Source organism: Sciurus carolinensis, chromosome 17 (genome assembly GCF_902686445.1).
Source record: "Sciurus carolinensis chromosome 17, mSciCar1.2, whole genome shotgun sequence".
NCBI lineage: Eukaryota > Metazoa > Chordata > Mammalia > Rodentia > Sciuridae > Sciurus > Sciurus carolinensis.
This window is the reverse complement of record NC_062229.1, coordinates 39,615,889-39,904,246: the sequence shown is the minus strand read 5'-3', so window position 1 is coordinate 39,904,246 and position 288,358 is coordinate 39,615,889. Positions and strand designations below refer to the sequence as shown.

Genomic DNA, 288,358 nt, shown 5'->3' with positions numbered 1-288,358 from the left:
GCATTAGGTTTAGGGTTAGGTTTAGGGTTAGGGATAAGGAGAGTGGTAAGAATGAAGGAAAGAAGGACTGTATAGAGGGAAAAGAGGTGTGGGAGGGGTGGGGGGGAAGGGAAAAAAAATAAACATCTTTGCCCTATGTAAACGTATGATTACACAAATGGTATGCCTTGACTCTATGTACAAATAGAAAAACAACATGTATCCCATTTGTATACAATAAAAAAAAAATCCTTTTAAAAAAAAAATGTGCAGTCCCTTACCTAGTAAAGATGATCTCAAATAAGGAAAACTATCATGTGAGTTTCTTTGAGAATAGACTCAGAAATATACTACTCTGCATTTCATCTAACCTAATACAGCATTAGAGCATTTGAGGATTCTCTTCATGAGTGACATGTACAACTTGGTTTGCCTGCCTAGTGATAGTAAAAATGTGCATTTCTTGACCGAGTTGACAAAAAATCCAGAGTCAGAAGCTACACATGCAAAGTCCTGAAGAGACCCAAGGTAACTATGGAAACAAAATGATACTTCATCATTGTAAGAATATTACTGACATCATTTACTGACAACACATTTTATGAGCTAAACACTTAAAAACAAAAACTTTTAAAGACAGCAATTACTTGCTTTGACATTGTTATACTTACAGCATGACATAGGTGAGGGCACTTGGGACAAGACTCACCACCTTCTCTGCCAGATAACTGTTCCATGAAGTATCTGCTGGACATTCTTTTTTATTCTTTTTAATTTTTTTTTGTAGAAGAATATTTTATTGTTTGACCATACTCTCCCAAATTTTATTTTTTTATTTTATTTTTATTTTTTTGCTGGGGTAGGTACAGGGGATTGAATTCAGGGGTACTAGACCACTGAGCCATATCCCCAGTCCTATTTTGTTTTATTTAGATACAGGATCTCACCAAGCTGCTTAGTGCCTCACTTTTGTTGAGGCTAACTTTGAACTCGTCATCCTCCTGCCTCAGCCTCCAAAACGACTAGGATTACAGGCATGGACTATTGCACCCAGCTGCTGGACATTCTTATTTTTGTGTGTGTGTGACTTTTTCAGTTGTAGATGGACACAATACCTTTATTTTATTTATTTATGTGGTGCTGAGGATCGAATCCAGTGCCTCATGCATGCCAGGCAAGCGCTCTACCACTGAGCTACAATCCCAAACCTTCTTTATCAAAACAATTTCTAACATACTGACCTAGGCTGTCAGGGGTCTGGTGAAAGACACTATGATATCCCCCCAAATATAAAACCCAAACCCATCATTTCCACAAGAGTGAATAAAGGACTAAGAGCTATGAAAATGAACATGTTCTGTTAGATTTCTGTATGAGGTATTAAAGAAAAATTACAGGTAAGAAAAGTACTGGTAACTGATGAATTTATTCCCAATCTGCTTCCAAATAGCTTCAAGATCCAAAGACATATGTATGTTTTCCAGATTCAACCCTCACATATTCTTGATGTGAGCAGAAATCTAAACCATGGCTTTGTAGGGTAATTTAACCAAATTCATTAAAATTTAAAATGTACATTCTCTTTGAGCAATTTTATTTTTAGTATATACAACATATATAATTCACATGTTTTCAAAGTTGTATATGTACTGTTTATAAGCATGAAACATTGAAAACACCATAAATGTCCATCAGCACAGAACTGGTGGTACACATTCTCCAGTAGAATGCTACATGTCCTTAGAAAGTGTGAGTGATATGAAACAATCACCAATATGGATTAAGTGAGAAAGAAGGAAAAATATATAGCTTTTTCTCCCTTTGTAAACACACTGGATTTCTCTAGGAAGAGGTACACAAACAGGTGACTGTAGCTTGCATTGGGAGAGAGAAACTGGAAGACTTGGGAGCAGGGAAGAAATGAATGAAGAATTGCATTTAATTACACAACAGATTAGATTTTAATATGTCTATGTATTCCTAGTTTAAAAACAATCTTAAATGAATATCTTGCTGGATACAAGAACATATTAGATAAGCAAATGATCGCTGTTTTAGCTAAAAGAAATTCTGACTACTTTGAATACTACTGAACCATCTTAGAGACTTATGAGCTGCCAGTTTTGGAGGGGAGAGATTATGGGATTGAACTCGGGGCACTTGATTACTGAGCCACTTCCCCAGCCCTATTTTGTATTTTATTTAGAGGTAGGATCTCACTGAATTGCTTAGCACCTCACTTTTGCTGAGGCTGGCTTTGAACTCCTGATCTTCCTGCTTCAGCCTCTGGAGCCGCTGGGATTACACAGTGTGCCACCGCACCTGGCAAGAGCTGTCAATTTTAATATGAGCAACACATAGCCTTCCTTCCACTTTTCTCCCAACAATGGTATAAATAGTATAGAGTAGATGTTCTTACCCTGGGGACCACAGAGAGGTCAGAGGTCTCTGAATTTTTTTTTTTTTTTATTGTAAACAAATGGGATACATGTTGTTTCTCTGTTTGTACATGGCGTAAAGGCATACCATTTGTGTAATCATAAATTTACATAGGGTAATGCTGTTTGATTCATTTTGTTATTTTTCCCTTCCCCCCCACCTCTCCCACCCCTCTTTTCCCTCTATACAGTCTTTCCTTCCTCCATTCTTGCCCCCCTCCCTAACCCTAACTCTAAACCTAACACTAACCCCTCCCATCCCCCATTATGTGTCATCATCCACTTATTAGCGATATCATTCGTCCTTTGGTTTTTTGAGATTGGCTTATCTCACTTAGCATGATATTCTCCAATTTCATCCATTTGCCTGCAAATGCCATAATTTTATCATTCTTTATGGCTGAGTAATATTCCATTGTATATATATACCACTGTTTCTTTATCCATTCATCAATTGAAGGACATCTAGGTTGGTTCCACAATCTGGCTATTGTGAACTGAGCAGCTATGAACATTGATGTGGCTGTATCTCTGTAGTATGCTGATTTTAAGTCCTTTGGGTATAGGCCAAGGAGTGGGATAGCTGGGTCAAATGGTGTTTCCATTCCAAGTTTTCTAAGGAGTCTCCATACTGCTTTCCAGAGTGGCTGCACTAATTTGCAACCCCACCAGCAATGTATGAGTGTACCTTTCTCCACACATCCTCGCCAACACCTCTTGTTGCTTGTATTCTTGATAATCACCATTCTAATTGGGGTGAGATGGAATCTTAGGGTGGTTTTGATTTGCATTTCTCTTATTACTAGAGATGTTGAACATTTTTCCATATGTTTGTTGATTGCTTGTAGATCTTCTTCTGTGAAGTGTCCATTCATTTCCTTAGCCCATTTGTCGATTGGATTATTTGCATTCTTGGTGTAGAGTTTTTTGAGTTCTTTATAGATTCTGGAGATTAGTGCTCTATCTGAAGTATGATTGGCAAAGATTTTCTCCCACTCTGTAGGCTCTTTCTTTGCATTGCTGATAGTTTCCTTTGCTGAGAGAAAGCTTTTTAGTTTGATTCTATCCCAGTTATTGATTCTTGCTTTTATTTCTTGTGCTATGGGAGTCCTGTTGAGAAAGTCTGGTCTTAAGCCGACATGTTGAAGCTCTGGACCTACTTTTTCTTCTATAATCGACAGGATCTCTGGTCTGATTCCGAGGTCCTTAATTCATTTTGAGTTTAGTTTCGTGCATGGTGAGAGATATGGGTTTAGTTTCATTCTGTTGCATATGGATTTCCAATTCTCCCAGCACCATTTGTTGAAGAGGCTATCTTTTCTCCATTGCATATTTTTGGCCCCTTTGAGAAAATTGTATTTATTTGGGTTTGTGTCCGTGTCCTCTATTCTGTACCATTGATCCACCTTTCTATTTTGGTACCAATACCATGCCGTTTTTGTTACTATTGCTTTGTAGTAGAGTTGAAGATCTGGTATTGCGATAACCCCTGCTTCACTCTTTCTACTGAGGATTGCTTTAGATATTCTGGGTTTTTTATTCTTCCAGATGAATTTCATAATTTCTTGCTCTATTTCTGTAAGGTACATCATTGGGATTTTAATTGGAATTGCATTGAATCTGTATAGCACTTTTGGTAGTATGGTCATTTTGACAATATTAATTCTTCCTATCCAAGAACATGGGAGATCTTTCCATCTTCTGAGGTTTTCTTTAATTTCTTTCTTTAGTGTTCTGTAGTTCTCACTGTAGAGGTCTTTCACCTCTTTTGTGAGATTGATTCCCAAGTATTTTATTTTTTTCGATGCTATTGTAATGGGGTAGTTTTCCTAATTTCTCTTTCTGAAGATTCATCACTTATGTATAGAAATGCCTTAGATTTATATGCATTGATCTTATATCCCGCTACTTTACTGAATTCACTTATGAGATCTAAAAGTTTTCTGGTGGAATTTCCTGGTTCCTCTAATTATATAATCATATCATCAGCAAAAAGGGATATTTTGAGTTCTTCTTTTCCTATTCGTATCCCTTTAATTTCTTTGGTCTGTCTAATTGTTCTGGCTAGAGTTTCGAGGACAATATTGAAAAGAAGTGGTGAAAGAGGGCATCCCTGCCTTGTTCCAGTTTTAAGGGGGAATGTTTCAGTTTTTCACCATTTAGAATGATGTTAGCCATGGGCTTAGCATAGATGGCCTTTACCATGTTAAGGAATGTTCCCACTATCCCTATTTTTTCTAGTGTTTTGAGCATGAAGGGGTGCTGTATTTTATCAAATGCTTTTTCTGCATCTATCAAAATAATCATGTGATTCTTGACTTTAAGTCTATTGATATGGTGAATGACATTTATTGATTTCCTGATGTTGAACCAACCTTGCATCCCTGGGATGAAACCCACTTGATCATGGTGCACTATCTTTTTAATATGTTTTTGTATGCGATTTGCTAAAATTTTGTTGAGAATTTTTGCGTCAATGTTCATTAAGGATATTGGTCTGAAATTTTCTTTCCTCAATGTGTCTCTGTCTGGTTTAGGTATCAGGGTGATATTGGCTTCATAGAATGAGTTTGGGAGGGTTCCCACCTCTTCTATTTTATGGAATACTTTGAGAAGTATTGGAATGAGCTCTTCTTTAAAGGTTTTGTAGAACTCGGCTGAGAACCCATCTGGTCCTGGACTTTTCTTTGTTGGTAGGCTTTTGATGACTTCTTCTATTTCATTACTTGAAATTGGTCTATTTAAATTGTGTATGTCCTCCTCGTTCAGTTTAGGCAATTCATATGTCCCTAGTAACCTGTTGATGTCTTCGAAATTTTCTATTTTGTTGGAGTATAGATTTTCAAAATAGCTTCTAATTATGTTTTGTATTTCAGTCGTGTCTGTTGTGATATTTCCTTGTTCATTTCGAATTTTAGTAATTTGGGTTTTCTTTCGTCTTGTCTTTGTTAGTGTGGCTAAAGGTTTATCAATTTTGTTTATTTTTTTGAAGAACCAACTATTTATTTTGTCAATTTTTTGTATTGTTTCTTTTGTTTCAATTTCGTTGATTTCAGCTCTCGGTTTAACTATTTCCTGTCTTCTACTACTTTTGGTGTTGGTCTGTTCTTCTTTTTCTAGGGCTTTGAGCTGTAGTGTTAGGTCATTTATTTGTTGAGTTTTACTTCTTTTATTAAATGCACTCCATGAAATAAATCTTCCTCTAAGTACTGCTTTCATAGTGTCCCAGAGATTTTGATATGATGTTTCTTTGTTCTTATTTACCTCTAAGAATTTTTTAATTTCCTTCCTAATATCTTCTGTTATCCATTCATCATATAATAGCATATTGTTTAATCTCCAGGTGTTGGAGTAGTTTCTGTTTTTTACTCTTTCATTTATTTCTAACTTCAATCCATTATGATCTGATAGAATACAAGGTAGTGTCTCTATCTTCTTGTATTTGCTGACATTAGCTTTGTGGCATAATATATGGTCTATTTTAGAGAAGGATCCATGTGCTGCTGAGAAGAAAGTGTATTCGCTCTTGGTTGGATGGTATATTCTATAAATATCTGTTAAGTTTAAATTATTGATTGTGTTATTGAGATCTATGGTTTCTTTGTTCGATTTTTGTTTGGAAGATCTGTCCAGTGGTGAGAGAGGTGTGTTAAAATCACCTAGTATTATTGTGTTATGGTCTATTTGGTTTCTAAAATTGAGAAGGATTTGTTTGACATACATGGATGAGCCACTGTTTGGGGCATAGATGTTTATGATTGTTATATCTTGCTGATTTATGCTTCCCTTAAGCAGTATGAAATGTCCTTCTTTATCCCTTCTGACTAACTTTGGCTTGAAGTCCACATTATCTGAAATGAGGATGGATACTCCAGCTTTTTTGATCTGTCCATGTGCATGGTATGTTTTTTTCCCATCCTTTCACCTTTAGTCTATGGGTATCTCTTTCTATGAGATGAGTCTCTTGCAGGCAACATGTTGTTGGATCTTTCTTTTTAACCCAATCTGCCAGTCTATGTCTTTTGATTGATGAATTCAGGCCATTAACATTCAGGGTTATTATTGAGATATGATTTGTATTTCCGGTCATTTGGTTCATTTTTAAAATTTAATTAATTATTTATTTTTTTGACACAACTTGGTTCCTCCTTTATTTGACAGTTCCTTTAGGATAATTCCTCCCTTTGCTGATTTGCTTCTTTGTGTTTTATCTCTTCCTCATGAAATATTTTGCTGAGAATGTTCTGTAATGCTGGCTTTCTTTTTGTAAATTCTTTTAGCTTTTGTTTATCATGGAATGATTTTATTTCATCATCAAATTTGAAGGTAAGTTTTGCTGGGTATAAGATTCTTGGTTGGCATCCATTTTCTTTCAGAGCTTGAAAAATGTTGTTCTAGACCCTTCTAGCTTTTAGGGCCTGGATTGAAAAATCTGCTGATATCCATATTGGTTTCCCCCTGAATGTAATTTGGTTCTTTTCTCTCACAGCCTTTAAAATTCTGTCTTTATTTTGTATGTTAGGTATTTTCATTATAATGTGCCTTGGTGTGGGTCTGTTGTAATTTTGTGTATTTGGAGTCCTATAAGCCTCTTGAACTTGATTTTCCATTTCATTCTTCAGATTTGGGAAATTTTCTGATATTATTTCGTTGAATAGTTTGTTCATTCCTTTGGTTTGTTTCTCTAAACCTTCCTCAATCCCAATAATTCTCAAATTTGGCCTTTTCATGATATCCCATAGTTCTTGGAGATTCTGTTCATGATTTCTTACCATCTTCTCTGTTTGTTCAACTTTGTTTTCAAGGTTAAATATTTTGTCCTCAATATCTGAGGTTCTGTCTTCCAGGTGTTCTATCCTATTGGTTATGCTTTCTATGGAGTTCTTAATTTGGTTTATTGTTTCCTTCATTTCAAGGATTTCTGTTTGGTTTTTTTCAATATCTCTAACTCTTTATTGAAATGATCTTCAGCTTCCTGTATTTGCTCTTTTAACTGTCGATTGGTGCTATCATTCAATGCCTGCATTTGCTCTTTCATCTCATCATTCAATGCCTGCATTTGCTCTTTCATCTCATCGTTTGCTTCCCTGATCATTTTAATTATGTACATTCTGAACTCCCTTTCTGTCATTTCTTCTGCCATGCTGTCGTTGGATTTTATTGATGTAACATCTAGATTTGTTTGGGGCATTTTCTTCCCTTGTTTTCTCATATTGTTCAGGAATCAGTGGGTCATTAAGATATTGCAGATTTCCTCTATCAACTTATAATGTCCCTGAAGATTGCTAGTATATCCCCTCTTATCCTTCAGTAGCCTGAAGTCTTGGAGGAAGTTGATAATGTGGTGCTCCACAAGGAAGCTGCCTCTCTAGGGGTGGTGACCCTCAGGTGGGGTATATTCCCTGCTAGTGGTCAGAGGTGTCTCCACTTGTTGACCAATGGTCATCCAAAGGGGAAATAGGCTGCAGGCTGAGGCATGGCCTGTTTGTTCCTGTGTCTCTGGTTTTACCGACCTTGTGGGAAAACCTCACCCGGAGGGGAAGACTCACCCGGTGGGGAGGTTTCGCTCGTCAGTTCCCCTCCTTGAGGTTCCCCTCAATCTACAACTACCGCCTGGGCTGGGCTCTCTTCCTCTGCAACGTTCCCAGGGGCCCAGACCTACCTCCTGGGTCTGGGAGCCTCACCCTTCACAGACGAGTCTCCTCAGAGAATCTGCCTGCAGTCCTGGAAACTTCGCTCCGCCCCTAGGCGTGTCTCTGTGCGGCTCTTCCAGCAAGAAGGCGGTCCTGGGACCCTGCTCTGCACCTAATCGCCTGGCTATGCGGCCCCTCCTCTGAGCCGCCACCTGGAGCCCTGTACAATAGCTCTGAGACCCAGAGACCCACCACACACCTCCTCCTCCAGACAGCCGCCTGGTTTCTGATGCAGTCACTAGGAGTCCAAGCAACTCACTTCGCGTCTCCTCCTCCCGCCCACCGCCTGTAGCCCTAGGCAGTCACTCTGAGTGCAAGTGACCCGCCCTGTTCCTCCTCCTCCTCAGGGTAGCCCCCCGGGTGTTCAGGAGTGGTCGCTTTGAGTCCAAACAACTCACCACTTGACTCCTCCTCTGGCAACCGCCTGTGGCTCTGATGCAGTCACTCCTAGACCAAGCGACCCACCGCGCTTCTCCTGTTCCTCCGGGCAACACCCGGTGTTTGGAAGTGGTCGTTCTGAGTCCAAACAACTCGCCACACAGCTCCTCCTCTGGCAACCGCCTGTGGTTCTGATGCAGTCACTCCTAGACCAAGCGACCCGCCGCACTCCTCCTCTTCCTCCGGGCAACCCCCCGGTGTTCAGAAGCGATCGCTCTGAATCTAAACAGCTCGCCACGCTGCTCCTCCTCAGGCAGCTGCCCGGAGCCCCAGTGGTTGCTCTGAGTCCAAGCGCTGTGCTGAGCCACCTCCTCAACGATGATCCCAGTTGTCCGCTTACTGCTCCTCTGGGGGGAGGGGCATCTCGCCGAGCAACTCTACTTCACAAAGTTCCCTGCATTCCGGGGCTACTGCCCCATCCGGGACGCCTCCCCAATGGGAGAGACTCACCCAGAGGCTTTGAGTTGGTCCCAAGTCTCTCACTATCTCCTCTTTTGAATCCTGCGTCCTGTAGCAACATGAAATGCAGCCGCCCTCTAGTGCGCCATCTTGAAACCCCAGGTCTCTGAATTTGGATGCAAAAAATATTAAAACATTATTTTTCCTAACATCTAACTGAAATTTAGCATAGCATTTAATCGTGAATATAGCAATAACCCATAGTTGTATTATTATTTTTGTGATTTTATTACTAATGGAAAACACATTTTTAAATCAAAATTGTTCCACCAATTTGAAAATGGTGACACTTAACCTTATTACAAATTACTATAGTTATTAGATTAGTCAGTGGGTCTTGTTATTTAGGTGCTAATAAAGCATATATATATATATATAAATCGTATTTTAATATTTCACTAACTTGTATTGCAATATAAATATTTTCATAACATTTGTAATTTCATAACATTGTAATGTTTTGCCTTTTATTTTATTCATTTAAAAGTATTATTCTGAAAAGATATATAAAGGGGTCAAAGGAACAATCAAGATTAAGAATCTTCGAATAGAGTGAAGCAGCCTTTCCTGAAAAGAGGTCAATTAAAATGAGGTTTCACCTCTGAAGAATCAACTCTGGAGAAACGAGCAGGCTGGAGGAAACCTTGGAATTGAAAAGACATGGAGATGGGGAGCAGGGTGAAGGGTGGCTACAATGTAGTCAAGGGAGAAATGTTGCAAGAAAAACTTTACCTGGTGCTCTTGCTTCTCATCCACGTTGCCATGGAAGAGTCACTGCAGGCTTGATGGGCATTTTGAGATCAACACCCACAAAAGAAGCCCAGGTGACTGGCTTGGGCATATTACCAGGACACCAAAAAACGTCTGGAGTATGGGCAAATTCACAGCTAGGGTGTTCAGTCATCTATCCTCTCCTCTTCAGAACCACCAGAACCAGTGGATTATAATCCCAAATCCATCAGCAGTCGGTTATCATCCTCATGTGCCTACAATTCTATGCCCTGGGGCTCACCCTTTCCTCCCAGTAAATCCACAAGAAGGGCACTGACCATACCCTACCCTTTCCCACCAAAAGATGGTGTCATCAAAGTCCCTGGGAGAGCAAGCTCTTCCACACCAAAGTGTCTAGACCCCGAGAAGTGCAGCCACTGTAGAAAACAGACAAACTGAGCGTAGGGGAGATTTGGACCACCAAGGGCTCCATAACCAAAAGTGACCCCAATATCCACTAAGAGATAACGGAGGGTTTCAGTGATTTTAAATAGGATACTATAGTGTTGAAACCCAGTAAGCAGCATAAAGCATACCTAGTATCAAGGGAGAGTAATTGTTGGTCACTAATTTGCCTCAAGTTCATGAGGAAAACTAAATTTTTATCAGTTCTTACAAACTGTACTCGGAGGTAAAAGAGTTAACACTAAGAGGTCCAGTGTCATAAAAAAAAAAAAAATTAACCAAACAAACAAACATTAAAGGAACAGTCACAGTTTGCACCACCTGTGGAAGGTCTCCTGGAGTAGGACTTTGAACCAGTGCTTTGCGAAGGAAGGAAAGAGAGGCTGGTAAAGGGGGAAAGGAGGACAATAAAGGCACATCCTGTGGATGCAACGGTAGAAGTGAAGAAAACCCAGATCTGGAAATAGCATGTAGCATCATCTGACTTGAGCTGACCCAGTATTTTAGGAAGAGAGAGGAAAGAAGAGAAGATCGTGTTGGTTGTTGAATAAAAGGTCAAGGAGATCAAAATTTGTGTGCTAGGCAACAGGAAGCCACTAGAGATTTTTAAGAAGCTGATTGACAGATCTCCATTTCACTAGTTTGATGTGGATGGGGGAAAACACTTAAAACGCATTCTCAGACTTCCATTTTGCATCTGCTCTCGTTAATCACTGACCAATATCCCTACATCCAAAGCATCCCCAGTTCTCTGATAAATAACCTAGTGAGGAACACCAAAGTTTCAAGATTTCAATGATAATTCATTGGGGCTTTTTCTGTTAGTAAAACTCAGTTTTCAGAAAATTCATCCTAAAAAAAAAAAAAAAAGTATTTTTAGAATTTTTATGTAATCATTGACATACTAAAATGTCATGGTCAAGATGTGAGGCTTAGCTGGTATTAATGCATCTCTGACAAATTGAACATGAAAAAGTATTTCTTGTCAGTCAATTAGGCCATTTTATCTGCTTGCTTAATGATTTCAGGAGTCTTTATTGTGAATTCTGAGGGCTAGATTTGAAGTGTAGTTATAGTTGCTTTTTAAAAAGGCAAACTTATCAATTATAGTTATGTATTTCATGATGTATTTAAATCCACATGTGTAAAAGACCCAAATACTTTTTCATTGCATTTCTTCTTTTATTTCATACTAATAACCTGTTTCTCTTAATAATGTACCTTATAACTGGATATTTCCCAGATTTGCATCCAAAAAAATTCCATTTACTTATTTATTTGTTCTCTAAACTGGGAGTTGATATGAATCATATATTAATTTGTAATTATTTTCATGGAGTTTTTAAATTTTTATTTTTATCATATAATATGTATAAGTAATTTTGGATGTCAAAGAGTGCCGAAAGACTCCTTGTCTTTCAATTTCTTCAATTATCAAGAATACAAGTAACAATAAATGTTGGCAAGGATGTGGGGGAAAAGGTACACTCACATATTGTTGCAAATTGGTGCAACCATTCTGGAAAGCAGTATGAAGATTCCTCAGAAAACTTGAAATGGAACCATCATTTGACCCAGTTATCCCACTCCTCAGCTTATACCCAAAGAATGTAAAATCAGCATACTATAGTGATGCAATTCACATCAATATCTATAGCATGAGGGTCAAGCTATGGAACCAACCTAGGTGTCCTTCAACAGAAGAATGGATAAAGAAAATGTGGTAGGTATACACAATGGAATATTACTCAGCCATAAAGAAGAATGAAATTATGGCATCTGCTGATAAGTGAATGGAGCTGAAGACTCATGCTAAGTGAAATAACCCAATCCCAAAGAACTAAAGGCCAAATGTTCTCTCTGATATGTGAATGCTAACACAATAATGGGAGGGAGGAATGAAGTTTCATTGAACTAGACAAAGAGGAATGCAGGAAGGAATGGGGGAGGGGAATAAGAAAGATAGTTGTTATGATTTGGATATGAGGTATCCCCCAAAAGCTCACATGTGAGACAATGCAAGAGGGTTTGGAGAAGAAATGACTGGGTTCTGGCCTTAAATTAATCCATGAATTAATCCCTGATGGAATTAACTGAATGGTAACTCAAGGCAGATGGGGTGTGGGTGAAGGAAGTGGTTCATTGGGGATGTGGCTATGGGGTATGTATTTTGTATCTGGAGCGTGGACTCTCTCTCTCTCTCTCTCTGCTGCCTGATCATCATGTGAGCTGCTTCTCTTTGCCACACCCTTCCACCATGATGTTCTGCCCCACCTGGAGCCCCAAGAATAGAGCCAGCCTTCTATGGACAAAGACCTCTGAAACTGTGAGCCCTTGAATAAACTTTTCTTCCCTAAAATTGTTCTGATCAGATTATTTAGTCAGCAGTGAAAGAGCTGACTAAAACAACAGTAGAATGAATGGGACATAACTTTCCTATGGTCATGTATGAATACATGACCAGTGTAACTCCACAGCATCTACAACCACAAGAATGGGAAGTTATACTCCATATATGTATAAGAGGTCAAAATACATTCTACTGTCATGTCTAACTAAAAAGAACTAATTAAAAATTTTTGAAAAACAATAAAAAATAAAGAAATGTACAATTACACACCAATTTTTTAAAAAGATCATTTCTGTTCCTAATTCTCTAAAATTTCATGATCAGGCACCATGGTGTGTATTCTTTTTCATGCTTTGTGCCAGAATTCTTACCTTTTAGTTTGGAGAAATGTTCTTGTATTCCTTCCTCACCATTTTCTCCATATTTCCCCCTGGAATGTCTATTCATCGGCTATTACACCTCTAATTTTCTGGACTTTTCTCCTGTTAGCCATCGTTTTTTTCTTTTGGATCAACTTTTATATTTCCTTATCTTTATCATGCAACACTTCCATTAGGTTTATCAAATCTACTCTCATATTTTAAATTGTTCTTTCTACTTCCTTTAATGGTAATCTTTCCTTATTTTATTTGTGTACCATTTCTCTTATATCTCAGATGTCTCTTTGAGGGTTTCCTTCTTGCATTTTCTTTGGTTTCCCCACCACCCCCGAGTTTTGTTTCTCAACTTTTCCCAGTCTCTTCCTCTTTCACTGAAAGTTGTCCTCAAATTTCTGGTTACAACTGTCTGTCTCTTTATGGATAAGAATAAAGAACTAAGAAATTGACGACAACAGTTTGCGTAGGGTGGGGTTGTGTGCTGGTGGGCTGCATTGCAGAACCAGGGAGAAGCCACGTGGTTTTCCTCTGAAGTTGTCCTTCTTGTTCCCAGAAGGAGACTCTAGTTTCCTGTTGGGAGATGAGGTGATGACAGGGGAGGGTAAGTAACCTGCTGCTGGTGTTCTTCTGGAACTGGGTAGGAGAAGGAAAGCAGGGGTTCCACCATCCTGGGTGCTCCTGTTCTCTTTGTAGCACTGTCTTCAGTATGCCACCTCCTTCCACCATCTGTCCTCTCTGCTGGTGTTCCCAATCCAACAACTCTATTTTAGTTAATGTGGAGAATAAACATCCAGTTTCATACTAAAACAGAGCAAAGGAAGCACCCTGATCATGCAAGAGGGAAACGAAGAATAGTAGTCCCCTGTTTTCAGAACCTCCCTCCAATTCCTAAGCCTTTCTCGGGTCTATAGAAAACCTCTGCCTGCCTCTGGTCTGCCCTCGCTCCACCCATGTTTGTGCTCAACACAGTCGGTCACTTAGACATGACCCTCTTCCTGCCTACTCTATCATTTGTGATTTTGCCATCTTCTTCTATATCCCTATTTCATTTGAATCAAACATCTCCTAGTATCATTGGCAAAGCAATTATTTGTCAGTCCTGTTCTTTGAAGAAAAATATCTTTATTAAGCTACTTTGAGGCAAACATCTCCTAGAATGTCACTGAAGATTTGATCATTTTTGTGACTGATGAGAACTGCATTAGTTTTAGATTAGCAGTGTTCAAGAATTATTTTTTTTTTCCATGCTGGGATCCACTGTGGGGCTTCTTGCATGCTAGGCAAGCACTCTACCTCTGAGCTACGTCCCATTCCCAATAAAAAATTTTTGAGATGATGGAACAATTCTATCCTAGCACTGTACAATATTGAAATCACCAGCCAAATATAGTTGCTGAACACTGAATTTGTAATTTGATTTCATTTTAATTAATTTAAATTTTAATACTTACATGGAACTGGTGGCTGCAGTATTGAACAATATAGTTCATATTTTGAACTATATTTAGTTCATGTTTAGACAGTAAATAACATGAGAAGTCAAACCAATATTCCAGTCAAAGAAAGGGCCCTTTCCAGTCTGGTTATAGATTTTGCCTACTCTCACTGACAAATGATAAATGCAATTCCCCAAATATTGTACCCCACACTTCTATAGTATCATAGAGGTTACTTTATGCTGGAAGCTCTATGCCATCTGTCATAGTTCCAGAAAATGTTAAGAGCACTCCAATGGCATTTTCAATTATTTTAAGACCCTTTAAGAAAAGAAAACATATACCAGAATTGATGGACCACCAAGAGTCCCATCTCATGAAAACATGAATGAACTCTTCTACTTTCTGTATTAATTAAATTTTAGCTAATATTTGCTAAAATAACTTTTTATTTTACAAATAATTAATACTAATCCTGTCATAGCAATTATTCAAGACTCCTTTGTCCTCTGAGGTCCTGCCACTTTCATTAACATGACAGCATATAATTTGTATGTAGAGGAATATTGTTCGTTCTATTTGTTAAAGCCAAGATGCTTATATCTAAGTCATTCTAGAGCAGGTTAAAATCATTAAGATATATAATTAAGTAAAGAAAAAATGATACAGTGCCATTTTGAGCTAGCAGGTGAACAGACAATTCTCATTCTCATGTTAGTAAGAAGTAGGTTTCAGAGAATCAAGTAATTAGGGAGTTTGTACTGAGTCTTTACTGAGTAACCCATCATAGTTCTTGTCTCTGGATCCACCAAAGAGACAGGTACAAGTTGAAGAAACATTGGAATATTTCTAACAGATTTCTCCATGGGACAATAAAGCATAAAAGAATAATCAAAGGTAAAAAGACCATTCCAGAGACTGCTTCCCCTGTGCAAACTATTGGCCTGGGAATCCAGACTCACAGTTTGCTGAGCAGTCAATTAGAACACTATAAAGCTGGAATTTCTGTCAAATTGATAGTTCCACACTTGGAGGGACATAAAAAATAACTCTTTTTTATAAGAAGATGGAAAAAAAATGATCCTTTGACAGAATTATATCCATGGACTCCTAAGTACATTCACTGTTCTTCAGTAAAACTTTCTAATCACAATTGACTTAACAACTACAGTTTGGATACAAAGGTAAACAAAAATTTACAAAAGGAATAATTTTTGTTTCACAGTTGCCTGGCATTGATGGCTTCGATAGAGGAGTATATGTAATATGTGTGATATGTAATATGTGTGTTAATACTGAAAGGCTGAATACTTTTAGTTTCTGCAATTGAGAATATTACCAACTACACTAATTTGGTTTTATTTTAACTATTATCCTATCATAAAGAAGAAAAATCAGTTAATCTAAATTAAAGTTTATATGTTAAATCCAGCAAAATATGGCCTGAGCCAGGGTCACTATGCAATGTGAATGATGTGCAAATCAAACACACTTATGAAACCCAAGTGCTCACCAAAGACTGGGGTACTAATGACTTTAATGACTTTAATAAGAGTGAAACATTGTGCTTAAAGCCAACTGATTGACCTTGACAAGAGAAGTGTAAACAAGAGTCTAATGAATATTAATTTTTCTTCTTTCCTGCATTAGCTGTTGCTATTGACTAATTCACTCTGACACCTACATGGTCAAATTAACAAGCACATTTGTGAGACTTTTTCTGTTGTTTGTAATATCAACAATATTTCTGAACCTTGGTAGGTTACTATTAGCAACTCATCATTATTTTTTACAAATCTCCCGGACTACCTTTAAAACCATCATACATGTTATTTCCTGAATCCTACGTGCCTATTTTGGGGTAGATGCATATACTTCCAATAACTTATGATGGAATTTCAGAGCCTGAGTCAAAATGTAACAATTACTCCATTATTAGACTTACACATGAGTTAGATTAGTTATCAGCAGCATCGATGCAGTGCAAGTTGGATGCATCCAGAGCTACCATATTGAACTAAGTGCCACTTCCCATTGTGCCCTTGCCATCTGTATAATGACATCAAAGGAGAGAAGGCAGGAGCAGATGGCACCAATAGCATACAAGAACAAAAGTCACACCCACAGCATGCTGCTGAGTAATGAAAGTGAGGTGATGCACAGGCAGAAAACAGAAAGAAATTAAACAAGGGTCATTTTGGTGCTGTGGCCTGCTTAACTCCTACCATCATTATGAAAGCTGCGTGCTCCACCCACTCCCACCTCTCCTCTTATGGGAAATGCTCTTTCAGCATTCCCAGCATGTGCTTCCAGCAGGGGATGTTGTGTTTTATGGGACCCCAACCTCCTTGGCCACAGATAATTATCTCAGGAGGTCAGCATCTGACCCAAGCTGGACCTATTTTGCTCAGAATTTGAACTCAGTAAAAGGAGAGATTTCCTCTGTAATTTTGGTGAGAGACACAAAATGAAAACAGATTAGCCATCCACAGTCATGTCTCCAGATATGAGTAGAAAACCATTCTCTCTATAATTAGTAGGAATGACATATGACACCAATATAAAATGAAAAACAAAGGCAAAACGATATTGGAGGTAGGATTTCAGAGAATAAAATATCTCTACTTACACAAGGAAAAGTATAAATTTTTACAAGCCTCAGTACAAATGCATAAAAGCTGTGGTGTCCAACCATGGCCGCAACAGTGAGGACTGGCCAGAGCAGCACCAAGGTCATTTGCTTCCCCCACCTATACCTGTAAAAGAAGTTTTACAGTTAGTCGCTTTCCCAGCAATAAAGGAGACCACTTAACTTACATACAGCAATGCCTGCTCTCTCCAAATTTTACTCCACTCATAAAGCTTATTGAGGATGCTTGAAGTGCTTAATTCTTTTAATCCTCTAAATCTAGCGGAAGCCAAATCATTACTATAAATTTATAATTAGAAATCACAACATTGGGATGGTTGGGTTCTCTATTGTGGGCACCATGTGCATTGTCTCTGCTGAAGAAATTAATGATGATGGTATTTAATAATGATAATAAGTACTGAGTTCTTGTATAAGTACCTTGTACATATTAATTCATTTAATTCTGGCAAAAACCCTAAGAGGCAAGTGCTAAAATTTCACTATTTTACAGATGAAAAAACACAGGACAGAAAGATTAATTTATTCAAGGTCATATGACTAATAATTAGCAGATTCTAGATGCTAACCAGGTCATCTAGGGTCAGGTAATCTAAATTCCACTGTACCCTATTTTATCTAATGTTAAGGAAATGTTTATCATATTTGAGTTGTATTATAAAAATTAAACTAATAAATACTTGAGACTTTTATCAGCTTGGAAATGTGTGTACCAAAATATTAACAGTGGAAATCAATTTTAAAATATTGGGGTTAACTTTCATTATTATTGTTATTATTATTATTATGACTATTATCATTTTTTACCAATGGACATGCTTTACCTTTTCAATAAGAAAAAAAAATGTCATAAGTTTTCAAGGTAATAGAATTCAAAGTATCTTATGAGACTTTCTGCACATTGCAAGGGAGTGCTCAGAAAAGCAGGTTCCTTTCTAGTCCATAATTGAGTTGCTCTGTTCTTTGGTGATTGGTAACAAAAGTAAGATTTTTGCAGAGACGTTGCATGTGTTATTTTCACCCCTTATGGCTTATCATGCTATTTTAGAAGCATGGGAAAAGGTATGAGGAAGTAAATTTTCAACTTATAGTGATTGATCCTACAAAGTGAAAACCATGAGAATTTTCTGATTGTACACCAAATAAGTATCTGTAATTTTTGTACTATCTGTCTGGGAACAGTCATGCCTGAACACTGGAACAGCACAGAATTGCAGCATGATACTACAACAAAAACCTGAGACTGAGAATCAGCAGAGTAAGATTTAGGGCAAACAGGTAGTTTATCTTATTGGAAAGAGTATTAATCCCAATGATACCTTAAGTATGTCATCTTATATGAGACATATAATCTCTTCAGCTTTTAGTTTTCTTATAGATTCTTACTTTGAAAATATAAGATTTCACAGCTGTGTACTAATGAATTTGTCCATGTCTACAGAATCCACTTTTCTATGTTAAATTAACAGCAAAATTTCTTAATCATTCAAAAGAAATTCCTTGTCTTTTGGACAGATGTATAACACTCCCTCAGGGAAACAAGATGCTAGAGCTACTGAAATGTGTTCCTTTATCTAAATGGAAGTCAAATATATAACTCCAAAAAGGCAGGGCTGGCAGCTAAGGTTAACTCTTAAGATGTGGATTTTAGGCTGTTATCAATAGTGCAATGGATGACAGCTTTCACTTTACATAGAGAAGCCAGCACTTAATATTGATAGTTTCACATCAATGCTTTCTGACATAGACTACAGCAGAAAAGAAAACAGACAGTTATAAGAATTCATTTCTGCTTGAAGACAGTTTATTTGGCAATCAGATGGTCTGTATGTGAAAACTTTATTCTTCTTAACAAAATACTGCAAATAAAAAGGTTCAGTTCTCAAAATTTATAGGAATTGCTAATGGGCATAGGAGAAATTTCAGAGATGATGTAAATAATTGTATTTATTGATTTTAGTGGTGCTTACATAAGTAACTGAATAATAATTTAGCTACTTTTATTTTAATCAGTAGAATTTATTAAGAAAACAACTCATGCCCAGTACGATGGTACATGCTATAATCCCAGTGGGTTAGGAGGCTGAGGCAGGAGGATCACAAGTTCAAAACCAGCCTCAGCAAATTAGTGAGGCCCTAAGCAATTTAATGAGACCTTGTCTCAAAATAAAAAATAAAAAATAAAAAAAGAACTGGGATGTAACTCAGTGGTTAAGAGCCCCAGGGTTACTCCCTGGTGCAGTACAAAAAAAAGAAAGAAAGAGAGAGAGAGAGAGAGGGAAAGAAAGGAAAGAAAGAAAGAAAGAAAGAAAGAAAGAAAGAAAGAAAGAAAGAAAGAAAGAAAGAAAGGAAGGAAGGAAGGAAGGAAGGAAGGAAGGAAGGAAGGAAGGAAGGAAGAAAGAGAACCCATGGGGTTCATGTTCAAAAGCTTTCCTTCTCATTTCTCTGTGCTAAAGATCATAAATATTCCAAAATACTGAACTTTGAAGTTAGGCTTATCTGTCAACTCATAAATTCCAGCTAAGAATTCTGAACAAGAATAGTGATGCTAGAGGCATCACAATACCTGATCTCAAATTATGCTACAGAGCTACAGTAGAAAAAAAAAGCTTTTGCCCAGCAAAGGAAATGATTAAAAGGGTGAAGAGAGCCTATGGAATGGGAGAAAATCTTTGCCAGCTATTCCTCTTACAGGGGATTAGTATCCAGAATATATAAAGAACTTGAAAAAAAGATGCCAAAAAACCCAATCAATAAATGGGCAAAAGAACTAAAACTCAACTAGAATTTCTCATAAGAAGAAACATAAAATGACCAAAAAGTATGTGAGAAAAATGTTCAGCATCTCTAGCAGCTAAGAAATACACCACTCCAGTCAGAATGGCAATTATCAAGAATCTAAATAATAATTCTTTTAGTAAACCTTTTTGCTGCTGTAACTAAAAGACCCAACCAGAACAATTGTAGAGGAGAAAAAGTTTATTTAGAGTCTCACAGTTTCAGAAGTCTCAGTCCATAAAAGCTCGGCTCCCCTCCTCTGGGCTTGAGGGGAGGCAGAAGATCATGGCGGAAGAGTATGGTGGAAGGAAGGGGCTCACATGATGATCAGAAAGCAGAGAAAGAGATTCCACTTGCCAGATAGAAAATCTATACCTCAAAGGCATGCCCTCAGTGACCCACCTCCTCCAGCCACACCCTATGCTCCTTTAGTTACCACTCAAATCAACCCTATCAAGAAATTAATTTACTGGATTAAGACTCTTATAACCCAATCGTTTCACCTCTAAACCTTCTTGCATTGTCTCACACATCAGCTTTTGGGGGATACCTAATATCTAATAATAAATGCTGGCAAGGATGTGGAGGAAAAGGTACACATATTGCTGATGGAACTATTAGTACAACCACTTTGGAAAGCAGTGTGGAGATTCTGCAAAAAACTAGGAATGGAACCATCATATGACCCAGCTGTCTCACTCCAAAAGAGCTAAAATCATCCTACTATAGGAATACAGTCACATCAATGTTATAACAGTGCAGTTCACAAAAGCCAAATTATGGAATCAACCCAGTTGTCCATCAATAGATGAATAAATTAAGAAAATGTGGTCTATGTACACAAGGGAGTTTTACTCAGCCACAAAGAAGAATGAAATAATGGCGTTTGCTGGTAAATGAATAAAATTGAGAAAATCATAGTAAATGAAATAAGACAAACTCGGAAAAATCTAGGATCTAATGTTTTCTCTCATACGTGGAAGCTAGAGCAAAATAAGGGAAAGAAGGTGGTTGTGAAGGGCATCATAAAAATACAGGGAAGTTCAGTGAAGTAGAAGAAGGAGAACAAGTATGAGGAAGGAAAGAAGGGAAAGGGGAAGAAAAATGGGACAGATTTTACAAAATCTTTATAATCATATATAAAGGTATCATAGGAATCTCACCTTTATGTATATGTAGAAGGAAGGAAGTTTAGTAGAGTAGAGGGAGAGGAAAGGGGGAAGAAAGAAGGGAGGGAAATGAGGGAAATGGGGGAAATAAAATTCTTTGCATGTATGATTTTGTCAAAATGAACCCAAATACTATACATAATTATAATGCTCTAATAAAAAGGTAAATTCCAGCTAAGTAAATTATCAACTGCTGAGAACTAAAATGTGTCTTTAAGATGCTCATTGCAATGTTACATGTGATAGTGAACAAAAACTCACAGGAAGCAAGGTGAGTCAAGTGAAAGCAGGACTCTGAACCCAGTGTGGTTAGTTTAAATCCTGGCTAGATGGAGATTGGAACAGTTTCCTAACATCTCTTGTCCTAGTTTTCTCCATTCTTAAATGGACTTGATAATGGCACCTTCTTTGTGGGCTTATCATAGGGATTAAATAAATTAAATATTTAGGAAGCTCTTAAAAGAGTGCCTGGTAGGTAGTTAATGCTTACATAAGCATCATAAAAGCAAGCAGTGTTTTCCTTGCTGAATACCAGAGTTCCAACCAAACAATAGTTCATTTTTAGTGTAATTTTTTTCCCATTAGACTTATGCTAATGTAATGACTATGATATTAAATGGATCTGAATTTTAATGATAAAATAGCAAATTATTTTTGTTAAATTACAAATATTTTGAGTAGTATCTTAAGACTTGAAGGGCTTTCATTAATAGCAAGTCCTCTGTACTATTCAGAATGATATGTATACAGTTGTTTTTTCTTAAAAGGAGGAATATATCTGGTGATTGCTTGTAGATCTTCTTCTGTGAAGTGTCTGCTCATTTCCTTAGTCCATTTGTTGATTGGGCTATTTGTATTCTTGGTGTAAAGTTTTTTGAGTTCTTTAAATTCTGGAGATCAGTAATCTATCTGAAGTGCATGTGACAAAGATTTTCTCCCACTCTGTAGGCTCTTTCTCCACACTGTTGATGGTTTCCTTTGTTGAGAAAAACCTTTTATTTGAATCTATCCCATTTATTGTTTCCTGCTTTTATTTCTTGTGCTTTCGGAGTCATTTAAGGAAATCTGGTCCTGAAGGAAGGATGGATTGTGTAGAGGGCAATCAGGGTTGGGGAGGGGGCAGGGTAAAGGAAAGATAATAGAATGAGACAAACATCATTATCCTATGTACATGTATGATTACACAAAAGATGTGACTCTACTTCTTGTACAATCAGAGAAATGGAAGTTGTACCCCATTTGTGTACAATGAATCAAAAAATAATAATAATAAATAAATAAAAGAGGAATATAAAAATATATGCATATAAATGTTTATAATATAATATGTATTAAAATATATCACAAGGGAATTTTGGGGGGTGATGAAAATATTCTATTTTTTTTATTGTGTTGGTAGTTACACGAGTTTATACATTTGTCAAAACATTGAACTCTATATTTAAATTGGCTACTTTTATTTTTATCAATAGAATTGATTTTAAAAAGAACTTTATGAAGACATACAGCCAGCATACCCAGAAGAATTTCATCTCATATTTGTGCTAAAGATAATAAAATTGTATGTTTATGTATTAGCTGTATCTCTCTATATATATTGATACATCCTTAGTGATATATACTAAAGACAAAAAGAACTGAAGAAATCAAACTATGCTTAATGAGCATATTATTAATAATATCAGTATGGTTATTTTACACATATATTGCTAGGTTAAAGCAAATAAGTAATTATATTAATGCCATTAGAAGCCAAGATGTTAAGTACATAAGAAAGGAGATGTAACAGTAAAATCAATAAGTGGGACAAAAAATCAAAATTCATGTTGGCAATATAATTTTTCAAATAAAAGTATTATTTTTTTTTCTATTCAGAGGGCCTAGAAAAGACCAATGCTGTGGTAATGAGCACCCTAAGTGCCCAGATTGTGATTTTTAAACACCACTTCCAACTGAAAAGAAACAGAACTCCTTGGAGAAATGACTGGTTTCAGTCAAGCAGGAGTTCAAAATGAGCCTCTTGTCACCCCAGAAAGCAAAGAAGCTATAGAAGATAGTGAGGGCGGTCAAAAAGAAAGAAATCCAATGTGAAGGGGCTCCCTTAGAGCAAAGATGAGATAATCTATGAGTTTAAAAAATTATTTCAATGTTGAAACACATCAACTTTTTATAAAATCCACAATTTTCTAACAATAGGCAATTTTTAAAAACCCTCATCAAGTATTTCTCCAATTTCTCATTTATAAACTATTGCCTTAAGGTAGCAGGGGCCTTTGTAACAGTTGGATCAGGCTGACAATACTTGAGTCTATTAACCTCTCTTGACATAATTGGGAAAAAAAAGATAACCAGACACAAAATGCTTTCTGATATGATAATAACCACATGATTAGTAAACATAGTTTGATTTCCTCATAGTTCTTTTTTTATATTTTTTAAATTTTTAAAGTTTATTTATTCTAATTAGTTGTATATGACAGTAGAATGCATTTATACATTTTTATAGATCATACATAAATAGAGTACAATCTCATTTTTTTTTATTATACATATACAGGATCACATCAGTCATAGAGTCATGTACCTGAAGTAATGTCTGTTTCACTCTACTATCATTCCTCCCCCCATTTCCCTTCCCTCCCTTCACTCCCCGCTACCTAAAATAAAGTAACTCTATTCTTCCTATCCCCAGCTTATTAGAGCTTCCACATAACAGAGAAAACATTCAGCCTTTGGTTTTTGGGGTTTGGCTTATTTCACTTAGCATGATATTATCTAACTCCATCCATCACAGTTCTTTTTGTCTTTACTATATATTTCACTAAGGCTATAGCAATAAATATATAAAGATTATTGGTATGATATAATGGAATTCAGGCCCACTGCTGAAATATTCTTTGAAAAAAAAATAAATCTGATCAAGCCTCTAGATCTAATTATTAGTTTACAGAAAACTTGGAAGATGGAATAGCATCTTACCCAACAACTAATCAGTAAATCTCGGAAGTAGAAATTTCTATATCACAAATGACCTGCTTTTTCAACAAATAAATAGCAAGAAGAAAATCCTCAAAATACTGAATTTGTAAATGAAGACATTTCAGAGGCATATCAAACTATGGCATGTATGATTCTTACTGCATCAACATACAAACAACTACAAGGGCAAACAATTATCAAATAAAGAATATAAGACAACTGAAGAAATTTGAAGAATTAGATAGTAAATGATAGTTAAAAAATGTTAAGTTTCATTTTAACAATTATAATTATAATGATAATGTTTCTGGGTTTTTTTGTTGTTGTTCTTGTTTACGGTTCTCTTTTAAAGACGCATTTTGAAGTATGTGTATGCGTAATAACAAGATGACTGATATTTGCTTTAAAATAATCCAGATTAAGAATCAAGGGTAAAAAAATTGGAGTGGTTACAGATTAAAAAACTTAGGCCATGTCATGATAATTACAGAAACTGAGTGATGAGTTCATGAAGTTTATTATTCTGATCTCCCCACTTTTGTATATGTTTGAAAAAATCCATAATCAAGTGGCACCACCTTCTTCCAATTCCTAGTTGAGTTTTAGCTTCTGTATTCTTTTGAACCACTCCTGGTTTAGGCTTTTTGTAATTAAATTGTGGACTGAGGCTTCTTACAATTGAATCAAAACAAGATATGGGAGTGGAGTGGTGGGTAGGAAGCCCACAAGCATATTCAACCTAAAAATCTCCTGGCTTCCGAGTAATATATTATTCTATAATTACATGTGTCCTTACTTTTGTTTGACTCCAAATGAAGCTGCATTTCTTCAATTGGCTGCCACTGGATAATAGTGTGCGATGAATGTCAAACATAATTAAAACATAGCAGAGCACAAGGAGAGATATTGTCAGCAGCCAGTGAATACAGTGCTGTTCTTCCTCCAGTAAAAAACAGTGCCACAGGCAGATGAACAGATGCTACTTTTAACTCAAAAGAGTTTATAGAAAAGGGAAGCAATTTCACAATACAATGTCACCCTGTTCATTTCATCTCCTGGCCCTCATTACCTGAACTATTCAGTCTCTTACCTGTATTCCTTGCCTCCAGACTTTCCCTAATTCTTATTTTCCTAAAATTTCCACAGCTCAGATCCTCGGCTACTCAGGACCCCCTCGCATGCTCAAGTCAACCCTGGTCCTTAACCCTGGTCCTTAACCTGGTATTTGAAGCTTTCCACCATCTACACCAGCCTTTGTTTCTGGCCTTAGCTCCAGCTACTCTCTTTCCTGCAACTCATGCCCCAGGTGGAAGGGCTTCTTGTTATTTCCTGAACACAACCAAACTCCTCCTCTTTCAGAAGGGCCACCTAGTTATACCTCCTGCTTCACCACCCCCATAACTATTCATTAACATGAAAGTTCATTTAATTTTTTTTTTAAAAAACAAACAAAAAAGCACATCATCTTTAGATTAGGCCACTTCCTATCTCTTCCATTAGCCTTTTGAAGTTTACGTATTCAACTCCCTTTTTCCCTTTTTCAAATTCCAAAGCCATCTGTGGGTGCCCTCCCATTTTATGTCACTTTGCCTGTGTCCTTTCTTTTCTGATAGTTCCTTCTTTCTAGTCAAGCTCTTATTTCACCCTGTATTTGCCAGGTACATACATGCTCCACCATTCACAAACAGTGCTTGTTTTGTGTGTAATTCCCCAACTAAATCATAAATTCTGTATGGGCAGGGATCATATTTGTCTTTTTTGCATTTTAATCCCAAGGTCTGGAGCAAAGAGACAAAAGAAGTATTTTCAGTGAATAAATACAGCACATCTTTAGTATCTTCATTTTTATTCACTATTGATTATTCATTATTAATTTTGCTTAGTTTTGTATACCCTTCACTCCATGTCAGGTATCACCCTTTTTTTTTTTTTCCTTTTTCCTTTCCTCATTAGAAAATATCTAAATTGAAAGTTTCCTTACGCAATTTTTTTTTTCAAATGGAGTATGTATGAACTTTAACAATTCTAAAATATCCCAGTAGAGCATTTGCTTTTCTTCCTACATCCATATCAGTGTTCCAAATTAGGAAAATTGTAAAATAAATAAATTCATGGCAGAAAATTAAATCTAATCATAAAAGTGATTCACACAACAAATAGTCATTCTCAAACAACAGCCCATGGGCAAAATCTAGCCTATAGACTAATTGTGTGTGTGTGTGAAGTTTTATTGGAACACACCCATGTCCATTCATTACATATGATTTTTAGTTATTTTAACTCTACAAGGACAGAGTTGAGTAGTTGCAACAGAGGCCTGTGGCCCTCACAGCCCAAAATATTTACTTACTACCTGTATCTTTACAGAAAAGGTTTGATAACCCATAGTAGACAGGATTGACTTAGAGGATGAGGTCACAGGGATTTGTGGTTCAGTCCCCACTAGAAAGACAGACATCCTTGGGAACACAGTTTGAACCATACCATGTATGCTCCCTGATAAGAAGGGAAAAAAATTAAAGTGTAGTATCACAAAGAAAGACAAATACGCCCAAAGGAAAACAAAGTATTACTAAATAACAGTGATGACAACAGAGATGATCTCTTTGCAATTTGAATGAACTCATGAAACAAGTATTTTCAACATTCCAAACTCTGAACATAGGTGTGCAGTACCAAAATTGATTATCTGAGAGTTTGCTCTTGATGTTAAACAAGTGTAGAGGAGTTTGGTAAGATGGTGGATGATGCTAAGAGTCACAGTGAAAGTATGAAACCTAGGAAGATAAGTAAGTGATAAACAGAGAATGAAAGGTATAGCAGGAGCATATAACTGGGTGCCCTGGGGCAAATTAGTTCACCAACAATTAGTTCCAGCCTTCCATTACTGCACATGTGAGAAGAGTGATACTATCATATAGAAGCTCAAATAAGAAAATATGTGTGAAAGTGTCCGGCAAAATCAAGTTAATATGCCCTTGACTAGGTTGAGTGGAATGCTATAATTAATCGTGGACAATAACAGAGTCAACACCCCATAAACAATAGTAATGATCTTTAGGTTTGCATTTCCTCAATTAGCTAATGCAGAAAAAGTATTGCATTTTTTGTTACTTGGTGCAGATGGTTATAAAGTCATCTCACAGATGTGACAACTTGCCGTTTTTTAATACTACCTTGATGTTTCTGTCTGAACTATTTCCACCAAGAACTGGAAATTACTATCAGATTCTCCCCTCTGACTCCCAAAGTCACATGAGAAAATCCTGACCCTGTGAATAGGCAGGTAGCATTACCTACTATCCAATTTTTTCTACTCTTACTTTTAGACAATCTCTAATCTAGTCTGTTTGACAATGACTCCCCTAGAAGATCAAAGAATTGTGCATATATTGCATTTTTCTTTGCTCGTCTATAGTGAGCATGCTTTCATTTGCTCACTGAGGTTTACTATCTGCCAGATATTCGCCTAGGATTTGAAGGCACACTAGTGAATGTTAATGTTTCTTAAGGTAATGCTAACTGCTATAGTGAATAAAACTCCATATTTCACTACTTTAAATCAAAAACAAAGTTTTTCTTAACATAAGCTTCTGGCCTGTGTGAAGTACAATACAGGGGACAGGGCTGCTCTGTGCCATCTAGCCACCCAGAGATCACGATGATAGATGTGCTGAATTTCCTATGCATGGATTCCAAGGTCATAACCTTTGACATTCAGCTAATAATGAGGAGTATGAGAGGGAGGAGGATGATCCAGAGATATCATAGGTCAGATCCACATTCCACTGACCAGGACTTGGATTCAGTGCATGCTGAGAAATGGCATCTATAGATAGAAATTCTTCCTGCAGTTCTATGATATTAAAAAATGTGAACTTTTGCCAGACAGTTGACCATTCTGTAAAACTTCCCTACAAAGATGAGATACCATTAGTAATTATATGCATAAATATTTAAGCAGGATCCCAGTTCCAAAAAAACAAGCTTGTCAAAGGAGACACAGAAGTTCACATTGTCTATCACTAAACAGCTTACAATAAATTTTAGTAAGCCATATCAAAGCCTCTGAATGCAATCTATAGGTGATTCACATCAAGAGCAGAAGAGGATAGACATGTAATAAACCAAGATTAATACAGGGTTGTTTTGTTTATTGTGTAACTATCACTTTTATAAAATCATTTGGTTATTTTCTCAAAACTTTTCCATCTTGGATTTGTTACTGTATTATCAGAGGGTGTTTAAATAAAGTCTCTGTTGGAGACTTGCTTAATGAACATCTGCCATGGTGTTTAATTGTACATTCACAATAACCGTAAAAATGCATTCATGACTTTAGCAGTCTTTATCTATACATCATGAAATTGTGTCAATTTTGTATTATGAAGTTTTTGTCAGCGGGGTGGGTAGAAGTTTCCAACTATCACAGGAACTCTGGATCCTAATTAAGCAATTGGATTCGACAAAGTGTATATTAATGTAAGATCACATACCCTGAGGGCATTGAAAAGCTGAAGTCTGTTTCTCTGAAAGTCAATTGCAATTTGTAGTGTCACAATATCACTGTAAAATGTCCTCAACTGGAACCGTAAGTGTCTCCAGTGGTAGGCAGAGAGAAAGTTTTCATCCTTACACTGTAGGACATTTGGTCAGACATTTACTTCTTGGTCCATACAATGAAATACAAAAAGATAAACTATTTAGAAAAAAACAGCACAATTATTAAAGGGCTGTGTCTCCACAGGAACAATAGTGCTCCTGAGGATCTTTTGGAAATGTGTGAGGGTACATTTAGTTGTCTCAGTCATTGAATGGCACTACTGGCACTCAATGGTAATCCCCAGGGATAACAGTCATCCTGTGACATGTTAAATAGCCCCATGTAATGAAGGATTGTCCATAAGTTTACAGAATTTAGTGTCCAACCAGACATTCATGAGCTATGCAATTCCTTCATCATTTGAGACCAGAAGCTAACTGTCTTACGTATGAACACAAAACACTTTTTGTACGATTTTTTAGATTCACTCACCTCTCCAGGATTATAACTACCATGTAAATTGATGGAATAATGTCTTTTCTGTGGTTTAGAACTTTAAAAAGAGATGTTCGCCACTTCAACAAGTCAAATTCCTAGCTATAATTCTGGTTATGACATTGAATCACCAATATCATACAGCCAGCATTGTGGCTCTCCCATTTGCGTGGATTCTAATTTTAAGCAACCTTGTGACCACATTTTTACAGTCCATACCTGACCTTATATTATTCTTTCATTATAAACTACTTTCTTCATTTTATCTGTCCTTTATTGTAGTTTTTATTGGTTTTGGTTTATTTTGTTCATTTGAGGGACAGGGATTGATACTGGAGACAGAACCTGGGGGAACTTTACCACTGAGTTACATCCCCAGCTTTCCCCTGTGCACCATTTTGTGTTTGTTTGTTTTTAATGAAACAGGGTCTCACTAAGTTCCCCAAACTGGCCTCGAACCCACCATTCTCCTGCCTCACCTTCTAAGAAGTTTGGATTTCTGGGCACGTGCCACTGCTCCTGGCTTTTAAAAAATCTTTGAATATTGGGAAACTTGTAGAAGTTTTGTGGCCCTGGGTGTGAAAGGATTGAGAACCACTATTTAGAACAGTGTAGGTTTTCAGGACTGTGATGAGATCATAATTATAATAACAGCTACCACTTACTGGTTGTTTAACATGCACCAAGCAGTGTGCTAATCACTTCACAAGTATAATTCCATTCAATTCTCACAATAAACCTAGCAATAAGTACTGTTTTTATCTTTATTTTACAGTGAGACCATAAGGCATTCAGAGTTTGAGTCATTTGGCTAATGCACATTAGTAAATAATAGAAAATCTCTTGAACTCAAGTCTACCTAAACTTAAAGCCAGAAAGTGTGAATACCAGGTAAACCACCACTCTGGAAAAATATTGAGGGAACAACCAAAAAAAGGTAGTAACTATATGTCAGAACCATCATTACTTCCAACACAGCAAAACCAGACTCCTAATTTTACAAGAGGAGAAAGACTACTAAAAGGTGCTTCTCAAACTTTAAAGGACATTAAATGTAGCAATCCCTGGGTATCAAATTAAATTTCAGGTTTTGATTCACTAGGTGGCTGCTAGTCTACAGACCACTTTTTAAGGAGGAAAGACATAAAGATAAGTTTCAAATATAAATTTATCCAAGGTATGGAAATTTGTTAATTTTCATGTAATTGAAGCAATTTCAAAAATGCAAATAGAAAAGGAATATGCAATATTTTCAACATTTGTCATAAATGATTGGTATGATGCATTAGTATGATGTAAAGGAAAAACATCTAAAACATAAAATACCTGCAAAAAACTAAGAAAATACTCAAATAACAGAAGTTAGTGAGCATAACAGAACTTTTAGACACAACTAGGAACCTCATCAAAACCCCAACACACAATGAGTTCCAGGAATGAGAGATGTTTTATGGGAAAAAGATATAAATAATCAAATATTAATTGGATATGATATATAATATCATCTATAATGAAATTATAAAACATAGCAACTGGTCAAATATAAAAATATTAAATATTATTTATTTAAAAAACCAGGAATTAGCCATAATTTTGTCATTAATATGCTAGTTAATATATATATATATACACACACACATATACACATACCTAATATATAATATATATATGCACATATATTAACCTAAAACGAGGTTGGCTTTGGTAAAATATGTCTACTGATGCATTTCTGGTTGTAGTATGAAAAAATTTGATCATTTGATAGGTTAATCTTATTAAAAATCTTGAAAAAGTTCACACTCCACAACCAAAATTCTTTGTACTGCTAGGCTGTTTATGGTACCAAAGCTACTTCTCCCATTTTAGAAGAAAAAATGCATCAGAAGTCTCTATAGGCAAAATCTTCTCTGTACAGCTCATCTCCATGAACAACTTCTTCATATACTCATGAAAATTTTTGACCCCTAAGAAGCCAGCATCCTTCATAGCATCCTTCATAATTATTTCTCAAAAAACAACACTTTCTATGCTAGTCTTTCTATAATGGATTCAGAGACATGAATAAAACATCTTAATTTTCCAGTATTTTTTTAATTAATTTTTGAAAGAAAAATGTTTTGTAAAGAAAGGAGTTGTGTTTTTTTTTTTGTTTTTGTTTTGTTTTGTTTTTTATAAGGTATGTCGCTCTTGCATACAGGAATATAGTTTCCATGGCCTGCCTTGTTAAAACTGTTCTAGTACCCATCTGATGCACACTTATTTATGGATTTTAGACTAAAAGCTCTTTTTTGCCAGTTTTCTTCACAAGCACTTATCTCGACATCCTCATTAGGTGGTTTTTCTCTTTTCTTTTTTGTCGAGGCCTAGCCATGCCCTTGGTACTCTCTTTTGTTCCTTGCTGCAAAAGGAATGGTTTTAAAGGCTCCCTCTCCACCAGTCCCACCTTTTTTTCCTTTGTAATTAGCCTTATTTGAGGATCAGAAAAGCAAAAGACTGGAAAGAAATACAAAAACTGTTGAACAAAAGATAGGATGTTCTTTACTCCAACCATATGCTGTGCAGCTCATGTACAACCTGGGTCAGATGACTTGCATATATGCCTTTAAAACGAAAAGAAAAAGAAAGAAATAGCACTGACTTACACAGCAGCTGCATTGGTGTAAACAGGCTCAGAGTAAATGTCACAGTACCAGGAGAATAATACATTTTACCTTCATTGCAAAAGTAATTCACTTTAAAACCAAAGAACATGATGAGACTAGTACCTGATAACAATGCTTGCAGAGAGTCATTTGAAATATCTTAATATTAACTTGCTTTAATGGAGATGAGAGAAACACTTCTCTTTTTTCCCAACTCAAATGCTTTGTCTTTTGAGACATATACAACTGGAATTGTTCAGCTAATTCCTTTAAAATGGGTTCATTAGATACAGTGATGATTAATGAGACATTTTCTTCTGCCTCTTTCATAGTTCATTGGATAAAAAACTGTATCTAAGTAAAGGGCTGAGAGATTTGTGCCAGCCTTGTATCTTAAAGCAAAACTCTAGCTTTTAAAAATATTAAAATTCATGAGCACCATGAAACTACTGGGCCTAAAAGAGTGTTCCGTGTTCTTCCAAAAACAAAAACAAAAAATTCTGTACCAATAAAATTCCATGAAAATAAATATCAAAGGTAGCTTTAAAGGGGCAAGTTTTATAAAGTATAGAGACAGGCTCCCAGAGATATAGTTGTCAGGAAGCCAACTTCAGTCTTCTTCCCCATTCTCACTCATGAAGTTTGCCCCTAGGACAGGAGGGGAAAAGGCAGAAATCATTATTGAATCTAGAGAGGTAGCATTATATAATGAACTATGGCTTTTGGAAGAGACTTGTAGCCCCACTCCCCTATGACTTAAAAATACAGAAGGTAAAGGAACAAACACCCTAACCCTTCTCTTTCCTTGCTTGCTCTGATTTTCTGCAGATGTCTCCCACTAGGCAAACCCATCTGGAAACCAAAGAGCAGAGAAAGTTACTGATGTATTTTATACAGATCAGGCTCCCACGCACAGAGAAGGTAGAAAGGGGATCCTGAGGTGGGGCGGTGTGAGGGGCAAGGTGTGCAAATGGAAGTTCTCCTTTTTTATGGAAGTTCTCCTTTTTTTTTTTTTTTTTTTTTTTTGCAGTAGCAAATAAATACCTCTTTCCCTGATTTTTTTTCTTTTCACCTTTTGTTGTTTATCATTGATAAAGTCATCTATTCCCTTCAAGTTTTCTTTTCCTTTTACATAAATTCCATTTAATGGCTTTCCTTTAGGAAAGAATTCCTAATGTGAGGAACACACTACAACTTATTGCTAGTGAAAACACAAACATTTAAACAATGTACGTGACTTTAAAAACATACAGAAAATTTTTAAATAAAGGTTGGCTTTTGATAGTAGAACTATGAATAAATTTTTCTTTTTCTTCCTTTCAAACCACATTTTGTTAATAGAGAAAATATCAGAATCTGTCAAAAAAAAAAAGGAGGGGGGGCAGGACGAATGTCATGATTAGTACCAACTTTTTGAAAGGCTGATGTTTTATTTGTTCTATTAGTTGCACATGATAGTAGGATGCATTTTGATACCTCATACATATGTGGAGTATAACTTCTCATTTTTCTGATTGTACATGATGTAGAATCACACTGGTGGTGTAATCATACATTATATAGGGTAATAATGTCCGAATCGTTCTACTATCCTACCTACTCCCATACCCCCTCCCATGTCTTCACTACCCTTTTTCTAGTCCAAAGTAGCTCTATTATCCCACCCTTAAGAAGACACCCCCCCCAGCTTATTGTGAGTTAGCATCCATCCGTATATCGGAGAAAACATTCAGCCTTTGGTTCTTTGGGATTAGCTTATTTCGCTTAGCATAATATACTCCATTTCCATCCATTTACCTGCAAATGCCGTAATTCCATTCTTCTTTAAAGCTGAGTAGTATTGCATTGTGTATATACAACATTTTCTTTATCCATTCATCTGTTGAAGGGCACCTAGGTTGGTTCCATAGTTTATCTATTGTGAGTAGAGCTCCTATAAACACTGATGTGGCTGCATCACTGTAGTATGCTGATTTTAAGTCCTTTGGGTATTAACTGAGGGGTGGGATAACTGGGTCAAATGGTGGTTCCATTCCAAGTTTTCTGAGGAATCTCCATACTGCTTTCCAGAGTGGCTGCACCAATTTGCAGTCCCATCGGCAATGTATGAGTGTACCTTTTTCCCCACATCCACGCCAACATTTATTGTTGCTTGTATTCCTGATCATTGCCATTCTGACTGGAGTGAGATGAAATCTTAGAGCAGTTTTAATTTGCATTTCTCTAATTGCTAGAGATGATGAACAGTTTTCATATGTAAAATGCCGATATTTAAATTGATTTAGTTTTGCGTTCTTTTAAGACTAAAGATGCATTTATTGGTCAACAACAGTTCTTAAATTCATGTCCACAAATCCAAGGGTAGAATTCACTCAGGTCATTACAGCTCCAGGCTTCATGCCACTCAGTGTTTACAGGTTGCCTAAGATCAATGTATGTGTCAGAGAACTTGTTGTAACACTTCGGTGTCACTCTAGGAAACGAGATTTTAGTACGTGGTTTATCATAGCAAGCCAAGAACACATGCCACATCATGGCATAAACCTAACAAAACCATCAAAACCAGAAAAAACCCAAGCAGATTGCAGGTCTGCCTCAAAAGCTAGGAAGAGTTTGAGCATTTCCTGACATTAGAAACAAACTGTTTTTACTTGTGTAGAACTAAAAAAGTGTTAAATGTACATGCCAGCCTTTAACCATTTGAACTATCAAAGTAAAACCAAAATGTTTTGAAAAATTGCAAAATACTATACCTAGTTTAGACTCAGGAGGAGCTGAAAATCTTTTGTTACTCTCCCAAAATATAGAAAAGAACTCCAGTAATTTTAAACTGTTTTTCAGACACTGTTGATTTACCCATTATCTTAAACAGGATTATAATCAGATTTTGGATAACAAAATTCTTGGCATTCTTCCTACCCAGCCAACTTTAATCATCTCAAGGGTTTTCTATTTCCTCTAGTTCTACGTAGCTCTCATTGGTTTTTATGTGACTGGAAGTCTGGGAAAGCAGGAAGGGAGATTCGGGAGCCCTCGGGATATGAAATTTAAGATTGATTTTATGTGACATCACAAAAAATATTTTGTCAGGTTAACCTTTAAATTTACTATTGGTTTCAGATACTGCTTGTTTTGCTGTTAGAGCTTCTCCTTATGGTTCCAAAATTAAATGTAATTTGTATATATTTCATTCTACAAAATTTTAAGCATGTATTAGTACATTTTACATATTTATATACACATACATACAAACCTACTATTTTAACAAATTTGAATTTACTCATTTCAGATTTTGGGGGTGGGAAGAATGATTAACTTTATACTCTTAAGAAAACTCAATTTTAAAAATCGTGCTACCATATGAATGGGAGTTGGGTGGAATCACTGGAAAATATCTAGAATCAAATCCACATTACATTCAGGACTTACCCACTTTTTAAATAAACAAAGGGAAAATTAGTCAATAAATAGTCTTAGCTACTTTGAAAAAAATAATACTATAGCTTTAGTTCACACCATCCACAAAAATTGAAGGTATATAAATATTTGAATTTTTTTCTTTTTTGGTATCAGGAATTGAACCCAGAGGCACTTAACACAGGGTCCATTCCCAGTCTTTTTTATTTTTTATTTTGAGACAGGGTCTGCTAAATTGCTTAAGACCTCACTAAGTTGTTGAGGTTGACTTTGAACTTGCAATCCTCCTGCCTCAGCCTCCCAAGCTTCTGGGATTACAGACATGTGCTACCATGCCTGGGTTGAATCATTTTTTAATGTTAAGACATTATAGTAAATTAAATTTATAATCTTATTATGAGTAAGACAATTATAATGATTGTCAAGGAATGTAGAAACTATGAAGAAACAATTGTAAGACATGAGTACACACAATTTTGTTACTTTTGTAATTCAAAGACACCATAAACAAAGGTATATGACTTGAATCAATAGATCGAAATAAAGTATCGTGAATACTTATCTCAGGCAAAGGGCTAATATCCTTAATACATAAGTGCTTAGTACAAATCAACAATGAGAAAAATAAACAACTCAATTAAAAATGGTCCTAGATGAGATAAATTAGGTGTTAAACTCATGTAGAGATATTTAATCCACTAATGAAAGTTCCGTAAAATAACAATGAGATATGGTGGCAATAATTTAGAAGCTTAATAACAAAGTATTAGTAAAAATGTAGAGAAACAGAAAATGAGATTAAAAACATAACTGTTGGTGAAAGTACAACTCTATAAGACCTTTAGGAAAAGGTATTATGACAGTGTCTATGTGTTTAATCCACATACTCAATTACCCAGCAATCTCACCAGGAGGAATATATATTATGGAAATACTGACATGAGTGTGCAAACATACCTACAGAATAATGGATTATTGAATCTCATTTAAAATAGAAAAAAAAAAGACAAGTCCATTAAACAAACAAGTACCAATGTCTATAGTTGTTAATAGGACACCAGCAAAAGTAATCATAGTATATCTATGCATTTCACTCATCTATTTATGTCTAATTAGTCCATTCCAAAACTTGTGCCTTAACGCAACATAATTGATTAGTTCTCACAATTTTGTGGGTTGGGAATACAGGGAGTCCTCTACGTGATATTGGCTGTGGCTAATCCTATGCTATTACAGCCAGTGGCTGGCCCAGTCTGGAAGTTCCCAAATGTTTCATTCATGTTTGGTGCCTTTACATTCCTCCATACAAAACATCTCTTGACATTGCTAGTTGAGTCTTCTCACATCATGTTGTAACAGTTCACTAAACATGAAAAAGAAAATAACATAGCCATTTAAAAATGAAGGATGAATCATTTCTATATTTCTTGATGTATAGAAATGTGTGCAGTTTTTTTAAGATGTGTGATCACTGTGCTTTTTTTAAAGCAAAAAATACTACTACATATGCTTATCACACATATGATGTGTGTGTGTGTGTGTGCATGTGTGCACACCTGTGAGAGAGAGAGATGGGGTGGAGAGGACACCTAAAAGTATATATTCCAATATTCTCCAGTATACACCATCAGAGGTGATTACTGGGATTAGGATAGGGATGGGCAAGGTGTTTATTTTTGTTCAACTTAGATTATAATTTTCCATTCTCTTTTGTATTCTTTAAATTTGTTACCCATAGTATGTGTTATTTCTGTGGTGTTTTAAAAAGGAAAAATATTCAGAAATTCTATCTTCTTAAGTTCATAGTACAGATACATAAGCAGTTACAATAAGTCATGTACTGATTGTGATCTGCCAGAACAGTGTACTGTGGAGGGGCAATAGGCAGGCGGCACAGTACAAGGACATGAGCTATGGCAGGACAATCTACTGTAATGGCTTCTTAAACATTTTTAAAGTCTTAAGGATTACCTTCATAGTCCCACACAAAAACTTCTAGAAGAACTTTTCATTTCTCTTCCTGTGTTGACAGGGTAATAACCAGAACACAATGATGATGATGGTGGTGGTGATGATGAGGATTTTGATGATAGAAATAGTGTTTAGTAAATGTCAGGCCCTGTATTAAGCATGTCACCTGCATGACAACACTACAAAGTGTCTACTACTATTATCTGTATTTTCAGTTGAGGAAACTAACAGTCTCCCTACATCATAAGCCACTATTGTGGAAACTGAGATTTGACCTTATGTAGTCCTGGTCCAGAGCTCTTATACAGTTTCTCCTTAAAATTGATGATAGATGGTTGCTGTATATATACAAAAATATCTTTAAAGAATTAGAAGCCCTGTTGTTAGTACAAATTGAGGAAGCTAATAAGTAAACGCTTATACTACTAAAAACCACTTTCCTTTGTCATTTGTGGTACAGCTATCTAACGTAAAATATGTATTTATGCCCATGATCTTGGCTTCAGCACAAATACTTGATCAGTTAGCCAGAGTATCCAGAATCATATATCTCTCTGTACCGTAAGAATTGTCATACTAGGAAAAATCTGATAGCCCAATATTCTAATGCTGAAAGTGAAGAGCTCAAACAACAGCTGATTGCACACCATGAGATCCACTAAGATCTGACAGCAGGTGTATTCACCAATTTTGACCATGATGACGGCAATAAGGAGACTTTCTGTTAAAGGGACAAGAGAGCAGATATTGGCACAGGGCACTGGAAAAAAGCAAGACAGTTTTAAACAAGTACCACATGTGGTGACTCATTAGATGTTGAGAGCTAATAAGAGGCTGAAGATTTTTAGCTTAGCACTGATGCTGTGGACAGCAGGATACCCTAACATCTAGAAATTGAGAATGAATCAGGAGTGGTGATAAATCCTGTGCTGATGCCTGCTGTGCAGAACTGTTATATTTTTAGGATAAAAGCAAGGATGTAAAAATCCAAGAGAGTGCCAGAGTGAAGCATATACACTGAGATCGGCACATTTGTGTATTCGTTTATTCACTCAGCAAGTGCTACACCACGGGCAGCATCCCAGGTTTCAGAATGCAGAAGTCCATTAAAAAGACATGGCTCCTTTCTGATAGAGCTGGTGATCTAACAGAAAAAGAAACAACCAGGTAATGATTATAACATGTCATGGGTGTTATGATTACAGACATATAGGAAGGATATCCTGCAAACCATGGTCTAGAAAAGTGAAGAAATCCTCGTGGGTTTGCAGGCCCAGGACAAGGAGAAGGAATAGCATACAGCAAGGAAGGGAAGTCCCATAAGTAAGGACCTGGGGAAGTCAGGGATGGCAGGAGCTGGGGCTTGTTAATGGCAGGAAGTCAGGATGGACCCTGGATAGATACTGATGCTCTATGCTAATGCATCTCTATTTTTATAGACATGCAAGTTATTTTAGTGGTCACTGTTCCTTCAAAGTAGTCAGCTAACCAACATTTATATTTTAAGAAAATACTATGTACCACATAGTGAACAAGACAGTTGCTGCCCTCAAGGAACTTGAGACTATGAGAGGAGAATTCAAACAATAAACCCATAAAACAAATACCTACCAAGTGCTAGGAAGAAAGAGAGTGCCACGGAAGAGAATGAATGAAGAAGCCAGGTCACTTTAAGTCTGGTGATCAAGAATGACCTTTCTTATAGAAAAAATATTTGAATCAGGGTTTAAACAGATGAGGAAGGAGGAGGTATCTGGAGGTCCAAGGAGAGCATTCCCAGAAGAAAGAACAGCAAGGACAAACAGCTTGTAACAGAAACAAGGAGAGCATGTGTTCAAGGCCCAGAAATTAGGCCAGTGTGGTCAGAAAGAGTAGCTGAAGGCAGGTGGAATGGAGAGTGATACCCAAGAAGTGAGTAGAGGACAAAGCTGTCAGATCTTGGAGGATGAGTGACCTCACATCCAGTTAGGTCCACAATAATCCCAGATACTGCTCTGTAACCCATTTCAATTATTAATAATGACCCAGTTAGGTGTTGCAGTTCAGATAAAGACCTCTGGGGGCTTTTAAGCATGGGAGCAACAGGAACTGATTCATGCCTTTTGAAAGTTGTTCAGACATCTTTACCCTATGTACGTGTGTGCATCTACATCGTGCACAACCATAGAAACAAAAAGATGTACCCCATTTGTGTGCAATGAATCAAAATGCAGTCTGTAAAAATAAAAAAAAAAAAAAGAAAAGAAAGAAAGTTGTTCTGGCTGCAATTTCAGGATGTTCTGTTAAAGAGGGAAGAATAAAGCCGAGGGTCTAGTCAACAGGCCTCATACTTCTATCCATCCTGTTTAAGGCTCTGATACCAAATAGCTTCTAAAACTTCTCCCAGTATTCCAGATTCTTTGAATTTGGAAAGTGTCTGAGGATTCACTTGGTCTACTCTCCCAATTCATGTAAGAATGTTCCCTACAACAGCCGATGCCTGCAACTGACTTTAGTGAAACTAAAATCAAAGTTAGCTTTTAAGTAGGAAACCACCACGGGATAAAGAAGTAGGAGACTTAAAGTAAAAAGCAGAGTCTTTGGAGCAAGACAGAGGCAGATGTGAGTCCTGATCCTTTATGAGTTTCATGAGGTTGGACAAATGACTTGACCTCCCTGAATCTCCTATTGCCAGTCACAAAATAGAAATAATAATAACCAACTGACTTCCCTGAGAGTATTAAAAATAAGGAGCTTCAAGTGCTGCCTGGTACACACCCATATTCCAATATTATAAAAATAAATTAAGCAATAAAGATTCTCAAATGCTATTTCAAAATACAATCCTACCTGACTGGTGATTGTCAAGTGATCCTCAATATTACTTTCTCTAGCTTACTTTGAAACTGTTGAAAACAACGTATCTTTTCTCCAGAATAATGTACACATTGATATATACACAAATTTTGCAATTATTTATTGGAATTGCTTTCAAAACAATTTTTTTTTTTTTTTTTGCAAAACACAGGACTCCATTTATTTATTTATTTACTTACTTAATGCAGAGTGATGCTGAGGATCAAACTCAGGGCCTCACACAAGCTGGAGAAGTACTCTACTACTGAGCTGCACCCCCAGCCCCAGCCACTCCGCCCGATTGCAAAGGGCTCCTTTTAAAACAAAGAACTGAGCTGGAATCATAGAAGTGGAATTCCATCTAAGCACACCATCAGCATCCCAGCTTCTTGGCAAGGGGGCTTAAAACTTTCTCCTTCTTTTGTTCACATCCCTTTTCTATATCTGGTCTAACTGACCTTATTAAGCAAATGGATGTTATAAATGACTGTCAGGCGCAGAAAAAGGAGAATTTTATGGAATTTCATAAGGAAAGAAGAAACCAACTGAAGGTCTCCAGCAATCACTGTGGCAAAGTTTTCAGTGCCAGTGGTTTCTGTTCTGAGAAATTTGGTCAGATTTGACTGTTCCTGAAATAGACATTCACAGAGTCTCATTCACTCCTGCAACTAGAACAAATTGTTGTGATTTACCACTGGAACTAAAAGACCAGGACAACAAATAACTATCCACTTCTAAAGGAGCCTCTTTCTCAGAGGGACTTCATTGGTAACTATACTAGCTCTAAAAGGAAGTCATCATAAGGGTATCAGAGACATTTGTATTCGTTTTTGAGAACTGACATTACAAAGGTCTACAAACTGAGGGGCTTCAACAACATAAACATGTACTCAGAGCTCTGGAGGCTCAAAGTGGGAAGAACTGAGTCCTTCCTAGGGCTGTGAGAGGGTATCTATTCCATACCTCTCTCCTAGCTGTTGGCAGTTTCTGGGAATCTTTTGGTGTCCATGGTTTACAATACATCGCCCTGATCTCTGTCTTCATGTTCACATGACATTCTCTCTGTGTACACAGGGCTCTTCCTATGGCATTCTTTTCATAAGGACACCATACATGTTAGATTAGGCGTCCACCCTACTCCGTATGACCTCATTTACCTATTAAAAAAAAAACTCCATCTGAAATAACTCTATTACCAAGCAAGTTCATTTCTTATTCTGCTGTGCTGGGATTTAGAACTTCAACCTAAATTTAGGGGAACACAATTCAATTTAACAACACTGAAATGAATCTTTTTTTTTTTTTTTGGTGATACCGGGGATTGAACCCAGGGCCTTGGGCATGCAAGGCAAGCACTCTACCAACTGAGCTATATTCCTAACCCAAAATGAATCATTTTTATACTTTCATTTGAACTTCTCTAGTGGTTGTTTTGTTTGTTTCTTTGTTCGTTTGTTTTTTGTACCAGGGATTAAACGCAGGGAAGCTTAACCACCAAGCCACATCTCCACTCCGTTTTTGTGTGTTTGTTTCTTTGTTTTGTGACAGAGTCTCACTAAGTTGTTTAAGTTCTCCCAGGTTGCTGAAGCTGGCTTTGAACTTGCGATCCTCATGCCCCAGCCTCCCAAGCTACTGGGATTACAGGTGTGTGTCACTGTCCCTGGCTGAATTTCTCTATTTTAAAAAGAAGTCTGACTTTTTAAAAGAGATCTGTAGAGTTACTTAAAACACTTCCTTTTAAAAAGCTATTTCCTTTGAAATACTTCTGCCTCAATAAAAAAAAAAAAAAAAAAAAATATATATATATATATATATATATATATACAGCATTCTAACAAGGAATTAAAAATGGAGAAGAATCTGGTGCAGACCTCCCTGCAGACCCCCCTCTGCCACCACTTGTTCACAAAGTTGACGTTTGAATCTCAGGGGTGATCACCAACATGGAATTCATTCTGAAAATCTCTGCTACCCACTTGGTACAACTGTTTGTATTTATAAGGCACATGCTATGATGAAGGTTACATTTATTTTAGATTAGTCTGAAGGCTGGCATTGTAGTTCTAAAAATTTGAAGATGAAATTATAAATGTAAACAGCTTAGGTTAGTAGCTAAGCCTACTGTTCACTGTAGCAGATGGCATCTGTGCTCTGCCTATATCCTGTAGGCACTCTTCAACAGTACTGCCTGAGAATCTGCCCAGGGGCTTTCTTTAGGCCTGCATGTAGCACAGGCTAGAAGTGCTGGGGGGTTAACACCACTTGGAGCAAGCTTCAGCCAGTGGTTGATGGAAGTTGGCAGATGAATGCTCTAGTTTCTTACAACTTGGTTAGGAAATGACTCCACTGATTCCCAGCAACTCTAAGAATTCCCCAGTTGCGTTAAGTTTCAGTTGCCCATTCTTGCAACTTGATTTACAATGTACCCTTCATGAGTTGCCTTCCCTTCCTTCTCTCACTTCTTTACTTCCCCAGTATTTCCTGGTTTCATCTCCTAGATAAACCACTCTAGGTTGTTTTAAGAATCCACACTAGACCAATGCCTTCCCAACAGCCAATCCTTCCTTACTTGTTTATACAACTTCAATTTGCAGGAAGTTCCCACCCTCCTTGCCAGTGCCATGGATTTTAGGGAGGCTGTCCACCCCTGCCCCTGGGAAGAGTCCTGGCTGGTCTAGATCAATCAAGTCATTCTTACTTTGAGAACGTGGTTCAGTTATGACTAGTGAGACATGAAGCCAAGCCAGCCAGCGGACATTGAAGGTATATGAAGAGTCAGTTTACTTTCAGCCCCCAAATTTTGTCACATCCAGATGAAATGCTGGAACTGGTGCAGCTATCTTGCAGCAATGAGAGGAGTTATTGAGAAAACAGAAATGATACAGCAAATCGCAGAGCTCTAATTACATTGAGATGCGTGGCCTTTGAAATTTTTGTCACATGAAATAATTCTAATCATTTAAAGCAGTCGAGTGATGGTTTTTTGATAATCCAAGTAGAAAGCACCCAATTAATACATGTTTATAGTTTAAAAAATGTCTACAGTCCTTAGAATGTCAAGAGGCTAGATATAGTAAATCAAGAGCCCAATAAGGCCAAATAGACATCAAGACAAACAGGTCAGGGGAAGGGGTAGGGAATTTGGAATCATGTTCAGTAAGTAATAATGGTAAACAAAGGTAGAATGCATGGACTCCAGAAATGGAGGGCATCGAGAGTGGAGAGTTTGCTGCTTGTCTTCTTTCTTTCCTTCCTTCCTTCAGCTATCATTTTCTGAGCACTTATTCCATCCCCAGCATTCCTAGGAATTGTGCATTCAGTCATAGACAGGAGAAACATGGCCAGAGCCCTTGGAAACTTGTATCTAAGAGCGTCATGGGCAAGTTAGAGCTTAGTTACTTAGTAGTAACTTGGTAGAGCAAAAATAAGGAAGATGGGCACACATATAGGTCTGAATAAAACTCTAGAGCAGCTAAGGTACTGTTTCTCAATTCTTTCCCACAGGAGGATCTAGGTTCACATCTTATCTAGACTTCAAAGGGGCCAAGGGTAACTTCTGACCTCAGACAAAAAATACTGTTGACTAAGCTCTGCCAAAGATAGAAAACTCTTCAGAAGGTCCTGGTCAAAAATGTATGAACTGATCAATATTTGGCAAAACAGTGCTTTGGAAGAGAAAAGTAACTTTTACCAAATATACAATGTGAAATGGACACTAGCACTTGGCCAATGATTTTCCTCCTCAGGTAAGCAATGGCCTAAGTTGGGGACACCAGATAATAGCTACTGAAAAATCTGTATTGATAAATCCATTCTCATTAAGGGAAAAAATGCTGCAATGTCTGCCATTGACACAGAAAAGACAACAGCTACACAAATGCCCATCTGCAATAGCAGGAAATCTTGGAAGGAAGATCTAGTCTTGACTCCTCTCTATCCCCCCAGGAGAAATTACTTTGTATCAAAAGAGAATAGAACCAAAATGTAAAAGTATAATTATTTCTCTCCTTGGGATCAAATTTATGTTATAAAAACTGTGAATCCCATTCTTGCTTATTGAGTTTCAAATTGAATCCATTGATTCAAACCTTTTTTAAATGCAAAATGCGACATTACTCAGGTAATTTAAATGTAGATTATGCTTTATTACTTATAAGCCTCTGAGATTTACTTAAGACATTTTACTGGATGTTTATTATTTGAACATTAAGTTTGATAACACCTTTGTTTTGTTTTTTGTTTTTTGCACTGACTTGCAGATGGCTGTGTTACCTACTGCTGTTCTGCTTTGCATATGCTCTGCTTTATTTTCAGACAGAACAAAAATATCCACATACAAACATTTATGTTCTCTTTTTAAGGCAAACAGCTGATATTGTATTATTGCTAAAAAATCTTGTTATTAAAATGTATTATTGCTTAAAAGAAAAACTCTTGTGTTCTTTTTGTACATTATGAAAGCATAAACACTAGTTTTTATTCCTTCATTCATTCAACAAGTATTTTTGGAACACCTAGTAATTGGTAGATTCTAGAATACTGGGCTACAAGTTAGATTTAGCACTGTTTGTAGAACCAGCTTTTCTACTATAGCCTTAGGATGGAGCCCGTTAACCATGAATTGTGTGTTCCAAGGTCTAAACAGTGAATCGATACAAGATGGCAATTAAAAAGTCCCCAAAAGGAAAGATTTAATGAGACATGAGAACCAAGGTTTTTGAACAAAAGAAAAGTTGAGACAAGGCTAAAGTTATATAGTGAGGCTATATCATCAGTTATACTGTCTTAGAATAGAAGATTCAAGATAAAAATGATCAAGAGAGTGTATGAAGATCATGGGGAAATCTAAGGCCTCCAAACCACAGAAACTTACAAATAGATAAGCAATTTAGGCTGTGCTTACTTGATGTGGGCAAATTCTCACTGCCAGAAAACTGTGTTGACAACTCTGAGCCTTGTCCTTTTGTTCCAAATGGTGTCTGAGAGAAACATTGAGTGGAACGTGCAAAGTACTATTTTCAACTACAGAGCTTTTACTATTTCATCACAGAAAGCCAATCCTTCTCCAATTTCTATTTTATGTTTATTCCTATTAAATTACAGTTGCTTTCCAACTGTGAATGCAGAATTCCAACACTGTATCATAGGAGGCATGATCTGGATTTCTTCTTCCAGAATAATCTATAGTATACCTTTGATTCATGGTATAGGGTCACTATGCTACCTTAATCTCCTAAAATGCAAAGAACAGAACTAACAGAGAGCCATTTGCTCCTCCCCCTCAAACTCTGACCCACAAATCATCCACACATCAACTGTAAAGTTCAAAAAAAAAATACTTTTACTAGTCTTTCAATTTTATCAGTCCTTCCAATATTCATTTCCATATCACACAATGGCTACAAAATCATTACCAATTAATAATGTGAAGAGGTAATGATGGAGTTAAGCATTTTGGTTGTTAGGAATTTTTCTCCAGTTAATTTTTTTTCCAGGTCAGAGGGATGTAGCATATAATGGTTAAACATTAAGACTCTTTGGGTTTTTAACTGCAGAATAATTAATGCCAGTAAAATACATAGAATATTTGCATACATCTTAATATAAGCTATGTTCATATTTTTAAAAATATATAGTATCATGATCACTTATGTAACCATCACTCAAATATTTAAAAACTGAATATTATAGAAACCTTTGATGCTAACTCCTTGGATGTACATCTAAAAGCATATTTTCTTTTTGGAAAAAAAATTATAATCATTAGTGCAAAATAATTGTATAAAATACTGAGTTTCTGTGTACATACACATAACATACTTTGGTTGTATCCAACCTCCCTGTTGTTCTCTTATACTTTTCCTCTCTCTTCCTGGTCCCCTTCTCTTCCCTAATAGTCCACCTTCACTTTTGGGTCATTTCTTTCCCCCGCTAGATTCCATATTGAGAGAAAACATGAAGTACTCGTTTTTCATTCACTAGCAAACCACACTAATTAGAATGGTTGTTTGGTCCTAAAAATCAAATTGTCACAGCCTTAAAAGGATTGAGTTCTGAAATTTTAAAGCCAAATTATCTTTTATGTGTTCATGTGTCTGTGTACCTGGCTATTGGCACAGTATGGTAGATGGCTCTAGAAGAAGAAAAAAAATAAAGTTCTGTTCCAGATTCTGCTGCTAATCATCCACAAGTCCTTAAACAAATCACTCACACTCTCCCAGATGCAGTATTTCAAGTGCAAAATAAGGAAACTCCACTAGATAGTCTTCTACATTCTTTCTTGTTCTAACATTTGAATGCAAGTCACAGGTTGAGTCAAGACATGATTCTCATACTCTGCATTAAGATTGAAGCTTAAGATTGAGAACGCTTAGTTATTTCTAGGGCAAAATGTTGCAATTTATTTCTGGATGATTGTGTTATCATTTTTTTTTCTTTGAAAATAGTGTGTGGAAATAATGCAAAAGATATATATGAAAAAATGGTTCTTTGTTATTGTAAATTTAATAAATTAATCACCTTGCAAGAAATTCATATTGTAAGCTCTGTTATCTTGAGAATTAATCTGTAACTGCAGCATTTTCTTTTTGGATCATGTTTTTATGTGGTTTTTGTTCCACTTATTGGTATATAATAATTGTATTGTTGCATAGTACATTATCCCAAAACTTGGTGACATAAAACATAAACTGGTTTATGACATTTCACAGTCTTCTAGGTTGGGAATTCAGGCACCAGGGTTTCTATGTGGTATTTAGTTGGCAACTAGGCTGATCTGGAATATCCAAGATAGCTTTATTTGCATGCCTGGTACCTTGGCCAGGACAGCTGGAAAGCTGGGCACATCCTGTCCCCTCTCTCATTCTCCAGCAGGATAATCAGACTGCTTACTTGGTGACTCAGTGTTACCAGAGACCAATTCTAAGGCTTCTGGATAACCAGGTCTGAAATTGACATTGCATCCTTTCTGCCATATTCTACGTCTCAAAGCAGTCAAAGACCAGCCCAGACTCAATGTAAACAGTATCAAATAATTTGCAGCCACTTTATCTTTCATAAAGCAAGACATATCTTAAATACTACAGGATTTATGAAGAATCCATTTAATTCTGCTTTCTCCCACATAAACCACTGCCACCACCAATACTAGAGAGAATAAATCTCTCTTGAATGCCCAATACTTTATGGCAATTCCTGTCTGAAATCATTTATTATGAATTATAACTAGTTTGAATCTTACCCTATTCTGCCCTATTCACCCCAAGGGTTAACTCCATGTATTACCTCTCTATAAAAGCCTGGCAGCATGTAGCACAATATTGGTATATAATAATTGTACAAAAACATGGTAATTGTATCAAATTGTCTGCAAACTTGTATAAAATGCAGCTAGAAAATTGAGTACTTTATTTAACTTCTAGTAAAGAAAATATAGACTATGTTCATGACCATGTCAAAAATTTTGACAATATCAAAATTTAAATGAATCTGTATCGAAAAAAACATCATGTATTAGTCAGATTTCCATTACTATAACAAATACCTGAGATAATCAACTTATAAAGATAAAAAGGTGGGGCTGGGGTTGTAGCTCAGTGGTAATGCACTTGCCTAACATGTGAGGCACTGGGTTCAATCCTCAGCACCACACACACAAAAAATAAATAAATAAATAAAATAAAGGTATTGTGTCCATCTACCACTAAAAAATATTTTTAAAAAAGATAAAAAGGTTATTTTACCTCATTGTTTTGGAGGTTTGAGTCCATGATGGGTTGGCCCCATTGCTTTGAGCAAAGCAGAAAATCATGATGGGAACAGAAAACTGCTCACTTCATGGCTTGGAAGCAAATGAGGGGTAGAGAAAGAGTTGGGGCCCCACTTGAAAGGTACATTCCCAATTATCTAAAGACTTCCTACTAGACTTTACCTCTTAATTTCCACTACCTCCCAATAGCACCAAGCTGGAGACTAATCCTTGAACACATGGGTCTTTGGGGGATAGTCTGGATCCAAACTATAGCATACATAAAGTTCAAAGAAAAACAACAAATTTGAATACAATGTTTTCAACATGTATAAATAGACCATGGATTAGTATCCCAATTATAGAAAGAACACCTACAAACCAATAGAAAAAGATAAACCTAATGACAGAAAAATGGGAAGAATGCACAAAGAAAATAAGTAAGCCACTCATAGAAACAAAAATAGACTAAGAAAGATGCTATCCTTCACTAAAAATCAGGGAATTGTAAACTACAAGCAATGTAATAGCATTCTGTACTTATTAGATTAATAAAAGTTTAACAATATTGAGTATTGGCAATACTGTAAAGAAATGGGAACTGTGAATGGAACTGAAATTTTTACAGTCCAGCATTATTTATTGAAACAAACAACATCACACTGTCTGCAATTACTATATCCAGTAATTCTGGTTTTCATTGACTTCCCTTGTTGCTCAACAAAAGGAAGTATTTTGATTTTGTTAAAACTATTGACAAAATTACAACTTTTACTATTCTTTTAAAAGCAGTTAGATAATGATGTACAGCTTGCTAGTTAAAACCTACAAGTTTTGTAGGAGATGTTATATTAAATGTATTAACAAAATTGAAGTCTGCTACATAAATTATGCATAAAGAAATGTGTTAAGAATCAAAAGGATTATAGCATCATTTGTAAGTATAAAAAAAAATACCAGAAACAACCTAAATGTTAATCAATAAGGGAAGTGCTAAATTAAATGTACTATAATCTCAGCTAAATAACGGAGGTAGTTCTATAGGTATTAACATAAACTGGTCTCCAGATCAAATTGCCAAGTAAAAAAGAACATAGCAGAACATTACATATAATGGAATCCTATTTAGGCTAAAAAAATACACACAAATACAATACCAATAATTATTGATTTTGGAAGTAATGATGTGTAAATACAGATAGTATTGGGTATGGGGACTGAAATCTAAAGCAAGATTAAAAAGGACTTTAACCCCATCTGTAATATTAATTTCTATTACAACAATATATTTATTATGAAAAGTAAAAATAATTTGAAAATTAATCACAGAAGTATTTATTTCAAAATATTTAAAGATATAGATTACAATTAGTAAAAAAATAAGATATCCACATTATACTCTTAAGTGAACAAAGTAAGTTTTAGTATGATTCATTTGGTATACCTTCACTGGAAAAGGAGAGAAAGTTTATTACCTAGATGAATGTTGTACTTAAAGGAAGGGAGAGAGAGAGATGTGGTACCCCTTTTAAAAAACGTGTTTTCTATTGTTTCAGTTTTATAACAAGCACACACTTCTCTTATAATAAAATATCTAATTTAAAAAAGTAACTTCTGGGATGTCCTCCATGGATGGTTACAAAACATCCTGAATTTCACACCTAGATCATGAACTATCTCCAGGTCTCACTTTTGCTTTAAAGATAAAAGAATCTGTATCTACGGGATTGACTTGAGGGTCATGTGTGGTCAACAGAAAACAGCCTTCTAACTTCACATATGCACTGATAGGGCTCCTTCATTAAAGAAGGAAGAAAATAGGAAAATGAAAATTATTCTTTTCTAAAGGTTAATAACACATTGCTTTTCATTATTATTATTGTTTTGTAAATCTCCAGGCAAAGTAAGAGCTAAATACTCTAAACCAAATCTTCTCAAGAATGTGATCCAGAACTAATCATAAAGCATGCACTAGAAGAAACTGTATGAATAGGACAACCATATTTTTCATTAACTTAGCCACAATAAGATAAGTGTATAGGCAGACATTACTGTTCCACCCCTTTCTGTCCCCCCAAAAAATGAAAAAGATTTTTTACCAAAAGTGTCTGTTTCGATGATATCAAACATGGTAGGAAGAGCCTCTTCCTTTAGTCATTTCCTGTTTGTCAGTTTTCTATCTAGGTGTCAGGTTAAATTTGGAACATGCAATATGCAGTGAATTTATCTCAGGCAAAGGAAAAGAGAAAGGAAGAAACAAAACCTCAGATTACCCATTTTAAATAAAACATAATTTAATATATAATGTTACTTTTTCTAGTTATAAAAACTATTGTGCTATAAAGGGAGTTAATTTGCACAATGCCAATGAGTGCCACAAATAAATACAGCTCTAATTATGAATTGTTAGACTGTGATTTGAAGCTTGGTTTAGAAATTGCTGACATTAAAAGATGATATAGTAGAAGTGATAATGAAAAGCAATAGATTCCAAAATGGAAGACAGTCAAAAGTGAAATATAAAGAGCTGAAAAAATGTAAGAACCTCCCAAGAGAATAAGAAGAGAATATTCTAATGCAATCAAGAAATACAATATTATGCTGGGCATGGTGGTGCACACCTGTAATCCCAGCAGTTTGGGAGGCTGAGGCAGGAGGATCTTGAGTTCAAAGTCAGCCTCAGCAACTTAGTAAGGCCCTAAGCAACTCAGCTCTTGCTGTCTCTAAATAAAATACAAAAAAGACTGGGGATGTGGTTCAGTGGTTCAGTGCCCCTGGGTTCAATCCCTGGTACCAAAAAAAAAAAAAAAAAAAAAAAAAAGAAAAGAAAAAGAAAGAAAGAAAGAAATACAATAGCACTCATTAAATCATGTGATTTATATAAGGATTCACTGTTACAAAAACTAGTTCCCTCTTAGCTAATATATGGGAAAAATGAAGAGAAAGAAGCCCTATTAGACCATTGTAAATACTGGCCTTAAGAATAGCAAAACACTAAGAATTATTTTTATTTTACCAATCTAATTTTTACCTGCCTTATTCTCTTTTTATACCTGCCTAAATACTAGGTAGGATAACCATTCCTGGGTTTTTCAGTACAATGCCAAATTACTTTAAAATTATGATATAAATGGCACAGTAAAATGCATAAAACTTTGGTGTACAGCACAATTAATTTGTATATGTATACATCTGTATAACCATCATACTGATTAAGATATAGAATGATCCATTATCTTAGAAGATTTTTTTCTGTCTGTCTCCAGGCATTTCCTATTCCTTCAGAGGTACCACTACCACAACCCCCATCATCATAGTTTAGTATGCATGATCTTGAACTCAATACCCACAAAGTCATATAATACATAATCTTTCATGTCTGGTTTCTTTGATTATTGAATGACATTTGCATTGTTGCCATTTGGAGATCATTACGAATGAAGCATTCTTTAAAAGTCTTCATTGGGTATTCATTGGATATATACTGAAGAAGTGGAATTGCTAAGTCATAATAAGTGGGGTGTATGCTTAACTTTTTAATAATTTTATCATTATTATATGTTAATAAACATAATAAAATAATTATGTATTTCATATATTTATATATTAATATGAATTTTAGGTTAGTATCACACCTGATCATATTTTCTGTCCCTGTCCTTGATCTCTCATATTTCTTTCTTATCTTTTTAATATTTATGTTACCTTACTCTGGTATGACTGGAGAGGTATTTAATTTTCAGAGGTAGAAGGGATGACCAATAACTCACTAAGAGATCACTAACCCATATGCTGTGATGTTCTGGTTATCTATTACCATATATCATCGTCCTCCAAAATTTAGTAGCTTGAAACAACAATAATCATTTGTTTTGTTACCAAACCTGCAATTTGATCAGGCCCAGTGGAGACAGCTTATCTCCATTCTGTGCAGTATCAGCTGGGGTTACTTAACTGGTGCTGGAGGATCCACTTCCAAGATGGCTCATTCCCATTGTCAACAGGCTCATGCATACTCTCAGGTGGGACCTCAGTTGAATGTCTCATTCCATTACAGCATCAGACTGAGGCTCAAAGAATTAAAGATTGCTATGTACGTCAGACTGTATTAGCTCAACCTGCCATAGCAAACACCATGGACTGAGTGGCTAAGGCAATAGAAATTTATTTCTCACAGTTCTGGAGCCTGGAAAGTTCAAGATCCAGATCTGCAGGGTTTGGTTTCTGGTGAGGGCTTTCTTCCTGGCCTGCAGAGAGCCAACATCTTGCTGGGTCATCACTTAGGAGAGAGGGGGAGGAGGGAGATCTTAATAGGACTGTGAATCTCTCTCTCTCTCTCTCTCTCTCTCTCTCTCTCTCTCTCTCTCTTCCTCTTCTTATGAGGCCAAGTCCTGTCTAATTAGACCTTACCCTTATGACCTCATTTAATTTTAATTATCTCCTAAAGATTTTATCTCCAAATGCAGCCACACTGGGGTTTAGGGCTTCAGCATTTTGATTTTGGGGACACGATTCAATACAAAGCACAAATCTACCTACAGACCCTCAGGTGAGGCTCCTTGAGTAGAGGTTTATGGGTAGAGTACCTGTTTATTATAGAAGCAGTGATTTAAAGAGAATATTTTTCTCAACCTATAATGCTGAGATAGAGATTAGATGATCATAAGAGACAGGCCCATACAAAAAGGGAAGGGACAAAGGTACATAACAATCACAGATCTGTGGAAATTCTGATTCCACTCAGGCACATGACACCAAGGCTGCTTGATAAAAGGGCTCAGTACTTCTTCCTAAGTGATTATCCTTGGCCCTTGGCTTTGACCTCTGGATTCTAAGATCTCCCTTCTCAATCATTTATTTCCCATTTCCAGGTACCATTGCTGTACCAAAAATTACACCAAAGTGTCATGACTTCAGACAATGGTCTTTTAATTATGCTGCATTATTTTATGCCTCAGGAATTTGGGCAGAGCCCAGCACATCAGGACTTCCAGAAAGCATGTTCCAAGGACTCAAAGCAGAAGCTACTAAATGTCTTCTGACTTAACCTTAAAGACATACAATGAGTCGCTTCTACTACATTATATTAGCTATGAGTGAGTCACAAGACCAGGGAGTATGGTGGGTAGGAAGGAACAAAGAGATATGAAAAGGTCACAAAATTACTATATCAGTTGAAGAATAAGAAGAAGCATTGTAATGTCACCATTCTTTATCCAATCAACAAATAAGAATGTTCAACATTTTAGTTATGATGAGTAATTTCTGTTATGTAAATTAATTTTTCTGTACTTTGTTTTCCTTATCTGTTAAGTGGGGATAATAATAATCATGTGATTTTTTTTTTTGCAATTATTAAGTTGAGACTATAAAGTGCTTAGTTGAGTGTCTAGCACAGGTAAATGTGAGGCATAATAATAAACTGTGTAATATTTTTAGTCCTTATTCCTATAGGAATCCTACTGGAAAGGAATAATTTGTGACATATAATAAACAACAACAAAACAAACCCAAAAGATCTATCAACCAAAATGATGTTATTTTATTGTTGGGGCTCAGATACAGTCATAAGTTGTGTGGTAAAGGGGGTATGTCCTCAGAAATATGTCATTAGGCAATTTTATTTTTTGTGTGACCACAGAATGTACTTATATAAACTAAAATCCCTATGACATCACTAGGCAATATAATCTCATGGGAACACTGTTACATATGCAGTCCATTGTTGACTCAAAGGTCATAATGCAGCACATGATTTATAAATGGGGCTAGAAAATGGTGAGCAGGAAGTTAGAAGGGCATTGTTACATGTGAGTTCATCTTAGGGTAATCCTGATGGACAGTCCTAAATCTCTGAATGACTCTAGTACATCTTAAGATTATTATGAAAAATGTTGCAAAGACAGGGATGCAAAAGGGATTCGTGTCATTCATAGGGTCTCCTCTGGCTTAGAGTACTTGAGAGAACAGGAAAGACTATCTTCTTAATGCCTCAGAGAATCCTTCTGTTTCAGAGCCATAAATTTAAAAGGATTTTCAGAATTTTTTTTTTTGTCCCAAATTAGAGGGCTTATACACATTGAGGCTAGCCAATGTGTAATTCTAATGGACATATTTTAAATTGTGTGTGGGGTTCTTATAAACATATGTTCTACTTTTGGAACTGCTCAGAGTATTCAAAATCTTAAATTTCAATATCTGCTCCAGCATAAGACATCTTAGTTTTCCACATCCACCCATCTTTCAACCCAATTGTGCTTTCTTAGGTCTGTAGCTGAACTAGTAGTAGATTTGGAATAAGCCCCTCAGGGCATGGCGCTTCCTACCTCTGGAGGCAAGCCCAATGAAGATGAAGGTGACTTTTCCAGGATTTTTTTTTGATAGGAACAGAAAAGATTTTGGTCTTGGTCACATTTCATACTCTCCTTTTTTGCGGGGAAAGGACCACTGGGGATTGGGGGATTGAACTCAGGGGCACTCAACCACTGAGCCACATCCTCAGCACTATGTAATATTTTATTTAGGGACAGGGTCTTACTGAGTTAGTGCCTCGCTTTTGCTGAGGCTGGCTTTGAACTTGTGATCCTCCTGCCTCAACCGCCCCTCCCCATCCCTGGGATTACAGGTATGTGCCTCCATGCCCAGTTTATACTCTCCTTTTAAGCCAGTTTTTCCCAAACACTGCTGTTTCAGTTTTGAAAATGTCAGTGATGCTGCTAGGGCTAAGTGTTCTCAGGTCTTCCAGGAAGATCAGAATAGACCTGAGAACCAAAGTGTCCTAAATCCAAGTGGGGTCATAGTGATAAATGATGGCCATTCTTATTCAATGAGTGCACTAGGGAATTTAAAGAAGAGTAACATATGAATTGACCAGCCCATTTGCAATGATGCAAAAGAGCAAAAATAGTATGCTACATTATAGATTGGTTAGACATGTTGGAATGTTATACTTCTTTCAAGTATTTGCGTTCCTTCTCTCTCTCTCTCTCTGTCTCTCTCTGTCTCTCTCTCTCTCTCTCTCTCTCTCTCTCTCTCTCTCTCTCTCTCTCTCTCTCTCTCAATCCCCCAGGGATTGAACCCAGGGGTGCTTAACTACTGAGCAAAATCCACAGCCCTTTTTATTTATTTATTTTTTAAAATTTCAAGACAGCATCTTGCTAAGTTGCTCAGGGCCTTGCTAAGTTGTTGAGACTGACTTTGAACTTGTGATCTTCCTGCCTCAGCCTCCGGAGCCACTGGAATTACAGACGCCACTGTATCTCATTTTTTGCCACCCAAATCCTTAATGGCTTGGCATTTGTTGGCCTGGTATCATACCCAAATCAAGAAAGAAGCAGCAATTTGGGACTTCGTATTTATAATGGGAAACATTTAAAGAACAAGGTTATTGCACAAAGATCTGAGAGCTTGTCTGAGTGTCTAGGGGAAAACTTGTATACACTATCTGAAGAACAAAGACAGCATAGGAGATAAAAGAGACATTTTTTCAACGAGAGAAGTAAACTTTAATTTATTTTGGTACTGAGTCAACATTTTAAAGAAGACTTATAGCATATTAATGATCAATTGCATTGTATTAGCATAGCACCAAAGCTAAGACTGGCCTAGAAATTATTATTTTTCATGAAGGATTAACATTTGAACTTATTTTTACTTAAAAAAATGAATGTGATTAAAGATCAGTTTCTATTTCTTAGTTCCTCTTTTCAGTCATGATAAACTACATATCAAAACTAACTCACTGAGATTAAAAAAAAAAAAATCAGATCCCCCATGACTTGGTGAGTCAGATTCTAAATTAACAGACTTCATTATTAGGGTAAGAGATCAGCAGCAAATCAAAAGCCAATTGGAGAGATGCTGCTGCTGTTTTAAGTTACCAGACTACTCAGAAGACTCAAAATATTGACTTAATGTCTCAGAGAACAAGTCCATAATTTCTGACTTTGTCCTATTGAAGTTATAGTGATTGTCAAAATCTAATAAAGAGTTTCTGTTCCATTTTCTAATTCCATGAAAGACTGACTCTTGTAAAATGCCTCACTTCATTCACTCATTTATAATTGAAGATATGCACCAATCTACTCAAGTGTTTTATGAAATAAAATTAAAAGTGTAAACGTGGTTAACATTTTAAAGATATGTCAATTGAAAGTACTCCTTGAACTCATTTGACCAAGTATATTTTCCCCATTTTTTGAAATCACACCTGTGTTAAGACATGCACTCTTTTCCTCTATCTGGTAGCACAAGGTGTGGGAACTTGTGCAATGGATAATTAATCTCTATTGCTATCTATAGTTTCATAGTTAACACTGTCTTAGCAGAAGTGTGAAAACACATTCACACCTTTGAAAATGGATGATTAACTAATCAAATGACAATATGAATGTTAGACAGAATTACAGAAATGACTGCAAGGCAGAGCTATTTATGATTATAACATTCTATTTAATTTTTTAAGGGTGGATTGTTCAGTATAATCTGTGCTTCTCAAACATATGATCAGATTCTCAACTTTTTAATTGCATGACTCCTCAAAAAGGAATGACTATAATTTCAGATTCTCCCTTAATTAAGCATTTTTAAATACAAGGGGTTAAAAAGGGAAAGAGAAGTATAGGTCAAGACCACAGGCAAGGAGGAACCAAGAAAGGAGAATCAGAGTTAAGTAAATAGTCAGTTACTTATTTTCCCCTTCTGGACTTGGCTATTTCTATTTCAAATGCAAACTAATCTGAGTAGATAATTGAATATTCATTCTATTGCAGCAAGTTCTCTTTTGATTGTCTAATGCATAAAAATCCAAACTGGGAGATGGGCCTCTATCTTCATTATTTTGTTAATTTTCTAATTTAATCTGTGTGCTCTCTTTAAAGCCTTTGGAATAAAAATATTTATCTATGTTATATTTAAGAAGTGTATATATGTGGCCTGTTATCACTTATTGCCTTATAGTATAGTATTTTGAAGACATCTTAATTGCCGTAGAAGGCTTTGAAATCTGGCTACAAATCAGTCTTATTATCCTGTTCTTAATTAGCCCAGAACTTAGTTCTTAGTAGGCATCCTTATCTACTGAATAAATACTAAATAGTAAATGATGAGCAAAATCTCGCCACAAAGTTGCATATTCAAGAAAAAACTCGATTATTTAAAGCATAAAAAAGTATTATATTCAGTTCACATATTCACATATTTCTTTGTTACACAGAAAATTAAAAATGTATTAATTAGCACTAGTTTATCAGTGAATATGCTGTCAATGGTTTGTCCCACTGTTGACTGTGGGGACGCCTTAGGTGTACACCGACATCCATTGTCCCCACTTCAGTCTGTCCCCTTTTCTTTACTGAAATCACCTTAGTCAAGGTCTATAACATCTTTTTCTAATTTTTACTTCTCAATAACATTGACACCACTCGATACTCTTTCCCTTTTGAAGCATTACTTTCTCTTGGTTTCCTTGCTATGGCATGCTCCTGATTTGCCTCTACATCTCTCCTTGAGAGATCTTATTCCCTCCTCTGGATTCAGTTACAGGGGAATATATTATTATGTGTGTGTTCTTATGCATCATGATGTCTGCCAAGTTTACACCTCTAGTTCAAATCTCACTTTTCACTTTTAGTTCCACACATGGGCATGAATGTATGCGCACACACATGCATACACACAAGCATGCATGCGGACTACTCTGTCCCCCAAGCCTGCTTCTTCACTGTATTTCCTTCTCTTAGTGACTACGGAGCTATTCACTGTTACTCAAGTAGAAACCTGAGAATCACCTTTCTATCTTCTCTCTCATACCCCACCACATCCAATCTCTCATCATATCCTATTTATTCCATCCCAAATATTTCTTGAATTCATCTCTCTCCATCACCCCATTTCTCCACCCAAGCTGGGCAACCACTATCTTGCCCCATGTATTGCAACACATTCTTCTTGCCTGTAGTCTGTTATCCTCTGTCCAGTGTCGTACTATATTCAAAGTGATTTTTCTAACAACAATATTAAAGGGTTTTTGCTCACAAGCTCTCTGTAGAAATTTGGGAAAAGTACATAAATCCTCACGTGTATTTTTAGGTTGACATAAAATTATTTTAAATAATTTTAAATAATTAGTTTAAATAATTACCAAGAACAAAATAACTATATGATGTAAACACTGATACAGAAAAAATAAAGAATATACATTTGGATATATTCAAAAGGACAGCTGTGTCCTCTCTTGAATATATCCAAGTGAATCTAAATAAGAATATTTGATACCTGCCATTGTCCTCTTAAAAATGCATAGCAGTTAGTAATTTTATAGTTTTTATTTCCCTTGAACTTACCCCACAAATTTTATTCTGAGGGAATAAATTTTAATCTATTATTAATTATCCTATCACACTGCAGTAAAATCATGTGTAGCTGAAGTTTCTGTTTGTTTTTTGAACCTTAAGCTCAAAGTTAAATAATATCTTACAGATTGATTCACTGTTACATATATCATTATAACTGATAAAAACAATATAAGTATACTCTACATCTAGAAGTATACTTATTAAATAAACATACGTAAAACTTTATAAGAAGCCATATCTTTATGTCTTTTTTGAAGAGTCTATGTGCCTGTAGATAAATAGCACTATTTCTAGAATAAGCATTCAGAATAAATTCTATGCCTATATTTGATCTTATAATTTTTTGAGAAATCTTGATATCATAAATAACCATGTGGGTCAAAAAAGTTTATTATAGCAATGACAATCATTTCTTTAAACTCTTTTCAAGTAATGCACAAACATTCACAAGATATAGTATTAAAATTATTTTAAAAAGTTATCAGTTGGCAACTTGATTAGAATCTCCTTCAATTTTATGAAAAATGATTGGACACCACTTACTTTTTGAAAGTAGTTTTTCCCATTCATTAGAATTATTTATTTGGTCAGTGTCCAATAAGTATATTAAAAAAAGTTTTAGCAAAACTTATATGACAATTCATTTTATCCTTTCACTTAGAGGCACCTTATTTATGGATCTAAACTTAGTTTAAGGCAGGTTATCTATTTATTCATCTATGTGTACATGAAATTCCATATGTTAGGATATTTCCTGTCATCTGTTTAACAAAAGACCTTTATATTTGTGCCAAAGTTCAGTTTTCTAGGTCATTTCATGATGCCTTAAAAGGCAGAGATATCAACATAAATATAGGCTCTTTAGAACTGTTATATATAGATAGTGTAATAATGTCATTTCTTGGTAAAAACAAATTCAGAATTAATTCAATAAATCCACACCTGGAACAGTAGAAAATCAATCATAATAAACTGATGCGAAATTTAAGTTCAAAGTATTTGCAAAAAATTAATAGCAAGAAGAAGAGATGGCATTGCTACATACTAGGGATTGCTATTCATTGCATTATTTAGAGTAGAACCGACAACATATTTCCTTTACATTATTATCATTGTAGCAAATACTTGAGAGTGACGAATATATATAAAAATGCTGATGAGTGACAAAGAGCAGGAGAAAAGTAATTAATTTCTATGTGCTTACAGTATTAAGTAATTTCTAGGTAAGGTAATGAAATTGTTTCTCCACAATGTAAATGAAAACATAAAACATAAACTTATCTTTGTTATATGTTCCTTTCGCTAAAGTTGTAAAATCTCTTGAAAATAAGTTATTTTCTACATTTTCCTCCTTGATTATAAGGTAAATTATGCAGTTAAAGAACAGATGAGTGAGAATTCACTCATTGGTGTTAGAGAAGCTCTTTCTTCTTACCAAGGAAGATTAAAAAAAAAAAAAAAAAGATGCCCAGTTAGCATTTTATTGGGGATTCTTATTTTCTAACACACTTTTTACAGTTTGGAATATTCCATTTTTAAAATAGATACAGCAGGGAACTCTTTCGTTGTTGCCTGGACAAAGTAAGGTGCCAAATTCATCAATGTTTTTGACCAAAATGTTCTTTATTTTCAGAAGGACTGCATTATTTAATAAAGGATCAGGAATGAAAAATTCTTAAGTAAAAATTATCATTACTCCATCATCTCCACTCTACAACTTAACTTATTCCAAATCATTCTAACACTCTATTTTTGAGACCTGAATAAACATTTTTTTTAAACAAGGGAAAATCCTACAAAGTTTATTGTGCCTTGAGAAAAGGAGTCTTCACCAATACTGGTACTTTGAACTGTCCATGTACTTTGTGCCCGTGATAACCCCACCAAAGCAAGATTCTGAATGGGGGAATGGTATGACTCTTTTATTTTATTTTTTAATAAAGTAGAAGCCAGATAGTAAAGATAGGAAAAGAGGGAAGAGAAAACCATCTGATGGCTTTTCCCATAAGCATGTGCTTTCTCAAGAAGAAAGAATACAGAAGGAAGTTGAGGAATTTAAAACTATTTAAAACTGTTTATGCTTGTGACCCTTCTTTCAGTCACCTTTTTTCATCATTGTGACCAAAAATCTTATGAGAACAATGTAGAGACTCACAATTTCAAAGGTTGAATCCATGGTCGGAGGACTCCATAGCTCTAGGCCTGAGGTGAGGCAGAACATCAAGAGAAAAGGGTCTAGTGGAGGAAAGCATCTCAGGACATGGCAAACAGGAAGCTGAGTCTGCTCACCAGGGACAAAACATATACTACAAAGATTTCCCCAATAACCTACTTCCCCTTTCCATACTCTACTTGCCTACAGTTATTACCCAGTTAATCCATATCAGTGGATTAATTTGCTGATTAGGTCACAGCTCTCATAATCTAATCATTTCACTTCTGAAAATTCTTACATTGTTTCACACATGAGCTTTGGGGGAATACTGCATATCCAAACCATAACAACCCTTGAGCCTCAGTACATGAGCTTACCCAGTTTGAACTCTTGTTCTAAACATAATTTCATGTCATTTCACAGATTAACCTTGTAAGTGTCCTTTTTTAATGTTCTAGGATCAAGTTTAATCCTATGCACGTTACCTGTAAGGTCAAGAAGTTCCATCAACCCTGCCTGTATCTAAACCTCACCTATGAGGCTTGCACTTAAGCATCAGCCAGATTGAACTTTCTCAGGGGTTTCAAATCTATAGGACTTCCTTCCCTTCCTCTGCATATTTTCCTCAATCTGGAACATTTTCCTTTCCTGTTTGTTTTAGCCCAAATTTTTTCTATTGATCACACATTTCCAATGTCAGTTTCTCTTAAAAGACTTTGACACCACTTACCACCCCAACCAGGGCTGGATGAGGTACCCCTCCTAGGCACTCTGTGCTATTATTTCTACCTGTTTCCATAAGGTTCCACCCACTTGTCATCTTTATTAAATAAAATCTTACTTATAGACATAGCCACCTTGAGGGTCACTAACACTACTTTATTCACCATTGAATCATCAACACACATATCAATGCCTAGAATATCAGAATTCAGTAGTGAGATGGATATGAGAGAATTTATACATTCAAATCAATCTTTCTTTTTTCTTTCTTTCCTTCTCTGTTATTTGAATATGAATTCTTAGTGAGCTCATCAAAGCAATGAGAAAATTAGATAAATCTTTATTCATTCTGCTTATTATTTAGTTTTCTGATAAAAAGTTTGGTGTTGGAAAAGGGAAGTTGGAACTTTAAAATTACTGTGGATTTTATGAAAATTAGGTTTCATTATTCTCACTCAAAAAAGTAACTACTGTTATGTGTGTAAAAAATTTGACTATATTTGCTATGGAAATTCTATCTTGGAATTTACTGATGGTTTTCATTGATATATCACATTAATGTGTTTCTGTGTTAAAAAAAAAAACACCGAAAACACTGCATGTTCAATAAATTAATAAATTCATTTTTTTAGTATATGTCAGTCATACTCTAAAAATATGACAGTCAACCATGGTGGTGCATGCCTGTGATCCCAGTGACTTAGGAGGCTGAGGTAGGTGGTTAAAAGGCAGCCTCAGCAGTTTAGTAAGGCCCTAAGCAACTTAGCCAGATCCTTTCTCAAAATAAAAAATAAAAAGGACTGGGTTGTGGCTCAGTGGTTAAGTGCTCCTGAGTTCAACCCCTGGTACAGTGGAGAATAAAAAAAATACCAAAACTTATTAAAAAGGAGAATAACAACAGATGTGCCAGGGACTTGGAATGAGTGAATTCATGAAGCTTAGCAATTAAAATATTGTGAGTTTCCCAGCAGCTAGTAAATAATGGGAAGTTCATTGAATAAACTCATTCTGTGTCCAATAGAAAAAAATCTATAGACTTTTTCTTTCCTAGACAGATTCCACTGCTATGGTCTTGGCATTTTTCCTCTCTAAAACTCATGTTGAAATTAAATCCCTCAAAATTATATGTTAGTGGCATTTGGAGGTGGGGCCTTTGAGAGGTAATTAGGATTAGATAAGGTTATGAGGACGGGTCCTTGTAAATGCATTAGTAGCTTTATCAACAAGGATATCTGAGTTAGTGACTTTAAAATGTCTTACCATATAATGTCCTCTGTCATGCCATGACTCGACAAGAAATGCCTCACCAGATGCTAAGCAGATACCGGCACCAGGCTCCAGTCTTTCCAACCTCCAGAACCATGATCTCTGAATAAACCTTTCCTCTTTATAAACTACCCAATTTGTGGTACTCAGAAATAGCAACAGAAAATGGACTACATCACTCTTTAAGGCATGGGCAAAATTTAACAGATACTACACAAATCTCAATATGTTTTATACTTTCTGAGTCATAGTCACAGCATGAATTTATGGAATTTCAAGTGAACTGGAAGATTTTGATAAGCCAAAAATGTCATAGCTCAGGTTTGTTTTCCCATTCTGTTAGAAGACAAGAACTCTTTACTGTTTAAAACTGAGACTCTTGGAATAAGAGATCAGGAAATCCAAATTAGAAAACATTTTGGCACTAGAGAATAACACTTATTAGGCCATATATCAGCTGTTCTTCTGGTTTGTTACCAGTATTTGAAATTAGAAATTGTAAGGAATTTCATCAGTTAAGATAACAATGAACTCCTTATGTAAATGAGAAATACCATAAACTCCAAGAGTAAGTAATTTTTCTCTAAGTCAACTTATTTGGCCTAAATGCAGCTAAAACTTTTAATTTGAAACTTGACATAATGTCTAAGCTATCATCACTTCCATCTGGTTCATCAGAAGTTGACAGTTTTTCTTTGTTGTTTTTAACCCATGTATCTCATGGGGGATATAGACTATCATTTATACTTGAAGCCAACTTGCAAGGTAAAAATAATCTACATATTCAAGAAGGTATTTCACCCTGAAAGTAAATAGAGTATGCAATCTTTCATGGCAAATAATTTCTATAATTGGAATACATCCAGTATAATTAATGGAGTTAGGTTATTTATCTTTTCTGAAAACCAGCTTATGTTGCCCTCTTAATGGTAAGTTGAAGAGGCTGTCATTAACAATATTTCACAGATGGGTTGTGATTGGAAGTTTTTAATTTATTTCTTTTCCTACCCAGACTGTTTTTCCACTTTGTGATTTCAAAGTAAAATAATAAATAGTTTGAAGTAGAAATATAGTACATGATGTCCTATCCTTATCTCTTGAAAGCCCCAAGTGAAAGAATGGATGGAAGAATAAATATAAGAATGGTTGAATAATAAATCAAGGCCAGTAGAAAAGAGTTGACTGGTGGGTTCTAGAGAAAAGGGAAGGAAAGGAGGGAGGTTCCACCAGGGCCTTCCTCCAGATTACAGTAACAGGCTGAGCAGACCTTTAGTTTAATAGTTGTAATAAGTTTCAAAATTCAGGAATCAGTGAGCCAAATCAGATCAAGCTACGTGGTTGTTTTATTCTGGTAGGAATGCACAAACACAGAGAGCTAGAGAGAACCTAGTCTGAACCTCCAGAAGTCAATGTCAACCAGAGAAGGCTGCAGGGTGCCAGACAAGAGTTTGGTCAGCACAGCCTGGACAGAGATCAGTTACATAGACATTTTGAGTGTATGGGATACTTGTAAGGTAGTAGCTGAAAGGAGTTCAAGAATGCTCCTGGATAGGGTCTTTGATCAGATCCTAACAGAGTGAAAGGAACTTTATAAGATTTCAGGGTGATTAAATACCCCATAAATGATTTAAATCTTTTTATAAGTGATTAAATTAACTTTAAACACAAATGTTATGTGCACCAAGCAGCTATTCTTGCCAGATACTGTGTAGATCATCAGAAGCACAAAAGTGAGACCTGGCTGCTGTTATGACTAAACCCCACTGTCTAGTTAAGGAGAAAGATTTGAAAACAGTTGAAGTAAAGCATGAATGTAAAACAAAGATATGAGGATGGTGTATGGCGTCATTATTAAAATTTCCTGGTGGGGGCTGGGGCTGTGGCTCAGTGGTGGAGCATTCGCCTAGCACATGTGAGGCACTGGGTTTGATCCTCAGTACCATATAAAAATAAATAAAATAAAGATATTGTGTCCATCTACAACGAAAAATATTTTTTTAAAAAAGAGAAAGAAATGGGTGTGCCCATTTAAAAAAAAATTCCTGAGAGAGTAAGAGAAGGCTGCAAAAAGAAGGAAGTTGTATTTTTAGAATATTTATCTCAGTATTAATTTTAATAGAAATAGTGGAAAATACCTAAGAACTGTGAAATAAATTGTGGTATCAATAAACAGCTTTGATGAAGACTTTGATGCTTTCTGATTATTTATTATTTCTAATAAATAATATTCATGAATGAAAGGAATTACTCATAGATATATTCAGTATAACTATCATATGTGATTGATTGTTTTTCAAGCAAAATCAAGTAAACGATTATTTTCCTTCTAATTTCTGCTTTCAAGTGTACAGGCATCAATGTCTTTATCTGACAAAGTTTTGATGAGTACCCTCTACATCTCAGGTATTGGAGGAGACCTGGGTGAGCTGTTTTGGCCCTTGTGGGTCATTTGGGTATATAGTTCACTTGCAACCATATAATATGGGACTAAATTATGATGCAAAATGATGTCCAGAGAATCTGACAGTCACACCCGGAGTAGCATGATCAATAGGTCTTCACAGAACCAATGCCTGGAATGAGTATTGGGAGCTGGAGTTTTAAGCTAAGGGATTTCCAGCCAGATAGGACAAAAACAAAGAAGAGTAGATCACAACAGACAAAGAACAGGTAAACAGTAGTCTGCAGTAATTCTAAAGACTCTTTATTGTGCCTGAATTCTCATTTTTTCTCATGCAGTATAATTACTAGCATGAACTTATCTGCTGGGTGATGAAGGGAATATTACAAGTCTTTGTACTAATTGGGACAATATCTTTGAGTAGCAAGGAGTAGGAATCAACAAGAACCAGCTTAGAAAAGGGTGGGAGGGACAATGAACAAGTTATCTTTTAGCTTAAGTTGTGTTCAATTGCGTTTTAGATATCTAATCCTAGGGAACCAAGAGTGAGGAAGAGGGAAGAGGGAAATAGGAAAGGAAGGAAAGAAAATGAATGGATGTATTATTGAGTTTCCCACTATACAGATGACAGGTGCTGGTTACTATGAGATCTTCCGAAGCATCTTATAAAATGTATCTCAAAACTGTCCGTCCAGGGCATTAAAAGTGGGACCATATAGCCATTGTGTCCTTGTCACTTCATCAGGGTGGCCTCACAGGCCTTAACTTTCCCTGTACTTATGCTATGTACATGCATTTCTGCCGAGAGGGTTCCTGCAGGTATTTCAAGCAATAGTGGTGGAGAAGCAAGTGGGAAGTTCTAGGTTGAAGTAAGGGGCTATCAGATTGCACCAATGCATCTATTTTATATAGTAAAACTTTGTGAACTAGGAGTTCATTTCTTTCTCTGGTTGAATACCTAATCATTCTTAAGACCTACCTCAAAGGAACATTTATATGAAAGTCTTTTGAAAGTTATTTCTTCTTCCTTAGGTCTCCCACATCATCTTCTATCGAGTTATATTGCAACTTTTTTGCTCATACATTTGTCTCTCTCTGTCCAGAGAGCAGGGGCTTCATCTCTTTTATCTTTTTATCCCCAGGACTCAGTATAGTGTATGGAGTAAAAGAAGTTCTTTGATTCAAGGGAGAAGTGGATGTTGAATGCAGGATGTTTGTCCCCTTTCAGATTAAGAGTGCAAAGATATTGAGTGTAAAGTTTCACTGACTTTATTTCCTCCACATAAGAAAAAGTTCCCTGAGAGGCTTTCAGGGCAGCTGGTCATCTAAATAGAACACTGATATTTCAGACTTGGTACAACAAAAGCACTACTGCTTCTGTTTGTCACATTTTCAGCTCCTGTGAGAAATTCTATAAAGGATCATAGCATCTGCACAAGACCACAACAAGAGAAATCCAAAATAAGTCATGTTGTAATATTATCATTAGTTTTATCATTATTCTGTACTTTTTTTTTTAGGAATAAAAAGTCTCTGACCACAGAGAAAATCTGTGGTCTGTCTCAAAGGAGGCCACCCAGAAAACAATACACAGTAAAGAGAAAAGATAAAATATAGAAAGCTTTCCAGAGGTGAGAGGTGATTTTTTTTTCACACTTTTTTTTTTCTCACCTGATAAGTGATAGGGCATACTGCTAAATCTCCTCTGTTCATTTGAAGGATGTTTCACATAAAACTGATTTAAACATATAATTACCTAGATTTCAGTCCTGAAGGCAGGCTAGCTCTGAATTATTAAATGTTTTAAAAGTTACTTATAATATAAAAATAGTTCAAATGAACAATTTTCCAAAACTGAAAATAGAAGATTAAAGGATAATTGTCCCAGGAACCATAGCTATAAATTAGTGGAATGGCCTACTGAGTGACAGACACCATTATCAGTGTTTGTAATAGGTCATTGTTAAGTTTAAAATCATCTTCAGGGGTGGGTTTTATTTTTACAGATGAGGAAATTGAGTATCAGGAGGATAGGTGATATATATCAAATATCACATTAGAAGTAGTGGAATTGACATATAGATATACCACAACACAAATGAATCTCACAGCTATGGGGTTAAGCCAAAGAAGGCAGAACTGAAGGTTATACACTACATGATTACATTAGGATAAAGTTCAAAAACAGGCAAACCTAAACAATGCTTATAAAAGTCAGGAAAGTAGTTACTTTCTGTGGAGTTGGATTTTACTGGGAGGTTATATCCAGGAATCTTCTGGACTACTAGAAATTTTATTTTGACATGGGTAATAGTGCAAAAGTATACATCTGATAGGGCCTGTGCTTGTAATCCTGCTAGTTTGAGGTTGAAGTAGGAGGACTTAATTCAAGGCTAGCCTGGAAAACTTAGATCCTGTCTCTAAATAAGAAATAAAAACGTATGTTGATGTAAATTAGTGGTGGGGCAACCCTGGTTCAATTCCCATATCTCACACAAACACACACACACACACACACACACACACACAAGCCAGGTGTGTTGGAGGACACCTATAATCCCTGTGATTCAGGAGGCTGAGGCAGGAAGATTCAAGTTTGAGACCAGCCTCAGTAATTTAGTGAAATCCTGTCTCAAAAATAGAAAGGACTGGAGACAGCTCAGGGGTAAAGTACCTCTGGGTTCTATCCTTCCTTCTACACACAAAAGGGTTGTTTGTGTTAGTCACCTTTTTATCATTGTGGCCAAAATACCTGACAAGAACGATTTAGAGGAGGAAAAATTTTTTTGGCTCAAAGTTTCAGCGATTCAGTCCATGGTTAGTAGACTCCTTTGTTCTAGGCCTGAGGTGATGCACAGCATCATGGCGGAAGAATGCTGTGGAGGAAAGCTGCTCAGCTCATGGCAGCTGGGATGCAAAGAGGGAGGGAGAGAGAGACAGACAAACAGACAAAAACAGAGAGACAAACAGGGCAGCTAAGGACATGCCCTGCCCCCATGATCTACTTTTCCAGTCATGCCTCACCTGCCTACAGTTACCTATTTTTGGTATACGGCAGGATATTTTGATATATATATATGTATATATGTATATGTATATATATGCAAATATATATTTACATACATTGTGGGATGTATTACTCAATTAGCATATACATTATGCCATGATATTTATCTTTTTCATGACGAGAACACTTAAAATCTAAACCTAGCAAATTTCAAACATATAATATATTGTTACTAACCAAAGATATCATGGTGTATAATAGGTCTTTTGAACTTATTCCTTTTGTCTAACTGAAATTTTGTGTCCTTTGACCAATATTTCTTCAATCCCCCATTCAACTTCTAACTTCTAGTAACCATCATTTTCTGTTTCTATGAGTAAACATTCATTTTTTGCAGTGTGAATATAAATAAGATCATTCCGTATTTGTCTTTCTATGCCTGGATTATTTCACTTAGCATGTCCTCCAGGTTTATTCATGGATAAATAATCCTTTATAGCAGTGTGTCCTTCTTTTTTATGGTTGAACAGTGTTGTATTTCCAAATATGCTACATTTTAAATACCCATTCATCTATCCATGGGCACTTAGGTTGATTCTGTATCTTGGCTATTGTGGATAACACTGCATGAACATGAACATGCAGATACCTCTTCTACATTTTAATTTCACATCTTTTGGCTGTATACCCAGCAGTAGGATTGCTGGATCACATGATAGTTCTATTTTTTTTTTTTTTTTTGAGGAATCTCCTTACAGTTTTCCATAATGGCTATACTAATTTGCTATCCCTCTAACGATATACAAAAACTCCCCTTTCTCCACATCCTCACCAATACTTATCTTTCATTTTTTGGATAATAGCCATTCTAACAGATATGAGGTGATATTTCATTGTGGTTTTATTTGTATTACCCTGATTATTAGTAAGATTTTTTTTCCATATACTTTATGGTCATTTGTATATCTTCTTTTTTTTTCCATCAGGAAAACAGGGTCAAAGTATGTTGCTTTGGGGAGATGACTGGGTTAGTCAGTTTTCCATTGCAGTGACCAAAATACCCAACGAGGACAATTTGGAGGAGGTAAAGTTAATTTTGACTCACATTTTCAGAGGTTTAGTCCATGTTTGGCTGACTCCATTGCTCTGGGTCCAAGTTGAGGTTGAACATCATGGTGGAAAGGTATGTTGGAAGAACACTTCTTGCAAGGGGAGACAGAGAGAGAGAGAGAGAGAGAGAGATGTGTGGAGGGAAGGGGTCACGGGGAAAATGCCCCTTGTCAGGGCATGTGCTTAGTCCCCCAGTATCCCCACCTGTGCTTACTTTGGGGGCACATCTCATATCCAAGCCATAACAATGCCAAAGTTAGGTTAGCAGGCCTATTGCCAGGTGATTTGGGATTCAAGGAAGAGTTTTAGTCCTTATAAAGAACTAAAGAGTTTTATGGGCTGAATTTTGTCCTCCTGAATTCATATGTGGTGTCTTAACCCCTAGTACCTCAGAATGTGACCGCATTTGAAGGTAGGATCTTTAAAGGGGTCATTTTAAATTAGAAAAAGTCATTATGGTGGTCATAAAAGTGGACCCTTTTGATTGGTGTCCTCACAAGAAGAGATTAGGACATGCAGACACACACAGAGAGAAGATAATGTGAAGACAAAGGGAGAATACAACTTTTGATAAGCCACTAAGAAAGACCTCAGAAAAAAACCAACCCTGCTGACACCTCAACTTTAGATTTCTAGTCTTTAATCATGAGAAAATAAATTCCCATTGTTTAAGGTACCCAGACAGTAGCACTTTGTTATGGCACACCTAGCAAATTATACAACTTTCTCTAAAACAAGGGTCAACCTGGGTCTCAGTCTATTCAAATCAGAGAGGGCCCAGGCCATCGGGACCAAGTGTTAAGTCATATAGCTCAGAAAGCAGGCAGAACCACCAGGAATACTTGGTTAATGATCTTCTAGCCAAAAAAAAAAAAAAAAGTTATAAACTTCATCCACTGTAGGGATGGGTCTTCTAATATTCTTTCAAATTTGATTCTCAATGACTCAAAGATGGGGCAGAATAGAGCTATAGGTGAGAAGTCTTTAATTCTGACGCTGAGCAGAGTCGGATGCAAGCAAGGGTTGACTAACCATCTCAACAAGCTAACTAACTGCATATTAACATATAAGAATACTAGATCCAGTCAGAATTGATAAAGAAGATATTCGTTTCTATTTGCACATTCCTTGGGTATTAGACTAGAAGACGTGTGTGTGTGTGTGTGTGTGTGTGTGTGTGTGTATTTTGAATACCCAATCTACACAATGAATACTTCAGTTCTTTTCCTTCACATGCAGTACCATGATTCAACCCCTTTCATTGCTTCTATGGGTTACTGTAACTTTCTTCTGTTTTTTTCTGTCTTAGAATTGCTCCCTAGCCTCCAGAAGTGAAGAGTAAGGGCAGATCATTTTTGGTGTGAAAAGGCACATTTTCATGATTTTCTCATTTGTATGTATATATTTACCAATGAAAGAAATCACCTAGAAATTGTCTTGAGTCCCTGTCCTAGTCTCTTAAGTCCCATTCTTTTTTTTTTTTTTTTTTTTTGTGCAGTTACTCTCACATTCATCCTTTCCTTTTCCATTTCTACAAATCCTAGTTCAGGCTTTTTTCAGATCCTCCTGAAGTAGGAAATAGTCTCACTTTTCTGCTTACTTTTAATCTCTCTCCTCACTACCTAAATTCATCCTACATAAACATTTTATATCTCTATAGAATTTTGACCATAGTGTTATTTTTCTATTTCTTAATCTTTAATAGCTCTTGACTGCCTTTAGCAACAAGTTCCAACACTCCTGAGCCTAATGTTTAAGAATCTGGTCTCTTCTAGCATAACCTTCTTTACCTGCTTTAGCTTTCCAAATCTTCAAATGAATTGAAGTAGTTTTAGGTATTGCCTTCTACAAGACTGCCACCCAGTCCTCTGCCTGCCAACCTTGTGCTTCTGCTGGTAGGTTTCATTTCTTAGCCTTCACCTCTTCCATGTTCCACCTGTCTTTAAGGTCAACTCAAAACCCAGATGCATTTGCTCAGTTTTCCTCCCCAGTATGACATGCCTTCTTCTCTGCCTTCCCATGATACCCATCTTTCATGGCCAAGCATAATTTTAACTTAACTTTCAAATCTTTCCTAACCGCCCTGGCCTTCAATCCTTCCTGAAAGGCTATTGTAGGGCCATTAGTTGACAAACATTGTCTGAGCCCTAGGGATCATAGCTAGATAATGTACGGTTCCTAATGTCCAAAATGCTATACTCTCCTCTCTAGACTCCTATTGCAGTTCTACTCAAAGAATTGTTTACCAATAATGGATGTCTTTGGAAATTTCTTTTGTTTTGAATTGCCAATCATATTTCTAGAATTTACCTTTCAAAAAATGATGTGTCTCCCCTAGATTGTAAAGATTCTGTCCCCCACCCAAAGTATCTAGTTTTTATATGAGAACAGAGAGGTATTTATGTACTAGGCATTGAGGTGCTATTTTTGCTAGTGTTCCTTGTGGTGTGATATGTCTAGCAGTCAGTTTTATGAGGCACACAAACCCCATGATTTTACAGGTATCATTACCTAGGATAAGGTTAAAGTAGACAATAGTTATTTAGGTTTTTTGAAAAGTGAATTAATTTAAATAAAAAAGTTAAGTAATACTGTTTCATATTATAGTTTTGACAAAAACCAAGACTTGGTTCTTCAAGTGTGCTATATAAGAATGAACTTGCAAAGTAGAAACTAAAGCCCAGAAAAACACTGGATCTTACTCAAGTTACAAATCTTATAAGTTAGGCTACAGGATTCAAGAGACGGTACCAGGTTTCTCTAACTGAAATTTTCTAAATTTACTCCCTTTACCATGATACTCTTTTTTATAGAGAAAGATTTAGTTTAACTACTTGAATGTGTCTGACCTGCGTTTTTATACTGCTTCTCATCTCCTTCGTAAGATTCCCTTTTGCTCTTTGAATTAAACCCTTCGCTACCAGAAAAATGAAAGGGGCACTAGAGTGAATTTTGTGGGTCTCTAAGCACATTTATAAAACATACAAGGAAAAGGACTCGATTTCCTGCCTGGCTGAGTGAAACATTAATTCTTCACGTTGGCACCTCAACTTGCAGCTGTAATCAGGGCCGTTATGCCCAAATAGGCCCTTAAACGGAAGACCTGCTGAGCAGAGACCCACTTTCCCAGTCCCACTCAACTGCGTTGTCTTTTCTGCCAACTGACCAGGCGGAAGCAGCAGCAGGGAAGGAGGGACTGCAGGTAGGTGGGGAGGGGATCATTTTGAAAGCCCTAAATCCCTTGCAGGGAAGAAGCAGCTGCTCCTTGTTTTTCTAAACATCTGTCCCATCTGTGCCTGCCTTTACCTCACTCTTTGGTGGCTTGAGAAGGTTGAACGTGTATTTGACGAGGAATCACTTCTAAAAGCTGGCTGGTGAGTCAAATAGACCCACGTGTCATCCAGAAAGTTTCTTCTGTTGAGAGGAGGGCAGTTGGGGCGCTTCAGGAGGATGGCTGCTTATTTTTTTTCTCACAGCTTTGAAGGACAGAGTCGGTATTTGTAACATCACCCAAACAGGACTCTATGCCCTGGGGTTATTATTTCACAAAAGTTACTTCTAGAGTTGTTTTTACTTAATCTCCATGAGAGATACAGGCCCCTGCACACTATCACTTCAGTGGTAGGACAGGCTGCGCACACCGTGCGTGAGCTGTCAAACCCATAGCCTGTACTTGATTTCCTTGCCAAACCTGTGCTCCTGAGAATAAAGGCCTTATTTTATTCAGTTATTCTTCTTTAGTGCTCAGAACCAGGGCTGGGACCTGGCGTGCATAAAATGGAGATTTATGAGTGAATGAGAAAGAAAAATAAAGGACGGATGTTTCATTTGGTTCTCTGAAGGAGGGTATGGGAAGGGGACTCGGACTTTGACCCAGCAGCGGAGGGAGAAACAGTGCCCAAGCGCCAGTTACCGCGGATGCAGAACCGCAACGCAGCGCTCTGTTTCCCCAAGCCTGGCGGCGAAGCCACGCCCGCTTCCCGGCTCTTTCCCTCTGGGCGCTCAGTCCGCTCCTGGGATAGGATTCGGGGCGGGGCCCGCGGGGCGCAGGCGCAATGCGCGGCGGAAGTAGGAACCCGGACAGTGTGAGGGACAGGAGCTTGCCGGGCTTCCCGAAGGGCGTTGCGCTCCTCCTCCTGCCGCGGGAAACTGCGGCGGCGCACGTGCATCCGAGCCCAGGCTCCTCCCCTCCCTGCCCCTGCCCAGAGCCTCCGAGCGGCTGCCTTCTCCGCCCGCCGTGATGGCGCTCGACCCCGCAGGTACGGGGGCGACCAGCGTGGTTTGCAGAGGGCCTGGGCTCTGGTCTCGCGCCTCGGGCCTGCGGGCGGGGCGCGGCCTGGGAAAGGTGCTGAGCTGAGGTTGCACCGCTTCCGCGCACATCCCCTCACGCTTGGCCGGCTGCTATAGGGTTTCCTGCCGGCTCTGGCTTCTTCCCTTGGTTGTAGGTCATTCTCAAGTGTTAGGTGAGGGGCGTTGCGTATGCTATCTAAACTCTCGTCCTTTTGCGGCCTGCGAATATCTTGCAGAGAGGGGTTGTTTGCTCATTGCCGTCCCCCCCCCCTTTTTTTTTTTTTTGCTTCTTTGGGGCACTGGTTCCTTTAAACAGTGTGTCTTGCAGACACTTGCCACAGGAAGAAAAAATTCATTTTTGCCCCAGAGCATGCTTTTTTACATTTCTTTTTGGTAGTTCATGGACCCCAAGTTCATCCTTGAAGTCCAACTTAACAGTTCATACGCTACCTCCTTATGGTCAGAGGCAGACTCTTTGGAAAGGTTCTCCAAAGTCTTGAGTGCTACTTCAATTTTCGTGGTTCCTCCCACTTGAATTATTGTAGTGTTCAGTTTCTCTCTCACCCATTGTACTTTTCTTTAGGCTGTTCATGTAAGGGTGTAGCTGAAGAACTTATTGTCATTCCTTTCATTTTAGAGAGAAAAACTCAAAGCATTGAGAGGTGGGATGGTTGCAAACCTTTGGAGATTCTTTCGAGACCTCTCAAGGAGAATGAAAACCATGTGCAGGGCACAAATAATAAATTCGTTGAATATTTGATTATCAAACTAAGTAGTCTCAGTTATCCAAAAGTAGTATATGGTATGGTGGGTTCTTTTATCTCCATTTTACAGATTAGGAAACAAGTTCAGAGAGGTTAGGTTACTAGTCCAAGCAGATAGTGGTAAGATCCGGAAGTACTCTTTGATTGAGGCAGGCATAAAGGAATTCTTGAACACACATAATGATCTTACTGGGTTTGGGCTAGATGACATTGGTCTAAGATGTACCTAAAATAGATAGAGCTGCTTTGATGGACCCAAGAACCATTGCACATGTTTTTCTTTTTCTCTAGAATTTTCTCTTTCTTCCTCATCCCCAGATCTAATTCTGGTTCATTTTTTGCGCTTCACTTTAAAGTCAGTTTCACAGGAGGCTTTTGCTAATTGGCAACCCTCCCCAGTCTTTCAAAAAAATATGTGTTTTCTAATATTTGGAATTATTTAAAACCCACCAAAAATTTACATAAACTGTATGTGGTCTTTGCTTCATTCTAGATTTAAAGTTTTCCCTTGGGAAATAAAATGAAACAAATACAGATACTACATGTAACAAAATAATTTGAGAAATAAAGACAAAACGTGATTTGGAGAATGAGAAGATTCTACTTGTGTAGTAAACAGTACATATTTTTCATGCGATGTCACCAGTTTAAACTTATTAGGGACTAGATGACTAGAAAGAGGAGACCTAGACGGTAGGAGATTGCCAGTGAAGGAGTCAATGCACTATGTGGACTCAGCTCCAAATTTGGCTTTTTTTTTTTTTTTTTTCTTCCAGATTTGGTCATTAACTGATTCTAAACTGTATGGTAAGAGGTTTGAGGATGAGAGGTAGGGAGAGTAAGGTACATTAAATATTTGTTAATGTTTCTCCAAGGGTTAAATTTTATGACTGAATACTTTGATCTCTGTGGGTTCTTAACTCTGCAGAGTGGATTCACTACAGATAAGAATGTATCTTATTCATTGAGTGAATTGGTATTCTTATTTTTGCATAAGGGTGTTAATAGCACATGGGTAGAAATTTCTTGTTTGCAGATGTCAAAAAGATGAGAAATATTAACTAGTACTTGATTAGGTAACAACATTGTGTTCAAATAAGAACATTGTCTAAATTAACTTCTGTGTGAGCCCCCTATTTTTCACATTTTAAAGTAAGGAGATTGATGGGCAAGATTTTTGAGAATTTCTGGCATTGTGTTTTTGCTAAATAACTATGACTGGGAGATTTTTTTTAAAGATTTAAGGGTATGTTAATTATCTAAGCAAGATAATTAATAAGCAAGAGTGTTTCAGATGTTTATTCTGCAGACTAAGGAAGCTTACTTATTACTCATTATTGTATCTACAATTCCTGGCTTGGTATTTGAAACATAATAGGTGCCTAGTAAGTGTTTATTGGTAGAATAAATATCTGAGACTATCAAATATTGAAATTCTCTTAAATACACATGTTATTTGTTAAACAGTTAAATGGTTTTATTGCACATTTACCATATGTTAGAAGCTAGAGGGGGCTTGTTCTAACTCTTCTGGAGACTAGGAAGTCAATTAACAAGGTGACTCCTGATTTGGTTACTGTAATGACTCCTAGATTGAAGATGGCTGACTTTTTTCTATATCCTCATGCAGGGTTGTGGGGGTTTCTCCACCTTTTTATAAACCTACCAGTCCTCTTGGATTAGGGCCCCACCCTCATGACCTCATTTAGTCATAACCTGTAATATCACATTATCCTTTATATAGGACACATATAAAAGTTTAGGTTGAGCAATTTAAGAGTCCTATACAATTTTATAGGTGTCTCATATATAGGAATGCTGGGACAATGGGCTAATTACTTCCTTAAAGCACTATTTAAAATACAGTTCCATGAGGGCCATTGCTTCAACATCTGAACTTTGAGGAGTTGTGGGGGAAAATAATTCAGTCAAGAGCAGTTACTTATCTAGCAGGAGAAAAAGATTGTATAGATAGTGTGATTAGAGAGCAATAGAATTGGTGCAGGTGAAATCGTATGGTTAGAAAAAGGAGAAATTGCTTTGGGTGTTGTAGTCAAGAAGTTCTTCAAGATGGAGAAGTATTGAGTTGGATTTTAAATAGGTAAACTTTGATAATGAAAAATAAGAGAGAAGATGGAAAATAAAGACAGAAGATTGAACTGGAGTTTGGTTTTATAAGTTATTTGCTGGGTAATGGTAATGAGATTGCTTTGAGCTCATTTCTTCATATCTGCTTCTAAATGAAATGATATTTGTAAATATTTCTTCTACACTTTCTTCCTTCTGCAAATGTTTTCTGTGCTCCTGCATAAATATAAGCTGATGTGTCAGGTAAGTAGGACAATTAATGGGATGGCAAAATGCAGGTTCAAGTTGTAGAAAATTTAATTTGAAATTGAGATGCTGGTAGGAGTTGGAAATTACTACTAGTACAGTTAAAAATGGAGGTGAGTACTGAGAACTCTACAGGAACACCATCTTTGAAGGTAGAACCTTGTGGGATCATCTCAAGAGGAGTAAGTGCAGTTAATTTCCTTGGTAGCCTCTATATTTTTTCTAGTATTGCCATTGTTCAGGGTATTTTTAAGATTGCTTTAAAATGTGCCTTCAACCTCTACAATACATTAATTTATAATATCTTCATTTTGGCAAATCTTGTTCTGAAAGTGAATTTAAATTTCAGCCAAAGTTTAACCAGAGATAATCTGATGGATGTGATAGGTGATCATCTTGGGAAATGCTATTTCTGCTCTCCACAAAAAAAAAAAAAAAAAAAAGAGAGAAAGAAAAAAGAAAAGAAAAAACCATATAATGTATCTGATCTGGTTTTCATGTTTGAGTGAATTGACCCTGAAGATCAATTAAGAAAGGTGATTTGATTTGAACAATTTTGAATTATGTGAAAAAATATGTGAACTATAAAAAGTTCCCCCACCTCATTATCAAGGTAGTACATGTTATGAAATATTGTAAGATAAGAACCAGTGGAGACAAGGAGAATGATGGCATTGGAGAACATTCATAGAATTGAAAATGTTCTACTATCTTCTAGATGTATATGACAGAAAAAAACAAGTCAGGTAATACATTGCTAAGTAGGCCACAAGCAAACTGTCTTGTATTCTTTTATCAAATGTCTACTTCTGTTCCCTCTAACACTGCTGTTTTATTTTATTAGTTATCAATGGGAAATTGTACTTTTTGGAAAATAGTTTCAAAGTTTTGCCAAATAAAGTAAATGAAACTTGTGAATTCATTTAAGAAATTGCTACATTGTAGTTTATTGCAGATTTCTAAATTTGACATGTCATATTGCATAAGTTGACTTCCTGCTTTGATATACTTTGAGATTTGTTGAGTGAAAGGGGGAGTTTTCACACCTAGCAGTTGGTACAATCTGAAGTTCAAGAAATTGGTATTGGGAAATGAGCATCTTGTGTGAAGGAGGTGGTTATTAATAGTGAAAACTGATAAAGAAGTTCAGGTGAAATATATCATTCTGGGATATAGGTAGTATATGACTCAGAAACTAAGCAGAAATAAGCACATCTACCTTGTTGATGTAGTTTCTATATTTTGTAAGAGTTTGAGAATAAAAGATTAGATGGTGCTGATTGACCTAATATTTGATATTCTTCTCTTCAAAGAGAAGGTGATTTTCAGCCAATTGATAAATTGCTTTTCTTGCTTTTCTTTTCTTTCTTTTTCTACTTTTTAAAACTAGTTTTCCCCCTATGGTAGAGATCAGAATTCATTTGTCTACTTTCTGATCAAAAAATGAGAACTGTGAAATTTTGAATTTCGTTTGTTCCAAATGATGTTTCTGAAATACACAGTTGTATTGTCTAAGAGTTATTTCCATGCTTTGACATAACTGCAGAAACTCACTTAACCTAATTTGCCAAAATCCCCTTAAAAAAGCCCCATGGATATGGTGGTGTCATGGAAGATTTGAGACCTGCGTTATATGACTTAATATTGCCTTTCATCAGAAACTTGGATTATTTCACCTCTTTGAGCCTCCACTTCTTTATCTGCACAGTTTGATTAAAATCCTTACCTGGGAGCATTGTTAGGAAGACTATATAGCTTTCATTGTCCTTGTCTCCATTTGTTTTGTCAGTTACAAATGGCTGAAGATAAGTCTGTATAAGAACTGTCTTAATTTTCCTAATTTAAGACCTCTCTTCTATTCCTTTCCTCATGTTACACTTTTATTACTGCAAGAAAGTGTGAGCAAGCTGGTAAGAATATGAAAATCTTGTTATGAGCATCTGTAGGGAGGGAACTGGAGTTTGCCTAGTTTCTGGTGTGAAGCACTTAGTGTTACGGTTTGCATATAAGGTGTTCCTCAGAAGTTCATGTGTGAGGCAATGCAGGAATATTTAGAGGGAATGATTAGATTATGACAGCTGTAACTTAATCAGTGAGTTAATCCATTTGATGCCTTAATAATTTTTTTTTTATTGTAAACAAATGGGATACATGTTGTTTCTCTGTACGTAGAGTAAAGGCATACCATTTGTGTAATCATAAATTTACATAGGGTAATGTTGGTTGATTCATTCTGTTATTTTTTCCCTTCCCCCACCCCTCCCATCCCTCTTTTCCCTCTGTACAGTCCTTCCTTCCCCCATTCTTGCCCCCCTCTCTAACCCTAACTCTAACCCTAAAACTAACCCCTCCCATGCCCCATTATGTATCATCATCCACTTATCAGCGAGATCATTCTTCCTTTGGTTTTTGAATGGATTAATGGGTGGTGACCATAGACAGGTAGCGCATAGCCGGAGGAATTAGGTCATTGGGGGTGTGCTGCAGTGATTATATTATCTCTGACTTCTTGCACTGAAGCTGTCTCTGCTTCCTGACTGTCAGGAATAAGTAACTTCTCAGGAGCTATGCTCCTCAGCCGTGATGTTTGGCCTCATTTCAGGCCCAGGACTGTGGAGTTTGCCTACCATGGACTGAATCTCTGAAACCTGAGCCTAAACTTTTCTTTCTCTAACTTGTTCTTATCAGGTATTTTAGTCACAGGGATGAAAAGCTGACTAATGTATTTAGGAAGTAACAATTGAGAACTGATCTTAATGTTCCATACATGATACCTTCTCTTTGATGCTCTTGTTAGCTAGTAAAGAAGAGGGACCTAAAGATTGAAACTGCTAATGAAAAAACTTGCATATTTATTACAAACATTTGTCTTGTTTTTTCCTCTAGAATAAAAAGTAGCATGGAAATGTCTTCAGGAACAAATAGGAGTAACTAGGAAGTTCTTTTTAAAAAATTGGCATTAAGAGCCGGTTAATCTCAGTGGCTCCGGAGGCTGAGGCAGGAATATCTCAAGTTCAAACCAAGCCTCCACATGTTAGCAAGGCCCTAAGCAACTCACCAAGACCCTGTTTCTAAATAAAATATGAAACAGGGCTAGGGATGTGGCTCAGTTGTTAAGTGTCCTTGGGTCCAATGCACTGTACACGCACCCCCCCCACCAATGAGGCATTAATTTAAATAAGAACTGAGTTAAATCAAAACATTCCTATGAAAGATGCTGTAATACTCTGATTTGCTTCACTGTTATCTTTGTAGATTCATTGCAAGTACTGTTATCAGTAGCCTTATAATCTGGTGCTGCCATATTGCAAGAATACATGAACCCCAAAGCAAAATTTGAGCTAACAAATTCAGCCACTGAAAAAGGTGAAAATTGACTTTCAGGTGATGATAGAATGTTGAGAAGTTAGAGCTTTGGAAATTTTCCGTGGTGGTGTTGCCCTGCTTCTTTATAAATTCATGTGTCTATATAGAAGCAAACTTTCAAAATTTGATTTTTTCCCTGGCTCTTTTACAAATGTATAATACATGTGCACAGCATTGACATTAAGGGAGTCAGATTGTAATTTTTTGTTTTATGAAAAGTTCCATATCTATAATACTTGCAGTGTTGATGATAACTTTGAAATATGTATAAAATTATAATTAATTAATAGTTAATGTTTAATGACTGGTGTGCTACCAAATGTGAAAATCTTTAGAATTTATAAATTATTAGAAGTGTTATTTTTGATGCAACACCGAGAGTTTGGGAAACTGAAATTGTTATTCATGCAATTCTGCAATTATTTATTTGCCTTAGGAGGTTTTAGAAGAATGATCAGAAGGAATTTTTGTAAGCAGTTTAAAGAACATGTTTGATAGGAATATTATAAATTAAAATTCATAACGAAGATAAATTTTTATTATAATTTATTTATGGAAAAAATGGTTCAATAGTACAAAGCTAAATCTGTATCCAGGAAACTAATAAAAAAATGCTTTAGACATGTAAGACCATTGCAAGACTTATAGAACAAAGAGATTCTTTAGGTACATTATACATAAGTGATATCAATTAAAATATGTAGGTGAAAGAGGTAAAATTTTGAAATTGATTTTCTAAACTTGATCAGTACATTATAATATTTATTGGAATCTGTTCAGTAGTTACACTGTTAATTATTGATGTCTGATTATGATTTATGCTGTAAACAAGGTGAAATGGAATGTGTGGAGATAGTCCTCGTTTTATTTCCTCCTTAAGTACATATTAGCTTTCCACTAAGCAAGATGACTTGCAAGCATTTCAAATTCAACATCTCCACAATAGTCCCTGGTCTTTTGTATTTTTTATCTCAATGACTGGTCCCATCATTTCACTTGAAACTAGAAAACAGGGTGCCCTCCTTGAATCATCCCTTTTCCTTAGTTCCTTCAGGCCCTGCCACTCTAGTGGGGTCTCCCTGAATCTGTCATTTTCTCTCCATTTATATTTTCAGTTTGTTCTATAAGCTTAGTTTTCTTTTTCTAATTTTATGGCATTTCCCTGCAAAATAAAGGGAAAGGAGAAAGCACAAATAAAGAGTATAGCACAGATTTCAGCAAACTCACTTGTGGGCCAAATCTGATAAGGCTTGCAGAAGCTGGGAATGGTAGTAACCTTTCTAAAGGGTTGTTTGAAAACACGCATACACAAACAAACTCGAAAACACACAGATGGTATGTAGCTTGCAAACTTAAAATATTTATATTCTGGTTCTTAAGGGAAGAAATTTGTCCTATCATAGCAAAAATTGTGATACAACTAGAAGCGTGATAAAGAGAAAAACGTGAACACCTTCATATAGTTATTTTGAAATTTTAGGTGAGATAGTGTCCTTGAGATATTTAAACTTACTGAAACTACAAGTGACCTAAGAATAAAAATCTTTTAGAAAATTGAATTAGTAGTTAAAATTCTCTTTGTGTCTGGCTGCCCTGTGTACATACACATACATACCCCCAAACCAAGGCCCTGATAAGAAAACAACAAGAAAAAGAAAGAAAAAAATCAGTAGATCTGTGTCTACACCTGCATGTCTATGTAAGTATCTGTATTTTAAGAGGTTTATTTCAAAAAAACTAGCTTAGGTGATTGTGGGTGTCAACTGGTCAAGTCTAGAATGTGGTGCAGGGCAGGCTGTCAGAAAAGGGCAGGCTTAGTACTCTCAGTCAAGAGCTGAAGCTGTAGTCATCTAGTAGACTTGTTCAGGAAAGCCTTGGTTCTGCTTTTAATCTTTTCCATTAATTGAATTAGGCACACCCAAATTATTTGGGGTAATTTCCTTTACATAAATCTGCAAGATACCTGCAGAGCAACACCTTGGATCAATGTTAAAATATGGGGTGTCTATAACCTGTAAAAGTTGATCTATAAAACTGACCATAACAGGTGATTTCTGCCAAATTTTGAAGGAACTGATGACAAACTTTATATAGGTTGAGTATCTCTAATCTGGAAATCCAGAATCCAAGATGTTCCAAAATCTGAAACTGCACAATTTAGGGATGCTTAACTGGTAAAGTCTATGCAAACATCCCCATATTCTAAATATGAAACACTTCTAGTCCTAGTCATTTCAGATAAGGATTATTCAACCTGTACAGAGTATTCCAGAGAATATTAGGGGGAGGGAAAGATTGCTAACGTCTTGTTTAAATAATGTAATTTCGATACTAAAACAATTCTAAGACAAAAGAAGAAAGTCATAAGCAATCTCAACATGAAAGTAACTGAAAAAAATTCTAAACAATTAGAGCATTCAAGATAAGCATCCTGTTAGATACTATTCACTATTTTTCTAAAGGACATAGCTATAGAATTAAAAGAGAAGGTACAAAACGGTTCCTAAGAGTGTCTACTTAGGTACTGGAAGAGAATCTTGTCAGATTACCAGAGTAATGACAGAGTAAGGTTGTGTGGGTTTTAAGGACAATATTAAAAGAAAAATTGAACCTATACACCAGCAATAAATAATTACAGCATATTATCTGTGAAACAACACCTTTACCAATAGAGATTTAATTAAAAAATGAGCAGTATCTTTAAGGATAAAATTGTAAGACTTTTTGTAATAATTATGTGTTAAAATATGTGTTAAACTATGTGTCTTTTTAAAAGCCAAGCTATTTTAAATTGAGATTATCAGCCAGTGAAATTTATAGACTTTAAGTGAGTTTTCATAAATGTATAATCAAGACATCTACAGAGAATACCCTTTTGCACTCCCATGGACAACCACTGTTCTTATTTTTATCACTGTAGGTTAATTTTGCATGTTCTTCAGTTTGTAGGTTATTGATAATACCATTCTTTTTTGTTGCTAAGTAATTTTTTACTACTATGACTAATGTTTCCATAAGTGCAAGTTGTGCAAGTTGTTTTCTGGACATAGTGAAGTTATCCAAGGAAGTTTACCATTTCATATTCTAATCAGTGATGTATGAAAGTTCTTCTTCACATTGTCTCTATTGTTCAATGTTGTCTGTGTTTTTAATTTTAATCATTCTTGCAGTTATAAAATAATATGGGTTTCATTTGCATTTTTGATGATTAATGATTTGGGGCACTTTTTTTTTTTTTTTTTTGAGCTACTGGGGATTGAACCCAGGGCCTTGTGCTTGCGAGGCAAACACTCTACCAACTGAGCTATATCCCCAGCCTGATTGTCCACTTTTTATTGGATGGTTTGTGTTTTTATTACTGATATGTAGGCATTCTTTATATATTTTGGATTCAAGTTCTTTCTGTATACATATGCTCTGAACTTTTCTCTTGGCCTCTGGTTTTGCCTTTTAATTTCCTTAACAGTATGTTTTGATGAACCGAAGATACTGTATTTGGTGAAGTCAAATTGATCACTTTTTTCCTCTTTGGTTCTTTGTATTCTCTTTAAAAAATCTTTGCTCCAAGGAATTAAATTTTGGTGGGGTTACAGGAGATTGAACTCAGGGGCACTCAACCACTGAGTCACATCCTCAGCCCTTTTTTGTATTTTATTTAGAGACAGGGTCTCACTGAGTTGCTTAGTGCCTCACTTTTGCTGAGACTGACTCTGAACTCGAGATCCTCCTGCCTCAGGCTCCAGTGTCACTGGGATTATAGGCATACACCACATGCTCAGTGACAAATTAATTTTTGTGAATACAGTGAAGCAGGAGATCAATGGGATCAGTCCAATTTTTTTTCATGTCCATATAGTTGTTCTGCCACCGTTTATTGAAAATACTTTGATTTTGTCATTGACTAGCCTTGGTGCATTGTCCAAATAAATTCATAGTATGTGGAAGTACTCTGGACTGTATTTTATATTACTTTATTTGGTTAATATAATCATGCCAGTACTACACCAACTTTTTGCTATAGCTTTGTAGTAAAACTTTGCAGGTTATCCAAATTTGTTCCTCTGTTTTGATGATGATTTGGTTGTTGTAGGTTCTTTGTTTTTGTATACATTTTTGACTTTATTATCATAACTTTATAATGATTTAATGCTTACAAGAAATTGCAAACTAGTACAGTTTCCATGCACCTTTACCCACCTTTTTCTGACATAACCATTGTACACATTTTCTTAATGAATGTGATGCTACTTTCAATGGGACAAAACTTGTTATTGGGTGGATACAAAAATTTTACTTTTTTAACATATAAAAGCACTATTAAATGCAGTATATAAATATTTAATATATTTTTCATGTCAATATTTTATGGGGGACATTAGGAATAAATGTTAACAAAAGGGAAAAAATGAAAAAAAATCCTTGGGGCACAATGCTATGATAAAGAAGAAATGCACGAATTGACATTGACATAATATGATTGACTCAGGTATATATCTTAGTTGAATATTTCCAGTTCTTACATGTACTTTTTTGGTATATAGTTATATCACACTTTATCCTATGTGAAAATTGAGTAAGATTTAAGTAACTATGACTATAGTCAGCGTAGAGCTGTTCCATTACCACTACGAAAGTTCCTCATGTTACCTTCTAATAGCTTCACCCTCACTAATCTGTTTTCCATTGCTATAATTTTGTTACTTCCAGAATTTTTATCAATGGAATTATATACTATGTAGCCTTTGAGAGTATTTTTTTTTTCATTCAGCATAAGGATCTTGAAGCCCATCCAAGTTGTTGTGGATTAAAAATTCATTTTGTTTTATTACTGAGTAATATTTTATTGTCTGGATGAACCATTGTTTATTCATTCACCTTTGAAGGAGTTGTATGTTATTTCTAGGTTTTGGCTGTTACAGATAAAGCTACAATGAAATTTTTATGCAGATTTTTGTTTTCATTTCTCTAGGATAAATCCCAGGGAGTGCATTTGTTGGGTTATAGTGTAAATCTTTGCAAAACTTTGTAAATAAGTGCATACTTTAGAGAGTGGCTGTACAATATTGTTCCCTTCAGCAATATATAAGAGGCCAATTTGTTCTGCATCCCTGTCAGTCCCTGGTATAATCATATTTTTAAATTTAATCTATTTTAATAGGTCTCAAGTAGCATCTGTCTATAGTGTTAATTTGGATTTCCCTAATGGCTAATGATATTGAGCATCTCTTCATATACTCATTTTCCATCTCCATATCTTCTTGGTATAGTGTCTGTTCAGATCATTTGCCCATTTCTAATTGGGTTGTTGAGTTTAAAGAAATCGTCATATATTCCAGATACAAGTCCTTTGTCAGATATGAGATTTGCAAATGGGCTTTCATAGAGGAAATGTCTATAACTTTGATGGAGTCAAATTGATTGATTTTTTTTCTTTTATGGATCATGTATTTGGTGTTATACAGAACTCTTTGCCTAACTCTTATGTCCTGAAGATTTTCTCATGATTTCTTCCATAAGTTTTTGTCCTTTGACTTTTTATTTTGAAGTATTGATAGCTTCACAGGAAGTTGTAAAAAAATAATACATAGTGTCTCTTGTAAGCTTAGCACATTTTCCTAGGAGTAACATATAATTGTAGCAAAATATCAAAACTTGGAAATTGAAGTTGGTATAATACTTCAATGAGATTATAGCCCTTTTTAGTTTTTACCAGATTTTATATGCACTACTATGTGTGTATGTAATCAATATAATACATTATATTAATAGGTTTTTTTTCCTTTTGCAAATTTGGGAATCTAACCCAGGGCTCGTGCATGCTAGGCAAGTGTTCTATTACTTAGTTACATTCCCAACCAGTTCTGTGCAGTATTGTTTCATGTTCCTGCTCTCACAGAGAAAGTGTTTTTTGTCTTGCTACCCACTATGATGTTAGTTGTGGGGTTTTTGCAGATACTCTTTTTTTTTTCCCTACTGGGAAGGAAATAAAAGGGAAAAAATAGAAGACGAAGACATCAGATTATCCCTGTTTGCAGATGATATGATCCTATGCTTAGAAGATCCAAAAAGCTCTGCGAAAAGACTATTAGAGTTAATACACAAATTCAGTAAAGTAGCAGGTTACAAAATCAGCATACAGAAATCAGTCATTTCCCTATATATCAGTAATGAAGCTGCTGAGGAAATCAGGGAAACAATCCCATTCATAAAAGCCTTCAAAAAACCAAACCAAAACAAACCTAGGAATAAATCTAACCAAGGAAGTGGTTAGATCCTCTACACAGTGGTGTTTTAGTCAGCCGTAAAGAAGAATGAAATTATGTCATTTGCAGGAAATGAACTTGAGAACCTTATGTTAAGTTAAATAATTCAGAAAGTCAAGGGTCATATGTTTTCTCTCATGTGGAAGGCAGATAGGAAAAGGAAAAGAAAGGGCCGGTGGTCATAAAAATTCCCTGGGAGGGACCCAGGGAAGGGAGATGGAGAGGGAAAGAGGAAGTACTGGGGAATGGCCAGATCATATTGTTATATCGTGTGCATGTACGAGTATGTAACAACAAGTCCCAATATTATATACAACTATAATGCACCAATAAAATATGACAAAAATTTTAAATTATATTTTTCTAATGTGCTTTATCTATTTCACATGTATGCACTCTGGATTGGTTCATCTTTATTTTAATTAAGTATTCTTTCATCATCTAGTCATAGATTTTATTTTATAAAGATTACATCCCATCCCTCATGCTCTTTTATAAGGTGGCCTTGACACAAAGAATATTACCTACCCCTGCCTCTACTTGAACATGGACTATCCTTAATTCTTGAAATCATATAATGTAGCAAGAATTGTGTTGCATGGCTTCCATGACAGTCAGAAAAGGCTGTATAGCTTTCACTTGATTGTCTTGAAATGCTTAATCTCCAGACAGTCCTTCTGAGATTATTCTTTCTCAGAACCCATTTGCCTTACTGTGAGAAGCCAAACCAAATGGAGAGGCCATGTTATGTTTTGGATATGAGGTGTCCCCCCAAAGCTCCTGAGTTAGTGCAAGAAAGTACAGTCATAAAGTAATTGGATTATGAGTTATAAGCTATATCAGTCCATCATAGTTTGAATGGACTGACTAGGTGGTAACTGTAGGCAGGTGGGATATGGCTAGAGAAGGTAGATCACCAGTGGTACGCCCTTCAAGGGTTCATCTTTCCTGTGGGACCCTTTTCCTTCCTCTCTCTGCTTCCTGACCCCACTATGAATTAATTGAGCAGCTTTCCTCTGCTGGGCCCTTCCACCATGATGTGCTTCCTTGCTTTGGGCTCAGAGCAATGGAGTTGGCTGTGTATTGAACCGTGATCCAAAATAAACTTTTCCTCCTTTATGTTGTTTTTCTCAGGCATTGTGGCCACAGCAGTGAAAAGCTGACTAATACAGGCCATGTGTAGGTGATCTGGTTTACACTCCTAACTGAGCCCTTCCTCTGGCCATTCCAGCCCAGATATCAGATATACATGGAATTGATGAAAGAAGTAATTTTGGAAGTAGATCCTTCAGTCACTGCTTTTGCCTCTGTTGAAATTAACATGTCATTTGAGTGTTCCCAGATGAGGCCCCTCTTATTTGTAGGGTCCCTAAACATAACAAAATATTGTTCAGTATCACTTAGATTGATTAGTGGTTGTTGCACAACGAAGGTGGTAAGGAAATTACTTCTTTTTTCTGCTGGGTTTGAAGGAGGTAAACATTTTAGTTTCTACATGCCTGAAAATGTTTTAACCTACTCTTACTTGGTGGTTTACTTGACTATAGTTTTCTTGTATATAAAGTAAGTCCCTTAGAACCTTGCAGTTGTTTCATTGTCTAGTTGCATACTTTTGCCAATCAGATAAGATGTGCATCTGATTCTCATTACTTGTGAAATTGGAAAAATTTTGACACAGAATTTTGACTTTTGGTTTTCAGATATTTCATCAAAGTGCATTTTGATATCCACGATCCTTTTCCATCTGAGGATTCATGTGTTTTTATTTGCCTTCATATGTTTATTTGTTCTATGATCTTATTTCCTTTACTCTTTTAATTCTTTTAGGGAGTTTACTTTTTGATTAATTGTGATTGGATCTCTGTTTCACTGTGTTGCCCTTCATCAAATTAAGGTGATTCTTATATTTTTTTGTTGATCTTGTTTGCTTTTTGAGATTTGCTGTTCTCCTTTTTGAAACTGTGTATATCAGTTCATAGATATACACAGAGCTGGTTGGGAATAACAGTACCAGAAAGTGTTTAGGGGTTCTAGTCTTCCTGGCATCACTGGATACTGGGAAACTTCCTGGTCTTTTGGGAATAAATACCTCTATTTCCTTTCACCCATGTTCTGACTGCAGTGTAGGAGGTAGCTATTTGACCACCCTGAGATACTTTAACAAATAACTAGTTTCCTCCAGGGAAGTTTCTTGCTGTGCCTGTTTACTACTTCAGAGCAAGGAGCAACACCCACTTTCAGCATCTCTTTTTTCCTGGGTGCTGTATGGAAATATGATTGTCTCTTTAATTCAATCTCACCTGCCTTTTTGTCTTTCAGAGATTTCTTGTTATTTATTTTCACCGACGACACTTAGCTCTTTGTTTTTCAGGGCACTTTCAGAATTTAAGAAGCGGGTGGGATGCCATGGCAGTTGCTCCTTTTGCCATTTTAATGTCATGGTGAAAGTTCTGTTTAATATGTGCAGAAGTTCACATGCTTTGTTTGGTATATGGACTGCAGTTCTACTTCTTCTGCCAGTTCTTTCTTAGGCTACTCTTTTACTAGATAGACAAACTAAATATTTCTTAATCTTCCATCTAGTTATAAATTTCAGTATCTATGAAAATCTTGTTGAGAATTATATTATTTAAAAAATGATGATGAATTACTTTAATTTTGACCAATCTATATTATCAAGTAAGTGTTATAGTTTACAGAAATTTTTGGTAAGGTGGTTGCCTTTGTTCCTCACATTTTATTGTTGTATATCAAAACTATATTTCCAATCCTTTTTAGTGAGTAAAATAATCACAGTTTTATCAGGTGGTAAAAGTCATTTAAAAATATATTTACAGAAGCTTTTATTTTAACAAATTAGAGTGCTTCCTTTTCCCCTAGTCTGGTGATTTACTTGAGCCTTCACTATAATAAAGATCTTTTTTTTTTTCCCAGAGCAGCATCTCAGACATGTTGAAAAAGATGTTTTGATCCCAAAAATAATGAGAGAAAAGGCCAGAGAGAGGTGTTCTGAACAAGTTCAAGGTAAGAATCAAATATTCCTATAAAGATCAAATTCAATTTTAATAATATGATCTGAATTTAATCCTTAGCCTCAGAGTCAAGTAGTCAATGAATTAATATGTATGAATTGCTTCTCACCCTTTCACTGAGATACCAGTCAGCTTTCAGAACTTCCAGGCAGTGTTCAATTCATTTACAATTTAAAAATATTCTCCCAAATTTCTGGTAAAAAAACCTTTTTTTCCCCCTGGAAGTATGGTAATATATAGAGAAAAACTTGGTGTGAGTAGTCTGAAGAAACAAGTTATTTTGGTGAGTTTGATAGGGAAGGAACAAACATCTAATCTAACATGTACCTGTTTTTCATCTATCAACATATTCATGTTCATATACTAAAATGATTTTCTTACAGCCATTGTCTATTACTGAATTGTTAATGGAATCCCAGTAAGACCTTCAGTGAGTCTGGGGAATTTTTAATGTGTGTGTTTCCTTTTGTTTTATTTCATTTTATGTTTCTAAGTAAAAGATATTTATGTAAATGCATGTTACAGGCTCCCACATATGTGTATTTTCTTTGGAAAATATTTTTAACATTAGATGTTCTCATATACTATAAACTTTAGACATATTGTTGATTAATATATAACATTCTAGTGAAATACAAACAAAGTGGTGATAGATAAAAAATTAGGTTGTAATACATCTGTAATTGATGGCTAATTAGAAAAGCTGATGGCAATATTTCTGTAGAACTGCCCTTTAAAAAAATTCCACCTCTTTGAATGGCCTTCAAAAAAAAGTGGTAAAACTTTATGGACGTAGACTGTTTTCCTCACTCCCCTTCTTCCTTTTCCCCTGTAGTATCTTTGTGGAGGATCACCATACTTCTTAGGATAAAGGAATACAGTTCCAGTGCACCTTCTTTACAGACAAACCAGGCTGTGTCAACTCTAGTTTCAAGATTGTGCTAATAGTGTTTGGATGCTAAGAACATTTCTTTCCCCTTCCCATCTCCAACCCTTGGAGATGTTCTTTGCAAATTGTGGATGGAGACAATAAAATGAGAGTAGTTTCTTACACTTTAACAGTGTGTGATTATGTCTTAATTTAAATGTCTTATTCTGGCTGGCATTCTGTTTTTAAATCCATCTACAAATTAGTAATTTAAAATAAAATCATTCTATGGTATTATTTTTGCTTTCACTATCAGTTTGTTATTTAACAAAAGCACCTTTCAGTCCCATTCCAGGTGTCAGGAGAAATTAACCCATTGGCACCTACAGATAGGGTTCAGTGCACATCTGGCAGTAGCAGGTATCATGCTGACAGTCTCAAGAGGTAGCCTTCCATTTGCCTCATAGAACTTTTAAAAATATGTACCCTGTTTCAGGTGAGGGAGGATAAAAGTTCACAATGGATAATAAAGTTATAGGGCTAACTTTTCACTACCAGGAAAATATACTTGTTACTGATACATCAGTCTAAAGTTATAAATTGTATTTATTCTATTTTGTAACATAATTCTGATAGTTAAAATGCAAGAAAGCCAGGCAACTCAATTATAGATTTATTTATTTTTTACTGGTAGGATTCATATGGGTTTCAGTGTATGTCTTTGCTTACTCTCAGTGGAATTTTCTTTTTGGTTATTGAAATAGAAGAATATTGTAGTTGATATTTAATATTTGAATTTCTTATAGGTAATCATATCTTGATTTTTTTAGGCCATGTGGTCCAAAACAGTGTTTTAGAATGTAAAATTGGTTATTTTATAAAAGAACAATAAATCCTTAATATTCTCCCTGTTTAACCATATGAATTAGAAAAGAATATACATTAGTATTGCTTAGGCAGCAGAAGAAAACTGCATTGAAGCTAACAATAAGACATAATTTAGAATGAGGATACTTCCATTGTAGTTCATTTACTTTTTATAGTCTTTGTTTTATTAAATAATTATAGGGTTTTACATAAAAGCATCATGTGTGCTAATTTTATTGTTCTTGGATAAAGATATAGGAATTTTAATAAGTAATCTGACTTTCTGCTAACTGCCTGAAACATGATTATGTAGGAAAGCTTTTCGTTTAATTTTTTTATGTCATTTCAACCCAGCTGATCATAAGAATTGGGTCATACTGCCAGCAACTTAGGTTTGTGAAGGGAATGGAACAGCTTTTCCAGGGACAAAGAGAAATGAAATCACTTTCAATGAAAGAAAGATGCCTCATTATAGTCACCAACAGCAGTTATTGACAGCTACACTTCCTATTAACAAGGAGCATTTAACTAAGAGTTTGGCTGTTGGATCTTCGGGCTTGATCTAATTTGCTAGCATTAATTAGTTTCTTTTGAGCACAGACACTTGGTGCTCACAGCTATAGATTTGGAGGGCTAATTAGGATAGAAAATTGAACAGAATGGGGTAAGGCATTAACCTTCAACCATTACCAGCTGGGACACTGATAAAGACCACAGAGTCCAAATGCTCCCTATTGATGTGAAGAGTACCCTAATGAATATCAATTTCAGCCAGGTTGCTATATTTTTTACTAGTCCTCTATTCATTATAATTTTTTAACCAGCTTCCATGATACCTTCATTATCTATACACTATTGGTTTTTACTGTACACTGATTTAGTCTGACTTGCACATTTCACCTAATGTTTAAACAATTAAAATGTCTTAGCAGATAGCATTTAGAATGTTTCATTGTTATATACCTTAATACTTGTAAAATTTAACGTCAGTCTACAATTACATTATTCTAATTCTATAGTATGTACATAGTCATAGTAACTGAACCACTTCTATATAATGAAAACTGTACCTTGATAACAGGAAAATTTCAGCTTTTGGATAACAAATAGTGTTTGTGTTATTAAGAATAACTAGAGAATCTGTCTTTAAAACATTTTTTTAAGTATGTAAAATAGGAAACATGAAAGTATATGTTTGTTTTTGAAGAGAAAACTAGTGCATACATACTACCTTTTCTCTGGGAACTTCATTGATTTGATTAGTAGAGGTGGCTTCATATAAAGATTAGAAAAAGCATAGAAATTTGTGGTCTTATTGTGAAAACTTTTGACAAGATTATAAACTGTTGATCACAAAAGGAAGGTTATGAATTTAAATTCAGTACTTTATTAATATATTGCCAGTGATATTATTGGCAGTGAAGAGAGCTATTGGAATAAATGACTTAAAGTGTATGTGTAAACCTCAACACACTGAGTACATTGGAAATGAAACTGACAGAAAACTCTAGAATGGCCACTTTCCACATCTCCCAAAAGCAAAACACAGATCCCCTTCTGCCAGCCATGACGACGGGATCTTCCTTTTTCTTGAATGTGGGAATTACCAGCTTGTGTTTTAGCAAGATGGTTTGACAAAATCTGGAGATTGCTTTCAACTTTGTGCCTTTCCCCAGCTGTTTCACTTCACCGTATAAATGATTTAAATTTTCTGTGTTAATCATATTTTTAAAATAGTATTTTTTGTCATATTTACTGGTAAAGTATGTATTCTGTATTTTAGTATTTTAAAATTTTCTTCTGGAATCGGGCTTCCATAAGAAGAAGAGTTGCTGAATTGAAGTGTTTTGTAAAAATTCCTTATTTTATTCCTTTGCTCTTTTGAAGGGCATAGTTAACATTTGGTATAATTAGTCTCTTGTCTTGAATGTTGTTTGCTTTAAAAATAATAAGAGCTTTCCTTTATTTTTACTGTGAAAGATTAAGACCAAAAATTATTTTGTTATGAGAGACCTTGGAACTTTGTTTAACCTAGCTGTGTTGTCCTCCTCACTGACTCTTCTATCTCATGGGCCTTCTTTTACATTATTTTAATATTTGTTTTGTGACTTTGTTATAGCCTTCTTGATCTTTTTGCCAATAAGTGGGATATAGTTCTGAAGGAATTATATAAAGTACAAGAAGCATGAATTGTTTGTGTCTTTGAAATATCACAGAACTGTGGTTAAAAAAACAGAAGCTTGGTAAAATGTTTACCCTCTACTATCACTCACAAACAACCGCAATTATGTTACTTTTTGCTAAATTTCAAAGATATGTGAATAGACCAAAAAGAAAATCAAATTAAGGACACTTAGGATATTCTTTAGGAAGTTTTCAGGAAGAGAACTATAAAAATAGCATTAACACAAGTGAGACAGTTACAGACTACACATGCTCCAAGTGATCAGTCTCTGTGCAACTGTGTTACTTGAATCTGCCCCAAACTTCTCATTTGTTGTTTGAGCTGTACCATTATTATCACATTTATTTTTGTCATAATCAGTTCACCAGTACTAAAACTGAGGTGGAAATGCAACACACCTTTGGACTAGTTTGGATATACTGATGATAATATATAAAAATATCAAATTTGATAAGTATCTGTTACATATAAGACTATGCTGTGTACTCTAAGAAATATAGTAAATACAAGGCACAGTTGCTGCTCTTTGGACCTATACTGAACTGTGTCAGGGGTCCCCAAGACCACTCCTGGGTTCAGTTGTTTTCTAGGAGGACTCAGAAGACTCAGCATATAGTCTTAATCATGGCTAAGATTTATTATGCCTGAAAGATACAAAGCAAAGTCAATGAAGGGAAAAGGCATAAGACTAACTTCTAAGAGTCCTGTCTCAGTAGAATCACTTAGAATGTGCTTAATCCCTCCAGCATTAAGTTTTGACAACACACATGAACTGTTATCTACCAGGGAAGCTTATTAAAGACTTAGTCCCCTGAGTTTTTATTGGGAATTAGTCATATCAGCACCCTCTGCCTAACATGTACCCAAATTTCATACTCCCAAAAGGAAGGCAGGTATACAGCATAAACCATACTGTTTATACAGTATATTTGTCCTAAGGATAGTAGCATCATGTCTATCTATTATGTTATCTACTATGTTAACTCTTTTTCTGCGAATAGACATATTGAAAACTAGCAATATTTGTGTATGACTATGAGGCCTAATGTTATTGGTAGTAGAATCAGGACTAGTAAACTCATATCAATCACAAATAGTGCTGAATTGGTCTTGAAAAAAGTGAACAAAGTATCGGATGGTTATTGCTCATTGATTTAGTGGTTCTCGGGTTTCTTAATGTATTCGTACTTCTGTTATCAGAGTTGGTAGCTTATTGTGATTTCCTTATTTTGATTAACAGGATAATTTTGCAATAAAATTATGTGTAAGTGGACACAAATACCCTTGAATAAAATGATAATTTTTTTTGTCTCACAGAGAAAGTTCAGAATATTATAATTTGAGAAGTCAGTGATATCTTTAAGTGACAAATATTTAAGTGATTAAATTATTAGGAAATTTTGTCAGGACATATGTATATAATATTTAAACAGTGAATTTATGCAACTCATAGCATAAAATGTAACTGTCAACATTCGAACACAAAAAGAATTGCGTGCCTTAAAACTAAAAAAAATTGCTAAAATGAATAAGTATTATTATAAATCATGACATAGCTTTTCTGGAAGAACTTCATTAACAAGTTTTTATTATCCTAGTATTTCTTGACAATAACTCTTGATTATTTTTGTAAAATAGACTTAAATCCTTTTATCTTATGAGAAATTAATCAAAATTGATTGTGGTCTTCAAACAATATCATACCCTTGTGTTTAACATCTAAGTACAAGATCACGCTTCACTTAAGCTATCTGATGATCCTCCAGTTGTAATTGGTATTCTTTCTAGATAATCAGAGCCTGACACCGATAAACTTTTTGTAAATACCCACAAATAATTATATTTTGACTGAAATATATTCTAATAGGAATCTTATGCATCTGTTGTTGAAAAAATTATAAAAGAGCTTGACTTGCACAAAACTTTGGAACATATTAGAATGGAACATTTAGAACCATGTAAAAAATCAGTCTTGCTGGGTGTGGTGGCACATGCCTATAATCTCACTATTTGGGAGGCTGAGGCAGGAGGATTGCAAGTTCAAAGCTAGTCTCTGCAACTTAGCAAGACCCTGTCTCAAAATAAAACATAACAAAGGGCTGGGGATGTGGCTTGGTAGTTAAATGCCCCTGGGTTCAAGTCCTAGTCCAGAAAAACAAAAAAAAAATCGTCTTTGGTGGGTAGGACTGGAATTTGCTTTGAACTGTATTGTCAAAACAGATACAAGCAATGTTTTATTAAATTGTTTGATTTTGTTCCATTTATAGAGTCAATACATGAAACAAGTGTTTTTTTTTTAATGAAGGATATTTTAAATTAGCAATTATAGATTACAGTTACAGTCTAGTATTTCTCCTTTCAGTTTATTTTTGTGGTTTTCTTTTTGGGGTGATGTGAGGTATAGGGTAATTCTGAAGTCACATGGTAATGATTTCTTGTGGTTTACTCAAATTTCCATACTATTATTCAATTAAATAGAGATTATAGAGTTTTTTTCTTAGGCCCCATAAGCATCTGAAATCATATTTTAATACAACATTGGTTGTCTCCTTTGTGTCAGCATTTGATAATACTGTGAGCATTTTAATGTCATTTATTGCACCATTAAAACTTTTTTTTACAAAGCAAATAAGAAATTTTCAAATTCACTTGAGCACTTTAGTAGAACCTTAGGGTTATATGGAACATATTAATTAAAAATATTCATTATTTTCTATAAGTCAGTTACCATTATATAAACAGTGAATAAAACAGACACAAATTTTATATTTATGACCTTACATTTTAGCAAGGGAAGGATTTATAATAAGCATTATAAGTAAATGTAAGTGCTCCAGAGAAACATAAAGTTGAGTAGGGGCAGTGGGGAGTGAGTGTTGGAATGGGCATACCATTTTTAATAGGTGGTCATAGGTCTCACTGAGAAAAAAAAATATTTGTACTAAATTCTTGAAGAGGTGGAATGAGATGTGCAGATCTCTTTGGGAAAAATGATGTGGGCAGAAGGAATAGCACATGCAAAGACCGTAAAGAACTCAGTGAAGCTGGTGTGTCCAGGGGATACCAAAAAGGTCTCTGGCTAAGGTGGAATCAATTAGGGCCAGAGTGAAAGGAAAGCAGTTCAATAAAAGGATTGGAGGCAAAATTGTTTAAGATTTTACAGGTACTGAGCACTAATAGGTCCTGAGGAGAGAAATGGAAAGGCAAAGATGAATAGTGGAGTGAGAGTATGATTTGTAATTAAACAGTGCTTATTGCTGTTAAGAATAGACAATGGTGGCATTTGCAGAATCAGGGATGGCAGTGTGGATGTACTTGATATAATCCAAGTGACAGATTAGAGGGGTGGGTGGCAATGGAGATGATGAGAATGTGCACATCTAGGATCTATTTTGAAGGTACAGACAACACAGAAAATAATGACTTCTTATTTTTTTTCCCCTGAATTAGTAAAAGGATGGAGTTAACAGCAGAGATGAGGAAGACTGCATAAGAAATTTTATTGTTTTATTTTTTGGTGATCAGTGGATCAGGAGTTTAGTTTTGGATATGGTAACTTTGGTATGCCTATTAGACATCCAAGAATAAAACCATTTTTTTGAAGTGTAATAATAAACTCTTAAAGAGAAAGAAAGAAGTATGATAGTAGTGGTTCTAATATTTTTGTGTAATGAGTCTAAGTTCATGTAGGGTATAATCAGTACATATGCTTACTTGGACATTTATATATTAAAAATTGACATTTTCATTTCTTGATTTTCCTTTTAAGTTCCACACAGACCACTTCCCTTTCAGAATGAACCATAACTACACTGATTTGTTAAATGAATCAAACACTGCTTTGTTAATTCTACTGAAGGAAGAACTACGCTTCATTACTGCTGTGGCAATATATGGTGCTAGGTACAATGGAGAATTAGAAAGCCTCAATAAAGAGAGTAAATTACCTATTCAGCCTCCAGTATGATATGTTAATGTAGCAATGCTATAATTAGAATTCTGATATCTTAATTCCTGGCTTAGTGCTTTTTTTAATTTTAATTTACTATTTGTGTCAAAATAGCAAATACAATTCATTTCTTAGCACACTATGAATGGGATGAATCAGAAAATGTATCTTTAGATTAAATAGCACTATCATGAGAGGTAGATTTGGCAAATGCTATGTGTTGTGTGATGTTTTTATTTCTGACATACATACTGCTTTGCGTATTAACTTTGAGGTGCTTATTAGTTCCTAGATCGTGTGCACTAAGTGATATACCATATTTCAGTAAGATGTAAAAGTTATTTTCTTCCTCTACCTTGATTTAAAATTTTTTATTTCATTTCTTCCTGTGACATTCCTTAGGACTGTAACCAACATACACAAACTGTACTCCATCTATTGGTTAAAAATGGGTTTATCCAAAGAAATGTAATCCTATGTTCGTCACAGCACTATTCACAATAGCCAAGAAATGGAAACAACCTAAGTATCCATCAACTGATGAGTGAATAAAGAAAATTTAGTACATATACACAGTGAGATACTATTCAGCCATAAAAAGAATGAAATCCCAACTAGCACACACTTGTAATTCCAGCTACCCAAGAGACTGAGGCAGAAGCATCACAAGTATGAGACCAGCCTTGCCAGTTGTGCAAGACCCTGTTCAAAACAAAAGAGACAAAAACCTCAAATCCTGTCATTTCCAACAATAAGTCTGGAACTGGAGAGAATTATGGTAAGTGAAATAAGCTAGGTGCTAAAAGACAAGTATCATGTGATTTCACTTACGTGTAGAATCTAAAAAAGTTGAACTTATAGATAGAAGTTGGGATAGAATGGTGGTTACCAGAGGCTGGGGAGGATAGGAGGGAAAGATAGGGAAAGGTTGATTAATGGGTACAAAGTTATAATTAGGAGCAAGAAGTTCTAGTGTGCACAACAGAATATCTGTAGAAAACAACAGTGTACTGTAGATTTCATAATGCTATAAGAAAGGAATTGGAAGTTTTTACTATTAAAAAAATTGTGTTTGAAGAAAGGTATGTTTAACCTGATTTAAACATTACATAATATCTATCAAAACTTTTTTTTTTTTTTTTTTTTTTTGCGGTACTGGGGATTGAACCCAGGGCCTTGTGCTTGCGAAGCAAACACTCTAACTGAACTATATCCCCAGCCCCAAAACATTTTTAATATGCACAATTTTTATGTAACTAGTTAAAAATAAATTCAATTACAAATGAATTCATATCTGCATAGCATAACATTGTGAATTATATGTTGAACTTAGTTTTTATTTTATAGTTCATAGTTAATATCTTCTTTGATGTTAGTTTTCACTGAAATTGAAATTCTTTTGATTTTTTTATTACCACATATTTTATTAATATATCATTAAATAAAACATTTTAATTTAATTTTATGAACGATTAGCAACATATATAAATGTGCATATGCTGTGTAAATATGATTGAGATAAAGGTACAGGCCAGTGGTAGAGCACTTGCCCAGCATGTGCAAGACCCTGGGTTTGATCCCTCAGCATCATGAAAGAAAAAAAAAAAGCATGATATAAAATAATATACATGGTATAAATGCATTTATAGCTAAATCATACACATATATGTAAGTAAAAAAAAATACATCACAAATTTAATAGTAGTTACCTGGAAGTATGGGAAGACTTTTTTTTCTGATTTTTTATTTTAAATTTAAAAAATTTTATTTGTTCTAATTAGTTGTACATGACAGTAGAATGCATTTATACATTTTGATAGATCATACATAAATGGAGTGTAATCTCTCATTTTTCTGATTATACATATTGAGGCTCACATCAGTCATGTAGTCATACACATACAGGGGCTAATAATGTCTGTTTCACTCTATTACCATTCCTTCCCCCATACGCCTTCCTTTCCCCTTCACTCACCTGTACTATTTCTTTTCTCATGGTATTTTTTTCATTTTCTTGAAAAATGAAAGTATATTACTTTCTTTAGATAAACTTTTATATCCTGCATACACAAATTACAAGTATATATGCCTTGATGTATTATGTGTGAACATTTCTGTGTAATCACTATTAAGGTTAAGATAAAGATAATTATCAGAAGCTAGCTTTCTTTGTACTCCTTCCAAGTCACTATACTTTTCGCCTAAGCCCAGAGTCACCACCATTTTGACCACAAACTTCATAGATTAGTTTCCTAATTTTTAAAATTCAAATGGAATCATATGACGTGTGCTCTTTTGAGTTTGCCTTGTTTTAGTCAATATTGTTTGTTAGATTCATCCATGCGTTTCCATGTAGTAGTAGTTTCTTCATTTTTATTGCCATATAGTACCCTTGTATAAATTAGCAATAATTTATTCTTTCTTTTTACTGTGATGAATGTTTAGGTCATCTTCAACTTTTATACAAATAGCACCCATATATACATTCTTGTTCAGTCTTTTGGTTTCCATATGTATGCATTTTTATTGGTTAAATACCTAGAAGTGGGATTTCTGGGTCATGAGATATATATAATTTCAACTTCAACAGATAATGTTGTTTTCCATATGACTTGAAAGTGTATGCAATGATTAAAAAGCTATAAATCAGTACAAGAATAATAATGAACCTAGTATTTCCTACAAGAACTATAAGAATCAAATAATTTACAATAGAAAAAGCTATCAATGTAGAAAAAAATTTTTTGTATCATATACTATAAACAATTAAAAGAGCACAAACTAGGAAAATACATGTATAACATATAACAAAGATTCGATAGTCTTAGTTTCTAAAGACTATCAGGAAGTAATGAATATCCAATTTTAAAAATGAGCAAAGGCCAACAATTTGAAAAGTTTTATATTGTTAAACATGAAAAATTGTTTTTTCATCTAATCAGTGGTAAACCACAGCCTACATTACTATATTTTACCTATAAACTTGGTGTGATATATAAATTCATAATGGAGAAATTCTGCTTCTGGCATGACCTGTTAGCTTTAACAAGTCCTATTGCAGAAAACAAATTTAGTCTATAAACAGAATATGAAGAACAACCTGAAAGCATTGCATAGTAAAAACAACCACAACAAACCAAACACATGAGAGTAGTCACACATTGAAGGAAGGGAGGATCTCTCCCATGTAGGGTGGCTGAAACTCAGATAAAACATCAGTTAGCAAACAACCCTTCAGTCTTGCTGGTTTGAAAGGACAGGGTTAGGTATAACTACAGCCCCTGGAAAAAGAGAGAGAGAGTGTTGTGTGCGCGCGCATGTGTGTGTGAAGTAAATTAAATTGCTTGCTTAAATGAAAAATTCTTCAGAAAGAAAAAAACTAAAACCAGACTTTCTTTATATCATTCACAGTAGTCATAATACAATGCAAAATTATTCAGTGTACAGAGAAATAGGAAAACATGACACATTCTCAAATCAGCAAAGGGTAATTTTATGATATCTTAGATGTTAGAATTAGTGGAGAAAGATTTTAATGCAGCCATTGTAATTGCTAAGGAATGTAAAGGAAAATGCTCTTGCAAAGAATAAAAATATAGGAAATCTTAATTCGAAATAACAAAGCTGAAATAGAAATTCTAGAACTGAAAAATATATCTAACATAAAAACTTAAGAATGGCAACAACAGGAATCATGAAAAGATTCATGATTCTATTCAAAAGATAGGGCAATAGAAATATTTCATCTAAAGAACAGAGGAAAAAAGATTTTAAAAAACAGACAGAACCTTGGGGATTTGAGGGCAATAACATAAGGACAACCCTCATGTAATTGTAATGGCATACCTACCAGAATCGCTGTAATTAAGAACACTAACAACATTCACTGAGAATGTATTTACCCAATGACCTAGCAGCTCTCCTTAGGAAAAATGAAAATTATGTGCACAAAAAAGAATGCCTGTACTTATACTAACTTATTTGTAATAGCCAAAAATTAAAATTATCCCAGGTTTATTTCAAAGGAAGAAGGACCAGGCCAGTTTCAGTGCATTCATACAATAGATTACTGGTTAGCAGTAAAATGGAATGGATTACTGTTTTATACAACAGCAGAGATGAATTTCAAAACTATTTTTGCTGAGAGTTTCTACAACCAGTGTTGTCTCCTAACCACAGTGGCTGTCAACTTGGTGAGAAACACAAAGACATGGGACTTAACAGTCCCCAGCCATTGACTCAAGGGTTAGAGAGCCCAAAAATAAATATGAAGAGTGGCACAACAGCTTGAGCAATGAACATCCATCCTTGCCAATAGTTTTCACAACTGCAGTGGAAACAAGCCCTTTATTTCTTATTAATAATATTTCTATTCCACCTCCCTTTTTTTTATTTTTTTAAATTTAAATTTTACTTTTTATTAGTCATATATTTTAAAGTTTATTTTTAAATGTTTTAAATTTTTTCAACTTTTCATTCTGCATGGTTTTGTGTGTGTGTGTGTGTGTGTGTGTGTGTGTGTGTGTAGTATGTGGATAGGTTTGAAGATTATATATTTTTATATAATTTTATTTTAATTGCTCTGTATTATTGTGTTGAAGTCTATATTGGATTTAATTCCAAGAAGTATTTTTTTATGTAATTAGTTGCACTGATATTTGGACATAAATATTTATTGTCATTATTATCTTCTTGTTGGATCGTTCTTATATTTCTCTTATATCAAAACATCCCATAAATAGGTTATTCAAATATATAATCAATAAAGATATTTCCAACCTAAATAATACTATAAATCAAATGGACCTAACAGACATCTAAAGAATATTTCACCCAAAAATAACTGAATTCATTTCTTTTCTTTCTTAACCTAACTAATCAGAACTTTAATCTCTGTACACTACTTGTTTTTCTTATGATCAATTATGATGACATAATCCTATATCTAGAACACCCCCCAAAAAAAATCTGCACCAGAAGACTTCTAGAGCTAATAAATAAATTCAGCAAATACAAGATCATTATTCATATATCAATAGTTTTCCTATACTCCACTAGTAATTCTGCTAAGAAAGGGATCAGGGAAACTATCCCATTTACAATAACATCAAAAAAAGTTTGAAGTTAACCAAGGAAATGAAAGACCTCTACAACGAAAACTATGGAAAACTGAAAAAGACCTTAGAAGATGGACAGACATCCCCACCACCACCCCACATGTTCTTGGATAGGCAGAGTTAATATTCTCAAAATGGCCATACTATGAGAAATTTTATACAGATTCAGTGTAATCCCCATCAAAATGCCAATGGCGATCTTCACAGAACCAGGAAAAAAAAAAGTTTTAAAATTCATTTGGAAAATAATATTACCGAGAACAACTAAAGCAGTCTTAAGCACGAGGATTGGTGCTGGAGACATTGCAATACCTGGTCTCAAATTATGTTGCAGAGTTGTAGTAACAAAAACATCATTGTATTGGCCTCAAAATAGATATGAAGACCATTGGAACAGAAGACACAGGGATAAACCCACACAGTTACAGTCTTCTAATACTTGACAAAAGTGCCTAAAAAATATTTTGGAGGAAAGATAACCTTTTCAACAAATGGTGCTGGGAAAACTGAACATTCATGTGTAGAAAAATAAAACTATATCCCCTTCTCCCACCGTGCACAAAAGTCAAAGCAAAGTAGATCAAAGACTTAGGAATTTGACCAGAAACTTTGCAACTGCTAGAAAAAAACTTAAGGGCAATACTCCAACATATTGGCATAGTCACTGACTTCCTTAATAAGACTCCTACAGTGCAAGAAATAGGCCCAAGAATTAATATATGGAATAGCATCAAATTAAAAACTTTTGTACAGCAAAGGAAATAAAAACTTGAAGAATGGGAGAAAATATTTGCCAGCTACTCCTCTGACAGAGTTAATATCCAGAATATATAAGAACTCAAAAAGCTTAACACCAAAAAAACAAAAACAAAAACAAAACCCATATAACCCAATTTTAAAAAAGGGCAAAAAACAAACAAACAAACAAAAGAAAACATTTGAAACACAAATGGCCAACAAATACATGAAAAATGTTCAACATCCCTAGTAATCATGGAACCACAAATCAGAACTACACTGAGATTTCATCTCACTCTAGTCAGAATGGCAATTATGAAGAATATAATAATAAATACTGGCAAGGATGTAGGGGAAAAGGTACATACATACATTGCTGGTGGGACTGCAGATTGGTATAATAACTGGGAAGCAGCATGGAGATTCCTTAAAAATTAGAGATGAAACTACCATATGACCCAGCTGTCTATTCCTTGGTATTTATCCAAAAGAATTAAAATCAGTATACTATAGCAGTACAGCCGCATCAATGTTTATATCAACTCAACTCACAATAGCCAAGATATGGAATTAACCCAGATGTCCATCAGTAGATGAATGGATTAAGAAAATGTGGTATATATACACAATCAAGTTTTACTTAGCCATAAAGAAGAATGAAATTATAACATTTGCTGGTAAATGGAACTATACACCATCCATGCTAAGTGAGATAAACCAGACTCAGAACTTCAAAGGTTGAATATTTTCTCATATGCAGAAGCTAGAGCAAAGTAAGGGATAAAAGAGGAGTGGGTTGGATATCAAAGATAGAGGAAAGTTCAGTGGAGTAGAAGAAGTTGAGGGGGAAGGAGGAAGGATAGGAAAGGGGAGGAAATGTGGAGTGAATTTGACAAAATTACACTATGTACATGTATAAATATACCACAGTGAATTCCATCTTTATATATATAAAGCACCAATTAAAAAATAAATATGTGGAAGGCAAACCAGTAGAGGAAGGGGAATAGGGAGTGTACAGAAAGAAGGGGAAGGGAGAATCACCAGGGACTGAAGTGTGGTAAATTAAATTTCATACATGTGTGATTATGTCAAAATGAGCCCAACTATTGTGTATAATATAATGCACTATTAAAAGAAAATAAGGTCAGACTGTTGTATGAAAATGAACATTAACTGCCAGGTAGTACTTACACAGAGTGGACTGTGGCATGCTCTTTTTCTTTTTTTTACAGATGTCCTTAGGTGTGTGTTATTCCTTATTTCCTCTGGAGAAATTGGTTTGTTAAATTTGTCAGATTTTTAAAACATGCATTTATTTTAAGTCTCCAAGTTAAGGAAAACCCCACTTTGGTATAAGAATGATTAAATACCTAAACTGTAGCTTATAGTAGTCCTCCCTTACTCACTTTTGCTTTCTGGGATTTCAGTTTTCAGCAGTCAACCACAGTTCAAAAATATTTAATGTAAAATTCCAGAAATAATTTGTTTTAAGTTGCACAATGTTCTGAGTAGCAAATGAAATTCCATGCTGTACTACTTTGTCCCACCTGTGATGTGAGTCATCTCTTGGTCCAGTGTATCCATTGCTGTATGTTAACCACCTGTTAGTTGCTGAGTAACCTCTTGGTTATCAAGTGGACTCTTGTACCATCATAGTGCTTATGTTCAGGTAACCCTTCTATTATGTAATAATGGCACCAAAGCACAAAAGGGATGATGCAAAGGAGGCAGCAGGGCATGAAAAATGGAAGAATAATTTAACTCTGGTACTGTGTAGCAACACTGAAGGACATTTAGGGAAAAAACAAGTATTTATGGGGTTTGGTAGTATGTGCAGTTTCTGGCATCCACTGTGGGGTGTTGAAAGTTAGCCTCTGTGGGTAAGGAGGGGAATACTCGGTTCTCTTAATGTAAATGGAAATTGACTTCATAAATAATCTGAAAGTTAACATTGCCATGCTGCTTTTTTCTCCTCCCCAATGACAGCAGAAATCTTAATCTGCATTCTGATGCTGTGCATTTGCCTTTAAAATGCATAAATGAATGACTTGTTTACATTGAACTTTTCATCCTTTAATGCTTCTCCATAACCTTAAAACTTCAGTTTTAATGACAACCAAACTCAAAAACAAAGAACAAATTTAACCCTGAATCTACATCATTAGACATCTGTCTTTATTTCAATAATCTCTTCTAGCACACTTTAGGAAATGTGATATGGCTTGACTAAAATAGATTTATTAGGATGATCTTTCTAAAAATCCTAAATGATTTCCAGGTCATCATAAAGAAGTTCAACTTCCTCTTGATTTTCTGAATTTTGCTTTTTTTTTTTTTTTTTTTTTTTTTTTTTACAAAGTATTATTCTATTTCATCCCTGTACTTGCTTCTGTAGTGTGACACTGCTGAAAAGTCAAGTGTTGCATGAAATTAAAGTGATGGGCAGAGTCTTAGATATCATCCTTTCCAGTGGCCTTTATGTAAAAGACAGGTAATTGACTAGGCTTTGGTAGAATCATGGGTTAATAGCAAACACATGATTAGAACTCAGTTCTCTGTAGTAGTAGTAGTATCTCACTCTTTTTTATTAGTTGTCTTTCTAAGCCTCTTAGAAAAACTTTTTTTTGTGTGTGTGAGGGGGTTTTGGGGGTACTGGTACAGGGACACTTGACCACTGAGCCACATCTCTAGCCCTATTTTGTATTTTATTTAGAGACAGGTTCTCACTGAATTGCTAAGTGCCTCACTGTTGCTGAGACTGGCTTTGAACTTGCAATCCTTCTGCCTCAGCCTCCTGAGCCGCTGGGATTACAGGCTTGAACCACTGGGCCCAGCTTTGGATCTTTGAACTCTTTACATTGCAATTTCATTTCCATCAAGAAGCCTTTTAGCATAGTGTATAAGGAGATATGTAACCTCTCCTGCTGTGAAGGGGACTTGTGCGGGGACACATGTATACACATTTATGTTCAAAAGCTGTTTATGGATTCAGTTATACTTTGTTCTAGGTATTTTTATGTATATGTACGTACACATAGATATATATGCACACACATGTATACACATAGATAAACATATGCACACACCCACACAGTATACAAAGATGAATATATAGGACACATATATCTCATTTGGAATCTTATATGACTTTTTTACCAGGTCATTAAGTTATTACAGTCTCATCTATTGTCCAGATAAATTCCCAATTCATTTGATATACCAATGATATCCTATTGGTATATACATTTTATATTTGTATATATCCAATTTCTGAGTTTGACCTAAGGTAACATTGTGAAGTTGTGTAGGTTGCTGGCCTTACTTTCACATTGATGAAGCAACCTTTTTTCCTTTTTTTCCCCCCCTATATCAGCATTTGTGAGGCCTATTTGAGTACCAACATTGCCATCTCCTAAAACAGAGTAGTTTCAATGGATAGTCAGTAAACTGTTTGATACTTTGAAAGAACATTAGTTTTCCTATAGTGGATTATTTTGGGTAGTTCATAGTAATTATAATTAATTGTTATTGAACTTGGATTCTTCACCTTTTTTCTTATAAATTTTAACATGTCATTTAATGAATGTAATGTTATGCAAAGCATTTTTATTAAATAGACTTGCTAAATGTGTCTTTCCTATGTGCTACCTGATTCCTACTGAGTGTTAATATTCAAGTATTTGTTCATGATGTGTATTATTCAAGAATATGTCTGTTCGTACCATAGTCTTCATCTTTAAATTATTACTTCTAAAATTCTTTCCATAATATTTTCATTAGAGGATGGAATATATCAGTTTCTTTCCATTTCCTTTTTGTTCTAAATGAAGTTTTAAGAGATAAGAAAATAGGTCATGGTATCTATAAACTGTGGAACTGAGGTCTATTAGGAAGTAAAAATTGAAGCTCAGTTGCCCTCTAGGGGTTCAGTTTTAACACAGCACATGTAGAAATAATTTAGTGAGATCTTTTGTGGGTGGGGTATATCTGCTTAACGGAGGAACTTTATTTTTTGTTTCGTTAGAGAATAATTGACCAACAAAAAGCTAGTTTTTATTACTTACTAAAAAATGAGAACACATCCACAATTTTTTAAAAATCAGGTGCCTGTACCAGAACAATCCAACCAACAGCATGTTTTCAAGAATAACATGGTGACCAATCTATGATTCTTTTCTAACACTTATCTTTTCAGTGTCACCGCTGTGGCACTTTTAAGTTAAGCTTTTCTCCTACTCTGTTCAAACTGAACAACACACCCCTGTGAAGTGACTGCGTCATGAATCCTCTCATATATTTAACATGTGATCTTGAAATGTTTTTCCTTTTGGTTTTAGCAACTTTTGGTTGACAGCTTTGGATTGGTGAGGCTATTTCTCCCAGTTTCAGATTGGCTATTGGCCTTTTAACTTAAATGGTACCCAACTTTGTGTTGCCTGAGGTCCATTAACTCATTGGAGTCTGTGGTACAGTGCTCTGCTTTGTTATTATACAGTTGCACTTGCTGTTTTGGTAAGAGGAAGCAGTTTCTTTTTCCACTATTGAAAACATTAACTGAACTTTGACTTGCATAAATGGTAAATTTTGAGTTTATTTTGTGTACAAGTATTTAAATGCTTTGAATATATAAGCATATTTCTGTATCGGATATTAAAATTCACAGTTAATACATTTAAAAAAGATCTTTTGTGCATTAATGCATGCTCCTTTATTTCCTTTAAAGAATGCTGTAAAACTTTAACCATTTTAATATATACTATGTTTTTGTTTTACTTTTGTAGTTATATCATCCTCTTCTGTTTTTTCCCTTATAATATTGAAAAGAACTCCCTTATTAATGATTACAATCTTTATTTTTATCAATTTATAATAATATTTTTAAAGCTTAAGTGTATCTGTTATTTGTTATCTGGAAATCTCCATTGGATTTTTACATATATTAAAATGTTAAATGACTGTTAATTTTTACCACACAATATGGTAGTTAGTAGTCATATTGGCTATTTCATTTTGGATTTAGAATAATTAAGATTAAAAAATTAAAATTTAGTCTCCTAGAATTACAGGTCATATTCCAAATGCTCACTGTCTGTGTGGCTGGTAGCTATCCCACATTGGACAATGCAGAATCGGTCAGTTTCATCATTGCAGAAAATTCTATTTTACAGGTCTGTTATAGATATGAGAATCATCTTCCTTAAAAATATTAAAACATTTTTAATATTTAGTAAATATTAAAAGCTTAGTAAAACAGGTAAACTATGAAATTTTTATGTGTCTTTATATTTTCTTTTATCAAAGGAATATTTTGGAAATAACTATAATGCTGATCACAGGAAGTGATCTTTCTTTTGTTTACCTTGATGATCAGGATATATTTCTGATTATAAGCTAAGTGACATCAAATATTATAATAAAATTTATACATTTAGAAATATATCAGTACATTTACTTTATCTCCATCTTGTGGTAGGAATATATGAAAATCTTATTCTCAACAGTATAGGTAAAACTTATTCCTCATACCCCTCCTACGTTTAGTGCTAATTCTTCGTTTATTTGGAAAGTTTTGAATCTTATTCAGGGAGCCAATCAAAAATAATTTTAGGTTTTATATTGACTCTTAAAAGAGAAATCTTGAGGTATAATTGCCACATTCTGAATATGTGTTAGAATATTAAAACTAGGAATATAGGCATTTTGATCATAGTTGAAAGGACAAAGCTTTAGCTGTCTACTTGACAATGTAGCTTTGTGTTAAGTAGGGTTATAATGAAATATGTTCATATGACAAACCTATAATATTTGATGAATTGTTTTTACTAACAGTTTTTTAATAATTTTCATTTTTGAAGTTTTTGGTTTTTAAATGTACTCACAAGTCCTTTTGTGTAAAATTTTGATACAAGGCTGTTTTGGAAGTAAATGAAAAAATTGGTATTACAAATTCGTAAACTATAGCAGTCCATACACATAAATAATCTTGTTTTTTTTTTTTTTTTTTTTTCCTAAGAGAAACATAATGTGAATTACTTGATTGGGAAGACTGTCTCAAAGGTTTAAGAACCTATTTCAAATCAAGTTTATTTTGTATCATTCCTTTGTTTACTTTTTAATTTCTTGATGAATTTTTCAATTAAATATATTTAACATGCTGTATTTTAAAATTTTTATATTCTTTGAGTTTATTTTGAAAAATCTTTAGTTAATATAATCTATAAAGCAGTATTAATTTACAGTTAACTTTTTATATATGCCAGTTTGTGAGTACAGCAGGAAGTTTGAAAAGAATAAAGAAGTTTATGTGTTTCTTGATAAAAAGTGTGGCACTTGCTTTAATCATAAGAAAAATCATTATGAAAACCACTAATAGATTTGAGCTGTGACTTTCTTTTTGTTCTTTTTAGTTATACATGACAGTAGAATGTATTTTGAAATATCATACATATGCGGAATATAACCATTCTCATGGTTGTCCATGATGTGGAGTTACACTGGTGGTGTATATTTTTATATGTATTTTATTTGGTCTAATTAGTTATACATGACAGTAGAATGCATTTTGACACATCATATATAAATGGAGTATAACTTCTCATTTGTCTGGTTGTACATGATGTAGAATTACACAAGCCATGTAATCATATATGCACATAGGGTAATAATGTCTGATTCATTCTACTATCCTTCCTACTCCTGTACCCTCTCCCCTCCATTCACTCCCCTCTGTTTAGTCCAAAATACCTCTATTCCCTATCACCACACCCTTATTGTGAGTTAGCATCAGCATATCAGAGAAAACATTCGGCCTTTGGTTCTTTGGGATTGGTTTATTTCACTTAGCATAATATTCTTTATTTTCATTCATTTACCTGCAAATGCCATAATTTGATTCTTCTTCAAGGCTGAGTAATATTCCACTGTGTATATATACCACATTTTCTTTATCCATTTATCTGTTGAAGGGCACCTAGGTTGGTTCCATAGCTTAGCTACTGTGAATTGATCTGCTATAAACATTGATGTGTCTGTGTCAATATAGTATGCTGATTTTAAGTCCTTTGGGTATAAACTAGGAGTGGGATAACAGGGTCAAATGGTGGTTTCAATCCAGGGTTTCTAAGGACTCTCCCTACTGTTTTCCATAGTGCATAGTGCACCAATTTGCAGTCCCACCAGCAATGTATGAGTGTACCTTCTTCCCCACATCCTTGCCAACATTTATTGTTGCTTGTATTCTTGATGATTGCCATTCTGACTAGAATCTCAGTATAGTTTTGATTTGCATTTCTCTAATTGCTAGAGATGTTGAACATTTTTTCATATTTTTGTTGATCAATTGTATTTCTTCTTCTTTAAAGGGTTCAGTTCCTTTTTCCATTTATCAATTGGGTTTTTTTTTTTTTTTTTTTTTTTGGTATTAAGTTTTTTTGAGTTCTTTATATATCCTGGAGATCAATGTTGTTTCTCAGATGCATATGGCAAAGATTTTCTCCCATTCTGTAGGCTCTGTTTTCATGTTCTTGATTGTTTCCTTTGCTGTGAAGAGCTTTTTGGTTTGATAAAGGCCCATTTATTGATTCTTAATTTTATTTCTTGTGCTTAGAAGTCTTGTTAAGGAAGTCAGTTCCTAAGCCAACATGGTGAAGATTTGGGCCTACTTTTTCTTCTAGCAGGCACAGGGTCTTTGGTCTAATGCTGTGGTCCTTGATCCACTTTGAGTTGGATTTTGTGCAGAGTGAGAAACAGGGGTCTAATTTCATTTTATTACATATGGATTTCAGTTTTCCCAGCACTGTTTGTTGAAGAGGCTATCTTTTCTCCAGTGTATGTTTATGGTACCTTTGTCTAGTATGAGATAACTGTACTTGTGTGGGTTTGTCTCAGTGTCTTCTATTCTGTATCATTGGTCTTCTGTTTTGGTGCCAATACCATGCTGTTTATGTTACTATAGCTCTGTAGTATAATTTAAGGTTTGGTATTGTGATGCCTCCTGCTTGCCATGTTTTTTTTTTTTTTTAACTCCATATTCTTACTTTGAAAAACATTGATTGATTCCTGCTATGAAAGTATAGTTATACTTCCTTACCTCCTCTCTTTTACGTCCTAGTTGCATTTTTTACATTGTCAAAGTTTGCAATACTTAGGTTCTTTTCTGAAACCATAAATTCAGTCCTCATCACATTCTTTACTGTCTTTATTATTATTGAATCCATTTTGCTTGGTTTCATTATCATTTATTTAAGAAAGATTTTTTCTAGAACCCTTGACATCTTTCATGTTTAGTAATGACTGCCATTGCCTTATTATGTTTATGTGAGAAAGAGTAGATATAATATTGTCAGGTCATATTTTCTGTTCCTCAGAACTTGTATACATTGCATCAGTATATTATGACCCTGAATGTTGCTCTGAGATGTCTGAGGCCAGCCTGGTTTTCATCCCCACCCACCTCGCAAAAATTTTCCCATTGGTTACTTGATTTTTCTGTTTGGATATTTTAAGATAATCCTTCCTTTATCCTTGAGTTTGGTAATATAATTAGGATACATTGTATTAATTATTTCTGCAACATAATGTGTCCTTTTGGTTTGTAAGTTCAGTTCTTTGAATCGGAAAACTTTTCTTAATTGTAATTTGAATTTTTTTTTTCCTTTTTAGGAATTATCACCCTTAAAGATAGCAATCATCCTTGGAATTTTAAAGCAACACTTGGGGTGCTATTTGCTGCATAACTAATTATCCCAGAATGTAGTGTCTTGAAATAGCATGTATTCATTACTTTCACAGTTTCGATTGGTCAGGTCTCTAGGATGAGTGCTTTAGCTGGGTCCTCTGCATCAGCCATTTAGCAAGATTGCAGTTAACTTGTTGGCTCAAGATCCAAGTTTATCTGAAGCCTCCACTGGGAAAGGATCTGCTTCCAAGCTTATTCAGTGGTTTTGGCAATAGTCATTCCTCCTGGGATGTTGAGTTGACAGCCTCTGTTCCTTGCCACCTGAGTTTTCTTCGTATAGCATTTTACTTCATCAAAACCTGTAAGCTGAGGAGACAAGAGTAAATTTCTGCTAACAAGACAGTTCACAATCTCCATAACCTAAACATGGAAGTGACATCCCATCTGTATTATCATATTCTTCAATTAGAAGCAAGTCACTAGTTTTATCTTACCCTCAGTGGGAGGGGTTTATACAAGGGCATGGATACCCAGAAGCTGGGATCATTACAGCCTATCTACCACAGTAGTTGCCTTTTACAACTTGGTTTTCATTGTTTCCATTAGCCTTTAAAAATTTTTTTCCTCTAATGAGATTATCTAAACTCATTTTATAAAATCTCTCACTGGAATTTTAGCTGTGTCTCTCATATATTTCTAATATATTTACTAACGTGAATTTGTTTTGGTCTTCAGCATATTTTCTTTCTCTCTTTCATCTCACCCTGTTTTATCAGCTGTTCCTTGAAGTCCAGTTTTCTTGAATTTATGTTTTTATTAAGTTCTTACATAGTGTGACATTTGAGATGCATCTTCTTTTCCTTAGGCATGTTTGCAGAGTTGCTCTGCTGCTTCTCTGAAAAATTGTGGGTGAATGCTCTTTAACACTTTTGCCACTTCTTTCCCAGATGTTTGATTACCCCTGTGGGCTAGATTGTGAGGGCTAGGATGTCCTGTGTACTTCCCTGAAGCCCGGAGGGGGAGGGGAAGGGAACACAGCCAACCAGTGCAGTGTTTTTGTTAAATAGCCTTTAGGAATGTTTCTTCTTTTCCTATGGGCTTACCTTGGGGGTTTCCTCTTATTAAGTGTGGATCCCAGAGAAATGGCTTGCCCTGGTGGTTTTTGTAACCCCTGCTGAAATCTTTTAAAGGTGCGTAGAGGCTTTTGTATTAAAAAAAGTTTTCTTTTTGTTTCATTTTCTAATTTCTCTAGGCTTCCTATTTATGACTCCAGCCTGCTTTTGTTGGTAATGAGGAATGCGATTACTGGGAATTCTCAGGATATTTCAACTTATTTTGTTTCCCAAATACACCCTAGGTTAAGAGCCATGCTGTACTGAACCTTATTTGGAGTCTTTTCTTTATTTCCTCAATACTACTTTTTGAAACTTAAGATATGAGATTGTCTTTTATGGTATAGCATTAGACAGTCAATTTTTGCCTTCTTAAAACTGAGGAAAGGTTTGTGAGCTTACAGTGTACTACAGTTTTGACCCAGATTTATCCCCATCATCTTTTGCCTGAATTGGTATTAGCATAAGGACTAGCTTTCCCTATCTTGAAAATTTCCTTTCCTTCCCCTTCCTAATTTTACCCTAAATAGTTTCTAGTTAAAGTTTAGAATTATATAATGTGTGTCATTCCCCACTGCTTATATGAACAACTCTAAATAGTGTATTTAAAGTCACTAATCATAGGGTCATTCTCTTTTCTGGTCCTTCTTTTTGACCAAATTTGAATATTTTTTGTTTTCCCATAGATACATTGTGGATTCCCAGAAGCAGTTAGTACATATTATGGTATTTATATATATTGTGGCTTTTAGACTTCTCAGTCTCCTGATAACCTTTCTATAGAAACATGCTCTTTATCAAGATCCATCTGAAAATGTGGTCTTCAGAAATGACCACAGATATGCTGTGAGCTCCTTGCAATTGTGATCAGGACACTGATATTAAGATTGGTTTGGGTGTTCTGTCATGTTTCATCATATCTTCAAATATATGGGGTTTATCAAATGTTATTCCATTTCTAAAATTTAAGACTTTTTGAAAACTTAATGTAGGAATTTGCATTTATCCCTAAGAGACTGAAAATGGAAAAAAAAAAAAGTCAGATTGTCGATACTGCTAGGGTTATTTTGAATATCCTAAATCAGTAGTTGCATATCTGTATGCTAACCGTGCCTTTAGTGATTTCTTACAAGTCTGCACTAGAAATGGTAATTCATGGGAAGGTAAATGAAGTAGGTATGCTATTTTTGCATCTTTTAAATTTAATAGTTTCATTTTCTTCCCCTGTCTTAATAACGTTGGAGATAAAATCGTGGTGGTTCTATGTATGGGATCAGACTGGATGGAGCAGTTGATATTAGAGAAGAGGGACATTTTTCCTTCAATTAAGCTACAAGTAGAGGACCTTTTTGTGAAGGTGACAGTGGGAATGGAAAATATCAAAGGAAGCATAAGCAGGATTTGGTGATTAAAGAGATCACTGAAGAGAAGCAAAATGATGCCAAAAGTTTGATTTAAAATGACTTGCAAGAAACAATGAACCTAGCCACATTTTTGAAGTAGATGGTTGTGAAATGGCCAAGAAATAGTCCTGGCTCTGAGTTACAGGTATTTGATTTGAAACAAAACATTCCTTTTAAAAATATCTTTTCTTTAACTTGAAAGCCTGTTCAATCCTGTGAAATCTGTGTTAATTTTCTTCCTAATGCCTTTTCTGTTTTGGATATTGGATTGAATTTGAATTGTATGGTTATATAGGAAGTTTCATACATTATAATTTGATGTATACCCATTAAAATGGTATGTGTCAATGCTAGCTATGGAGCACATACACAAATGAACTCTGTCAGAGTTATATAAATGACACTGCAGTCATGAGAACTCAGTGGTTATGTGCATACAATATAGAAATACTTCTTCCTTCCTTGATATGCAGGTGTTTCTATATATTTGCCTTATTTTCATCCAGTTGCAAATTGTATGGTTAAGTAGCAAAATTTGGGGTACTATGTCCTTTTTGTCATATGAAATAAATTCCTCTCTTCTACATTATAGGACAAATAAATAGATGAATTTGGAGAACTTGTCTTAGGACTCACAAAATAAAGAGGAAGAACTTGTTTAGCTCGACAGACATTTTGAATATTGGAAATTAAGAAGTATTCTGCTTGTATTTGGCAAGTAAAAGAAATAAAATGCTTTAATTGCAAGTTAAAAGCTATGGACAATGACATGTTAATGTTGATATAAAGTTATACAGAAATCCCAAATTTACTCAGGGTATTTCAGTCATTTTTACAAATTCAAAAAATCATTTTAAACCTAGGATTTTTAAATCCAAATTTCCCATTCTTATTTAGAAAAATATGTGTGTTCATTGATTTCGGTAAAGTAGAGGACATAGGTTCTTAGTTCATGCTGTTGTGATTATTTCCAGATTCGTCATTTTAAACTACCAACCAGTATCCAAATTCCCTATTACTCAGGGAACTAGTTTACTATATTGGAAATCAAGCTTGGGTTTTTAAATTATTTTGTTACTCATATAGAAGTTGCAGAGGTGCTTAGTGTATATAGCTGATTGTTTAGAAAAGTTAAAAAAAAAGAATCTATAAGCTCTGGAAGGAATGAAGAATTCATAATCTACTCAAAAATATCCTTAATGAATAATATTTTTCAAATGGGTTCATTTTACTAGGAACCAATTTTTCTTCTAAGATTTCACTTTTTTATGTGTGTCTTGTCACTTCAGCGTTTACTTTCATTTTAATGTTATCTTAAAATTAAACTGTCTGATTTCCAAAAGAGTAACGTAGGTGCTTTTGTATTGGCATTAATTGATATATCTTCTCTTTAATGGTTGGTGGAATGCCCACCTGTATTGGGTTGAGGAATCTAGTAGTTTTTCTTCATGCTTATTTTCTTTGTAAATATTTATTGATAGCTTATGTATAGAATTAGACATTTCAGTATTTGTTAGGCTTTCATTAGATATAAAAATTATGTTGTTGATTTCTTCACTTCTTTTCGCCCCAAAAGTTTCCTCAGAGGAAACAACCTGCCTTGATAACTCTGCTTAAAATGTAGCACACTGTTTCCCCTTCCCATAATCCCCTTACCTCTTTCTTCCACTCCCCCAATAACTCTTAACTTTATTCTAGCCTATTCCATAGTACTAGGCTTCTTGTCTTTATCTTTTAACATAAGCTTCACTAGGGCAGAGATTATGGGGTTGTTTCACTGAAATGTCCCATGGATCTAGAACAGGACTTATTCAGAAATGCTTGTAAATATTTAACAAAAGAATGAATTAAGAATTTATTATTTGAATTCTTTTCCTACTATCGTAAAGGATAAGGATTAGCATGCACAGGACCTGTGTCTTTCAAGTTTTTTCCTGGCTTCTGGTAAAATGTAAGAAACACATTGTAAAATATAACACAGGGTACGTATACATATGCACTTTGTTTGTGCATATGTATGCATTTATATAGATGAAGTGTTCAGTGTGCCCTAATATTTCCTATTCTGTTTCATTTTTAAAAATGAATATAATTGCATGGTAGGGTGAGTACAGACAACAATGTACTCAGTATTTCAGAAAGCTAAAAGAAAGGATTTTGAAAGATTTCACCACAAAGCAATGATGTTTGAGAGAGAGAGATGTTTAACCTGAGTTTAAACACTATACAATGTATATGTGAATCACAGCATCACGTTATCCCATTAATATGTATAATTTTAATGTTTTTATGTGTAAGTTTAAAAATCAATTAAAAAAAGAATGCTGTTTGCAGTCTACCATATTTTCATGATCAATTAAAGAGTTGCAGACTTTATTTTGTGGTAGGCAACAGATAACCAAAACAAAAATTAGGTAAATATAGAACCTAGTTTCTGTTTGTCTTATGTACCTATTTGGAATTGTTTCACCTTAAGTTCAGATTAATATTTGGGGCTGTTTATGCTGATTTATTTTCAAGTTTCTAAGTCTATTAGCTGTTGGTATGTGAAACTATTACAGGAACTGTGGATATATTATTTAGTACAGATAAACTGAGTTTGAAATGTGTGCAGTTTCTCTCAAGTATATTTGTTAACTTTGAGTTCATTTCTTTTTAAAGAAGGATAGCCCCTTTCTGGTATCTGGGAGCAAAGAGGACACAGACTGGGACTGCACTGAGTTAAAAGGCAGCCTGTGATTCATTTTGAGATGGAATAAAATCCAGGATCAAGTGGGTTGAGAACAGATTGTTACAAATCTGAACTATTTTCTTCTCCCAGCTGTTAACGACTTAGCAGGCCAGGAATTATGCATATATTCAGTTAACTAGAACGTGGCAGATACCGCCCATGAAAATGTAATGCTGAGACTTCTTAAGTGGTTGGTTGATTAACATTGTAACTATGTGTTACTTTACTAAAACCAAAAGATATAGAAAATAACTTCTTCCTATTTGACATTAAAAAATATGATGATACTCTGGTTTTCAAGTTTGTATATTTTGAAGAAGCTCTTTTTAGCTTAATGTCAGCAAAGCAGCTGTTGCTTGAATTTACTTTGTAAAACACTGAATTATTCATTTCCATAAACAAAACTTCCTTAGTAATTATTTAGCATTAATTTATTTCTCTTTATTTCAATCAACCTTGTTTACATTCTGTTTTAAAATTAAAAATATTCTTTGTGGAATCTAGCAAATAAGACTCTGTGAAAACCACTTTCTCTACTTTGTTCTGTTCTCTCAACAAAAGATTTCTAGAACCTGAGATGAACTGTTTTATTATTTCTTTTTATTGTTTTAATAAATGTTACTAATAAAATATGCAACAAAAGTAAAATACTTATTTAGAAGTGTTTTATCAGTAACTTCTTAAGACCAGGTGCTGTGATTTTGACTTATTAGATTTGACCATAATGCTTTATGCGTAAGTATAATAGCTATTATCTTGAATTCTAACAATGTAAACTTATTAGAAATATTTCAAACAATTAATCATTTCATCATTTATATGCACAGCTTGTTTAACAGACTAGGGAAAAAAAGGTAAAGCTTATTGTTTTACATTTCTTATAATTCTTCCACCGTGGTGAGTTCTTACACCTTCAGACTCTCATTATTAGTTATTGCTTGTGACTTTCTTGGGCAATAAGTCTTTTACTGCTCTTGATTTTTTTTTTTATCATTTCTACAATTGCTAGCTTTTTTGTTTTTCAATATTTGTTTAATTTTAAGTGTGTCCTTGCTTAACTGCTCCATGGAGACTTCTTGATGTCAGTTTGTTAGTTTAATAAATACCTGCTAATTTAATAGAGGAGGAGACTTTATAAATGAGCACCCATTCAAATGTAACGTTCTTAAGGTTTTCTCAGAACATACATTTAGACAGGTTTAGCAACTGATACAAAATGTAATCCTTGTGAGCATAACAGATTATAGACTTAATTAAGGACCCATTTTGAATTCCTGATGTTGGTTCCCGAAGGGGAATAAATGCACCATATCTGAGGTGACCTCACAAAACCATGGAGAAGTTTGAGGCCTGTGAAAATTAGGTATGGAAGAAGACTCCATGTAATTCCACTACCCCTACATTCTATGATGCTATTTAGGGTGATCATGGAGACCTCTTCCTTACTAGTAGTTGAGCGCATAATAGTTTTTGAAAGGATAGCCACATACACATAATTATTCTAGAACTGAAATGTCCAGGAAATTCTTAAAGCAGATGACATGGACATCAGCCTTCAGTTGGGAGCCATTATGCAGACATATTTTGTTTTCCTTCTGTGCATTGTTTTAGAAAATAAAATGAACTATTTAAAATTATTTGATTTTACATAAAACAAAAATTCCAGCCTTTTTCTTTTTTTTTCTTTCTTTTGGTCCCCTCTGAGGGGCCGGAGATTCGAACCAAATTCCAGCTTCTAAAAAATATAAATTCTCAGATCTGGAAACTGTGTTTCCATTCCTGCAAGGTAAATCAGGATCTGGTACAGCTGTGCCTTTAAACAGAGGACATGTGTTGTACTTGATCATTGCAGTTCTTGTGCTTGCACTGTTAGCTTATGAATGTATATATATGTAAATATATACACTTATAATGTGTGTGCATACATATGTACACATTGTTTAACATACAAAGTTATATTATCTACAGAAGAAATATTTCTTTGAAACTGTTTCATTCATAAATAAGAATAGAAATGAGTTATCTGTGCAGTTAAAAAAATTAGATGGAGTCTTTTGTGAAAGTGAAGAATAGCCATTTATATTTAATATGCAAGTGGCCCAACTTCCAAGTTCCTTAGGCAGCCCAACCTTGGAATATATAAATCTTAGAGATTATCATTTTAATGGTCTTAGTTATAGTTTATAAGTAACTTATATGGCTGTTTCTCATAGGATATGAATTTTGGAAATCTATGCTTCCAGATTAACTTGTGTGATTTTTGGTTCCTCATATTCTTTTCTATGAAGGTATTTATTTCTTTCATAAAACTAGAAAGAGCACACTTAAGTTAAATAACACCTGTGACTACTTAATGTGTAATTAATAACCTAGTCCATGAAGTTTAGAAAAAAGTACATTTTATATATTCCATTTGATATAAAACATTTTGTATATAAAATATTTACTATATACACAAATATATAAAGATTTGTATAGCTATTCAATTTTGGTACACACGGCTCTAATTTGTATTGTGTTCAGCTATTAAACTGGTACAGTTTGTTGTGATTTTTGCATTCTTAAATATTCTGTTGAAAATTTTCTGAATTTTTGAGTCTGGTAATAAATATAACATTTACTTCTATTCAATTAATCCAGCAAATAATTGGATTTTACTCTTGTCTTAAATGTGAAGGGAAATAAAGAATAGAAAGAGGAGTGAAATTCATTCCATGTTCTCTTTAGTGACACTAATTACAAATACATAAACACTGTATTATTTTTAGACTTACTAATTTTCCTCATCAATAGGGATGGGGCAGTATGTTCTGCTTTTTCTGGAAAAGTGATACAGAAATAGTTTGGTTCTTTTAGGGATGTGCATGCTTGTTTGAGGGAGTAGTGGTGGAAGAACATGATATAAAAAGAGCTGTTTCTTGCCCGCTTTATAAATATCTGTGCTTGACACAACCCTTTTCTTTGAGAGTAATCAATATTTAATAAAACTATATTCCTAACTACTTGAGCTGATAAACAGGTTTGTTTTAAAGAAGTCAAGTTTATTTTATGTCAATTTTCTATTTGCCCTGTATAAGGTATATTTAATTACTTTATTCCATCTCTGTGTTCAAATTAATCAGATTCTGCTACATATTGGTGCTCAAATTAGAATAATTCTTTAATCAACTGTGTTATCCATGCCATGGTAGACTAGAATAGAAAAGCTACTCGGCATATTGAAGATGCATGCATTTTACTTTCTATTGTAATTTAAAAGTAAAATCAGAAATATTGATTTCTACTTGACTGGAGAGATGATTTAGTTTGAATATCAGTCTGATCTTAATCAGGTGAGAATTAATTGAGTTGGAGGTATTAGATATTCAGTGATGTTAAGTGAACCATGATCAATCTAGAGAGAAGCTTTCTTTTGGACTATGTTAGAATCATCAAATAGCTCATGCACTACAATATAAAATAATCTTTTCATGTTCATCCTTCTACCTTCTTGTCTCATTAAATGCACCACTAAATTCGTTCTATACACAGACTAATCTTTAAAGTATAAGACTAATAAATCACAATTTAATAGAAAATTAATAGCATAATAATTTTGTCATAAAATACTATTGTCAGAATTTTTATAATGATATATTTTCTAGTGCCCAATTTTAAAACCAAGTGATTAAACATCTGTTTTTCCAGTATACTTGGGACTTAACAAAACCTGCTTTACTATGTTTTTTTTTTATGTTCAACATTGAAAGAAGTGAGCAATACAGAATTATTTTAATGTTTATTTCCAGAAATAAAAATAGAGTCTGTAGCATTATATTGGCCTGAAATGTGGCATGGGCTTTTCATTTATTTTAAGAGTGTGATAGCAATATCATAAGTGTTGTAAAAATATAAATGGTGAGATAACACCTCCATAGGACTTGCTCTTAAGTAGTAAAATTGTAAAGTCTTTAAATAAACTGCAGCCAGAACTGAAAGGATCAATTTGCCTTGTTAACTAGGGATATGCTATACTTATTAAATATCTAATTAAATTTAGTATACCTTGTCTTTTAGTAACCCCACTTTTCTTTTCTTTAAAACTGAGAATTTAGACCTATTTACTAAGAAGGTAGCACATATTGTCATTGTTAGATTTCTTCCATTTTGGCAGTTGGTGTGACCGTGTTAAATTAAAAGAAAGCGAACAGTGTGACTTTTTATAGTGTCATTCTACCTCAGAATAGTACTTTTCACTTGATAATGGTATGAGAGGAATAGTTCTGACCTATGCAGCCTTATATTTTGCAAAAAGTAATGTTCAGATTTATATTTGGGAACAATTAGCATTTAATGAAATTAACCTACACATGCAGAATCATCCCTAAAGTGTGATGAATGGGGAGTTCTTAGTGAGATGTAGTGGGGTTTCCCACCTAGTTGCTAAGTAGCAATTCAGGGAAAAGGCCTTGCTGGGGTAAAAATAGATTGTTGGCTTTTTCACTCTACTCACGAAAGCCAAGGCTTCTCTTAGCTGGACTTCACTTTCCTCTCCCTTCACCTAGAGCTATTTCTTTCTTTATTTCTTAACATTTTGTAAGGTGTATAGAGTACCAGGACACATTACAAGTGTGTTTTTCAATTCTTGTCCCCCAGACTACCAGCTCTCCTCCTATGAGATAACTACAATTACCTGTTTCTTAATGTTCTTCCACAGCCATTTTCTGCTTATAGATACACACACATTGTGTGTGTGTGTGTGTGTGTGTGTGTGTGTGTGGTGTGTATTCTAAACAGAAACAATAATATTTTATAATATAATACATTTTACTATTTTCAGTTTAAATCTTGGACATTGCTGGGTGCAATGGCATGCATCTGTAGTCCCAGGTACTTGGGAGGCTGAGGCAGGAGGATCACTGGAGCCCAGGAGTTCCAGGCCAACCTGAGCAACATAGAGAGACCTTATCTTGGCAAAAGAAAAAAATCTTGGAAATCATTCCCTTTAAGCATTTTTAATGGCTGTATATTATTTCATGGCACAATATTTCCACTTTGGTAGTTGTGTAACCATGTTAGATTTGATGTTAGATTTGACCAAAAGTCACACTTTTGTAAAAATATTTCTTGTTTCAACTGAGAGAAGACCAAATGAGGAATGACTAATGATTTTATTCTCCTAATGATTCCCTATAAATAGGGACCTATTTATTTAGTTTTGTTAAGAAAGATATATGCATGCCTGCGCGCGCGCGCGCGCGCACACACACACACACACACACACACAACTACGTTATTTTTATATCTTATTAAAGTTTCTACTGTGGTTGAATTTGAAAAAACATTATCTTTATGGATCGTACTTTTTTTTAAAAAAGGCAGATACCAAACTGTTTCAAAGTAAATTGTCAAATGGGTAGATTTGGTAACCAGCTTATTTTATGGAGAGTGACTAGGATTTGTTGGTAATACAGAAACCACATCCAATGAAGAGAAGGCAGTAATGTTCAAACTGGCTCTGAGCCAAGAGAAGAGGCAAAAGTACAATGTTGTTTTTAATAATATTTGATGAAGAGGCAGCATTAAACTTACTCTAGCTTTTTTCAGACTGTAGTCTCTTCCTCTCATCCCCAACACACATCCAATGGGACTGGACACTTTTTGAGATGAATTTTCTATCACCACAAATGTTTAAATAAATAAGATGGAGTAGGAAGAACTTTCTGAATTAAGAGTTTAAAGTGACCTCTATGGTTTTCCTCATTCCAGCCTTTTAGATTGCAGAACTGAGAACAAGGCAGCTGGTCCTTTCCAGGACACTTGACAAGTGTTTAATTGTTAACTGAGCCCATTACTGTTCATACTTAATGCCTGTATTCATCCTCTGGATGGGTTGTAAAACCACTTGCAAGGACAAAAAGAAAAATCTTTTGTTCCCCTTTTGGTGAAGGGAATGGGGAAAAGCCTAGCACCCACTGGGAGATGGCAAGGAAACCCAGAAGTCTCTGCATTCAGAAGTGTGCATACCTATTAACAGGTAGTTTTTTTTTTTTTTTTTTTCTTTCTTTCTTTTTCTTCTTTAAACATTGAAGAGCAGAGTTTTTTTCTATGCGAGAAAAATGTGGCATAAGCCAAACATTCACTTAATAATTGTCTCACCTTGTCACTTTCTAAATCTTTCACCTCGGTAGTCAATAATGCTGAAGGATTCTGCTATTTGGGATACTAGGGCATCTCATGTCCTTTTAATAAGGTAGGGTGATTTGATGGTTAGCTTAGCCACACTAGGCTCTGCTGTGCTAATTGTATACCTTAAAAATTCTGGTAATACTTAAAATCTGAAACAGAATTTAGTACATAGTATTCAGTTTGGAGAAGCCACTTTCTAATGTGTAAAATTCCCATTTAAAATACTTAAGTATATTTATAGGAATTCTGAAGAACAGGTTATAAGATTCAGAGAGCTAAGGCATCTGATGCTATTTTATTTTAGATGATTGCTAAGTTGCCATTTAACAAAAAAGCCCGCAGTGATTGCTGCCTTATTTTTTCTATGGTAATGTTTGATGTGTGCTGAGCCATTGCTCTTTGCTTGCGAGGTCTGTCTTGTGACATCATATGAGAAAATGGGCCTGAGTTAGCCTCTATTCTGTGGGCTAGAATTTTCTAGTAGGTGTAGAGTTTTTTCCTGGGTTCTGATCATAAAAAGGAGTAAGTAGAGTCATAGTACTTATTAGGCTTGGTTTTAAACTAGTCTGTAAGCCACATTATGTGATCTTGGAGATATAACTTATTTAAAGCTCAGTTTCCTCATCTGGGAAATGAAGGTAATAATATGCATATTTAATGGGTCTGTAAAATTATATGAGCTAATAAAGTACTTAGTGTATTGCCAGGCACATAATAAACTTTCAGTATATCTAAGTTGTCATTATTATGTTACTGTTAATGTTTTATTTTTGACACTTTAAAATACTTGGAAAATAGTAGTGAAGTTACATGGAAAAATGGGAAAACCAAGAAAGAGGCCACCTGAATTAAAACGATTACTTCTGTGGAGAAATAAATCAAAAATTACTTAAGACTCCATTCAGAATTGCTAATGATTCTTTGATATTTGACTTTCTATGAACAGAAATTATTATGTTTCAAATACTACATACTAAGTACTCCTTGTAGGAATCACATTTTAATCTTATTAAATTTTTATTCTAATAAACTGAAATAATGAATTCAACTATTCCTCTCAGATTTAATTTCTGTGAAACTCTGAAGTTTTATGTTACAGATTTTTGCTTGTTTGTTCTGAACTTTTGGACAGATTCTGAAAATAATCTGAACTAGACTGAAGAAATGATGATAAACAGCAGTCAAAAATTTACAAATAAGACATTAGATGAGAGCAATGGGAGAGATTATTAAATAAAACCATATTTTAAAATATAAGGGTGAGTTAAATCAACTCAAGTCTGATAGAAAATCAGAATTATAAATTGAACAGTCATTCATTTAGTTCACTTATCTATTTATTCAGCTGTTTGTTGAATACCACGCAGGTAGTTTCCTGAATGATTATTCATAGCACTTTAGGTTTGATTTCCTTAAGCATTTTATTTTCATTAGGTATTTTAATAGACTTAAAAAATGATGAATGGATAGAAAAATATGCTTTAAGAAAAACTAAAGAAGATAAAGGAAAGCTAAAGCCTAAAATGATTCAAATAAGAACCAAATCATCACCAGCTGCCTGTTTGTATCTCACCTTAAGTGTAGGGAACTAAAAATGTTTACAGCTGCTTTGTCTAATGTTATGGTAGCTATTGGACCCATGTGACTATTTAAATTTCATTAAAATGAATTCAAATTTTCTATTGCATTAGTCACATTTCAAGTATTCAAAAGCCACATGTGACTCAGTGGCTACACTACTGGAAAGTGCAGAGAACATTTCCATCATCACAAAGTTTTATGGAACAGTATAGTGCAAGGCAAATATATAATTTAAAAAATATAGTAATCACATTTTAAGATGAGAAATTAATTTAAAAAGGTAAAATTAATGCCAGCATTTTATTTAATCTAATAACATATCCAAATAATATCTTTTTAACTGCAATTGCTGTAAAAATTATTAATTAAATATTTTACTTTCCTCTTTTATCATGAGCTTTCAAAATCCAGTATGTATTTTATACTTAATATAATAGAATTCAGATTAGGAATACTTCAAGTGCTCACTAGCCATGTGTGACTAGTCTTATCATGTTGCACAGTATAGTTCTAACCCAAGTTGACCTGACAAAGATACAACTACTTAATAAACAAACATATTGAAGTTAAAAATTACATTTTATATTTAATGACCACTTGATTTTAGGGCATAACCATCCTAGAGAATTGAAAATGAAAACTGTGTTTAATGCATCAGATGTAAGTAAGGATTTTTGTTTATTCCAGTCTCTACCTTGGCATTATGTGAATCAGAATGTTTCTGATTTGTATTTTATTTTATTCTGTTAGTACTGGGGTTTGAGCCTCATGCATGCTAGGTAAATACTTTATCACTGAGTTATATCCCCAGCTCTCAAAGATATTTCTGGATAGCAATATGAGATTTACAAGTTTTATCATGAAAGCTGATGTATGCCTTTCTCTTCTCTTTTTAGTAAAACATCTTAGCATTTGACATTGGTGACCAAGCCTTCCTTAACTGAAAATATCCCAGAAAAAAACACATCCAATGGACACCATTTATTTAGCTTTATATTTCAAAATTCTTACAGATAACTTATAAAGAATAAAGGGATATTGTCTTTGGAAGTTTTAATGATAATTTAATCATAATAAGCCCCAAATTTTATTCCATGTTTTTCATGTTTTGAACGAATTATACTTGGTCACTGTCCTTTGAATCCAACTGGCTGCTTATCATGAACTTGGAATATATCTATTTTGTAATTTCAGATTTAAAATGTATCTCTAATAGGTTCTAGTTTACCATTAAGCTTGTTTTTCTGGTACTTGGATCTTTAAAATGTGATATTTTGAAAACATTTTAGTTCGTTTTTGCTGAAGTGATAATGACTATCTTACCCCATAATTTTAAGACATTTTAACTTTTAGACTTACAAACACTATAAACACTATATACTCCTAGTCAAATTGTTTATATACCTGCCTTCAACATTTGGTCAAGTACATTTCAGCACACAGATAACATAAAAGATGAATGAATACTGCATATGTCCTTTTAGTATAATGGGATAGTACTGTATAATGCTGTATAAAAAGTCACTTCTGTTGAATGACTAATGGAATGAGAATACTATACTTTCTTTTTGTCCTTAAAATTTTATTAGTCACTTTTCAGTTCCTGGTTTTGAGAAAACTCATCTAGGCTATTATCAGCTGAAGACTCATAGCCTGTGATTATGTGATTATTATGTGCTTATGTGATCAATTGCACCACCTTTGAAGTCCAGAGTGCTGCTGTTAGTTTCTTCACATTCTTCTAATTCATCTAATAATTGTGAAACATATTCTGGTCATTTTTCTTCCTTATGGAAATGTATTTGTTTTATATTGCTACCATAACAATTATACAAGATGAGTAGTTTAAAACAACACACTTTTGTGTTTGTTTTTTTTTTTTTTTTTTCAATATTCTGTAGTTCTAAATTCTGACATAGGTCTCAAGATGTTGGTAGAGCTGTGTTCCTTTCTGGAAACTCTATGGCAAAGTGTGTTTCCTTGCCTTTTTCACCTTCCAGAGGTATCTCCATTTCTTGGTTGGTGTTTCCCTTCTTCCACCTTTTAAGCTAGCAAGTTAGTTATCTCTGCTGCCACTATTATGTCTCTTCTCTGCCTCTCTTTTACTGTTAAGGACCCTTTTGATTACTAGGGACCATCCCAGATAATCTGGGAAAATCTTCCTATTTGAAGGTCTACTGATTATCAACCTTAATTCCATCTGCAATCTTAATTTTCATTTGCCAGGAAACATAATATATTCACACATTCCAGGAATTATGACTTGAATATCTTCAGGCACATTATTCTGTCTAACATAGGCAAAAAAGGAGAAAAAAAAAAAGAAACCCTCAAATCTCAACTTTGCTGAGGGAAAGCCAGAAAATTTGAAAAACTAATTTTTAAAAAACTTCATGAATGATGTACATTACAGAATTAAGGTGAAAATGATGTAATAATGAAGGTTATCTCATTGTTGCATCATTCTAGGCCGTTCCATTATTCTATAACTGACAAATCATGATGCAGTAATGCTTATAGTGAAATAAACTGTGACAAGCTATAGGGAAAATGAGGTCACTGTTTTATATTATTTCTTAGCTTTTTACAAAGATCCAATGAACCTATTTGATAATTTCAAAATAGAATATATTTTTATTAAAAAATGTCAACTTTCCTCTTCCCTCCCTCCTCCCTCCCTCCCTCCCTTCCTTCCTTCCTTCCTTCCTTCCTTCCGCCTTTAAGAAGGAATAAGTCATAACAGTCATCCTTGCAGTATTAAAACAGCATCCCCAACTTGGTTCAGATGCATGTCTATACTGCTGGACAACACCATTTGGATGTTTCACAGACCTTCTAGTTGAATGTGGCCTGAACTTATTTTCTGTATTTATTTTCCTCCACTGGCTCCAACTAAAACAGCAAGATCATATGATAGTCCTTTTTTTTTTTTGATATGGCTGTGTTTTACACATACAGTGTTTTTGATTGATTGTTTTTCTGGTCTTTGTGTCTTCAAATTGCTATTGTGTACCCAACAAAATAATTAGGAGTTCTTCTTGACTCCTACATCTACTACCCTCATGATTAATTATAAGTCCTGTTAATTCTCTCACATTCCAGTTATTATTCATCCATTTCTGCCTGTTCCCACTTCCTCTGCCATTTTAGCCCCTTTGCCATTCTTGCTTGGGTTATTGAACTAACTTCTAGACAGTTTTATTATTATTTTCAGTTCTGTTTCCCCTGTCTACTCTTCAGTTTTCTGCAGAAGAAAATATTATGGTGCTATTCCAGTTTTTAAAACTCTTCTGAGGATTTTCTTTGCCCTTAGGACAAAGCCTAAACATTTTAACACTATTTAAAGGTCACCCTTGGTGCATGTCTTTCCTCTTTCACTTCATATCCACCACATGTGTACATGGACACACACACAACCTAACAATGCATGTTACAACCATTCTAAATTATTCCATAAAACATACCCTGCCTGTTCATCTGCCTACCTTTTTCCTGTGCTTGTCCCTTTGTTCAAATACTGTTCCTCTTCCTCTTTAGCCAACATACTATATAGATCTTAGCTTGAAAGTATGTCGCATGTTTTAGTCCCAGCTACTCAGGAAGATGAGGCAGGAGTATCCCAAATTTGAGGACAACCTGGGAAAATTAGAAAGACGCCATCTCAAAATAAAAGGGTTGAGGATATAACTCAGAGGTAGATTGCTCCTAGGTTCAATCTCCAGTATCTAAATAAAAAAATAATAAAATAGAAAAGACCTGGGGATGTAGCTCAGTGGTAGAATTACATCGCATGTGTGAGGCCATGGTTTCAATTCCAAGTACCACCAAAAAAAGAAGTACTGCAAGTGGGAATTTTCTCTTGACTATGTCTGGGGTTCCCATTCTGTGTTTCCACCTGCCCCTTCCGTACACTTTCAGAGTGGGTATGAGTCAGCCCTTAGCACTTTTTAATTACACGTTTGCCTAGTACATATAAAACATTAACTCATTGGAGATGCCTAGTACATAATCAGCAATGTTAGCTATTGTTGCATTGTGAAGACAGGAATGTAGGTGATTTTTTTCTTTTGTGCTGTGTTTTGGAAATTAAAGAAAAAGCTGATGTAATACTTCCAAATGGATCTGTTCTCAAACATTAAGGTAATAACATGATTTGATACTTTCTCATCTGCAGTAGTATAGATTTATATTTGGAAACCAAAATATTTTTAAAGCTATGAGTGCAATAAAGAAGCCACTATTTCAATGTATGTTTCTTGTAAACAGTGCATATTATATTCTTCCATTTGAGATATTAGTTCTGAGGATCCAATGGAGAATTATTCAAGGAGCTCCTTTTATTTTTGGTTAGAATGTTTGCTGGAAAAGACTCATCGATACACTTTTTTCAACTTAATTGAACTTGTCCTAATTAACTAACTTCTCATCTAGTCTGGCCTTATTTATAATATTTAGCTTTTGTCTAAACTTTTATATTGGATTCTTTCCAAAAGCCAAACAGCTGTAATCACTGACTCTGGTGGCATTTGTTTTATAGTTTTATAAACTAATGTATATAAATTTAGAACTATATACAAAATCTTTTTTTTTTATTGTAAACAAATGGGATACAGTTTCTCTGCCTGTACATGGCGTAAAGGCATACCATTTGTGTAATCATAAATTTACATAGGGTAATGTTGTTTGATTCATTCTGCCATTTTTTTCCCTTCTCCCCCACCCCTCCCACCCCTCCCCTCCCTCTATACAGTCCTTCCTTCCTCCATTCCTGCCCCCCTCCCTAAACCCAACTCCAACCCCAACACTAACCCCTCCCACCCCCCATTATGTGTCATCATCCACTTATTAGCGATATCATTCTTCCTTTGGTTTTTTGAGATTGGCTTATCTCACTTAGCATGATATTCTCCAGTTTCATCCATTTGCCTGCAAATGCCATAATTTTATCATTCTTTATGGCTGAGTAATATTCCATTGTATATATATACCACAGTTTCTTTATCCATTCATCAATTGAAGGACATCTAGGTTGGTTCCACAATCTGGCTATTGTGAACTGAGCAGCTATGGACATTGATGTGGCTGTATCTCTGTAGTATGCTGATTTTAAGTCCTTTGGGTATAGGCCAAGGAGTGGGATAGCTGGGTCAAATGGTGTTTCCATTCCAAGTTTTCTAAGGAGTCTCCATACTGCTTTCCAGAGTGGCTGCACTAATTTGCAGCCCGACCAGCAATGTAAGAGTGTACCTTTCTCCCCACATCCTCGCCAACACCTGTTGTTGCTTGTATTCTTGATAATCACCATTCTAATTGGGGTGAGATGGAATCTTAGGGTGGTTTTGATTTGCATTTCTCTTATTACTAGAGATGTTGAACATTTTTCCATATGTTTTTTGATTGCTTGTAGATCTTCTTCTGTGAAGTATCTATTCATTTCCTTAGCCCATTTGTCAGCTGGATTATTTACATTCTTGGTGTAGAGTTTTTTGAGTTCTTTATAGATTCTGCAGATTAGCGCTCTATCTGATGTATGATGGCAAAGATTTTCTCCCACTCTTTAGGCTCTTTCTTTGCATTGCTGATAGTTTCCTTTGCTGAGAGAAAGCTTTTTAGTTTGAATCTATCCCAGTTATTAATTCTTGCTTTTATTTCTTGTGCTATGGGAGTCCTGTTGAGGAAGTCTGGTCCTAAGCCGACATGTTGAAGCTCTGGACCTACTTTTTCTTCTATAAGATGCAAGGTCTCTGGTCTGATTCCGAGATCCTTAATCCATTTTGAGTTTAGTTTCGTGCATGGTGAGAGATATGGGTTTAGTTTCATTCTGTTGCATATGGATTTCCAATTCTCCAGCACCATTTGTTGAAGAGGCTATCTTTTCTCCATTGCATATTTTTGGCCCCTTTGTCTAGTATGAGAAAATTGTATTTATTTGGGTTTGTGTCCGTGTCCTCTATTCTGTACCATTGATCCACCTTTCTATTTTGGTACCAATACCATGCCGTTTTTGTTACTATGCTTTGTAGTAGAGTTGAAGATCTGGTATTGCGATACCCCCTGCTTCACTCTTTCTGCCAAGGATTGCTTTAGCTATTCTGGGTTTTATTCTTCCAGATGAATTTCATAATTGCTTGCTCTATTTCTGTAAGGTACATCATTGGGATTTTAATTGGAATTGCATTGAATCTGTATAGCACTTTTGGTAGTATGGCCATTTTGACAATATTAATTCTTCCTATCCAAGAACATGGGAGATCTTTCCATCTTCTAAGGTTTTCTTGAATTTCTTTCTTTAGTGTTCTGTAGTTCTCATTGTAGAGGTCTTTCACCTCTTTTGTGAGATTGATTCCCAAATACTTTATTGTTTTCGAAGCTATTGTGAATGGGGTAGTTTTCCTAATTTCTCTTTCTGAAGATTCATCGCTTATGTATAAAAATGCCTTAGATTTATGTGCATTGATCTTATATCCTACTACTTTACTGAGTTCACTTATGAGATCTAAAAGTTTTCTGGTGGAATTTCCTGGTTCCTCTAAGTATACCATCATATCATCAGCAAATAGGGATAGTTTGAGTTCTTCTTTTCCTATTCGTATCCCTTTAATTTCTTCGGTCTGTCTAATTGCTCTGGCTAGAGTTTCAAGGACGATATTGAATAGAAATGGTGAAAGAGGGCATCCCTGCCTTGTTCAGTTTTTAGAGGGAATGCTTTCAGTTTTTCACCATTTAGAATGATATTAGCCATGGGTTTAGCGTAGATGGCCTTTACAATGTTAAGGAATGTTCCCACTATCCCTATTTTTTCTAGTGTTTTGAGCATGAAGGGGTGCTGTATTTTATCAAATGCTTTTTCTGCATCTATCGAAATAATCATGTGATTCCTGACTTTAAGTCTGTTGATATGGTGAATGACATTTATTGATTTCCTGATGTTGAACCAACCTTGCATCCCTGGGATGAAACCCACTTGATCATGGTGCACTATCTTTTTAATATGTTTTTGTATGCGATTTGCTAAAATTTTGTTGAGAATTTTTGCGTCGATGTTCATTAAGGATATTGTTCTGAAATTTTCTTTCCTTGATGTGTCTCTGTCTGGTTTAGGTATCAGGGTAATATTGGCTTCATAGAATGAGTTTGGGAGGGTTCCCTCCTCTTCTATTTTCTGGAATACTTTGAGAAGTATTGGAATGAGCTCTTCTTTAAAAGTTTTGTAGAACTCGGCTGAGAACCCATCTGGTCCTGGACTTTTCTTTGTTGGAAGGCTTTTGATGACTTCTTCTATTTCATTACTTGAAATTGGTCTATTTAAGTTGTGTTATGTCCTCCTCGTTCAGTTTAGGCAATTCATATGTCTCTAGAAACCTGTTGATGTCTTCGAAATTTTCTATTTTGTTGGAGTATAGATTTTCAAAATAGCTTCTAATTATGTTTTGTATTTCAGTCGTGTCTGTTGTGATATTTCCTTGTTCATTCCGAATTTTAGCGATTTGGGTTTTCTCTCGTCTTCTCTTAGTTAGTGTGGCTAAAGGTTTATCAATTTTGTTTATTTTTTCAAAGAACCAACTATTTATTTTGTCAATTTTTTGTATTGTTTCTTTCGTTTCAATTTCGTTGATTTCAGCTCTCGGTTTAACTATTTCCTGTCTTCTACTACTTTTGGTGTTGGTCTGTTCTTCTTTTTCTAGGGCTTTGAGCTGTAGTGTTAGGTCATTTATTTTTTGAGTTTTACTTCTTTTATTTAATGCGCTCCATGAAATAAATCTTCCTCTAAGTACTGCTTTCATAGTGTCCCACAGATTTTGATATGATGTTTCTTTGTTCTTGTTTACCTCTAAGAATTTTTTAATTTCCTTCCTAATATCTTCTGTTATCCATTCATCATATAATAGCATATTGTTTAATGTCCAGGTGTTGGAGTAGTTTCTGTTTTTTACTCTTTCATTAATTTGTAACTTCAATCCATTATGATCTGAGAAGGTAGTGTCTCTATCTTCTTGTATTTGCTGACATTAGCTTTGTGGCATAATATATGGTCTATGTTAGAGAAGGATCCATGTGCTGCTGAGAAGAAAGTGTATTCGCTCTTGGTTGGATGGTATGTTCTATAAATGTCTGTTAAGTCTAAATTATTGATTGTGTTATTGAGATCTATGGTTTCTTTGTTCAATTTTTGTTTGGAAGATCTGTCCAGTGGTGAGAGAGGTGTGTTAAAATCACCTAGTATTATTGTGTTATGGTCTATTTGATTTCTAAAATTGAGAAGGATTTGTTTGACATACATGGATGAGCCACTGTTTGGGGCATAGATGTTTATGATTGTTATATCTTGCTGATTTATGCTTCCCTTAAGCAGTATGAAATGTCCTTCTTTATCCCTTCTGACTAACTTTGGCTTGAAGTCCACATTATCTGAAATGAGGATGGATACTCCAGCTTTTTTGCTGAGTCCAGGTGCATGGTATGTTTTTCCCCATCCTTTCACTTTTAGTCTATGGGTATCTCTTTCTATGAGGTGAGTCTCTTGCAGGCAACATATTGTTAGATCTTTCTTTTTAATCCAATCTGCCAGTCTATGTCTTTTGATTGATGAATTCAGGCCATTAACATTCAGGGTTATTATTGAGATATGATTTGTATTCCCAGTCATTTGGTTCATATTTAAAATTTTTGACACATCTTGGTTCCTCCTTTATTTGACAGTTCCTTTAGGATAATTCCTCCCTTTGCTGATTTGCTTCTTTGTTTTTTATCTCTTTCTCATGAAATATTTTGCTGAGAATGTTCTGTAATGCTGGCGCTCTTTTTGTAAATTCTTTTAGCTTTTGTTTATCATGGAAGGATTTTATTTCATCGTCAAATTTGAAGGTAAGTTTTGCTGGGTATAAGATTCTTGGTTGGCATCTATTTTCTTTCAGAGCTTGAAAAATGTTGTTCCAGGCCCTTCTAGCTTTTAGGGTCTGGATTGAAAAATCTGCTGATATCCATATTGGTTTCCCCCTGAATGTAATTTGGTTCTTTTCTCTCACAGCCTTTAAAATTCTGTCTTTATTTTGTATGTTAGGTATTTTCATTATAATGTGCCTTGGTGTGGGTCTGTTGTAATTTTGTGTATTTGGAGTCCTATAAGCCTCTTGGAATTGATTTTCCATTTCATTCTTCAGATTTGGGAAATTTTCTGATATTATTTCATTGAATAGATTGTTCATTCCTTTGGTTTGTTTCTCTAAGCCTTCCTCAATCCCAATAATTCTCAAATTTGGCCTTCTCATGATATCCCATAGTTCTTGGAGATTCTGTTCATGATTTCTTACCATCTTCTCTGTTTGTTCAACTTTGCTTTCAAGATTAAATATTTTGTCTTCAATATCTGAAGTTCTGTCTTCCAGGTGTTCTATCCTATTGGTTATGCTTTCTATGGAGTTCTTAATTTGGTTTATTGTTTCCTTCATTTCAAGGATTTCTGTTTGGTTTTTTTCAATATCTCTCTTTATTTAAATGATCTTTTGCTTCCTGAATTTGCTCTGTTAACTGTCGATTGTTGCGATCGTTCAATGCCTGCATTTGCTCTTTCATCTCATCGTTTGCTTCCCTAATCATTTTAATCATGTACATTCTGAACTCCCTTTCTGTCCTTTCTTCTGCCATGCTGTCATTGGATTTTATTGATGTAACATCTAGATTTGTTTGGGGCATTTTCTTCCCTTGTTTTCTCATATTGTTCAGGAATCAGTGGGTCATTAAGATATTGCAGATTTCCTTTATTGACTTATAATGTCCCTGAAGATTGCTAGTATATCCCCTCTTATCCTTCAGTAGCCTGAAGTCTTGGAGGAAGTTGATAATGCGGTGCTCCACAAGGAAGCTGCCTCTCTAGGGGTGGTGACCCTCAGGTGGGGTATATTCCCTGCTAGTGGGCAGAGGTGCCTCCACTTGTTGACCAATGGTCATCCAATGGGGAACTAGGCTGTGGGCTGAGGCAAGGCCTTTTTGTGCCTGTGTCTCTGGTTTTACCGTCCCTGTGTGAAAACCTCCCCCGGCAGGGAAGACTCACTCGGTGGGGACGTCTCGCTGGTCAGTTGTCCTCCTAGAGGTTCCCCTGAATCTACATCTACCGCCTGGGCTGGGCTGCCTTCCTCTGCAACGTTCCCAGGCGCCCAGACCTACCTCCTGGGCCTGGGAGCCTCACCCTTCACAGACGAGTCTCCTTAGGCTGCCTCTCCCAGAGAATCTGTCTGCAGTCCTGGAAACTTCGCTTCGCCCCTAGGCGTGTCTCTGTGCGGCTCTTCCAGCAAGAAGCCTGCACCTAATCGCCTGGCTATGCGGCCCCTCCTCTGAGCTGCCACCTGGAGCCCCGTACAATATCTCTGAGACCCAGAGACCCGCCACACACCTCCTCCTCTGGACAGCGGCCCGGTTTCTGACGCAGTCACTAGGAGTCCAAGCAACTCACTTCGCGTCTCCTCCTCCCGCCAACCGCCTTTAGCCCTAGGCAGTCACTCCGAGTCCAAGTGACCCACCCTGTTCCTCCTCCTCCTCCTCCGGGTAGCCCCCTGGGTTTTCAGGAGCAGTAGCTCCGAGATCAAGTGACCCACCGTGCTCGTCCTCCAGGCAGGCCACCAGTGTTCAGGAGCAGTCGCTTTGAGTGTAATCAACTCACCACTCGCCTCCTCCTCTGGCAACCACCTGTGGCTCTGAAGCAGTCACTCCTAGACCAAGCGACCCTCCACGCTCCTCCTCCAGGCAGGCCACCGGTGTTCAGGAGGGGTCATTCTGAGTTCAAACAGCTCGCCGCGCAGCTCCTCCTCTGGCAACTGCCTGTGGCTCTGATGCAGTCACTCCTAGACCAAGCCACCCGCCGCGCTCCTCCTCCAGGCAGGCCACTGGTGTTCAGGAGCAGTCGTTCTGAGTTCAAACAGCTCGCCACTCGCCTCCTCCTCTGGCAACTGCCTGTGGCTCTGATGTAGTCACTCCTAGACCAAGCCACCCGCCGCGCTCCTCCTCTTCCTCCAGGCAACCTCCCGGTGTTCAGGAGAGCTCGCTCTGAGTTCAAACAGCTCACCACGCAGCTCCTCCTCAGGCAGCCGCCCGGAGCCCCAGTGGTTGCTCCGAGTCCAAGCGCTGTGCTGAGCCGCCTCCTCTACGATGATCCCAGTTGTCCGTGTTTACCGCTCCTGTGGGGGGAGGGGCGTCTCACCGAGCAACTCTACTTCACAAAGTTCCCTGCGTTCCGGGGCTACGGCCCCATCCGGGACGCCTCCCCAAAGGGAGAGACTCACCCGGGGGCTTTGAGTTGGTCCCAAGCCTCTCACTATATCCTCTTTTGAATCCTGCATCCTGGAGCAACGTGAAATGCAGCCGCCCTCTAGTCCGCCATCTTGAAAACCTCTACAAAATCTTTTTCATGAACCTCTTGAAATCCTGTCCATGCTGTTGGTTATGCAGAGTAATGTGCTGTATGGCCTTGGTTGCCTTCAGTCAGTCATTAGAAAGCAAAGGACAGAAGTGTTGTCTTCATTATCTCTGCCTTGGTTCAGGCCTTCTTCACTGCACTGAAACTGGTGAGCTCAAGACTGAGGGTGACTGCCTGTTGTCTATGGACACTTTATGCTTCACAGCTTCTGAAAGGGAGGATGCTCACTGAGAGCAGCACTGCACTAAGGCATTGTCTACAGGGACTGATGTTTAGACTTTTCACTACAGAAATCTTCACATAAAAGAGAACTTTTCTTGATATATAAATTTAGAACTTCTGTTAGAATACCCTTGGGTTCAATCCCTGGTACCACTAAATAAACAAATAATAAATAAAATCATTTAAATATTTAAAATAATTAAAAATTTATAAATAAAATGTAAAAATACTTTATTCTTATCCAGTTTTATATAGGAAATGTTTTGTGCTTAAGATTTTCCTTTTTTTATTTGTTGCTTTTAAATATACATGACAGTAGAGTGTATTTTGACATATTATACACACATGGGGTATAACCCATTACAATTTTGATCTGATTCTTGTGGTTGAACATGATGTGGTGTTACACTGGTTGTGTATTCATTTATGAGCGTAAGAAAGTTATGACATTCATTCTGCTGTCTTTCCTATTCCCCTCACCCTTCCTTCCCTTTGCTCCCCTTTGTTTAATCAAATGAATTTCTATAGTTTCCCTCCCTATTCTCTTTTGTTATGACTTAACATCCACATATCAGAGAGAACAGTTGACCTTTGTTTTTTCAGGACTGGCTTACGTCACTTAGCATATTTTCCAGTTCCATCCATTTACCCGCAAATGCCATAATTTCATTCTTCTTTATGGCTGAGTAGTATTCCATTGTGTATATATACTGCAGTTTCTTTATCCATTCATCTGTTGAAGGGCACCTGGGTTGGTTCCATAGCTTGACTGTTGTGAATTGAGCTGCTATAAACATTGATGTGGCTGCCTCACTGTAGTATGCTGATTTTAAGTTCTTTGGGTATAAACCAAGGTGTGGGATAACTGGGTCAAATGGTGGTTCCATTCCAAGTTTTTAAGATTTTCATTTGCAGATAATATGCTTTGAATTTGGGTGATTTGGAAATCTACTCTGCCATGATCTTTAATAAACAGAACCTCCTAAATATTTTTCATTTAATTTGAAGTTCCCAGTTTAAAGATGAAAGTCATTATGATGTCGTAGTCATGGAAATATTGCATATGATTTGTGTATAAAAATTCTACATTATATTATATCTAGATATAGCTTCCTTTTTGTAATGTGGGGAAAAAAAACACTTAAGAAATACTGGTTAAGGAAAGAAAACTACAGGTAAGTTACAGATAAGTGCTATAACTGAAGATGTGAAAAAATTAATTTAAAAATCACAATGGAGATATAAACAGTGGTTCTAGTCAGAGATGTGAAATAACAGGGATTTTTTTTTTAACCTGCTATCTTTTGAAACTCATTCTCAGTGAATGCTTTATTTCTAACTGGGTAACTGTATTTTCAAAATAATATGTTGTGTGAAACTCACTAAGTGCAAAGAAAAAATGTAAAAGAAGTGTCTGATATCTTGTTTCATGCACAGTTGTTGCTCAATAAGTACTTATCATTGGCCTAATTAAGGAAGCTTATAATTAAAGGTAAAATATTAAAATATATTTGGGTGCACCATAAATTGATTTTTTACATTGTTAACAAATTTTTTCATATAGTAAACTGAAAATTTTATAAGGCACTGGTATCAGATTGCAATATGAATGATTATTTTGCCTGTTAAAATAGACTAAACTTTTAGTGTTTTCATAGATATTTTTAATCCAAGTTTTATTTATTCAAAGAATAGTTTTAACAATGCTTTATTATATGATACTAAGTCGTTTCTTTGAGAGAAATGAAGGTTGTACAAAAGAAAAACAAATTTCATGTTCTTGATATTTTAAAGAGTAAAGGTCTTGAGTTATTCCTTTAAACTTTAGAATAACTGAACACTTTATCCACATTGCTACTCTGTTTACTGATACTCATTTTCATTACCTATATTTAATTGAATGAAATTTTATTTTCATAATCTTTAATAGTAATTAAAATTAAATTATTGGTAGAATCAATTGTACACTATCTTTAACAGTTGATATAAAATTGAAAGATAGAAGCAATTTAATTATGAGTTGTTTCATAATACCATTTTAGAAATCAGTTTGCAATATTAGCAACATCACTATTATATGAATATATGCTAATGTAGGATGAAAGAAGGATCCTCATTAAAATCTTGTTGCTAAACAAATGACAAAAACCTTATAAACAGCTTGAGGCTTCAGGCCAGTCAGTCATAACTACTCCAGAAGAAATTTGGACAAGTGTGAAAATATATAGACTATGTGTTTAATATGATCAGAACACATAAATGCCATCTTCCATCAGTTCCCTACTAATGGCATTTTTATTAATATTAGGGAAAACATCTTTTTTCCATAGTTTAATTGGTGCATTATAATTGTATGTAGTGGCAGGGATTGTTGTTATATATTTGTACATGCACACAATATAATAATATAATTTGGTTAGTATTATTCCCCATTATTTCCCCTTTCCCATCTCTTTTTCCTCTCCCTTTCCTCTATCTCCCGTCAATTTTCATGAGACTGACTTACCCCACCTTTCTTTTCCTTTTTTCTTTCTAGCTTCCATATATGAGAGAAAACATGACTCTTGACCTTCTGAATTTGGCTTATTTTGCTTAACATGATGGTCTCAAGTTCCAGCATTCTTCTTTATGAGTGAATAAAACTCCTTGTGTATGTGGACTCAGTATGCTGAGTTTTTTTGGATAAATACTGAGGAGTGATATAACTGGGTCTTATGGTGGTTTCCTTTCCTGGGCTTTTGAGGAACCTCCATACTGATTTCCATAGTGGTTGTACTGATTTACAATCCTAGCAATAGTGTAAAAGTGTTGTTTTTTCTCCACATCTACTCCAGCATTTATTATTTTTTGTATTCTTGATGATTGCCATTCTGACTGGAGTGAGATGAAAACAGTATAGTTTTGATTTGCATTTCAGGGAAAACAAATCTTAAAAAATTGCAGTGACTAAGCATTCTATGTTGAAATTTTCAAATAAAAATATTTTCTTTTTAATCCAAAAGGTGGACTCTTGATACAGCCATTGTGTGTGTGTTTTCCAGAAAAGGACTGTGGTTTGGTCAGCTACATCTTTTTTTTTTTTTTTTTTTTTTTTTTTTGATTTGTTGTTTTTACATATATATGACAGTGGAGTATATTTTGACAAACTATACATAGAGTACAACCCATTCCAATTAGGATCCCATTCTTGTGGTTGTGCATAATGTGGAATTAGATTGGTTGTGTATTCATATATGAGCAAAGGAAAATTATGTCCGATTCATTCTGTTGTCTTCAGGATATTTTCATTATGCAGTATTCATGATGCCATTATCTGTCTTCTAAGTAGGTATAACGAGGTGACAGTAACGGTCAGGTGGTACAAGGGAATTCAGTTTGTTTATCACTCCTGAACACAACAATTCTTTTAAAGAAGGTTTTATCTAGTTTAATCAATTCTGGATTAACTTTGTGTGCACATTTCCTTTGAGTATTGCTCATGTTTTTATTTGGGATAATCTTAACATCTTGGTACAGCATTAGAAGTAGAAAAATTAACCATATAGGAAGAGATAGGCATTCCAAAGTGAAAGTTAATGGCCTTTTTGATAGCTACACTCCTTAGTGTCTTCACTGAAGGTGAATTGGCTGCAGGTCTGCTTTGCCTTTTGAATTGTAGGAAGTCCATAGTTGAAGGACACAAGGCAATTTCCATTGGATTGATTTGGCCTTTCGGCCCAGCTCATCTGCACAGGAACATTTATAGTTGGGGAGAAAAAGATACTCTGTGAGGTTATCTAAGTTAAGGCTGGTTTGGGAATGAAAGTAAATGGTGGGAGTGCTGCTATTATTGAACAAGAAAAACAATGGGAGCCCATTCTGTGTGACTGTGAAGGGGAATATTACATGTCACACATAATTTCATGTAATCATGCACATTAAATTATTTGAGTTAAAATCATTTCTTGCATTCTTTGTCTTTGTTCCTATTCCACAATTTTTTGCATAGTGTAGCTAGGATGCTGTGGTGGATACACATCTATGCTGTAGTGCTTTTGTTCCAGTCAAGTCCCTCTAATGAGTTTTTTACACATTTAACAAGTCTCAGTTTTGATTGTTTATGGTTTAAAAGTATTTTTTGTTACTTATTATAGGTATGTGGCCTCATGAAGACTTCTCAAGTTTCCTGGCTGCATTTTGAAAATTGTAATTTGTGGTTCCTCAGTAACTGGTAGGATAATGTATAACTCAAGGAATGAGGGAAATCTTGATCATATAAAGTTATAAGAGATAGTGAACTTTTTTTTTGTCTACAGCTTCTTTGTGAGACCGATGTCATGTTTTAAAATCTGAAATCGAAATGGCTGGTTACTTGACAGCAGATCAGAGGTGGCACAGCCTAGAATTGAAGCAGCCAGGGTCAAAAGAAGGGCCAGAATAGTTCAGGAAGGTGGCTCCAAATAGTGGACAGGATGGTAGGACTGATTCTGACCTAACACAAGACAGAGTAGCAAGTGACCTCATTGTGGGTAGAATATGGCACCAAACTTTCCTGGGTTGGTAGTCCTGAAAAGGCAGATACCAAAGGTACTAGTGCAATTTAAAAGGTAAGATACTGGAACGGAAATTTAAACAGAAAACCATTTGAAATATCTGGGAAATCTAGAGCTGACTTTAGAATGAAATACTAGGAAGTTACCATACCATTACTAGGTTATTTAAAAGAAAGAGGATATTTGATGCCATCAGGTTGGGATCTACCACCTCTGTCATGTACTGAGAAGACACGCTGAGCCTAGACATCAGTCTCTGGAAACAATTCCCCTTTGACTCCTTAAAAGTATTTATTTCCCCTAGAACATGCCCTTTTCCTACTAGAAGTGCTACTGAGAATCTACATTCTGTCTCTAGGTAACCTCCTCAGCTTTACCTAGAGGTCTTGACTCATATCAAATTTCATTTGTTTCTACAAAGTGAACAGTACTCATTCTGCCCTTTATTAGTGTGCATGTAATTTGTTGAGCATATACTGTGTGCAAGGCACAGTTTAAATAATATTAATAATTTAGAGCTATTAAAATTTTATTGATATAATTTCAAGTTATTTTTGTTTCAAATTTTTAAATTTCAGATTTTACCAATTGTTGCAAGGACTCTGGCATCCTTATGGTAGTAAAATGCCGGAAAGAAAATTCTGCATTGAAAGAATGTCTAACTGCTTAGTAAGTAGTTACCTCAAAGTGTTTGTGCTTCTGTGTGTGTGTATGTGTGTGTGTGTGTGTGTGTGACTTAACTTATTACAGGTTATACATTCTGTATCCCACCCAACCAAATTGTTCACCTTTTTGGCTAAATCTAAAATTTCAACATGTTGAAAAATATTCTAAAAGAAAAAAAAACAGCATATTTATGAACAAATTTTTTCAAGTTGTCAACATTATATGATTAAAAATGTCAGCAAACAAAAATATATGACTTTACATATGACCTAATAATCCCTTTTCATTGAAGGGTTGGTTTATAGAATATATTATTGACTAATTTTTGCTTATTTCATAATAGAAACTGAATTAGAATATCTCTAAGAACTTTGAAAGCATTGTGATTTATAGAATTTTAATTCCTAGAAAAATTGCAATAAATCACATAAAAAACATAAAATTTAGATTTTTTGAAGTTAATCAAATAATTTTAAAATAGCATTTTAATGTCATGCTAATATTTCATTGTAGTTCCTTAAAACCTTAAGTGAAAGTATGCAGTTTTTTGAACGCAGATGCTTTCTGTTTTATCTTTGTTTTATTATCCATATTTTTGACAGATAATATTGCAGAATATTTTAGAGGGTACTGTTGATAGCTGTGAGATCTTACTTTTGGCAAACTCTTATTTAATTTTATACTCTGCTTCTCAAGCCTGTGAAGTACATGTGTCAGTATGGTATGACATTTCTTAGGCAACTAATATAATAATTATTCAAATACCATATTTTTTTAAATAACAAATTATGTATACATAAACTTAAGGGTTTAGAATGCTGCAGATGAAACTTTAGAGATCATCTAAACTCATCTGTACATTTATAGATGAGGAAACACACTCAATATTCATTTTTTTCCAAGTTACTATCAATAGCAGCTCTTCTGGGCCAGAACTAGTACTAAGCACTTTACTGTAGAGGCGTTCATTCTGTGATGTATTTGTTCTTCCAGTTTGTTTCCCAGTGCATCTAAGAGATATTTAATAATCTCTTAAACTTCATATGACTGAACTTGTTTTATACACTGATGAAGAATTTTATTTTTACCTCCAATTCAGTCATCATAGTAATTACCTTAACATATTATCCCTCCCTCCAGATGGGGTGAGTTTAGAGTAGACAGGAACACTGCAGAGAGGGCAGTCTGAGCTCAGCTTCTGAGTCAGTAGTTTAGCTAGCCATGTAACCTTGGACAGGGTCCCTCACTGTAAGAAGGGGTGCTTCTACTTGGAGTGATTGTGAAGTACTACATGTGAACACATTTAGTAGTACTCAGTAAATGTTAGCTCTTATTGGTCTGTACTTGTTATTAGATTGGTGTTTGTTTGTTACCCGAATATTAATCATGTGAATTCTATTTCACATCCCCTAAAAACATGAGGAAATAATAGGTTCTAGTGCATCTGGGGAAGGGATTTGGAAGAGAGAGAGACAACTCCTTCTGTTGGTTTTAAAAGAGAGAAGCAGTGAAATAAACAAAGGATGTGAATGGAAAGTTATTGAGGGAAATTTTACTTTCAACCCAGAATACTCAAGAGTTTCATCTTTGAATAAGAAAATGCTCTGCTTTGTTCATATTTGACATTCCATGAATGTAACCACTACTCTTAGTAACATCTTGAAATATCAGTGGTTTGTGCTTCTTTATTTCTACCTCTCACCTTCATTTATTCCTTGACACACTGTGATGTGATTTCTGCCTGACTCCACTGAGTTTTAAAGACTCTTAATAGTCAAATCCAACCAACAGTGCTCTTTGACTTGACCTTTCTTTAGCAATCACTTATTAAATTTCTCTTCTGATTCCCAATGACTCTTGTTTCTCAGACATTTCTTTGTACTCCCAATTCTTTCTTAACCTACTCTTGAAAGTTGATATTTCTCTGGGTTTTCCTCTCATTCTTAAATCTGAGAAAGTTCAGTTTGTACCCATGGATTAAATAACTTATAGATCATGAAATTTTTCTGCTTTCTTCAGGTCCCAAACTGAACCTGACTCTCTTTTGCTCTACCTGCATCTTGTGTCTTTGTGAATTAAGAGTTGTCTCCTAACTCCAGTTGGTGATTTCCTGTGTCTCACCGATCTAATTTTTCCTTTTCACTCCTACAGCTCCTCATTTGGCCTAGGCCCTCATTCTTTCTTGCCTGGATTATTTATTGGACATCCTGATTCTAACCTTGCTGCTCCCTTTTATCCTATCTGCAATATGCTGTCAGATTCATCCAAAGATACAAAATTTTGATTTCTCTGTTAATCATGCCGTATTGCCTTTAGGGTAGATTTAAATTTCTCAGTGTGGCATAAATGGCTATAATTATTTGGTCCTTGAACATTCCATGTTTAGATCAGGCCCTTACTGCTGTGTAATCCATTGTAGTAGTAGCAATACACTTTACTACTCCATGCACCCCAGCTTTTCTTCATCTGTGGGCCACTTACATAGATTTCTGTTGGTCCTACATAATTTGTCTCAAGCATTCCTTCATGACTTCTTTTCTCATTTCTGTGGTGTACTGGGTCATATCTGTCACAGCACTTTTTACACTTAATTGTAGTTTAGTCTTACTTGTCTGCCCTATAATACCATAAGTTTCTTGAGGATAGGAGCTGTGCTTCTCATTGCTCAATTCTGATTGTGCACTCTCTAAAAGAATTTTTATATTAATATGTACAGTTAAACAACAGAATTTTTAGGCCTTTATATTTCCATTAATTTGATAACTTAATGCTCACACTGAATTTGTGACCAATATATTAAAAACTCTTCTAAAAATATAAGATTGAACCTGATGAACTGGATATCTGAATATCACTGAAGTAAGCTCATGTTTATTGCTTGTAAAGTTATTAATTTTAAAAAAGATTTTCATTTCCTTCTTGTAGCTATAATGATCCAGCTTTTTATGAAGAATGCAAAATGGAATACCTGAAGGAAAGGGAAGAATTCAGAAAAACTGGAATTCCTACTAAGAAAAGGCTACAGAAGCTTCCTACAAGCATGTAGACAGATATTCAAATGACAGGAATCTCATATTAATGGCAGTCTTTTATACTATAAATCATCTGAAATAATGGACTCAAGAATGTGTCTGCTTTATTCTAATTATGAAAATATTAATATTATATGAAATAAAGATCTTTATTTCAAAATTGTTTTACTAAATTGTTTTATAGGAATAAATATTGGAATGAGACGTGGTTTTCCTTATCATTTTGGATTTTTCACAAGTTTTTCCACAATTATAAACACTATAAACAGTGCTAATGACTTCCAGCGTTTCATATGGACAATGCCTTTTTCCATTGTATAGGCAAATGGCTAATCATAGGGATCAAAAGTATTAAATGAAAGCAGAAAGAACTTTCAAAGGTGTTGATAATCACTAGGCAGTATAGCAGAATGGCTAGGAACCAGAATCCTGAAGTTCCACAACCTGTTAACCATTTTCAACTATGAAAGTGAATCTCAAACTGTTGTGAGAATTTGATGAGTATAGCAAGTACAAACAGTATATGGGACAGTGCTTCAGATATGGTAAATGCTTTCTAATTGGTAGTAAGTTGTAAAGCTTATTTGAAAACACAGATAAGTATATGTAAATTAATTTTATATTCTTTGAGGGAAGTTTTTTTCTGAAATTGTTTCTTGATCAAGTTAATTATGTTAACTTGACTATTGAAAATAACTTTTTATTTTAAAAATTCATCCTTTAATGAGGATGAATAAACACCTTGTAACACAGTAGTGAATTCAGGAGGTAGTGTAATAAATTTTTGTCTCAATGCCATAATTTGGAGCCCAGGTTGATTTAATACTAAAAAGTCATTTCTTCTCCCATGAGCTATTAGCTCTGCACCACAGCCAGTATAACCAGTTTACAGATAAATACGTTTTATATTTTCACATCCGTCATTAAAATCACAAAACAGAAATGTAATTGCCAAAACAAGATTTAACTTTGGTCCCAATCCCATGAAATAGATGACTTAGAAGAAAAAGAACTTAGAAATGCAATAGCCCCCCCACAAAAGAATCAATGGATGTTCAAGTTCCCACTTTACTCATACTGAGTTAACTAAAAAATGATTTTACTCTTATTTGAAATACAAACTACATTTTTACCAGACCACAGATCAAAAGGAGGGAGATTAGTAGAGCAAACAAAAACAAAGCAAATATCAAAATCTAGAAACCACACAGAATAGGGACTAATAAGCCTATAGTCCTCCATTGGCCTTCTAATATTGGTGCATTTCCTAAAGCACAGAACCTTCATTCTTTTTTTTAATGACTCAAATGGGAAAAAGGCAAAACAGTTACAGAAGCTGGTAGAAATATACAGTCTATTAATATATTTTAAAGTAGCCAACTTCAAATTTTTTGTTTTTGTTGGGGATCAAATCCAGAGTTTTACACAAGGAAACTTCAATTTTATGTGTAAAATTTACTTATGTAGTAGGTAACATCCTCCATAGGTGCTAGACAAATTATATAGTACACTCATCCTTCTTTCTCATAGCAAAAACAAAATCATTCATTGTAGACTTTATTCATGCCTCACTACACTCAGGTCTACTTACTGGACTAAGGCAGTTGTACTTTGCTTGCTCACTGGTACCTTTGCTTATATTACATTCTGTTTGTAAATAACAATTCACAGGATTTTATCCTTTAAAATTTACTTTTTCCAAGTTGCTTTTCTGGATGAGATCATTACTTTGCTATTACATGATTCAATTATTTAGCTTTTTAAGTCTGAATTCCCCACTTATTTTCTAATGTATCACATAGGTATGTCACTGCTCTACATATGAACTAAGTTCCATTTTGGGAGCAACTCAATAAAACAATCTTCCTTTTAGAGCAACAAATTCTACCTCAAGCTATAAGATATATATTAAGAGGAAGGAAAGGTGGCTTTTTTGTTATATACTCTTCATATTGTTGAGTTATAGATGTGCTGATCTGGGTTATCTTGTAAAAAGAAACCTAAGATTAAAGAAATGTTCACTGGAAGCTCTTTGGAGTGTTTAGGCTAGTATAAGAGATTGACATAAAATTTTCCATTTTAAACATCATAAGCCACAGATGGGCTAATTTTATCATTTTTGAATCAATGAGAACAGATGATATATTTAAAAATCTGTGCGGGTAAAATATTTTTGATTAATATTTTCTTACTAAAGTCTTATGCATATTTAGCACTTTAATTGTTAAGAACATCAGTCACTGAATTTCAAGCATACCTGTTTGATTGCTATCACCAATCTTCTTTGGAGGGAATTTTCTCCAGTCTATTTAACAAGACATATGTCTGTTATAGGAATCAAATTAACAACTAACAATTAGTACCAGACCTTGGGGTAAATAAGCAAGGACATTATTTCACATCCACTTCCATTTCAAACAAAAATAATTTTAATTAAGCAATTTCTTGGCATTGTTCAAAACATCAATCAAGCCATTATCTCGTAAGACTTTCTTTATGAAGGGAAATTTCCTATCTTGGTTTTAAAAACAGCAAACCAGTAAGCCACATTAGAGATTAGAGATAATATACAGCCTATGCAGCCACATGAGAAATAGTTTATGCCGCTTTGTTATTACACAGGTAGTTGCTTCTTTCAGCTAAAGCCTGGAGTCTTATATTTGTTTTATGCATATTGGATTTTGTTCTATTACTTGGCAGAAGACTGTACTCCCTTGAGTCAGCTGTGTTCGTTGGTCAGAATAAATTCCAGCATCTGACTTCAATTCCATTAATCACAGACAAGCTTGAATAAGTGAGTAAGATAATAGAAAGGCAAAAATCTGACGAATGGTGAACATTGTCTATGTATGTATGCTATTCAATAATATGGAAAAGATCTGTGATATTCTTCTGAATTTAAGATATATGAACTATCAAAAAGATAAAATCCTCCCTACATGAAACACTGTATCCTAGGCAAAAGGTGTATGAACCAAGTAATATATTATTACTAATATTATTAATATCTCTACCTTGAAAGAAATTAGATCAATTTCCCTGTGAAGCCACCTTTGTTATTTTCTGACTGATTTACTGACCTGTTAGAATGAGTTTGGGGATATTTCATGATTGTTTCAATGCGGCACAAAATTTAGTTCTAGAGTGAAATTTTCTCATTAAAAAAACACTTTCTCAAATACTGCATTTCAAAACAAAGTTTTAACAATTTGTAAACTGCTCTGTACAACAAGCAGCTATATTCCCTTTGAAGAAAATGACTATACAGTTATACACATTTAAATTTTCATTATGGACCACTGGAGGGGTGGATTAGACTGAAAACTTTTAAGATGCTCTTTCTATTCTAATTGAATGATGCTCAAGGTTATAATAATTTATTCACATACCATGTAGTTTTAAGCATTTCATCTTTTTAGGACTTGTACTGGGACAGAGTTGGCTTCAATGGTCTTAGAATTCAAATTGCAATTTTAAAAGTTTGATTATTTAAATCTTAACCTCTGAAACACAATACCAGAGATATAACCTAGACATTTTTATTCCATTATGATATTTCATATTTCTATGCATCACAAAGTCAATAGAAATATAACTTATTCACATTGCCATTTGCTCCTTTATGCAAATCTGAACCGATGAACATGGTTTTTTTTTTTCCTGTATTCAAGGCTTTTATTTTTATGAATAGCTATTTAGGCCTTTCACATACTTTGTAAAACCATGTCTAAAAATATCCAGGTCCCTTCTTATCTGAGGCAAAATTTTACAATTGCTATCAAAGGTAGAATTGTCTTTTTGAAACATCTTAAGTTTATAAATTAGTACAGTAGCATATTTCTGATTCTTAGAATATGGAGCTGGAGGGTACTGTCTTTGTTACTGGAAAATCAACTACATAATATCGTACAGCATATTTCAATGTATATACTGAAACTGCAAAATTTTAATCAAAGCCCACTTTCAGTTTGTTAAGTAACTTCCTGGGAGAACCACTGAGAGATACAGTGTCCTCATGATAAAATCATGAATCTCTTCAGAATTAATTCTTATAAAGGCAGTTTTGATTATGATGATCCAAGTAATGCAATGGTGGCAGGTTTGGTAAAGGCAAAGTTTTACTCTTAGTTTCTCCAAATGGTGTCTCACTTGATTTAGGAGGGCTTGGGAATACCCAGGAATTATCTTCCAGAGAATTTCTGCCATAAGAGTTGTGTTCCTGAAAGTCTGTACCATCAGTATGGATGGATCTCTCATTATCTGTCCATGATTGGAGAATTGCTTTCTCTGATAAAACCTTTATATCTCCTGGTAAAGGAGAAGATGTAGTATGACAAAGAGCTTTGCCATTTGGTGAGAGAGGGGGATGTCTCTTGTATGTTGCAGTGAAATTCGTGAAGTGCAGTTTTGTGCCATCTTTACCCAGGTCTTCGATGCATCCTACTGGTGTGCAGGCTAAAAAGAAAGCACAGGCTAAATAAATGTCAGTTTTCATGACATCTGTGATCATAAAATATAATACTTCATTAATCAGCTAAATCCTGGAACTGGTAATGAAATTTACATTTCCAAGTTAGTATAATGATCACTGAGACATTGTGACTTGGTGACAAATTACATGTGATCTGAGTTCTAATCCTGGATCAACTATTTACTGACACTGAGTGAAGGTCAGTCACTGCTTCAGGAGTCACTTTCCTTGTCTGCAAAATGGATGCAGTAATCATGTCCTCCCTGTGTCCCAGAGCCATCAACAGATAAAGAATCACATATTTTAAAAAGTTGTAAACTAATAAAGTTAAAATACAAATAAAGATCCTGTTCTTGGCCATTTATGTGACTAGTGAAGACTTATAGATCATTTGTGTACAAGTGGGGACTGAAAAAGTTGTTCTTAAGTTTTAGTTAAATATAATATTCCTTTGCTTATTCAAGGTTTATCCATGGGTATTCCACTAGTAAATTTTTTTTTTTTTCAGAAATAGTACTATTTTTAATTGTTAAAGGACAAATGAAGTTTTTTAATATAGATTCAAAGGCTTTTTATGGATAAAGCAGTTTAAATAAAAGTTGTAAATTAATTCCATTTCTTATTAATGTACACATAAGAGCAACTGTAAATTCTGTGGTCACAATACAGGTAGTTTTTTTGAAAAAGGAAAAAAATATGTTTCATAAACATGCAATAATGACTTAAGTCTTAAGGCCGCCCTATTTGGCCACAGCCAGCACATTGGTAATAATGGGCTTTTCCTCTACTTCTAACTCAATTTACCAGTGTTGAAAGATAAATGTATACTTATCCCACGATGGCCAAATGGAACTAAGGCTTGACTCCATGTAGTTTAGTACAAACTGAACCACATTATGAAATAAGCTCATGGTCTTTTTTCTTGGAAAGGTGAATGGGGGGGGGGGGCAGTGTGAGAGAAATAGAATAATATTCAGCTTTTGGACAAAGGTATTATATATAGGTTGGGGTGGGGGGAACAATCATCACCACCCAGTGATCTATAGTCTTATTTCTGCCTACTCCTTAAAACAATGAGTTCTATGATGAGGAGTGGTGACTCTGTGCCTGCCACTGTCAAAGGAAATATGCTGGTGAGTTTATAGTCCCAAGTATCAAAGATATATCATCAACCAGCTAAGAAGGAACAACAGGTAAGCCACTTCTAAGCTTTTCTCCTTTATTATTCTTTGAAAGTTAGTATTTACCATGTGAATCACACTGAGAACTCACTGCAGAACTGTCTATATACTTGTAGTTTTTCATATAGAGACCACAGAACACCACATTATTTTGCCTCATTCTTAAGTAACCAGCTCTCTTGAACTAAAAGGAATTCTGAATTCAAATTTCCTTTCCAATATGTAACATTTTCCTTCACTGAGAAATACTGAGAAAACTTATTTATAAAACACAATTCTCTCATGAATAAGAATGCAAATAGCAATTTTAAATTAGGTGATGATTATTCTTTAAAAGTCATTTCAATCTTTTAAAGAGTAATATTCAAATTTTTAGCACTCTACTTTTTTGAAATAAAACTATTATGTAATTCTAGGCACAAAGGCATTGATTTTTCTCCAAGATATTAAAAATAGCTTTGGCAAAAGTAGCCACTACTAGCTAACACAAACCTCAAGCAGTTAAAGGAGACGGGATGAAGCACTTAGCCTCCCATCTAATAAGCTATCCTTATTAGAAAGAAAAATTAAGTTTATAAAAAATGCAAATAATCAAAGTTATTGTTTTGAAAACAAATAACTTGAAAAGCTAGGTCTTTGGTACATTTTGTACCACTGGAATGAAAAACTGCTTTTGGGCTTTAAAAAAAAGTATATGAAGTAGTTGCGGTAGAAGGTCAACTAGAGCAAACTTAACACCTCAGCCTTATACACATAAGCAACACTTGGCTGAGAAAAGCCACAAGGGGAAAAGAATACAGTACTGAAGAAAAAAACACATCAGCAACACCTTTATGTGTGAAGTTGACCAGTATGAAACTGAAGCCAAAGCAGAGAATGGGTAGGCTGCGAACACACTACATATACTTTGGCTTATCAAACTCATTTGATGAGATTTTGATAAGATACGATAGCTAGCTGCTCTTCAAACAGTTTAGTTGGAATCAGTAGTTTATGGTAAACAGTGACTTGCCTTTCTTGATTGCAGTTGGGGTTTTCAGTTTTCGTAGTAGTTCAGCTTGTACTTGAGTCACGAGATGTAAATTGGACATTTCTCTCTTTAGTTCCCAGTATGCATGTTGCATATTATCACTGAAATACAGTTATTTTTTTTTTTAAAGTTAGTATTCATCATTCCTTTTTATGGACAAAAAGGAATAACTTTAAAATAGAAACAAGCAGATCTATATTTCTGCTCCTCTTAGTTTTGTGATGATGTAAATTAAACAACTGAAAGATATAAAGTGAAAAAATCTAAGAATAACATCCTCCTCCTAATTTCTAGCAATTACTTGTACTGCATTAAACAGAAAGTTAAAAAAAGAAACATTCTAACCACTGTGTATTCCTATGGGTTTCAGAACTGACATTTTATTATAGCCTACAATGTACAATAATGTTAATATAATTTATAAGTAGTAAAGAATATGCTCTTCATTTGTAAATCTGATCAAGAATCATTATAATCATAAATGCATTTAAAGTTTCTATTTATCTTTTGATTATTTTGACATTGTAAATTGAAATGATATATCGATTGCTAAATATATACCCAAGTCCACATTAAAATAAAATTTAGGTTTCACACATTACATTCTTTATGTCTGACTGGGTTGTCTCATACTGTTGGTTCTAAACCAATGTGACATGACAGCATAAGACATGAAGAGCCAGATGATTTCCTCATAAGGAAAAAGAAGATACAGAGGGAGGATTACATGAAACAAATAAAAACTTCAAAATTTTTATAATTAAAAGCATTTTATCTCAATTATCTGAGGAAATATAAATTATTTTATATCTAATTTTTAAAGGTTTTATTTCCCATTAAATATTCTTACTTGAATGTTCATGACTTTCTTTAGATTTTTAATTGTAAACTAAATAGATTGAAATCTTAAGCACATATCCTCAGTTTGTTGTACAAGACTACCCAAATATTAAATATAAAAATAGCTGATCTCATAGCATCCAAACAACCATATTGCTTCTCAGAGATAGAGTATAATTTTAGTAGTAAGGAAATCAAGCTAAACAACCATGTCACCTCTTGCTTCAATTTCTGTCTAGCCAGTTACAAAACTTCAAGGTGATAACCCTCTTAAAATCTAAATTTAATATCCTAATTACAGAGGCAATAGATATAATTATTTTGAATTGTGTAAGGTTAAATACCTTTTTTTGTTAAAATATTCTATTTAGACTATAATTCTTTCAAAATAGCAACACAGCTAACTTTATACTGCTTTGTAGAAAAATCAGTTGTGAACATCATTGGATAACCTTTAGCACACTAACAATGACAGGACTTTTTGCAGATTTTTGAAAGACATGAAATATTTACAAAAATTAGTTAACCACTTCTACTTCAACAGTAAATGTCTGAGATGTTTGCTACAATTAATATTTGACACAGGAGACAGTCTTAGGGTGAAGAGAACTGCTGGTTCCTTGGTCCAATTCTGGGCATTTGGTATGTTTTCCAAAAAGTTACTCACATTATAAAGCACTAAGTATAATCACTGCATAAGCTAACTCATGCACACAGTCAAGACATCAATAATACAGTTTAAAAAACAGTTTACTATTGGTATGACACAATAAATGAATACCTGACTTGGAGAAAACACCCATGATAGTGTTAGGATATTGAAATACCAAGCACTTTAAAGTAGCTAGGCATATATAATAATGTATGTTAACACTGTCTAATATATATTTTTAAACTTAATGAAGACTGCTTAAAAATTAGATTAAGCTGAATACTGGGTCACCATGGTTAACACACATTTCATCATTCTGTCTTATGCCTTTCATAGTCACCTGAACTGAAAACTAATTAAAAAAATTAAGACCATTACTAAATATAAGCTCTCCCTCTTGTGGATAACAAAGTAATTGCAGTTAGTGCCACCTACTGTTTAATATTAAGTGCTATAGTCTTCAAAATGCTTAACATTTTATTTTTAATTCTATGAACTTGAACAAAGTGTTTAAACCATTAATTAAGTGATTAGAAGAGCCAAGTTGTCATCTCTCAAGTTTTTAGCAGAGTTCCAACTAACCCTGGTGAGTTATTAGGTACTTTATCTAGGTAGCTATGAGATTATTCATAGTAGCTTGCATGCCACATTACCCTACTTCTGATTTAAGTGATATACAAGTAAAATCCTATTTACAGTTTTAAATAAAGAACTTATATCACTGCTTAAATATTGGAATGTGACACTAAAGCAGCCCAAATGAGAATTCCAAAAAACAACAGATTGAGCTGGGTATAGTGATGCACACCTCTAATCCCAGCTACTTGGGAGGTTGTAGCAGGAGGAGTCCAAGTTCAAAGCTATTAGCCCAAGCAACTTGGTAAGACCCTGTTTCAAAATAAAAACTTCTAAAAGGGGCTGGGGATGTAGCTAGTGCAGCAGAGTGCTTGCCTAGCATACACAAGGCCCTGGGTTCAATTGCAAGTTTTGAGGGGAAAAAAAAAAGCCACAGAAGAAACAAAAAATAAGATGACTGAGCATTTATTATGTGGCTAGGCATTTTACCCACCAATTCATACCAACTTGGCAAACTGTATAACCTTAATTGTGTACATGAGGAAATAGGCTCAATAGTGTATTTCAGTATGCTATGTTGCTTTTAAAAGCTCTTTTTACCTGTCTAGTCTAATGATTGATCACTGCATTTTGGGGGCAGCATTTCTCACATCCTCATCATCCACTTGCCAAGCACCTACAATATGATGACTGCCAACACAGTCTTCTCAGCCCAGAATGAAACTTCACACCTCTGACTTTTAAATGTTATGAAACTTGTCTGCATCTCAAGAACTGGTTACAGTCCTGATTATAAAATAAAATTGTGTAAAAGTCCAGTTTTCTTAACTGATACTATATATTCAATTATCTAATACAAAAATAAATACTCCTTATATAAGAAAAATCAACTAAGTTTGTACTTAAACCATAAATATTTTTTCCTCAGTTTTTGAAAATATCCTTAATTTCCTAAAATTAAAGTATGGTATATTCTTAACTGAGAGCTAGAGAATAAAAAAAAACATATTTTGCCAACTTTGATTTCCCCCAAATAAGTGTCTTTCAAACATTTTTGACTGCAAGGAACAGAAATCATTTTACACTGCAAACAAAGGAAAAAAAGAGATACCATTGTGTGTGTTTATATATACATGTATGCCCAGGTATGTACAGACGTGTGTGTGTGTGTATATTAAATTACTCTGATACGTTCTGTTGTGTTTTATTCCATATTTTTAAAATGCTTAACAAAATTTCATAATCACTAAAGAAACATGAGGATGAAAAACACTAATCCATATTTTCTAAACCAGCAATTTATATTTTAATACATCCTCTAAAACATAGCTAGTTCTACAATATAAGTTTATAGCTGATGAGCAAAGAAGTACAGTAACTCCACACCTAGATCTGGTTTTAAAACCAAAGCTGTCAACCTAAAGCTGACAATGAAACAGGGCACTGGCTAAATTTCTGACAAGGCTGTTACTGTTAAAAAAAATTTTTAATACAACGAGTACCATATAAAAGGCCACCAGAAATAAAAAGGGTCAATCTGTCTTAAGGAAATAATACAGTACTCTCCTTTGCCTGGAAATACAGAGGAATTAAAAAAAAAAAAAAAAATTCCAAAAAGAATTTTCCTAATACTGGAAAAAAAAATCTAAGCCTTTAGTTAATAGTTTTATGGAAATATTCCCATGTACTTTTTCTCAAATTAGTAAACTTACCATCTGCATTGTTTCACTTAAAAGAGGATAAAGTAAGTAATTACAAAGATAAATAAAACAGAGAATTACATACTAGAAATAGGTATAAATGATGATATGAAGAACAAATAAGACAAAATTCATGTGGGAATGAGGCTAACATGAGAATACATGATTAACTCAAGTTTACCAAAGTTAGGCCACAACTTTGGTTAGGTTCTTTAGTTGCCAATCAGAAGGGTGAAACCTAACCAGTTTCGTATTTCACAGTGCCTACTAAGATAAATGCAAACCAATTTGGGGGAGGAAAAAAAAAAAAAAACAGAATAGTATACTTAAGCACTCGGGGGAGCCATGAGCATTTACTCTAATTGCACAGTTCTTTAACATACCATACCCTCGGTACGGTTTTAACACAAAGCAACTTTTAGACTGAATGTAAGGCAATTCTTTCTAAAAACTGTTTCTCTCAGCTGATCCTCTGAATTGAAACTGGGCTTTAGGGAACCTGAAGACTATACTTTGATGCTGTCATTATAGCTACCTCCATAGCCTCAAAAACTACTCACTTCCTTGGGCCTTCAACCTTCTGCAAATTCTGTCAGAGGTTCTTCACTTTCTTTTTAGTTGTCTGATGCCTTCAATCAGGTATTTTTTGAAGGGAGTAAGTTTTTAAGTTATTCTTAGTGGATATGATACAATTATGTAATTCCCAAATGGAAGAAGTCCTATCCTATACCATGTATTCCTAATATACTGTTTTTATATAACCCCATTTATTTAAGCTACTCTGATTCAATGTATTTATTTGTTCCCTGCTTCTTTTAAGAAATGATTTAAAGTGGCTTTATAAAAGTGATAAGTACAACAAAATTAATGAGGGGACACACAAGTTGATTGGAGAAAAGAAATAAGATGAACCTCTAAGGAAAAGTTTAAATGAACACAGTACTAGACACATTATTTAAAAAAAAAAAAGGAAAACTTCCTTGCTGCAAAAATAAAATTTGAAGACACAATCAAAATGCTGTTCCAACAGCAGCACTGAATAGTTCTAACAGATTGCATGGTCAGTTCACAAAACTTAAATATTTATTGCTCTCAATTTAACACAAAAGGTGGGCCTTCTCCTGATTCCTCTGTTTTCCTCAGTTGATCATTTTTCTCAAGCAAATTTTTAATAGGAATAGGTCTGAAACTATTCACATTTTATTTAGGTCACTAAACTCTAAAATCCAAATGACTGAACACTGAGGTCAAATCAGTGTTCTTCAATGGAAGGAAGATACTCATGTAGAAATGGCATCCTAACACAACAGAAACAAAAAATATTTTAAAAAAAGAAGGTACTTAAGAAAAAATGGTAAGTATTTGAGAAAAAAAGTATTTGCTGGAGTGCATGAACTCTGGTAGCTTCTTCTGTTCTTAACCTAAGGAGGACTAGTTCTCTTAACATTCATGCTATTCCAAAGACTTAGGTTTTCTAAGCTGGCCCTTCAGATAAAGGGCTATTACTGTAAACAGAAATGTGTAATTTCTCATGTACAAAATCAGGGTTTATTATAGAATACTTCCACATGGCTAGTTCCTTAAAATCATATCTGAAATATTATTTATTGTTCAGAAGTTTTGTCTAAGACATCACAATGTGCACCTTTCTACTACTTAAATTCAAGGCTGCTGTTAAGTGACAGTTAAAATGGTTTTATAAGTACATTGTGATCAGAGGTTAAATTCAGCATCAAAATAATATCTGTTTGCTTTGTTTTTAAGATTGAATCGAAACAGAAATCCAGGTACCTACACAGAGTGACCTACAGAGGAAAAACATGTAGTATTCTAATACTGAAGAATTTTCATACCTTGAAATGCTTAGTCTTTGGAGATCTCTGCTCTTCGTACTGTCTTCCTGAGGTGGATCCTGTCATTTATTTAAAAAAATAAAAGTTGAAAAGTTATAATTATTACTTTGTTTATTCTCAGCTCGGTATTACCAGAGAAGTTTCAAATTTTACACAATACACCTATAACTGAATAGCATAAAACTAAATTTCATATCCAATTTTAAAAAAATACCACCAAGCTATCACAAATATTTCTAAGTCACTTTCAATTATTTATAGAATATCTGAATTTTTGTTAGAAAATAAAATTTCTCTCATGTCAAAGAACTTGGAGTCCTACAAACGTATCTGAACATACCAATCTTCTGTAGTCTATATTCAAAATAGTACAACACTTTATCACACTGCTGTTTATTCAAGGTACATGTGAATAAACATTATGAGAAACTTAAAATTTTTTGAGTATTTCATCTTTTTTGTATTATAAAAAATGTACAAAATATTTTTCCAGCTACTGTCTAACAAAAGAATTGCTCTAATATGCAAAGACTATTTACAGCCAGTTAATAGTCTGCAATGCTTTGCAGGCAGTAATGGGTTTGTATTCTAATTCATGCAATATAGGAGTTTCAGGGGACCCATGGCTACAAATTCTTGGGAAATAATATTCAAATTATATGAAGTTTGTATACTATAGCACTTCTCAGAACCTTTAATTCACAATTTCACAATCTGAACCTCTATATGGGCTACTTTTAGGGACCTTAGACATCTATAAAAATTCCATTTTTACCAAAGTTTCTTATACTTCTTCAGCTCCAGAGTTTGTATTTCTTTATAGGATCAAGTGGTCTAAATGTAAATGCTGGAATATTGGGGGATAAAGAAAATCTAAAAGTGGAACTACCTCTGACACCATGACCTCACTAACACCAAATACTAATAGAATTCACTAACAAAATACTTTAAAATAAAAATGAAAACCCTAGCTGGGTGTGGTGGCACATGCCTGTAATCCCAGCAACTTGGGAGGCTGAGGCAGGAGGATGGTGAGTTCAAAGCCATCTTCAGAAACCCTGTGGTAAAAAAGGACTGGGGATGTGGCTTAACAGTTCAGTGCCCCCCCTGGCTGCAATCCCTGGTACCAAAAAAACCCCTAAAACCCTAATATTTCCAAGTAGGATGCTATTACACATTCCAGAAGGTATTATAGAGTACATTTAAAAGAAAGTACCATTTTAATATTTGCATATTGGGCTATAAGTATAAGCAAGTTTATTAGCGTGAATATAAATCTCTTTCTTGGATTGTTTTAAGATTCCACATTCAACAGGATTCTAATCAGTAACGCCTCTGAAATAAAATTTAAAAGGGCATCAAGATTTTACAACATCGAGATTTTAATTTGGAACCTTTGATATTGTTATTTTCATTCTTCCTCAATTCATTTCTTTATGATAGTTATGAACATTTTTACTTCACAGCTGCTACCGCTTAAATGCTTGAGAATGGGGGTCATGTTTTAAATCTTTTTCCCCCTCCCTTATCTCACCTTCAAGTTTTGAAAGTTTCTTGTCTCTAATTTCATCATTAAAAAAAAAAAAAAAAAAAAAAAAAAAAAACTTTTTTCATTTAAAGTTTCTTCCACAATAAATGTCTGTTTTTCTGTGATTGGGGTGCTTATAATAGATCTAAGCTAAAAGCAAATTCACTCCCTAGCACCATCTAGTGGAAAAGAGTAATTAATAGTAACCAAAACTATCCTCTAGCCCCTCAAACATAGAGACTAGGAGCCTCTCTGGATTTCCCTAATTAAGTCTTTTGGAAAAGATTTACTTACTCAATACACTAAGTTCTAGGTACTATGCTAACTGCTTTACATACAATAATTTAACTCTCATGAAAAAAATAGGTACTTAACATCTAAAGAAAATAATTCCCTAACAAGTTAAATGAATTTCCTAATTTTACAGTGATAAGCAGCACAATTATGAGCCAGACTTCTAAGATTTTGTGACAACGCTTCCTACGCTACAATAAAATATTCACCATGTATAAAAGTTACTGTTATGGTTTAGATGTGGTGTTCCCCAAAAAGCTCACATGTGAGACAATGTAGGAAGGTGCAGAGGTGAAATGATTGGGTTATGACACCTTTAACCCTATCAGTGAACTAATTCCCAGCTAGGGATTAACTGGTAACTGAAAGCAGGCAGGGTGATGTTGCAGGAGATGGGTCATTGGGGCTGTGCCTCTCTCTGGGTTTTATATTTTGTCCCAGTGATGAGAACTCTTTCTTTCTGCTTCTTGGTGGCCATGTCCTACCTAATTTTCCCCACCACAACCTGCCATGATTATATGCCTCAGCTTGAGCCCCCTTGGCCACCTATGGACTAAGACCTCTGATTGTAAGGCCCAGTATAAACTTTTCCTCCTCTAATTGTTCTTGTTAGGTATTTTTGGTCACAATAGCAAAAAAGCTGACCAAAACAAATCAAATAATTCAAATCTTTTTTTGCAAGCACATCTTTTAAAAAGAAGCCTCTCAGTGGCTATGGTAATGAGGCTTATGGAAAGGATACTGGAAGCTTTTGAAGAAACAGTAGTGTGTGGCCAGCCACAGGTTCAAAGTTGGGAAAATCAACTTCCAATGACAAGTAGGAAAAAAAAAAACCATTGGCTTTTTGTTGGCTCTAACAGGAGTTAACTAATTTTTATAGTGTTTCCCCTTTACTACAGCTAGGGGCACCAAAGGAAGTTCTAGTTGCTCAGTTCAGAGGAATTCTTCTGGTTATAACTGAGACAGAATATTGTATTATTCTTATATTGGCTCATTCTTATCTGGTGGCCACCTCTGATAAAGACTACATTATAGAAGAGAGAAGTATTAGCTCTATCTATGAACACTTGGGATTCAGGGGCAGAATCCTGGCTGGCAATCAGAAGTACAGGAGGTAGTTCCTCTTTTAGATAACAGGATCCCAGAGGAATATGGAACGGCAGATAGTTCCTCAATAGTATTAGAAAGCTTTGGTGGTCAAAATGGTTGAGCTGAGGATTATTTAACTGATTACACCTAGTTTGAAATACATGAATGCATGAAATGACTATTTGTTTCAGGCTACTAAGTTTTTCAATTTCTTTCAATAACTATTTCACATTTTGCATGTGGTAGTATAGTGCTCTCATGCTCCCCTGCTTCTTTATCACTTTCTTTCATTCTGAGCACTATCTGCCATGATACCTGAAAACATATGGCCATGCTTATTAGAGCTTAATGTATATTATTAGTAAACACACTCCTGGGAAGGACCTAGAGCATCAGATTATGTTTTACTGGATGAATAAGGCTAACTACACTATTACAGCTTGGCAGGTTTGGTTCTTTCCCAATGCTTGAATTCTCAGCTATTTGCTAATAGTTAAAAGTTGCCCCTAAAGTATTATTCTTCTGGAAAGAAGCAGACTATAGTTTTCTTTGTTGGTGGTAAGTTTTTAAAGAATTCCAAAAATTAACTTGTCTTTTGCAATGTTTAATTCAAATTATTAAGTTTAATAAAATGGGAAACCTAAAATCTTAATTCTCTTTAAACTTTATAGAAAAAAATCCCAAAGAAACTGAAGGAAAGGGAGTTTGAAAGAACAGTTACAATAAATAACCTGATAAGCCTTTTCAAATATAAATCTTTTTAAAATATACATTAAATAATTCTGGGGTCTGGCTAAAAAGTATATAATGTATTAGATATTAGCAGAAATGATTAAAGAAGATAACATGAACTTCCCAAGGGAATGAGTTCACTAGTAATTATAATTCATAATAAATCTATAGTTTAACACTTAGTAAGAAATCCTACATATGATGCACAAAGAATATTTAATTTCCCAATTAATAATTTTGTAGTACCATTTGTTTGGCTTTTTCCAGTTCAATTTTAAGATCATTACATTCTTTTCTCATTAGTTCCAACTCTTGTTCCAAACCATGGATCTTCAGGTCACAGCTCAACTTTTCCACCTCCCAGTTTGATGAAGGTGGATTTAAATTCCTCATCACTACAAAAAGGATGGACATAAAAATTGTTATCCCTTGCCTTTTACATTGATTGCAATTCTAAAAATGTTATGCTGATAAAATGTAGATAACATAAAATACAAAACAGGTACAACCACGGTTTTGTTTTAAAAGAAACGGTAATTACTTTAAAAGATCTATGCTAATGAAAATAAGAACTCTAACAATCTTGCTTTAGAATGTATGAACCACTCCATCTCTGATTTCATTAAGTTAAAAGTATAAATTTGTCAGTATGGAATTTTAAGATGTCACACACATCAAGCAAATGCTAAAATGTAGACAATATCAGTAATATGTTTTGCATAAGCCAAACTTAAAATAATGACAAAAATAATAAATTGAGGCTCAGCTAATCACTCCATCTAGTCCCTTCAGAAAGAATAAAGTTTGACCAACAGGTCCAGAACATGGTGTCAAAATAATTTTGTTCAGAAACATTATACTATAGAACTGCTTTATCTTTGACTTAGTACTTTTAGTCTTTCCATCTACCAAAAAAAAAAAAAAAAAAAAAAAAAAAAAAAAAAAAAAAACAACCAATTACCGTAAGAGATCTCACATTCATTTTCTATTCAAAGATCTCTCAAAAGCCTACTCCTATTAACTTTATCTCATGAGAATGTTCATAGGAACAGACTATTATCCACAACTCCCAGATCTAACTTCCCACCCCAACATCTAATTTGTAGCTTTAAAAAACCTTCAGGAATAAAACAAAACAAAACAAAACAAAACCTGAAACTAATCCATGAATGCATGTCTAATTGTGGGCAAAAAGTTCTATAAGATAGATAAGCCAGGACCTTGAAGTTTTGATGAGGATGGGGTTTTTAACTCCTTTCCTACTCTATCATAAACTAATGCTAGATAAGAACTAACAAATTTTTCTCTAAAAATGTACGATTTTAAAAATTAAACATGAAAAGGAGTTGATATTGTGTAAAAGCAGAACAGAAAAACATAAGCCTAAAAGTAAAATGATAATATTAACACACATATGGAAAAATGATTGTTAGAATATTTATAACAAGTAATTGGCATACCCTGCTGAGTTTCCACCTCTGTTCTTAGCTGGAGGAGTTCTACTTCTTTAGATTGTAGCTGCTCATTCAATACTTTCAAAGATTCAGAGTTGTCTTTATTCTAGTTAAGTAGGGAAAATGCCAAATTACATTCAATAAAATCTATAGGTTGGTATTATATGCTAATTTTCAGGTAGATGTTGAAAAAACTCATTCTAGCCTTTAAAGGCAAGATGGGAAAATGAACTCAGTTTCTTGCTAATCTACTGTATCTAATATATGACATTATTATTCACTGGCTTTTTTTTTTTTTTTTTAAATATAATGACTCCCATGTCATGATTTTTCAAAATAAGTTAGTGGCATTATATGTATTTATTTAAGTCCTATGTATCATCACATATCAAGTACTTATTCTTGTATATAAGTTACAAATATAATTATTAAAAATTTCCATTTTGTCTTAAATAAGTATGTTTTTAATTTTAAATTAAAAATGAAAATATTCAACCTCATTTTAAATTTTAAACCTTTTGGAGAAAACTTCTGCAACATACAGGTAAATTCTTTCAAAACAACTTACCATCTTGTCCAATTTGCTCTTCAAATTATCTCTATCAATGCAAACCTCTCGATATGCATGGTAGGCCTTATTTACTTGTTCTCGTCCCACAGAACTTGTTTCTTCATCTAATCGAGCTCCTACAAGCTAATGGTATAAAATCAGAAAATGAAGTTTAAGAGAATATTCTATAGGAAAAGAAAAAGGTCCGTCAGTTTTCTGATGGCTCCATACCACTTTAATGCAGGGATAGAGCCCAGCCTATAACTGAATATTGTTCTTCCAAATAATTAATCTTTACTGATTAAGAAAGCAAAACAGTATAGAATACTTTTAAAAGTGTTCTATGCTTTTACTTAACCAGCACTGTATGCTCTATAGTATCTGTTTTGTAATATATTAAACCATCACACTACAACAGAGTACACCATTCTGTTGAAGTGCTTAGTCTGTAGTACCTAATTTCCACTATCTGAAAAAAATAGTGAATGAAGTCATATTTGACATTTTAAGAAATAAATGTGAAAAAAAAGAAAAAAAAGAGAAAGAAATGTGTTAATTCACTAAATCTTATATTATTCCACAATTGGAATTAATAGGCTTACTGTTCACAAAGTACACAATTAATTCCAAACATAACTATATACCAAATCCCATTTTTCTACTGAATTTTAAATGAATACAGCTATAAGCTCCCAAAAGTTTCCTTTTCTCACTTTATCCTAGTGTATTACTAATTTACTTAATTACTATAAATGTAATGAAATTATCATTATTTTTATAACTGACTCCCCTCGCTTTACTTTCCTCTACATGAAGTGAACTCTACCAGCTTCATTGTCCGAGTTTTTTTAATATAGGATAATTCATTTCTTTGGCTGCTGAGAACCCATTTTCTTCACCCTTTATGGAAGCTGCTATTTATAAGATAAAATACAAATCTGAGTTAAAGAAATACAACTGAGAAGTCAAACTTTAAAACTCAAAAATAAATGGATGACTGAGGAATATTTTCCAACACTGAAACCATAATGTCTGTGACACAGTAAATCAGCTACCCTGCTCCATAATATATGGAAGTTTTCTAAATGAAAAAGTAAACAACATTAATTTATCAGTTAAAGTAATTATTTCTATTATATATGTGAAAGAATAAATGAGAATGTAGAGGTGAAGATTTCAGTCCTGGTGAAAACCTTACTAAATATTAAAACAACGTTCTGGAGCTTTCTCCTTTGACACTTAATTTTCTTCTTTGGTATGTCATTTATTTTTGCACAGATTTCAAAGTTCTGAGTAAGATATATACAGCTATGAAGGTAAGGCAATCTGAAAAATGAAGAAAGAAAAATACTAGGAATATAACTCTTCCAATCTGTTAAATCCTAATCTATAAAATTTGCCAAGCACATTATATGAAAAACAGAATACATTTAATGCCAGAGTTTGAAATTTGTAGTGAGTTATCCTTGGAAATTTAGCAAAACCATGGAATATAGGACAGAAAATACTTAAAATTTTAAATATTCTGAATTATTTTCCATATCATAAAATGTAATGAAAATAGAAGAAATTACCTTTTCTTCCAAAAATCTTATTCTTTTCTTTAAGAAAGAGTTCTCTTTCTCTGAATCCTTAAGTCGTTTTTTGATGTCTTCATATGCAGTGACAAGGGCAAAATGTGAAGCAACAGACTCATCTCCTGAATATATTGAGACAGGAGTCAATGTATCTCTTCTTTGGGCTTTTTCATGATTCAAGATGCAGATATCATCTTCTACTAGTGCATCCATGACAGCTATTGAAAAGAAAAAAACAAATACAAATATCTCACTGAATAAATGAGCAGAAAAAAAAGATATATTCAGAATAATGTGAATGCAGGGTCGATGTTTAAAAACTCCTATTTTTCTTTTTAGAAGCAGTGAAGCACAGTTGTTAAGAGCCTATCTGTCTAAAGCCAGTGCAGTGGCTCACAAGTTTGCAATCCCAGTAACTCAGGAGCTGAGGCAGGAGGATCACAAGTTCAAGGCTAAATTCACAAGTTCAGGGTAAATTCTCAAAATAAAAAAATAAAAGGGACTGGGGATGTATCTCAGTGTAGAGCATTCCTGGATTCAGTTCCAAGAAAGCATGGATTGTCAGGGAGTTGGGATAGGAGTATAGCTATAAAGCATTCAAAACCACAATCTATTAGCAGAAAGTTCTATAAAAACCTACAAAATATCATTTTCACCAAAGAATCAGAATTTTTAAACACTTTATGCCCATATATTTCTTCCTCATCAACATTCAGACTTTCAAATCTACAGTAGCAAATTTTAGTTTCCGAAATTATAAATTTTCAATAAATTTGAACTCATGACATATAAGTTTTAATGCCTTCTTTACTATATTCTTTCCACACTAGTAATATGTGTCATATATTTGCAATAGAAGACAAATGAACACTTGAGTGCCCAGTATGTCCTAGTACCACATGCTATATTCTTTCAATATTATCTCATTTAATCATACAAATTATTCTGTCAGGTAAGGATCACTTATATTTTATAGTTAGGCCTTACTGCCTAGTTAAAGTTAGTAGAACTTTAACTCTATGAGGGCAGAGGTTATGTCTATTTTCTTCATTACTATGTTCCCAATTCATCTGTGTGTAGGAGGTACTCAATACTGATTACTGTATGAGTCAATAAGATAGGATTCAAATCAAACTGACTCCAAAACCTAAAAGAAGTCAGTTACCTTCTTTACTGAAAAAAAATACTTGCTCTGTGTATCTGTTTTTGTTATTAAGTTCAATATTACCTTCCCATGCAAAAGTTATGTACCTGAAAATTGCTGTGGAAGGAGAACTTATAGCTGAAGCCTTTTAAGACCTCATGGGGAAAATAGGATAAAGGGGATTGTAGGTCATGTTAGACTCTAAAAAAATTTTTAATATAGCATTTTAAATAAAGAATATCAATGAAATTTCATATAGATTAGTAGCTAATGATGGCTAAAAAATGTTTTTCACTATTCCTTGCTTGAAATAAAATTTGATTACTAATATTACTCAAGAGCATTATAAATGAAAAAATTGAAGAAGGATATTAAGTAATTTTTCCTAAGTAAAACAGTAGAAAGTTGAGATGTAAACAAAGTCAACTTAACCACAAAATGCATCATTTTCTATCCCTGCTTTCCTCTGAACTCCCTCCCTGTGTCAAATAATGACTATAGTTTGTTTTGCTTTATCTCAGACAACATTAATACTTAACAAAAGGTTTTGTTTGTGGTTTTCTGAGTCTGAGTCTGGTCTACTATCACTATATTTCTTCTTTTCGAATTTTATAACTGGAACCTGACTGATAGCAATCAAAGTTTGGAATATCTAAACAATTTGTGTCTTCATAGGATCATAGGAAATGTAGGCTTAAATAAATGTGTATGCCATGTTTTGAGTAGGTAAAACCTACCATTCAATCTTCAACTATTCCAATTTAAAAGTTTCTAAACATAAAGAGGAATCCTATTAAGTTGGAATTTTTTCCAGTTAATCAATAAAGTTCAAGAACAAGTATGGACTATACTATTTGCAGTATTCCAAAAGTCAGATTCTCATAAGTAACTCCTGTAAGCTGCACTCTTTTCTAGTAATTGTTTAAGATTTCCTCCTGTAAATGGGTTTACTTTTCCTAAATTCAACTATTTCAAATTACTTAAAATAGTTGAATTTAGGGATTAAGTTATTCCAATCACACTGCTCCCTTATTTTTTCCTTTCTGAAAGGAAAACATAGGTTATTCCAATAATGCAAACTGCACATATGTATATGTATCTGCATATAAGATTCTTATACATGTATATGTATTACCTTAAAAATAGAAAAAGTAGAATAAGGGTAGATGGCTACTTAAGTTGTAGATGCACTAGGAGAGAGAAAATTTAATCAAATTTAATAACACTTTTTCAAAAAACAGCTGAAAATAAGAAATTAGCATACACTGAGCTACAAAGTTAAAAAGATGTCCCATAAATTATGCATTTTAAGGATCTGAGATTTTGCACTTTTGCTTTACAAAAGCTCTAACTAGTTCATTTGTGTAATCTGTATTCATTTTTATGATAATTATGACCAAAAAAATAAGTAAAAAGCAAGAAAACTCAGTGTGGGAGAGAGGTGCCCAGAAAAATAATTATTATACCTAAAGGTAGGTAATATATTTGAAACACTACAGAATGATACGTGGACTGCAGATGGGGAGGAGTGATCTTCAAAGAAGGTACCATAAAACATCAAACGACTGGGTAGTTATCTTTATTGTACTTAAACCATTACAGTCTGCTTTCTTCCAGCAGGAGCAATAAGTTCAAAGATCTGAAAAAGTATGGAGAAGGTTGAAAAGCAGAACGACAGATGAGATTAGAAAGAAGCGATGAAGATAAACTGAGATGATTCTTTATGATAGACAGTCATATATTTTGGTCCTTATTCTGCAGAATTTTTAAAAAGATAGAAGTGGACATGTTTAAAGTATGGAAAATATTTACATATATTCATGAAAAACATTCACAACTGCTTTGGTTTGGATGAGTGCCCCTCAAAGGTCCAGTCCTGGTCCAGCACTGGTAAGTACTGTGGACCTTTAAGAGGTGGGGCCTTATGGGAGGTCTTTAGGTCATTGGGGGTATGCCTTCAGAGGTGACTCCAAGAGTCTGGTCCAGTCTTCTCTTATCCTGTTTCAGGGCTTGTGATGTGGGTAGTTTGGCTTACATGTGCCCCTGCCATAATGTGCCATCCTTGCCAGATGCCCAAAGCCTGGCAGTTTCTCAATCTTGCACTTGAACCTCCAAAACTGAGCAAAATAAAGTACCTCTTCTTAATAAGTAGCCCATTCTCATGTATTCATTTAGTAATACAAAGCTGATTTATACAACTCACTAAATGAACTACCTAGTGTTGGCTGTTTACAAATATTAGACCCATTTAATTTTCATGACCATCCTAATTAGAACTACAAATGAGAAAAATGGAACCTAGAAAGGTCAAGAAGCTTACCCAGAATCAGACAATTAGTATGCAGTAGAGGAACTTGGATTTCAGAATGTGAGCTACTAATATTTTCCCCTCTCCAATGAATCTTTTGCAAACCTTCATCAAGAACTACAAAACAAGGAACCCAGTAGAAGGTTCATAAATACTTTAGATGGAAGGGGGGTCCAGTGTATTGACACAACAATATTACATTGTATACAATGACAGCTTGTCACTTTTAGGATAAAATGAATAGTCAGATTTAATCTGTATCTGTTGTCGTTTTAATTTATAAATCATCAAAAAATTGCATACGGTATGGTCTCTCTAAATATAAGAAAACTTTGCATATAAAGAATTTTCATGTTTTATATCATTCCATATATTGATTCTATAAACATGATTTGGAAAGTAGCATAAAAATTTCTCATCTACACTAAAAATTATATGAGAAGTAGCCACATGAACAAGAGATCAATCCACTAGCACACATACACCATTTTATTAAATTTTAAAACAGTTGCTAAATTCACTGTAAAATGAAAATTACAATTTTAATTTCTATCCCAAAATAAATATAAAATCAAATGCATCAGAATATAAATGTGTACCCCATTATCTGAAACACATCAGACCTCTGGAGATTAAAAGCTATAGTGCCCAGGAAAATAAGATCTTAAAAAGAAATCAAATAATATGAGGCAAATATCCCATTATATTTATTTTTACAATGAAAAGAAATCTGCTGGCAAAGTAAAAGTAGACTATTTGCAGCCTTCAGCTTTATTATTTATACAAGCCTCCTTCATTCTTCCTTAACCTTCTTTCTACTGAAGTAAAGGGAGTCATAGCAGTTTGCTCAATACAAAGGCTCAGTTTTATATACTATTGCTGTGATGAAATGTTTCTTAGTAGATAAACAAATAAGCAGGCCCAGAAATTTGATTTTTTGGATAAGTGGTAAAAATGTAACTACTATACACTTAACTAGATCAAGCTACCTTTAACATTTTGAAAAACTTACCTAAATCTGACCTTATTTACCATAACTTAAGTTTTCTTAAAATAGCAAACCTTTGTTTCCATTAATCATATTTTAAAAATGAGAGCCAAAAGTAGAATATTGCCAGTGAAAATTAGAAATTACTCAGCTAGGGGTATAACTTTGGTAGAATGCCCAATCAGTATCGCCCCCCCAAAAAGAAAAGAAAAGAAAAGGTCGGGGGGAGAACACACAGTACCAAAAAAACCTACACCATATTTTCATTAGTCTAGCAGGAATCAGTAACTCTTAAAACTTAACAAATGTTAAAACATCATCCAACTACAAGTTTATGTAGACTTCTTTCAATCATGAAAATTGATAATAAATTATTCTAGAGACCACAAAGAAATTTGATTTGTTCAAGAACATTCCAAGAAGCTGGATATGACATAGCGTAGAACTGGAGAAAGTGAGGTAAGGAAGAGACCATTGCCTTAGAATTATTTGAAGTTCTGTTCAACAATACTGATTACTTGGTTCCACTAAAGATCTATGTAAATTAGAATATTGAGTAGAAATATCAAACTGCATTTCAGTAAGCACCCTAGGCAATTTTAAGTCCATACTAATATAAGAACCACTCATCTAGATACAATAAGTTAACAAGCTACTATATGATTTATAGAATTCCAATTATAACTAGTATTCTTGAACATTTGTAGGTAAGGTTAGTTCTATGCTACCAGCTGGTAAACACCACCTAATTCTTTCATGAAGATTTTGTTTTTAATAGTATAGGAAGTAATTTCATTCACCTCATCACATCGAAGAGTTAAGTGTAGTATATTTAGTTAAATATATCTATATGTAGTCATGTGAACGTATTATGCTTCTGATAATTCAATTTGTTTCTTCTTAAAGGTTTACTTAAGTATTAAAGATAAATAGGAGGGATTGAGGTGAAAGATGACAATTATTGATGAGAACAAAATTTCAGAAACGATAATGGAGAAAGAAGGGCACAATTTGTCAGATAAGGTGGGTAGAAAATAGTAATATCTGAGGCTAGTGGACAGATATGGGGGAAAAGGTTCAAACATTATTAGATAGCATTGTAGCATTATTAGTTAGTATTGTTTTAAAAGATTTTCAGTGTCCACTATAATTGACACTGAGAGGAGTCTCACTTCTTTTAAGTTACATATACTGGGGTTTGGTATAGTAGAAAACAGATCTATCTTCTGACACCATACTGGTCTTTTTTCTGAAAATAAACAGGATTATCCTGTCATTTTTCAATATTGTTATGTCTACTATTTACTGATCATTTGTCAAGTACTAATGCTTTTATATGTATTTTCCTACTTCTTAGGTAGGTACTATTATCCTATTTTACAAAGTTTTAGAAACACTAAACACCTTACCTATAGTTACTCAATAAATCAGTGGCAAAGTTGGGATGTGAACCCACATAAACTGTCTCCTAAATCTATGCCCTTGATGCAACATTCTGAATGGCAACCCAAAATGAATTCTGATTTTTCAAATAAGAATCTGGACAAGTCAGACCTCTGGTAGAAAGAATATTGGTCTAGGACTCAGAAACCCATATTCTAATCTAAAATTCACCACCTGGACTATAGATTAGTTTACCTCTCCAAATCTAAATTTTCCTATCTATAAATGACAGTTGGACTACCTCACTAAGAGGCCACCTTACTAAACTATGAAGGCAAATTTTTAATCCAAATACAGAATGGCAACCTGAACAGATAGAAGAAATTTCACATTTGTGCCAGAACTGAGTAATAGGTCAAATATAAACATTACCTCACGTCTACACCAAACTTGGTCACAAAGGTATTATCACCACCAGTGAGGAAACTGAGGCTCAGACGCAAGGTAAATGTGCCTATAATCACATCAGTAGTATGTAACTGGGATTTGAATCAATATCTACACAGTAGGCTCTTTCCTCTTTTTGTACTGTTCCCTGAAGTTAATCTTGTTTGAATTTCCATCACCTTTCTATCTCTGAGACACTAGGATATTCCTGAGCCCACTTAATACAGTTCAGATACTATGGAACAAGGATTAAGTCTTATGAAGGCAAAGAGACTAACACTTACTGCTCTTTGTCTATCTGTAATGAAAAAATTAGGGGCAGGCAAGGTTTCCCAGTCTATAAAAAGGGATCATTAAGTGTCTTTTTTCAAGATACAATCTCTTAATCTAGGTACCTTAACAATCAAATTGAATCTATTATTCAATAAGTGTCCAAAAAATGTAATCAGTATCAGAGAGACAATATGAAAAACTCCACTTTCATTTTCATGATCTTCACAGACTCACTAACTGCTGTAGTCCAGAAATTTAGTTTGTGTGGACAGGGAGTCCTAAGACTGTTTCAGGGATAGCATATTGTCAACAGCAGTCTACTTTTTTTCATTCCTTTAAGTAATATATAAAGCAACTAAGCTCCTATTATACATTAATAAATGACACTGGTGTTACTAATAAATATTTCCTAACAATGATAAAAATATTAGTGCCATAAAAGTTACATGCTTCTACTACTTCACAGATTATAAAAAAAAAAGGCACCACATTATTTTACTTAAGAATCATAATAATGTTCTGTGCTGTTAACTTTTTTTTTTTTTTTTTTTTAATCAGGGATTGAATCCAGTGGGACTTAACCAGTGAGCCACATCCCCAGTCCTTTTTTATATTTTAGTTAGAGACAGGGTCTTGCTGAGTTACTTAGGTCCTTGCTAAATTGCTGAGGCTGGCTTTGAACTCCTGATCCTCTGGCCTCAGTCTCTAGCCACTGGGATTACAGGCATGGGCTTGTTCACTAGAATTAATCAAGTGTTTATGGTACACCAGGCAGTAAGCTTCATCTTTTAGGGCAACTATCTCATTTGTTCTTCATAAGAATTCATCAAACCTACATAAAACCTCTGAGTTAACTAGAATCTCCTCACTCCACAGGAGTAATTAAGACATGAAGAGGGACAGTTGACTCTATGGCCAACATAAGTCTTAGAAACTATATTTTGTTGTCTTAGAAAGTAGGCATTACCCTTATTTTAAAGAAAGGAGAAGGAAGATCTCTTACAACTGTCAAATGAATCAGTGGAAAATTCAGTGCTCAGATCCTGGAGTTCTGATCTAATCCACTACTATTTTCCATTACACTATGCTGTCTCTTTAACATTAAAATTTATATTGGCATACAACTTACATTTACAAACAATAATGCATTAAAATTCTGTAATCATCCTGTGAATGAGCTACCATTCCCAATTTACCGAATATAGAACGATCATCAGACTGGGCAATTAGAGCGTTTAAAAAGAAGTGGAATTTAAATCATGTCTTAAGATACTGTTCAATCCATTTTAACATTCCAATAATAAAAAAGAAAGTGTCTTCTATGTTTAAGGAGCAAGGTCAGTTTCAACCCTGGTACATCAATGTCTTTGAACACCTTACGGTATTTCCAATACGTCCGAGGCCATTTGGTTTGATCTGTATTATAAATTTTTTTTTTTTTTTGGTTATTTTATCTCACTTTTGATTATTCGAGCTCCTTGTGTGCAGGAGATTGGGTGTTCGCCTACCTTGCAACCGAAATAACCCCAAACGGGGCTGGAATCGACAGGTTAGATACCGGAAAAACGGCGAATACCTACTGCTTGCTAGCCCTCCACAAGGTGCAAGGGGCTGATGTTCACTGCTGGGACTGCCAGGTAGTGCCGCCCTAGTTATACGTCCCTCTTTCCTTTCCGATATAAATGCCATCTCAGTGAATGAAATAAAACTGGAAAGAGCCCAGTAAATCAGAGCACAGAAGCGAATGAACAATAGGTGAAAAGTAAAGTGAAGGACAAGGCGGGGCTTGGAACAGCTGGGGGGGGGGATGACAGGGGCCAGGAAAGCCTGAGGTGGGCCGCTCCCCAAGGGAGGGGGCGTGGGAGAGGGGGAGGGAAAAATGACGTGTCGCTTAGACCCGCGGCAGCACGGAGGTTCGTTCCAGCACTGCCCGCATTCTAGCTCCCACCCAGCCCAATCAATCCACTCACCCTGAACCCTGGCTACGTGGGGCCGCCCCCAGGACCGCCGAGTTTCGATTCCCCAGTGTTTGGAAACCGACTGAAAACAAACCGGGTCGCCAGGGGTCACCACGGGCTTCCGGTTTCCTCGAAGACACCGCTGCTTCTCCAGAGAAGGTAGCGGCTCCAGGTGTGCCGCGGAGGGATTCCCATTTCTTCTTCCTTGTTTGAGTTCACGGCGCAGCCCTGCCCTTTGGCAGGGGCCCTGCAGGTTCTGGAAGGAGGGGCAAGCTGAAGCAGGAGGGGCCCGGCGGCAGCGGGCGCAGGCCCGTTACCCAGCAACACGCGCGCGAGACCCAGGCCCGCCGGCGCCGGCTGGCGTCGTTGGGACTCGCACGCGCGAGTAGCCGCGTCACGCGCCGCCGGGGCAAACCTTATCTAGGAAGAGTCTAGGGTGGAAGAGCGCTTCAGAGCCGGAAAAGGGGCTACCGCCTTTCCCCGGCTCCACGCTTGGGCGGCGCGAGGAAACCGGAAGTCAGACCGGCGGGAGCTGGGAGGGCGTTCACCGAGCCGAGCTGGAGGAGGGGTCGGGGCGAGCGGCGTACTACGTGTCCCGTGAGCCTCCGGGACGGGGCTGGGCCGTGGCGACGCGAGGAGGCGGAGTGGAAGTGGGTAAGAGCGTTGCCCCGCCGCGGCGGCGGTTGGGCTGAAAGCCGCCTTCGGGGGCGCCCTCTAGCGCATCCTTTCTCTTCAGCGCCCACCCGGGTCTCCCGAGCGTGGGTTGCGAATCGGCTCAGCCTAATAACGGCTCGGGGGTTGCTGGCGTTGTCGCGGGTACTTGGGACGCTCGCTGGGTTAGTTGGGAGGGAGCCGTTTAACCTCCGCGGCCTGGTTTCTGGACGCGTCGCGAACTCTCGGGCGATCCCTGAAAGCCCCTGATGGGCGAGTTGCTCAGGGTCGCGTAGTTATTCACCAACGAACTTGGGTGCCAGCGTACCGCTCAACTTGGGGGTTAGGGAGGGCGAAGGTCCTCTTCGCTCCCCTAGCGCTGTCGACGCCCTGGGTTATTTCTGGGTGGAAGACAGTCTTGCACTGTAGAGTCATCGTCTGGGGTGGGGGGTCTCATAGCGAACCCCCAAAGCTCTAGGTCATTTCTGGTTAAGGAGGCAAACGAAAGAACAGGACTTGTAGGCAGTGTATCTTCGTTCATCGCCAATTACAATCACGGACGCCCCCGGCCACCTTCTCAAGTAGTATTTTGTCACCGGGAGTCTCACATTTTGGCAGTGTCCTGGTAGAAGGTCTTTCTGCATCGTGCAACAAATTAGCCCAACTGTGGGCTCAGAGAACGGGTTCACCGCCAGAATTTTCTGGGAAGATATTTTCGTTGTTGTTAAGCCAATCTTTTTTAAATTAAATTGAAAAGTTCCAGCTGTTGCGAACAAAGGCAACAACTTTTGTTACATGACAGTCTAGAAAATTGTGTTAGAATCTCTATTAATGTACCGTGTAAGGAGATCCATTCGCCTCAGTTTCTTGGAATGGAAGGTGGAAGAGCGCAGTGATTTTTAATATTTTGAGCTAGAATCGGTCCTTGGCGTTTTTTATTGTTTGCATGATGCCGTTTCTGATTTTTTTGACTTAAAAACAAACCATCAAGCAGTTTGTTTTGACTAGTAGTTGATGAATGTTATCAAAAGCAGTTGAGACATCCGAAGTCATCAAATAAAGTGATTCTCTAACTTTTCATTTGAATATATAGAAATGTTTCCTAATTTTAAACATGATTTGGAAAAATCTGAATTGAAAAAGCAAGAAAATTATTTTTTTTTCTCTCAGGGTAAATAAAGAAAAATGGCATAGATCAATATTTTAAATTTTGGTGAGAGGGTCCATTTTTGTTGTTATATGTACACCTCCTGAATGTAACTATTTAAAAACTGGACTTTAATAACAATTATTTTCTCGATCGCAATGCATAAGTTTATTATTTTAGGCAAATTAAACTTGTTAGTTTTTCATTTAAGGGCATTGTGCTGCTGCTAGGTTATGACAAAATATAATCCAAATCTTCAATGCATTTAGCCAGACATGGTCACCTTCCACCCACTCCTAATCATCTGCTTTAATTAACTTTGGTGAATAAAATAAATCATCAGAGAAGACTTGTCACACAGTTCACTTATAATCATGTATTTGTGTTAACAATCTTATTGCAAACAAAAAGACCTTTGATTAAAAGATACAGTCCTGTAGGAGCATTTCATAGGAAAAGAGAATGGTTAAATAATCATTGTTAAACTAGATACCAGAAAGAAAAGAATTTGGGTGTTAGTAGTTTCTTAACTGATAGCAGTTGGCTAGGTGAGTGGCTGGTTTTCCAGGGTAAGGCTTAATTCCATTGATGTTTATTGAAAATTGCTTAGGGATTGTTTTTTAGGAATGCTCATTTTTTTCCCAAGAGGGAATTGTGAATTGCACCCTCCAAACAGTTCTCTCCCCAGTCAGGTTTGGGATAGTTTTTTGGTTTTTAAATCATCCTTACGTTTTCTGTAGCTACAAATGTAATCCACAATTTTCAGAACAATTGACTGCTTTTAAAAACTGTACTTGTTACAGAAGGGTCATTTAGGACTGCTTGAACACTCTAGATACCAAGCACTTTTTCAAGTGTCCTGTTTAAATGTTGTTTTGAACAAAAATAAGAAAATAGAAATCATGAGAGTTCTGTCATCTCTTCTACCTTTTCCCATCTCCCACCACACTCTCACCAAAGTTTGGATGTTCAGGATATGATATTGACTATGTCTTGGTACCCTTTTTCACTGGAATAGGTTTGGATTTAATGGTGATATCAGTAAAGAACATGGGCCCGTCACAATTTCTAACTGTGACTCAGCCTGCTTTTTTACTTTTAGGCAATTGAGCTATTTTTAGAGTTACTTCACATTTTATTGTTTCACGTAAAACATGCAGCATGTTTCATGTTTTTTCATGCAGCACGTAAAAACAATGTAAAAAGCTTTTTAAAAAACTTGAGTGCTGTGTCTATTTAAAAGCTATGAAGAATACTGTAATAGGGAACAGTAGAATGCTATTTTTTTGAGGAAAAAATTAAAGTGAATGTTTAGTTATTTAAATTGCATATTAATCCAATTCAATTAAAATTGTACCACTCTGAGTCATTATTTCTGTCACTTTGTTTTATGTTCTGAGTACTATGCTCTATGGTAGATACTGGTTCTTCAATGTCAGTAGAACAGATATAAGCTATCAGAACTGCTAACTTGTGATAGCGGTGTCTATCTTCATATTAATATCAGCTTTAGTGTAATTTTATTGATGTTATTTAAAAATGCATTCTTCTCTTTTCCCCATGTATCACTTATTCAGGTTAAGATAGAATTTTAGTGGCAAAGGTAGAGAGAACATTGAAGAACTCTACCAAAAACAAAAAAAATGTGTTGGGGCATACTTGGTATCTTGTATCTTTCCCTCTGACTCCCCCCACTCCCCCCGCCCCAGTGTGTATGGACACATGTACACAAAGAGAGGGAGAGATAAAGAAAATATTATAAACTTAAAGTTCCTAACTTCTGTCATATTGTGTGTATACAAATGTGTATGTATGTTAAAGCAGCAACCTTCAAATCAGGTAACACATTTCTTTTTTAACCTTCATGTAACCTTAAGGTACAAGAAGGCTTTCCAGGAGGCTAATGGGTAGAGTTTAACAGTATTAATTCTAAGTTGTTAACTTGCATGTTTTTGTCTCTGAAATTCATCTGCCTCAGAGTGTGCTAGACACCTTTCTGTGTTCCTCTCATTATACAAATAAAGCAATGCCTTTAATCTGATCTAAATCTTGATAGTGGCATATAGAGAGGGAATAATTCTTAATGACTGGGTAGTTATTATTTTGTAAAACTGGTGATTCCAGTTACTTTCAGAAACATACCATAGGGACCAGATTAAGCTATCAGCTAATCATTAAAACTAATTTTTGATGGCATACCCCCATGTGATTTTGGGTATATAACAGAAGTTTAAAAAAATAATTGCCGTAACCAGAAACCCTAATATTTGGAATGGAGGAATATAAAATGTAAGAGTACGATTAATCTGAACCTTGTGTATTTCCAGCAATATATGATATTCATCTCTGGGTGCATGGCTTAATGGAGGTGATAAGGGGCAGGAGGGTCAAAATCTAGTTCTCTATGACATGTATTTATAAATAAAAATTTACTGTTTATTTATAATGATTATAATTTGTGATATGTTTACTATTTGATCTATAGTGTTCAGTAATGGTAACGATACTAAAGAGAATTTTTAGAATATATTATGTTCTTGGAAATTTGAAAATTTACTTTTTTTTGCCTTGAGATTTAAAAATTTTTTTATTCTAATTAGTTATACATGACAGTAGAATGCATTTATGCATTTGATAAATCATACATAAATGGAGTACAATTTCTCATTTTTCTGATTGTACATATTGTAGGATCACATCAGTCATGCATTCATATATGTACATGATGTAATAATGTCTGTTTCACTCTACTAGCCTTCCTACTCCCTTACCCCTTCCCATCCTTTCACTCCCCTCTACCTAATCTAAAGTAACTCTATTCCTCCCTAGTACCCTCTCCTTAATGTAGGGAAATGTGATAGGATGATTAAAGTACTTTAAAATACTAAAATATGTTACATCGGTATAAGCTTATGTGGGAAGTGAGATGAAAATATAATTTCAAGTAGAAAAGGAATAAGTTCTTAAATGTTAAAAGATTTTTTTTAATGTACTTTTCAAAAAGATGTTGGTAGAATTATTTTTTTTTCTATTTACAAAAGAGAGATGTACACTTACCTCTAGCACTTAGTTTTGTACAGGACATAAAATCTGTGCTTTATTGATAACTTTTTGATTTGAAATACTTTTGTAGTCAACAGGAATTAGTTTCTGAAAGAGCTTTTTTTTTTTCCAAAATATGAATGTCATAATTGTATGCACAGTATATAAATGGAGTAATTTGCAGACAGAAACATGTTGGTGAAGAAAAAGTAATGGTCCTTCAAAAGTCTTTGGTATGAAAAATAGGGAGAAGAAATATAGGAACAACCAACAGGAGCACAGCAACGGAAAGTTCAATATTCACATGCAATAGAAGGAATGTGAACCACTATCTTATAGGATAAACAGAAACCAAATCAATATAGCTTAGACTTAAGCTATGTTAATTTTATCTTAAAAGTAAGATGAAAAACTAAAACTCAGTAAAAGCTTTGTAACATTGTTCTTGCCAAAGACTTCTTAGATATAACATCCAAAGTACAGGCCCCAAACCCCTCAAAACCCAAAAAAGCAAAAAATGAGCAAGTATGACTTTTTCACACTACAGTGTAGCCAGCTAGCAAAGGAAACAATCCACAGTGAAAAGGCAACCTATGGAATAGAAGAAAATATATGCAAACGATACATCTGATAAGGAGTTAACATACAAAACATACAAGGAATTCGTACAACTCAATATCAAAACACCCAAGTTACCTGATTAAAAATCAGGCAAGGGACTTGAGTTTACATTTCTCTGAAGAAGACATTGAAATGGTCAGTGGTTTTATGAAAACAAGCTTAGCATCAGTAATTATCAGGGAAATGGAATTCAAATTCAATAGCTTAAAGAGATATTACTTCACACCTTATTAGAATGGCCATTATCCAAAAAATCTTAAAGTAATTTATGTTGGCAAGAATGTGGGCAAATTGGCATCCTTGTGGGCTTTTGGTGGGAATGTAAGATGTCACAGCTGCTATGGGAAACAGTATGGCGTTTCCTCAAAAAATTGAAAGAATATGATCCAGCAATTCTACTTCAGGGTATGTTTTCAGAAGAATTGAAAACAAGATGCAGAAGAGGTGTTAACACTCCTGTGTTCATTGCAGCAGTATTCATTAGATAGATGGAAACAACCTAACTCTCCATCATCAGATGAATACAATGTGGTATATACATACAGTAGAATATTTTTCAGTCTTAAGATAAAAACCATATTATGCAACAACATGGATGAAACTAGAAAATACTAGGCTACATTATATAAACCAGATACTGAAAGACAAATACTGCATGATTTATTTCACTTACTTGATATGTGAGTAGTCAATGCCATAGTAGCAGAAAGTAGAATGGTGATTGCCTGAACTGGGGTTGTGGGAAATAGAGCTGCTGTTCAGTAGATAGAGTTTCAGTAGTGATAAAAGATGACTTTTTCAGTCAAGATGGAAAAGTTCTAGAGATCTGTTTAATGATGTGCATATAACAATTTTGTATTGAAAAGTTTTAAGAGTGTAGATTTCATGTTGTTCATTTTAAAAAAGGCATCAAATAGTAATTTAAAAAAGTGAAATGGACTCTACAAAATGGGAAAAATTACTGGGAACACGTAGAAACAGTAAAAAACAAATACCTGATAATCAGGATATGTAAAATTTAAATTATTAAAAAGATAAAAGACAACCAGATAGAAAAGAGGGCAAGAGATTTGAGCAAGTATTTTAGCAAACAATTTTCTAGAGACCAAGAAAAATTACTCAGGTTTTTTTTTCCTTATAATAGAACCAGGCTTAATCTTATTCTTAGTAGTTTGTTCTACACCTTGAGTGAACATATTAGCCCCACTTCTAATTTCCTATGTTCTCATGCTTTGACATTCTGATACTTTGCTAAGCCTAGAACCATTGCCCCTTCCAATAATAGCCAATATCTAGAGATGGAAAATAACTGGCCTAGGAGTGTACTTTTCAAATGGAAATTAACCAGTCAGGAGGCCACATTTCTAACCACCTTTTGCATACTCTCACCCTCCTTGCCACTATCCACTTGTACTAATGAACTTCAGGCCAGGTAACACAAAAAACTCAAAATAGCCTCTATGTCTCATACCTTCCTGAAATTACTCAAACTACTTAGTTTTAAACCTGCTTTAACTTTTTAAACAGGGAACCATAATATTAAATGAATTGTAGCCTAAAGTAGATTCTTGTATACTAGAGCAAAATAATTTCTTTATAAAATAGCAGTTTTCACATCCAATTTTGAAAAGAGAATAAGCAAGTCATGAAACTTTGGTAACAGCCCAAGTTATCTCAAGATATGATGTTAGCTCATTAGGGAATGATGTAGATCTTTATTAAACTTTTGGACTGGGGTAGTAGCTCAGTCATACAGCGCTTACTTAGTGTAATGCTCTAGCACCAAAAAAAAAAAAAAAGTAAAAAAAATTTATTGACAAAACCACAATGTATACATTGCTATTACATTTGAAGTACATTCTTCTAATATCTATAATTCCTTACAATCTTTTCTGTAACTTATTTTTAAAATATTTTAAAATTTGGACTTTTTGTAATTTTCAATATGCACATGATATGATTCAATTACTTTTTTAAAAAAGGGAATTCTAATGAAAAGTCAATAATTCCTTATCCTATGGCACACTTTAGGACTTAAAAGCAACCATTTTTTAAAAACTCTTTTTAGGGCTGGGGTTGTGGCTCAGTAGTAGAGCACTTGCGTCGCATGCATGAGGCACTGGGTTTGATCCTCAGCACCACATACAAATAATTTAAAAAAAAAAAAAAGGTATTGTGTTACAACTAAAAATTTAAAAAAAAAACTGTCATTTTAGTTCTGCCTATAGTTACCATAATGCATGCCCTTATACTTTACTTTTTAATTTATCAACTTAGGGCAATATTTATTCTATACTATGAATGATGAAATTATAGCTTTTACATTTTTCCTGTGTGAATCTATTTTTTTAGCTTATATTAATTCACACATATATTGTTTCTTACAAATCCAACTGGTCTGCTTCGATAACTTTTTCTTAAAAATCCAATCTTGTAAACTCTGACTCAAAAACAATTCTAGTATCAAGATCATGTATACCAATAGCTGCTCAAAATCATGCCACATTTTAGTGCATATTTGGATGATAACTTTGATGTGCATGATTTTTGTCTTACCTAAAGTTTTGCCTTTAATTTTTTCTTGCTTAATGAGGAAATATTTCTTCTTCATCATATTGTATATTGTTTCATTTTTTCCTAATGTTTATTGATCTTATAAATATTAGATCAATATTTTTCAATATTTTTCTATTTTTCTAAATTTTTCAATATTTTTCTATGACCAAAAGAATGACTTACTCCTTGTAGCTGATAAAAATTTCTTTGTGTCTTGATCTAATGAAATACATTCTACTTTTTAAAGTCTCTTTTTAAGAACCTTTTTTTCAAAACCTCATAATTTGAACCATTTGCTTTCTTTACTTTTGCTCAGTTGTCATGCTGGAATTTTTTAAAGTTATATATGTTGTGAACTTCTTGAAGCATGGATCTTGTCTTTCTAATTAATGACTGTATGCCCTGTGCCTAAATTTTTCAATATTTTTCTATGACCAAAAGAATGACTTACTCCTAGTAGCTGATAAAAATTTCTTTGTGTCTTCAAAGGGGAACCCAAATGGAAGTTTTATATTCTCATTTGGCTCTGTTTACTTGCTTTATTTCTCTTTGGTTGAGTCACCTGAAAGCCAGAGGTGTCATTTGTTTTATTGCACCAAGGTAGAAACAAACAGCCTTTGAATTTCCCCAGTTTGCTCAATATGTTTTTAGTTTATTCAAAGAGGGTGTTCTCCTTTCCTGTCTTGTTAAGAAACCCTGGATTCCACATTGGCACATTTGTTTCATAAACGACTTCCAAAAATCTCATATTCATTTCTGGCTTTCCATTTTGAGCCTTCAGTGGTTAAAAATCCCAACTCCAGAGCCTCACGTGCTGTTTTTTGCAGGGAAGATTGCTGTCCATCTCCATTGTGGACTTCTCTATAGTGTATCTATGTTGAAGCTTCCTAGGCACCATTTCATTTGTCAAGACATTCCCCCCCAGTTTCTCTCCAAATATAGTTGAAATCCTTTGTTCACTGATGACTTCCTAAACCCTTCTTTTGTCCCCTCTGTAGCCTGTGTATTTTCTTTTTATGTTTTAACTAATTTAAATGGAAAAGATATAAATAAGTGTATCATCTTCAACAGAACTTGACCATTTGCTTTCTTTAATAATATATTTTCACATTATCATTAAATATCTTTGCTAAGCATAGGTATGATTCAATTTTGGGGCTGAGATTATATTTTTATTTACTTCTCAATTATGTAAATAGTTCTAATGGAGTTCAAAGTGAAAATAATACTATTTTTTCCAGTTTGGCATCACTAGATGATTTTTCTTTTTTCTTTTTTTTTTTTTTTTTTTGGTGCTTTATTTGTGATTGGCTTAGAGGCCTTAGTTTGTTTCTTTCCAGGGAAAAATTCTGAATTTTTCTTAGCTTGTCACATTTATGAGTTGAAATGTTTTACACTAAGGAAGTATGCTTTCAGTTTTGCATTATGCAATTTTAAATTACTTGCATTTTCACATTCTCATTTTTAAACTTTCAGTGATAGATTCCTTTTGTTTGTGTAGTTACTTACTAGAATCAAGCATAGGAAAGTCATCACTGAGTTATTAGGATTATGACATTTATTTCTAAAATAAAAAAATAAATGACAATATAGATCATTTCGAATGACAAGTTGAAATTTTCTGATTAGATTGAGATTTGGTTTGTGTCTTACAGTTTTAAAAAAATGGTTGAAGATTATTCTTCCCAAGCATTAATAGAATTAAATTTTACCTTTAACCATATCAGTTATATGACTTCTATGACAATGTAGCCTAGATGAAAGTCAGTTGAGAATGGGCATGTGAAGGTGAAAGTAAGTGGTTTGAAATTTATACTTTTTGTTTAATCTCCTCACACAGTTCGTTTCCAGTGAAAGCACAATTTTATCTGATAGACTGTCTTAAGAACTTCATTTTAATTATCCTTGTTGAATCTGTTTTATTCTTTCATACTCAATGTACTGAATAAACTGGGATATTGTTAGTTATCTAATATAGTCCTAAAGAATATAAAATGATTAATAAGATTTGAAGTTGGTATTTAACACAATATAACAAAATACTATTATTTTACTTTATTATTTATTTTTTCCTTGAAATAATTTAAAGCAGTATAATATAGTTGTTGCAAAGATACCAGCCTTTAAATATGCCATTAAGTTTTCTCTTTCCGTCTGCTTTGATTTCTGACTTTGGATAAAATCCATCAGTTATCTTCATTATTAAACAACAAAAAAAGAAAAAGTATTTATTATGCATCTTGGAACTGTGCTGGAAGTATCCAACAGTATCTGCATAAACTAGTCCTGGAATTATAAAGATAAATTACAGATTTGCACAGATAATAATAGGCTCTTAATAAATTTTTGTTGAATCATTAAGTATAATCTAAAGTTGGCATATATCCACAGATTTTTAAATGAGTAAACAGTGACTTAAATTTACATCATAGATAAGATTAAGGAGAAATGAATTTTAAAGATTAAAAACAAAGTAAATAATTATTTTTAAACTGAGCACTTGATAAAAATCATGTAAGAAGATAATTAAAAGTCTTCTCATTCTGCATTGGTTAATTTTTTTTTCTAACTACAAATATAGCTCACTTAAAAGCATTCTAGAAAAGGAATCAAACATTTGTTATTTAATATCTTTGATGTTCCAGGCACTGAAATGGGTTTTTTTCATATACTGTTTCATCATTAAAACAATCCTATGAATTATTACCTTCAGCATGTTTAGATGATAAAATGATTTTTAGATCATTTAACTGACTTGCCTTCATTTTAAAATCTCATAGGGAATGAAGCAAGAATTTAAACTCAGACCTGGGGAAGATATTCAGTTGATATACATAACCTCACTGATTTAAATATTTTGAATATCAGCACTGCCTAGACCAGTTTAACTCCAAAGTTTATTTTTGTCCCATTATTTCATGCCTTATACATATCTGTTCAGTGCTTTACTCTGGCCAGAACTCTTCTAGATACCTGGAGTACAGTGGTTATCAAGCTATGAACTTTGTCAAAAGTAGATTTTTCCCATAGTAAAATTTAAAAAAAAGAAAAATTTGACCATTTGTTTTTCAAATAACAAATAAAAACGTTTCTTAGAAAGTAGCTTTATATTTTGGGGGAGAAAGGGAAAATAAACTGCAATGTGTTGATTGCAGGCCATAATTATTAAATCAAGTTTTTTTTTTTTTTAATCCTGGCCTGTCCTCTACCATCCAACCTAAATGTAAGTTGTGACTGCAAAACTTTTTCCAACTTGTTACTTCATTTGCATTTTCTCCCCATTCACATAAACAAAGAATACTACTTGGAAGATTTATTTTAAATTATTTTATTCAATTTCTTGCTTTATAATTACTCTTTAGCAGGTTCCATTTAGGATTCCATCTCCAGGATTAATCTGGCATTGCTCTTGTCAGATCATCAGTGTTTTCCATTTTGAATTCTAATGTTCCTTTCCAACTTACCTGTCCTTGTTACTGAAATCCTAAGTACCATCTAACATAATTAACCTCTCCATCTTTCTGGGAACATTCATGTCCCTATCTTTGACTTGAATATTTAGGCTTGAAATTTAGTTGTTTAACTTACCTCAATGCATCTCTTTTCTTTTTTCCCTATATACAATAATACATCAGAGAATTCTGCCTATTCTATCTCTAAAACATGTGCAGTATCAGTCCACTTTTTTTCAGAACCCTATTTCCATCCAATGTATAATCTCTTGCCTCAAATCTATCATCTATACAACAAGGTGATCTATTTTTTAAATAAATGTTTTGTTGACCTGTACCATTTTGTATATATAAAAGTGCAAAAATGTAACAAGTGCAGTTCATGTCTTATCACAGTGAACATACTTATTTAATCATCTTTCAGGATAAAGCCAAAGCTCTTTTCCTCACTTCCTACTTTTCAGTTTCTAGGGCCCTAGAAGAACATTGCTAGCCTTACAGAAGCTCCTTTATGCCCCCTCTCAATTTCTTATACTCCTTATGCTGCTGTTCTGACTTTTAGCATCCAAAACATGTTTCACAAGTTTTTAAACTATATAAATGGAAAATTTTGTACTTATAGCATATAACAGTTATATAAAGCTTCAATTAACTCATTACTTTGTATTCTTTTATATCTGACTTCTTTCCCTCAATGTAATGTTTCTGAGAAACATCTAAGTTATGTGTAATAGTTTGTTCATTTTTATTGCTATTTCACTTTTTAAATATACTATACTTTGTTTTTTTTTGTTCTATCATTTATAAATATTTGAGTTATTTCCAGTTTTTGACTACGAATGTTCTTATACCTATCTGTTGATATACGTAGGTATTATACAGAGATATTTATGTCAGGTATACATCTAGAGGTGAGCATCTTCAAACTTGGTAGAAAATGAAAGGCAATTTTGCCAGATATTTTACTAATTGTTCAACGTGCTATATATGAAATTCAATTTTTTAAAATCCTTGTCAACACTAGGCATTGTCAATCTTTAATATTTGCTTAGCTGGTGAGTGTATAGTGATATCTTTGTAGCTTTATGCATTTCCTTAAGTGTGAGTACGTTTTCATATTTATTGGTCATTCATATCTCCTCATTTTCTAAATACCTGTTCAAGTCTCTTGGTTTTTTTTTTTTAATTACCCAAATTGAGGTCTCTGATTTTTTTTTTTAACTGATTTTCTGTAGGTTGGAAATCATTAAGGTAGAAAATCCTCCCTTATTCCTATTACCCTGGTCTCATATTTGTCCTTTAAATAGGCCAAAATGTTCCCCTTTTCAAATATATTTTCAGATATTGCAGACACATCTACTCTTTGGCTTTCACCCTTGTTTCCCTCTGGAAAAGCCACTTCCATTGTTGAGCTGTCATTACCCCTTGCTCCAAGCATGGGTATGTGACCTATGCCTAAAAATTGTCACATACTATTCATTGACTGTAGTCATTGTTACTGGATTGGGCATAAGTCACTTTGGAGCCAATGTGATAAAAGTAAGACATGTGGAGAAGAGATATTGCTTTTACATAATGGACTTTCTCTTGTTGTGACCAACTTTTATATCATTATACAGGATAAAGGCATTCAAAATTGGATCCAAGGCAGAATAGGGAAACTAAGAGAAAACAAATCCATTTGAAATCATTTGTTTTTGAATTTAGCTGTGCTTTATGCCAGCCATACCACCCACTTTTGATACATGTTCTCAAAGATTTTTTTTAAATTTTAATTTAAAACCCTTTTAGTGTATTTAAACCTGTTTGAATTGTCTGATAATTGCAACAAAGTGAATATGAACTGATAAAATTTAGTTGTATTGGTAAATATTTAAAATATTGTTTTTGCCCATATAAGCGTATTTGAATATACAAAATCAACACATTTTGACTAATACATTAATTAGTTTGTATATTAAAATGTCAGTTTTCAACTCAAAATACATTCTTATAATAAGTGTCCAGAACCCATGGTATACCATTTTAACAACTTTTTCAGTTCATTTTTCTAGTTCATTTGCCCATAAGATTATTCAGTGCCTGGAAATGTAAGAAGGTGGTCTCTTTTAAATTTTTTCTTCCATGATATATTCCAAACTCTTGAGAGTGCTTTGGTAGAAAATTTTTGTGCTGCTGTGTTGTTCTGGAATTCAACACTTTTTAGTCATAACAAAGTAGAAACTGGGAGCCTTTTTCATGCTTCACATTCTTGCCATAGAATTTGAAATACATGTGATACTGTGCCACTTTATTTTTTTAAAGTTAGTTTTTGAACATGGAGATCATTCAGCTCTTACAGAATAATACTTTTTTTTAACATATTCTTTATTTTTTGTATTTATTTTTATGTGGTGCTGAGGATTGAACCCAATGCCCCACATGTGCTAGGTAAGTGCTCTACCACTGAGCCACAACCCCAACCCTACAGAAATAATCTTTAGAAAAAATTTAAGTGTAAATAACTCTAATTATGATTGTTTATAGTTATGAGGATAATATCAGTTGAATCATATTTGAAGTTATTTAAATCAGGAAATATTTGAAAATTTCATATTTTGTATTTATAGTTCATGTTCATTTTTGTATTTCTTTTAATATATATCATTTCCCAAATCTTATAAATATATTAAGGTTTCTTATTCTAAAAATACAATAGCTACAATGTGTAGTATTTAAAGACTTAACAATATCAAATAGCAAAAGTGCTAGTAAAGTTTATCTTGCTATAACTTTTTATAAACAAAAGCTGTTCTAAAATTCATTTCTTTAATGGCAAGTTGAGATAATTATATAATATACTTGATAGATTTATTTGGATGGGAAGAGAAGGCTCTTATGTAGCTTGTAATTATGAGGCATTGTACATAGTATTAGAAAATGTAGCACAGCAAATATAATAGAAGGAAGATAAACAGTTCTTTCTTTACCATGAGAGGCTTAAATTTGCAAACAGCAAATTGTGATATATTTTAATATTAAACATAGTCTTTGAGATAAGCTCAAATGAGAAGTGCATGAGTGAAAGAGAGCGAGAGCGAGATTAATTCTGGATGAAAATGGAATTCATGGAAAATTCATTGTTCAGATGAGGCAAAGGAGGGAAGGTTGCTTTCAGGAGAGGAAAGGTACAGATAATTGTCTAAGTGAGTGGGAAAATAAAGTGAACTGTGGTAGAATTATGGAGAAGTATTGAGTGTCTTTGAGGTTTGTGACTCTGAATTTAAAATCAGACCAGTGTACCAGATAGCAAAATTAGACAAAGACATCAAAACCCTCAACAAAATGCTAGCAAACTGAGTCCAGCACCATATAAATAAACTTACACATTAGGAGCAAGGAGATTTATCCCAGGAATTAAAGGTTAGTATAACATTTAAAAATCAATTAATGTGGTATATTATATCAATAAACAGCAAAACTCATGGGGTGCAGTTCCATGGTAGTGCTCATGCTTAGCATGTACAAGGTTCCGTGTTTTATTTACACACTGCACACAGACACACACCAAGATAAATAAATAAATTAATAAAATAAAAACTGCATGATAATATTTGATAGATGCCAAAAAACCCTTGACAAAAATTGTAATATCATAAATACACTGAAAAAACTAGGAATAGAAGTGAAATTTTTCAACCTACAAGAGCATCTACAAAAGCACTACAGTTAACATCATATTTGGTGGTGAAAGAATAGAGAGCATTTTCCTAAAATTGAGAATAAGAATGTCTACTCCCCAGTGGAAGGATTCATCACTGATGTATAGGAATGCATTTGATTTATGGGTGTTGATTTTTTTATCCTGCTACTTTGCTGAATTCATTTATTAGTTCTAGAAGTTTTCTGGTAGAATTTTTTGTATCTTCTAAATAAGCATGTCATGAAATTTATTTGGAAAAATAAGAGGCCCAAAATAACCAAAGGAATCCTGAGCAAGAAAAGTGAAGGAAGAAGCATCACAATACCAGACCTTAAACTATACTACAGAGCCATAGTAATAAAATGTCATGGTATTGGCACCAAAACAGAACATAGACCCATGGTACAGAATAGAAGACACAGAAAAAAACCCACACAAATACACTTATGTCATACTAGAAAAAAGGGCCAAAAACATTCATTGGAGAAAGAATAATCTCTTCAACAAAACTGGAAATTCATATGTAACAAAATGAAAATAAACCCTATCTTTCACCCTGCACAAAAAGCAACTCAAACTGGATCAAAGACTTAGGTACTGGAACAGAGACCCAGAGGCTAATAGAAGAAAAAGTAGGCTAAAATCTTCATCATGTTGGCTTAGGAACTGACTTCCTTAACAAGACTCCTAAGCATAAGAAGTAAAATCAAGAATCAATAAATGGGGCTGGGGAGATAGCTCAGTTGGTAAAGTGCTTGCCTTGCAAGTACAGGGCCCTGGGTTCGATCCCCAGCACCACAAAAAAAAAAAAAAAAAAAAAAAAAAAAATCAATAAATGGGATGGATTCAAACTAAAATGCTGCTTCTCAGCAAAGGAAACAATAACATGAAGGAGAGCCTACACAGTGGGAAAAAATCTTTGCCACATGCACTTCAAATAGAGCATTCATCTCTAGGATACATAAAGAACTCAAAAAACTTAATACCCAAAAAATCAAAAAACCAGTAAATAAATGGGCAAAGGAACTGAACAGACACTTCACAGAAGAAGAAATAAAATTGATCAACAAATATATGAAAAAATGTTCAGCATCTCTAGCATTTGGAGAAATGCAAATCAAAACTACACTGAAATTCCATATCATTCCAGTCAGAATGACAATCATCAAGAATACAAGCGACAATAAACGTTGGCAAGGATGTGGGGAAAACGGTACACTCATATATTGCTGGCAGAACTGCAAATTGGTGCAGCCACTCTAGAAAGCAGTGAGGAGATCCTCAGAAAACTTGGAATGGACCCACCTTTTGACCCAGTTATCCCACTCCTCGGTTTATACCCCAAGGACTTAAAATCAGCGTACTACAGTGACACGGCCACATCAATGTTTATAGCCACTCAGTTCACAATATTTAAGCTATGGAACCAACCTAGGTGCTCTTCAACAGATGAGTGGGTAAAGAAACTGTGGTATATATACACAATGGAATATTACTCAGCCTTAAAGAAGAATGAAATCATGGCATTTGCCGATAAATGGATGAAGCTGGAAAATATGCTAAACAAAAGAAGCCAGTCCCCCAAAAAACCAAAGACTGAATGTTCTCTCTGATAGACGAATGCTAACTTACAATAAGGCAGGGATGGGGCTAGGGAAAAATAGAGGTACTTTGGATTAGGCAGAGGGGAGTGAAGGGAGGGGAGGGAGCATGAGGGCAGGAAGAACAGTAGAATGAATCGGATATTAATAACCTGTGTACATATATGGCTACATGACTGGTGTGATCCTACATCATGTACAGCCAGAAGAATGAGAAGTTATACTCCATTTATGTATCATGTGTCAGAATGTATTCTGTCAAATATAATTAATTAGAACAAATTAAAAACATAAAAAATAAATTTACTCAAAAAGTACAAAATTTATATTCTAAAAATTATAAGAAATTGTTAAAAAAAATAAACAGAAACATATCTTATGTTCATGGATTAAATAATATTCTTAGTATTCCCTAAAGTGATCTGTAGATGGAATGCAATTTCTGTCAAAAGTCCAGTTGGATTTTGATGCCAAGTTTCCTATGGAAACTCGAGGGATCCAAACTACCTAAAAACACTCTTGAAAAAGAATAGCATTGGAGGATTCACACTTCCCAATTTCAAAACTTACTACAAAGTATAGTAGTTAAGATTGTACTGGCAAAAAATAGAGGAACAGATCAGTGAACTAGAATTGCATGTCCAGAAATAAACCCTTATATTAATAGTCAATTAATTTTCAATAAGGGAGCCAAAACAACTCAATGGAATAAAGAATAATGGTACTTGAAGAGCTGAATAGCCATATGTAAAAGAATCAAGTTAAATGTCTTCCTTACACCATTTAGAAAGATTAATTCAGAATGAATTATTGACCTAAATGTAAGAGCTAAATCTATAGATGTCTTAAAAGAGAATGTTAGAGTAAGTTTTTATCACTGTGGGTTAGACAAAGCCTTCTTAGATATGACATTAAAATCATAAATGACAATAGACAAATTGAGTTTATCAAAATTAGGTACTTTATGCTTCAAAGGGCATCTGCAAGAACATGAATAATAAAGCTGGGTGCAGTGGCACACACTTCAAATCCCAGCATTTGGACTGAGGTGGGAGAATCATTTGCTCAGGAGTTTGAGACCAACATGGGCAACAGAACAAGACCCCATTTAAAAAAAAAAAAGATAATTCAGATGGGAGAAAATATTTTCAAATCATGTATCTGATAATGAACTTAGATCTTGCACATACAGCTGTATTTCCAAATCACAAGCTGAAGCTGAATAAAGATACTCCTTCGTCAGTTTAGCCTGCAATAGCAGATTATCATATACTAAGTAGTTTAAGGAACAGATATTTATTTTTTACAATTCTGGAAACTACAAAGTACAAGATCAAGATGACAGCAGATCCCGCATCTGGTGAGGGGCTGTTTCTTCTTTTTCAGACTGCTGTCATATCTGTTCTTGGATGATGGAGAGCAGAGGGAGAAGAGCTTGCTCTCTGCTCTCTCTCTCTCTCTCTCACTTTTTTTTTTTTTTTTTGTAAGCTTGCTAATCTCATCAGAAGAAGTATGGTAATGACCTTATTAGCTCCCCAAGGTTCCTGTGTCCCAAAATAATCACACTGGGGATTAGGTTTTAGACCTGTGCATGGGATGCTGGTGCTGAGGGGGATGGTGGTCCATAGTAGATACCGTTGAAATAATAATAAAGTGTGCTATTATTTCATCTACCACTAAAAAAGAAGTGCTAAACTATAACACAACACTTTATAGAATTTTTAGTTATTTAAAAAGATCTTTTGAACTCATTTAGATACACTTATTACAGCTCACTTTTTGAATACATTATAAAGAAAATATGAGTATAATAAATTGGGTAAAGAATTCTTTGTATGTCTTTGAGTAACAATAAATGTTGGCAGAGATGTGGGGGCAAAGGTACACTCATATACTGCTGGTGGGACTACAAATTGGTACAGCCACTCTGGAAAGCAGTATGGAGTTTCCCTAAGAAAACTGGAAATGGAACAACCTTTCGGCCGAGTTTGACCCACTCCTAGTTTATACCCAAAGTACTTAAAATCAGCATAACAGTGATACAGCCACATCAATGTTCATAGCAGCTCAATTCAAAATACCTAAACTATAGAACCAACCTAGGTGCCCTTCAACAGATGAACAAATAAAGAAACTGATACATATACACAATGAAATATTACTCCACCTTAAAGAATAATGAAATTATGGCATTTACTGGCAAATGGATGAAACTGGAGAATATCATGCTAAGTGAAATAAGCCAATCCCAAAAAAACAAAGTCTAAATGTTCTCTCTGATATGCAGTTGCTGACTCACAATAGGCTGGGGGGTCCAGTGGAGGTTCACCAGATTGGACAGGGGGAAATGGGGGGGGAGAGGGGGAATGGGAAAGACAGTAGAATGAATTGAACATAACTTTTTTATGTTCATGTATGAACACATGACCAGTGTAACTCCACATCATGTACAACCACAAGATTGAGAAGTTATACTCCATGTTTATCTGATGTGTCAAAATTCTGTCATGTATAACTAAAAAGAATAAATGGAAAAAAATGTTAAAATACCTTTGATGTTTGGAATTCTCCTAAATCACTTTCAACTCAGAATCTTTGATGTCCATTTTCCAGGTAATGTTGCTATGGTCTGAATATTTGTGTCCTCCAAAATGTTTGTTACAACCTTAATCCCCAGAGTGATGATATTAGGAAATATGACTTTTGGGAGATGATTGGGTCATGAGGGCATGGTGCTCATGAATGAGATTCATGCCCTTCTTATAGGACCAAAAGAGACCTTCACCTGCCCCCCCCCCCCCCCCCTGCCCCCACCCCCCACCACCATGTGGAGAACACAGCAAAGACGGTTGTTAATGAGCCAGCCAACAAGCAGGCTTTCTTTACACTGAATCTGCCAATGCTTTGGTCTTGGACATCTTAGTCCCTGATTTGTAAGAAATAAATTTCTGTGGTTTATAAACCTTCAAAATGCTTACTGGTGGTGATTATCTAATCATACCATGAAGGACCAGTCATGTCTCAACAGTTTAATGAGTTTATATGTTACCAATCAAGTTTGTTAATATATAGACAATGATAGCTGTCATAATTTTAACATGCCATAAATTTGAAGACACTTTTTTTTTTGCCCAAATGTTCAACTGTAAAAATTGGTGCCATAGAAACTTAGGAAGTAAGATAGCAGATTTTTGTGATATTGTTTGCAATGGCTCCTCTCTGCCTCTAGGGTAATGTCTATTATCTGACATAGTAAATAAGGCTCTTTTTTTTTCCTTTAAAATTTTTATTTTTATTCTCATCAAAGTTATCTATGTACTTTTTCTGTGTGTGTGTGTGTGTGTGTGTGTGTGTGTGGTACTAGGGAATGAACCCAAAAGTGCTCTGCCACTTAACAACATCATCAGCCCTTTTTCTTTTTAATTTTGAGACAGGAAGTTGAAGGAAAACATAGAAGGCTAGGAATGTAAATCTGTGGTGGAACACTTGCCTAGGAAGCGTGATGCCCTGGGTTCAATCCCAAGCACCACAAAAATAATTAGATAATTAAATACAATCATATACTTACATAATCACGGTATTGTAAACAACAAATATTGACCAAAAATATTATAACAATATTGGGGAGTTGAGGGAGGATAAGGTACAATAACTGTGAAATAATTAAGAAATAATACTATGAGCATGTTGTTTAGAATGAGATAGATACCTTAAAAAAATAACTAAAAGAGTTTGAGGTAGTTGCTGTTGGGTGAGTGGGTATGGCAGGGAACAAATGTTTTATTTCAAGCTTTATAAAACTATTGATTTTATAAAACTATTGATTTTTTAAAAATAAGAACAGCTGGGCATGGTGGCACATGCCTGTAAATAAGGCTCTTAACAGTCTTACCCCTGGATGGCTTCTCAGCCTCAAGCTGCCACTTTTGCTTCCCTGAAAAAGAGCTCTGGCTGTGTCTGGCCATTCAGTATTCTTGTACATGCTTTGTTCTTTTGCACTTTCGTGCCTTTGTTCATGGGTTTCCTTTTCTTGCTCATTTCCTCCTTTACCTCTCCACAGCAAATACCTACTTATCATCTTACGCTTAGCTCAGATGCTAGCTGCTCCATGTATCTTTCATAGATCCCATCTTTCCAAAGAATTGTTTTCTCATTTATGTTCTCCTGAGTACTTGTACATTTATTATTACATTAATCACACTGTATCACATTTATCAAGGATTTTATGCAACTAGATTTTATCTGTATTTCTGTGAACTCAAGTCCAGTGATTGTTTCATGTTCATATTTTGTGCACAGTGCTTAAATCTCTGCATTAACATTGAATAAGAATGAAGTATATGTTTAAATTAATATTCTAATTAAGGTAAATTTATTTATTTAAGAAATATTCATTGAGCTGGGCGCAGTGGCCCATGCCTGTAATCTGGGAGGCTCAGGAGGCTGAGGCAGGAGTATCATTAAGTTCAAAGCCAGACTCAGCAAAAGTGAGGCTCTAAGCAACTCAGTGAGACCCTGTCTCTAAATAAAATACAAAATAGGGCTGAAGATGTGGCTCAGTGGTTGAGTGCCTCTGAGTTCAATCCCCATTATCCCCCCAAAAAAGAAGAAATATTCATTGAGTATCTAAAGTATATAATAGTCTGTGCTAGGAGCTCAATATTGGGCCATTGGAAGTACTCTTTGATTTCCAGATAAGGGACCAGAGATTTAGAGTGATTGTTTAATTTGTCTAGTAAAAAGTCTTAGAACTGTGTGTCTAAAATTAGTATCCATAACCATACATGTGTATTACTTTGAATGAAAGGACAGACTAATGTATAAATCCTGAATTTAAGGCTGTATAATTTTGAAGCCCATTCAGTATTTTCTGTATTTTATTTTTTATGTATTACCTAGTTCAATGTGTTAGCTTAGTTCTGAAATAGAAAATTAAAAACAGAAATTGAGTAAATCGAGTGTTGTTCTTAGCATAGGTTTGCACTTGTCAAAGTCTCTATAAAGCTAAAGTGTGGGCTACTTACACATGATTTTATAAGGGCACCCTTCAAAGACTAGCATTCTTGTGATCACATCTTCTTCCTGGTCATTTGCATCTTCTGATTGTGACAGTAATTTGAAAAACCAACAAAGTGTTGGAGAAAAGGTAATAGAAACAATAAGGCTCTTTTAAGATGAATAAGCATTTTATAATCAGTACTACAAATTCTGTTATCCTGGATAAAATGTAGCAAAGCTAAAATACTGAGAGGTTTAAATTAGATGTGATTGAAAATGAGTATCACTATTTAAGTAATAATGACATTTTCTTAGTGTTAATTTATCTTTTCAGCATTATCCACTATGAGACTGAAGTTCCTAAGAAAATATGAAAACTTTATCTGCCACTTAAAAGTAATCTTTTAATCCCCTTAACATTTTATAATAGACTATCATAATGGATTTTCCTGAGCTTTTCATTGATGTGGTGCCAGTAACTTAAGAGTACTTTCTCTTCTGTAGCAGTCTATTGGTTACAAGATAGACAAAATCCTAGATGGTCAAGTGACCACAATTACTTTTTGCTTACTTCCATATCTCTCACACTTTAATTGTTTGCATTATTTAATATTGTTAAATTTGTCTGTTATTTTTGTTTCTTTGTAGAAGAAACAAAGTACATTTTGTGAAGAATGGTTTAAGTAATTTAATTTACAAGTATGTTTGTCTAGAAGTATAACTTCAATACATTGCGATATGCTGAAGGTAAATAAATAAATGAAGAGTATCTTCATGAAACTCTTTAAGTTATGGGACATCAAATCTTTCTTAGCAGGAGGCCTCACATTCCATTCAGGACCAGCTTACATGTGGTCTGAATGAGTATTCCAATGTCTATTGATATTAAGTACTAGTAAAGCTCATTTTTGTTATTTAATAAAAATAAATAGAAAGTCCTTGAATCAATGTACATAAAAAGTAAAATTAAAGTCTTTCATCATTTCCGTATTTGACAATATTCCAGATAAGTTAAAGTCCTAAATGTAAGAAACAAGGCAATAAATATATTGGTCAAATACAGAGGTTTTGTTTACCTTGGGTCAAACAAACTTTTTTATTCAGTAAGACATAATTATAATGCAAGTCATAAAAAATTTTTAAATTCTTGGATGATAAAAATATAAAGTTAAAAGACACGTGAGAAACTGCATGAAAATGTTTACAACATTTATTATAGTTAATATCCATAATATATCAAGATTTCCACCAAATCAATAAAGACAACAATCATGTATGAGTAAAATATAGGTTTTCCAATAAATGGAAATACAAACAGTAAAACCTCACTATAGTAGTCAGGGGAATGTAAATTAAGGCTACAGTAAGATAACTCTTTGAATAAATTTGAAAAACACGAATCATTGTTAATATCTATTGTGTGTGAAAGTTGAAATCAGTACCCTTATATGTGGTTTGTAAGGTGAAAATTGGAACAAACATTTTTATAAGGCCATTTGGAATCAATCATCTATTAAAATAAAAATACATATACTTTTTTTTTTTTTTTGGTACTGGAGTGAACTCAGGAGCACTCGACCACTGAGCCACATTCCCAGCCCTATTTTGTGTTTTATTTAGAGACAGAGTCTCACTGAGTTGCTTAGAGCCTCATTTTTGCTGAGACAGGCTTTGAACTTGTGTTCCTCCTGCCTCAGCCTCCTGAGCCATTGGGATTACAGGCATGTGCCACCACACCTGGCAAAAATGTGTATACCTTTTGACCATCATTTGTACTTCTAGTATCCTTCCAAGAATACATGCGGAGATACATGAATTCATTAATGTGATATTTGTTACCATAATAATCAAAAACTGGAAAAAAAATCAGACTTCTTGAGAGAGAATTAGTCAGATTAGCTATGTTTCATTCATTCTGTGTAATGCTACACAAAGTTAATGGTGAGAGGATTTTTATTGATATGTATTAAGGGGAAACAATGTCTAAAATGCAGAAAAATAATTTGCAAAAAGATGAAAAATAGCAAATTCCATGATTAGTAAAAACATAAATAGATGTATACATAAAAATTATCTGGGGAATACACACTAAAGTATTTAGAGTGGTCACTTCAAAGGAAGAATGGGATTGAAGTTAAAGGTGGTTTTATTTTTAATAAGAAAAATAGTCATTTTTAGAAGATATAGTTTCTATCAATAAAAGTCTTTAATCAATTAAAACTGTGAAAAAAGAAGATGCCAAGTTATTTCTTCTTGAAAATATAGTTAATATGTTCTTTATTATGTCACAGAGCAAAGTTCACTTCATTAGAAATGGGAAAGTACTTCTTCCTGTAGGATTTTGAGTAGTTCTGACCCAACATTCTGAATATGAGAGTCAAAAATACAACATGTAGTTTCATTCAATAAATCAAGGCAGAATAAAGGGCACACACAAAAATAAGAAACAACATCCAAGTAATAGCATTAGGGCAAAGCTTAGTAAAATGGGAGATAGGGAATGCAGCTGGAAGAGTAATTTAGAAGATACTCGGTTTAATGTTTTTCTACAGTACTGGAGATTGAACCCAGAAGTGCTTTGCCACTGAGCTACATCCCAACGCTTTTTTATTCTTTATTTTGAGACAGGGTCTTGCTAAGATGCTGAGTCTGGTCTCAAACTTTGGATCCTCCTGCCTCAGTATCTGGGATTACAGACAGGCAACACCTGTCATGGATGCTATGAATATATACAATATGAATTCCAAGTTCTGTGTATGGAAAGGTCTTTGACATTAAAAACTCAGCATAACTGAAGAGAGAGGAGTTAAGGAAATAATCATGAAGGTAGCACAGGGAAATAGTTTTAAAATATATTAAAGTGATTTTTTGCTACTTTTTATTTTATTTTTATTGGTGCATTATAATTACACATCATAGTGGGATTTGTTACATATCCATACAGGCACACAATAGAATAATATAATTTGGTTAATTTCATTCCCCAGGATTTTCCCTTTCCCTCCCTCTTCCTGTTTCCCTTCCTGTATTCTACTGTTGTCCTTTCTGTTTTCTTAAGAACCACCTTCCACCTCTTTTTTTTTCCCATTTTTCCTCTCTTAACGTCCACAGATTTTCCGTGAGAGAAAACATGATCCTTGACTTTCTGAGTTTGTCTTATTTTGCTTAACATAGTGCTGTCAAGTTCTGTCTGTTTGCCTTCAAGTGGCATAATTTCATTCTTAAATTATGGCTGAATAAAATTCCATTGTGTATATATCCTACACTCACTTATCCATTCATCCATTGATGGACATCAAGGCTGGTTCCATAATATGACTCTCATGAATTGTGCTACTATCCACATGGTATGTGTGTATCATTATTGTATGCTAATTTTAATTCTTCAGGATAAATACCAAGGAGTACTATAGCTGGATTCGTTCCTAGTCTTTATATATATTTATATATGTGTGTGTGTGTGTGTGTGTGGGTGGGTGGGTGTATTTTGGTTGTAGGTGGACACAATACCTTTATTTTTATGTAGTACTGAGGATAGAACCCAGTGCCTCATCCATGCTAGGCTAGGCAAGTGCTCTGCCACTGAGCCACAATCCCAGCCCCCCATTCCTAGTCTTTTGAGGAAACTCCATTCTGATTTACATAGTAATTATACTAATTTATAAAACCATCAAGGGTGTTTAAGTGTTCCTTTTCCTCCATGTTCTCTCCAGCATTTATTATTATTTGTGTCCTTGATGGCTGCCATTTCTAACCCTAGGGAGGTGAAATTTCAGGGTAGTTTTGAATTGGATTTCCCTAATTGACAAAGGTATTAAACATTTTTTGGTCATTGGTATTTCTTCCTTTGATAAGTGTCTGGTTGATTTGTCATTAATTGGGTTATTTGGCATTTTTGATACAATTTTTTTGAGTTCTTTATACATTCTGGATATTAATTTTCTGTTGGAAGAGTAGCTGGCAAAGATTTTTTTTCCCATTCTATAAGGCAGGACAGAATGGAAAGTGCTATCAATTGGAGTTCTGTCAATACAGACGTTATAGATGTACTTCCAGGGCAGGAGTGACACAGAGTTCTAAATGGGAATTTCTGGTGGCTAGGGTTAATAATCTCTGATTAGAATGTCAGGTGGTGTCTGCTAGGGAGAGATTAGATCAGTACATCTTAGGTCCAGTAAGATGCTAGTTTCTGCTGGGTGTTAGGGTGTCAGAGACCTCGAAAAAGATAGCAGGATTACCAGCTCTCCACAGGTCTCCTACTCTTCACCACCCATGAGTATGGCCTTCCCAGACTTAGTCCCCAAGTATAATTATTTCTTCTTATTCAGTTTCCTCATCCTCTTTAGCTGACATGAACTACCAAACTCAAAGGGAAAATGACCTTCTCTATCTCTGACCTAAATACCCTTGGGTACAATCTTCTCTATGCTTGTTTCAATTGCATTCTGGCCTAGATCAGTATGGCAATATTTGCTATGATCCCGAGGTCCCTGTTTCAGCAAACTTTGAATAAAATAAAATTGCATAAAAAATCAATAATAAAAAGATAAACCTCAAATACTCAGACCCTCTCAAAAATTTTTAAATGTAAATAACTCATGGACCCAAAGATGAACAGAATTGAAATTGAGTATTTAAACTTAAATAAGAAAACAAAACTTAAAGGCAAATGTGTAGCCTTCAATACTCAAATTAGAAAAGATTGGAAGTAAATTAAGCATAATGAAAGAAGAGAAAAACAAGTAACAAAGAATTCTAAAAAAAATAGAAGGTATACGGAAAAATGTATTAAGTAGAATTTCAAAACTGATTATTTAAAAAACTGACAACATAAATAAAGGGTAAATCAGAGAAGGCATAAGAAAATTTCAGAGTGAGAGAGAAACATCATAATCCATTCACTTCATTTGTAGTTTACAGTGGTTCTTATAAATTTCCTTACCAGTTCAAGAATTAAGCAAGTAAAAATTAAATGTCATAGACAAAATTTTATATTTGTTTTCTAATATATTTAACTCTTCCTGTTTTTAGATTTTCCATTCTTTCAAAATGAAAGTGCTGCAGTGAATATTTTTGATTTTTTAAAATATAGGTTGGTCTCTTTTATGTTTATTTTCTTTGGATATAGTCACATAAGAAATATTGAAATATATTGGCAGATTTCTAAAGTAATTCATAGTGACCCGGGAAAGATATAGGACGTGCATAAGTACATTTCTAAATATGAGTAACTCATGAATTAAAGGCTTTTTTAAATGGTGCTAACTTATATAATAATGTTTTACTAGTTCATGGGTATGGTATACCAAATTATTTTTTTTAAAGAAATAGGTTTTTGTGTTGCAAAATAAATTGTCAGTAATTTTATTTGTATTTTAGTTATATTATTAGTATACATATAACTATTATTACTGATGTTATATTTTAGAGACTTAGTCATAAAATTCTAACTTTATATGTGTAGCATTTTCATAATTAAACTCTGAAAACAGTTTGGATTTATAATAGATAAAAGGTAAAACTTTACAAAAATTCCTTTATATTGTAAATAATTTTAAGAACTTATGTGGTGGAATAATTTGCTCTGTTTGATTTTTCCTGAGAATTAGAAAAAGGATGCTCTGTGAATACTCAAGGAACAGTACAGTACATTTGAACTATTAAGTTCAAATCACAAAATTTAAAACTAAAACTGCCAGCATTTAAATTTCAACTGTACTTTATTTTAGCTCTGGGTCTTCAACAAAGTGTTTATTTTTCTCATCTCAGTCTACCCTATAAAAATGGGCATTATAAGGTTGTTGGGAAGACTATATGAGCTTTGTACTTAAAGCACTTAGAATAATACTTGGTGCATAGTTGTCATTCAATGAGGCTTAGCTGTTGACAGAAAGTATTGGATATGTACCAGATTTGTGCTGTGTAGTAGGTTAGTAGAAATTAACTCATTTCTACTTCTCTTCTGCTCCATCATATTTGTCTTATTTTTATTTTGGAGCATTTTTTGCTCAGTTGTTTCTATTTTGTCCTTCTCTTTCTGGGTGGTTGGAAATAAAACATGTTCAACATATAGTCTTCATGATACAGAGAGGGTGGGCAAAGAAAAGTTATTTCTTTGACTTTGGATTGAATTTTCTCATTCTTTTGAATTATTTTTTACTTTCCTTTTTCTTATTTTTCAGATTAAATGTATTTATGGAAAAAGAAAAAATTAATAATAAAATAGCTAAGTTTTGTAACACTGCAATGGATTCTTCAGTGGAAAACAGTATGTATATAAACAGAGTATGGGTTCAGTGTGAAAATGAAAGTTGTTTGAAATGGAGATTATTGTCAAGTGAGGATGCAGCCAAAGTTGATCACAATGAACCATGGTACTGCTTCATGAACACTGACTCAAGATATAATAAGTGCTCTATCTCTGAAGAAGAGTTTCCTGAAGAGTCTCAGCTTCATCAAAGTGGATTTAAGATTGTCTATTCACAGCTCCCTCTTGGAAGCCTGGTTTTGGTAAAATTACGAAATTGGCCAAGGTAAAGCTTTTGTTATTTTTGGCTAACTATGCAGGTGTAGTCTTGCTAGGCTTATGAATTTTTTAAACCTTTTCAAAGATTCAACTTTTTTCTCTTTTGTTTACTTATTGACTTCTGATCTTATCATTATTCTTTCCCCTATTTCTTTGAATTTAATTTATTCTTTTTCTAGCTTTTAAAATTGAAAACTAGGTCACTGAATAAAAATCATTTTTTCTTCCCAAATAAACAATTTAAGATTTGAAATGGGTTCTTTATGTGTTTTTAAATTAGAAAATATTTGGGGACTTTATCTTTTTGAGTTCTAATTCAAAACTATAATAGTTACTACCACTGAATCTTATTTTTTGGCCCACAAGAGTGTATCTTATGATTTCTTTGTGCATACTTGAAAAGAATGTGTATTATATAATTGTCTTGATGCCCAAACAATTTTTTTCTTTAGATTTATGTGGATATTTAATAATATAGCCCAGTGTTTTACATTCTGGATTGATTTTTCCAAATATGCAGTGTGCATTTTCAGTTTATAATTTAAAGCTTTATTTTTAACTTTCTTAAATTATATGCTACTATATTTGTTTTTTCTCATGGCTTTGATTTTCTTATTTCAGGACTCCTGTCTTATTTATCTTTTATCTTATTTGTTCATCTTATGTATTCCTTTTTCTTGAATTATTTTCATCTTTTCAATTCTTTTTACACATAAATATTTTTTCTTTTCCATGTTTTATTTTTCTGAGGGTATTACCATTTGCTCTTCTATTCTTTCCAATTTATTATTCTTCATTGAAATATTTTTAAAAAGCGGTTCATTAGATATGATGATTTTTAAAAATCTTTAGTCACTTTAAAATATTTTTCTAATTTTCTAGTTTCTAATTTTCTAGTTTTTTCACTGCCTACATTATTTTATTTCCTTTAGCTTAACTTGAAATCTCAGGTACAATGTTGATTTCTTTTAAGACCATGCCTCTCTGGAAAGCTTTCATTTTTTGTAGGAGAATTATTCAGTTTTGCCATAATAACTTTATATCAAATTCTACCATGATCCTTTCTTGTTGTGCACTATTATATAAAAATGCATCCCTTTTCTTTAAGAAGGGAAGAGCAAGTCAGAATAGATTTCTCTTAGTCTTATTTTCTCTTTGTTGTTCAAACTGGCTCATTCCTATTATTCTGTCTTTTAAGTTCATTGAGTCCTTCTGCTATCATATTCATTCTGCTGTTAAACTATCTGTTGATCTTTATTTTATTGTACTTTCGGTTATAAGATATTCATGTGTTACTTCTTCATGTCTTTTATTCCTTTTGAATTTTGTGTGTGTGTGTGTGTGTGTGTGTGTGTGTTATTGGGGATTGAACCCAGGGCCTTGTATGTGCTAGGTCAAGTGCTCTACCACTGACTTAAATCCCCATTCCATCATTTTATTTTTTATTTTGAGACAAGGTCTCACTAAGTTGCTCAGGCAATCCTCTTGCCCCAGCCTTGTGAGTAGGTGGGATTACAGTCATGTGCCACGATGCTTGACTTAATTTTGGATATTATTTAAAATACGTTTAGCAAGCTGCTTTTGCTAGTGCACTGCAGGGATTTGGAGGCACCTCTTTATTACTGCCAGATGGGAGCGGATGTCCAGCTTTTCCAGTCAACCTCAACTGATTTCCAGGGAAGGATCTCTTTCCTACTAGGGAGAGGCAGGAGTTAAGGTTCCCCACTCACAACACTGGAAGAGAGTAGAGGTTATTACTCCCCCAGGTAACCTTCACTGACACCATGGGAGACAGTCTTCCTAGCACTGGAAAATGGTAAAAATCTTACCTTCCTAGTAGGACGCCTTTGCTACTTCTTAAGGGAGAAAGTGCTTCATTACTGCTTGTTGGTTTGAAGTCCAGGTTTACCACTGATCTTTGCTGTGCAGATAGATTAGAGTGCAGGATGGCATAGTTTGTCTGGAATAGAGAAGTAATTGTATAAAAGACTTCTGTCTTGCTATACTGCCGCTTTCTTTGACTCTTGGCTAAAAAGAGCAGGTTTCACTGGGGCTTTTTTATTTATTTGCACCTATTTCTGGGCTGGCTGTCTCCTTTAACACTCAGTCTAAGAGTATGTGAGGCAAAAAGAAAGCCCAGAGAATGCACTGTCATACTATTCTTCACAGGTTTCAGTGTATTAACTGTTCTATTTTTTCACTTTTTAGTCTTCTTATGTTTGTTTTATATATAATATCCAGAATTTTTCTGCATATCTAGAGGAAAGAATATAGAGAAATGACTGTTTTGTTGTCTAGAACCAGAAGTTGCAGAATAAATTTGTTTTATACATTTTTAAAATTTATAGCCCCAGGACTTTTTATTTTGTTGTTTTCTCAAAGTATCAAAAATGTAGAATTGTTTATAGAAATTCTTAGGTATTTTCCCTCCCCTACTTTATTTTTTAATTTTAAATTTTTATTAAATTAATAGACTTTTTTAGAACAGCTGTAGATTCACAGAAAAATTGAGTGAAAATTAGAATTTTCATGTATTACTTCCTTACCACACACACAGCTCACTCACCATCAACATCTTTCACCAATAAGGTACATTTATTATAAGTTACAAACAACATTCACTCATCATCAACCAAGTCAATAGTTTACGTTAGGGTTCATTCTTTGTGTTGTATATTTTATGAGTTTTGACTGTAATGACCTGTATTCACCATTATACTGAATGGTTTTACTAGCATAAAAATCCTCTGTGCTTCACCTATTCATCCCTCCCCAAAACTCTTGGCAACATTGATCTTTTTACTGTCTCCATACTTTGGCCTTTGTACATAGCCATATGTTGGAGTCATGCAACATGTAAACCTTTTAGATTAACTTTTTTCACTTAGTAAAATGCATTTCCATTTCTTCCTTGTTCTTTAATGCCTCCATTACTCATTTTTTTTACTATTGAGTAAAATTCCATATTTGTATGTACTACAATTTATTTATCCATTCACCTACTAAAGGACTTCTTGTTTGCTTCCAAGTTTTGACAATTAGGAGTAAAACTTCTATAAACATCTGTATGCAGGTTTTTGTGTAAATGTAAGTTTTTAATTTCTTGGGGTAAATATCAAGGAATGCAGTTGCTGGATTGTATGATTTCTAAGAAACTGCCAAATTGTCATCTAGAATGGCTGTACCATTTTGTGTTCCCACCAACAATGAATGAGAATTCCTGTTGCACCATATTCTTATCAGTATTTGTTGTTAGTGTTTTTGGTTTTGTCCATTCTAATATGCATGTATTAGTATCCCATTGTTGTTTTAATTTGCATTTCCCTAAAGATATATACTATTAAACTTCTTTTCATGTTTATTAGCCATCTTTATATCTTTTTTTAGAGAGGTATCTTCAGATTTTTTCCCATTTTTTAAATCTTGTTTCTTTTAGAATTTTAAGAGTACTTTATATATTTTGGATACCAGCCTTTTATCAAATATGTCTTTTACGGATGTTTTCCTCCATCCTGTGACTTGACAGTGTTTGTTGCATAGCATATGTTATAATTTTAATGAAATCCAACTTATCATTTTTTTTCTTTCATGGAAGCTACCTTTGGTGTTCTATCCTCACTTTTACTTGGATCTTCATTTTCCTCTGTTATTATTTATCCTGTCCTCTTCTAATCTGATTTTACTACTAGGAGTTTCTCATCAGTATGAACTTTTGTCCTACAAATGATCTCTGTTAGATCTAAGTATTCATAGTGTCCAGACTGCTTTAACACCTTCAGAATTCGTTGCAGTTTTTCCTGCTGCTCTTAGTTCAGCCTGCTGCACTTTTTGTTGAATGCTTAATTGGTTTTGAAGTTCTCATTTCTCAAAGCTGTCAACCTTCTGGTTGCCTTCCTTACCAACCCTTGTTTTCTCACACAGAAGCTAACATTTTGCAGGTCTTGTAATTATCAGTAGTTTGTACCTACTAGTCCTATTTTTGTGTTCGTAGATAGCTTATTAAATTTTATCATAGCTGTTGTGTGTCAGGTATTGCTGTCTTATTGTCTGTACCTACATTGGGGAAATTTTAGGAGATTCTAACATGGTACTATCATTGCTGCTATCTTTTCAGAATCTCATACTATCTCATATTACATTTACCAACATAAATTCTCAAAGCTGGGATATTTTGGTTTATTATCTTGTTTTCATTCATGTTCCTCTCCATGAAAAAAATAAGATGAGTATGAGATAGTATGATTGGTTTATTCCAGCATACACACAAATATAGCAGGTCTTGAAGTTAATACCTAGATTCATGTTCTTGCACTCTCATTTACTGTTACCGGGCAGGTACCAAGGATTGAACCCAGGAGCACTCAACCCGCTGAGCCACATTCCCAGCCCTAATTTGTATTTTTTTATTTAGAGACAGGGTCTCACTGAGTTGCTTAGCACCTTGCTTTTGCTGAGGCTGGCTTTGAACTCACAATCCTCCTTCCTCAGCCTCCCAAGCCTCTGGGATTCTCACTGTTTTGTGTTGAATTGTGCTCCTTTAAAATTCATATAATGAAACCCTAAAGCCTAGCACGTCATAGTGTGACTATATTTGGATATGGGAGCTTTAAAGAGATAATTAAGTAAAAATGAGACCATCAGGGTGAATCTTAAGCCAAATTGACTAGTGTTCTTGCAAGAAGAGATAATTTGGATACACAGGAACTTTAGAAATGCATTTATAGAGAAAAAAGGCCATGTGAGGACACAACAAGAAGGTGACCATCTGTAAGCCAAGGAAAGAGAACCTAGAAGAAACCAAATCCATCAATACATTGATCTTGGACTTCAAGCCTCCAGGACTATGAGATAGTAAATTCATATTATTTTACCCACCCAGTCTGTGATATTTTGTTATGACATCTTAGCAAACTGATATACTATATTGGAAAATGTGCAAAATCTTTTGGAAATATGTGCCCTTTATTGGTGATGGCTTTTCTAGGAATCAAATGGAATAATGTTGTGAAAAATGTTATTATTAACTGACTTCCATGTAATAATTTAAGTGAACATCAAGAAGAAATAGTTGCATAAGACCAGATATTTTAAGAGATATGTATATAAACACATTTTGTGAAGTTACTTATGAAGGTACTTGTAGTTCCATATCATTTTTCACATCTAAAACCAACATTTTGAAAGCATAGTGTTTGTATTCTCAAAGGGAAATACTGGAGTTTTAACAACTCTAATTCAAGAAATGGACTTGTTTTTGTCACTATATCTGAAGAAACTGTTAGTAATTTTAATTAGGAATTTCTTTTGCCATTTTTAAAATTACAAATGAAGCATATTTTACTCCTGTCCCTAAATTATGTCTAATGTGTAATTAGGGCCATCAACATGCCTGAAAAATACAACTATATGTAACTTTTTATTTACTGGAAAATAAGGTACATTTGACTAAGTAGCCACTTATGTTCCCTTTTATGAATTAAATCGAACACAAATTTAAAATTCAAACTAAGAAGTTCAAATGTACTTATATTGCTTATTCAGTAACACAAATGCAGTGAAAGATAATAGGATAAATTGCAATAGTAAAATAGAAAGATAGAATTAACCTATAAGAAACAAACATTGGATCTTAATTAAGCAGTGTTATAGATGCTGAAGTTTCAAGTGGAAAGACCAGCTGCTGACTGTAGAGATACTTAGCATTGTATCATTATCTGGGTCAATTCTCATTAACCCATGACCTTACATCCAGCTTTTAAGACTCAGAAACTCAATCTTGTCAACATCTCAAAGTTATTGTTTCTCAGAAGAGTTGACCTGCTCACAAAAAGCTAAAGGGAAACTGATACAAAATTGAGAAATGCCTATTTATGAAAACAAATAATTGTCAAGATAATAGCACTTTCTTTGTCTATGGGCAAGCTCCATGAGGAATCAAATTATAATAATTAAATCTATCTCCACATGCTGATACAACATAAATAAATATACTTATATATTTATAAATGCATATGCCACCTGTGTCTTTAGATATGTCTATGTGTACTTGGGGTAGAGTTGTACATTCTGTGAAGACAAAACTATTTCTACAATGTTTAAGCAGACTTGCTTTTTTTACAATTGAAGAAATAGTATTATATTCAGCTAGAAAGAGTCCAAAGTTAAAAGGAAACAATTACAGTGAATATTTCACTTAATTCAGGTGGATGCACTGCCAAGCAGATACTAGGTTTTATTTTGGATATATTTATATAGCATTTTACAAAGCTTTTTGATAAATATGAAAATTTATTTATAGAAAATATATTTTCACCTTAGTGTGCTATCATTCAAAGAGCCTAGTAATAAAATATACCTTCAAGTTAACAAAGCAATTCAGTAATACTTTTTAGATATAATGTATAAATTGATATTTCTATTAAATCCTTTTGGTATTATAAACTTGATTACTTCTTATTTACGTTATTTTGCATACAAATACTTATAACATATTTGTGTCTGTATGGGAAACTTCCCCTTTCCATAAGCTTCTGCGGTTAGATTACAACACAGAGATTTCTTAGAAAATATAACGTTCATTTGGTGATGACTCCAGCTCATCCATTTTATTCCAACAGTTTAGGAATAAGGCCTAAGTTAAGTTAACTCTCATCTTAAACATCTAAACCATAATTAGAAAATGATAGTGACTTATTTCTAATATGGTATAAATATGAGGCAAATGTAACCATGCTTTAAACTCCAACTTGTGTTGGTGGCAAGGATTTTCTTTTACAGATCAGTTCTACTGGATACCAAATGTGTACAACATCAGTTTCTTCATGATATATTTGTACTTCCCTTGAGGTGGTTTATCCTGCTAAAATTTGTATTTTCTCTTGATTAATTGTAAAACCTAGCATCTCTTTTTTTTTTTTTTTTTGGTACCAGGGATCGAACCCAGGGTTGCTTAACCACTGAGCCACAACCCTAGCTTTCCTCCGCCTTTTTTTTTTTTAAATCTAAAAACAGGGTCTCTGTGAGTTGCTTCATGCCTCACTAAGTTGCTGAGGCTGCCTTTGAACTTGCTATCCTCCTGCTTCAACCTCCTGAGCCACTGGGATTATAGGTGTGTGCCACCATGCCCAGCCAGCACCTTTCTTTCTCTCTCTCTCTCTCTTTTTTTTTTTTTTTGTTTATGCATTTTATTTTCTGTCACTCACATACTTTTCTTGTAATTCTGATGCCTTTCCTTTGCGTTGTCTATTCTTACTGTACCTTTCCACATTTAAATCCATAGAATGATATTTAAGAATTTCTTTTCCATATGAAAAAGAAAAATAGGGAAGTAGAAGTGCATAGTACAATCTAGGGTTGATAGTGTTTGAACTGAAACTGACACTAAGGGCAGAAATGAACATCAGCTTTCTTCAATCATAGCCAGTCAGAGAAAGATGATGGATGTAGTAGATGGGAGAAGTAATATGTTTTCTCATCTCTTCCCTATGCTTAGCTTTTCCTTTAGTTTGGTACACTCATTTTTAGCTGAGATATAGAGACTCGGAGTTAGAAAATTCCTCTCTCTGGCCTGAAGAAATACTAAAGTGCCCCAGTTATTTGGACACATGATAATACTTTACATAATTCATCTTTACATCAGCATGTGATATTTTCTATAATTTAACATGTTTTAAATAATGAATGGAAACTTAGCATCTAATTCTTTTTATAAGAGTTTTCTCTTTTATTTATATTTCATAGAGTGATAATTTAAAATGAATAGTCTTGGGTCCAATCGATACTTAATATACCATAATTTGTATCATCAAAGTAGCAACTTGTCTGCAAAATATTTCTCTTTTGTGATTTAAGTGTTAGAAAACTTGAGAAAGTTTTATGTAACTGGAATAAGTACTAATAATTAGAAATTACTTGGTAATAATCCTTTTAAAAATTGCTTTGAGGAAGTATAAAGCTTCAAGTACTAAACATGAACCCCTTACATTTTAAACAGTGAAATGTAACAATTACAGTTTGGTTGCTTTAAAAAAATGGATGTTAATTGGGTCAAAAGATCTATGGTTCCTAGATTTCTGGTAAGTTTGGGGTCTCCATTGCTATTGCCAGTCACTTTTAGTAGTATATCTTCCTACTGAAGTGATCTTTGAGTGGATTGTTTCAGAAGCGTAGATTTCCAGTATGAGTTTCAAAGGAAAACTCTAAGCAAGTTTACTGTTCAACGTAGCCTGATAAGAGCCATCAAGCAACAATGAAGTATTGTGGTATGAACCTGATAATTATAGTCCTATTTACTTTGTCCTGAAGCTCTACTAGACTTTACATTATCACTTCCAATTCTTCTAAAGTTCCTTTGGTTTTCAGACAGTCTGAAACAATGTGTAATCCTTTTGTCCTTCCTGTTGCACAATCTTAGGCTACCAGGAGCCCTCCACTTCCCTTTCCCCTAACTCCGAGAGGCCAAGTGCCACAGGACTCTGCTCAGCATCTAGGGAACAGGGGACCATCTGTTCCATTCTCTCACTTCACCAACCCTATTGACTATTGGCACCCAAGTCATCACCTCCTGACACCTCTAGTTGGGACTTAACATCCTGCTAAATTCAGAATTTTTAACCTTTATAATACTAAGCATGAATCTTTTTTCTTTTCTTTTTTCTTACTTTATTAAACCAGTTCATAATTTTATCTGACCACCTACAGTGACTTTTTGCATCCTTATCTACCCTCTGCCTTTGCCCTTAGTTTAGCCTCCAGAGCCCATGTGGCTGCCTTGCCCTTTCATAACCTTTCTATAACATATATAAACACATATAATCATGTAAAGTGTGATGTGCACCTTGAATGTTACAGATATTAGAAATTGAGATTGGAGTAAAAGAACCTGTGATTGCCTGGCCTATGACTACCAGTTGACTCACAAGTACTCAGTGGACTGCCACTGATGAAAAGTGGTGTAGCCTGTGCATTCATTGTTATTCAATAAATTTTGACACTGTGGAAAGACACAAATGTATTTCATCTGTTAATGACATAGCACACTCATTACAATTTGTGTTATTAATTTATGATCTGTAAAAATCATTTAATAGTTGAATATAGGGTAGGCATATACATTTCTGTATGATATTAAAGTTATAATATCATATAATATCAATTAATTTAGGTCAACAATCTTCAGTCTTCAAATCCAGTTGATTTAAATTTTATTGATTTTTTTATTTCTGTGATTTGATTCTTCATTGCATGATCTGTATACTTAGTTTTTAATATTATCTAAATATATAATTTATCTAGTTTTTAAATAATTACCTAAATGAAGGGAAATTTTTTTGGATCATCTTCTCAGTTGTATTAGTTACCTCACATGAATATAGTCATATTAGTTTGCTAGGGCTGCCATTACAAAATACTACAGACTGGGTGACCTAAACAATAGAAAGTGACTTTTTTTCACAGGCTCGACATTCTGACATCAAGATGTCAGCAGGGTTTATTGCTTCTAAGATTCTCTACGTGGCTTACAGATGGCCATTTTCTTGCTGTGCCCTTCATGATCTTCCTTCTGTGCATATCTGTATCAATATTTTTAATCCTTATAAGGAGATCAGTTATATGGAATTAAAGCCCACCTACCCTAATGGTCTCATTTTAAGTATCTCTTTAAAGGCCCTCCTCTCTAAGTGTAGTCACATTCTGAGGTACTGAAGGTTAGGACTTCAACATATAAACTTAGGGCAGGACACAATTCAGACATAACAGTGGCAAGTTTTTTAATATGCCAAAAGACAAAAATGTACATTTGAACTTGTAACAACACACTGAGGAACCAGAGTTACAGCAAAGTCTAGATACTTTCTTCAGGCAGGTTGTCTGGTACAAGACAGAATGAGAACCTGGATCTCCTGATTGAATGTCATAACCTTTTCCATAATCTTTCCAGTGCTGTAAACTGAAATAGAATTTGTCATTTGTACAGATTTTTTTAATGTTTGGGTATCTTAAATGTGTAAATGTTTGGGTAAATTAATTTTACACCTTGAGCTATAAAATTATGACTGATTTCTTCTGTATATTTCTTAGTCACAGCTTCTTGATCTTATTTGCTTCCTTCCCTTCCTGCTTTATTCTCTGAACCAGAAGGTCAGAGTATGGAATGGTTGGTAAAATATTTAAAAATAAATTGACGTAGATATTGCATTATTGGCATGAATAGAATATTAAAAGCCATGGATTGGATCACTAACAGTTTCAGCCCAATAATTTACATTGTGTCATTTTAATATAAAATAATAACTTTGTACTTATATAACATTTTAAAATTAAAAAGTAAATTTGTATAAGACCTTAAATAATAAATATTTAACCAGATATTGTCTTAATATAGAATAAATAAAGCATGTTATAGTAATTAGGATGTTTTATCTGAATGCAAGAAAAGTTAATATTCCTGAGACCAACTTATCCATATCCTAGTCAGTGTTATTACACAGAAAGCACACCATCATTCTGTCCTTGGTCTTGATGCAACAGTATTCCTTACTGATCAAATGTCTCGTAAGAATAGCCTTTTGATATAATAGTACCTTTGCTTTTCTGACTATGGTGCAAGATATATTTTGAATTCATTCTATTTTAGAGCTAGAGAAGACTTTCAGAGGTCATGTAGTTAGTTCTCCCTCTCTTATACACAAGTCACACTCACAACACACACACACACATACACAAAGAAACACACACCCTACATTATACTATACTATACACTACATTACCCTTTACCAAATGGTTATTTAGGCTCTGAACCAGCAAGGAAATATAATTTATGAGACCAAATATTCCATATCAGAGGTAATTAATTCTTCCCATGTTCTTGAATTGAATGTAGCCTACCGATGACTTCCCTTCTTTTGATATCAGTCCTATTTTGAGCCATGAGTGTGATCTAGTCTAGTGAAAAACATTTGGGCTTTGGCATCAGAATGACATCTTTTGAATTATGTCTTCTTAATTGAGACATAATTAAGAGTCTTACTGAGAAAATGATATAAAATCTCCTAGACTCAGTTTTGTCATTTTAATAAAGAAAACCAAATACCTACCTCATCAGGTTACTGTAAGAATTAAATTTGACAATGGAGGCCTTTCAGGGAGTGTTGGGAACACTTGAAATGCCAGTAAAATGTAGTTTCATTCTCTTTAAATTTTAACCTAGCCCAAATTCAAGACAATTTGGTTTAAAAAATATCTATTGCATTCTACCTCATTTTTTCTCTCATAATAGCATAGAATTGATTTTCCTGTTTAAAAGTACAGAAATTGTTTAAATATTGAATACATGTATTGAAAATTCTAAATTTCTTAGTGATAAATTTGGTTTTATTTACATTCGTAAATAGAAAATTTAAGGTCACTATTTACCAGTAAGTTTATAGGTTGTTTCAAACTTCCTTTTAAAACAAAATCTATTAAATCAAATACATTATTTTCTAGGTATGGGTTTTCTCATATCATGAGTGTTTCAAGACTTATTTTCTAATTTCCTATTCAGACTCCATAATGGAAATACGGTTTGTTTTTGCTGATCAAAGTTGTCAACAACAGGAACTCTCTGCTACATATATAAAAAGAAAAACCAACCAAAACTAGACTAGAAAATGGAAGAACAGAAAGGGACAAAAGTGGAAAATGAATAGCCAGAGAGAAATCTGAAACATATCAAGTTGTTTCTTGAGATTTATGTCATGAAAGAACATCTCTCTAAAGGTTTATTTTTAATTAGGATAAATTTTTTCCAGGACGTTTAACAATTTGGTTACCTGCCAACAGAGGAGATAGAGTTAAAAGTGACAATATAGAACTGTGGTGCTCTATCTCTGCTTTTTCCACAGTAGTTTTACTGCATGGTATTATTACAGCCTGAGCTAGCAGTATTTTTTTGACAGTCCTGGTTCAGGAAAGTTTCTCCCCTTCTGTCAACAGCCATGCCAGTGGATTAATATTTTGGTAATTAACCAGTCTGATTGGTTAGAATTAATTCAGTACTGCCATGAATTTGATGAATCTTTTTTATCTTTCCTGTCAGCAGTGCCTGGAGATCATTCTTTTGTTTTATAATTCTTCCCTTTTATGTCTTATCTATATCTTAAATTTGTGACTATTTCAATGATTTCTATAGCTATAGAGATACAACTTATTACTTGTATCAAATGAATAACCTATCTTTAAAAGATGTAAGTAGAAATATATTTGTGTTTTGTTCAAAAGTCATTAAAATTCAAAGGAAGATGTCAAATAAATGATTGTAACAGATGTGTTGATGTCTGCCTTTTTTGTAAAGCATCAAAATAATTTAAAATATTTTCTTTTGAAAGTTGGCCTGGAATACTTTGCCCTGATCCTTTTAAAGGTAAATATGTGACTTATGATCTGGATGGAAATGTTGAACAGTATCACGTAGAATTCCTGGGTGATCCACATTCAAGATCATGGATAAATGCAACATTTGTTGGACATTATAGTATCACACTAAAGGTAGGTACAGTAAGATAAAATCAGTATTCTTTTTGCATTTGTTTTTATTCATGGTTTTAAATCTCAGATCCTAAAAGATATACAATTACGTAATTATTTATTTGCATAAATAATCGTTTATATAAACAATAATCTGTACTACTTGTTTAAATTAAAACACTTATATTTTAAAGCAGTTTTTTTCAAAGAAATTATGAATGTAAAATGGCTGTAGAATTCTAGATTTAATTTTTCCAATGGCAGTATAGTAAAAATCAACTGAAGACTTCATATAATTGCCTTTAGGAACAGTTTTAAGATAGTTATTTGGCAATTTTAAAATTCTCATGATAAGACTCAAGTTGTAGCTGTAGTCACAGGAAAAATTAATTATGGAGAACAATCAGCTTTTCAGATTTCAAAAAGAATATTTCATTGTACTAACTCCTTCAGTATCTTTTTGAGTCTTTTAAAATTTAAAATCCCATGCTACAATTAATGAATAGATTAGATTCTCATACTGATGAAAATAGGTGAACTAGATCTATTTCTGAGGATTTGTTGTTTTTATATATATGTGTGTGTGTGTATATTTGCATATATATATATATACATACCAATTCAATTATCTTTGTATTCTAATATTGAAATTTTCCATCTGCAAACCATGCTTTCATTAAAAATCTGATAAAAGGTAGATGTCATAAACGAGGACACCTTTGACTCAGTTTGGATGGTTTCTCTTTTAATATAGTGATAAATATACATGTAAGCATGTATATTTAAAGCATGCAATTTTATCTCCAGTAAAATCAGTGAAAATATGAGGTACTTTGAAATAGGATTTACTTTATCTTTTGCATAAATAGCATTTTTATACAATTCAATTTGAAACAACTAAAAGGAAACGCTGGTTAAATAAAACCACGTATGTATGAAGCAATGCCACATGCATCCATTTCATATTAGTTGTAGACCAGTCATCTTAATGTGAAGTCCCTTATTTCCTCTCATGTTTTGGGTATGTTCTAGACACATAAACTGGCAACTACAGGAGACAGAAAAGAGTGTATATTCTGTGACCTACCTTTCTACTGAATGAGAAATCAGGTTGCTCATAAAACTGACTTCAGAATCTTAGATTTTGTAACAATGAAGTAAATAAAGAGCAGGGCATTCCTAAGAAATTACATTGAAATATAAGTATAAAAGTGTATTTTTAAATTATCCGAACAAGTATTCTCAGAATTTGAATTTTGTCAGGATTAATTTGAATAGTTTGATTCCAGTATGTTGAAGAGAAGTCTGCATGCCCAAGTTTATTGCAGCACTCTTAACAAAAGCCAAGGTTTGGTATCAACCTAAGTGTCCATCAACAGACAAATGAATGAAGGTATTAAAAAGTGAAATCTTGTCATTTGCAGCAATATTAAGTGAAATAAGCCAGACACAGAAAGACAAAGACCCATATGTTCTCACTCATATATGAAAGATAAAAAAGTTGATCTCATAGATGTAGAGGGTAGAATAGTGGTTCCCAAAGGCTTGGAAGAGTAAGAAGGGCAAGGAAGAATAGACAGAGATTACTTTAACAGGTACAAAATTACAGTTACAGTTTTTTTTTAAGCTTATAAGTAATAAACATGTATTTCTCATCATTCTGGAGAGTAGGAATTCCAAAATCAAGACACTGGCAGATTCACTGTCTGGTGGAGCCCTGTTTCCTGTTTCACAGATGGTCTTTCACCATGTCCTCACATTGCAAAAGTAGAAAAGAGAGATCAGAATTCATCAGCATTTTTAAGTTCCACAAGTGACTTTAATGTGTAGTCCAAGGAGAAACGCTGATTAAGTTTATCTCAACCTTGAGGCATCAGTTTTTTTTGGTTTTATCCCTACCATTAATATAATAATCTAGCTTTGGTTATGGTCTACTATTTTCTGTTGACTTTCTTCTATGTACTGTTTGTTAGTATTGCATTTTCATTAGCCTAGAAACTATGCTTTCTAACACAGGTTCACATTTCTAACTGAATACTAATCACTTTAATTGAACACAGCTTTGAGGTTGTTCTTGTCATTCAACATTATGCATAATTTGTATATACCACTAATAAAACTGATTCAGGATGTGAACTTAATATTTATAGCATGTTTAAGTTGATCGTCTATTGTATGGGTTATATAAAATCATGGTAATTTGTCTTGGGCATAAATAACATTACTACTAGCAGTATACAGCAACTAATGATTACTTGACTGATGCCTTTCTAGTTTCTTATATTTCCAAGGAAAAGTAGTTGATTTACCCTCTGCTATGGTTTGAATATAGTTCGTCTCCACCAGAAATGTTGAAGTTTAATTCCCCAATGTAATTGTATTAAGGGGTAGAGACTGTTAGAAAGAGAATTAGATCTTACAGGCACCACCTTTGGAAAGATTACTAGTTCTCACAGAGCTTAATTATAGTTCTTGAGAGTGTGTATGGTTATATAAGACTGAGCCTGGCCCCTTGTACACTCAGCCAATTCCCCTTTCACTTCTCTGCCATTGCTATGGTATGGGTATGGTTTGAGACTTCCCCCAAGTGTTCATTGTTATTGAAGGCTTGGCCTTTAGGGTGGCATTATTGGACAGTGGTGGAACCTTTGGGAGGTAAGACCTTGTGGGATGTCCTTAGGTCATTGAAGGCATACCCTTCGAGTTGATTGTGGGACACTAGTGTCTTTCTCTGACTTTCAGGCTTGTGAGCTCTTCTACACATATGCTTTCATAAGGTGCTGACATCTGCTGTCTTCACCAGAGGCCAAACACATGGAGCCTCCAGATTTTGTACTTTGAATCTCTAATACTGTAAGCTAAGATAAGTTTTTATCTCGACAAAGTTAGCCACAACAGGCATTTTTTTTATAGTGATGAAAAACTGACTAATATATCAGATTGTGATGTAGCAAAGATCCCATACTGATTCCATACTTTTTGAGCCCTCTAGTCATCAGAAGCATGAGCCAAATAAAACTCTTTTCTTTATACATTACCCAGTGTCTCATATTTTGATACAGCAAACGTAAAATGGACTTAGACTCCCTAGTACTAGGCTGTGCCTATGGTTATAGTTTTTTTTTTCTTTTTGATCCATAGTGTTAATAGATGCTTTTGACTTATTTCAGCAGAGTGTTTGCCATTGTATGTAGTACATTCCTGTATAGATATGCAGCCATTTCTTTGGGTACCAAATGTCATTTGAGTATTTACCCATTGTATTATGAAGTGTGCCCTTATTTTTCAGGGAAATGAAAAGACAGTGTTGCCATATTATCATACTTAAGCTCTGCAACGCAGGTAATTCTGCTTTTTAATGTGGTAATCATTAATTGTATTCATCAACATTTTCCAATCTCTACCTTCCTTACAAAGTGTATTTGCACATTTGGCACCCTTGTATGGGATAGAGCCAGTTTGTTAAAGGTGAAAGTGATGAGTGTCACTTCTTGAGCACTTAACTGTTCATCTAACACCACTCAGTTTTCTTCTGTTCCTATGGCACAGTGACTGTTGATGTTTGAGGTGTTAGTTTGCTGTTTCCCACCTGGATCCTGACTGATTACATTCAGCAAAGGTCCCCTTCCATCTCAGGATAGATATGCAGTATGAGGGAGATACAGACTTTAGTTGTGTTAAGCCCCTGGTATAATTCTGCAGACACACTAATGACAGCACAGAGGACTTTGTTCTTTGAAAATTGTATCTTTAGAAATTCCACTGCTCTTCAGAATTTGGTTAAATGACTTAGATCATGTTTGTCCAATTTCTCTGGTCTGTAAATAGAAATAATATAACTTTTCATATAGTAATTTATCATATAAGTAGATTTCTGTAAGAGGAAATAAACAAAAATTACAGACAGAGGATTGATATATTGGCAGAGAAAATGTTCTCCATAAAGGTGTCTGATGTCAATATGCACTATGAGGGGCTGGAGTTGTGTCTCAGTGGTAGAACACTTGCCTGGCATGTGTAAGGCCCTAGGTTCAATATTCAGCACCACATATAAGTAAATAAAACAAAAGATCCATTGACAACTAAAAACATATTTTTAAAAATTTGTACTGTGATAACTTGAATAACTAAAAGAGCCCACACACATTTATGCCAATCGATATCAAGTTCATATATAGACCAAGAATTGGGTAGATACATTTCATTTAATTTTTAAAGTCTTAGAACAATCCCATCTAAGAGGCATCATCATGGAAGAAAGTGAGATTCAGACTACATATGTACACAGTCAATCAGATGCTAAGTAATAAGGTAATGATTAGACTGAAGATATCTAAATCTCAAGTCACATGCCTTTCTCTTTGCACACTATGCCCATTTGCATGTGCATACCAACTGCTTTAATTTGTTGAGTATTTTCTCACATTTGTACCTATAATGAAGAAAAATTTCATGTGTATTAATTCTGATACACATGTTGAATTATGGCAGTCCTTGGTAGATGTGCTCTTTACTTTTTTTTGATGTTCCTCTTTGGAGGGCTAGAAACCATGAAGAACAAGCAGAATTCTTGATATTTTCATATCGCATATGCAATAATCATTTGACAGTATATCTGGATTAGCATTTATTTGTGCAAGTGTTTAGTTCAAAGATTCATTAGGGTCCAAATTACAGCATGCAGTCTGTGATAAGGATTAGCAAATGAGTTTGTAACTAGATCATTAGGCAGTGTGTTGCTCTCTCAGTAATAGGATGAAACTGGATACATATCTGTTGAGCCAACCAATTGGATAATTTATTTGAAAACAAAAACCAAGAAACTCTTCCACCATTCCTACTAGCAGATATATAACTGCCAAATTCTCAGTAAAGTGTTATCATACTGAATCCATATTTGTATTTGATTTGTTGTAATTTTAGAATTATTGTATTGCAAATAAAAAAACTCAATTATGAAATATTCCCCATCACTGCAAAAAATAATTATTCAATTACAGTTTTTGTTTGCTTTCTAAACAGCCTTTAAATTTTGGCCTGGAAAATGGTTAAGAGAATTACGTGTTTCTTTAATTGTGATCTATTTGTGAATAATCTGCCAGGAAAAGAATAAAGTTATGAAGTGGTTTAACAAAGTGGCTAAAGAGGCAGGTTCTAGAGTCAGGCAGGCTCTTTGAGTTTAAATCTTGGCTCTTTTGCTTACTAATGAAGGACCTCAGACAAGTCACTCAACATTTACAAATCCCAAGTGTTTCAACTATAAAATAGAAGATATGACAGTACCTGGCTCGTAAAATTATTGTGAGGGTTAACTGAGATAATATGTGTAAAACATTTAGTACAACATTTGGTCTTGTAGTGGTTCCTCAATAAATGTTAGTTATTCATTGGAAGTAACAGGTTAAATGCAAAGTTCAATTGTGTAGTTTGTTTTCATAGAACCTCTCTGTCTATAAGAGGAAGTATTTAAAGAGATACCAAGGACAATCAGGTGGAGTATATCCTTCATTAGGAATTGAGAATAGAGTTAGTTGGTCATCTTATTCTTTGATTTTCAGTATATGACTTAAGTGAGGCTATTACTGCAATACCTTTCTAGTTTAGTATAAACAGAAGTAATAACTATTGACAGTGGGAGATAAGTTAGCATTTTCTTAATCTGATTGTTTTGTGAATGAATAGTCCCCAGTATCAGCAATGCCTCAAGATACTTTGGGTTTGTTTGATGGAATTTTTTAAGGAGAACAGGAATTACAATCTCTCATGTTCTTTACAATTGAATGAAACCATTTTCTTTTCCTATCTCTATTTTGCTTTTCTGACTTAAATTTATATATGCTGACTTCACTGCATAAATTCTTGAATTCACCTCTGTCATCTCTCTTCTTCGTCTTTTATGAATTTAGACAGCCGTGAACTTGTATGAAAGTTAAAAGTCCAAATCCAAATAATATGACCAGATTCACTCAGTATATAAAAGATGGAATAGGTGGCTACCTTTCTCATCAAATACATGAAAAATGTACTGTTAACTAGGTTTGTCATATTGACTCTTCAGGGGGACAGTAATATTCTTTTCTAAGAAATTCTAATATATAACTTTCTAAGTTTTCTCGAAGTATGTATTTTCTGTTAAAAATATTGTTTTTAAGCCAGTATACAAGGCTAACTAAATTTCCCTCAGTCATACTGCTTTTGAGTAAAGTAAGCTGTCTTAAAATGAATCTTCTGTGTTGGAGTTCTTAAATTACCAAATAGTTGCAAATTAACTTCTTGATACATTCTTCTGATAGGGATATTGACATCTTTTTCATTTTCTTTAATTCTTCTTCCACTTTTTTCCTTCATTTTGCTATCTTATAGCAAAAGATTTTAGTGGCATACAATGTCATTCTATGAATTAAGCAAAACCTGTTGTTTTTAAACCCTAAACAATGCCAATTAAACTAATTCTGAAAATAAATTTCTAATTTCTTTGTAAACAGAAATAACGTCTTGTTCTATAGTAATTTATCATATAAGTAGATACCATTCTGTTTAGATCAAAAAATATAGACTGATTCTGTGTGACAGTTAACCATCCTTTTCACCTAAATCTTTCACCTGCTCTCGTGATTCTATCATTAAACATAGAATCTGAGTATCTGTTTGTAGTAAATAAAACCAATGTTCCCATAAATATATAGTTGATAAAAGCAAGTGTTTTAGTCAGCTTTTTCACTGCTGTGACTAAAAGACCTAACCAGAACAATTATAGAGGAGGAAAAGTTCATTTGGGGGCTCACAGTTTCAGAGGTCTCAATCTGTAGACAGCAGACTCCATTCCCCAGGGACTCCAGGTGAGGCTGAACATCGTGGCAGACGAGTGTGGCAGATGGTAGCAGCTCACGTGGTGATCAGGAAGCAGAGAGAAACTCTACTCATCAGATAACAAAATATATATCCCATAGCCATGCCCCCCCCCCCCCGTGAACCACTTCCTCCAGCCACACCCCACCCACCTGCAGTTACCATTCAATCCTGTCATGGATTAATTCACTGATTAGATTAAGCCTATGGCCCAATCATTTCTCCTCCAAACCTTCTTTCCCTTTTTCATATGTGAGCTTTGGGGGATCCAACATCTAAACCACAACAGGAAACAAATACAGATTAGAAAATAGTAACCAAGTATGTTATTGTTTTTTTAGGTACAGATCTTGATATCCATTAATACTTTTGTTTAAAATACTTTAGAAGAATCCTGATTTTTTAAGACTGGGGAATATTAAGCACATGCTTATTTTCATGAAGATTTAAACCTATACATTTCTCCTAGTTGTTTAACATCCCTACTGAAGCAGTCAGCCTGGCTATTGCAGTGTGAGATAACAGCACTTTAGACAAGCACTGGCCTTAAAAATTATGTATTGACTCAATGCTCATTTGCTTCCTGTGCTTTATTCATCAATATGTTTCTAATACTTCACCATCATTTTGCATAGCAGTGTTTACACTGCTTGCTACACTTAATGATATATTCCATTTCATAAAATGAAAATTGTACATCTTGAAACCAGTATATATAAAATACTTTAAAATGTACACAATAAAGTTGACTTTTTAAAATTATGTGAAAATATATACAACATAAAATGTATCATTTTAGCCATATTTAAATGTAGAATGCAGTGGTGATTTTAAGTTTTTAAGTACTGATTAATAATCCTAAAAAAAAAATCCTAAGCAATGTAAAAGTGGCCTGACATAGAAAGTACCACATGAGAGTTTCCTCTCATTTTCAACTCCATTTTTTTTTTTTTTTATGATATGGGTTAGGAGCTCTTCATAACACCGTCTTTGAGATTTGTGCAATAAAATTATCTTGTAGTGAAATGGTATCATTTTGTATGGCATACAAACTCTGGAACTAGGTTGCCTGTGTATAAATTCCAGTTCTCTCTTACTAGCTATGCAGATTTGGGAAATTTATAAGCTCAGTTCCTCAACTGTCCTTTCTATAATGAAAATATAACAGTACCTACCTCACAAGCATGTTAGGAAGTTAAAATGACTTAGTCCTTTATAAAATGAATTATAAGTGTTTAGAATTATGTTTCTCAATGCTGTATAAGCACTAGTTAAATTAGTAAGTTAAAAATAATAATAGTCTCTTTAAAAAAAATTGGTACCAGGAATTGAACCCAAGTGTGCTTAGCCACTGAGCTATATCCCCAGCCCTCTTTATTTTTTATTTTGATACAGGGACTCACTAAGTTGTTTAGGATCTCACTAAGTTGCTGAGGCTGGCTCTGAACTTGTAATCCTCCTGCCTCAGCCACCCCATTGGCTGGGATTATAGGTGAGCCAGTTAGTAGTCTTTCTAAATAATAGAACTCCTATAAAAATGAAATACATATTTAGTCAACTCCTTCCTATTGTTAACAGAACTCTTGTCTCATTTTCTTAAACTATACAAACCAAATCTTGTGTGATCTTCATTCATTGGTCAGACAGTAGGAGGTTCAAGTTTAGTAACTTGCCTGAGACCACACAGCTGCAGAACTGGGACTCAAAACTAGGTATTATGACTACAGACTCCATGTTTCCATATTATGTGTCAGTCTGCTTGAAATTTACATTGGGCCATCTGCTTGTATTCTTAATAAACATACCAAATTTGTAATACGATATTATCTATAAATTGCACAAAGGGCTTCTTACTGTTCTACTATTTTTAGTTCAACTGACGTGATTAATTATCAGGCTTTAATCAAGGTTTTTAAAAATCAGACAAAGATGTGAAAATTCTTTCCTTCACATTGAGCACATTGATTTCTTGTCATGGTTTTGAGGGTTCTCCATGCTGTCATTAAATTTAGGATTCATTCCCTTGTAACATTGGCAGTAAATGGTTAGTATTAATACAATGTTGGGATCCTGATGGTAGTTTGTTGTTTTTTGCCTTACTGTTATTGGTTCCCAAGCTTGTTATTCATCACACTCTGCTGGAAAGTCCCCCAAAAGCATATTTTTCTGAACCTATGTATGAGCAAGTATTTTGAGAATCTAAATTTCCAGCCAGGTTGGCTATAATCCTCTTGGTGAATCTCAAGAACCATTGCATAGCAGGTAATCTTCCCTTAAATACCTGTTTTCTATGTATTTCCTGGAACCAACTAAAGAACATATTTATAAATGTGTACTAAGTGTATTGTGTTTATTTTGTGGAATGTATGAATGTGTTTTTGAGTATATGGTGCTAAAGAAACCAGGCTAAGTCTTGGACAAAATGGTAACATTAGACTTCCTTATCTTTTGAAACATGTTTCTTCCTTTGATGGTGCCTGACTTTCTCCTAGCTGACAGTTGCAGCCATCTCAGTTTTTCTCTCCTCTCAAAATATGATTTCAGATCCACTGCGCTAAATGACTGGTACATTGGTGGGTATAAAAATTATTTTCTAGGTGCTAGGGTTGTAGCACAGTGGTACAGCGTTTGCCTAGCATATAAGGCACTGGGTTCAATCCTCAGCACCACATAAAAGTAAATAAAATAAAGGTATAAAAGATTATATTTTAGAGGATGTCACTCCGGTAATGGAATAGTCTAAGGTGTCAAATGGGGTTTGTTAAAAAAAAATTATAATGTATAGCATTGTCTATCTTTACAGAAAAAGATCTTAAAATATTCACAATACTTGTAGATGCTTTTAAAAGCTTATCTAAAACCCTGTGGGGTTTTTTTTTTTTTTTCCTGATTTGTCTGTTAGGATCATTTTATCTTAAACTGTTATTTTTCCTACTTCTCCATCACACACCCCTGACATTTTAGGGAATACCCAGTAAGGAACTAGGTCTCCTATTTCTGTAATTTCTAGTATTTCAAGCCAAGTCACAGAACCACATTGTGAAGATTTGACTTTCAAATTTCCTTTTTTTTTTTTATTTGCCTAATTTCTCCTCTAGTGTTCATTGCATTCTTGGTATTTTCTCAATCTGATGTAAAAGGTCACACTAAATGGAGCTAGGCTTTTTTTTTTTTTAATCAAATTTACTGGTTCCCATTTTCCAGTGGTATGGAGAGTGGGTAACACGAGGTGTTTTGATCTTAAAATCCTGCAGAATTAAAGTAAGCAAAATTCCTATTTATGTCTAGAGTAGGCAACAATTAAATTAGATTTTAAGGACAATATTTACTTCAAGTGTTCAATATTTGAAGCTTTCTAAATAACACAGAGTTGATTATAAAAACCTATATTAAAGATGATGGTTTAAGGAAGGCAGGGATTAATAGGAAGGTAGGAAGACAAAGCTATAACTTCTGTGGTGCACATGGGCATGAAGTGACTATCTTCCAGTATGCATCAAAGGAACAAGAATGTTCTTACTGTCCAGATTACTGGTTGCTGTTGCAGAAATCCAATTTAAGGAAGACAAGATATCGTGATTAACTTTCTACTGAATTGCTTTAAGTAAAAATTATCTGCCCAAAACAGGAAAAAAGTAATAGCTTTGGCACAGTAGTAAAATAGAATGATGCATCAGTGCAATACATGGTTATATTTGGTGAGCAACACAGCAACTTTGAATGTATAAATAGCAGCAATTGACTTTAATATCCAGGTAGAGCACTTTATAATTGGTGATAGTATTGGTCCTCAAATATTTATTAGAGATGCATTCCAAAATAATAATTTCGTGTTTCTTTAGATTATTAAATCTAAGACTTATATTTTAAAGACATATTATACCTTTTTAAAGGCATATTACATAAAACAAATAATGGCCAATATTTGAAGTCATTTCAATGAATTTATGAATCTCAATAAAGCAGATTCTAAGTACTTATTTCAGTTTTCTCAATTTTTAATATATGTTCAACAGTGCATCTAAAAGATAAATTTCTAAATTATAAGTACCTATGTTTGCAGTTAACTTTGATATTGATATAATCAAAATTTGAATTGATAATTTGAAATTTAAGATATTATCATTTTATCTGATGAATTCTAGTGAAGTTCTACCATCCCCCAAATCAATCATATTAAGAAGCATTTAAGTTAATATAGTTTTAAAATTAGGAACTATATTTTATATTACATTAGCACTTAAAATTAGACATACTTATTTTTCAAGAAGGAAATGCTGCTAGTGTCATAGATCATAAGCTAATTTAGTGATCCATGAAATACTTGGCAGATCTTAATTCTATACCAAAAAAAGTCTATATTACAAGTAATGTTATCATTATACTAGATAGTCATCATCTGTGTAAAATTTTCCTTCACTTTTTTAGGGATTAAAATGTACCAGCCTTGGGCTGGAGTTTTGGCTCAGTGGTAGAGCTCTTGCCTAGCATGTGTGAGGAACTGGGTTCGATTCTCAGCACCACATATAAATAAGGGAATAAAATAAAGGCCTATCAACATCCAAAAAAATTTTTTAAAAACTGTACCAGCCTTTTATTTTCATACTTAGTTTCCTGTCTTGGTTTTACTCATGCCACCTTGATCAAACTATGTTTATTTATAGTACTCAGTATTTACTGAGCTCAGAAGTGAACAAAACAGACATCATCTGGAAGAATAAGAAACCCAGAATAGCTAAAGCAATCCTCAGTAGAAAGAGCGAAGCAGGGGGTATCGCAATCCCAGATCTTCAACTCTATTACAAAGCAATAGTAACAAAAACGTCATGGTATTGGTACCAAAATAGACAGGTAGATCGATGGTACAGAATAGAGGACATGGACACAAACCCAAATAAATACAATTTTCTCATACTTGACAAAGGGGCCAAAAATATGTAATGGAGAAAAGATAACCTCTTCAACAAATGGTGCTGGGAAAACTGGAAATCCATATGCAACAGAATGAAATTAAACCCCTATCTCCCACCCTGCACAAAACTCAACTCAAAATGGATCAAGGACCTCGGAATCAGACCAGAGGCCCTGCATGTTATAGAAGAAAAAGTAGGTCCAAATCTTCAACTTGTTGGCCTAGGATCAGACTTCCTTAACAAGACTCCCATAGCACAAGAAATAAAATAAGAATCAGCAACTGGGATAGATTCAAACTAAAAAGTTTTCTCTCGGCAAAGGAAACTATCAGTAATGTGAAGAGAGAGCCTACAGAGTGGGAGAATATCTTTGCCACTCATACTACAGATAGAGTGCTAATTTCCAGAATCTATAAAGAACTCAAAAAACTCTACGCCAAGAATATAAATAATCCAATCAACAAATGGGCTAAGGAAATGAACAGACACTTCACAGAAGAAGATGTACAAGCAATCAACAGATATATGAAAAAATGTTCAACATCTCTAGTAATAAGAGAAATGCAAATCAAAACTACCCTAAGATTCCTTCTCATCCCAATTAGAATGCCGATTATCAAGAACACAAGCAACAATAGGTGTTGGTGAGGATGTGGGGAAAAAGGTACATTCATACGTTGCTGGTGGGGTTGCAAATTAGTGCAGCCACTCTGGAAAGCAGTATGGAGATTCCTCAGAAAGCTTGGAATGGACCCACCATTTGACCCAGCTATCCCACTCCTTGGCCTATACCCAAAGGACTTAAAAATGAGCATACTACAGAGATACAGCCATATCAATGTTCATTGCTGCTCAATTCACCATAGTCAGATTGTGGAACCAACCTAGATGTCCTTCAATTGTTGAATGGATAAAGAAACTGTGGCATATATATACAATGGAATATTAGCCACAAAGAATGATAAAATTATGGCATTTGCAGGCAAGTGGATGAAATTGGAGAATATCATGCTAAGTGAGATAAGCCAATCTCAAAAAACTAAAGGACAAATGATCTCGCTGATAAGCGGGATGAGGACATATAATGGGGGGTGGGAGGGGTTAGCATTAGGGTTAGGGTTAGGTTTAGGGTTAGGGTTAAGGAGGGTGGTAAAAATGGAGGAAGGAAGAACTGTATAGAGGGAAAAGAGGGGTGGGAGGGGTGGGGGGGAAGGGAAAAAAATTACCATGAATCAACATTACCCTATGTAAATTTATGATTACACAAATGGTATGCCTTGACTCCATGTACAAATAGAGAAACAACATGTATCCCATTTGTTTAAAAAAAAAAAAAGAATGCTGTTTGACACCCAATAAGCCTACAACATTTATTGAGTAAAAATTTGAATACCAGCTTTTAAAAAAAAATGGACAGTTAGGTGTCTCGTTCTTCTTTGGTAAGCAGATATATATGGGACAGAGGACAAGCTAGAAAAGAGAACTGATCTTTACTGTGCTAATCCATGTATATACATTTTTCCTAAAATACCTCTGTTAAGGCTTATGATGCTCCTCATAAGTGGGTATAGTTACTATGTCATGATCATTCTGTAGATGAAGAAACAGAAGGTCAGAGAGGCTCCACTTTTCCTAGGTCGTCCAGACAAGTAAGCCAGAGCTGGGATGTGCACATAGCATCTCAGTCTGAGCCACAGCTCCATTAGTTTAGAGTCATGGACAGTATATCCGTGTCAGGAGATTGGAATCTGTTGCTGATCTTATTGTAATTAGTGTGAGATTTTTATTATCCAACAATTGATGATGATTATATAATGAAACTTTCTTTAATACTTAGATGAAAGTATTCAATTCTTATTCTGCCCCGAATTTATTTGAATAAAATGGGTGTATACATAAAAAAAAAACAGACAAAATTAAGTGACCTCTTGAGAATTAAAATAGCAGAATAAGACATGTAGTAAACACATAAATAAGAAAAAGACATAGTTTGTTAGTTGTTCATGAATGTTTTAGAAAAAAATTAGGGGAGAAAAATAGACAGGGTAAAGGTATAGGGAACCAATGGGTGGAAAGGAAAGACTTTTACTCCCTATCTCTACTAATATTCAAAGCCCACAGGTAGGACAGTCTTCCCTGGAATTAACAAAACACTAGTGCTTGGTTGAAAATAATCTCATTTTGTTTGTATTTTCCTCTGTCAGTAATCAGGCCTTTTGTTTTCCAATACAGGCACATTTTCTGTTATGAGATCAAAAGTAGGGCTTACCTGTTTTCCTGATCTGAGTTCCTTGAGGGTTGGCCGAGTAGACTGAGAAGAGAGACTCTGGTGTCTTTGAGAGGGAGACGCAGGAGCAGCAAGCTTAGAATATATTTTTTTAGACTTGGAGGACAAAAATATGTTTTGTTGGTTCCACAGGCAAGTGGCAGTGCCTGGAGAATAGTAGCACTGTAATTTGGGAGGTTGAACTCATGCCATTAAGGTTCTTAGCATATGAAAAGATTAGTTTTTGATGGTGTGGCAAAGAAGCTGTTGGGCTACCTATTCATGTAACCATTATGTGTTGAAGAGTAATCATCTGCTTTCACCTTTCAAGCACTATATATTCTAATTTTTTTGAGTCTTTGGTGAATGAAGTTTGTCACCTTCAGTTTGATTTAGCAAAACATAAGGTAAAATGACATTGTTTAAGCATTCATGTTTGAAGAATAGATTTGTCTTGCTACAACCTCAGTTTATTTTGTCTTTATTAACTAATTATTAATTCTTATGTGGAGAAAAAGTCTTGAAATGCAAAGCAACAGGCACACAAATTTCTGGCAGATTGAAAAATTCTCTCCACTGGACTTACGGGGTGAACAAACACATATATAATCTTTTTCTTGAATTTACACCTTCATATTATTGTGCAGTAGCACAAACTTTATTCAGTGAGTTAAAAGTTACTGAGAAGGGACATTCAACTTCAAACCCTGGGAAATGGAAAAGTGATATTAAAGACTTCAGTTGTACAATAACACCTGATTGACATAAGATCACACTGGACAGTGGTTTACAAACTTTTCAATTCTGGACACAGCTAGGAATTTTCTCAGATGTAGGGTGTTATCTTTCCCTGTCTAGCCATCTGTTTAGTCTCAAACCTCATCCTTATTCCAAACATTTTCAGGCTTATTTTCATCTGTCAAGAATAATCTTATTTATGCTCATAAATTTATATCAATTTTTAGACTAATTGTCTTTATTCCTGTGATTATTACTCCCCCCCACCCTAAGTTTAATAGAACTGATTGAGACAACTCAAATTGCCAAAGTAATATAGACGTAATAAAGCATGTGATATCCTCAGGTTCACAGAAATAACTGGAATTTGAAGCTCTGCGTGCCCACTCCTTCCTGTGGTCTCATCTGAAGTCACTGGTCTTAATCCTTGACTTTATAAGCTTCTAGTTCCTTTAAAGTTTCCTGAAGAGTTGTCTTCAAAATTTCATTCTTTAAACAGTGTATTTTAAAACTCTTTGTGTTCTATTTTGGGGTGGAAGATCAACTAATTTAAAAGTTCTGAAATTACTATATGTACCCTGGTTTTAGTGAAAGACCTAATGTTTAGAACCCCAAGCTGAGGACAAAAATAATTATTTCTGTATTGCAAAGTGAAGCTCAAAGTGTAGATGCAGGACTTACAAAGGAGGTGCCAAAACTTGCCTGGCAATTTACATAAGGATATATATTTTTTTATTGTATACAAATGGGATACATGTTGTTTCTCTATTTGTACATAGAGTCAAGGCATACCATTTGTGTAATCATACGTTTACATAGGGCAATGATGTTTATTTTTTTTCCTTCCCCCCCACCCCTCCCACCCCTCTTTTCCCTCTATACAGTCCTTCTTTCCTTCATTCTTACCGCTCTCCTTATCCCTAACCCTAAACCTAACCTAAACCTAATGCTAACCCCTCCCACCCCCCATTATATGTCCTCATCCGCTTATCAGCGAGATCATTCGTCCTTTAGTTTTTTGACATTGGCTTATCTCACTTAGCATGATATTCTCCAATTTCGTCCATTTGCCTACAAATGCCATAATTTTATCATTCTTCATTGCGGAGTAATATTCCATTGTATATATATACCACAGTTTCTTTATCCATTCATCAACTGAAGGGCATCTAGGTTGGTTCCACAATCTGGCTATGGTGAATTGAGCAGCAATGAACATTGATGTGGCTATATCCCTGTAGTATGCTGATTTTAAGTCCTTTGGGTATAGGCCAAGGAGTGGGATAGCTGGGTCAAATGGTGTTTCCATTCCAAACTTTCTGAGGAATCTCCACACTGCTTTCCAGAGTGGCTGCACCCTGGATTCACGTGCATTAATGTTAGGGGATTTTTTTTTTCTAACTGAAAACTCTTTCCTTGGATAGCTAAATAGCTAACTCCCCAGTCTCCAATCAAATATCACCTTTTCAGTGACTCCTGAACATTTGTGATCACTCTTATTTTGTTTTGTCTTTATTACGTAGTATTTAACACCTCTTATGACACAGCCTTTATTTATTTGTCATGTTTGTGGTAGGTTGTTTGTGTAGGCTAGAATGTAAGTTTTATGCATTTTCTTCAATGATAGATCATGAGTATGTGAAGTATATTGAACCAATAAACAATCTGTAAGAAAATTGAAAAAATGTAAATATTCCTGAACTTCTAAAATATATGTTCATATAACTTATTTAAATGATTGTAAATGAAGTATCTCTGGAAGAATATAAAGGAAACTGTTAATTTTACATTTGCCTTTGTGATAAAAAGTATCTGGAATGGGGAGGCAGACACATTCCATACTGTTAGAATTTGCACCTGTGACTTCTTGAATTAAAAAAAAAAACTAGTTTAAAAATAAAATGCACAGTTGACCCTAATTCTGGAATTCAAAATTCTTCTATCAAATAGAGCTTTAGCTTTTTAAGTTCCTTGAAAGTGTTCATTTGTATTACCACTAGGTGGCATGTACCTACCAATAAGTTCTTAAAGATTCCCAGAGAAGTTTTAAACAAAGCTTTCAGTTCCCTTAACTCACTCAAATTTATTTTAGCTATATCACATTGATTTTTTTCTTAGGGGAAAAAAAAGACTATTTTTACACTATACCAATAGGCATAGCAACTATTTCTCTCTCTCTCCTTCCTCTCTCTCTCTCTCTCTCTCTGTCTCTCTCTCTCTCTCTCTACTGTACCAAGGAGCCTGACCCCACTGATCTACATCCCCAGTCTTTTTTTTTTCTTTCTTGTTTTTTGGGTTTTTGTTTGTTTGTTTGTTTGTTTTTCAGACAGAGTCTCACTGAGTTGTTGAAGATGTCCCTAAATTGCCCAGTCTGGCCTTAAACTTGCAGTCCTCCTACCTCAGCCTCTGAAGTCTGGGATTACAGGTGTGCACCACCACACCCAGCTAATAGCAACTGTTAGTGCCATATAAGCTTTTAGGTGATTTTTTTACTATAATTTCTTATTTATCATCATGAAAACATTGGACTTGCAGAAATACCTCAAATATGCAAAACCTAGCTTAGATATTTTAAAAGTAATTTAAAATTCCCAGTTTCAACAAACTGAATCTGCCTATATTTTCATCTTTTTACTAAGAAATACCTTAATGAACAAAATGTGTAGATCCTGTGTACAAAGGTATGCTTTTGTTTGATTATATTGTTTCACTGCTTTTATATACAATTAATCAATATCCAAAACAAAAGTAGCAATCACTTTCTGAATGCTTCCATAGTATACAATGAGATGTTAAGCAAATGAGTACTGTAGAAGTTACAGAGATGAACTGTTCTTTATTGCCTTTATCTTTATGGGTTGTTCATTGTATGATGGTGACAATCATGAGCATAAATAGCTATAATACGAGTCAGAATGTAAAACATCATTAAATGAAACAATAACTGTAATAGGAATAGATAGTTGACTTTGGGGATTCCATGAATATTGGTAGCATTTGAGAAGAGCTTTATACATAGAGTTTTGTTCTATGAATTGAGTGTATATATTATATAAATTTAAATTTCTATGTAAAGGGTGAATTATGTATCTGAGATTAAGGTATGATCTTTATACATAGGTGGCAAATTTGGATGAATAGAATGAATATCCACGTTTTTATGATGGTAAAATTTTCAAAAAAAATGGTGGCATCCATTTTATAAATTGTAACATAAAAATCATGGAAACGAGGGACTAGGGTTATGGTTCAGTGTTAGAGCACTTGCAAGGTGCTGGGTTTGATTCTCAGCACTGCATATAAATAATAAACAAAATAAAAGTATTGTGTCCATCTACAACAACAACAAAATTTTTTTAAACATGGAAACTTTACTGGCAAATTTTTTGAAATTTGGAAAAACTATTTGACTAGATAATATTTATAATATTTATAGATAATATTTATAGTTTTAACCCATGGATTCTTCATTTTCTATAAAACTAAACCTTTAGAATATGCTATATCTACATTGTATTTTTTTCAGTTCTTACTCTCCTAAAAAATTATCACCTATTACTCAAAGCTCATGGAAGCCTATGGTGTACATATTAATATTCACCAGATAACCAGTCGCAAAAAGTTCAAGAAACTTTCTATGTGTAAGATGAATCATAATGTAAGTCAGTGAACCAAGCATCTGACCCTTTTGACTATTAACTTGCAAAATTCCTACAACTGTGCTGAACTGTTAATTAATAAAGCAATGATCATTTATGAAAGTAATATACAATGCTCAAAGTAGACTTAGTTCCAGCTCAATAGGTAAGTATGGATTTTAAAATAAAATTACATATTTAAAAATATATCTTTTTTTTATTTATTTAGCCAGGAAAATGTACAAATAAAAAGAAGTGGTATAAAAGTGCACTTCAAGAAGCATATCTATTCTACGGATATTCTCATGAGCAAAGACTGGAAATGTGCTGCCTATCAAAACAGGGTATTTGAGTTTTTTGTTTTTTACCACCTCAAAGAAGGATTTATCCAGATGTATGTTTTCTAAAATATGTTTGCACATTTTAAAATCTGTGTGTCTTTATAGGGAGATACTATGTCTGTGTCTATTGGAAAATAATTTTTGCATTAATTAATAGCGTGTATTTTGTCCTTGGAAACTATTTTCAATACACTCTGTTAAATACAGGGATTGTAATTAATGCTTCTGGTTCTCTTTATCTGTGCAGTTCCTCTTGTGTGTTTCAAAACCAACATAAAGAATTCAAAATTAGAATCACAACTTTAAAACATATTCCTGATGTGATAATTTCACTTGGATATCCTATATTTTTTCATAACACAGTATTCTCAAAATGTTTCACTTTTAAGTAAATTCAAAGCAGGAATAAAAGATAAACTTTTATAATTAAGTAAAAATCTATTTCAAAGAGAATTCTCTTGAATCATAAATGTTATGGTTTGCTTCTTAACCTGTTTCATTTGAAAGATTATAATAGTGTATGACACACGTTAAATCTAAAAGATTATGATTGTCACATAAAATGATAATTTTCAATAAATTTATGTTGTAATTTTTTAACTTAGTGATCATAATTTTATGTTTAACAAGGTCCCTTCTCTATTACCTTAAGTTCTAAAACAGATTGCTCTATGGGAGGATCTGGCCTTCGGTAATGATTAAATTTCAAAGAAACAGTGATTATTTTCTCCTTTGGAAAAGTCTCATTTGTATTTTCAGTTAACCTATATGTGAAAATATTTTACTTGAGAAAAAGTTTAAATATTAACCCAACCACCTAAGTTTAGGTTTTAAGGAAAATAAGTAGGTTTAAAAAGAATGACAAGCATACCACTCTGGTTTATTCTGAGGCCAGGAGAAGAGACATTTATTGCCACAAATGCAATTTTATTCCTTGTGTTGAAAATATAATGTCTCTGTTTATTAGCAATAAAGGTTGAACTCACTCTATTGTCACAAATACAATTTTATGTCTTGCACAGACTATATACTGTTCTCTTGTTTAACTACAATAGGTCTTGAAATATTTTTAACCATTAATACTTTTAAGTAATATAGTCATTTACTTTTAAAGTTATATTACATCTATTTCCCACTCACAATAGACTTGCTCTCCCAATAAGTTATGGAACTATGTCTTGGCCATTGTGTGTGCCAGGCTACTTCTGCCTTATGTCCTTTGGCATTTCCTATTCAGAGACCTTGGGGAGGGGTTATTTTGTTTGATTTTTCAGTAGTAGCTCATTTTCTTGATGAAAATCTGATGATTTCTGCATGCAGAATTTATAAAATTCAGTTTGATTCTTGAGAGCCATGAGCTGAAATACTACCATTTTGTCCTCAAAGTGCCTTCAGTGGGGGAACATGAACTGATATTTAGGAGTTCCATGTTTACTATAGCATACTTACTCACTTAGGTTCACTATTTCCAAAATAGTCAATTTAATCCTTTGGTCTTCTTAGCATCCAGTGTGGATTCTGGTATAGTATTTGATTTCTTATTGTGTTCAAAAGTAGTTTTGAGAGATAATTAGCCATTAATCAGATCAAAAGTAGTTTTGAGAGCTAATTAGCCATTAATCAGATATTTCACAAAAGATGAGTACCTTAGAGACAACTCATTTATTTCATTCCAACAAATTTGAGAATTTCTTCACCTAACAATTGCTTATTCCAACATAGAAATAATTCTAATATTTAGCTCATATTCTTTCTATTCTGCAAAAATTGGCACACTCTCATGTGTGATGCAATTCTTTCATTGAAATATGCAGGATTATTAAATGATGTAAATAAGATTCAATCAGATTATAATGAATTTCAAAGTTCTGTCTACCTGATTTAGTTGCTCTGTTTTTGTTGAATTAACTATTACTCCAACTTGGTAATTCTAGTGGGGCTTGAAAGCTTACTTATTTATTTTTAAAAATAAATAGGATATAATCAATGTGATTTCTTTATAACTCAGTTTCAGAATTTTGTGTTATTCGTAAGATTAATATTTTTTTAAAAAATATTTTTAGTTGTAAATGGACACAATACCTTTATTTATTTATTTTATTTGGTGCTGAGGATCAAACCCAGTGCCTCATATATGCTAGGCAAGTGCTCTACCACTGAGCTACAACCCCAGCCTCAAGATTAATATTTTTGTATGTGGACTACATTTTATGTGTTGGGCACATGTAGGGATTAAACCTGGAACCTCATGCATGCCAGGCAAGTGCTCTACCTTTAGCCTCACCCCATGCCTCATGCTCTGCATTTTAGAGTAGATGTGCCTTTCTCTAAAATTTCCCCCTCAGGATTATCCATTTTTTAATATAGGCTTTAGTTTTTAGAGCAGTTTTGAATGACTGGAAAATACAGAGTTCCCATACATTTATGCAGCCTCCCCCACTGTCAACATTCCACACTACATGATTCAGTTGTTTCATCATTATCCTCCAAAGTCCATAGTTTACATTAAGGGTTATTCCTGGTATTATTCTGTGGGTTTTGACAAATATACAATGACATGTATTCAACATTGTAGTATCACACAAAATAATTTCACTGCCTTAAATATCTCCTATGCTCCACCTATTCATCTTCCCCTCCCACTAACTCCCAACAATCACTGATATCTACTGGAACCTCTAAAAGTGTTACTATCTCCATAGTTTTGCCTTTTCCAAAAGTTCCATATAGTTGGACTTAAGTATGTAGCCTTTTCATATGGCTTCTTTCACGTAGTAATATGCATTTATGTTTCCTCCATGTCTTTACATGGTTTTGTAGCTCACTTAATTTCAGTACTCAATAATATTACATTGCTTATATGTACCACAGCTTATCGTTCATCCACTTAGGAACATCTTGATTGCTTCCAAATTTTGTCAGTTATGAGTAAATATACTGTAAAAATTAAAGCACAAGTTTTTGTGTCAGCATAAAGTTTTCAACCCCTTTTGGTAAATGCCAATTAGCATGATTACTGATCATATGATGATAATATGCTTAGTTTTATAAGAAACTGTCAAACTGCATTGCATTTCCATCTGCAATGAATGAGAGTTCTTATTGCTTCACATCTTCACCAGCATTTGGTGTTGTCAGTTTTTTTGGGGGTTTTAGCCATTCTTATAGGTATATAATATCTTCTTACTATTTAATTTACAATTCCCTAATTATATATGGTTTTGAATATCCCTTCATTTGCTTATTTGCCATCTTTATATTTTCTTTGATGAGAAATATATTCAGATCTTTTGCACATTTTTAAATAGGTTGTTCATTTTCTTAGAGTTTCAAGAGTACTTTCAGCTGGAGATGGTGGTACAAACCTGTAGTCTCAGTGTCTAGAAGAGCTAAAGCAGTAATAGCTAAAGCTTAAGGCCAGCCTCAGCAATGTAGGGAGACCTTAAGCAACTTAATAAAACCCTATCTCAAAATAAAAAATAAAATGCCCTTGGTACCAAAATAAATAAATAAATAAATAGTTCTTAGCATATTTTGAATACTAGTCCTTTATCAGTTATACGTTTTGCAAACATTTTCTCCCATTCTTTAGGTCTTTTCATTATCTTGACAGGATATTTTCCAGAGCTGATGTTTTTAATTTTAATGAAGCCAAGCTTATCATTTCTTTCATGGACCATGCCTTTGGTATTGTATTTAAAATGTCATTGCCATGTCCAAGGTCATCTAGTTCTTCTTGTTATTGTATTTCAGCTTTCTGTCACTATAACAAAATACCTGAAATAGTTAACTTAAAAAAGATATGTTTTATTTTGGCTCACAGTTTTAGAGGTTCCAGTAGATATCAAATGGACCCATTGCTTTTAGGCCTTTCATGGAATACCTTTTTGAGTGGATGTGCTTATCTCTAGCTTTTTTTCTCTAGCATCATGCACTTTAAAAAATTGTTTGGGTGTATAGAAAAGTGAGTAGAAGGTACATATAGCTCTCATATATTTTCTGAAGCTACCACACATAGCCTAGCCTCTTCTACTCAAGATCTTACAACACACAGTTTATTTGTTAAAATTGGTGAACCCACATTGACACATCATTAACACTCAAAGGGGCAATGACAGGGCATGTGTTATGGAGTAAACTACTTGCCTTATGGCCATAAAGCAAAAGAAATTAAAAAATGAAGTGGTCAAGGTCCCACAATCTCTTTTGAGGGCATGTCCAGTGATGTAAAGATCTCCCGCAAGGCCACACCTCCTAAAGGTTCCACAGTCTCCCCAAAGCACCACCCTTCAATACATGGGCCTTTGGGGAACATTCAAGATCCAAAATCTATCAGTTATCTACAGGGAATTTTATAGTTTTGCATTTTACATTAAAGCTCAGAACCCATTTGGGATTAATTTTTGTGAAGGGTGTTGGATCCATGTTTATATTCATATTTTTTGCATGTAAATGCCCAGTTATTCTGGTACTATTTCTTGAAAAGACTCTTTTTTCTATATTGTATTTCCTTTACTCCTTTGTCAAATGTTTGCTATCTTTATGTGGGTCTATTTCTGGACTCTATTCTGTTCCATTTGTCTATTCTTTTATTAGTACCAAACTATTTTGATGCCTTTAGCTTGCATTATAGTAAGTCTTGAAGTTGGGTAATACCAGTTTTCCATCTTTTTTCATCTTCAACATTGAGGTGGTTGTTTTCGATCTTTTTCCTCTCTATTTAACCTTAAAATCATTTAGTTGATATTCACAAAATAACTTGCTGCCACTTTGTTTGGGATTGTTATCAAGTCCATAAATCAAGTTAGGAACAGTTAACATCATCACAATGTTGTTTTCCTAATCATGAACATATGATGTTTTCCTTGATGATAATGACAATGATGATGATGATTTTGATTTTGTGGCAGTGGGGATCAAATCCAGTACTTTTTGCATGCCAAGCAATTCTCTACTACATCCCCAGACTCTATTATTTCTTCAGAGTGTTGTAGTTTTCCTTTAGATCTTGTACATAGTTCACAAGAAGTCTTCTAGTTTATAATTATTAAATGTGATATTAGCCTTAGATTTTTTTGGGGGGGGTACTGGGATTGAACTCAGGGTCATTTGACCACTGAGCCACATCCCCAGCCCTATTTTGTATTTTATTTAGAGACAGAGTCTGACTGAGTTGCTTAGCGCCTCACCATTGCTAAGGCTGACTTTGAACTTGCAATCCTCCTGCCTCAGCCTCCCAAGCCTCAGGGATTACAATCTTGCACCATTGCATGCAGCTAGCCTTAGATATTTTTAAAATACATTCTTGATCAAGTTGAGTAAGAACCTCTCTTAGTTTGCTAAGATTTTTATACTGAATGGGTGTTAGATTTTTGTCAGTTGCTTTCCCCCATCTATTGATATGATCATGTGATTGTTTTTCTTTGTGTTGGATTGTAGTCATTTAATTTCAAATGTTAAACTACCTTCCATCCTTGGGATAAGTCTTACTTGATCATGATGTCTAATTTTTTTACATTGTTGAATTTGATTTAATAATATTTTGTTTCATTAAGTATTTTTGTATCTATGTTCATAAGCGATATTGGTCTGTAGGCTTCTATTCTTGCAGGGCCTGTATCTGTTTTTAATATTAGTGAAGAACTTCCCTCAGTTAATGAAGTAAGAAGTGTTTTCTCTATTCTGTCTCCTGAGTTTGTATACATAATTGGTAGAATTTCTTTCTCAAATGTTTTTTTTTGTAAAATTACCAGTGAAACCATCTGAGCTTTGTGCTTTTAATTTGTAGGTTATTATATTTATTCAGTTTCTTTAATATATGTGGACCTATTCAAATTTGCTTATTTTTCTTGTCAGAGTTTGGCAGAGCACATATTTCTCATATGTTATCAAATTTGTGGATATAGGGTCTGTGTTGATAACATTTCTTTATTATCCTTTTAATGTTTATGTTATCTGAAGTGATGTAGTTGTCTTACATTTTTTTGATTTTTTTTTTTTTGCCTTTTTATTTTTGATTTTAAGTTTTGGTAGTTTCTATTAGTATATTCTCAAGTTCAGAAGTTCTTTCCTCAGCTTTGTCCAGTTTGCTCATTAGCCCAGAAGCTCATTAGCTCAGAAGCATTCTTCCATTTCTTTTGATCCTCCAGTATTTCTTTTTTATTTTTTCTTAGAATTATCATCTCTTTTGCTTACCCATCAGTTCTTCCTTATTGTCTGCTTTTAAAATATTAATATTCATTTCTGGTGGAGTTGCAAATTGGTACAGCCACTCTGGAAAGCAGTATGGAGATTCCTCAGAAAGCTAGGATTGGACCCACCATCTGACCCAGCTATCCCACTCCTCGGTTTATACCCAAAGGACTTAAAATCAGCATACTACAGTGATGCAGCCACATCAATGTTCATAGCAGCTCAATTCACAATAGCTAGATTGTGGAACCCACCTATATGCCCTTCAACTGACGAATGGATAAAGAAACTGTGGTATATATACACAATGGAATATTACTCAGCCATAAGGAATAGTAAGATTATGGCATTTGTTGGTAAATGGATGAAGTTGGAAAATATCATGCTAAGTGAAATAGATCAAGCTCAAAAAACCAAAGGCCGAATGTTTTCTCTGATAAGTGCATGACAATATATAACAATGGGGGGTGGTGGGAGGAAGAGAAGAATGAAGGAACTTTGGATAGTGTAGAGGAAAAAGGGGTGGGGAGGGGATGGGAATGGAAAAACAGTAGAATGAAACAGAATTATCCTATATATATGTATGATTACATGAATGGCGTGAATATACATTGTGTACAATAGAAATGAAAAGTTGTACCCCATTTGTGTACAATGAATCAAAATGTATCCGTAAAAATAAAAAATATTTTAATAAAAAACAAAATATTATTATTAATCATAATTGATTTAAATTCACAATCTGATGATCCCACTATTCCTACCAAATCTGGATCCAGTTCTGATCCTTCTCTATCTTTTCAAATTGTTTATTTTTCATTTTAGTATGCCTTATAATTTTTATTGAAAGGTGAGCATGAAGTCCTGATAATTAGGAACCACAAGCATAAGCCTTTAGTAGTACAATGCTAAGACATGAGGGCAGGGGAAACATTCTACAGTCCCATGATTAGGTCTCATTTCTGGACTATGAACTTTGTTTCTTTTTTCTAAATTTTCACTTCTCTCAGGTTAAGTTAGGCTGTGAAAAAAAAAAATGATGTTTAATTGTTTCATCTGAGGATAGGACTTTTTGAGAACAGTGCTCTGGCACATCATTTCCTCCTCATCCTGCTAAAATCCTGGGAGAATTTTCTCCATGCTTCATAGTGAGAACGTGATGTATCTCCTGGAGTTTTTGTCATTCAGGTTTGTCCATACTGAGCCTCCAGCAATATGTCAATTAAAGTTCAAGTTTTCCTATCCCTGTACAGTTTCCATGGAGATTTCAAGTAAGTAATGATTCTCTGTGTTGTGTATTTTTCCAAATTTTGGAGGTCGAGTGTGCCTCATGACCTTACTTCTCTGAGGGATCTAAGAATTGTTAATTTTTCGGTGTGTAGAGCGTTTAACTTGATGGGGGATGTAGTAGCAACTTCTAAGTTCCTCACATGACACACCAGAAGCTGGACTGTCTACTCTAAGCTGTCACATTTAAAGAAGCACAAACTGATAGTTTTTCAGAAGCTATGAATGAACACGCTTTAAAAAAATATGGGGGAAGGGGAAGGGGGAGGGAGGGAGAAGCCATTAAATTATGTTACCATTTGTATTTTTCTCTAATATGGCTGTAATTTTTTTAAAAAGAATTTTACCATCAGTTTTGGGACCCGGGGCATTAACTACCTCTACTCATTTAGAACATTTTCATTTACCAACTGCTGCTCTACTTTTGTACTTCAAAGATACGACTCGGATACAGCTCAGGAGGGGAGTAAAAGCACTTTTCATTATCCAAATCTACGTTCCATGTTAACTGTTTTTTACTCTTTATTGTGAGGGTTCCTACATACAGAGATTTCTGAAGAAAGGAAATTAAACCTTTCTCATTAGGGAAAATTCAGCTCTTAGAAAGTGGTTAATATTGCTGAAGTTGAACATGAACCTCCTGTTTTTAGTAGAGAAATCACTAATGATAATAATGGTTAGAGGGGGGCTGGGGAGATAGCTCAGTTGGTAGAGTGCTTGCCTTGTAAGCACAAGGCCCTGGGTTCGATCCCCAGCACCAAAAAAAAAAAAAAAAATAATGGTTAGAGTATTATATGAGAATTTCCCTTTGACATTTGAAAATCACTGTGATTGATGTTCCATTGTCCTGTTATTGGAAGATGGTTCTTTAAAAAAAATTGTTATAAATAGACATAATAACTTTATTTTATTTATTTATTTATGTGGTGCTGAGGATTGAACCCAGTACCTCACATTTGCTAGCAGGTATTCTACCACTGAGTCACAACTCCAGCCCAGTTCTACAATTTTTGAGCATAAAAAGTTCCTTGAACAACATTCTGGATATTTCTCTTCTCAATTCATCTCTGTATTGGAAAATTTACCTAAGAATAACTATATTTTGAGAAGAAAGATAGCAAATATCTATTATGTTTTCATTAACTCTGCTATCAGAGTTGATTGAATCTCATTTTATTTTTTGAGTTTTTGTTCAGTTTTAATTATGTCAAGATTGATATTTCATCATTTTATTCTTACTAGAGATCTTCAAACAATAGAAAAAACACTTTTTTAAAAAAGCCACAACAATATTTATTCTATCTTTTAATTACAGTAAAATCCATTGGTTTCTTTGTTTGTTTGTTTCGGTACTGGGGATTGAACCCAAGGATGCTTTAGTACTGAGCTAAATCCACAGTCTTTTTTATTTTTTATTTTGAGAAAGGGTCTCGGTAAGTTTCTGAGGCTGCCTTAAACTTGGCGATTCTCTTGCCTCAACCTTACAAGTCACTAGGATTATAGACATGTACCACTTCACCTGGCTCCACTGATCCCTTCTGTAAATCTAAAATATATTGTGGGATTTTGCTTATCTAATTTCCCTTTATCTTAAAATATTTTTCTATTTTATTGTCACTCATTATTCCTTTCCAGTTATGTTAAAAAGACTGAGATAATTAAATAAAAGATAGTAGAATAACCTAAAAAAGATGATACAACAATGAAATATACTACTTTTCCTACTATTCAAAGGTTAAAAACCACCCCCATACACACATCTACATATCCATAATATCTTACTTAAAATGGAAGTAAACAGTTGTTGGTTGTATATTATTTTTCAGACATTGTTTTAGGAGCTTTTTTATATGAATTATATTATTTAAATCTCCCAATATACCAATAAGGTAATAGTTATACCACTAGTTTATCAGTAAACTGAAGGTCTGAGAATATATGTGCTCTTTTATATCTTGCACTGTCTAGTATAATAGCTTATACTAAGTAAATGCTTAAACAGTCTAGTATAATAGGTTATATTAAGTAAATGCTTAGTTTATGTTAATAAACTTCATTAACTTGTTCAGGTAAAATGTGTATTTCAGATTAATGTAAGATTTTTGGATAAAATGCATGTCTACTTATTATAAATTATATCAAGCACCCATTGCATATAAAATTTTGTCCCTGCCTTTGAGGAATATTCTAGTCTTGCAGAATGCTTAGATATATGCAAAAGTAACAGTAATATGAGGAAGCAATTTTCATGGCCTAAGAGGACCATGAATTTGCAAAAGAGGTGGAGATTTTTCCTAGTTGGAGGAATCATCTGTAATGGTAGAGGGTCTTGTACTTTCATCAGTGGGGAGAACAGGTATTTCAGGAAGAAAGATCATCTCAAGCATGAAGTTAGGTATATAGAAGGATAGTTTATATGTGAAGTTGTAACTATGAACATGATAAACAGCTTCCGGGATTTTTATGTTTGATGCCAATAATTTTTACCAAAATGTAATATCCTGGAATAATTTGCCCATGATCTATTTGATTACTAATTAATCTGATTTTAGGAATGAGTAGGATACCAAAAAAAAAAAAAAAAAAAGGATTGGTAGTCCTAATTCTTTTTGACTTTTGTCTGAGGCACTGTTGGAACTTGTTTGGTCCCAAATGAAGGCAGCAGACATATTGGAATGATTTGGGGTTTGTAATCAGAATGGGTCAGGTCCAGCTGCATGACCTTAGGCAGACTATTGAATGTAGGTTAACATCAAACTGATCAAGTGAAACTCAGAGGAATTCGTAAAGTGAGGATGACTTCATACCTTATAAAGTTATCATGTGGATTCAATAAGGTACTATTTGTATAAAGTTTTCACCCCATTTCCAGCTTGTAGTAGACCTACAAGTGGAGATAACCAGGATTTAATTCTAGATTCTTTATACCCCTATAGTACACAGGCAGACACTTAACTTAGAAATCAGCTGTACTTGATACTAACATGAAGAAGTCCAATTAGCCAATAAAATTTAAGGGAGGAGGTTTTTCAAATAAGTATGTGAATTGCTGGTATTACTACTTGTGAGTTACTTAGTTCCTGGGGGCTGAGTTTATTAGCATTTTAATTTAAAGGACAGCTGAAAACAAAGTTTTGTTATTATAGTATTAGAAAGTAGAAAATTCTATGCAACACTGTGATTATCAGAACAGTAGCATAGGTAGTTTTTGAAGCAGCCACATTTTATTATCTTACAGATAAATCCAAAGCAGATGCCAAAGTTGAGGTGGTGGCCAAGAAAAGGGTAAGGTCATGTTTTATTATTATAAAATAAATAAGCTTCAAATTCTGTTTAACTAACACTACTTTTTAAATAATATTATATTATTTAAAAACTGATATATAATCTATTTTTTCTTGTAAATGTTTATTAAGTATATATTTGTTTTCTTAGGGTGATGCTGTTAAATTAATGTTTGTCATTGCTGCTATTAAATTAATATTTGTGATTGCTTATGTTTGTGTTAAATAATTAGAAATTAGAGGCTTATAAGTGAACAAGCAAACAATAACTTTTGTTTACATTATATTTCATATACATACTCCATATACTCAAATATTTTTTCTTGCATATCAAGTTATTATAAGGTATGCAAGCAATCTCATAGGAAATTAAAAGTTCACAGCTTAATATGGACTTTACTTTAAACTTAAATGGAGAGGAACATTAGGCATTTGAACAAATTTTCTGAACATAAAAACTTTTTAATGAAAACTTATAAAATTAATAGAATTTTTGAAGAATTTAAAAAAATTAACTTGTTATTCTAAATATTAGAAAAATGTTTAAATCCACTTTCAAAAATATGATTGAGGAGATCCAAGATGGCAAACTACAGGGTGACTGCATCTCCCGTCACTCCAGAACTCAGGATTCAAGAAGGGGAGGTATTGAGAGACTCGGACCAACATAGAGCCGCGGGGTGAGTCTCTCCCACTGGGTGAAGCTCCGTGTGGGTGACAGGCCCAGACAGGGGGCAGCTTCTTGGACCAGGACAGGGCAATGAGAGTCTTCCCCAAACAGCCCTGCTCTCTCCAGTGGCAGGTGTGATCCACAACCAGCTTCTAGGAGCAGGCCCACCCAGTGGGAGCTTTGCACAGAGCCAACCCCAAGCCCCAGACCCAGCGGCGGGCCCCGGCCCACAGGCAGCCTCTGGGACCAGGGCAGGGCAGCCAGAGACTTCTCCAAGCAGCCCTGCTCCCTCCAGAGGCAGGCTCCTTCCATGGCCAGCTTCTTGGAGCAGACAGCCCAGTGAGAGCCTTTCTGCACAGAGCCAGCTCCAAGCCCTGAACCCAGTAGTGGACTAGGGACAACTTTCTTCAGAAGCACTGCATTATCAAGTTCCTCCAAGACTTCAGGCTACTGAAGGCGGGGAGGTGATATACTAGAAATCTACAGGGACATTATAAGCCAATGGAGGAAATCTGCAATATCTCAGAGTCCCACTGATATCTGACCAATATGAGAAAACAAGGGAAGAAAATGTCCCAAACAAACCTAGATACTATATCAATAAAACCCAATGACAGCACAGCAGAAGAAATGTCAGAAAGGGAGTTCAGAATGTATATAATTACAACAATCAGGGAAGCAAATGAGGACATGAAAGAGCAAATGCAGTCACTGAAGGAAGAGATGAAAGAGCAAATGCAGGCATTAAATGATCGCACCAATCAACAGTTAAAAGAGCAAATATGGGAAGCAAAAGATCATTTCAATAAAGAGTTAGAGATACTGAAAAAAAAATCAAACAGAAATCCTTGAAATGAAGGAAACAATAAACCAAATTAAAAACTCCACAGAAAGCATAACCAATAGGATAGAACACCTGGAAGACAGAACTTCAGATATTGAAGACAAAATATTTAATCTTGAAAGCAAAGTTGAACAAACAGAGAAGATGGTAAGAAATCATGAACAGAATCTCCAAGAACTATGGGATATCATGAAAAGGCCAAATTTGAGAATTATTGGGATTGAGGAAGGCTTAGAGAAACAAACCAAAGGAATGAACAATCTATTCAATGAAATAATATCAGAAAATTTCCCAAATCTGAAGAATGAAATGGAAAATCAAGTCCAAGAGGCTTATAGGACTCCAAATACACAAAATTACAACAGACCCACACCAAGGCACATTATAATGAAAATACCTAACATACAAAATAAAGACAGAATTTTAAAGGCTGTGAGAGAAAAGAACCAAATTACATTCAGGGGGAAACCAATACGGATATCAGCAGATTTTTCAATCCAGACCCTAAAAGCTAGAAGGGCCTGGAACATTTTTCAAGCTCTGAAAGAAAATGGATGCCAACCAAGAATCTTATACCCAGCAAAACTTACCTTCAAATTTGACGATGAAATAAAATCTTTCCATGATAAACAAAAGCTAAAAGAATTTACAAAAAGAAAGCCAGCATTACAGAACATTCTCAGCAAAATATTTCATGAGGAAGAGATAAAAAACAAAGAAGCATATCAGCAAAGGGAGGAATTACCCTAAAGGAACTGTAAAATAAAGGAGGAACCAAGATGTGTCAAAAAATAAATAAATAAATAAATAAAATTTTAAATATGAACCAAATGACCGGGAATGCAAATCATATCTCAATAATAACCCTGAATGTTAATGGCCTGAATTCATCAATCAAAAGACATAGACTGGCAGATTGGATTAAAAAGAAAGATCCAACAATATGTTGCCTGCAAGAGACTCACCTCATAGAAAGATACCCATAGACTAAAGGTGAAAGGATGGGGAAAAACATACCATGCACCTGGACTCAGCATAAAAGCTGGAGTATCCATCCTCATTTCAGATAATGTGGACTTCAAGCCAATGTTAGAAGGGATAAAAAAGGACATTTCATACTGCTTAAGGGAAGCATAAATCAGCAAGATATAACAATCATAAACATCTATGCCCCAAACAGTGGCTCATCCATGTATGTTAAACAAATCCTTCTCAATTTTAGAAACCAAATAGACCATAACACAATAATACTAGGTGATTTTAACACACCTCTCTCACCACTGGACAGATCTTCCAAACAAAAATTGAACAAAGAAACCATAGATCTCAATAACAAAATCAATAATTTAGACTTAACAGACATTTATAGAATATACCATCCAACCAAGAGCGAATACACTTTCTTCTCAGCAGCACATGGATCCTTCTCTAAAATAGACCATATATTATGCCACAAAGCTAATATCAGCAAATACAAGAAGATGGAGACACTACCTTGTATTCTATCAGATCATAATGGATTGAAGTTAGAAATAAATGAAAGAGTAAAAAACAGAAACTACTCCAACACCTGGAGATTAAACAATATGCTATTATATGATGAATGGATAACAGAAGATATTAGGAAGGAAATGAAAAAATTCTTAGAGGTAAACGAGAACAAAGAAACATCATATAAAAATCTCTGGGACACTATGAAAGCAGTACTTAGAGGAAGATTTATTTCATGGAGCGCATTTAATAAAAGAAGTAAAACTCAACAAATAAACGACCTAACACTACAGCTCAAAGCCCTAGAAAAGAAGAACAGACCAACACCAAAAGTAGTAGAAGACAGGAAATAGTTAAACCGAGAGCTGAAATCAATGAAATTGTAACAAAAGAAACAATACAAAAAATTGACAAAATAAATAGTTGGTTCTTCGAAAAAATAAACAAAATAGATAAACCTTTAGCCACACTAACAAAGAGAAGACAAGAGAAAACCCAAATCACTAAAATTCGGAATGAACAAGGAAATATCACAACAGACATGACTGAAATACAAAACATAATTAGAAGCTATTTTGAAAATCTATACTCCAACAAAATAGAAAATTTCGAAGACATCAACAGGTTTCTAGAGACATATGAATTGCCTAAACCGAACGAGGAGGACATACACAATTTAAATAGACCAATTTCAAGTAATGAAATAGAAGAAGTCATCAATAGCCTACCAACAAAGAAAAGTCCAGGACAAGATGGGTTCTCAGCCGAGTTCTACAAAACCTTTAAAGAAGAGCTCATTCCAATACTTCTCAAAGTATTCCATAAAGTAGAAGAGGAGGGAACCCCCCCAAACTCATTCTATGAAGCCAATATTACCCTGATACCTAAACCAGACAGAGACACATCGAGGAAAGAAAATTTCAGACCAATATCCTTAATGAACATCAACGCAAAAATTCTCAACAAAATTTTAGCAAATCGCATACAAAAACATATTAAAAGATAGTGCACCATGATCAAGTGGGTTTCATCCCAGGGATGCAAGGTTGGTTCAACATCAGGAAATCAATAAATGTCATTCACCATATCAATAGACTTAAAGTCAAGAATCACATGATTATTTCGATAGATGCAGAAAAAGCATTTGATAAAATACAGCACCCCTTCATGCTCAAAACACTAGAAAAAATAGGGATAGTGGGAACATTCCTTAACATTGTAAAGGCCATCTACGCTAAGCCCATGGCTAATATCATTCTAAATGGTGAAAAACTGAAAGCATTCCCTCTAAAAACTGGAACAAGGCAGGGATGCCCTCTTTTACCACTTCTATTCAATATCGTCCTTGAAACTCTAGCCAGAGCAATTAGACAGACCAAAGAAATTAAAGGGATACGAATAGGAAAAGAAGAACTCAAACTATCCCTATTTGCTGATGATATGATTGTATACTTAGAGGAACCAGGAAATTCCACCAGAAAACTTTTAGATCTCATAAGTGAATTCAGTAAAGTAGCGGGATATAAGATCAATGCACATAAATCTAAGGCATTTTTATACATAAGCGATGAATCTTCAGAAAGAGAAATCAGGAAAACTACCCCATTCACAATAGCTTCGAAGAAAATAAAATACTTGGGAATCAATCTCACAAAAGAGGTGAAAGACCTCTACAATGAGAACTACAGAACACTAAAGAAAGAAATTCAAGAAAACCTTAGAAGATGGAAAGATCTCCCATGTTCTTGGATAGGATGAATTAATATTGTCAAAATGGCCATACTACCAAAAGTGCTATACAGATTCAATGCAATTCCAATTAAAATCCCAATGATGTACCTTACAGAAATAGAGCAAGCAATTATGAAATTCATCTGGAAGAATAAGAAACCCAGAATAGCTAAAGCAATCCTTAGCAGAAAGAGCGGAACAGGGGGTATCACAATACCAGATCTTCAACTCTACTACAAAGCAATAGAAACAAAAACAGCATGGTATTGGTACCAAAATAGACAGGTAGATCAATGGTACAGAATAGAGGACATGGACACAAACCCAAATAAATACAATTTTCTCATACTTGACAAAGGGGCCAAAAATATGCAATGGAGAAAAGATAGCCTCTTCAACAAATGGTGCTGGGAAAACTGGGAATCCATATGCAACAGAATGAAATTAAACCCCTATCTCACCCTGCACAAAACTCAACTCAAAATTGATCAAGGACCTTGGAATCAGACAGAGACCCTTCATCTTAAAGAGGAAAAGGTAGATCCAAATCTTCAACATGTCGGCCCAGGATCAGACTTCCTTAACAGGACTCCCATAGCACAAGAAATAAAAGCAAGAATCAACAACTGGGATAGATTCAAACTAAAAAGTTTTCTCTCAGCAAAGGAAACTATCAGTAATGTGAAGAGAGAGCCTACAGAATGGAAGAAAATCTTTGCCACTCATACCTCAGATAGAGCACTAATTTCCAGAATCTATAAAGAACTCAAAAAACTCTACACCAAGAATACAGATAACCCAATCAACAAATGGACTAAGGAAATGAATAGACACTTCACAGAAGAAGATGTACAAGCAATCAACAGATATATGAAACAATGTTCAACATCTCTAGTAATAAGAGAAATGCAAATCAAAACTACCCTAAGATTCCATCTCACCCCAGTTAGAATAGCGATTATCAAGAACACAAGCAATAATAGGTTGGCGAGGATGTGGGGAAAAAGGTACAGTCATGTATTACTGGTGGGGTTGCAAATTAGTGCAGCCACTCTGGAAAGCAGTATGGATATTCCTCAGAAAGCTTGGAATGAAACCACCATTTGACCCACCCAGCTATCCCACTCCTTGGCCTATACCCAAAGGACTTAAAATCAGCATACTATAGAGATACAGCCACATCAGTGTTCATTGCTGCTCAGTTCACAATAGCCAGATTGTGGAACCAATCTAGATGTCCTTCAATTGATGAATGGATAAAGAAACTGTGGCATATATAAAATGGAATATTACTCAGCCATAAAGAATGATAAAATTATGGCATTTGCAGGCAAATGGATGAAATTGGAGAATATCATGCTAAGTGAGATAAACCAATCTCAAAAAACCAAAGGACGAATGTTGTCTCTGATAAGCGTATGATGACACATAATGGGGGGTGGGAGGGTTGGGGAGGAAGGGAAAAAATAATGAATCAAACAATATTACCCTATGTAAATTTATGATTACATAAATGGTATGCCTTTACTCCATGTACAAACAGAGAAACAACTTGTATCCCATTTTTTTACAATAAAAAAAAAGAAAAATATATGATTGAGATAGGTAAACCTTTGCATTCTCCTCAAGTGACAATGCTCTTACAGGATACCACTGAAAAAGAAAAGGAGTTGATGCCTTAAACTAATTCTCTGAACATATATTAGAATCACTAGAAAATGTATTGTGCTGAACACTATGTTGAGTGGTGGGTTGAAGCATGATAGACCCAGGGAAGGTCAAATGTAACTTGAAGGAACAAAAAAGATTGTTAGGTGTGAATCTAGAGATGACTGGGAAATGGAATGAGTATCATTTTAATAGTATGATATGTATATTTATTAGTCCCTTTTAAATCAGATTTTACTTTTTTCTGGATTTTTGGTTTGTAAAAGGAATCAGGACTTTTCACTGGCTAACTAATGTTGATACTTCTTTACATGAAGGAATTCATTTTCACAGAAGACACACTTATCCTTTATGAAAAGAAAGGGAATAGAACTCGTATGTATATCTGGAGATTTGGCAGAGGTAGTGAGATAGTGCAACAGTGTTACCATGGATAGAATTGTTTATTGCAGTCTCTGCTTAAGGATATTTAGAATAAAAAATATTGTGATTGTAACAACTAACATTTTTTATACTTTTTTTTTTTTTTAACCATTCCTTCTCAATAAGGACACTACTGTTCCTAGGAAAGTGCCAAAGTGTGGTCTGCAGTTACATACAGAAAGTGAGATTAAACATATAGGGTTTTGTATGGTAATTTGACAGATTAATTTTGTCTATTGACTCTGATAATAAATTGGAGGTTATAGTTTATATATCTTCGTTTTTATTTACTTTGCTGCCAGAAACTCATTTTCTTTTTATAAAATAAACTTTTTCATTTTATAAAAGTATAGATCTCACATAGACAAGGGTAAAAAACTGGTTCTTTACACAGAGAGATACTACCTATGAGACATTTTAGGAATTTGTGGCAATGCTTTGGGTTATTGTAATTTTGGGAAATATAAGGAATTTATTGGGCAAAGGCTAAGGACACCAGATAAACTAAAATACAACAGAAGAGAACTGTGTAACAACTATCCAACATTTGAAATTACTTTTGAATGTTCTGCTGGATTCAACAAACTACAAAATAATATAGAGATTTAATAAAATAATACTGAAACATGATATGTTAAGCCAAAATCCAACGAATTTTTTAGAAGTCTTGTTATGGAGAAGGATACTGACATGGAACAAACACATTGTTCTTGAACTTATGAATAATTTACTTGATTTCTATTTAACATATTGTAATATTTTTGACTATATTGTAGCTTCTAAAGGTAGAAGTGCAGTTACTGAGAAACCATGGAAAGCATTTACAAATGCAAGTGGACTTTTAATTGTTTGAAAAATAAATGTTACTAAGTCGACAAAATGAATAAAATACATTGATCTCATTGAATCTAAAAAGATAAATACTTGGAATATATACACAATGGAATATTATTCAACCATAAAGTAGAATAATTTTATGGCATTTGCAGAGAAATGGATAGAATTGGAGAATATCATGCTAACTGAAATAAACCAATCCCAAAAAACCAAAGGCCAAATTTTTTCCCTGATAAGTTGTTGATGATATATAATGGGAAAGTGGGAGTGGAGTGAGAGAAGAATGGAGAAACTTTAGATTATGTGGAGGGAAATGAGAGCGAGGGGTTGTATGAAAAATGGTGGAATGAGACAGACTTCATTACCCTAAATACATGTATGATTACACCAATGGTATGAATCTATATCGTGCACAACTGTAGAAATGAAATGATGTACCCCATTTGTATACAGTGAATCAAAATGCAGTCTATAAAAAATAAAAATTAAAAAAATAAATAAAAAAGATAAATATTTGGAAATATTTTATAATATTGCTAGGCTTTATAACTCTTCTAACTACTCATAATGATAAGAAATATATGATATAAAAATTACTAAGATAATTTTTGGATAGCCTGTTGTTTTTCAGTCTTACTTTCATATTGTCCTCAAAGATCTACCTTAAAATTCTTTATTACATCTTACTGTTCCAATTTATCATTAAGATATTCTTCCCTTCCCTTTGAAAGTTGTGGTCAAGTTATTTCAGGTACTGGAGATAATGTATGCCCTTGTATGTTTGGAATTTTCAAAAAAGATTTATGTTCTGTGGTATTTTGTTAGTAGGTCATCCCATGTCATAGCACAGAAGATTATTTTCCCCGTGAGGAATTCTGTTATCAGTTCATTTGGGAGATTTTTACATTTCCTATTTTCTTTGGTTGGATAATCTGCAGCTTATTTTGGAAACTGTCCCTCTTTCATTAATGCCACCATCTTTTCTCCTGAATTATATACAAATATTTAATCTGCTGTTACTTAATAGTGGGTTCTATTTTATATCTATTACTACTTCTATTAGTACATTTTCCTGTAGTTCTTATACATAATGACTTTCTTATACATAATGACTTAATTTTATTTCACATATATCCAGACTTATTTATGATAGGGATAACTAGCATTTCTTTTATTGCTTATGTCTTCATTTATAGTTGTTCTAAAGCATATGCATATGGAAATATATTTCATTATAAATACTTTTTTACTTTTATATTATAATTTTTGAAATAGTTTGTATTGTCATATATATTAAGTAGGGTACAGACTATAATTCTTTAATAAGGAAACTCCAACTTGCAGTGAGTCATACAAGATAGAAGTTTATTTCTTTGTCATATATCTGACCAAAGATAGGCTGTGAGTCCACATTGGGAGGAGGCCTTGCCCTATGAAACCATCCAGACTGGCAAGTTTCCTAGGGTGTGGTTTTATATGGTCGAAGGTTGAATATACTGTCACATTCATGTTTACACTCTTAATCATGGAAAAAAGTAAACTGGAAGAGAAGTACAAACAATTAGCTGAGGAAGAAAACATGAACTTGATGTTTCACATGTCACTTTACTCACTTCCTGTTGGCCAAAATTCAGTAATGTATGGCCACACCCAATGGCAAGGGGAAAATGGAGAATACAGCTCCCAGTATGGCCAGCTTACAGGGAGGTTATGTTGCTAACAGGAAGAAGGAAAGCTTAGATACTGGGTAACACTTAGAGAGCTATGAGTTTCATTTCAAGATAAGGAATGGAATATTTCAGAGTATTTGTTATTAAAAAGGGACCTTATAGGGTTAAAAAAAATACTATCATATACTGTTTCATGTACCCTCACAATACTAATGGGAAATAGATTTTATCAATTATTCTTAGAAACTGCCATGAGAGTATTTAAGGTGACTAATAGAGAAGTGTCAGAGCCAGAATAAGACCTAGTTCTGATGATTCAGTAACACAGCATGTTTTAACTGCTCTTCAGATTTCTAAATCACTATAATACCCTTCATTTGGAGTTTATTAAACTTACAAGTGGACCCAGTCCTAATTAAAAATTATTCTTAATCTGTATAGATTATAAAACATTCCAAACATGTCTTTCAATTCAGACCCCTGGAGGAAGGAAGAGCAGACATTATTATCATCTTCCTAGGAAGAGGTCATTTACAGTGAAAGAAATTAAGGAATTTGCCTATAACTATACATTGTTCTTTAGATACTTTTATTTAACTGTATTTGTTTGCCTTGGTTCTGTAGCACATAACTATCTTAAACTAATAGTTATAGACCTGGTTTTAGCCTTCTGCATAATACACAACAGCAGATATACCATAGTTTTTAGTCAACAAGTCCTATGTTGATGAACCATGGTGTTTTCAAACTATTGTTATGGTATGTTTCCGCCACAACCAATGTTTAATATGTATGCATGCATGCACATGCATGTGTGTATTTTAAAATACTGGTGCTATTATTTCTGCAGAATAATTCCCAAAGAGGGTTGGCTAGATCAAACCCAGTCACCGTGTCATTCTGCCTTCTTTGACATATGAGAGGACCTTGAGGATTATGTTATGCAATGTGTTGGCCTGTGTTAAGTTTTAGTAGCATTTACAACAACTTACTTGAACCAAAACATAAGAGTGTTGCCATCAAGATACAATTACTAAGTGCCCACTAAGAAGGGTGCTTCTACAGCTAGCACCAAGCCTCTTACTGTTCCCCTAGCCCTCCTCTTTTAAGTCTTCACCCATGTGTGATGAGGTCAATAATGTAGGTGCAACCTGCCTGACCACTTCTACCCCAATGGCAGTAGTCTGAAAGAAAAGAATCTGAGTGAGTCAGACTAATTCCTCTGAGTTTCACTTGATTAAAGAAGAAGGGGTAGGCCTAGGTCACCTCCATGTCCCTCCCCACTCTATTTCATAAACTAAAAAGTAAGTACTTTAAGAGTGTCAAGGGTCCTATGCAGACCAAGGTTAATATCCACAATAAATATATGAGATAACTGGGCCTAGAAATAAAGAATAAACCATTAGTGTTGCAACAAGACAGGTAGGGTAGGTGATGGTACTGTCTAAAATAAATGTTGGAAGATGTTTGAATACACACACACATTACATATATATGTATGTATAGTCACTTTGTATAGTTTTAAAAGCTAATATACAAAGCAATGATAAGAGCATATAGTTTCTGTATTATAATAGTTGCTTAGTTAATAAATGCTAGTACTTCCTCTATAATTTCTACTCAGGACGAATTAGGAAGTAAGGTTCTAAGAAAATTAAAAATCCTCAGATTTATAATAGTATCATAGTTCTATTAGGATTGGATAGGAGTGTTTTTTAAAGTAGATCCCATATATTAATCATGATATTTTTTCTAATATAATAACATTATAGAATGCTAGAATTTTAGAATCATTCAAAAACCACAATGTTATCTTCCCGTATTTTATTGGTACATTATAGTTTTGTATAATGGTGAGGTTTATTGTTATGCATTTATATAGTCACATAGTATAGCAGTATAATTTGGCCAATATCATTCCCTAGTATGTTCCCTTTTCCTTCCCTCCTCTATCTCCCTGGTCTCTTTCCTATTCTCATCTCCATTCAGTTTTCATGAGATACCACCACCACCTTTCTTTCCCTTTTTCCTCTCTAGCTTCCACATATGAGATTGAAAGTATATGACCCCTGACCTTATGTATTTGGCTTATTTTTCTTAACATAATGTTCTCAAGTTCCATCTATTATGTAAGTGACATAATTTTTCTAAAAGTCACCATCTTAATTAAACCAATTTTAACTTAATGTATTTATGTACAGTCATTTCTATATGCATGTTTGTTTTCATAATTGTTGATTAAAATATTTTTAATGTGTTTATATTTTATATCACAAACTTTTTCATATTGTTTTGTGTTTTTTAGTACTGTGTTAGTCAGATTTTTGCCACTGGAACAAAATACCTGAGAAAACAACTATGAGGAGGAAAAGTTTATTTGGGGCTCATGGTTTCAGAGGTTTCAGTTCATGGTCACTGACTCCATTGCTTTGGGCCTGAGGTGGAGCTGAATATGATGGTGGAGAGCATGGTAGAGCTATTGGCTCATGGCAGCCAGAATGCAGATAGAATGGGATGGGGAGAAATAGGGAGAATGGGTATGGGACAAGATATAGTCCCCAGTGACACTCCCCCAAGGACTTATTCCCTTCATCTAGGCTTCACCTCTTATATATTCCAATACCTTCCATTATTTGTCCATTCAAATTATTAATTCATCAATGGGATTAATTCACAGATGGTTACAGCCTTCATGATTTAATCATTTCTTAAAAGCTCCACCTCTGAGCACTGCTTTATTAGGTACCAAGCCTTTATTTAATACATGAGCTTTTGGGGGGACATTCTAGATCAAAATCAGAAAAATTACTTTAAGATTAGCTCTTTTTTTTCAATTAGAAAAGGAGCATTGTGTGAAAAAAGATACAGATATGTTTTCTCCCAGCTGTAATTTCAGTCCTAGAAGAGAAACATTGCTAACAATATATACGCACATACATATGCATTTATAAACATATGTATCTTATGTACAAATGCCTATTAGTAAAGAAAATATATATTGTTAACAGTATACAGTAAAATTTATAAACAGTTCATAACTTTAAGTTGTGTGCCAGTCTAGAATGAAGTATTGTCCTATCCCCCCGAAAAATGTGAATTATTTCTTTGTTTAGCATATCTACACTATGTGTCCTACCCCCATTAGTCACTTGGTAGCTATTTGGGTTATCAAACAGATGTTTTTTAAACATTTTTTTAGATGTTGATAGACCTTTATTTTTTATTCATTCATTTATATGTGGTTCTCAGAATTGAACCCAGTGCCTCACACATGCTAGGCAAGTGCTCTACCACTGAGCCACAACCCCAGTCCAGATAGAGTTTTGAGATATTGCAATGCCTATGTTCAAGTAACCCTCATTGTACTTAATGGTCTCAAAGCACAAGATTAGTGATGCTGGCAAACATGCCAAAGAGAAGCTGAAAATGTTTCTTTTAAGCAAAAAGAGGAAAATTCTTAACTTTTCAATTGCGTGTGTGATACTAGGATTGAACCCAGGGGTGTTCTACCACTGCCCTATTTCCCCAACCCTTTTTATTTTTGTTTTGAGACAGGGTCTAAGTTGCCCAGGCGGGGCTCAAACTTGTAGTCCTCTGCCTTGTCTCCTGAGTAACTGGGATTACTTACATGGGCCACAGAACCTGGCTTCTCATTTTTCTTTACTGTGCAGTTTGTTATCCTTCATTACTCCAATTGTTTAAAAATTATGTTGGTTATTCTTACCTGTTGACTTTTTCCACATGAATCTTAGAATTATTTGATCATGTCCTAAGAAGAATCTATTGAGAGATGATTTATATTGTAGATCTATGTGCTAATTTAGGGAGAAAATCCATTTTTATAATAGCCAAATGCATTCATGTAGAAATATAACTTGTCTCCATATTCATTTTTCTTCAGTCTTTTTCAGTGAAAAGTTTTACATATTTCTAATTAGCTCTATAGCAGGTGATGGGAAAAAATCTTTTTCTTTTTTCTGGTTTACCTATATAACTTGTGTGAGTGTGTGCATCTTTTTTTCCTAACAGTTAATAATGACTTTGAATTATGCTATTTGAAAGAAAAAATTAATGACCATTCTCTTAATTTATACATTTATGTATAAAGAATTTAAACTATTATGCTGGGTGCGTAATGGTATAAAAATAGAAAAGGGTTTGGGGTGTAGCTCAGTGGTAGAGTGCCCCTGGGTTAAGTCTTCAATATTGCAAAAAAAAAAAAAAAAGAAAGAAAGAGAAAGAATTTAGACTATAACGTTTTCTGATGAAAAATTATTTTCCCAAAGTTATTACAAAAATTCTCCATAGCAAGCAGAAAATTTTAATTAGTCTAGTTATTAGGATAAGTTACTTACATTTTATGACTAGATATTTGGATGTTTGTGTTAATTGCTAATAAACTCACTATTAACATGGAATTCATGTACTACAATTTACTCAATTTACTTAGCTTTATATGCATCTTTCCCCAAAGATAAATATTATAACATCCTCACTGCTGACTTATAGCCCTAGGCAGAGAGAAATCTCAGAAAAGAATAGCAAGCAATGAACCCCTTGGGAAGAGTCACAGTCAAGCTTCAAAACTCATTTAGTTTCTTTTTGGATTCAACTCGGTGAGCATCATTCACTTTTCCATAGGCCACTGTTTTCCAACCTTGAATCATTCAGATTTTCTGTTACCATTTTGTTATTTTCTGTAGTATAGTGCCCCTGGTTCAATCCCTGGTTTTAAAAAAAAAAATCACTTTTCTTTCAGTTTTCAAAGAATAAAATTTTAACAACTAATTGACTTTTATTAGCAATTCATGAATCAATCAGCATCCCATCTTGGCATGACAGAATAATCAGATCAACTTTCTTTTTTATCATTATTGTTAGAGCTTTGTGGTTATACATAGTAGTTGAGTTCATCCTGACAAACTCATACATGCATGGAAATAGATTTCAGTTCATGATGCTCCATTTCCCTCCCCTCTCCCATTCTCCTTTCTCCACTTCCTTTTGCTTATCTATTAATTTGTATTTGATTGTTTTTTATGTAATCTTTTCCTTTATTCCCCTTCCTTTATTTTAGTCTGCCTTCTTCATATGAAAGAAAACATTCAACCTTTGAATTTCTGAATTTGACTAATTTCACTTATGCTATTGAGAAATGATATTCTCCTTTTCTATCCATTTACCAGCAAATATCATAATTTCATTCTTTTTAATGACTGAGTAGAACTCGTGTGTGTGTGTGTGTGTGTGTGTGTGTGTGTGTGTGAATTTCTTAGTTCATTCATCTATTGATGGGCATCTGGGTTGATTCCATAAGGTAGCTGTTGTGAATTGTGCTGCTATAAACAAAAGACCAATAAATATATGAAAAAGTATTTAATGTCTCTAGCAATCAGGGAAATGCAAATAAAAAATACACTAAGGTTTCATCTCACACCAGCCAGTCAAAATGTCAACAATCAAGAACATGAACAACAATAAATGCTGGTGAGATTGTGGGGAGAAAGGAACACTTGTACAGTATTGATGGAACTGCAGACTAGTATAACCACTTTGGAAAGCAGTATGGAAATTCCTCAAAAGACTAGGGATGGAACGAACATATGACCCTGCTATTCCATTCCTGGATATTTTCCCACAAGATCTAAAATTGGCATACTACAGTGACACAGCCACATCAATGTTTATAGCAGCATAGATAAGCTTTCTTAAGAAAACCCTAGCAGGAGCAAGGGGACAGACAGCATAGTACAAATTGAACAGCATTAGATTATTTAAGGTTACTTTCCTTGTATGGGTTAAAGCAAAAGGAGCTTCATTATACCCACTCAGGTTAGCTGGACCTCTTATGATTGGTTGCTGTGAAACTTGTGTTTTTGGAGAAACTGGCCTTTTCTATGTTCAGTTTGATAATGTGACACCTAGCACATGTGACTCCTTTCTGGTTTGGTCTGTTCTGTTGGGATCATGAACTCAGTCCACAACAATAGCCTCCCAAAAATTTTATTTGACACATTTTATTGACTTTTTTAAAATTAATTTTTATTGAGTTAAAATTCAAACACAGTGAAATGCACAGATATTAAGTATACCGTTTGAAGAACTTTTCTTAAATGCATACATCCATGTAATTATCATCCTCAATCAAAACAGTGTATTTTCCTCATTCCAGAAAATTTCCTAATATAAATTTTAAAATGTAAGTGCATTTTTTATTGGTGCATTTTAGTTGTACATAATGGTGGAATTTGTTAGATATTCATACATACACTGAATATTATAATATAATTTGGCCAGTATCATTTCCCAGCACTCCCCCCTTGTAAATGTACTCTTTTGATGTACATTTTATTTTTTAATTATATCACATAAATATGTCAATATAGAAAATTGTCTGTTGATCACTTAAAATCATTGGTGGAAACTTTAACATAGGATATTCCTTTTGTACTGATTTCAGTTATCCTGTTCTCAAAATCTGCAGCCAGTGTTAAAAAAGCCTTCCAAAGAGTGTTTTTTAAAAAGGTAATCTTTAGTGACTTCATAACTAAACCTGCTTGATCACATTGCAAAGTTTACCTCTTAATTTGAATAATATAGTCTACAGGAATTCTATAGAACAGGAATTTAGTATTAAAATATTAAAATTGGACAAAATAGATTGATCTGTGATTCCAAAGCATTTTATACACCACTTATGGGAACAAGTAAAGATCGCTTCCTTCAGAATACCTATTTTCTGGTATGGATGATTGTTTTTCTCCTTAAGTTAAAAAAAAAAAAGTCATCTTTGAGACTTACATATTTGCTTAACCTTCGCAACTGACTGAAAAGGGCTATTTTTTTCCATCTACAAGATTTCTGGGTGCCAATTGTTGTCCAGGTTGCAGTTCTGAAGGGTTGCTATGGAAGATGAAAGTGGAGAGGGTATTATTGGTATGGTCCTAAACCAGAGTTTTGCCCCAGTGCAATGATCTGTCTGAGAAAGTTCAGGGTATAGTTACACATATCTCATGCTGATAAACAAATTGATGTACTTGTTTTTAAATTTTTGTTTTGTTATATATAATGCCCACTTAAAGATTTCCTTAAGATTAATTCACTTGGAATTTGAGTTTGCTAATAAAGTTGACCCTCTGTGGGTTTTGCATCTACAACTTCAACCAATCATAGAATTCTTTTTTTAAACTGCATTATACTGAACATGTTATAGATTTTTCCCTTGTCATTATTCCCTTAAAAATAAAAATACAATATGGTAACTATTTCCATAGCATTTGCATTGTATTCAGTATTATAAGTAATCTAGAGATGATTTAAAGTACATGGAAGGATGTATATAGGTTATATGCTAAATACTATGTCATAAGTCATATAATGAAAGCAGAGGTTATATACTGAATACTATACCATTTTATATAAGAGACTTGAGTATCTATGAATTCTGATATCCATGGGGGTAGGGTGACACTTTCCAGAACCAATTCTTCATAGATACTGAGGTATGACTGTGCCATGAAGTCTAGAAATTTAAAAAATTTCCACTATAACTGTTCCTGTTATCTGTTCTGTATTTTAAATTTGAGTGAGAAGACAATGAAGAGAATTCCACACGATGTGTTTCCTATTTTGTTATGAGTTAAAAATCTCTTCAACTCGAGTCTATTTTCACATGAAGCATATCTTTAATTATTTGGGACTAAAGGTTGTATTATGCAGCTTTCGTCCATTTATTTTGTTGATTATATTCATCACAAGTGTAATCCTTCCTCTGTAATCCAAATACACGTGGAATTGTGTCTCTAACATCAGGCTTTACAGAAAAACCTATTTCTTCTAAAGTTTGCAGTATCTCTCATTTACTATCACCTTCCTCCATTAAATCTAAAAGCAATATTACTATAATTAATATAACAAAATAGAAATTTGAATAATGAGTTTGTATTTTGTAGCTTGTAACTGTTACACTAAATATTTAATGATCTTTCTTTGCCCATAGTAGCAACTACTGTTCAATATCAGTGAGAATTAATAGAATTAACTTAAACGTTAGAATTTATTGTTAAAATTTAAGAGTGTAAACATTTGGCTTCTGTATATAAGTCTTCCAATTTTTCACTTATTTTGAGTAACCCAAACCTATTTTCTTTCTTTGAAAAATCTATGCATTATTGCCGTTTAAATTCTTTAAAATTATACTTACTTTGAGGTGCTATTTATTTTTATTATATATTTAATACCTTCATTTTGTTCCAAAAATAATTTTCTGTATTATGAAAATGCTGATGTTAGATACACATCTTAAATCTGTACTCCACAGCTTATGGGGGAACATAGTTACCCAGATCAAAGAGAACTATATCCTTCATGTCCTTCCATGAACCTGTACAGCCTCTGGGGTCTTCAAAAGAGTTGATGTAAAATGTTTGGTTAAGACAACATTTTTAAAAGAAGAATATTTTTCTTATTGTGCTGTTGTGGAAGTAGATCTTAAGTATTATGCTGAGGTTTATAAACACTTAAATATTTGGCAATGATCTTTGGGTTGAAGAATCAAGTTGGTAGAGGGAAAAATTATGAAAAAGAGAATAAAGTTCACAGCATTCATTCTTTTGTCCAAAAAAATGATGAAATATTGATACTATGACCATTGAATGTTTTCTGTGCATCAGCTTTTAAAAATTTAATTGAAATATGTAGATTCCAAAAAAATTTCCCCTGGAAATAGTATCTTCTCCAAATATTCCTCTATTATTAGAAGTTATCTAATGCCTTTAGAAAAAAAATGTAAAGAAATAGGAATTGTTATCAACTGATTCAGATTTTTAGAGACTCTCCAGTTACAGCTAATTTATGGACAACATTCATTCGGGTAAGCAAATATGCCCTAAGTTCTGCTTTTCATGCGGTTCTTCCCTCCTTGGATATCCTTTTTGGATTAATACTTAGTATTCCTAAACTCTATAGCTATAAATAAAATCTGTTCTGCTTTTTAAAAAATATTTCTGTATTTTATCCCTGATATATACAAACATCATTAAATATATGTATTTTTTTTTAAACCAAGACTTTAAAAACTAACAGTGAGTGGCTGGGGATGTAACTCAGTGGTACAGCAATTGCCTATCATGTATGAGGCCCTGAGTTCCATTCCCAGACTGTAAAAACAAAACATAATAGAACAAAACAAAACAAACAAATTAACAGTGAAGCACCAAATCATAGAGCTCCTTGAAGTTTCCTATTACTCTTATCCTCAGCCTCAATTGGAGGTGTTAATAGAAAACCTTTCACGCCTTTTGTTTAAGGTGGGCCTAGTGGCCAATTTCTATTTTTAGAGAAAATATTCTCCTGTGTCTCAGCTCACTGCTTGAATACACACTGTTGTGTTTTCTCTGGTAAGACAGTCAAAGCAGAGAAATCCATAGTGCTTTATTGTGAACTTACACATGGATGAAGAGAGTATGCAGAGGATAGCAAGACGTAAGTCGTGTTGCCAGGGACTGGGCTCTGATACTGTCCAAAGCTCACAGGAACACTGAACTTCACTTAAAATCAACTAGACAAGAGTGTGTGGCAATTGATGATTAACCTTTACGTAAGAAACACTAGATTTGTGTTCTTTCTGTTGAGAAAACAGGGCCAGAAAATAATCATTTCAATCTTCCGCCCTTTTAAAAGAAGTTTTGCAAGCATTCATTATCTTGGCCTGAAGACTTAACTATATTATCTGTACTCTCCAGATATTCAGATTAAGTATTTATAATGATTTATAATGCTGCATGAAACTAGTTTTTGTCCTTTTTCCAAGCAGATTTCCCCAACATATTTTCCAAAGGGAAATAAGACTTTTCAAAATTTCTGTATGATTGCTTTTAACAAGAAGTTTGTGTACATTGTTCAGAGCATACAGATTCACTTTCAACAGTTCAAAGTACATAGCTCTTTAGTGATTATTGACCAACAGTTTTCAAAGTTACAAAACATTTTTGACATCTATGCACATAGAGTGTTAGAGATATATTTTAAACCTCAGATTTGACAAAGCTAACAAACTTGTTCCTTTTACTTAAAAATTAAAAAAAAATATTGTTTAGATGAGTAGTGACTTAAGGAAATGGGCAGTGTCAAGTCAGAATATATAAATTTTATGTAAACACAAATTATAAGAATTTTCTGTCATTTGGAATTAAAGGAATTCTTTTTCAGTAAATGGCTTATTTTTTACATCCAGAAAGAGAAGAATGAATACTTACTTTGGTTTCTTTAAAATCAGTGACATACATATAGTAAAATATTTGTGTAGATGTTGGAAAAGACTAGGCCATTGCCTCATAAACTTTAGTTTTATGGTTTAGATATGAGGTGTCCCCCAAAAACTCATGTGTGAGACAGTACCAGAATGTTTAGAGGTTAAATGATTGGTTTATGAAAGTTCTTACCTAATCAGTGCATTGATCCCCTAATATGAATTAGCTGAATGGTAACTATAGGTAGGGTGTGGCTGGGGCAAGTGGGTGGTTGGGGGGCACATCCTGGGTATATATTTTGGTTTTGGTGAGGAAAGACCTCTCTCTGCATCCTGGTGGCTGTGTCCTGAGCTGCTTTCCTTCACCACACTTATCCACCGTGATGTTCTGCCATACCCGGAACAAAGAGCAATGGAGCTGGCCATCTGTGCACAGAGACCTCTAACACCATGAACCCTAAAATAAACTTTTCCTCCCCTAAAATTATTCTTGTCAGGTCTTTAGGTCACAGGAATGAAAAAGCTGACAGACATTTAGTTTTCTTGAGAGTTAACTAAAGAGCTTATTTAAAGTCCATCCCTGTGGTTTCTTGTTCAGTAGGTCTAAGGTAGGCATGAGAATTTTCACTTCTAGTTCCTAAGTGTTGCTGATTAGGCCACATTGTGGCTGTTCCTCTGAATAGAACTGGGCTAGATAAATAGGAAAATAACTGTACAGTCATGGGGAAAAAAAATGGAAGGGATGGAGTGAAGATTACACTATCTTCTTTCAGTAGGTAGAATAGTGTACCCCAAAAGATACATCCTTCTGGAATCCCAGAATGTGACCTCATTTGGAATAAGAGTCTCTGTGAATGTAATTACTATGAGAATATTGAGATAATTGATCCAGGATTAGGTAGGCTCTAATTTAATGATGAGTGGCCTTGTAAAAGATAATTTATTGCATAAAACTGTAAGATGATAAATTTCTGTTGCCTTACCAAATTTGTGGTAATTGGTTACAGCAACCTAAGAAAACTATATACTACTCAAAAGACCAATCACACTACGGTAAGTTCCCTAGGTTTATGCTGTAAACAAAAAGGATAGAATTTGGATCCCTGACCAGTAATAGACAATGATTGGACAACTAATTAATAAGCACAGTTGAATACTTTCTGACATTTATTTGATTTAATCCTCCCCTAAATATTTTGAGGTAGTTATTTTTCAGCATAATTTAGCAGAGTACCTTAAAATGCAAAATGGTCATTTAGGTAGCAGTTATTTATGTATATTTATGTATATTTATGTATATGTATTTAGCTAGATTTTGAAGAAGCCAAGTAACTTACCAAAAATGATATAGCTAGTAAGTGCCAGTTAGCATTCAAATTGGGATCCTTCCATCTAAAGTGTGCTCATCTCAGTCACATCACACTTCATCAAAGGCTTGAAGCAGGAGGGCACAGAGCATTTTGGCAAGTACTAACTAGTTTATTTTGGTTAGTATGAAATATTTAACAAAGTTTAGAAAAGGAATTTATTATCTCCAACACAAATTTCCCTGATTTATGTTAACTGTTTAATGTTATTCTATTAATTCTATAAAGTCATTTTCATTTTGTTACATTAATCTTATTTCCTCTTATAGTAACCCTTTTACTTCATACTCAAATATACAGATAATTTAAGCTGATACTTAACACAGCATGGTAATAATAGCTCTACATCATCTTCGGAGATGTAGATCAATGATTTTGCCAATATTTCTATATCCTTTTTTTACTATGCATGCACATGTGCACACACATGCACACACAGAGTACTGTGTCCTAGAAGAAACATTTGAATATTACTTTGAGGTAGAAGGTCACAGAAAGACCACTAGTCTTTACCATCACAGGATGAATTCCCTAGTGTTTCATATGAATCTCCTTTGAATGACCTTTAATGTATTTTAAAGTGTTTAATAATGTTTTGAGGGTTATTAAATTCAACCTTCACTACTTATAGTTAACGCTTTTAAGTATACATTATGAATGGCACTTCTAACTGCTAAGCATTTAGTATGTTTTAAAAAATTGTTCCTACCTTTGTGGTTGATTCAAAATCAGTAAAATCAGGATCAGTAAAACAGTGAATGGCTAGGTGGAGTGGCACACACCTGTAATCCCAGTTGGCTCTGGAGGCTGAGGCAGGAGGAAATCACAGTCAAAGCCAGCCTCAGCAAAAGTGAGGCACTAAGCAACTCAGTGAGACCCTGTCTCTAAGTAAAATACAAAATAGGGCTGGGGATGTGGTCAGTGATCAAGTGCCAAGTGCCCCTGAGTTCAATCCCTGGTAACCACCTACCCACACCAAAAAACAAAACAAACAAAAAAAAAAAAAAAAAAAAAAAGTGAATGGACTAGACAAAATGGGCTAAGAAACTGCTCATATTGACAGGTTTAAAGTGAATAGACAAGAAATAAAAGAGGCTAAAAATATTTTGAAAAGAGAATTGCTTTGAAGTTCTGGCTTAGAAGCTGAGTCTAAATTTCATAAAGTCATTAAATGTCTAAATCCAAAAGAACACTGCTGAAAAATGGATAGTAGCACTGACACCTTTCTTCCCCTTGTAATGATGTCAATTTTTACCCCAGCATGTTATTTTTCTCAAAACATTTATCCATTAATTTAGTCCACAACTTTGTGCACCTGCAACTTGCAAAATATGGCATAGAAACAAGGGTATTATCCAGTGGTGAGACTCGTATTAATCATGGAAATAGGAGACAAACTCTTTTTTCCAAATGCTATAGATCATAACTCTTCTTCTGTAAAGGCTCATGGGGAAATATAACTTCTTCTGTTCCTATCAGTTTGTTACAGATTTTGGTCTGCTGTCTTTTGGGATTTGATTTCCTATGTTATTGAATTTTATTCAATGAATGTGGTCTGTGAAATAGAGCTTATTTTTATATTTTTAAGACTTCCTTTGTGACCTGCTAAGTGGTCAAATTTGTAAATATTTCAGGCTTGAAAAAATGTGTATTCTCTTAATATTCAGTGTCATATACAATATATATTTATTTGATTAAGGATATTATTTGTGTTGTTGAACTCTTCTGTTAATTTTTGTTTTCTCTATTTTAAGTGAGATAAATTCTACAAAAATTTTAAGAAAGATAAACTATAGTTGCATCAATTTATAATTCTGATTTTGCTTTGTATATTTAAAGCAAAGAAAGATTTTAGGAATATACAGCTCATGACTGTTATGTTTTTTGAGTGAATTATTTCTCTTAGCATTGAGTAGTAAACCTTTTTCCCTCTTTTTTTATTTAATATCTACTTTTTCTAAATTATTATTGCTACATAAGATATTTCTGTTAATAATTATAAATGTATTCTTTCATCTCCTTACTTGGAATGTTTCCATGCCATTAAATGTTTTAAACTGTGTATTTATTGCTGTATAATTTATAGATCATTAAAGTCACTCTTCTAAAGTATAGAATGCTGTGGTTTTTAGCATATTTAAAGTTGTGCAAACAATACCACTATCCAACTTTATAATAGTTTTTTATCACTCCAAATGGAGCAGTCACTGTCCATTTTCCACCTCTTCCCATTCCTAGTAATCACTAATCTATTTTCTGTTTCTGTGGATTTCCCTTTTCTGAACATTTCAGAAAACCATATAATATGTGGCCTTTTTTGGTCTGGTTTTCTAAAAATTTGTTCTTTTTAGATATACATGACAATAGAGTCTATTTTGACATATCTATACAAACATGGAGTGTATCTTATTCTAATTAGTGTCCCAGTCTTGTGAATATACACTAGTGAGATTCACTGTGGAGTATTCATGTATGAACATAGGAAAATTATGGTCTGGTTTTCCACTTTTCATTTAGAACATTGGTCTCAAGATTTACCCATTTGTCAGTAATGCATTATTTTTATTCCTGAATAATGTTATGTTATATGGATATACAGTAGTTCCCCCCCTTAACTGTAGGAAATACATTTCAATACTTCAAACTTCAGATACTATAGAACCCTATGTATGACTATGCTTTTTCTTATATATGCACACCCGTGATAAAGTTTAATTTATAAATTAGGCACAGAAGAAAATTAAGAACAATAATTGTAAGATAGAAAAGTTACAACAATATAAGGTAGTAAAATTTATTTAAAATTTAAGAATTCTTATTTCTGTAATTTTACATTTTACATTTTTAATATTTCTCCATACTCTGCTCTTCCAAAAATTCTCTTTATGTCTTTCTCCTATAGATTGATGATCTCTTGAATACCTTTCAGTATACTTATTCTCTCTTCCATATATCTAATAAGCTCTTTAAATCATTCTCTGAATTTTAAAATCAATGATTTTTCTATTTGATTATTTTAGAATTCTTCTATAGGTCATAAGTGAACTAGAGACCTGACCTTTTTTATGACATGGTGGTATGTAGTCTGATTGTTTAGGAATATGAACTAGAGTTTTTCTTCAGCTAAAATACTTGAACTATGTAGATCCCATTATTATAGTGAGTAGATCCAGTTCCATGTGAACTAACTCATTTCTTTTTTGCTGTTGTTTTATAGATGCAAATTTCCAAAACTAATATTGAAAAGAAAAGGCCCAAATTTAGGAAAAGGAAAAGGTATGCTGGTAGTATGATAAAATTTAAATATGTATATATTGTTTTTAATTATTATATGACATTTCCCATAATTCTTGATTCCATTTTATTAGGGAAACATTGTTTAATTTTTTTCTAAAAGAATTAATAAGATTAGTAGCAATCTTAGAAATAAGGAGAAAGTTTCACAATTATGTAAATATGTAGTTTTGTAATCAGAACTTTTAAAGATTAATATTATTTGACCAACTAGATGAAATAGGATTCTAAGTTAAAAATAGGTAACACAAACCAGAAACAGGCCTTCATAATAAACTAATAAGCCACTGATGACATATTTTAGCATTTATCATTGAATTGGCCATACCATTTATTGTTTAAAGAATATGATCAATGCTGGGTTTATTGAAAGAATTCTACTCAAAAATGAAAACTGACATTAGTAGTCTTTCTCTTCTTCTTTGTACCCTTTCAGAAGACAGCTTATTTATTAAAATGGACTTTCATTGCCTTATATCAGTAATACTTCATAGTAACACCGTCAAGTAAATAGAAAGTCATAATGATCTCCATTCAAAAGATGAAGAATAGGACTGGGGATATAGCTCAGTTGGTAGAGTGCCTGCCTCACAAGCACAAGGCCCTGGGTTCAATCCCCAGCACTGCCAAAAAAAAAAAAAAAAAGAAGAATTTGAGGTGCAAAGAAGTGAAGTGACTTTCATAATATCTTATGGTTAGAAAAAATGGATTCGAACAAAAGTTCTGACTCTAAATCATCAACATAATATAGTGAAAAACCTTAAGTTTGCAGTAACAGAATTTAGTTCTGTCAAGTTCAGCTTCTTACCTTTATTGTAAAATATCTCAGTTTCTTTATATTATGAGAGGAACAAATACTTAATAGATTTTTATTAAAGGAGAATTATATGAACAAAACTATGTAAGCTGTTTAGTAGATCATCAGTGTATTGTGCCTAATGACAGCTTAAATCAATATAATAGTCCTCTATGTTTTTTTAATTGTGTCATACTATCTTACTGTATAAAACAGCCAAGAAAAAGTACCCTAAGATAAATAAATATTAATTATCTATGATTACCAATGATACACATGAATGGTCATTTACATGTATATAATTGAACATTTGAAACTAAATCTGTCCAATTCTTTTTCTAGGAAAGCTATTCTAAAATGCTCTTTTGAAAATGTTTGTTCAGATGATGCCTTATCAAAGGAAAGCATGGGTATGTGAAGTCCTGTTCTACTTTTAGTTCTTTTGCCTATGTCTAATTCTATAAGATATAGTTGTTTCCTTTGAAGGCAAAAAGAACTGTTGTATATTTAAAAGAGAGAAACATTAATAGGTCATTTTCAGTATTGATTTATTTACAGGGACTTTTCAATTGTCTTTAGGTTTCTGTTTCCTTGAATTAATTTTTTTCTGGCTTTGTCATGTATTTAATTTTTAAAAATAAAGCACTAACAGTTGTGGGAGGAGATGCCAGCAACTGCATTTCAATCCACACTTCTCCATTCCAAACTTGTAGTCCAAAGGGAGAGAAGTAAAGTAAACATCTGGGGCTTCCAGCTGAATTAATTGTCATTGGTAGTAGAACACAGTAGGGTAAATGTGAAATGTAGGGAGAAAGTTTTAGTTTTCAGAAATGATTTACTCTTCCTACATTTTCATTAGTCTTGAAAAGCAGGCAAATGCTTATTTACAAGATGGAACTTTGGCAGTCATGTTCAAAGCCCATTAAACCCAGAGGAGTTACAGATGCCATAGGCCCTCTCCTTGAAGCTACCCCATATCCTACAGCATTGCATTTCAATTGGCTAAGTAAGCCACTTAATTTCTCATTAAAAGACACTGTAAACACAGGCAGAAAGATTTTTTAAATCTTTTTGTTCCTCTTCTAAACCACACAAAATTCTGTTCTTTCTTTTCCAACTTGACCTGCTGCTGTTTTCCCACTAATCAAGGACTTTTCTTTGCTCTTTCTTCCGTTTGCCTCACATGATCAGATCATATATTTCTGTAGAAAAGCAAAAGTCTGCTCATCTCCAAGCCAGTTTCCCAGTAGGAGATCCAGCTCCAAAACCAGCATCCTTCTCCCTTCCAGCTCATATACTACAGGATATTACAGAAGTCCTTTCTAGCCAGGAGACCATTGACTGGAAATAATGGATGAATGTTCCCCACTAGTTACCCAGGTAAAAGGGAAGCTTCTTCAGGAATCTCATATTCTTTATGTTTTTAAAATCTCAAAATTATTTGCTGAAACAGCTAACCTAATCTGTGTTTTATTTCATCATTCCATCATGAACTATAGGAAGCAGGAATATCTAGTGTACTATATTCTTTCCAAGAACTGACTTCCAGAAAAAATGTGAATCTTTTTGAAATTTAAAATTCCTCAAGTATTTTTTTTAATTCCTAACCAATTTCTGTGGATCCCCTCAATCCAAGCTTGATATCTTTTATTTCTTCATAGTTTAAGATAGGATCAGTCCTGCATCATGTGACAGAAGAAAGTTATACTTTCTTCTTGAATTGCTGTCCTACTTTCTTGAACCCAATTTCCTTATACACCCAGGAACTAAAGTTTCCTATTAGTCTCCTATACCAGATTTGCCCTTCCTGGGTGAGCTTTCTGCTCCATAGACTGCTTCTCTCTCCTTCTCTCTGTCCTCCCTCCCTTTCTTCCTCTCCTCTTCTTTCTCTTTCTCCCTGCCCCCCAGTAAGTTAGGAATCAGGACAAGTGCTAATTAAGTACAGCTACTTTATCTCTCTAGGTATCAATTTCCTCATCTGTGAAAAAGAGAGATGCAGCAAGAGCTCTCTTATCCAGTGAAGATAAGATCTGTTTTTGTAAATTAATAGAAAAAGCTGAGGGATCATTAAATAATTTAAACTGTATGCCCATGACTATGAAGATTTATCTAAGAAATACAATTTGTGGAGCATGTCTGTATTTTGGGGAGACCTGCTGTCAGGAATAATCATAGTACCATCAATATAATATCCTATTATATTTTTATTATTCCCTTTAACTAATTTTTTAAAGTTTTTAGAAACAAAAAAAATCATGTATCATGAAGAAATGGTAGTAGCAATAATGATGACCAGCACCTATAAATTACTGTATGTGCTTATTGTTCTCAATACATCATATAGTTTTGTTTTTTTTAACCCTCACAAGATTTATATTAGGTAAAATGGATATTACATTAACTTCCATTTTATTGATTGGGAGAGCAAGGCACTTAATATGTTGTATGACTTTTCCAAAGGCACATAGCTTATTAAAATTAAAGTGTGCATCTATTTTCTTATTTGCTTTGATTATGAGGTATTTATAGCAGCAGTAATAGTAGTGGTACCAGGGATTGAATCCAGGGTGCTTAATCATTGGGTTACATCCCCAGTCCTTTTTATATTTTATTTTGAGACAGGGTCTTGCTAAGTTGCTTAGGGTCTTGCCAAATTGCTGAGGCTGACTTTGAACTTGTGAACCTCCTGTCTCAGCCTCCCAAGCCATTGGGATTACAGGTGTGTATCACCACACCCAGTGATTATGAAGAATTTTAAAACCAAATTCATAGAGGTTTTGATGCAGTGATGGTAGTTGGTCTGAGCATCTTTTTTAATTATTGCCTTTCATATTTCCCTTATTGTTTGTTATTTCATTGTTTTCTGTTTACAAATAGCTCATTTATTTTGAATGGGTGGACAGTTCTATAAAAGTTTGAACAAAAATATTACTAAGGACCGACTAATAACCTATTAACATTTCATTATTTAATTAGCCACTTGATATTGATAATCTCGGAAGAGGATGGTTAATATAGGGAAGGTTGGCTTATGGGGTAAGCCCTAGAAAGAGCATGAAAGGCTTTGGGACCTAAGTCCAGATGTAGACAGAGTGACAAGGAGAAAGGTGCTATTTTGTTACTCAGGATACATTTTGCCTACCAACTCTTGGTTTCACTTCTAAGCCAAAGGTGTTGACCCTCTTTCCAAATTGTACCATACCTCCTATTTCTGTTTGTGTCTACAAGAATAATGGTCTCTTGGGGCTGGGGTTGTGGCTCAGTGGTAAAGCACTTGCCTAGCATTTGTGAGGCACTGGGTTAGGTCCTCTGTACCACATAAAAATAAATAGAAAAAACAAAGGTATTGAGTCCACCTACAACTAAAGGAAAAAAAAACTTTAAAAAAAAGATTAATGATCTCTTCTTATGTCTCATTCTGTATTTTTTTTTTGTTTTTATTTTTTTGGTGCTGGGGATTGAACTCTGGGCACTTGACCACTGACCTACATCCCCAGCCCTTTTTTGTGTTTTTTTATTTAGGGACAGGATCTCACTGAGTTGATTAGCACCTTGCTTTTGCTGAGACTGGCTTTGAACTCTCAATCCTCCTGCCTTATCCTTCTGAGCCACTGGGATTATAGGCATGCACCACCATACCCAGCCTCAGTCTATAATTTATTCATATCTCTATATTGTAAATACACATAGGAATATTTGTGGTTACCTCAAAACAAAATACTGCTCCTCACCTGCTTCCTTTATTGGGGTGCTTACAGAATTTAAACAATAAAATAGCTCTGCAAATTTATTTAATTTTTTTTTCAATGCCAGTTTTGGGGTAACTCAACCCATAGCTTATAAATAAGAAAAGAAAGTTTCTGTAAACACTTAATAGAGAAGTAGAGATTAAAGAAAAGTATACATTTAAAAGCTTTCAAAATAATGATTGATAATTGAGACTGTGACTTATTTCTTATGAGTAATGGATTTATTTTATACAAACAGATCTTTAAAAGCCAGATATGAGCTTCAGAATTAGAGATATCTCGTTTGCTCTCTCTCTCTCCACAGCTCCCCACTCCCTTCTTTCTCTGAGTGATAAGAGTAGCTGTAATGCTATCACTTTACTCTCAGCAACAAATAGAAGCAAGTCAGGAAAACTACAAGATAATCAGTATTGATAGGAGATGATTGGTCATACAATCAGCAAAGGCATTCATTTGGTCTCTATCTTTGGAGGATATCATTGACCAATTTTGATAACCTGGTTTGTAGATTACAGTAACTGCTCTTTTTGGAGAATTAGTTTTGAATTTTAGTTTACAATTCAGGAATACCTGTTTAGTAAAGCAAGCCTCCCATTCCTTTGGAAGCAGAATTTGACATTAGTCAAGTTGGTATTATGAACCCTGGTTGGTTTATGAAGTCCATTATTTGTCTACCCTCTAATCAGAAGACAGTGTATTTTTCCAGATCACATGAAAACAGTGAGATTACAGTGCTATTTTGCAATGGCATTCATTATCATAAATAGATTGTATTTTAGCCTAACGTTAGAAATATAAAGATGTTTGTTTGCCATTTTTCCTTTACAGCATAGCTCAAAATCCATCTTCTTAACAGTGCATTAAATTTCAGTGTCAGTTTCCATAGACTCAGAATATAAAGTAGGAAAACACAGCATTTGTGAGTAGTACTGGGAAATTGGTGTGAAGATAAGATAGCCACAAGTAGTTATCTGTTAAGAAACAGATTACTAATAAGAAATCTATCAAAAATTGAGGGTTGATTTTATTAAAAGTGCTTCAACAAAAAATATTCCTCTAGAAAATTCTAATTCAGTAGACATAGAGTTGTATCCTTTTTCTTTAATATATTCTCTAACTGACTCTTATGCCTACCAAATTTTGAATTCTATTCTTCTAGAATGGAGCATACTGTTATCTGTGTTCTTAGTCTTTAGCAGTAACTGCAGAACACATCTATTTGGATACAGCTCTCATTTTAATTGAGTTTTTTGTTTATTTTTTTAAACATAAGATTGTGTGCCATAGTGTGGAATGCTTTATTATTATATACGTTAAGAAAGCTTCCCTAGAGTAAGTTTTCCCTAGAGGCAAACAAAGATTGACTGGGAAGAGAGTATGGTCAGGAACTCTATACTTATTGAGTTCCTGGTCCCTGTTAGGTACACAGTAAATGTTTGTTGATTAAATATAAAGTGCTTAAGATAAGTAGTAAATATTGACAGAAAAATCATTTTTGTAGACAAAACTATAGTGCAAAAAACGTAAACTGAAAATTGTTTTTCCAGTACTGTAATGACAACTGAGAGCATTTATTCTGTCCCACACCTCTCAGATTTACTGTTCTTTCTCTCTCCTTTGGGAAACTTGCTATTTGATAACCTACCATGATTTTATTTAACACTGTTATTAATAACTTTTAGCAGAATTTTAAAACTTCTTTCTTATGTCCTGCTTGGGAACATTTTCATGTTCCATGAACTTTCAGCTGCTGTACCTGGTGTGATTTTTGGTGACCTGCCAATGAAGGGCAAGTAAGAGGAGGTGGTATGTCAGCTTTTAATAATCAGAGTGAAGAAGAAGGGGCATGTACTCATGGTCATTCCCTCCAAATTAGGTTGTCTTTGGAAGACCTTCCCAGATTCTCCATCTGTCTCTGGTGCAGGGCAGCAGGCCACAAATGGCCTACTTTTTTGATCTTTGCTTCAATAAGATCCTATATCAAATACAAACAATTGTTTTGTTTAAGTCAAGGATTCAAATGCATATTGTTAATCAGAATTTGATTCTATAGAGTTATACTAGATTTCCATATCTTTGGTGGGGATATTGTTTTATCTCAGCAAGGTCAATGAAGTATCCAATTGAATTTTTGCCTACTTAAATATTTATGTCACAGTAATGAAAAAAATGCTCCTTATAAATGCAGTATTTTCTTTATTAAAGTAGCTCAGGAAATTAAGATAGGTTGATATTTGGATTATAAATGAACAAACCTGTGTTCAGCCTAGCCACTTAAATACATCTCCTTTTAAATAATAGTTGTAATAGAATGGCAGATTGGATCATAGGTCACCAGTTTCTACCTCTTTTTATTAATAAAGTTTTATTGGAACATGGTCATTCTGATTTGCTTATGTACATGTCTACAGTTTGTCTTACAGCACAATTGTGTAGTTGCCATAGAGATCAGCCTGGCCCACAGAGTTTGAAATGTTCATTCTCTGGCTCTTACAGAAAAATTTTACTGTCCCATGGTCTATAAAAACCATAATTTAGTTTGGTTCCCTGAGTTCCTTATTTAAAAAACAACAACAACAAAAAAAAAACACAACAACTTCTGGTGAGCTTTTATATTCCAAAGATATTTTGTGGTATATACATAGCAAGAATATCACCTATATTTTTCAAAGAACAATTATAAAATTTGAAAATGTATAATAATAATTTTGTATCAAGCAAAGATCATATGTAAAAATTACATGAAATATTTAGTTTCTTATCCTTTAGCATTTAGAAATGTTCTTTCTGGGTGGTTAAGATTATGAATTGTGTCAAATTAATTAAGATGTGTAGCATATTTGATATGTTAATGATATTTCTTTAGTTGTCTCTGAGACAGAAGTTTTACTTAAAGAGCTGGAGCAAATGCTACAGCAAGCCCTAGAGCCCACAGCAACACCTGATGAGTCTGAAGAAGAATGTGAAGAAGAAATAAATGCAGGAGAAAAGGTAGTATTGATAGTTATTATCAGGCCTAAATAGCAACTTCACATTGTTTTAATGGCAGAATTGTTTCTGGTTGTACATTTTAATTATACAAAATGCCCTTTTCACATCTGAAATTTGAGTCCTTGTTTATCATGAAGTGAATGGTAAATGGTCTGTTGAGAAATCAGAATACATCTATCAGTGTTGGAAAAAACATCTGTGTTTAAGTAGAGAAGTTCTTTTAATTTGAGATCTTTGGGGTTGTAATGAAGAAAGATGGAAGAGGTTCACTGTAACTGTAGTTCACTCAGACAGACCTCTCCCTAGCTTCTGATCTTTTCAATTGGAAGGGGCCACAATAACAGTAGCTCACTAGAAAAGGGTAACAACGTACTGGGAAATTTCCTTGTCCAGATCATGCAACAGGATGACCTCTATTACAGAAAAACCTCATTAGAAACAGTAGTGGTAGAATTTTTCATTGGAATAAGTTTCACCATTTATAGGTTTATGTTCCACAACCCCCTGCTTTTTTTTTTTTTTAACCAGTTATGTTGGGCTTAGAAAGGCCATATGTGCTTACTTTATTTAATGTCTACAACTAAAATGAGGATTTGTGATATAAGACCCAGGCCCTTAATACAGAGCAGCAATGAAAAAAAAAAAAAAAATAAGCCACAGGGTAGACTTCCACCAGGCATACAGTTGTTCCCTAACTAGTAAGAAGGAAAAATGACAGTACGGAGTTGTGTACATCAAGGTTTCATTCATTCTTTCAGATACATAGTGTACCTGCAGTCAAGAGAGCATTTTGAGACGACTCTGGTGTATAATTCCTGTTTCCTGGTCCTGGTTTTATCACTAAGGACTTTAGTAATTTAGCAAAGTTGCTTGTCACCTGCCTCAGAGGATTGTTTTAGGGATTAAATAAGGTAAACTGGGAAAAGTGTTTGTCATAAGATCGGCCACCTCAGGTTAACTACTATAGATGAGAATTGGCTATGACAGTTTCTAGAGACCATGAACACTAAAAATTTCTTACTTCACTTTTATTTTCCCACATTCTTTCTTTGAGCAACTACCTATCCCCAAGTCTGATTGTTGTCAGATGCAGAAGAAGGTGGATTTAGAACCATTTCTAAATGGTTTATATATTTTGGCAAACTGTTCAGTTGCATGATTTCAGTTAGAATGTCAACATGTGTAAAGATGAGTCTTTAACACTTTCTTCACTGAGTTAGAAATTAGCAAAATATACAGAATTTACCATTATGAGATAAATGTATTAAAAGAATAAAATTAGTATCAACTACTACTGAGTTGAAAAACATGGTAAGTTTTCTTAATCAGCACCAGCAGTGCCAACTTTTACCTGAATTTGCATGAGTTATAAATCCCATTTTTAAGGTTCCTTTCTTAAAAAAAAATGTTTTCTATAGATGGATCTTACCCTTTATTGAACAAGATCTATAGATTGGTGATATACATTTTATATACATGCAATTAACATACAAATTATTCTTTTTTAGCAGTTATGTGCCTTTTTTGAACACCATATGGTTTTGTGCAGGTTTTTTCAATCCTAGGCAGTTTGTCTTTTCAAAAATACAGCCAGCTCGATTTTTAGAGTGATGTCCTGGAGCTTTTACAGTCACAGAATTGGCTTCTATTTTGCCATTATAACTAGTAACTTGATAGAACAGAAAATTACTTCTGATTTTTATTTCTTAAGGTAAAATACATAGTTTTAATTCACCACTAGGCAGGAGCTTACTTTTTGTTTTAGATTCTTGTATTATTTTATAATTTCAAAAGGAATTTAGGAATCATAAAAATTAATTTTTTTAACTTGCTGGCAGGCAGGTGACTGCCTCCTGCTGACTGGTTTATAAGCTGCTGTGCACACTGAGCTTTGTAAGTCTGGCATTCATGCCAGGTTCAGGATATTTAGGGTCTTGTTCACTTTTAAGTGAGGAAAATAGCAATGAAACTGAATAGCAAAACTGAAACAGTTTCCAGAGTAAAAGTAAAGAAATTATTACTTCTAGGATTTCACTTTTTTTTCATTTTGGTTATTTCAGAGAATTAATGTGCCTTCCAAAGGGAATTTCACTTAAAACTAGAGATTATTTTGGCTTTTAGGAGAAAGTAGTCTCTCCAGCTAAACATGCCAAGAAGAGCCACTTGATAATTTTAAAGTCCTGAGCATGTTGATTCTCTTAGAAGATATTATGTAAGCTATTTTCAAAGGTGTAATTTTAATGATGTTTTCATCATTCATTCCACCTGTGAGATTTTAATTTGATTACTCTCAAGCATTTACACCAACAGATGAGAACCACCATGTGGAAAAAAGCATACACACATGGATAATCAAAACACTTTCCTATTTGTCATTGAAATGCTTTATGAGATTATTTTCCTCAGTAGAGTCACCTTTCTAATTATGTTTTTCTTTAGCTAATATTAACACTGGTTGACATGCCCAGACTTGGCAAGCAATGGGAAGAAATTAATTTCAAATTTTTATAAATCAGAATAATTCACAAATTGGATAATCCATATACAAATAAGACAGTTTAGTGCATAATTATTTGGATTAAAAGGTACATTTTTATCTATTAAAATACTTGTATGAACTACAAGTACATTCTTTTTTTCCTTTGAATTGAATGAGAAATTAGCCCTGCCCTTAATGAGCCTTAAAGTTATGGATCTCATATGTGTATGTGCATGTACACTAAGAAATTGTTTTCACCATTTCCCTTCCCCACTAAGCTAGAGGAACTATCACTATTTGTGAGTAATATAGGTGCTTATGAGAGGGTAACCACAAAAAATGTGACTAAATCATTCTTAATCTGTATTCTCTATAATGATTTTTAAAATAAGCCAATAGAGAAAAGTAAAGTGATTTTTTCCAAAGCATAAAATTAAAAGTAAAAATGGATAATACTGAGCAATACAGACAGAACTTAATAATTTACTCCTACACAAATACCTTTACTATATATTATACTGTATGTAAGAATCATTGACCACCAATAAAAAAAACTTTATACACTCCTGTGGCTTAAGGAATTTCTGCCACTTTACATTTTGTTCAAGTAATCAAGTAAATATGATATATTTCTGATGATTTATATGGTTGTTTTTACAGTTATCTAAATGCATCCCTGAAGCTCCTGCAAGCAGCCCATTTCAAAATCAACATGAAGAGGACTATCTTGTAATTGATGGGATGAAATTAAGAGCTGGAGAATGTATTGAGAATATAACTAATAAGTTTAAAGAAATAGATGCCTTGATGTCTGAATTTTAGGGTGTTACACATATTTTCAGAAGTTAATTGGGAAAACACTAGTAATTTTCTGAATTCAGAAACTTAAAAATGTTTAATGAAATAGATATACATTACATACAAAAGTTGATATTTGTAGTAACTTTATACTTTATATTTTGAAAATATCCATGATTGTGAGAGCCAGTCAATTGAAGTATTGAAGTAAGGGTTAGAATTTTAAGTTTAAAAAAAGCTTTATTTTCTTTTTTGTAGATTTTCTGTTTGCCTTATTTACAAAATGGTTTTATGAAACTTACCTCATAACTACATACTTCACAATGATTATTCAGGTCATTTATTCAAGTATGGCAAAGTACTAAAATGGCTATGTTATTACAATTCTTAGGGATAATTTAAATCTAATTAATATACTTATAGAACGTGTATTTGTAGTAGAATTAAACTTATAAAACAAAAGGAAATAATAAAAATATGTTAGTATAATAAAGTTGGAGATTCCTTAAAAGACAAAAATGTCAATAGCCTCATTATAATACAAACAATTATTTCAATTATGGTTCCTCAAACTGCTTATTTAACAGTCTCCAGGAAACTAGAGCAGAAGAATCCTGAAACTTTCCCTGCTAAATCAGTATCTCTGAAGGTGAGGATGAGAAAATGTAATTGAAAATGTACATAGAGAAGTTAAACATGCACTATAGAAAAATCCAATAATATAAAAAAGTTAAAAGTACATCATTTTTAAAAATTACCTCTCTTAAGACCCTATATCCTAATACTGTCACATTCTCATACACTGGGACTTAGGAATTTTGGAGTATGACACAATTTAGCCCATAACAGTATAGTATAAATGTGTCCTATCTGCCATGTAATGTCTCACATAATTTTTTTTCATTTGTTCATTTTTAGTTATACATAACAATAGAATGTATTTTGACATATCGTACATACATGGAGTATAACTTCCCATTCCTGTGGTTGTAAATGATGTTGAGTTACACTACTCATGTATTTATATATGACCATAGGGAAGTTATGTCTGATTCATTCTACTGTCTTTCCCTTTCCCATCCCCACTCTCTTTCCCCTGTTCTTCCCTGTTCAATCCAGTGAACCTCCATTCCTACCCCTGATTCCCCCCAAACCCCATCTATCATGAGTCAGTATCCACATATCAGAGAGAACATTCGACTTTTGGTTTTTTGGGATTGGCTTATTTCACTTAGCATAAGAGTCTCCAGTTCCATGCATTTACTGGCAAGTGCCATAATTTCATTGCCCTTTATGGCTGAGTAATATTCCATTGTGTATAGGTACCACATTTTCTTTATCCATTCATTGCTGAAGGACACCTAGATTGGTTCTATAGCTTAGCTTTTGTGAATTGAGCTGCTATAAATATTGTTGTGGCCAAATCACTATTGTGTGCTGATTTTAAATCCTTTGGGTATACGCTGAGGAGTGGGAAAACTGGGTCAAATGGTAATTCTATTCCAAGTTTTCTGAGGACTCTTCATAGCATTTCCCAGAGTGGTTGCATCAATTTGCAGTCCCACCAGCAATGTATGAATGTACGGTTTTCCCCACATCCTTGCTAACTATTCTTGATAAATGCCATTCTGACTGGAGTGAGATGAAATCTCAGTGTAGTTTTAATTTGCATTTCTCTAATTGCTAGTGATATTGAACATTTTTTCACATATTTGTTGACCATTCGTACTTCTTCTTTTGTGAAGTGTCTTTTCAGTTTCTTTGCACATTTATCGATTGGGTAATTTTTTTATATTAAGTGTTTTGAGCTCTTTATATATCCTGGAGATTAATGCTCTCTCCGAGGTACAGGTAGCAAGGATTTTCTCCAATTCTGTAGGCTCTCTTTTCATGTTCTTAATTGATTCCTTTGCTGTGAAGAAACTTTTTAATTTGATAAAATCCCATTTATCTATCCTTGATTTTACTTCTAGTACTTTCAAAGTCTTTTGGAGGAATCTGGTTCCTCAGCCAACATGATGGAGATTTGGACCTACTTTTTCTTCTAGTAGGTGCAGGATCTCTGATCTAATGCCTAGGTCCTTAATCCACTTTAGTTGAATTTTGTACAGGGTGAGAGGGGTATAGTTTTATTTTATTATGTATGTATTTCAGTTTTCCCAGCACCATTTGTTGAAGAGGCTATCTTGTCTACAATGTTATGTTTATGGCCCCTTTGTCTAGTATGAGATAACTGTATTTGTGTGGGTTTGTCTCAGTGTCTTCTATATCATACCATTGGTTTTCATGTTGGTTTTGTTCCAACACTATGCCCTTTTTGTTGCTATAGCTCTTTAGTATAATTTAAGATCTGATATTGTAATACTTTCTGGTTTCATGTTTCTTACTGAGGATCGCATTGGATATTCTGGACCTCTTATTCTTCTAAATGAATTTCATAACTGCTTTTCTATTTCTATGAAGAATGTCATCAGAACCTTAATAGGAATTGCATTGGGTCTGTATAATGCTTTTGGTAGTATGGCCATTTGACAATATTAATTCTACCTAACCAAGAACATGAGAGATGTTTATATCTTCTAAGGTCTTTTTGAATTTCTTTCTTTAGTGTTCTGTAGTTTTCATTATAGAGGTCTTTTTATCTCTTCTGTTAGATTGATTCCCAAATATTTTATTTTTTTGAGGTTATTGTGAATGGGGTTATTTTCCTAGTTTTCTGTTTCAGTGGATTCATCATTGATGTATAGAAATGCAGTTGATTTATTGGTGTTAATTTTATATCCTGCCACTTTGCTGAATTTATTTATGAGTTCAAGAAGTTTTGTGGTGGAATTTCTTTGGATCTTCTAAATATAGAATTGTGTCATCAGCAAATAGAGATAGGTTGAGGAGTTCTTATTTATATCCCTTTAAATTCTTTATTTTGTCTAATTGCTCTGGCCAGAGTTGAATAGAAGTGGTGAAAGAGGGCAGCCCTGTCTTGTTTCAGTTTTAGAGGGAGTCTTTCAATTTTTCTCCATTTAGAATGATGTTGGCCTTGGGTTGAGCATAGCTTTTCTAATGTTGATGTATGTTCCTACTATCCCTAGTTTTTCTGGTATTTTAAACATGAATGGATGCTGTATTTTGTCAAATGCTTTTTCTACATCTATGGAGATAATCATTTGATTCTAGTCTTTAAGTCTATTCATGTGATGAATTACATTTATTGATTTCTGTATGTTGAACCAACCTTGCATCTGCTGGAATAAACTCCACTTGATCATGGTACACTTTTTAATATGTTTTTATATGTGATTTGCCAGTATTTTATTAAACATTTTTACATGTATGTTCATGAGGGATATTGGTCTGAAATTTTCTTTCCTTGATGTGTCTTTGTCTGGTTTTGTTATCAAGTGATACTGACTTCATGGAATGTGTTTGGAAGGGTTCCCTCCTTTTCTATGTCATGGAATAATTTGAGGAGGATTATTGTTAGTTCTTCTTTGTAGGTCTGGTAGAACACAGCTGAGAATTCATCTGGTCCTGGGCTTTTCTTTCTTGGTAGGCTTTTAATGGCATCTTCAGTTTCATTGCTTGAAATTGATCTGTTTAAATTTTCTATGCCCTCCTGATTTAGTTTGGGTAGGTTATATGTCTCTAGAAATCTGCCAGTGTCTTCAAGATTTTTTATTAGAGTATACATTTTCAAAATTGGTTCTGATTATCATCTGTATTTCAGTAGTGTCCATTATGACATTTCCTTTTTCATCCTGAATTTTAGTAATTGGGGTTTTCTCTGTCTTTCTCTTTGTTAACATGGCTACTGGTTTATAAATTTTATTGATTTTTTTTCCAAAGAACTACCCTTTAGCTTTGTCAATTTTTTGGATTCTTTTGTTTCAATTTCATGGTTTCAGCTCTGATTTTAATTATTTCCTGTCTTCTACTACTTTTGGTGTTGATTTGTTCTTCTTTTTCTAGGGCTTTGAGATATAATATTAGGTAATTTATTCTTTGACTTTCTATTCTTTTAATGAATGAACTCAATGCCCTGAACTTTCCTCTTAGTACCGCCTTCATAGTGGCTCAGATGTTTTGATAAGTTGTATCACTATTCTCATTCACCTTCAAGTATTTTTTTTATTTCATCATTGATTTCTTCTGCTATCCATTTATCATTCAATAGCATATTATTTAGTCTCCAGGTGTTGGAGTAACTTCTATCTTTTATTATTTATCTTTAATTTCATTCCATTATTATTGGATAGAATGCAGGGTAGTATCTCTATTTTTTGTATTTGTGGTATAAGATGATCTCTTTTAGTGAAGGATCACATGCTGCTGAGCAGAAAGTGTATTATTTACTCATTGATGTATGAAATATTTTATATATGTCCATTAAGTCCAAATTATTGATTGTATTATTTAGTTCTATAGTTTCTTTGTTTAGTTTTTGTTTGGAAGATCTATCCATTAGTGAGAGAAGTGTGTTAAAAGTCACCCAGTATTGTCATGCAGTGTTCAATTTGTTTCTTGAAATTGAGGAGGGTTTGATTGATGTACATAAATGCTCCGTTTTGGAGGGCATAAATATTTATGACTTATGTCTTGTTGATGTATAATTCCCTTAAATAGTATGAAATGTCCTTCTTTGTCCCTTCTGACTTTTACTTGAAGTTCACTTTATCTGATATGAGGATGAAACCCCTGCTTGTTTACATGGTTCATGTGAGTGAACCTCATTCTTTGACCTTCAGTCTGTGGATGTCTTTGTGAGGTAAGTCTCTTGGAAACAGCATATTGTTGGGTCTTGTTTTTTAATCTAATCTACCAGTTGGTTTCCTTTTGATTTATGAGTTTAGGCCTTTTACATTTAATGTTATTATTGAGATGTGATTTTTATTCCCTGTCATTTTGATTTATTTCTGGTTTTTAATTTGAATCAGTTTCTCCATTGATTCATTGTTCTCTTAATGTAGTTCCTCCCTCTGTTGGTTTTTGCTTTTATTTTTCATTTCTTCTTCATGAAATATTGAGTATGTTTTATAGTGCAGGCTTTCAAATTGTAAATTCTTAACTTTTGTTTATCATGGAATGTTTTTATTTCACCATCAATTCTGAAGCTTAATTTTGCTGGGTATAGTATTCTTGGCTGGCATCCATTTTCTTTTAGAATTTGGTATATTTTATTCCAAGACATCCATCCTAGTTATTATCTACAATAAAAACAGTAAGTTTGCAAAATGGTTAATGATTTCAAGTGGTGGACAGGGAGAGAATAGAAGTGATAGTATGAGATTATGAGGGAGGAGGAGAGAAGATAGAAGTAAAATTAAAGGAAGAGTGAAAGAGAGAACAATGGAGTTTGGCTATTAGGAGAAGAAAAGAGAATCAATGGAAATAGGTAAGAGAAAAAAATATATAAAGTAATAATTTTTTAAAAATTAAAAAACAAAATATAAGGCAAAAGTAAAATATACTAATCAAACATCCTAGTCCTCAAAAAACTAATCCATGAAAAACAGCTAGTTTCAAAAATTCTAGAAATGAGAACAAAAACAAATATGAATATATATAAATGTCCAGGTACCATTAAGGTCACAGAGAAAAGAATTTTTTAAAAAATCATGATGAAAAGTTGAAGAATTCTTTCCATTGGAGTTCAGGAGATTTACAGCTCAGCAGTTTTAGGTGGGGTTGTCTGGAGAATGATGCTACACCCTCTGGATTGCTGGCATGAGAGAGGTAATCCCAGTTAGAATTCCTGGAGGCAGGGTTTAGGCTTAGGTGACCTCCAGGGTCTTTTCTGACTGGCCAATTGGTCTGGAGATTTTAAATCAGTGCACTTCTAGTGCCCAGTAATTTCTGATCCACACTGGAAGACTGTTCCTGGGTTTCACTCACATAGTGCTGGAGCCAATTCTTAGTTCACTATGTCACCTGTGGACCCTTTTCTTGGTCTCACCTTCAGTCTCTAAACAATCTCTCTTGCCCCCACCCTTCAAAATTCCTGGTCAGATAAGTCTCTCCCAGCCAGTCCTGCAAGCAGCCTGATTGGAGAAAGAAGGGTCAAACCAGGTGGGTTTCCATCATAGTTGACCCTGTACAAATCTATCTCCACATTTAATTTTCTCCTGGTCACTTAAGCACATTCCATCTTGTGCAGTGTGTGTTTACTGGGCCTGTATTTCAGGCCAAACTCAGATCTGTCAGGAATTGACTCCCTCAGCTGTGGTCTCCATGCTGTAGCTGCAGAGTGGTTGATTCTTTTGTCCTCTGAATGCCACCTAAAGAGATGGCAGCTTCTTTTCCACACAAGGATATTGTGCAACAAACCTTTTAGGTTTGTCAGGCAAAATCCTTGCTTTCTAAATGCTCTGTACCCAAACACACCTTGGGCTTCCTAAAAATGTGGGTTCCTTTAATTCTTTGTTCATTTAAAACTTTGCTCACTGAGGGACTGCCCTGGCTGGTGCTTCTGGCCCAGTTGTGGCAATGGCTGAGCTGATGGGAATTTCTTCCTTATTTTATTATATCCATCCTCCTGAGTCCCCAGTCTACTTTTGAATGTGAAGTTTTAAATTCTAGTAAAGTCTCCCCACCTTTTTTGTTCACCCACCTTGTGGAGAAGCTACCTGTCTGCTTTCTTGTTTTCATGTCATGGAGCATCCAGGAAAGCAACCTTCTCTATTCCACCATCTTGAAAACCCCCTCTTAATTGGATTCTACTTATGTATACTATGGCTAATATTTTATAATATTCTTTACTGACAACTATAAATTTGTATAACTAAGATAATTGCTTGGGTAAAGATCCAGTGGAAAATAATTACATCATTTTCAAGGAATCCCATAAGCAATTTTAGTAGATGTCATTTTAGATCTTGTCTATGCATTTCAAAATGTGTATGCATGCACATCTAACTCCCATTCCTGCTATGGGTTTCTCTCTATTTCTAAGGGTAGAGAATTAGAGAAAGCATATTCTAAGCATGTAAAAACTGAAACCAAAGCTTGAGCAAATCAGAGGACTATGTGCACAGGCTAAGGAAACTAGAGGGACTAATCAGAGTTTAGACAGTACAATTGCTTTGAGAAAGATCACATCAGCAATAGTATGGATAGGAGTGGACAGATGACCATTGAGTAGACTGTTCTGAAATTGTTGAATTTTGAGAACATGAATCATGGTGGTGCTGCAGTGGTAAGTGGATAGATTGAAGCTAAATTAACATCAATGGGATATTAGGATTTGGAGATTGAATATAAGGATGAGACAAAGGGCAGGAATCAGGACAACTCTAGGATTCTGATATTCATAAAGCTATTCAAAAGATAGGAATACATGCAGATTAGAAACATGGAACAAATAGCAAATTTGGGCTGAGTTCAAAGGGTTTATAAGGTATTCATTCTTTTACAAAACTTGCATTTCAATACTATTCTTAGAACCACAGTGACGAAGAATATCTTCACAATGCACCACATTTAAATTTTAAGTGGTACAAAAACAGGGAAGGTCAAGGCTCATACTTTTTCTTATGGCTGAATTTATCCTACAGCATTTTTGAAAATTCTTTTTTCTTGACAATGTGATTTTATAATCATATCTTACAAGCTTTCTCAAGAAGTTATCGATGACATTTTTGTTACTATTTAGAATCAACTATAAAAATTAGTACAATTATATGTAAAAGATTTTGTAATTCAAATGTTCAATTTTAAACCCACAACTAAGATCAGTTAGATAAAATGCAGATAATTCCTCTTGGTGAAGCAGCCATTGTTCATCAACATCAGCTTTCAAAGGCAAGAGACTGAAATTTCCATCTCTGCCATGATTTGGGTTGTATAAGTCTGAGATTTCCAAAGAAGTCTTTTTGCACTTTACCAGTTCAAAATGATTCTGAAAACAAACATTTGTAGTGATTTTCTCTGCAGAGGAAACTATAGTCTATTTCCATGACTGGGGAACTTCCATCCATGTGAAATTACAGGTTTTCAAATTTCAAAATAGAATGTGCCCAGGAAAAAGAATAAAGGAGCCATGGACTAACATCTCTGTCTTTAGGGATGATAATCATGCTTGGCTGGCAGCTCCCTATTTGAAAATATCCATGTTCAGAGGCAAACTGTATGACAGGCCTGGGGATACAGGTGGGGCTGTTGATTCAGAATGCCTGCCCTCAGATCTTGGTTCTGCCACCTACTAACTGGCTGACCCAAGGCAAGTTATTTAACTTCTCTGAGTCTAGACTTTCTTCCATCTATAAAATGGAGAGTTCCATGAGAGGACTCAACATACATAAAATGTGTATAAAGTCTTATCATATGGTAAATCATTCTGGTTATGACTGTGATCATTGTTGGCTCCAAAGCATTTCTCTACTAACTGCCTCTGCCATGACTCTCCTATGCCTAGTGGACTAACATGTTTATTTCAGCAGGTGACACACCTGCTTCTTGGGGACTGGGACTGAGGACTGTGTGGGATTAACTGACTCTTGAGGTAGGCCTTGAGATGGGTAATACCCTATTTTATACCTAGATCTTCTGTGTGTCCCAAAGGAAACTTATCATAAGGAAGTTGCATCTTCCCACCAAAAGAGGTTAAATTCTAAGTATACTAGTTATACCAAATTCTATATGTAAAGTATAAGGCCATATGCCAGGACATCTACACAAGTATTTTGGTTAGAATAAGAGCTCCTCTTTGTCCAGGTTGAGGAATGGCTGACTGATCCTCTCTGGAATGAGTTGGATCAAGCTCTTCTGATCTTGGGGCTATATGAGTTAATTGAGAGGTCTGGATCTATTGGAAGACTGAGTCCCCAGTTAGATTTGCAAACTTTGAGGTTGATCACCAAAGCAGCTCTATTAACCCCCTATTCCAAAAAGTCTTGACCCATTTGCCCCATTCTGGGAACTGAATGCAGGGATTTCTAGTGGTAAGAGGCTTACTTAACTTTATCTTTATTAGAGACAAAATAAATACTTTTGATGGGTTAGCCTTTTGTGGTCACCATGAAAAGGAAATTGCACCCATGCACTTGTAAATCTGTATTGTTTACAGCCTTGAATTTGCTGATTCTGTAATGGAGGGTGTTGGGTCATAGGCAGTTAAATCTCTCCACACAATTGCAAATATTGTAAAATCTAAAATCTGTATGAAAATAATTAGTGGCCAGCTCTGTAGGAACCTTTCATTCATGAACCTGCAGTGACGGTGTAGTAGTGCTTTTGATGGAACCAGACCATTCCATTTTCTAATGCTTCTATCAAATGACTGGTAATCCATGACCCCACCATTTTTTGAGACTAGCAAATGGTAGAGTCCTGCTTCACATACTCCTAGACTGATAGAATTTATACCCATGGCCCTTCCGAGTGACCAAAATTCTCCCATTTTTCCAAGAGTGGAAATTTGAAAATTCTAGACATATCTAAATCTTGCTCTATTTAATTTGTTTCTGTGGGGCTCCAAAAAGAGATCTAGACATAGTGCAATTTTAAGATGTTAAGTACTTCTTTAGAACCAAGCCAACTCTCACTGCCTCTCAAATTTGTAGAAAAGTTGTTGGGGAAAGATAAATTAGTATTTAAGTTCCCAGTGGGACATTCTGTACCTGAAGATCTAAATATTGGCACTTTTATACTACCAGAAGCAATATACAGATTTAATGAAATTCCCATCAAAATACCAATGGCATTCTTCACAGAATTAGGAAAAACAATCCTTAAATTCATTTTGAAGAATGAGGGACTTGAAAAAGCTAAAGCAACGCTAAGCAAGAAAAGTAATACAGGAGGTATCACAATACCTGATCTGAAATTATATTACAGAGCTTTAGTAGCAAACACAACATAATATTGGCATCAAAATAGGCATGAAGATCATTGGAACAGAATAGAAGGCCCAGAAAAACCCTCATACCCACAGTCATCTGATACTTGACGAAGGTGTCAAAAATATATGTTGGAGAAAAGAACCTGTTTAACAAATGGTGCGGGGAAAACGATATCATATGTAGAAAAATGAAACGAGGTCCCCATCTCTCACCCTTCACAAAAGTCAAAATGGATTGAAGATGTAAAAATTATACCAGAAACCTTGCAATTGCTAGAAGCATAGGGTCAGCTCTCCATCTGCTGACACTGACTCCCTTAACAAGACCCCTAAAGCTCAAGAAATAAAACCAAGAATAATGCCATTTAATGGGATGCCATTAAATTGAAAGCTTCTGCACAGCAAAGGAAATAAAAGTGTGAAGAGAAAGCCTACAGAATGGAAGGAAATCTTTGCCAGCTGCTTCTCTGATGGGATAAATATCCAGAATATATAAAGAACTCAGAAAACTTAACACCAAATACATAATCCAATCAATAAGTGGGCAAAAGAACTAAACAGTCATTTCTCAAAAGATGAAACACAAATGACCAATGAACATGAAAAAATGTTCAACTTCTCTAGCAATCAGGTAAATGCAAATTTAAAGTACACTAAGATTTCATTGAGATCTCCAGTCAGAATGGTAGTTATCAAGAACACAATAATAAATGATGGGAAGGATGTGGATAAAAGATACACTTATTCATTGCTATGGGACTGCAGGCTATACAAATGTTTCAAAAAGCAGTATGGAGGGGCTGGTGATATAGCTCAGTTGGTAAAGTGCTTGCCTTACAAGCACAGGGCCCTGGGTTCGATCCCCAGCACCAAAAAAAAAAAAGCAGTATGGAGATTCCTCAAATAACAAGGAATGGAATATCATATGACCCAGCTATCTCACTCCTAGGTATTTATCCAAAAGAACCAGCATAATATGATGATACATCTACCTCAATGTTTACAGCAGCACAGTTCACAGTAGCTAATTATAGAATCAACCCAAATGCCCATCAACAGATGAATGGATTAAGAAATTGTGGTATATATACACAATGGGGTTTTACTCAGACCTAAAGAAGAATGAAATTATGGCATTTGTTGGTAAATGGATGGAAATGGAGAACACCATTCTAAGTGAAATAAGGCAGTCTCAAGAGTTGACTGTTTTCTCTCATGGAATCTAGAGCAAAATAAAGGAAAGGAGGGGAG

At 34.4% G+C, this 288,358-nt stretch overlaps 3 protein-coding genes and 1 non-coding gene across 9 annotated transcripts; 2 read left to right on the top strand and 2 right to left on the bottom strand.

The window, feature by feature from the left end:
* The first annotated feature begins 72,658 nt into the window (after positions 1–72,658).
* On the top strand, positions 72,659–144,103 carry Cmc1 (C-X9-C motif containing 1). Its single transcript, XM_047530644.1, has 4 exons — positions 72,659–72,848; positions 88,541–88,630; positions 140,780–140,870; positions 143,793–144,103. Exons 1-4 carry the CDS (start codon positions 72,830–72,832, stop codon positions 143,911–143,913), a joined length of 321 nt encoding a protein of 106 aa, XP_047386600.1. The 5' UTR covers positions 72,659–72,829; the 3' UTR covers positions 143,914–144,103.
* On the bottom strand, positions 82,585–82,658 carry Trnaa-cgc (transfer RNA alanine (anticodon CGC)). Its single transcript has one exon. It is a non-coding gene; the product is annotated as a tRNA-Ala (tRNA).
* A 2,202-nt stretch (positions 144,104–146,305) lies between the features above and the next one.
* Azi2 (5-azacytidine induced 2) lies at positions 146,306–172,490 on the bottom strand. 3 transcript variants are annotated; one of them, XM_047530638.1, is made up of 9 exons: positions 172,343–172,459; positions 171,940–172,183; positions 163,424–163,644; positions 161,868–161,993; positions 161,306–161,405; positions 160,092–160,240; positions 156,203–156,261; positions 150,564–150,682; positions 146,306–148,354 (listed from the first exon to the last, which is right to left on the bottom strand). In XM_047530638.1, exons 3-9 carry the CDS (start codon positions 163,637–163,639, stop codon positions 147,942–147,944), a joined length of 1,182 nt encoding a protein of 393 aa, XP_047386594.1. In that variant the 5' UTR covers positions 163,640–163,644; positions 171,940–172,183; positions 172,343–172,459; the 3' UTR covers positions 146,306–147,941. The 3 variants fall into 3 exon arrangements, with proteins under 3 accessions (XP_047386594.1, XP_047386595.1, XP_047386593.1); XM_047530639.1 differs by having other exon boundaries at positions 172,022–172,490; XM_047530637.1 differs by having other exon boundaries at positions 171,940–172,489.
* Zcwpw2 (zinc finger CW-type and PWWP domain containing 2) lies at positions 171,872–277,853 on the top strand. Of its 4 annotated transcripts, none has more exons than XM_047530640.1 (9): positions 171,872–172,581; positions 199,860–200,210; positions 212,572–212,731; positions 231,344–231,458; positions 242,173–242,219; positions 266,386–266,444; positions 267,601–267,668; positions 273,874–273,998; positions 277,138–277,853. In XM_047530640.1, exons 2-9 carry the CDS (start codon positions 199,873–199,875, stop codon positions 277,297–277,299), a joined length of 1,074 nt encoding a protein of 357 aa, XP_047386596.1. In that variant the 5' UTR covers positions 171,872–172,581; positions 199,860–199,872; the 3' UTR covers positions 277,300–277,853. The 4 variants fall into 4 exon arrangements, with proteins under 4 accessions (XP_047386596.1, XP_047386598.1, XP_047386599.1 ...); XM_047530641.1 differs by lacking the exon at positions 171,872–172,581 and adding an exon at positions 198,715–198,769; XM_047530642.1 differs by lacking the exons at positions 231,344–231,458; positions 242,173–242,219.
* Positions 277,854–288,358: the final 10,505 nt, after the last annotated feature.

Coding starts and splice junctions, on each gene's coding strand:
- Cmc1 (XM_047530644.1), top strand. Junction 88,631..140,779: donor GTGTTCTGAACAAGTTCAAG/GTAAGAATCAAA, acceptor TTTAAATTTCAG/ATTTTACCAATTGTTGCAAG. Junction 140,871..143,792: donor AAAGAATGTCTAACTGCTTA/GTAAGTAGTTAC, acceptor TCCTTCTTGTAG/CTATAATGATCCAGCTTTTT.
- Azi2 (XM_047530639.1), bottom strand. CDS start 163,639: ATGGATGCACTAGTAGAAGATGATATCTGCATCTTGAATCATGAAAAA. Junction 156,262..160,091: donor TGGAAAAAGCCAAACAAATG/GTACTACAAAAT, acceptor AATAAATGACAG/GATCCACCTCAGGAAGACAG. Junction 150,683..156,202: donor CAAAGACTAAGCATTTCAAG/GTATGAAAATTC, acceptor ACTGTATTTCAG/TGATAATATGCAACATGCAT.
- Zcwpw2 (XM_047530640.1), top strand. CDS start 199,873: ATGGAAAAAGAAAAAATTAATAATAAAATAGCTAAGTTTTGTAACACT. Junction 231,459..242,172: donor GTGCTGCCTATCAAAACAGG/GTATTTGAGTTT, acceptor ATTATCTTACAG/ATAAATCCAAAGCAGATGCC. Junction 267,669..273,873: donor CTTATCAAAGGAAAGCATGG/GTATGTGAAGTC, acceptor ATATTTCTTTAG/TTGTCTCTGAGACAGAAGTT.